The sequence below is a fragment of the Prinia subflava genome, chromosome 5 (genome assembly GCF_021018805.1).
Source record: "Prinia subflava isolate CZ2003 ecotype Zambia chromosome 5, Cam_Psub_1.2, whole genome shotgun sequence".
Lineage (NCBI taxonomy): Eukaryota > Metazoa > Chordata > Aves > Passeriformes > Cisticolidae > Prinia > Prinia subflava.
This window is the reverse complement of record NC_086251.1, coordinates 35,967,845-36,256,202: the sequence shown is the minus strand read 5'-3', so window position 1 is coordinate 36,256,202 and position 288,358 is coordinate 35,967,845. Positions and strand designations below refer to the sequence as shown.

The window sequence follows — 288,358 nt, the reverse complement described above, 5'->3', positions numbered from 1 at the left end:
AATTTTAGAGGCATTGTACTGGCTGTCTGTAATACCTGCTTGTGAGAAGGGTTTTTTATTGAAAACCTGAAAACTGACAGCTGATTGCTTTTTTCTCATTCTTACATCAATATGAAGGCATCTGTTTAATTCCCTTATTGCTTGAATTGACAAAGATCTCATATTTTTGAGGTATTATACAGTATTGTCGTTATTTCAGAGGCAACCTTTTTTCAGTATATATCATATCCAGAGAAAGCACAAAACTACTTAAGCATTTAACAGGTGAATAATATGCCCCAGTGAAATGGCCATAATGATACTACAAAACCTGCATCCTCCATCAGTTTCCAACCTCTGATGAAGCCTGTAAAGTAACAGAAAGCTATTTTCGTTATTTTGAGTCTTATCTCCCACCTAAACAGATTCTTCTTAGATTGAAACAGCAGTCAGTAGATCAGGAAGCTACTTAGACAAACTAAAAGGTTCTGGAAAATATTCTATCCCACAGAATATTTCCTTAGACATTGTAGCTAAAAACTTAATTTAATAACAGTTTTTAGCTCTGTTAAAGAGCTATTTCTCATTCTTAAAATCTGTTTTCTTCAAAACACTTGACAGGAGCTGCAATATTTTAAATATAGCTGAAAATGCAAATTTCAGAAAAATATTTGGGTCTTATCTTGATTTAGATTGACAGCATTCTATTTCCTCTTCTATTGTCTAAACTATCACGTACATATCATTCTCTTTGAGCAAAATTCCTCCTAGTTACTTCACTATTTAGACAAATTTTAGTCAAGTTTCATGGCTAGCAAGTAGGGTTGTGCTGGAAGGGTTAATTTTCCATTTCCCCACCAACAATGCTCAATGGGGCATATGTGCTGCTGGTCATGTGATGCAATTACAGCTGACAGCCTGTCCTGTCCCCTGAACAGCTGGGTCTGATCCTCAGATTAACGTATTTAAAACCATAAAATCTTTGTAAGTTGTAATGATCAAGAATGACAACACTTTTTAGAGTATATCCCATATTCCTACTGACCAGTACTTTTCATGGGAAATTACTGGCTTATGCTCAAACAAAACAGAGAAAAGTAACTAAGGAAATAGTCATTACCTGTGAATTTTATGAAAATATTTGGTTTGCAATTTCATGTATCTTTATTCCTATTGATGAATTTTTAAAATTACCCTTCTTTAAGCCCCCAGAATGTTTACACGGTCCTTGCACACTAACATCTGCTAAGCCTTTTTTTTTTGTTCAAGAGGAATAATTCATGCCTCTTGAGTTTGCACACGTTTCCCATATGCCTAGAAAATCATATGCTATCACTCCTTTCTTGTCAAAGGTTTTAATTCTCCTTACATTTATCAAGGAAGAAAAACTGCAAACGCACTTTATTTTCACAAGTTTTTCACCAACCACTTTACATTTTGAATCCCTATACATTTACAAAATTGTTCCCATGGAAACCAGAAGGAAAATTTCTCTACAATATTCTTGATGGATGAAATGCAAGTAAAAATGTATTAAATAATTTAGCAAAAACTTTCAGTGTTTCAGTTCTAGCTCAGATTTTTAAGAATATATTTTGAGTGTGGTGTTGGGGATTAATAGTAGGCAGCTCTCCCAACATCCATGAAAATATTCAGATGCTAGCATACTTCTGTGGGCTCAACACTGCCCCACCATGACTTTTCTGCCAGTGGTATGGTAGTGACAATAGAACTTCAGAAGCTCTGGTTTGGATCACAGACCTTAAGTTTTTGAAACAAGAGTTGCCTTCTACATTACTAGCTTGGATAAGAGGAAAATTCATCATACAGTTTGCTTTACAGGAGAAATTCTAGTGACCTCATGTAGGCCCTTACTGATGAGAAAGAAATGGCATTACTGGCATCCTATCACTCTTGATTTTTTTCAGCTGTCAAGTTCCATGGACTCAAGAAGTTTCACACAACTAGTATGGTAGGTGAGGTGAGAGCAATGGAGGTTTTACATAGACTTCAGCACTATCTCCCACAAGATTCTCCTAGAGACACTGGTGAAGTATGGGCTGGATAAGCAGACAGTGAAATGGATGAAAAACTGACTGAATAGGTATGGAGACACAATGTCTTGTGTGAGGCCAGTATCTAGTGGTGCACCCCATGGATCTGTGCTAGGCCTGATTCTTCTCAGCCTCTGTCAGTGAGCTGGATGATGGGGTAGAGTCTACCCTCAGAAAATGTGCTGATGATACAGAAGGGTGGCTGAAACACCGGAGTTGTGGTGCTATTCAGAGGCACCTTCACAGGCTGGAGAAATGGGCTGACAGGAAGTCACTGACCTTGTGCAGTTCAAAAAAGGAAAATGCAGTGAGGAACAACCCCTTGCACCAGTATTATGCTGGGGACCAACTAACCGAAAAGCAGCTTCATGGAAAAGGACATCCAGGACCCAGTGAATGCAACACTGAATAAGAGGCAGCAATGCACCCTTGAGGCAAACATGGTTAATGGTATCACGGACTGTGTGAGGACAACTGTTTCCACCAGGTTGGGGCAGGTAATCCTTCCCCTTTATTGAACACTGTTGTGGCCTTCTCTGAAATATTGTATCCATTTCTGGGCTACTCAGTACAACAAAGACCTGGGGCTACTAGAGAGAGATCAGTGCAGGGCCACTAAGATGGCTAAGGCACCGGAACATAGCTTCTAAGAGGAGAGGTTGAGCAACGTGAGACACTTTAGCCTGGAGAAGAGACGGCTTGGGGGGATCTTATCAATGTGTTTAAATATCTGAAGGGAGGGTTCAAAGAAGACAGATCCAAGTTCTCTTCAGTAGTGCCTAGTGACAGGAAAGTGGGCACAAACTGAAACACAGGATGTTCCATATGAACAAAACAATACACTTTTGTTTGTTTGTTTTTACTGTAAGGGTGACTGAACAATGGGACAGGTTGCCCTTGGACATTGTGGAATCTCCATTCCTGAAGATGGCAGAAAAAAAAAAAAAAAAAAAAAAAAGAGCAGCATTTTGGACATGGTCCTGGGCTTGAGCAGCGCAGTTAGATGAGATGACCTCTAGAGATCCCTTCCAAAATCAACTGTCCTCTGATTCCATAACTGTGATCTCTCCACTTAATTGCTAAAACCTGCCTTTTGGCTTTTGTGAGTATACGTACAACTTGGTCCAGAAACAGCTTTAACAAAAACTTTCCATTAAGAGCTCAACTATACCTAACTTTTGCTCCTAAGGTCACATTCTGCAAAACAGGTCCATGATAGAAAGGTACTGGTATATGTGAACATGTAGTCAAAAGGTGATGTTCACTTTATATGTATTTTACATTTGTAAAGTATAACTACGTTTGACGTCTATGTAGATGTTTTAAAGCTACAAACCACAAATAACTTGTGATAATAAAAGGCAAGGGATCAGAATGAAGTGTAAGATACGTAAAAGAGTACTCATTTATGAGAGAAAAAAAGCAATGTCAGTAACATATTCTATCAAGAAGGCTTTTGAAAAGCTTCATCCTCTATAGTAACATTTCTTTTTTCCCAACAAATCTATGACTTCTCAGGTTGCAGTGAGTCATGTCATGTAATTGAATGTGTCACATCCAACTGCGATATGATGAGAAACAACATAACAAAAAGTGACAAGATTTAACATGACAAGTAAGAATGAAATGCTACAGTGGTAAACACCCGTTTTCAGCAATTTGGTATGTCATGCTTTTTTAAAAAGGACATCTAACAGTATGGTTCTCATATAACAATCACAGCTCCTGACAAACAGAATTACTTAGTTTTCAATGATTCATATTTTCAGACACCCCAATGGTAATTATATTTTGATATGCAGTTGAAGTTGGAATTTTGGCTCAATTAAAACTGATATACCTAAGAAAATTAACCATCATTGTGAGTTTAAAACAAAGGTGTTTACTGTAATCAGCTGAAAGGGGACAAACTTGTTTAACCAATAATTGTAATTTATATTATTGATAGGGAGAACTGCTTAGAAGAACAATGTCACTGCTCACTTCACAGTAGCTTGTAATGGCATATGATTTCTTAGTGATATCAGGTGATATCACTAAGAAATCAGGTGATAGCACATGATATAAGCTATCATCTGCTAGGCAAATTTCAAGGTAGAGAAAAAAATAAAAATCATTTCAAATTCATCAGTGCACAGAGATTGAAAATTGAAAATTTTAATTCAGGCTGGAACCAAAAAGAAAAAAAAACATTAAATCTGGGAGGCAGAAAGGGAAAAAACCAAACTGGGAAGAATCAACAAACATATAGGAAAGAAGAAGCTAAGTCTCACCATAGAAGTTTTTGTTTTGAAAAGTTTCAAAATATTAGTTTAAAATTAGTATTTCTTATTTTTTCAGCATAAAAAGTATAAAAAATATAGGCTACATAGTAAACAACAATATTACTGTTGATATGTTGTAGCATGAAACTGCAATTGAAATAAAGAAGGAAATTTGCTAGTGCTCTGAATTAAACCTTTTCTGGATCACAGTGTCCTTGTTTTACTGAGACAGTTTCTTTTATGACACTTAAAGTGTAAAACAAAGAGTTTGTTATTAGAACAGAGATGTAAGTAGTTCCCTCAAAATGGTTGGAAATATTTGCAGTCATCTAGTTAATGATACAGAAATCTATGCAAACACTCTTTATCCCATACTTGTTCTACAATTTTTTTTTTCCATTCTTAATAGCTTTATATTTTAACAAACTAAACTATGATTTTCACTACGGGGTACTTTGTAGATTGTAAGAAACAAATAGATCTTAAAATATGAGTAGGTCTAGTTCTCCACTGTTGCAAGATCAAGTTTTCAATCTCTCTGGTGTTTAGCAAAGTTTGTCATAAAGGGAAGCAGGAAGCTCAAGGACTTCTGATTTTCAAAATCCTAAAAAAAGTTCTTAATTTCTTGATTTTTAATTTTTTTAATAGTAAACTTGCTTGAAACTACCAAAACTCTTGTATTCTGTAAGCCTTTTTGCTACCGTTTCACTGTTAAAGACAAAGAAACTGGAAAAATACCCAAGAATCACTACCACAATTTAATTGCATCCTTGGTGCCTCTGAGGATGATGCATGTCTCACCCTTCATGAACAATCATCTGTCCGGATTTTTTCCTTATTTTGCAATTACAATCAATGATATGGAAGTCCTAAGAAAGTTTTTATTGTGGTGGAATAACTTAACTGTATATGGTCACTGGTGAAATGTGCAAAAGCAAACTCAGAAATAAAAAAGGAATTGATTCATACTTCAAATGATAATACAGAAGTTTACATTCATTATCAGAAATGAGATAATGAAGCCTTTGAACAACAAGAATTATCAAGGACAATTTTTACTTAGATCCTGACTATGATTTTTCCCTTAGATGATCACAAACGCTGCAACTGGCATTATACCCTTTGTCTGGAAAGAAAATAAATGCAGACCAGAAGTTTGCCAGACTTAGACAGAAGTAAATATAAAGCACTACTCCTTCCTTCTATTACACATTTGAAACCAGGGTCTCTATATGGGGCTGGAACAGAGCAACGCAGATACAACCAATGTGGTTAAAACATACGTTCTCCCCTTTATTCGCGAAATGGCTGGTTTTATACAGTGTCAGGTAGTTTACAATTGCAGGTGCATTTCTATTAGCATGAGAAAGAATGCAAACAATCTTAGCTTAAGGCAGCCACTGTGTTTCTATTCTAACTGTTCTAGCTAAAGCATGCACACACCTTAACTTAAATTCTAACTGCGCCACAGGTTTATCTACCTCTACATGGGCCCAAATCTGAGGCCCAGTTTGGGATAGCTCAAACTTCATTCCATAACACATCATGCTCTTGCTATACACATTCAGGATTGCAGAAGCTCCCTTAGGCTTTTTCAAGGTAAAGCATGTCAGAATTATCAAGAGCTCTCACATTTTGAGAAATGCCTGTGTTTTACAGCTAGGCAGTCACACTTGCAGGCAACAGTATTCCTGCTGTGATTACAATACACTGCAGTGTTACAGGTCACTAAGCCAAAAGGTATCCAAGCTTTTTTCCCTTCAGTTTGATTGTATGTATCTAGGAGAGACACATGCTAGAATTAAATCTAACTCTGATCCACCAGTCTGTGAGCAATGTTTAGGTCTAAAAAAGATGTTCCATTTAGGTGACATAATTGTCAAGTACTGATAGCGCCTACCACAGATGGGGAACTGCTATGGCCATAGCTCCTATCAGCTGCAGTTTCAGTGCTGCTTCCTCATACTCATTGCCAGGATTGCCTCTGCTGACACACCACAGTTGTGTTGTTACTGCTGCTTTTCAGACTCTGAGTTTGGAGCAAGAGCTCACATCGGAGCACTTTTCTGGTTCTCTTCTTGAGAAAGGTCTAGCATGTGTTGTCAGTATCTGTTCATTTCTTAGAGGTTTTCCAAAGAATTATGGTTAAGTTCCCCTATCTATCCATAATTTCCTTGAGCTGCCAGAAACTTTTTGGCACTTCCCCAGAAATATGCTCCCACAAGTTCTGTTAAGATTCTCAGAGCAGATTTGCCTACCTAGAGGAGAATATTGGATGATGAGCTGAAGCTGTACAGCTAATGTGGAAACAGTGTACCACTGGCTCCTAAATATGAAAGTACACCAATGTTAAAGGCTCTGCAACACAAGTCCAAGACAGCTTAGCTTTTGATCATACCTTTCAGGGAATATTTCCCAACTTTTCCTAAAGCCATGCTGCCATACAGGAAAGAATACAAAATTCAGTGTATCTAGAAGAGCATGAAAATAGGAATGGGATTCTCTACCCCAGAAATTTGCTTGTGTGGGAAGAAGAACCTTTGGATTCTGACATCTATAGTGAGGCTCTTGTATTTTCTATGGACCTGTCATTAATTAAAATGTATGGAGGAAGGGGAGGTAGCAGACTATTTAAATTATTTTTTAAATATGAATTGAAGTTTCAGCATTACTGTCCTCACCATGAAAAAAAATATTTCAATACTCAGTAGCAAATGAATAACAGAGTTAAAAAAAACTACTTGTATTTTAACTTTTGCTAAAAGAATCTCCAGATATGTTCTATGTCTTGGAATTTGAAATTTGATGTAGACTACAGAAATATAAGGCAATGAAACAGTCAGTACGCTGATGGAGTTTTTGCTTGGACTTTTAGCCTACTCTTAATTGTTCTCAAAAAAAAAAAACCAAAACCAAAAAACCCCCACACACCAACCACCCCCCGCCCGCAAAAACAACAACAAAAATACCCCACAAAAAGCACTTTCAAGGGACCTAGAAGGACACTTCATAGAAGGCTTAGTTTATCATTATCCTTTTCTGTCTTGCATTTTCCATGCTAGATAGGAAGATAATGCAGAATGGAGATGAGATCGTTCCACAAAGTAACATTACAGTATTGCAGGAAACACTTTATTGCCTGTATTTGCTCAATTCAGACAGTAAAACAGTGATCAATAGAATTTCTAAGTGTAACCCAGCCATATGAGATTCAGAAAGTGTTCCTCAGGCAAGTCTGTTGTAAATGAAAATTTTATGCAGACAAGAGCAGCATAATTAGTATGATGCATATGTACCTATAAAATAATTTAATACTTAGGATTGATGAATTAGAATTCTTTATCATAAAATTCTCAGCAATACCTATAAATGTAGTGTTTTATTAGAAGAAGTCACATGGATTTTTTTTCTGATGTGGGTATTAATTTGGAATGGAAATGCTGTAAAACATGAAAATATTGATCTCAGAAGGATTACCAAAAGGGCACCAATTCAAAACACTCCCAAATGACTGAAGAAAATGAAAGTGAACCTTCTTGTTAACTATGCATACTTTTGATCTCTTTACTTATCCTTCAGCAATTAATTTTCAAAATGATACAAAGTGATGTTCATTACAGGTTAGAATATTCCTATTTCAGTGTAGGCTGATTTTGAGACCTGTATTCATAAGCCCACTGTCACACCAAAAGGAAAAATAATTTTAATGACCAAATTCAATACTGATGTTTTGAAATGCCAATTATAATGCATAAGACATGAGCATAATTTCTAATTGTTTGAGTAGTATTCTGAGTTCTTCTAGATCACTAATCCTACTATCCTATATACTTGGATAGCATTTAGAAAAATATGAATCTGTGAGGATTTATTTTTATCTTTTCATTTTTTAACCTGTACTGACAAGAATGCTTTAAATTAAAAAACTACACAAAATTATTAATTGCTTTTCTTTTGATATCTCATTAAGTAATTTAAACAATTGGGCTATTTTCAAACAAACATTTGAAGTGGCTAAAGCTCTATGACATGTAATGCATTTTTTCCCAAGATGTTTTCTTCTCGTCTTTATTTCGTGAGGAATTTTTTTTTTTAGTATTATACTGGCAGTATGAATGCATTCAGGCAGTTGTTGGGTAACTTGTGTCTGATTCATGGGCATGGAGTAAACTAGAAAATTCCAAGTCATGATTGTGGCTTAAAACAGTTACAAAAATATATTTTTTATTTTTTGTCCTTTTATATATTATAATAACTATAAAAATGTATTTTATATTTTGTACTAATCTTTATTGTTTATATGTCAAGTCCGTAGGACCCATTTCCATATACTTAAAAAGAAAGAATATAAATCTAATTTTGTTCAGTCCTTTAATTACGGGAATGCTTTCATATTATGTGTCTCAACTGGACTGCCTAAGCATTTTTTATGATTATTTAAAACTTGAACTTTTCTTTTTGAGTCACGCACATAATTTTTAATCACTAACTGTAGCTCATGCAAAAAAAGTAACAGCTTGCTACTTGTATGAGTCAGAATCTAAACAGAGCTATTTAAAAATCATTTGGAAAATGTGTTATTAGCTAATTAGCATAATGTAGTTATAGAAAAGATATACAATCTAACATGTTTCACTGAATCAGTTCATAAACAAAAACTGCAATTAGCTACTATTTCCTTTGCATTATTATTTTTCTTGAGATCCTATCATATGGCCAAGCCAACCTAACAGTGTTGTCAAACAGATTTCAGATCTGAAATGCCGTGCTGCAGTTAGTGCACACCTTTTATTTTTCATGTATTACATTCCAACACTCTTTACTGAAACATTTACACCAAATTTATGTTTCATGTCTTAATAACTTTATAATTATTTATATGCCTAAGGAAAGCTATCTTATTCTAGCTTACTCTTACTATTTCCACTTAGATTGCCTAAGTTTAAAATCTGAAACAGTAAAACTGAGCAAGAAAGAACGATTTGTTTTTTCCAGACTCAGTGTTGAGTTGAATTTGGGTTGAATTAAAAAAACACAGTTAAATAGGAAAATCAACTTACTTTTTATGGCTATTTCAATTAGTTGATAGGATCTTGTTCCAAAACTGATTAACTGCAAGCATTTGATCAAAATATGGATTCCATGTGAAGTAATAAAAGACAACAGTCCATAACTCCAGCCTGACTGGTCTCTGAAATTTTCATTCATCTGTAAAATTTGGCATATCTTACAAAGTGTGGCCACATTCTCCTTGAAGTCAGCAGATATTTCAAGATATGTGCCTTCCTCTAGAATCACTAAGCTCACCAGTAAAACAGTAAGGCCTGTAAGAGATTTCAGGTATCATTTCTTGACATTTGTAGACTCTCTCTACATCCTAGTTACGCTATGTTTCCTAGGCCTCTAGAGAAAAAGAATGACAGGCTTTTAGCCACCATCTAAAATTTCACTGAGCTACACAGACCTCTGATATACTCATGTAAGAACCAGCACAGAAACTAGGATAGGGGAGGAAAATGAAAGAAAAGATAGTTACATTATGATTTTGAAAGAAAGTTCATAAGGGTGTAAAAAACTGTTACCATCTGCATTCAGGGTGAATATCATATTTATTTCCAAGAAAAAGGACAAATTTATATTTAAAAAAATCTCAAGGGCACACTGACTGATGTATTAGTGATACTTAATATGATACTGGTGAGGCCAAAATTTAACTGATTTCAGAGTACAGAAGCATCAGGAACACCAAACAACATTTGTCTGAAGCTTTGTAAAGCAAAAAGCAGTATTTTACAAAAAATGTAGTATAATTGTAAAGCTATTTTAGAGGAGAATATTACCTGTCACTGGGCATCTGTGGTTATTAAACTGTTCCCAACATGTCATCTTTTGCAACTCTGGCTTATGAAGACGGAAAATAATTAGGGTTTTTTTATCAGAGTTCCCAAGTATTTCATCTTGTAAATATCTAGATTTCCTGGTCTTGTGCCTTGTGTTCAGTGACAGTGCTACAGATGGTCTGGGTAACCTCACAGACAATCTTCTAACTGAGATCTTATCCTGATTCTTCAGATTCCTTCCCAAGGCACATGCTAATTGTTTTTTATGACTGCCTTTCAATATTTTCTGGTAGACAGACAACACCCTGCACTAAGTTGATTGCAGACAAAAATGAAACTGAAGATTCATTTTCCTTGTTTTTTAGGTTAAGTTTTAAGATGAAATGATGAAAACTTAGACATTAGTAGAAATGGACATTATAAACAAGAAGAAAAATGTTGAATGTACATCCAATTAAAATAAACAAATGCTTTTAATTAAAAATAATTTAAAAAACCAACAAGGCAAATAGGCAAAGGAAAATACCAACAGCTGCTGAGGAGGACTCATAATTGTCAACTGAACTGAGAGGAAACTTTATCTCCATCAGGAATCACCTTCTAGGCTTAGTCTGTCAACCTAGCCACACAATGCATTTTTTTACAGTCCCTTTTTGAGGAACAGATTTTAAATGATTTAATGATTAAGCCTATGTTATGCAGATGACTAGAAACATAGATTCCCTCAGCAATTTCCATCAAAACGCAAAGAATCACTGCTTTCTCACCCAGTTCCTGTATAGTTACCACTTCATTTGGCATCATTGCAATAATTATCAGTAATTAAAAAACTGGAATTTGTATGAAGGCCACAAATCCATGCATCTAATCCTATAAAATTATCAACAATCCAAATGAAACATTCCAGACAAGCTAGTTCCTAGGTAAAACTGTGTTTTGAAGATTCTCATGATACCATAACAATACAGATACATTCTCCAAGAGAGGGAGACTTCACTTTTTAAAATACCACTTAAACACGATGGAAAAATTTATATGAAAGAAACACTGAACTCTGCTTGGTGTCTAGAAACTCTTGCTTATGTCCTAGAACATCATTAAAATTGTTAATTCTATTCTGAAAGATGAACAGGAGGTCATACTTTGCACCTCAAGTAATCAAAATTAGGAAGCCAGTCTCCAGCAATTTCCTTGTACAGGCAATGGAGCGAGCTTGACCCCATGAGAGTTGCTAACAGTTCTCTGAGATATACTCTAAAAGAATCTCTCCTACATATGCAGAACATATGGAAACTGTCCTGCTAAAGCAGGAACTATAAGTAGTAACTTTGTCATCAGATAGAATAGCCCACTTGCCTGTTTCCAGATAAGTAAATCCCTCAGCAGTATATTATGGAGAAATCACTGGCAATGATGATTTTTAATTATTGGCTTATTTCACTTCTATCTGCAACCATGTTGCACAGTTATATTTCACTGAGAGTGTAGATGGGACACTACTGCTACCACTTCTGTAACTGCTCTTCAGGAGCTCATTACCTCCAGGTTCAAGGAAAACCTGTCTCAAAACCCACTTTGTGACCCATGCCAGAGTGGTATTATCTGGACCCATGGCTGTGAGCCTGCTTCAAAAAAAGTTAATTTCAATGTGATTCCTCCAGCCCTTCAGATCCTGTGTTCCACTGGACTTGGGAATCAGGATTTTTATATAAAATGGAAGATGTATCTGTAGAGGTGTTGGGCTTTTGGATTCTTCCTTCTGCTTCTTTCTCTCTGGGAATTTTCTCCCGTATGTGTTGCCAGGAGACAATAACGACGGGGTAGTTAAGAGAGACAATAAAAGTTGCCAAGCTCACGGGAGGAGGGCACTGAGCTGTAATCCTCTTATCTGAGGGCTTCTCTCAGAGGGTGGAGATACTGTGGGAATTGGACTGGGATAAAAGGGGCTGGGGCAGCTGCTAGCTCCTTGCCCATTTGGCATTTGGACGGGAAGGAGGCTGTAGTCACTGAGGGAAGAATTCACCACCATTGCAGGGTTCTGTCTCCTGCTGCCTCCTACTGTGCATGGAGCTCTGCTCATAAGAGCACTGGGACCTTATTAACACCCTACCTCACCAAACAAAGGACTCTTCTCCTTCTGCTACGGCTGTGGAGTTTCAGCTGCCTCTTGCTTGCTGCCTCGGCTGAACCCACCCTGCCGTTCCAGGCGCTGCTCTGAGGTTCCTGCTGCGGCCATTTTGCCACTCAGCCCGTCCGCCATTGCCGATCCCGCGCCACAGCGCCCCCTGCAGGCACGGAGGAATCACCGCAGCCGCGCTGCCCGCCAGGAGCCAGCAGCGCCCCTGGCGGCCGCGCCCGGAACTGCACCGGGGGCAGTGCCCGCGGCCCAGAAGGGTCACGGGCTGCCTGGTTCTGGTTGTTAATGCCAGAGTTGTAGGTTGTTTGTTTCATTATACACACTAGTAAAGAACTGTTATTCCTTCCCCCACATCTTTGCCTAAGAGCCCCTTAACTTCAAAGCTATAATAATTTGGAGGGAAGGGGGTCATATTTTCCATTCCAAGTGAGGGTCCTGTTTTCCTTAGCAGGCATCTGTCTTTCAAACCAAGACAAAAGGAAATACTTCATCACGATCTGGGAAACCAAAGTAAGAACTCTTCATTCTTTGCAAATGTTTAAAAATAATTCAGACCTAAAATACTGTCTGGGTCAAGTAATTTTGCGCAGAAGCTCTCTAGCTCCACATGGCTAATGCTTTTCAAATACAGCTGCTTTTGAATCTCAGTTGACTGTGACTGGATATGTTCCTTTTCCAAGTTAAAAATTTCTAATGCTTCCTTTTTACTTTGAGAAGAAAATAGAAAAGAGTTACAGCAATAAAAATAATTAATGGAAAATTTCAAATATCTATAACCTAGAAAAGATTAAGCCATTTTGAAATTAGGCAAGTATCAGACCTGACAAGATAATGGGGATAGATGATTCTCACCACCTACACAACAGGAGATGAGGATGGAGAGACAGAAATACTGAAATATATTTTGTAGCATGTTTGCTTTCCTTCTAAGTTTGTAAAATCATCACAGAAGTAGCAGAATACTAAATGGATAGGTAAGCAAGTCTGAAGGATAACAATGACATGAAAAAATAATTAGGTTCAAACTGCCCTTTGTGGATCAGAAATAGTTAGGCAACTTAATTACAAGTTTGTTTCTTTAGCCTGTATTTGTTTGTTGCATATATATTGACTTCTCAGATTATGTTGAAGGGCTGTAAAGAAGAAGCGAACAATAAAAATATAAATTGGGAGTTCTTTGGAAGATATTTGTTGGGGGTGAATGCTGTTCAGAGACTCAGTGTCAGCCATTCAGGAGGAAAGAAGCTTCACTTCAGAAGAAGTTTTCATTAACTTTTACGATAACTCACCTGAGATCATTCTGCCTAACCCACTAAATACATATTGCCTTGCCTACAATCTAAAAGCCTCCTTCTTGTATCATCAATACATTAATTTGTATTAAGGATTGGGAGTGGTTTTTTTTTCATTAACTGCCTGAGGGGTCCCCAATCTGTTATCCAGGTTTTTCAGGGGGAAAATCTACGTTCCTCACTCAACATTGCCAACAAACCTGCTCACACACACTAACTCAGGCCTTAGTGGGTTGCTGGGAGAAGTCTTTCCACTCTTTCCTAAATTATTCAAGAACACTTAGTTTTGTTTCTGGGAGCTGCTTAGAGGGTGACCTCTTCATACTCCTGGCCTGCAGCATTAGCAAGTACAGGGGAAGAAGGAAGCTTAAAGGAGCATTTTTAAATTTTGGTGAAAGAGCACTAAACCCTGATGGAAGAGGCAATGAAGGACTTAGCTGCAGGATTTCTATCTCAAAATAGGGTAAAATAAGGTGTTCTCATATAGATAATGCCACTGTCTAGTTGTAAAATCTTAAAAACACTATTCCGTACACCTGAAACAAGAACTATTATTGCAGAAAATCCTCTAGACATGAAAAAATGAGGAAATAATTAGTTAAGTTTAGATATGACTTTGATGGCAAATACTATATACACTTCAGTAAAGTCTTTGACGACACATTTCTGTTTGGAAAATGAACCTTGTTTTTCTTTTCTCAACAACACACATTTGCTTATTTTCCTCTTTACTCTTTCACATCTAGAGGGTTTTTTCTTGGATATTTTTTCAAATGAAACTAATATTTAGCAAAAGAAATTCCCAGTTTTACTCTGGAAATTCCCTAGGAATTTTCATTTCTTGATGAATATCCAGTTATACTGGATATTTTACATGATACATGGCAATGCTTTGACAAGAAGATGTAATCAGGGTCAAACAATCATGTCTGAATTCATACATGCACATAAATATATGCATTAATATTATTTACTTGCATACATAAACAAAGCATTTATAAAGCAATGTGCTTACTGAATTGCACATTGAACATGAACTTGCAAGTGTAATGCAAGCAATGGATCAAAACTCTTCTTGAAAATACACAATTCAGGGTGAAAAAATAAACCCTGCCAAAAAAAAAAAAAAATCCTGCTATTTTAATTATTATATAAGACATAAATTGGGATTTAGATTATGCTCTACACATTGACTCAAGGTAGCCTGAAACTAAAGTTTTTAAGATTTAATTTTCTGTTGTTATTAATGAATATTACAACAGTAGCTGCCCCCTGTGGCTTGGTATAAAAAGCAGTGTATATACCTAGCACAACATTTGCAGACCTCCTCAGTTTTGTGTTTTTAATGTGATGAAAAATTGTACAAGTAACAAAGGAAAATGTCATGGTAACTAAAACATTTCCTATACATGTATTTTAGAGGGAAGCTAAATCAAAGGTCTTCAAAGAATTACTAGGGTTCTTTCTAGGAGGTTATTGACAAATATGTAGTTTGTCTTCTGAGTTTGTGCCTCTTTCACAGATTGGTGTATTTGTGATCCCACAGGCAGGAATAAGTGTCTGTAATTCATTTCTCCTTGTTAACTAGTGTGCTTTTGTGTGTAGGATGATTGACAGCAAACTCGGCTTAGTCCCAACGGATGAGCTTGTTAGCAAAACCCTAGCATCCTATCTCTAATAAAGCATATCAGCAGTACATTTTGTCCTATCTATTAGCCTCTCTGTTTCTTTTTTGTGAAAAGCTGAGTGTCCCTTTGAAGCAATGACAAATAAACCCCTGAACTGAAGTGCTAGGCTGCCTTATGGACAGCTGGATAGTAAATGTCACACCGTGTATAGAATGCCTATTATCAGAGTGAGCCATTTGTTCCATTCCTTTCAGTATCTTAATGTAATACAAAATTGCTAAATCAAGCCCCATGTCTGTGACAGAACATAATTAATGAGAAAGCAGGAGCCAATTCAACACTCTTTATTGGGACCTAATTGGCTCAGGCAACAGAGTTGTCACTCAACAAGAGACTTCCTTTAAAGCAATTTTGTTCTTGGTTGTATTACAGAGCCTATTAAATTGTCCCCTCCTTGATCACACAAAGAAGTATCTGCATGCAATAATTAGCTTTTCCAAGGGGATTTTTTTTAACTCTTTCAATAATAGCACATTTTCAAGCACTGCTGGAGGAAACACAGCACAGGGATATGTGCAGCCTCTGGACTGAATAACTGTAATACATGCATTTTGGGAAAGCCTGTGAGGATTGCATCAAAGCTATGGCCAGGACATAATGGGGTGGCCTGATTTCAGAGAAGGTTGCAGGTCAAGCTGGGCACCTGATATTGCACTCAGTGCAAACTGCTCAGCTAAAGCAGCAAGTGAAAGTGTAGAGGTATGGATTGTTTAACTGAGTACTTGCTTTCTGACAAAATATTAAGCCACCTTGAGGAATGAGAGGTCCTGTTTCCCAGTGCCTGTATCTGTAGATTCTAATACCATCATGAGCAGCCATTTATTTTGAGTAAGGATCAAAGCCTGGGAGTCTTTTTTCAGTAATTATCCATCAGAATTTCCTGGATTTTGTGTCTTAATCATTAGATTATGGGAGACTAAACTTGGAAGTCTGTTAATTTAAAGAGAGAGGTTTTTTTGCCACTCAAAGAACAAATGTCACACTTTCGAGTTAAGTAATACATAAATTATACCTAAACAAAAAGGAATTCTAGAACCTTTTTCTGTAACCTCCAAAAGCATGGATTTCTACAACTAGTCAAAAGACAACTTACTCAAACACGAAGTTCAGTGATTTAACCAACATCAAAAATGTTCAGAAACATTCACTTTGTCTATAGCTAGAAAAATTTAACATATTTTCCAGAAAATTTCAGCTGCAGCTACTAACCCTCATAAGAACTTATTTGAAAGCCAGACAAAAAAATGGGAGGATCCTGAACCAGTTGAATATCTCTGTGTTTAGAAAGGCTTATCATAACTTGAACTTCACATTTTCTGTTCAGTTTGGAGTTAAAGATAATACTGAAGGATGTGGCCCATGTTTTTTCTCAAAATTGTCACATAAAATCTGGAGTAACATGTTAATAGATATGTAAATTGCTGTATTAGTTGTTAGTCTTGGAGGCAGCTAAGTGTAAGAAATCAGTGTATTTGGGGTTTAGCAATCAGTACATTTTAGTTCTTCCCTCTTATGTCTCCCAAAGACTAGAATGATGTGACTAATCATGTAAATAATTGCGTATTATCTCTTCTTATTTTCTTCAGGGTAAAAATTCCAGGGATTTCAAAGGGAATTACAAAAACAGAATTAAAAGAATGCAGGATGTTGGTTTTTTTTCCAAAAGTGTGTGTTTAATGTTTAATGTTTTATCTGCAGTTTTATTAAGCAGTTGTGATGAACATGTTTTGATTTGCACAATTTATGTAGTGGTAGGAGTTTTTTTAGTGGTAGGAGTTCATTGACATCTGCTCTACTATGCAAACTATAACATAGCCACTGCTTTGAAGGCTCAGGTGGAAGAGAATACATAAATATAGTACAAAACTAGTTTTTCAAATTTAATGATGTGCAAGACAAGATCCTAAATGCCAATTTTAATCAATAATGTCCTTTCACAGGTGATTCATGAAGTCTCTGAAAGCATATATTCTGAGGACAGTTTTACTAGCTTATTCTAGTAACAAGTAAAAATGATTACAAAGACTGTCATAATCTAATTTTCTTTAATTAATCACATTCAATCAATATTATAAAAATAACTTTGTATGTTATGATTAATTCTACATGGTATAGAATACTAATGGCCACTGAAGAATTAAAAAAATTACAGCACGGGCATCTACTGAGAAGAATTTGACAAGTCAAATTAGAATGTTAAAAAATAAACACTTAAATTGAAATATTTTACCAAACAAATATTATGTCGAGAAGTAGTCATGGAAAAGATATTTTGGGAATATATTCAAAACAACACTGATTGAAATATTTTGTCTAATGAAACAGTTCTCTGGTGTTTAATTTTCATTCAAAAAGTACTTGAGCTCCTAAGTGAATTGCCAAGCTTCTGTAGTTTTGGGCGTCATGACTGTATAACATGAGTTGGATGCCATGCTGTTTGAATATAACACAAGACCAAAAGGCTGTTTCTCATTTCAGAAAGCCTCGGGATCCAGATATTAGTAACAGTCTCCTGACAACACATAGGCTGAAGTTAGATACCTCCGCATGTCTGTGCTTGAAAGGTCATTGTCACTGGTGACATAAAAATGAGGTCTAATCAAGAGAGAAATATGACATCATTTGGTTGTCAGTGCAAACAGAACTCGAATGTGTCATTCCACGACTGGTGGTTATTAATACTTCAGCAACTGAAAAAAGACAATCCATATTATTATTGTGTCTCTATTTAATGCATAAGAACAACATCTTGCATCTACATTAGCTAACAGTGGCTAAGAACAGACAAGAATTAGATGTGTGTTTTTGTGAACTGTATAAACAAAGTTATTATGATGCATAAAATCCCATTGTTTAGGTCTGTAAGTTTTTTCTCCTTACATATGCGAGGACCTCACAACAGATGTCTCAATAAGGACTGGTTTACATAGTGGCTTTGAACTGTTTCCTTGTTTTGATAAACAAAGCTTTGTTGTAATTAGTAAATTGGGCAAAAAAAATCTGAGTCAGGACAGAAATCCTTCCCTCATTTTTTGTGTCTAGTATTATCCTGTAATACTCCATGATGTTACCTTAGGAAAATGATGACAAATTCCTTTGCATACAATTTTCCAGAATATTATGATAATGTCATCTTTTTTATGTAAATTCTGTCTTCTTTCTTCATCTCATGCAAAAATACAACAATACTTGTCCTAGTATCTTGGTCGTCAGTTGCATAATTTTGCATAGGTCATTATATTTCAGAAACAAAAATATTGAACACTCTAAGCAGTCTTGGATTTCCAGGCAGCAACTCTGAGGGAGTCTGCAACCTCTGAATCTGTCATGTAACCAGACTTTTCTTCAGCACAAAGTATGATTAAAAGTAATAACACATGTCATACCACTGTGGCAATGCCAACACAGAGGATGCGTTTCTACAGAACAGATGGTACTTGCAATGCTAAGAAGTCTATTCTCTTCATTTTACCTCATTGTTGCTTGGCTTCTGTGCCTTCTCACACACGTCACACATTTGAAAGTGTGCACAATGTCCTCTTTCTAAAGGGCATGAGCATATGAACTCATATAAACAAGATCAGAATGCAGATTAATTTATCTAGAGCATAATTAAATATAGATTAAAAAATAATATTAATAATTTAGCAGCAGAACTCTATAGATATTATTTTAGCATCTAAGGGATTTTTAATTTTGAAAAACTGGGAAAGGTAATACTTATAAAAAAAAACCTAGCAGGAATCAGTTCACCTACTATGTTACAGATACTAGTGTGAAATATAGCAGTTTCAAGAAGTGCTGAGCAATTACATTACAATTTAAGACTGAACATTATGAAGAATAAGTTAAAAACAAAAGAGGAGTGAGGCATGCAGAATTCTGTCTGACCTTCATCCAAAATTGATGCTATTGTGAAAAACTTATGGGACAAAATCATTGTTAGAGGTTTTAAAATATCATTCACAAATTGAGATATCTGGTATTTCAGTAACTGACAGTAAGATACTAAGGCATGAAGTCACACCTATAAGGAACCTAAGGAAAGAGCATTCTATATTATATAATCAGTAAAATATCTTCAAGATCTTCAATTTCCTTTAGACATATGTAAAACATCCAAATTCCTGTTAATGTAGATTTTGCAGATCACAAACTGAGGAAGAAAGGCTTTAATGTGTACAGAAGGAAGATACTGTTCTGGGATATGACTCAGTAAGTCTACGTCCTGCTCCAGCAGTTCTGCTTGTTTATTTCTCAGCACAAGAAGTGATGTTTGGTTCATGAGTGCAATACTCTCAGATATTATATGAAGAATCAGGAAGAGTTAGAACTACTTCAGTGAGCAAGCAGGTATGATCTGCTGTGTATGCACCAAAACTAGTCTATTAAGGAATGAGTCTGTGTGTGGTGTAATAATAAAATGTGGTTTCTTTCTTGATCAGCAAGGGTGTGAATAATGGCCCTGAAAGCCAGTTTATGCATACTTTTGGTAGCCTGAAAATTACACAAATGACCTGAAAACAGGGCAAAATTAACTGCCATGATCTACCTGTGTGTTATCTCAAAAATACTGACAGTCTGCTTAACTCTCTTCTATGGCTGCCTGTAGGGTCCCCCTGTACTAAGAGATATATGATATTCAGCCTGAATAAGTCATGGAAAAATGCTAGCATATGTAGCATCTATATTTTAATGTCATCTGCAACATTCTCTGTAATTTTTTTCTGCAATCAGTCTTTTCTGCAATCAGTCTAGTCTAAAAAGACCTGTTATAATAAATTGGTCAGCCTGTTACATCTGCTTATCTTGATGACTAGACAGAGAATATTGTTAATTGTATGTTATATGATAGAGTTTTCACAATGGCTGGTACAGCATAGTGACTCACAAATTATACAAATATTTTCCTTCATATTTTTATTTCTGCTAATTGACTTTTTCTTTCTCTTTGATTCATATTCTCAGGAAGAAAACATCTTATAAATCACTGGCCTTTATTGTATTGTGTCTGAAATTTGGGTAGGACACAAAAAGTGGGCAAAAACCAATTTATTCTGACCTTTGTTATCTACTCACTTAAGGGATCTTTTGGAACTTTGCTTCTGTAGACAAGACTTGCTAAGAGAATACGTAACATTTTGTACTAATATTTCAGGATAAAAGAATAACTTTTCTTTGTTAGTCTCCAGCCCTTGGATCATTCAAAGTTAAAGCATCAGAAATCCTTGAGGCTTACTACTGTCTATCTCAGTGTTGAACCTGTATATTAAAAGCTATGATCCCTGTAAACAGAAGGCACTTTGTCATGTTTCCCCCATTGTGTTTCTTACCGTGACATTCTAAACAGACTTCTGGGATTTCATGGAAAATTCAACGCATTACTGGTGATCCCTTTCTGGTAGATGCTTCCTGTCAGCCTAGGGAACAAAAAAATGATTATGAGGAACAGGAATTAAACTCTTTCAACAGCTGACATAGGCATTGACTGTGGGTTAGAGTTCTTCACACAGCTCATCAGTGGGGAAGAAAATGACGCAAGCATTGTACTTCTTTCAACCTTTGGGTACATTTTTCATTTTGGCTAGGAATGCTATGTGAAAAGTATTTTATCATCTAAACAGTTTTAAAAATAACTATAAAAACAGTTCACCCTCAGACAACACATAAGGCTTTATTTGGGAGAGAGGATTAGTACGATAAAGCTGACAGTCACTCTTTATTCAGGAGAGATTCAGCAAGCTGTTACTACTTCTGTTTTGAACAAGAAACATTAAAAAATTGTTATTTCACTGAAATACAACGTTGCTTAGACACTGAAGAGTAAGGAGTTGCTGTGGTGCTAAAAAGTGAATATGAGCATATCTGTGTGCAAATCACCTAGGAAAAGACAAAGTCAGAGAAACAATCAAAATGCCATAGAGACAAAAAGGTAAAATGACCCTGAAGAAAGACTGGAAATGCCTCTGAGGAGAGGAATCCTGGGAAATGCTGAGAAATGTGAGAAGACAAATTGTCTCCAGCTATTTGATTCACGCTGTGTTCTTAGAAAGAAGACATTGTGAATTCTTTGTAAATGAACATGGTCTATAAAATAATTTCTCTCCTATAATGGAAGTAGTTCAAAGAATTTCACTGATTATGTGTTAGTATCAAAGGGATGCAATTGCTGTTAGATTCTGTATTGCTCTTCCAGAGAAGTCACATGTGAAACCATTTAGTGAAAACATCTTGGGGGCTGGAGCCTCAGCTAATCCCACTTGTGTAGATAAGGAATTTACGTGGTAAGACCCTGAAAATTTCAATACTCACTATATGATATTTGCATGAAGATATAATAAAGGGTGAGTGAATTTCCAGGCCAAACCCTCAAATAGTTGTGGATTGAGGAGCCATTGTGACAATAATTCATACGACACAAAGACAAATGTTAGAAAATAGTATTCCCTATAATTTCTGATTAATTTTTAGGAATAACCCCTCTCACTATGTATTTTTAAAAGATATAAGCTGCCTTAGAATTTCCACTAAGTTTTATCACTTTTCTATAGAAGAGGAAGAAATAAATTGATGTGTAGAAAACAAATTAAAATAAAAATTCAGTTGCAGCAATAATTTGATTTATATGGAATGTGATCCCTAGACAGCCATCATGCTATATACAGATATGTCCTTTTATTATTCTGTATACATTGCTGAGATTTATTGAGGTGACATATTTTTGTACTTATTTTTAAAATTATGCTTTTTTATTAAAATTAATGACATCTACTGCAGATTAAATATGGAACATAGTCCATAATATGATGCCATATAGCTAGACTAGTTTAGGTTATCAGATGTGGTTAGCATGTAATGTAGCACATGGAATTTATGAAATAGCAAAGTTGAACGGTATGTTTATAACAGGATCCTGTCCACCAACTTTTCATCCCATTCTCTATGCTGACTGTTGAAGAAAGAAAATTATTTTCAACATGTTGTAAAATCCAGGCTCTTTTTTAAACACTATTACATGTGTATGTAAATTAACTTGCTTTTGAATACTGAAAATTCTTAAAATCAAGACTCTTATGCTACAAAGCAAAACTGAAGAACCTTAGTCTAGGACTTGAAACTGCTGTAATAAGAGCACCAAGAATTCCAAAAGCTGTTATGTTCATTAGAGAGGGATTGAGAGATGTTTATAGTTTAGATAAAATAATATAATTAGTAGACTAATGAATCTAATGTAGATGTGACACACATATTATCAATGTCAAATACATAAAGTCTTACAAATAATTAAGCAATTTTTGTAGTCTATTTTGCTAATGCAAAGCTAAAACATTTCCAAGTTTATTCAAGAAGCAGCCAAAACAATTAAATATTTTTTCAAATGTTATGTCCTTCACATATTTTCTATCCTAGCATTTGTGATAACTGGAACAGAAACCTGTGGATTTCTTGGTATTTTAGTAGTATTTGTACATGACTGTGTGATGACTAAGAAAAATTGTCATGTGATCAGGCAAAACTTTATATAAAGGAGAGAAATATCAAATTTTTGTAATTATACTGGATAACCTGTTCTTACACTTGTTAGTGTAAATCAGTGTATTAAAAATACCTATATAATTTTAATGTGCAGATATGTTGACAATTATTACTTAAGCAGACATTAGAACAAAAATAATTCAGAAAATTAACAAGGAAAATGAAAAATGTCCATATAAAATTGGTGATTAAGAAATCCCAACAGTAACTGACTTCAGTTTCTCATTAATTTCATACTCTGTTTCCCTCAAATAGTTCTTCTCTTACTTTATCTTGACCACTATTTTTATACACCACAGTGTCTTTATTTTCAAACTAAATTAAGTTTAGGATTTTACAAATCTCAACAATATGTAAAATTATTACTAGGTGTACTTCCCAATACCATTTAGGGACCTTGATGGCAAACATGGTGATCCAAATATCTACTATGACATTACAGTATTTGCCATTCCTAACTACATCAAGACACATGGTTTCCCATCTTTCTTAGTATGTATTACTATCAGTATTATTAATCTCAAAGACTTGTGGTTTGCTATAGTGCCTTTTTACATATTTCTAGACTTTAAATTAGAATTTTCTAAGTATTAATTTTTTCTGTACTTTCTCATTTGAATGCATTGCATTCACAGACATTTGAAAAAAGACACAAGCCCTTTTCAACAGCTTATGTCAAAACCAGTATATGGCCAGGTAACTTTCAAATGACACATTTGTCAGTGACAGGTCCTGAGATATTAGTTTTGTCTTCCGCATACCACTAATTTTCACAGCCGTTATGACTTGAGACATGCAAATTAGGAGCCAAGATAGAATGGAGATAGCTGAGATTACTTGCTGAGATCACAAGTAATATCCTCTTAAAATTAATTAGTATTTTGGCTTAACTTTATTTTGAGGTTCAAAAAAGTAAATATAAAAATATTTAATGTATTTTTCTAGTGGAAGTCAATACTTGACATATTCACTCAAATCTTCAGAAAATTTTAATTTTCTCTGAAAAATGTTGAAAAATGTCCTCTTGTTGTAATGCACCTTTATTGGGTCCCGATTTAATGGCAGATGAGCCATTTGAGCCATGAGCTTTTTGCCTCTTCCTTTCCCCCTTCATGTTAGGATTGCTTTTTTCCTTATTGAGAACTTCTGTCTATTGTCCTATTGTTTCTACCAGTATATATCGTACTACTTATTGCACTTCTATGTATTTCCTACAATGAAGCATAGTGGCATTTCAGAAATTTTCTAAAATAAAAATTATGTAGTAGATACCATCCTTCATTATAATTTTTACATTATCAGCTAAATAAGGCTTCAAAATTAAAAACCTGAAAAATGCAATATTATGCGCTAATGTATAAAAATATTTCATAAATATTATAAAAATATACAGTTTATGACCTTCAGGGTACAAATACAGAGCAAGTTTCTTAAATAAAAATACCACAAACATTTTTTATGTGAACATGTGAGTCTTCAGTGAAGATTATCAGTTATCTGTTATAATGACATAATAAGGGAAGTACTTCCATTGTTATTTTCACAGTGCAAGACAGAGTGCACTGTGAAACCCTATCCTTTCTTCTGGAGAGCTTCCCATGGAAAAACAGACTCAAAAGTGCAATATCCATACTACCTGAACTTTGAGAAAAGTATTTAATGCATTCCTACCAGTCTGTAATAGCGATATCACTTTCTGGAAATCCTGCTGGGCTGAGCTGTACGTCTGAAAACGTGCTATTTCTTGTCTGGTCTAGTCACCAGTAGAGTCTTACATACATAACCACTTTCATCTCAAGATCGTTACTTCCAAAGCTGAAGTTCCATGTTATTTCCTGAACCTATTTTGTCTTTGAATCAGTCAAGTGCCTTATTCACATCTAATGCAGGCTTTTCCAAACTGTACATCAAAGGCTACAATTTATGTTTACTTTTAAGACATATTATACAGGCTTTTAAGCAAATTGCCAGGTGGAAAAAATTAAAGCAAAAGATATTATAGATTTATTTATACATATATATATATATGTATAAAATATAGTTTTATCACAAAGATTTTTAATTTGAAAAAAGAAAAATGATAGATTTTGAACTGTAACAATTATTTTAGATGCTTGCTCTTACAGCATTAACATCATGTGTGATGAGATCTCACCACTGAATCTTCAGTGGTTACTGCAGTTCAGTTTAGGAAACAGTAACACAACTACCTAATCCACGGTAAGACTTAGATCCTCATGTAGTTTTCATTTCTCTGAGGATGACATTTTGTAAGCAGGTGAAATGACATATAAAGTCTTCTGTGAAGTACTTAGTGCTTAGACAATTAACAGAAAATTAGCTAATGAAAGTGAAAGCGGAAGTCAGTGAAGAATCATAAAATATTCAGAATAAATCTGTTACAGTCTGTTAATTATTTTATTTCTAGATTTCTGTACTATGAAATATTTTTATTTGAATCACTTTGAGATAGAACAGATTATGTTAACTTTTGAGTAAGGTTACAGTATACTATATATATATGTATATATATTCTTTCTATATAGCAGAGAGTAAGTGGAAGTAATAGACTTTATTTCTTCTTTCTGATTGGCCTGGAATGGGTGACATTAACCATCTTTTACTTATCAGATGACACTACTTAATAATCACATCACTGATTGTGTGCCATCACTGAGGAGAACAGAAAAAAATCATACAGATGAGTCAAAAAATAAAAAGCATAGGTAAAAATACTTCAATCAACCATCAACTATCATACTTTAATAGCATATTATTCTATGTGTTATCTGGAAATGACTGAAGAAAAAAATCCCACGAAGTAAACTGGCCACCACTTGACAAAAACATTTCCACCTTCTGATTGTGGAGGTTAGTCAAAACAGCAAGAATAAATTGGCATGTGGGATTTGTGCATGTGATAAACCACTATTTCATAACATGAATAATGATACATCATACAGATTCTCTAAGCACAATTCTCCACAACATTAAGCAGAATTACTGGACCGTACCAAAACTTGATGCTAACTTTCATGGAAAAAACTTTTAAATCAGTTGATATTTATTATTTTTGTAGTTTTCTTTTGTGCTGCTTTTACAGACCATGAAATTATTTGTTGAGGGGTCTCTTTAAATACATTATTAAATCCTCTTTTGTGATCTTTTTACCAGCATTATCAATGAATTCTGAAAGAGTGCTGTAACAACAAATTTACTGGATCTGCATGATGAATAGCAATAATATACTACAGAAAATGTCAGACTTTTTACGGACTTCACTAAGTGGACAAAAACATTACAGTTACAGCAGCTTTCATAAACTCAGCTATTTCAGCAAATAAGATTTTACAAGAAGGATCTAGTTGCTTCCTAACATTGTTCCTACTACAACACCACCTGAAAGGCACTGGTCTCCTCTCTTTGGAGCCTCAAGGGCTGTGATGGCTCAAGGGAATGGCATGAAGCTGTTTCAAAGGAGGTTTAGGTTGGATGCCAGCACAAGATTCTTCCCCCAGAGGGTGGCTGAGCACTGGAACAGCCTCCCCAGGGAAGTGGTCACAGCAGCAGCCTGACAGAGTTCACGACAATGCTCTCAGGCACAGGGTGTGACCCTTGGGGCAGTCCTGTGCAGGGCCATGAGCTGGATCTGATGATCCTCTTGGGTCCCTTCCAATTCAGAGTATTTTATGGTTCAGTGATTCTATGAAAGATGTTGCACTGAAATACACTGGTAAAAATAAATCAAATTGGATGATTTACTAAAATGCATTACAGAAGAGTCCTTGTCACTGCTCCCATTCCTGGGAATTTCAGGTTCTCAGATCTGTTGTGTTTTGTAATATGGCACCTCAATTTAAAAAGAAAAAAAACCCAATCAAAAAATTTGTCCTTTCTGAAAACTGATTAGTAGAAAACACTGACACACTAAGATGGAGAATTCTTTCAACAATAAAATTTGAAGATTGCTCAATTAAGTGAGCTGTATTTTCAAAGCATGCACTTTTGTTGAAAAAATTTTACTATGTAGATAAGGAAGAAGGTTAAAATCAAAATATGGTAACTTTCAAAGCGGCTGTTCTGGAGTAGAGGAAGACAGACCTTTCTCTGCCAAGAAAAATGTGCAGTAATCTATGCATCAGCTTTCACAGACCTTCCATCTCTGTAAGAAAAGTTCTGCAGACACCAGTTCAAACCCTGACCTAATTTTAAGGGAGTTATACTGAAATCCACCATGGAGCAATCCAGAGATTTCTAACTGTTTTGAAGAACAATGTATGGCCACTGTGTACAGTACACAAATAGACCCCAGTTTCTGTCTCTGTAATCTGAACTATTGAAAAAATAGTCATATTGCTCAAGAAAAATAGAATCCATCCTCACAGTTTGAGAGGATGTCAGTAACAGCTTGTCTTGAATTTCAATGCCGTTTGGACAAAGCCTTAAGCACTTTTCTGAAGAAAACACACACACAAAAAATTGTATACTTTATAATACAAATTTTCTTTAAAGTTCAAGCTGTCACTCAGTGACCCAAATCTTGAATTTAGCAATGTAAGTGCCTTATAGGGAAGTGTCAGCTAAAAAGAAATAAATGGTCCAGTATAATAGAGCAATTTCTAACTCTTATGCTCTGATAAAATGTCATCTTTCTGATAAGCAGTCATCTATACTACATCTACTATCAAGAGCTAGAATTAACATCTTGCTGGGAATATTAAGGCAAGTCTTCACTGACACAAAGGGAATAAACAGATGATAAATGTTTGGTAATATTTATCCACATTTAAGCATGAATTTGGTTTATCTCTGTTTGCTTTCCTATTGGGTATATTTTCTGTGAATATGTAGGTATTCAAAATACACAGTGTAAAATGTTCTTGGCACAGCTCATATCTGAAAGGCACCTCATCATAAAGCAACTTTACAATCAACTAAATTAGAAATGAGCAAGAACCTTTATCTTCCCCTTATTGGGCTACAAGATTATAAAATCTTAAACTTGATCATAAGGTAGGAAAAAATGTTTCTGAAAATTACATGTACTGTAATGCTGACATGACATATTAACCACAAATCAAGATTTTATTTATTACTGACTATTATGCATTATACAGGTATTGTTACACAAAGTTTGTGCACAGAAATAGAGTTATAAATTTGAATGAGAAATTTGAGAATTTTTTGAGATTATTTTGTCAGAAGATATCTCCTTCCATAGAAATCATGTTGACTCATAATCTTAGACTAACCAAGGTTGGGAGGTATCTCTGGAGGTCTTGCATTCCACTCCTCTAGGCAAAGCAGTGTCAACTTTGAAGTCAGAGCCAGATTCTAAGGTAAATTTTCAGTTGAGTTTTTTAATATATGCAAGCATGGACGTGTGCAACTTCTCTGATAACTTTGCATCCCATAGTACTGATGTGGCAGGTATCAGACATTTGCATGAGAAGTAGCATTTAGTGATCTTACAAACGCTCACCTCTTCAGCTCAGTGAGTAGAAAGAAAACAGAAAGACTGCTCTGACAATGGACAGCTCTCTGTAGACATAAAATTATTTCTCTTACAAGTTACTCTTTTGGAATTTCCCCTGATACAGGAAATATACCTTTAACAGTTACTTAAAATTCAAATAGAAATAATTAAAAATGGGCTATAGCTGCTACAGATTTTAAGCTGTGTCATATCAGAAATAGCTGTCCTTCAGTAAATTTTTGTAAAAGGGACTGGATATTAGATTATAGACTCTTTGAAATGCCCAGAATTTAATAGTCCAAATTACGTCTTTTTTTTATTATTTCTGTATGCTCTAGGCTGCAGATGACTCACTCTATGAAAATCAACCTCATATCAACATCAAATAGGCCCTTTGTCCCTTCATGGGCGGACATGGTTCATGGTTCCCACTGTAAAATGAACTACAGGAGTTTATTTCCCTGGGTAAAACTGATTTAACATATGTGCTACTATAATAAGCACTTCTTCTCTTCACCTGTTAAAAAACTGAAAATTATTCAATACAAACACTTTGAAAAAGTCCACAGAAATGAAAGTTGTTATTTCTTGTTTTCTTCAAACTTGATGCAAATGTAACTGTGGAAGACTCCTCACCTTCTTAATGAAAATTAACAGCTGTAAATTCATTCTTAAACAGATATTGCAGTTTTCCTCTTCAGCCTCATATGACTTTTCAAACTGCTCTTTTAGATCACATCTGTGTTCCAGTAATGATATATACTGTAAAATGGAATCTGTAATAAAATACATTTAAATGTATGCCTTTGTACTTTGCTTGCACTGTTCTGCTGCATCTCTTTACAAGCACTCTTTAGAAGCACTTCACAGCAAACAATTAAACTCCTATTTTACAAGTATTGTCAATCACATAAATTGTCTTTGGTTCCAATCTGAAAAATCTTGGTGGTGGACTCTGAGTCATTTTCTGTATCATCAGTAGAGATAAAATTAAAGGCAATGAAGCAGAGTCACAAACAAAATTTATCACTAGCTATAAAGAAACAGGAACTACTCTTAGATATACTGCAATACTAGAATGCAAAATATCTTATTACAAAGCAATTAATTGAGTCACACTAAACTGTAAGCTTATAACTATAATCAAAACTTAGAATCATATGGATATCAGACTGAATGTATGGTTACTATCAAAGTCTAAAGGAGTAAGAGACTTCATTATATTCCTGACTATCATTTTAAAATGAAAAATTGTGAAAAAGCAATTCCAAGTTAATCTATTAGAGGAAAAGAAGGAAAACTAAGGTTGTTACTAACAAAAATTTCTAACAGAAAGCTTGAGCAAAATTTCCCTCTCTACAAAGCTTTAAGAAATATACAAACAAAATCCAAGGCAGGTTTGATGCATGAAAAAAACAATAAACTTCCAACATATCTGTGTAGATGTGCTCTACATTAGTCACAGTCTCTACAATTGAAGAAAAATTAGGATGATCATCAAACAGGAGCTGGAAACCCAACAGTGTTCTAACTTTTATTTTCAACACATGCTTGTAAAGTGCCAGTAAATTTTAGAGGAAAAGACAGAACCTGATACTTACTTCTTTATCCTGTATAAAAGCCAAATTGGTTTAATAAACCTTCATTGTTTCAAGAACACCATTTAAAAATAAAGAAAATATATTCACATACTACTCAAGAATAAACTTAAAAAATGCTATCCTAGATTTTCGGTGGTGATATCAGTAACCCTGACTATATTTTCCCCAGCAAATGGCAGGCTAAAACCCCAAACTTTTTTGCATTCATTTAAAGATTCTGTAGCATTTGAAAAATGACAGATTAAAACTTGTCTTGAATTTTGGTGATTTGATGAATCAAGACAATACGCTGTATTGTCTAAGCTGATAGAAGAAGGGATAGAATCACAGAAATTTACCTTCTTCAGGTTCTGTATACCATTGCTAGACAGTCGATGGGTACAGTGCCTGTGTGGCATTACACTAAAGACTGAGGCTGACTGTATTTTACATAAGCCAAGAAATGGAAAGGAAGTATTAAAGGGAATCTGAAAGGAAGTATTAAAGGGAATCTGGCTATCAAAATGATTCCATCTTGTACCTTCCAGAAAGGCACAACTCAACAAAGGGTGTACTAGGAGAGAGGTCATCTTCAGGGAGAAAAGGGTAAGCAATGTTAGTGGAGGAACTTAAAAGTGAAATCCAATTCAATAATAGTAGAGTTTCAGTGCTCAAACATCTGTGGAAAGGTATCGCTACATTAAAAGGAGTAGGATGTTAAATGGTTTGGGCTGAGAGGCCAGGCACCAAATGCTTGGCGTTCTGGAGTGCTGACAAGAAAATGCATTTCTTAGAACAATTACCAGGCTTGTCCTAGAACAATGAGTTTATTAAAGGGTCAAGTACATTGTCATAACTGAGATTTTAAAAGGATGCATAGGCAGTAATTCCAAAATGGGTAAGATTACCAAGGAAATAATGGTAACTGTTCTTTCTCCTAAAGAGTATTGGGATTAAGAAATGCAATTGGGCCTCAGTAATGGTGTCAGTTCAGGAATGAATCTGATGCATTTGCTCAAGGAATGCAATTGAAGCTTCAAAAATATCCTTGCTTTTAATTTCTGACTATAGTATAACTACTAAGATATTTTCATTGTCTCTCATCTATACTGCTGCTAAAAAATTTCAGGTGAAGTCAAGCCTTTAACTTTTATGACTCCATGATTAACATGTTTGTAATGATCTTATTCTTGTGTTAATAAAAATAGAGATGCACAAAATACTGGGAAGAATTAAGGTCATGGTCCTGGCATTCTTCCACAAAGGGGAAATAAGAGAAGATGTAGGTACCAACATCATACTTTGAAACAAGATTCAGATTGTTTCTATGGTGAAAAGATCTCATACTAATTTCCAAAAGTTCATACCACAAACCCACTACTCAGCTGGCATGAGTTCATGCTGACAAACCCGGGGCTGACTAAAAGGGATAGCACAACTATCGAAACAAAACTAGTTGAGAAGTGTTGGCAGAATTGAGGAAGCCTGCCTACAACTGTCTTGAGACAGTACTTCTCTTCATTTTAATATCACAATATCTAGTGTGATTATCTAACATAAAGAAAATCCCATGTAACTTTGTAGTAGTGCAACCCAAATGAGTAAAACGGAAAATATGCCAACCTGCTATTAATAACTGACAGACTTGGATAGTAACTGCTGTTAATAGTTTCTCAGATGGTTTTGGGAAGAAGACAGCATGTCACCAAGCTTCTAGGTAAGGCTAGTTTACAAGACAAGTTAACAGAAGGCTTATTCTGTGGAAGCAATACACAACACTGTCATTACAAAAGCTTCATGTTTGGCAGAACAATCATTCTCCCCTTTGATCCTGGGATCTGTAAGACCCTGCAATTTTCAGATAGCAATGGCACAAGATCAAGGTCAACAGTATTTTTTTAAGATAACATTTTTAACAAAAGGATAGAAGCACAAAACCAGCCAAGCAGCAGTTGCACATGTGGCATTCATGTTTTGTAATAATTTCAGTTTGAATCCTGCCAATATCACTTCATCTCAAGCCACTTGCTGGGACGCTGAGCACATCCATCCTCTCCTGTAGGCGTTATTTCTACCCAACAAAGAGATTGTGCTTGGCTCCAGAGACTGTTAGTCTTCAGTTTCATGGGCACAAAAACAATTCCAAATGTACTATGAATAGTGAATAGGAAAAAAAAAACCCTTAGCTGTCAGTAGCAGGCACAGCATCATGGAGGGTCTCTCCATTAGTAGATAGCTGTCTTGTAAAAATAATCCTTGGCAGAAAGAGGGCTTGGAGCACATTCAAGGAAGGAAATTTTTCTAGAAAGATTTCATGATTTTCCAGAGATTATTTCAAGATTTTTTGACTAATCTCCAATCATTTTTAATCTGCTCACTTACATATTACAAAATTTCATAGACTTTCAACAGCAGCTTTAGTGGTATGATAGTTGCCATCACAAAGATTTGTAAAACACCAGATAATATTTCTGAATAGGAAAGCAAACTGGATAAACACAGCTTCTGCTCTTAAGAAAACCCTGTGGATGCATAAAGAAATGCAGATTTTAAAAAAAGTCTACAATAAAAATGCAGTTACTTAAATAAGAGTGGGAAAACATTTTGGAAGATATCTTAACACCTTTTTCTTCACATTTGCATAGCACAGAGTTCATGCCTAATACTGCTGTGACTGATACTGCTGTAATACAATTGCGGAGGTTGCAGAACATTGTGTGTCATGGAAGATGTGGGGTTTCATGTACAAGATCACTCAAATGTTCAATCTTACTCTTAGTGCATCAGATATCCTATTTTTTTCTGAGGTCATGTGTAATTTAAGAATGGTTTTTAGACTAAAGAGAGCAGTCTACACATTCGCTGTTCCCAGGGACCACCATGTGACATGATGCCCTTCTGGAAGCTCCCCCCGCACAGGCAGGAAGAGGAGCAGGCTCTGCAGCACCCTGACTGCACTGTGACAAGCCTCGATGGCCCTGAGGAGACTCCTCTGTCCCCCACCCCAACCCCCTCCTGTGGGCCCGGGGGCTCCGTTCAAATCCAGCTCTGTGCTCTCGCTCCAGGCGGCTGGGCAGGTCCTGGCCCCGGTTATCCTGGCCAGCCCTCACCCTGTGGATTGCCATCCTGGCTCGGCCTTGCAGCTGCCTGGCCAGCAGACAGGGGCTGGCCGCGGGCTGCCCGCCCTGCCGCTGCGGGCCTGGGCCATGCCACTGAGACTGTGCGTGGCCACGCGTCCCAGCGGTGCTGCGGTGGGGCCTCCAGCACACCTCTGAAACTGCAGAAAACAAACAAAAAAACTGTTTAAGAAGTGCAGTTTTAGCAGTTTGGGGATTCTTTGATTTTTAAGAACCACCACATAGCACCTTCTAATAAGTATAATGAACTGAAGCAGCAGGTTGTACTTCCCAGAGACAAAATGTTCCGTTGTCTGATGTGAAACTTAACATAAATCCTAAAGAAAGATTTAACTCGCTCCAAAAGACAGCACAGAGGGGGTATTCTTCAATTTTAACAGAAGCTTGTTGTCAGCTTTTTTACATTTATTTCACTGTATTCCTGGGAAGAACACACAGAAGAAAAACACTTGAAAAGAAGTCATGTAGTGGCCTGTGGTAGCCCATGTCTCCAGAATATACGATGTTTGTCAGTCTAGGGGCAGGCTCTGGACCGAGGCGTTAAAAAAACCAAAATCACTTCACGACTTATCATTGTACCTTAGCTGGTACTCAGCATTTGGTAAATTGAGAGGACAACCACGACATTCTATGAACTACTGCAGCAGCAGATGTCCTAAGTATGGCACTCCTGGTACAATCTGGATGCAAAGGGCTGAGATAGCTTTCAATACTGTAGAAAAGAAAAGCTTGTACATTTGTTTAAATTTATTCTCAGGTCTACAAATAATATATTGTCAGCACACATTTCATCAATATGCATATCCTTCTACAGAAGAAATCCTTCCAGGGACATTTTGACAATATGTATCTTGCTGAAAGATTACTCAGTCAAACACCTGATACTACTTTTCTGCTCAGTGATGTGATGCAGCATGCTCAATACAATAATGGGCCATTATCTCTTGTTTTCTAAAAGATGTCTTGAACTGCAGATAGAAACTTACATCTCATTATAGCCTTTGCTATGTTAATATGCAAATCCAAAACACTGCTGCCTCTGCTGGAAGGTGGATTTTTCATTTTAGGTTTTTACACTTTGTAAAACGCTCTTAAAAGACAAACCTTTTTTTTTGTTTAAAGGAGCTCTACTGACATGGCTGACAGTTAATACCTAACCTTCTACCAATGAAAGTGTGCACATCTTATATCCAAATACCATGCACTTGTGTCCCAGTTACACTGAATTTACTTCTAGATTTCAAGTTTCTTCCCATGCCTCTGATTACCCAAGCTGTTGAGTAGTTAACAGTGAATTAAAGTGTTCCAGCAATAATGGTGCATTACACTTCTAGTCTGAGATAAAACTCATGAACAAGAAGTTCTTTAAATGAAGGGGTTAAAAAGGAATGTATGTCAAATCCAAAATCACTCAGCCAATAATTCTGTGACATTGGTTTGGGTATTTATTCTATTGTGTCTACCTTCTACATGCAAACCAGAAAATCAAAATGACATTCCTGCATAGAGTCTTAGAGCACAACCCATGAAGATCTGGCTTTTTACAGCACATAGGAAGTAAACCTTCTTCTCCTGCAGGTGTCATCATTGAGAACCTTTCTTACTCCCTTTTTATTAGAAATTAGAAGGTGTAGTGATCAGATCGTGATTACATAAAAAAACCCTTAATATAGTAGTATTCCTTTTAAATTGGCATAAGCCATTGCTCTGGCTTAAGCTGGCATACTGATGCATAAATTATAAGCAAGAAGACTTATATATAGCCAATCTTATCTGTAAGTACTGAATTTGATTCCTCTATTACGAATATCTGAGTCACTCAAGTAGACGTATTTGATGGGCATGTGATCTAATTGTGTTACTGCTAAACCTCGAACAGTTGCTATTAGAAGCAAATTAGCAAGAGACCTTTGGATAAATCTACCACTCAAATCAAAGCCTCAGTCAATTAGCCATCTTAATAAATAAGAGTTCCCTAAAATGAGACCGGAAAAAGAGACTAAATAAATATGCAAAAACCCTATAAGGTGAAAAATTTAACAATTTTCCAAAGGTCAGGAAGGAAGCCAGGATCTAAATTAGATTACAGGTTTGATTTTTCTACTCTTTTACCTTTATTCAGGCATTTTAAAACCAAAATAATTTTTTTTCATTGTGAGCACAGGCCATACCTTTGTAAAGAATTCAGTTCAGCCGCATGTCATGAGAGTCAGGAGGGTAGCTTAGAGCAAACAGTTTCGTCAGAAGTAATCATCAGGTAACTGGAGGCTTTTGGCTTTTTGTGGCCCTTTTTCTATCTTGACTATCACAAAATGAGAACTGGTGCACTAGGCAGGAGCAGTTTCCTTCCCCATAGCATTAGTGCTTCTCTGTGCAGAGAATCCCCATTATCACCTCCATGCATATATAGTAGATCGCTCTGTCCTTTGCTTTGATTTTGCGTCTGTTGTCCCAGCAATTTGCATCATGTAGTTTGCTGTGGATCTTGAAGTCAGCACAGCTAATAGGTTGTCAATGGAGCAAACCAAATATATATTCCAGTGCTCTAGAGTGTGTCTAAGCAAGGTTCATGTCTAAGCATGATTCTAAGCAAGTCTTCTGGGAGGTATGATGCTGCATATAAATATTCTTATACTATTTTTTAGGGGAAGATATGTAGAGTAATTTGAAGAATAACTTGAAATAACATACCAGCCTGTAAAAAAAATTAGAGATGAGGAAAAATATACCTTGAAATTGTACAAGTCATAGAATTGATGATACTGTATGGTACAGGTTCTCATGATTTGGAATGGAATCCATATGAAGCTCCCTCATATGCAGAGAAGAAACAACACTTAGCCCAGTGTTGCTGCTGAATAATGCATTTCATACTTGCATTTTAAAAATCTACATTTAAAATACTGACTTGGCTGACAAAAAATGCCCAGCACAGAGTGTCTTTATTTCAGCAAAGGAGAGTTTTGTAAGCACAGACTAAATAGGCGGATCATGTCATAAATCACTACACATATGGTTACTGGCACTGGCAATTTATAGGAATTAAATCACCTGATAACCCAATTCTGCTTCTGTTAAAGACAACAGTAAACTCCTTCTGTCTAACACAGAAACAGAACTGAACTTGTAATATGCTGAGGAATTGATAGCTCTATACTCTGCTCTACAAATTGTAACACTACACCCCATTTCTTCTTAGCTGAACATACTTTAACACTATGATTAAATAAATTTAAATAAATAAAAATATTTGTAACAAAATAGTCACAAACCTAGTGGTCCTTTCATCTGAATATATATTTGTGTACCCTCGTTTATCACACATAAATGTTCAGTCTTTAGTCTTAACAGTTTTTCTGTATATGTAGAGTATTTAATAATGTATTTTTCATTCATATTACAACATAAACAATATATATATATAAGAATTAAATTAACATTCCAGTTTCATATACTTTTATTACAGCTGGTTTAAATCTATAAAGAGCTAACTATTAAAAAGTCTTGAATATATGCTATAAAAAGAAGTTAAATTTATGATGTTTAGTATTACGCATTATACAGTTCCTTTATTTTTTTGCTCACTTGATCATGCTGTGAAAAATTCATGAATATTTAGCTATTAAATGAAATGCAAAATTTTCATTACCATTTTATTGAAAACTTGACATCTTAAAATACCATACATACCATTAGTATTCTAGTGCATTGTCACCTTATTGAAAAATGCTGCTAAAAAACAATACCACCATTCAGAGAAAAAAAAATTGTCCGCCCAAGGCTATTAACTATAGTTCTACACATACATTAGTGACAAATAAGTGAAGCAGCCAATGCTCACAAAAGATGTCACTAAAATGCTAGGAAACAACTGTAACCATAGAAACCATCTCACACTGCAATCTGAACATCTTTTGTCAGTGTTTGACTAGAAATGAGATGCTTAAAATCATTAGGCTATCAAAAAATCTGAAGTCTCTTCATTGAAATTTACATATTTAAATATTTTGAAACCTGCAAAAACTTCAACATGATACTTTCATAAAATATTGTTTCAGCTCTTAGTCCTCAACTATCACTTTTGATATAATAACAAGGATTATAGAGAAAATTACTCCCTCCCCCAAAGTCTCCCAAACCAGACCCTATCTTTACTGCATATACTATAGGAGAAGACAACCCAGGCATTAAAGAAACCCCAAAACAACCCACCATGAAAAACTGAGATGAGAAGTAAGGACAATTTACTCAACTCTCCTTAATCAAAAATATTCATAGGCAAGGCATTCACTAGGTATGCCTACTGCTTTGATATTTTAAAAAATATCTTTATGGACACCATCCCCCCCCTACTAACAGGATTAGAGATATTGCATAACCTTCATGACTTTATGCACAAAATTTTCTACATTCAACAAAATATATGAATGAGAATTTTTTTCATCTGACTTCCAAAAGTTTGAGAACTTTGGAAGATTAAGTATCTCTCCCTTAGGCTAATGGCTTATTATTAACTAATGAAAATGGCCTATATGAACTGGCCTATGGAAATAATAATAATAATAACAACAACAACAATAATAATAACAACCATGAGCTATACTTCTGGCCTATAGAACAATTGTACAGCCCAGCCTTTCTGTACAGTGACTGATCCTGTTATGTCGGGCTGGGGGAGATGTAGGAAGGCAGCCTGTTCATTTTGCAGTAAAAATCGGTGTTGCAGTAAATACATGATAGTCTGAAAATCCACTGTGGAGAAACAAAACAGGAGCATAAATGGTGATTAGTCCTTTAATACTGCAAATTTCAGTGGTACAAGGGGGAGCTAATAATGGACATGTTATTTTTTGCAAGGAAATCTTGCAGATATTTAGGAGAAAAAAAAATTCTAGTTGTATATGTTCATTAATTTACCATTTATGAATGATGAAATTTTGTCGATTACAAAGTCAAAATATTAAATGGAAAATCAGAGGACTGAAATAACTTGTACAGTTCCCTTCTTTTATCTTTTCAAAAGATCCTTGACTTTCAATGTCCCAGGTGTATGCGGGCAGTACTACTTAACCAAGTCTCTGTTATGTAACGTGTTGCTCAGTTTCTGTGTTTTTCATGGCTTTAAGCATAGTTCAATGGCCTTATTAAAAGGTTTTGAGCTGGTCCTTTAAAGCACTGTTTGCCAATGTATTGTGATTTAACTCTTGTAAAGGAATGTGGAGAATTTCAGATTCTGCCTCTTCTCACCACCCCCATCCTCTGGTGGCAGAAAAGGTCGGATTTCAAGGTCATCAATCTCATGCTTTCACAAGTACTGCAAGACACATTAGAATTGGCAAGAATGTCTTCTGGTTGGCAAACAAAGGTAGTGAAATTTACAAACTAGGAATCTGCTATTTTTATTAGCAAATTAGATAGCAAGTGAAAAAAGGCAAAAGAGGAAGAAAGGAGGAAATACATTTATACAATTCTTTGCAAAGTGTTTTTAATTTGTGTGTTTTACCAGTAAGCTTCACAGAATTAAACAGACAAGAACTGATATATCTTAAATGCCATCTAACTCATTCTGTAAGTAGTAATTGATTGACTTAACATATACTTCAAGAGGTTAGATATACTTAGATATTATACAGCAGAAGTTAAAAGAAATAACAGTAACAGAAAATGCAAGATGATATTTTCTAGAGGGAATATCATATGCATAAGTACAAAGGTAAAAAAAAAATTCTTAATAGGTTTTCTGAAAAAGAATGGCTCATGGTACTTTAATGATGATGAAGTAATCCTTTTGGGATGAAGTACTGTATGCAACTACCCAACCAATTTCACTTAAAGTTATAACTGAGTTTTAATTTCTGAACTCAAACTTGTCCTACATCATGTACACATGTATATTTAAAGTGTATTTTAATGCTACTCTGTTTCTTGTAGTTCACTGCCTTCCTATCACAAAGATATTCCAAGATTAATGCCTTGTAAAAGACAAAGAAAGAGGAAAAATTATGAACAAGTACCACAACTGTTCTTATAGCTCTAGAAGTCTTTACTGGTTCTGGTATTCTGATGGTGAACTAGTATCTACATTTTACCAAATCACATTTAAAATTGCTTCTTTGCATGCCTTATTCATTTGTCAAACGTGTTTCTCTACTTCATATGTTTTACAGAAAGATTATATAAGTAGAAACCATTTGACTTATTCTCATTAGTAAGTCTTGGTTTAGTTTGATCAATATATAACGATAAAGCACATAACATAAGAAAATAACATATATCACTATATAAATGCATAGATAATATAAATATATATTATTAATAAAGTCATTAACTTCTGCAATGCTGACAAGAAAATTGACAACTTATCACCGTCAAAACCCTTAACATTACAGGGGTATCAACACATCCAAAATTGGAAGTTAGCTAGTTCTACATCCAGTGCTTGTGACATCTGTGTTAATTCTGTTTTTAACCAACTCAAAAGTTTTTCTGAAGAAAGTTAACACAAAATTATGGAAGAGCAGCTCTGTTCCAGCAGCAGAAGAAGGTCTTTGTCTGATTCAGACATATGCTGTTACTTACAGTCATATCTCATAGGAATCCCAAGAAAAACAAAATCATATTTAAACAATCTATATTTATCAGGACTTTCCTGCGGCTAACTGAAAGGTATTTATTAATTATACTGATTCATTTTACTGAGGAGAACAATTTTAAAAACTGAAACCGTGAGGTGTGAAATAAATAAATTGTGCTTCTTGCTTTTTTGACCTACTTTGTCACCTATACTAATATTGTTCATCAAACTGAATTCCATAGTCAGTCAATCACTCAAGAAGGAGGTGTCGTAGGTTTTTTTTCTTAGATACCTCTGTATCAGCAAGTATTTTTGCATAGTATAAAGTTGTAAATAATCCTCATTCTTTCTAGGTCCCTACAAATTCCTTTTTCAACTGCAAAGTGCTACAGTATACCATCCTCTCACAGTTCTGAATTATTACATATTTTTGGGCTAGTAATGTAGTAGATACACCTTTGCTGATGTGGTAAGTGCAGAGGTTTCCTATTTGTTTTCAGGTACAGTCTAATAATTTATTTGCTAAATTACTCAATAATTATTACTCAAAAAAGAGGTACTCAGCCGCTGACTTTGGTTAGGTGACTGTTCTTTCTTTTGGCAGAAATTAAAATCTCCTGAGTTCACATGAAGGCTCAGTGTTGTGGGTTGACCTTGGTTGTATGCCAGATGCTCACCAAGCCTCTCAACATTTTGCTTTCTCAGCTGGACAGGGGAGATAAAGGTGGAAGACTACTCATAGATTGAGATAAGCAGTTTACTAAAAAGCAAAAGCTAAAGGCTGCTAAAGGCTGCATTTTCACAAACAAAGACAAAAAACAATTCTCTACTTTCCATTGACAAATACTGTTAGGCCACTTCCCAGGAAACAGGGTTCAGGCTGTATAGTGGTTGCTCTGTTACGTAAACACTGTAAATAACAAATGCTCTTTGCTTCATCCTTCTTTTCTTAGCTTTTATATCTGAGCTGGTGTCATGTGGTTTGGAATATCCCTTTGGTTAACTTGGTCAGCTGGCCTAGCTGTATCCTCCCCAAGGATCTTTCCCACCCCCAGCCTACTGGTAAGGGGCAGAATTTTAGAGAGGCAACATTGATGATGTGCCAGGGATGCTCACCAGTAGCTAAAACACTGTTTTATTATCAACTCTGTTCTTTCTACCAGTGCAAAGTACAACACTGTAAGGGCTGCTGTGGGGAAAATTAACTGGACTCTAGGACATGTCCAGATTCACTTACTTTCAATAGAGATCACCTCCTGTTGCTGTTTTCAGAGACAGAATACTGTTCCAGATGGCCAAATTTACTAGTCCAGCCCTAGCAGTGCATATCTTGGTTATGTCTTGATGAATTGGAGGCCTCCTGTCTTGGCGCATAAAGCTCATTTCAAAGTCCATTTATTTATTTATTTATTTATTTATTTATTCATTCATTCATTCACTTACTCAAGTTTGGCTAAAACAGATTGAACATTAGCAAGAATGTCATGGCCTTATTGGATTCAGTTATGCATTTGTAATGCATTATTTACTTCATTTATACCCTTGAATATTCAGTAATCTAAATGATAATTCAGTTATTTCAGCAACTTATCAATGACATTGTCTCATAATAGTAAATTCTGTATACCCACTACTGTCAAATATCTGGATTTCTATTCATATAAATATTTCATATTTCATATTTCAAGATTCTCCAGCAAAACAATGTAATAATAGATATTTTTTCAATAAAATTGATGCTGGCATACCTAATGTTTTAATATAAAGAGGTATTATTCATAGGTCAGTTACTTAATTTTATTTCTTTATTCATAGCTTTGATTTGAAAAAATAAATTAGCTCATAAATTTGTACTATGTCAATGCTATTATTTTTATATTTGCAATAAATCGGTATTTCACAAATTTCTGTATTAGTATGAAATGAAACACTTTATGTAAAGATTAATGCTATCTTGATAGATTGTATATACAGTAACAATTCAGATCTGTGCATACTCATAATTGTTTGAATTTTTGGACTTTAAACTTCATATGCTCTTGAATAATTAAATTACAACATTAGCATATGCCTGACAACTACAATGACCTGAAGCAGTGTTTTCCAACCTTTGTGGGTGGGCCTGTCTTGACATTCACAGTCATGAGGCACACTTGTAGGCACAGTAGTTAGTAAACCCAAAGAGCATATACCCCTCATTTTCTGTGATAGGAAACTTACAGAAATGCTGTCTGATGTATAATAAAGGTTGCTGCAATTTCTCTGCATGTCAATCTTTTTAATTGCTGCTACTCTTCTGCTCTATTCTATATTCTACCACACTCACACTTCCTTTTTGTTTGTTTGTTTGTTTGTTTAGGATAGAATGACATTATCCAGACACCAAACATTTCAGACATGTACCGTTATTTCCAAAGTAAGGAAAGAAGACTTTGGGTAAAATCTCAATCCAATCAAGATTAGTATAAAAGTACCCCACTTTCCTTTATTAGACATATCTGTTCATATCAATCAGTTTAATCTATATTTCTTGTATCTAGACTTTTGGTATTAGAGTCACTAACTGTATTTCCATTTCATACTTTGGTTTCATAAATGCTTAGGCCAAAAAATTGTTCCAGGATGTAACAACAATATCTCTACCAGGACAAATCTGGTCTTTAGAAAACGAAACGCAAACCTGATCTTTAATAACACATGATGAATGAATGCAGCTAAAGATGATATCAAATCATGCACAGAGCTAGACATTAGTCTGTGTAAAAATAACCTATATTGCAAGTAAACAGACTCCAAACAATTCATGAAAGAAGCAAATTCCCATTTTTACCAAGCAGTTCTTGAAACACACATCAACCACAACTTGCAGAAAAGCAACTGATTGAAGTAGGTGATGAAGTAGGGAGCTTGACTACACTGAATATACATCTTTCAAACCTTCTTATATTTAATATTTTTTGTTGTTGACACCCAACAGTTGAGATAAGCACACACCAAAATCATACTCTTATCCTTTATTTACAAAATCAGTCTAGTTTTTAGAGTGAAGGAAATGATAAGATTTATTTTTTTTCAAGTTTTCATATGCCACCATTAGTGCAGTATCTTCACTCACAATTAAAAAAAGAGCTATGCCTGATGACTTCATATTACCACAGGCATACCCTGACTATCTTAATAGTGTGATTTCTGGTTTGAAACCCAAAGCATTTGTAAATATCCATTATTTATACCTTCATAGTCTATCAAATAAGTTTACACCCTGCATTTGTACTCCTTGACTACATGTACTGGTGCTAATGCTAAATAGGTTAAAATATTTATATAATACTTCATTATTAACAGTCTTTTTTCAAGACAATTAAATCAGCAAATTTTGTTACTCATGCTTGTATAGAGACTGATCTTTCACAGTGGATCACCAGACAGCCTGCCAGGTTATCTTTGGTGGCTAACATGGTGCAATCAAACTAGAAAACAATGAAATGGCGTTCCAGGGCTCAGCAATATAATGCTCCTTACATATAGAAATTCATATAGAATTAATATTCATATGGAATTCATATTCCTTACATATAGAAAATGTCCATCATTTCATCGTTAATGACATAAGATTGCATTCTGATGCAGATATTCAGTAAACCTCTGGGTAGACAAAGATATTTCATAGAATTTGTAACTAATAATTTTATTTCAGTTTCAGCTGTTGTTTATTGTCAAGCTCACACTAATGGATTCAAAGCTTGACTACAAATATAAGGAAAAATACTGAAACACAAGAGTATTATCTGAGATTTTCACTGGAAGTTATTTTCACTGATTATTTTTTGCTTACATTCAATGAGCTAAACAAATTTGATCTCAAAGGAGTTTGATATTTCAGAGGCAGATTGCAATCTCTTCCCAACATCATAAAGAACAACCTGTTTCACATTAGATATCAATATATTTTTACTTCTGTAGTAAATCAGGAGCAGACCTGTGTATAATCTCTAATGTAAGTGTGCTCATTTTGGCTAGAGCAGAGTTAATTTTCTACACAGTGGCTAGTGTGGGTCTAGGTTTTGGATTTGTGCGGGACACAGAGCTGATAATATAAAGATGTTTTTGTTATTGCTGAATTTACACAGAGCCAAGGTCTTATCTGCTTTTTGTATGGCCACGCTGGCATGACCATACAAATTACCCCATCACCTCATTGGGGGTAGATGGGAAGCTGGGAGGAGACACAGCCAGGACAGTGACCCCAGCTGACCGAAGGGATATTCCAGACCGTGTGACATGCTCGGTATATAAGGTGAGGGATTGAAGGAGGAAAGGGGGATATTTGAGTGACGGTGTTTGTCTTCCAAGTCACCCCTGCTCTCTTGGAGATGGCTGAACACCTGCCCGCCCATGGGAAGCACTAAATTAAGTCCCTGTTTTGCTTTGGTTGTGTGCGCAGCTTTTGCTTCTCCTGTTAAACTGTCTTTATCTCAGCCCGTGAGGTTTCTAGGTTTAACACTTCTGATTTCCTCCCCAGTCCCACTAGTGAAGGAGTGAGTGAGCAGCTACCTGGGGCTTGGCTCCTGGCGGGGTTAAACCATCCACCAGGACTTGAGTCTGGCACCCTCATGTGATCATCCATATTGTTGTGGTTTTGGCCTGGATCAGCTGGCATTCTGTTTGCCAGGAGCTAGCAGGGTGCGCAATCTGGGCAGTGAAATTTGGTGAAGATTTTAGCCAGTGGCCTAGAAAACTGTCTTTGGTGACTTTGGTGTGCATGTTCTGAGTACGTAAAAAAGGCCCTGTGTCCCAAACCAAACCAAACCAAACCAAACCCAACCAAACCCAACCAAACCCAACCAAACCAACCTGACTGATTAATCTATTTTCAAAGGTTTAAGTGTTACAGAGATTGGGGACTTCAGTATTTGAGTGATCTTTTGTGTTTCTGGGTGTTCAGCAGAATATTTGGAAATTAGATTATTTAAGGCTGATGAAGTAATGAGTGGAGATGAAGAAATGAGTGGGAGATGAAGCAATGTTCTTAAATGTTGGAACTGCTGTTTAAATATATTTGGGGAATCTTATCCTAAATGTTTTTACTATAAGCATAATCTGAAGGACCCCATGGCTGAATGCCAGGAAGTTCTTGGAATGGTATTTTCAGGAACAGTGAGGCATAATGACAAATAGACCACTGCAAATGTAGTTTCAGCATCTGATAGAGACCTTCAAATTACAGCACAAGGATATTTGGATCCAGTATTTTTTTTTTGTGAGTGGTCTGGATCCAGCCCTTCTTTAACCAGTTTAAAAAGCAGTTTCTCAAAGTGAAGTCGAATTCCATCATTAGGGGACAGATTGTTCTAACAAGCTGGATTAGAGCAGCATCAGCATGAATTTCAAAAACTTGCATGGAGCTATAAATATAATGTGCAATATTTTTGCAATATCTAATGTGTTTTGGTCTAATGTTCAACATGCCCCATTGTTAAAACCAGCTGTGTTCTTTCACTTTTCATTCCTATAAAGCTATGATAAAGGCTGTCAAAGCAAACCCTGCAGTACCAGCCTTTCTTGATAAAAGTTCTGTGTACACAGTACACAGTAATCTCAAGATGGAACTTTGTTTCAAACCAGAACAAAATCTTCAGCTAATTATAAGTGAACTATATTAAGCACAAAAGGCAGTTTCAATTTATACTGAACAAAGTTGCATTTTACTCTTTCAAAATGCATTTGTCGAGGTTTCTGGAATTAATTGAAAATTCATTTTGCTTAATTTTCTAAGGTTATTTCTTTTATTGCTTTAAAGTAGACTGTGTAATACTGTACCATCTAAATCCCCCCCCAAGAAGATTAGTGGGGCTTTTTCTTTGTGTTAATTTGTATTTAAAGCTTTAGAATAAGAAATGAATCATTCTTTTCATTCCTTACATCACATTAGTGCAGCAATCACTAAACTAACGGTCTTATTATGAACACATTCAAAGCACTTGGAGGAAAATTGCCAACAGAAGTTATACACAAAAATAGGTCTGCTGTTTAAACAGAAGAGGATTAAAAATAAAATTGTAGTTTATAGGTGACTGGTTTAAGTAAAAAAAAAGTGCACTTCTATTTGTTTTGACTTTCTTGTATATGGTATGAAGAAAACCTGTGGAATTTTTTTAAATTCTCTTAGCTATTTTTTGGGCAAGTTTTCATGAAAATACCATAGAATTGTCTCTTCTCCTCTTCCTGAAAGATTTATGATCAGTGAGTAATCCTCACATCCCTTTTTAATACCGGATTTGGCTGGACCCAGGCAAGACATAAGGGTTAAAATGTCCAGCATATATTACCTTGGCTCTACATCATCAAAGAACCTTTGAGGATTGGTTGTGTGGTGGGGGGGTTTTTTTGTGTTTGTTTTTTTTTTTTTTTTTTTTTTTTTTTTGTCTCAGAGATGTCAACATAGTAAAATCTATGAGCCAGAATTAAATTCCCATTTTTGGTAGGATTGATCATGTCAACAAGAAGGACATTGTTAACCCCTTACAGAAACTGTAGGGTGGCATGTAGCTTTCTCCTTGAAGGCAGAACTAATTAATTTGCCAGTCACCCAGCATTGCATGAAGTGGCATCAACCCAGGATGTGAGCAGGGTTTTCTATGAGCCTCTTGAGACTAGGACTGAGCTCTTTATATTCCCTGTTTATTTGCTGTGGGTAGAAGCTGCTCTAATCCAACAGCAAACTTTCTGAAGCCCAGGTACAGGAGGCAATGTTGATGAGCAACTCGAAGTTCCAGACATTTCCTCTTGCCTTTCAGATCAAAGGAAAATTTGGGAAGAAAAATTTTGAAACCAAGTTAGGAAAAAAGCAAAAAGACTGTAGGAGCAAAGGAAATTTATTTTAAATGCATCACATCATCATTGCAGTTTCATCTGCCTACTCTGGGGTCTGCAATGCTTCTAAAAAAATAAGCTTACTTTCAGTGAGGAACTGCTGAACGGAATTCAGAGGCTGGTAGAAGTGACTCAGAGACAGCTAAAGTCTTCTCAGCAATGGTAACTGATTTTAGTTCCCTAATGCTAAAGATAAAACTATCTCTGAGGCTGTAAGATAGGACAAGAGGCATAGAGAGTAATGATTTGTCTTTCTACTATTAAAGGACTACAAGAGATGTTTAGTTTTGATAATTACTTCAAATTCAGGGGCTAAATGAACAGCCACATTGACATAATCTGAATGTACAGGTAGGAGGCAGAGATCAATAGTCTGGCAAATGGGAACCAGAATGTGGAAGTTGTTACTTGAGCCAATGTGGTGTTCTAGGCAAATCTGAAATACCTAAACCTAGCTCTGGTTTGGCATTCCCAGTACATTGTTAAAAAGAAAGCTATCAATTGTGTGAGAAGGGAGAGGAGAGTTCTTCTTAGTCCTCAGGTAGAATCAGGTAGAACCCAGGGCATGCAGGGACCAGCTACTCCCTGGCAAATGGTTATCAGTCTTCCTCTTGTTTAGTGATTATTAGATTTTTTGGTTTTGTTTCTTTTTCTTTAATTCATATGGTGTATATGGCTAGATGATGGACAAAAATATGTAACTGTTATCAAGGTACATTGAGAGAAAGCTCTAGATCTGAGATGCATGGAGCTCAGACCCAGAATGCAAATGAGATACATGAACCTGTGGTTAACCTTATCACGATACTACAGAATTGCTAATAGGTGGCTGTCTGTCTGCCAGGTGAATTGAGTAGGAATTAGTGTTCTGGCAGAACAGGACTTCCATTTCATTATAAAGCCACAAGGTGTTAGGACCCCTAACACACCCTTCCTGTTATAGAAAGTTAGGACAGGAAGGTTCTTGCTGTGTTCAGAAGTTACCAACCCAAGATGCATGAGTCTTCTCCATCAGTTGGATGGTTAAAAATGACCAGAACTATGTAGGCTGATTTTTGTCCCCCTAGTAATTTACTATTTAGTAAATGTTGCAAGTGTTGCACAGCAGTGGTATGTTACTAATTCTGTTTGGTCATGACCAAGTTCTGGTCAGGTGTGTCTTATGAAGTGTTGTATTTTGTCCTCTTCCCTCAGTTTCAGTGTGTACAGTTACTGGTTTATGGGTCAATCTTTCTGATTAGGTTGTCATTTTCCATTTTTATTTCAATGTTTCAACGGCATAGCACAATGCTGAAAGAGGCTGTCTGGCAAGCAGTAGTCACAAGTAATTCATGACCTTGACAGACACCTGTTTGTAGGCAAGCCTGAGACCAGCAAGTGTGGTATATTTCAGCTGTATTTATGGCTATCAAAGGTGTATCAAGGAAAGGTGGACTTTAAATCTTCTTCCAGAATAAGGAAAAAAATGTAAAATCAGAGACTAGCTTGAGTGAATCCTATCTTTGATAGAATAAGATATAATCTTAGAGCCATGACCTTGGAAGCAGAATTAGATAGAAAATATTAGTTGGGATTTTAAAGGTTCTTCTACAATCTTGTACCTGGTAAGGGTACCATCTAGGGCATTTTGTGACAGATGGTTTTGGCATCTTTACTATATCAGAATAATGAAAGTGATGAGGAAGAGTCTGAGCAATATACTACTTCCTGTATTAATTTAAAAGGTTTTTGTTTTGGCATTTAGGTTTAAGCAAGGAGGAAAAACCAGAAAGTGCTCTCAGAAACACCAGAAAAGGCATTTTTCATTTCTATAAGCATTTCCAAGTAGAGCAGTATGTCCAGAGGTTCCTGAGGCAATAGCAAGCATGGACACTGCTGAGAAGGAAGATTTATTAAGCCAGATTCAATTTTCTGTGTAACAAATACTAGAGAACCTTGTTGGTCCTTCAGTCAACTAGAGCTTTTGTGGTTCTCATCTTGCACATTCTTTTCTTGTGTGGCATGACAGCACAGCAGGGACTCTGTCCCACTTAGAGGATGATGGATTCAGTAAATTCTTACACAGGCAGTGAAGATGCACTTAGAGAGGTAAGAGTTACTGAAGGAGAACCAGCATTTTTGTCAAAGATGTTGAAGTCTGATCTTCAGGTGTTCCAGACTGCATAGAGGTAGATGTCTCCACTTTTAGTGATGGCATGCCATGTTACACATCTCTAGGGAATGGCTGCATTCATTTTTTGAGCAGGTTCACCTAAGCTTTGATTGGGTTGAACAGAAATTTTGGATATGTACCAGGACAATAAAGGAAAAAATCATAGTTGAAAGAGTCAAACTGAGGGAGGAAACATACCGGTAGATTTTTAAAGATCCTTGCTATTTAATTCAGCTCTGCTGGTATTTCTTACAAATGTCTAAAAAACTGTTGAAATAAAAATATTTTTGTTGCATTCTTCAAATTCTCTGATGCTGAAAGAAGGGTTCACACTTTGGTTCTATTGAGAGAATATCATTATCTCTTTCTTATTGGTACAATAATAAATTTAAAACAATACCCATGCTGGTATCAATTTAACTATTCACATACTCAGTTTCACGTGGGTATAAAGGCAGTTTGGGTTACAGTTAACAACAGAAAGAGTTGGTCTTTAAAACCAGCTCTGTAACCCCCGTGGTTCTGCAAGTAATATAATATATTAAAAACTCCAACTGACTTTATATTCATCACCTGGCCCCTCCTCCTCCCTGCCCCTCACACCCCCCATTTCCCCCAGGATTAATTTAAAAAACAAACCATGCATGATAAACATTTCAGGCTTTCTTAATGTAAAGAAATTTTTAGACCCTAAATTATTTGCTTTTTATTTTTGGCAAATTCCTCCATAGTACACACGTACTGTGGAAATAGTAGTAGACATGGTGTTGTGCAATTGTATTTTGAAGGCACTCTGTGAAGTTTGTCCTCATTTAAAAGATGGTGAAGGGAATGTAGAACCACATTTTAATTTTATTTGTGGTTGATTTCTTAGGGAGTAGGACACCTTAATGTGTTTAATGCAGAATTGGTAAATGTTCCCTCAATCCTTATGTGCATCACCTAAAATGGACAAGATAATCTTCTGCACCCATCTGGTAACATTTATCTGTATAGTCATCATATATTTGTTAACTTTATGCTGCTTGGTGATTGACTATGTCTTTTAAGTAATTTGTTTTGTTTAATTTTTAAAATAAATTCAGTTAAGGAGGATATTCCTGTCATTATTTTCAAAGGAAAAATATGAGGTAGTTTAACAAAGGACATAATTTAAGACTCATGAAATCTGTGGATGCCATTTCTCTTTCCTTAGGTTCTGAGAAGAAAGGTTATCTCCTTGCAATTGCACAAAAAAGGACAAAGAGTTGGAATACTCTTCAGTACCATGACAAAACCCTAATAGAAAAGAGAGAGGACACATGCATGCACACACTCTTACACACATGAAATTACTCTTTTGATGCTCTTAACAGTGAAATTGTTATTGCTACAAATTTATCGTTGTTCCAAAGTGCACATTAAGATCAACAATATTGCTTCTCAATATAGTGCTGGTGAATTTTTCTGTCTTCTAAATCAAAAAAGAATGTTGAATTGCATGTGGCCATTGATGCTATTAATAATGAACTAGAAAAGCTTAAGAATTGATGCCCTTCTTTGGATGTTGCATTTTAAAAATACTAGGGAATAGATTTGATAAAAGGTTGAGATCCACAACTCATTGATATATGCTTAATTTTAAGCCCATGGATAATTTCATTCACTATAATGGGATAATTCAAATATTTGTTAAAGTTATTTTTGTTGAAATGGCAAAATTAATAAATAGAACTATACATGTGATATAAAAGAACCTTTGCCAATTTTTTCTTTTCCTACTTTAGTTCTACCTCTAGTCTCAAGGTGTTCCAAACTCAAAATATTGTTTCTGGTTTTTAAGGTTCTTAAGTCTACTGAAAATGGGATAATACATTCCAAGTTCTTTACCTATTTTTTTAAAAAATCTAATTATATGTTTTTTTTCTTCCTAAGGAAATCTTTTCTTTGAGGTTGAAAATATATTTCTTTCTCCCAGGAAATAAGCATCATCGTTATCTCTGAAGGCACTAGTATTGCCATCTTTTTTCACTTATGTATTCCTTCACTTGAGAGAAAATACACATTTCATTTTCCTCTCCAGCTGTTTCACTTCTGTTCTTGTCTTCTTTGAATGTAGAAGCAAAATATCATAACTGTAGCTTCCCATTACATGTAATCTAATTTGAGCCCGATGACACATTTTATAAAGACTTCTAGATGATTGCTTAGATCTTAAAAGACATTTATATTTTTATTTAATCTGTAGAAGTCATAAATGCTAATCATCAATTTGTATACCTAATCTTTAGCCTTGCTGTGTAAAAAAACGTGTTCTTTAGATAAATCTTGCTACAAATATTCCATTGCATCTTTCCAAAACGTTATAAAAGGAGTGATATCAATGCAATAAAACTATAAATTTTATCTAAAATATATTTAAAACACTTGGGTCAATTGTACCACTTTTAAATATAGAAGGCACAAATTCACTAAGGGAGTCATAGTAAGATACAAAAGTAATAGTAAAATGATGGTTCATGATTCAGTAAGATACATCTTAAAATGGAGATGCAATTGTCCATCCAGGTGAGAAAGCTAGTGTTAAGAGTCACTTCATGGAACTAATGTGCACATACAAATCTTTGACAAGAGAAGAAGCACACAAAACAAATCAGGTCCATGAAGTGCAAATAAAAAACAAGGAAAAAATTTGCCAGTTATACCACTTTGACTGGCATCAGTCAGTCAAATAGACTGACATCAATAGACTTCTCCTTTTAGCCTTTCATTGTTCCCATTCAAATGAAGATCTGCTGTATTTCCAGGTCTATAAAGAATGGCTAGTACGTATATGCATAAAGGACTTAATATTTGCACAGTGAGTCAAATATATAATGAATAGATCAAATCTGCAGTGTGAGCACAGCAAGTTCCACGGTGGATGTGCTGAATTTTCCACAGTGCATTTACACAGCAAGTTCACATATGTGCATCTGTATATCTCCAGAGTGAGGGTTTGGAGAACAGGCTTATGGTTTGGGCAGTCTGGTACCACAGCCCTGAGTATGAGCAGGGTGTTATCTCACAATTGCAACACAGGTATGTCCTGTCTCCTCAAAGAGTTCTCTGGGGCACCACTGAATTCCTGCACAGGAGAATGGAAGTTCCCTCTGTCCTTTCCTCACTTCAATCTGACAGCTTTAATGTTTGGCACATCAGGAATTCTGCCTTAGGTTTTAAGTCCCCATGAGTGATGCCACAACACAAATGGAAGCAGCACCACAACTTCCTTGTAACTTGAGGCCCTATATGCCCTGATGCAGCTCCTCCCAAGCATTGCATTCAGAGTAGGAAATCCTGGAGAGATGTTGTGGCACCATACAGCAGGAAAACTGAATATATGGCACTCAGCATTCTCCCTAGTTTCATCCTAGTACTCTCAGTTTTCTACTAAGCATGTGGGACAGGTGCTCTTTCTCCAAACACAGTGTATGGCCCCTTACTAGTGAGAAACAGGAAAATTAAGAAGTTTATACCTCTCAAAAGTTGTAACTTCTGGAAGACACAGATTATATTCTTGGCTAATCTTTCTCATGAGCTGACACTTTCATGGTATTTAGTCTAGAGAAATATATTAATTCAAACAGCCCTAATGCACAATGCCACAATGCTGCTAGCTGAGTGACAAAATCCATGGAAAGGTGGCTAAGGCTAATCAGCCAAATGAAAAAAGAAAATATGTAGGTTAATCAAAAGAAAAGTTCCCTGTCAAAATGATACACTCTTCAGTGGAGTGGTTTCTTAAGGGAAACGATGGAAATGCCGTCACAAGAGAATTTTTAAACTGGAGTTGACAAAAAAATGTGCTTCAGGAAAAGTCCTGTATGTATCCTATGCCAAAATGTGCTGAGTATATTTCCATTTCTTAGATTTCTCTGATTCTACAAAAGTTTATGCTATGCAATAGAAAAAAACGTTGCTTTAAGAATATAAGCTGACTGTGCAAACCCAAACCAAATTATTTTCATTACTCTCAGATAATCTTTCTGCACCATCCTAATAGCAAGAAAGAAGCAGGGAATCTGTTCAAAATAATGGCAGGTATTTTCTAGGGTTTTGTCCTAATTATAAAGATTTAATATATATATGAGACTCTTAAATTAATCTGATTTTCTGTTCTTTTACAAATAAGAGTCCTTTCTTACTTTACCTTACTTTTTCTAAATCTCAAAACCCCTTCAATTCCACAAGATACATTATAATATATATGAAATCTATTGTAATCAATAACATGGTGCAAAGTTCCTTATCTCAGACAAATTCAGAGCCAAATAAAAGGCAGGTCAAAGATACAACAGCACATGGGTCCCAGCAAACGAGGGCGAATTTTCTGTCTCAGCCTGTGTTGAAAGACCTCACCACAGAGAAACTGAACCAAAATTTATCAAGAGTGATTATCTTGCTTCTCTCCATCTTGTTGATGTTTCTCATTTATTTTCTTTTTTAATTTGTTATTTAAAAATTATCTGTGGTGTCATGGAAATAAAATCTTGATGTCATTAGATTGTCAAATTCGTGGGAGATTTCTGAGACTCTGCTTAATTCTCCACAATTCATTGCTATTCTGTGAAGTGGAATAACACTTCAAGATCTTTGGTGGTGAAGGTAGCTTGAGTTTTAAGAAAATTCCCATGGTTTCCCATGGTGGACGCTGAAGAAGATTAATGTAATCCTAGATTATTTTTCATTTAATGTAATCCTAGACTATGTTACAAATCTCTGCTCAGTCAGTTCTGCTGCAGTGTCAGGAGAATATCTGTCACTGAAAAATATCTGCTGCAGAACTGTTCATAAAAATGAAAACCTTCTCATTTTGCTATGCAATATTACAGAAACAAAATGGCAATTTCTTCATATTTAACAGACACTGTTTTACAAGTATGCTGAATAACAAACAAATCTCCAGAGAGCCAAGTACAGCATTCAGGAATACATTTGAGAAGAGGCCAAGATGCGTATTTTTAGAAAATTGCTATGTAGGTAACCGGCTACAATAGTTTTTACAGAGAGGATAATGCCTGACACTAGCAGACTTAATTTTGTTAAGCAAAGGAAAGGCTTATTTGTTCACGTTCCTATCAGCCTGTTCTGCATTACAGTAGCTTGTGTGTTTCAAGGAGATTTTCTCCAGGGAATTGCCTTACTCTGTAAAGAGTGAAAAAATAGTGGAAGGAAAATGGAGCAAAATAAAGGCTCTTCCTCACACGAATAATTTGCCTAGTGTGAGGTGGAATTGTGTTAATCCTGTGAGTTTTAAAAGCCTGTGTATTCTACATCTTCTTCTGGGAGGTAGCAAAGCATGAAACCCAAATCCAGAATCGTACTTTTATGAGCAAAGCATCAAATGCGAGCAACCTAATTTGGGCTGCTGGTTAAAAACGAAATACTTAAATCTGAATTAATTTAGATGGCAATTTTGCTGTTGTAGAGTTAGACCCGAACATTGCTAATACAAAGCGAAAGTGTCGTGTGTAAATAACTTTTAAAACCAGTTCTTTATTGGTAAAACGCGCGGCGGGCAGCGCAGCCCCCACTAGATGTCACTGCAGGCCGCGGTGGCGGAGCGGCCCCGGCGGCTCCGTGCGCGGCCATGGACGCTCCGCACCCGCACCGCGCCCGCCGCGGCCGAACGCGCTCCCTGGAACTGCCCGTGCCCCGAGCATCGGGCCGAGCACGACAGCGCCACAGGCAACTGGATACCTTTCGTTTAGGGCTGGGAAAATAACAGTTTCCAAACCCCTTAGGAAAGCTCACACAATTTTTTACTCGGGATATTGGGAGGTGTGTGGGTAATCAGTGGTAGAGGAAATATGAATTTTTTCTCTATGAAAAAGATCTTATTTTTTAGAATTTTTTTTTTACAAATTAATAAAGAACTGAATAAATGGAGGACGATCTATATTGAAAAATGTTTAATTTTTTTGGTGTTCGAGCTTCCAACCTGGACATTCAAATGGCACAGTTCATCTCAGCGGTCTGCAAATATAATCAAAATAATTTTGTAGACATATTGTTCTTGAATATATACATTAATTATTTAACCTTTTCTAATGTTGTCTCAAAAGTTATTTAAATTATTATTTGGGTAGCATTCTGCACTTTTGTTACAAATACAACATTTAATGGATAGTGTTTTCATAAAAGCAATCAAATTTAGAATTTTTCATGTTGAGAGTTATTTCTGCTTTCTTCTTTCACCATGCTATGGTACATTTGTGGAATCTATGTGCAGGAAAAGGCTGCACTAGGGGTAAGCAAACAGAACACTCCATATGTGTACAGAGAGGAACCAAGGGAAAGACAGCAATGATTCATGGCATAGAGAGAAAAGCTGAAGCTTTCCTTCTGAACACATTGGGAACACTTAAACTTACACATTCATGTGTGTTAAAACATGTCTTGACTAAATGTAACCAGCATGTATAACCAGAAAACATGAGAGACGTGTACCCATGAGGGCAGAGTGGGATATAAAAATGTCCCAGCAGCATGACAGTAAAATGTGTGTTTATAAAGGAAGGATACACTGGAAAAAGGGAAAGAAAAAGATATTTAGAATTATTGTAAGGATACCTGAAAAAAAGTGACTCAGACAAGTGAAAAAACGTAACTCAGCCAAGTATACCTTGAATCCTAGAAGAATTTGGATTTGAAAAGACCCTTAAGGTCATTGTGTGCAACCATTAACTTACTAAAGTACACTAAGCCATGCCCCTAAGCACCACATCTACAGTCCTCTAAATACTTCCATGTATAATGATTCCACCCCTTCCTTGGATAGCCTGTTCCAATGCTTGACAATCCTTTAGGTGAAGATATACTTCCTAATATCCAACTGGAACTTCCTCTGGTGGAACTTGAGACCATTTCCTCTTGTCCTATGGCTTGTTAGTTGGAATACCAAGTCTCATTTCACTACCACCTCCTTTTGGGTAGTTGTAAAGGACAGTTAGGTCCCTCCTGAGCCTTCTTTCCTTCAGGCTAGACAACCCCAATTTCAAGGGCTCCTCATAAGACTGTGTGACTCGGCGCTTCATAGCTGGAATATCATGAATGGTTTGAGTTCTTTGACTAAAAGAAGTACTTAAGATCTGGTACAATGGACAGATTTCTGTGTCAGAACTTTATGGAGATTGTAGCAAATGGTTTGTCATGTAAAATAATACAAAAAAATATTGGTTTAAACCTCTACTGTGTCAGCATGGTCATGTGTTTGGGGTTATATCATAGAAATATGAAGTGTGCGATTCTTTAATATGACTTTTTCTAGGTATTTATTTAATAGAAATGAAAAACCAAATTTAATATTATTAAGTTGGGCTTATTTTGGAGACAACTAGCAGATATTTGGTGATATGCCATACCACATGTCATTCAGTGGTAATCATCATCACTTTGTCCCCTCACCCATTCCATAATTTTTTACTAAAGTCTGTTTGGAGATAATGTCAGCCTAAATTAAAATGATCATCTATAAGAATCCAGGACTATGTGTCCTGTGTACACCTCAGCAAATGCTAATAGGGGTGTTGCTAAGAAATATTAATTATCAAATATTCTATCCATAACAATTGTACATGGTACCCATTACAATTAATAGGAGCTGCACATGTAATACTGAAGAGAAATAAACGAACAAGTATTTAAATAATTTAACTTGGCTCCTTACAGGAATCTTCTAAGTATGGAGAAGAATATTAAATAGGGAGAACACAAAATTATAGAATCTTCAACTTTGGAAGAGACCTTTAAGATAATCAAGTCCAAAAGTCAACCCAGCACTACCACTGTAAGCCTTAAATCATCAAACCATCACCTACTGCCAGATCCAGATTCCTCTTGAATACCTCTAGGGGTATATATATATATCTATATCCCTTATATACCTCCACCCCCTCCCTGGGCAATCTATTCCAATGTCTCATCATCCTAACAAAAATTTCTTTCCAGTATCTAATCCGAATCTTCTCTTAAGGTCATTTGCTCTGGTCCTCTCACTCCAAGAATGGCAGGAGAGACAGGCCCATCTCACTACAGCCTCTTTTCAGTTGTAAAAAGTGATGAGATTCCCCCTGAGCATCCTCAAGACTAAAAAAACCATTCCTCATTAGACATAATCTCTAGTCCTTCCATGAGTCTAGTTGCCTTGTAATTTTGGTTGGTTTTAGTCAGGTTTTCTAGCACTAAGGACAGTGCATCTTGGATAAATGAGCAGCTATGCTAAAGTTAATGTGTTGAAAAAAAATTGCAATGTGAGCCCTGGAGGAGACATGAAAATGTTTCCAGTACCTCTAAAACATGCATGTTGTTTTCATTTAGCAGCAGCAAAATACAAGATGCAAAGATTTCAGTGGCATGGGACTTCCCACAATGGGAGCTGTCCTCCAGCTCAAGGATTGCTAGCAACCATTCAAAAGACAAGACGACACCGTGGGTGTGCGGACAAGCCAACGCGCTACTTGGCATCCAAGTTTTCATTTTTAACAAGTCCTTAGAAAAAACAGTTGTGAAGGAAAGTGAGAAAGCGTGCCTCAGTATAAATCACAGAACAATGCCTTTCTGAGTTAGCACAGAGGTGAAGCAATAGCTGTGAGATGTGAAAAGCCCATATTTATTTAGTAAAAAAACAAGCCCTGGAATGATGGTAAATGACACTGACTCTCAGAGATGAGCTGTTATTGTTCAGACTCCTGCAGCTGTTCCAGCTAACAGTTTCCAATTAGAATGAAATTACTCATCATCAAAACATGGGCCAAAGTAAACAGAAATCCCCAACTTCCAATATAACATGAAAAGAAGGTAAAGGAAACAGAAATACATTAAAAAACCCTACCATAGAAAACCATAGAAAGCAATTCACTTCAGCTCACAAAACAAGGCAATCTATCTTTCCTGCAAAGAAGACTGAGTTCAATTATGGCATTCTCTCACAGACTAAGGACTTTCAGTGGAACTAGTTCTGCCTCTAAATGCTTGGCCATACATGGCCAATGTGAGAAGTATTTGGCTGTTAGCATTCATTTGCTATTTTGAGCTGCTCCTTTATATCTCAGACTCAAAGACAGTAGACAGAGTTATCCTGTAGGCTACATTCAGTGAACTCTTCCCTGTCCCTGTTATAAGAAGGAGAATGAACTCCACAATCAGATATAACTAGAGAGTACATATGGCAATTCATGTAATTCCTTTCCTTTTTTCACCATTATTACTATTTATGAATAAAAATTTCCAGGTTAATGAAACTTTTCATGTTGCAGATGGAAGCAGAGTCTTCTTGAATCTATGAGTGCAGAAGGCTTTTGGAATAATAAGTTGCTTCAGACTGCTGGAGAGACTGCTCTTCTTAATCAACATTGCTGGAATACTGACATTCCCAATAAGACCACAGAATAATATGTACCAGAACATGCAAAAAATTCTTTGCTTGTTCTCTGGTTTTTACACTTGTCAATAGCAGGATTCAAGACCCTGGGTTGATGTGTGTTATTTCATTACAGAAACAAAAAGCAAAAGTTGAAGTGGATCTGCAGAATCAGGGTTGAGAGGTCCTAATAGGTGCATAGGTAGAGTCTCTTAGGGAGAACTTTAGGAAGCTGGAGAGAGAATTTGTACTGAGGTGATATTTTTCTTAAATCTGTAGTTATTTCATACTTCCTAACAGCTGAGAAGATAGGCTTACTTTTTTTCAGTTTATGTGTCATTTTGCTTTAAAATTACACCTTGCAATATTAGAAGTAATATTAAATATAATGTCTGCTTTCTAGCATTATTAGAGAAGCTAGAATTAGAGATAGCTCTGGAGTCTATTGAATTACACCCAGCTTGACAAACAGAAGCGTTTCCAAGGTTATGTCCAGTTAAAAAAAGTGTGAACTATGTTCCCTGGGAGACTTGTCCAATATGTAATTACCATAACTGAGAGCTTAAATCAAGAGCAAGTGACTACATTACTGTTCTGTATGGGTATGCCAGAATTTTTCCCCCTACTTTAGGCAGGTTCTAATTAACAATGTTAGAATTTGTAAGTAATACTAACTGCTGTGGGTTAAAATTGTATTTTTCCCCTCAGATATCAAAACAACCTAATAACAAGGGAGAATTTTAAATGTAATTCAAGACTTTAGGAGCATATTTACCCCTTCTTAGTAGAAAGGATGGAAGTCTTAAAAAAACTGGCAAAATATTACAAAGCTCACCTGGGAAAAAATGTTTAATCAAAGAGAAGAAAAGCTTCCTGTAACATTGTATATACTGTCTGAAAGATACCCGCAAGCAACTACTCAATTCAGAGACTTGACAGGTGATATTATTTGTGGGAAGGACTACACGATGGCTGTGTGCTTTACTTTTTGCCACACAGGTACAGCACCTTTGCCTAACAAGAAAGTAAACATGGGAATCCCACAACTACTGAGCAGAGAGGAGAAACACCCAAAAGTGAAAAAGGCACTTTTGCAAAGGACATAGGCTGCCTTTTTTACTGTTTTGCTTTGCCTTCCGTTTGCCTGAAAAAAAGAGGGAGGTGAGAGTCTTAAATTTTTTGAGCTTGTGTCAATAGGTATGAACAGTAAGGTTGTGAAAAATAGAACCTATATGTGCTTTATTGATGTAAGCAGTAATACATCATCTGTTCTCTTGGCTTTACTATAGTAAGATGTTGCTTGCATTGGGGTTGCTATTATAAAAAACCCTCCAAGAAGGCAACCATAACAGTAAGGAACCAAGCAAAAAATTATCACATTTATCAGTAAGTAAATGAAGTGGATTTATTCTTCCTGTTACAAAAAAGAATCTCATCTAGTAAGATATTTTACTGATTTTCTCCATCATAATTTCTTCCATGGTTTGGTTGATGTATGCAACGTCAAGTTTGTAACTGAACTTAGAGTCTTTATGCATGGTATTATACAATGTTATATGTAAAAATGCTTTAATTCTTATTTTCTCTGGAACAGCATAACCTCAAAATAAGTTTGTTTCCTCAGTAAAAGGACAATGACTTCATGCTACAGTATTATCCATCTTTTATCAAGTTTTGATGACCTGAACTGTGTTGACATCCAGGAGACATGTATTTGACAATGTGAAAAGATATTTTTTATTGAAGTTTAATAAAACCTAAATTTAAAGTAATCATGGTATCCTTCTGAAGAAAATGTCCAGCATTCAACTGAATAAACACATCATGAAATGAATCACTGGGTCACAGGCTGGGCACAAAGGATTACAGTCAATGGTGTGACATCCTACTGGTGACCTGTCACTAAAGGGATTCTGCAGGGCTCCTTTCTCAGCCCTGTGCTGTTCAGCATCTTCATAAGTGACTTGAACACAGGACTGGAAGGGATACTGAGCAAGTTTGACACTAATGCAAAACTGGGAGGGGCCATTGTCTCCCTCAAAGGCAGGGGGCCCTGCAGAGACACCTTGGCAAGGGCAAGAGAGCTCAGAAATCTCCAACCACACAAAGATCAGCAAGGGAAAGTGCTGGATTCTGCATCTGGGACAGGATAATCCTGGTATAAAAATGGAATGGGGAATGACGTGCTGGGAAGCAGTGACATGGAAAGGGACCTGGGGATCCTGTTTGACAGAAAGCTGAATGTGAGCCAGCAGTGCCCTGGCAGCCAGGAGGGCCAATCCTGTCCTGGGATGCATCAGGGACAGCATGGCCACCCGGGCAAGGGAGGGGATTGTCCTGCTCTGCTCTGCACTGGGGCAGCCTCAACTCATGTGCTGGGGGCAGTTTGGGGTGCTGCAATACAAGAAAGATATAAAGCTTTTGGAGAGTGTCCAAAGGAGGGCAACGAAGATGGTGAAAGGCCTTGAAGGAAAGCCTTATGAGGAATGACTGAGGTCACTTGGTCTGTTCAGCCTGAAGAGGATGAGGCTGAAGGGAGACCTCATTGTGGTTGACAACTTCTTCATGAGGGGAAGAGGAGGGGTAGACACTGATCTCTGTGTGGTGACCAGGGACAGGACCTGAGGGAATGGTCTGAAGCTGTGTCAGGGGAGGTTTAGGTTGGATATTAGGGAAAGGTTCTTCACTCCCCTGAGTAGTTGGGCGCAGAGAAGTGGTCACAGCACCAGCCTGGCAGAGCTCAAGAAGTGTTTGGACAATGCTCTCAGGTACAAGGTGTGACTCTTGGGGCTGTGCTGTTGGGCAGGGCTGGGAGTTGGGCTTGATGATCCTTATGGGTCCCTTTCAACTCAGTATATTCTGTGATTATGTAATTAAAACCCCATATTGTTCTATTTGTTTAAGCATGTAATTATTTAAGTTATTCTGAGTCTGTTTTCTTATAAATCCTTGGTTAATGTAAAAATGTTTAGAAAAACTTCATTAAAATGCAAGGACATGTACTGGGGGAGTATGATTGCTTCCTGTCTAATACCAGTTGCCTTTTGCTGACTTTTAGAGAAATCAGAAAATATCTGTCAAGCATTGGCAGTCAGCAGATAATGAATGTCTGTCATGTTCTGATAACTTTCCTTCCTTGGCAAACCAACTTTTCTGCTCACATAATATTCATATAATGCTCAAATAACACAGTCTACACTCTGTTTTGAATGGGTCTGCATCATTTAAGTGAAAGACATGGAGTAGTTCAAAACATGACATCATAAATGAGCCTTAAAAACAGAGGCATTTCTGTTCTCTCTCTCCAAAGATGCACAATATACTGAAGTATTATTTCATGAACTGTATATGGTAGTGACACGGAATCAGACTTCCAGAAAAGACTAAAAAAAGGAAGTAAAACTTGCAATTCAAATCAACCTATGAAAAAGGAAGGAATAAATCAAGAATCTACCTGTCAAGAGGACTTTTTTCAGAAGGTAAGTGGGAACTGAGGATGAGATGATGGGAGGCCAGAGGCAGAGGTACAAGAGGCACTCGAATCAGAGCTATTCCAGACCTTGTAAGTGCATGTTGAGCAACTGAAGGGCTTTACTTATACTGCTAATGGATGGTCCATTACCAGTTAGACTTACAGTCAGTTGCAGATAAACTGCTCTTAACTTCCGAAGAGATTCAGTGTAATCAGTTTCCCAGTCAGCCTTCTCTAGGTGGCCTATTTATTCCTTACTTGGTGACACAAATATGCTTGAGCATATCAGAATATTTCACAAGGACTGTGGTCTTTGCAAGAAACTAAACAGAAAGAGTTTCCCAAAATTTTCTCACAGTCTATGCAATGCAATCTTTGGACAAACTGAAGAGATGGTGGCATGTGAGTCATGCATCCTTGTCCATATAAGGCTTAAACTAAGACATGAGAAGTGGTGGTAACATAGTGTAGTTATTGTGTAAATTGGTGCCATCTTCCACAAGAACAACTGGTGCATCCAAAGTATCCCTACTGCAGCCAGAGACAACGGGACCGTTCTGTTCAGTGGGTACTTACTGGGTTCATTAGGTCCTTTCAGCAGCATAGTCTGTTATTTTTAAAACTGTACCAAAACTCTCTGAGCACAAGAAGGACAAGAAGATAATAGAAAAAAGACATTTCCTAGAACACACAAGATTGTCTGTTATTTTTTGACTGCAACAACGCTTGACAAGTGCTCTGAGAGAAAGGATTTGGCTAGCTGAAGAACTAAAACCATTTGATACTGCATTTTCAAAAAAATTATAAAGTTTATAGTATGATGGGACCTGACCTGGAGTTCTCTTTTGAAAATGGTACAGCTTTCTTGCCTAGATACATTTGCAATTTTTTATTCTTCCATCTGCTCTTAAAAAGGAAAATGTTTAAGTGGAAGAAGGGAAGGGAAGGGAAGGGAAGGGAAGGGAAGGGAAGGGAAGGGAAGGGAAGGGAAGGGAAGGGAAGGGAAGGGAAGGGAAGGGAAGGGAAGGGAAGGGAAGGGAAGGGAAGGGAAGGGAAGGGAAGGGAAGGGAAGGGAAGGGAAGGGAAGGGAAGGGAAGGGAAGGGAAGGGAAGGGAAGGGAAGGGAAGGGAAGGGAAGGGAAGGGAAGGGAAGGGAAGGGAAGGGAAGGGAAGGGAAGGGAAGGGAAGGGAAGGGAAGGGAAGGGAAGGGAAGGGAAGGGAAGGGAAGGGAAGGGAAGGGAAGGGAAGGGAAGGGAAGGGAAGGGAAGGGAAGGGAAGGGAAGGGAAGGGAAGGGAAGGGAAGGGAAGGGAAGGGAAGGGAAGGGAAGGGAAGGGAAGGGAAGGGAAGGGAAGGGAAGGGAAGGGAAGGGAAAGGTGTTCATGAGATTGAATAAAAGAGTTGTCTTGGTAAGGCTTCACTTCTCCTTTACCTTTCTGAGAATCCTGACAGGGGCAAATCACAGTTTTTGCAGAGATAATATATTCTTTCAGAAATTTTAATGACATGAAATTGTTCTTACTTACATATCTTTTTAATTACTCTTTGCACAAATATATATATAGAGAGAGATGGATATTTTAAAAGATTTTTTTACTTTGTACAAATATCTGAAAGTTTCTTAATATTCATGTTGTTCTCCCTAAGCCATTTGGCTCCTACCATTTAGATGTTGGTGCATTTTAACATTTCTGCTCCTGTTCAGCTTGCAAACATTTTGAGGAAAGTAGTCCTGATGAGAGAAGCTATACACCAGTAAATGTCAAGTATTTATAAAAAAGCAGCTCTTCAACTTTAATTATATTTCAAAATTAGATGCTAGTGTGTAAGATCTCTGGAAAAAATAGAACTTTTTTTTCACTGGTGTACTTTGGGATGCTGGTTTTCTGCCACAGAAATAGTTCTGAGCCAGCTGTCATACTCTCATTTATGAACTGACCTACCTGTGTTTCATGTAACCAGAAACAAATAGCTGATCTTCTCAATTAACCAACATTTTCCCAATTCTCCAGCAATACTGCTACGAAGGGGCTTTGTTATTCTACAGAGTTTCTTCTTCTTTTTTTTTTTTTTTTTCAGAAGACCGAGAGTAGATATTTTGTGTATATGCTTATACATTAAATATGTTCTCACATGCTATCCACATAGTGCACAAATTTTCTGTGGGAATGCAATATAGATGCAAGTACCATTTCTTATCCCTCTCAGACCTCACAATGCATCAGACCATTAAGTTAAGGAGAGGATTCCTTTCTGTGTTAACCACACTAATTTATTCTACATGAAAAAAAAATAAAAATTGCAAGCCTAGGTTTTAAAGATGATGATTAAACTTTTAAAAATTAAATTGTCTTTGCAGCACTTCCTGTTACTCTCAGAATTACTTACAGAATTCCAGAAGAATTGTTTCACAGATGAATGCCATCAAAAGGCTATGCTCTATACCATTTTAAACTAAGTGCCTCCCTTTCTAGCTTTTTTCCCATAAATTTCAAAATGAAATTACAGGTAGTGTTTTGATGTCAAAAGTAGTCCCAATCTATGTCATTCCTTATCCCATTAGTTTTTTCAAGTACTAATATCCTACTAAGATGAAAAATTAATTAGACCTACCTAGACTATTTAGACAGAAGTAAAATATCCTATCAGGACTAAAAATATCAGTAGTGACTATTACACTCCCATAAAATCTCTGTGGCAGCAGCTCCCAAAGTAGGTACATAACACATATGCCATTTTTCTCAATACAGAAATAAAAGCACTTCATGATGATGGTTATTAGTGACTACAACTACTAATGGTGGCTGCTGTATACAAAAAAATTACGGAATTTTTCTCTAAAGTCTCTCCTTAGCGTGATGGAAATATTTTTAGTTATAGAATTGTAGTGAGTATTTCTTTATAACAGAATGTTTAGCATTTTCACAGATTTCTTTAAGTAAATTATTTGAAAATAAATTATACCTGGTGCAGCTTTCATTTAGTAATCTGAGAGATTCATCACTTTATAACTAGAAAAATTGCACTTTAAATGTAACAAAACCATTTAATTATTCATCTAAAATGTCACATTAGTAGTGGATCATTATATTAATTAGGAAGCTATCTGGTAATCTAGTACACTTCAGTGATTTCTGTAAAAATCCACTAAATGCAAAGAAATTTTCCAAAGTTTCCTAAGGAGATTTCATAGAAGACCATCCGAATGAAAATATTTTTCTTTTTACCTTTAGAGAAGTCACGGAAGAAACTCTAATTTAGGTGCTAAAACTAGAAGACAGAATGTCACTGAATGATATAAACAGAGAGAAAAAAGAAAGGGCTGTCTTTTTTCTAGCACACTTACGAGGTTTCATATTAAATAAGTACTTCAGAAAACTTAAAACAGTGTGCGTTAGCCTCATGCCTTCAGTGTCCCTGAAGAGCTCTGTGAAATAGCTAGTGGGTTCAAAGACACCAGTAGTATTGCATACCTGAAATGCAGTAGACGGAAAAAAAGACCACATAAATTTCATCCAAATTACTAAATTTAGCTTCTTTGTGAGCAAATCAAGATGACAAGGTAATGTCACTACATTAAAAAAGGTCATTGTTTTGACAGGTTTAATTCAACCTACAGTAATCTGATCAGCCTTCAGAGTGTAGAAAATCTGAAGCTGATTTGGCTTTATCTGTTTTGGCACTTAAACTGTTTATTAATTAATGATGTGAACTTTGAACATATAAGGCGGTTTTCATCATATGCTAGCAAGCAATCTCATAGCGTCTCCCTGTCAATACTAGCTTCATGTTCTACTTCCACAACTTTTCCAAGTATTTTAAAATGACACCCTAGGTTCTCAATGTTCTTCTCCAAATGAATGTTTTTGTCTCACTAGAACTTGTAATGAAGGAAAAAACTGATTCATCAGCAGTTTTTGTCATTGTTGACAAATTCTTAATGCTTAAAAATGTAGAGGCTTCCAGCAGTAGGGTAAATCTATTAATTTTCAAAATCAATACAATTCAAAAAACTGAAAAGTCACATAAAATGCATTGTCTCAAAGTCCTCTTGTAGTAAGCTTCTAATGAACCTACATTGTGGTTCACATTATTTTCCATTCACATATTGCATCTTAACTGCAAAAATCCTACGTGTCCTTTAACTCTGAACAGAGGTAATACCGTGAGAATGTAAGAGCCTTCTAACAGGGTTCTCTTTGCTGTAACATGTTAATGTGTTTAGGTGATTGCATCCATGTAGGCAGGCTATCCTGTCTTCCATAACTGTTGTGTAAGCAGAAACACGAAAAACTTCCAGAGATCTCACCTTCAGAACTGAAAAAGAAAAATCATTAATTTTTTTAATAGAAAAATGAAGATTTTTCTTAAATGGTTGGCAGAGAATACAGAACAGCATAGGAAATGAAGGTCTGTTGAAGCAAGGTTTGTCCAGGTTATGGTCAGGAAGTCTCTTTTACAGTGTTCAACCTTATGACAGCCGTGCTCCATAGAACAGTCGGTCACAGCATTGACAGTTGTGCCCCAACATTGACAAGATTTTGATAATAGATTTGCAACTCAGACTGTTTTTAAAACTTTTAATTGGAATAAGCACCTCCTTTAAAGTATTTAAGCCAAATGTAAAAGTCTTTCCTCTGACATCATTTTTTTGTGTCTGAAAGGCATCACTAGTTACAATCCTCCTGAATGTTGTTGTATGGACAGTCACCAAGTTGGTGATGCAGCCTGTGGATGCCTTGTGCTTCTAAAATGAGTGAACACTCAAGATCTCAATTTTGTGGCTGTCCTATCAGATATGGCTGCAGTTGCAAAACCATGTCTCATGATAGGACAGTGTAAAACCCAAAACTGCCCAGAAGCTTAATGTGCTCCCTTAACAGAATCTCTACATGCCAGAACTGAGGATATTATTTTATGATTGATGAAGAAACTAGCATCACAAAGATAACAAATCAGTAATATAAAGGTTTAGAAAGGCAGAAAAAAAGTGTTTTAGTTGTGTAACTAGAGAAGAGTAGACCTCAGGCCTACTGGACCAGGTCACCAGAGATTTTAGAACTCTGCTCTTTTGTTCTTCCTATTCTGTCTAGTTAAAATTTTCATTTGGCAGTAAATACTTTCCTCTATAAAGCTTTTCTTCTGGTACTTTGTATTAACAGACTATGCCTTGTGGTTTCTAACAGTAGTGGGGCAAAGTTACTGTGTCACGAATGGTTTCTGGTGCCCATTCAAAGCAGGCATGGCAACACAACAGATGCATCCTCACACCTTAATCTCTTGGATAACTTAGGGATATGTAAATATACTTAAAGATATACCCTTTCAGCTGCTTCTGAAAAAGAAAATGAAGATTAAATTCCAAACCAAGCTTAAGATTTATTGGTTGAAAAGAATGAGTGTGAATGAATCACAGTTCAGCAAAAGAAACAAATGACTCTTTGATCTATAGCTGCCTTCGAATCTTGTTTAAGGGATAGTGGCAATAAGTTGTTTCCTGGAGTTAAATAATTGAATGAGTTTAATTTGTATAACTTATTTTTAGAGAAAAGATTATTTGATTTTTGCAGAAAAAAGAAGAAAGCAAAAAAGATTAAATTTCGAGGTTGTTTTCAGGTGCTTGCAATCTCTTCTAAGACATTCCATACTCTGAAATGAAGTAATGTCTACCTCAGATTCATCTGGTTAATCTGTACCATGAAGGAAAACAGAAGCATGAGACAAACTAGTGGAACTTTCAATAGATATGGGAGAAGAATACAGAATGACAATATAATTTTTCCACATTGTTAATGTTTTGGATATCAGGCATTTTTCTTCAAAATCTTGTGAAAGAAGTACTTCTCAGATGTAAAATTTCATTTAGGTAAAACTGTTCCTTCTAGAAGTATGAGAGGAAAATTTTCAATCAAACATTCCTGACATCTTTGCTAATTAACCCCTTCATCCCTCTTTTTGATCATTAAGTCTCAGAAAATGCTTTGTCCTGTTGTATTTATGTAAAAGACATTTGCTTATTAGACTGGCTGATTGTATTGTATTTGTCATGTTATCTTTTAAAATGGGTTCAAACCCATGGGTTTAAAGTCTTTCAGAAATGCCAAGACTTAAGCAACGGAGTGCTGCCTTGATCTGAACCACATTGGCATCACAGATTATTTTACTGAAGAGAAGAAACTAGAAAGATGAGGCAAGGCACTCCTCTGAATAAAAATAATACAGCCTTCCCCCTTGAATTCCAATATCCTTTGTTCAGATTTCTTATTTGATTAGACAAAGACCTTTAGAAAAATTTGGTTGGTTATTTTCAAATAGTAAGACGTTTCTTAAGACCTACATCCTGTTCCATTTCTCAGATAAGACTAGGATAAAAACCAAGGTTCCACCAGAACAAGTTTTTTCGAGCCAAATAGAACCACCAATTTTAAGAACTGACTGAAGTGGTTCCATCTGCTTTGAGAGCTGCACCTGAAGCCTGTGTTGGAGGTTTTATCCTGCCAACATTTATATGCTGATTACTTCTTTAAAACTTGAGAGTCATTTCCCCAGCAGCACCTGGAATAATTGCAGAGTGACTGGCAAATGAGTCATGAAGGTACTGTTAAGTGTGCCAGTCACTGTTCAGCTAATAATTCTCCAGAATCAACATGAAACATCAGCACATGACCTTTTGCTTCACTGCAACCCTGATTTTGTATCCCTCTTACTTGATTTGTTTGTTGATGCTTGTAACAATGACAACAAAAGAAAGACCTATCCTAACTAGATAGGTTAGGATTTTTTTGTGAAAAGGAACTGTGTTTATTAAAATGAATGAGAGAAAATGCTGCCAAATCCAAAAGGGTTTTATCAAAATAGATGACTACTTATTGGCTGAAAATACATTTTACATTGACTTGCCCCAATTGTTCTTTAGCTCTTCTGCTGAACAACCAGTTAGTTAAAGATGTAACTTACTTTTAAACAGGGAAAAATTGCTCATGGTATAAAATGTGGATTTTAAGCTCTCAAAGAACAGTATTTACATAACATACTCACCACAGATATTTTCTGATTAAATTTTTAAAAATATGTCTGTGTAAGTATTGCATTGCATCTGGCTTTTTCATCTGAGAATTATAAATTATTTCAAAGCTATCTTTACATCTCTTTATGCCAAAAAACTCCCTTTTAATAGAAAAACTGGCCTACTTAGTCAGTTTAAGAGGATAGCAGTTTGTGATAGTTTACTTTTGTATTTGGTTTGTGTGGCAAGCTTTTGGAGGCAGGGAGCTCCAGGGTGGCTTCTGAGAGAAGCTCCTAGAACCTTCCCTTGTGTTTGATAGAGCCAATGTCAAGTGGGTGGGTCTGCACCGGCCAAGGCTGAGCCCATCAGCAACAGGGGTGTGTGACTCCATGGGGAAACCAACACTGGAACAGGCTGTTCCTGAGGGACTGCAGCCCTGGCAGGAAAACCATGCTGGAGCAGGGGAGGAGTGTAAGGAGTCCTCCTCCTGAGGAGGAAGTAGCAGCAGAGGACATTTGAAGCACTGACCGTAACTCTCATTCCCCATTCCCCTATGCCACAGGGTGGGAAGAGGTTAGAGAACAACAGGAGTAAGTCGAGGTCAAGAGGAAGGTTGTCTCAACCCACAAGTCTTTCACTATATTTTCTATTCCCTCTCCAGATGAGGAATGGAATGACAGAGTGGCTTTAGGGGGCACCTGGCAGCCAGCCAGGGTCAACTCACCATGTCAGGTATAATAATGTCTAACAAGTTCAGGACAATTACTTGATGCAAACAAGTCCTAACTAGGGGTGCACTGAAACAATTTGGAAGCATGTTTATCATCAGAGAAATGTGCATCAGTGAAAAAAGCTTTAAATTTAAAAAGATAATTTTCATATGCATAAATATATAACACATAATATAAAAATACATAACTTTTATATATAAAATTTCTACAGGAGAATTAAGTATGAGATTTTCCATAAAGATTCCCATATCCAGATAGATGCCCTAAATTCTAGTCTTCTCTTTTCTTTGCATTACACCTCTTCAGATTACATTTTTCATGCTGTTTCTGAGAGAGTTTTGTTTCTCTCTAATGCAGGATGAAATAGTTTTACAAGCCTCAGAGGTATCTGAAAGATAACAGTTTGATTTTCTGTCAGGTCCTGATTTAAAACAGAAACTGCCAAGAAAATCACCTGTGATGACCACAGAAAGAAATGATGACAACTATTGGTCCCCAGTCTGTAGGTCTAGCTGTATTTTAATGAAAATAAGGGCAGAGGGTTTGGGGATCAGGATAATATAACCAATATTAGATTAGGATACAATTGAATGTTATCCAAGAGAATGATTCCCACCTATTTTCTTATTTGGAATGGGACTCAGTGGCTTCAGAATATGTATAGCATACAATTCTACTGCAAGTGCAGGGTAATTTAATTAGGAAAATGCAAATTTTGTAGAATGTTGGGGTTTTTTTCACCTTGTTAATCATTTAATCCTCATTTAAAATTATGTTTCAGAGTAGTGCAGTTACCACAACCATAATTAAGTGATCTTTCGCTGGTTTACTTGACTGCCAAAATGTAAAGACAACAAATAATCTGCAAAACCATGAGTCCTGGGAACCTCAGTAGTCTGTGTATTTCCATCACTATATTTATTTAAAAATATCTTCTTGTTCCTTCTTTTGTGAAATGACCAGTTCCTGATGTTCTTCCATTTTCTCTTCACTCACCACGAGGTCCTCAGGGAGAATCCTGTCCCAGGCTGCACCTGAAATATTCCTGGTGCCTAACATCCCTGACTGATCCGCAGCTACTGATGGAGGTCCAAGCACCCACTGGGGGTGGGACAAGCAGCCACTGCTGGGCAGGTTCTGCTTTCCAGGAAGGGAAAGGTGTCACTCACTGTGTCACTACAAAAGCACCTCAGGGACACATACACAACCCGGGAGCTAGTTTTGAAAATATAATATGTATAATGAAAACATAATGTAATATAATGAAAATATAATTTACATTTACATGTAAATTTAATTATCCAGTGAGTAGTCAAGGTAGTCTCTGCTTTAATGTGTTAATACTCCAGGCATTCTTAGCCTTTAGACTAGCAGGATTAAGCCCAGAACTAAAAAAAAGAGACATTTGTATACGCCAGTTGAGTTGAATGAACGGTGCTTGTGTTATTTGAAGTTGTACGGAGAAGCTCTCACATATTAAAGGACAGATACTTTCACAGCTTCGTACATTCTTATAGAAACATCTTGGAAATTGCTGCTACTATTTTTAATCCTAGTACTACCACATTATTTAAATCAAATTTACAAAGTCCATGAAATATGCTGTAGTTTAGGAACTGCTGCTCTAGTGCTTGCCTTTTCAGCTTGCTGAGAGAGAAGTCAGATCTTTCAGATGGATATTTGTTTCCTCTTTGAATGCCTTCTCTCTCAGCAACATCAAAAGGTGTCCCATGTGAAAAATGGTTCTAATTATGTGTTGTGGCAAAACTTCCCCAAACCAGACAGGCAGTAAAAGGAAGAAAGTCTGAACTTCATTGACAAAAATGGGGAGAGCAAATGTGTGGCCTTTTGACTGACATGAACAGCCAGTATAAATTCTAAAGCAAGTCAGAAAACAGAGGAAGATGTACTCAGAACAACAGGGGACAAATGTTTACAGCTTAGAGTATGTGTGAGACTGGAGGTAAGAAAAGGGAAGCTCATACCCCCTACCTGTTTCTCTGAGTCTAAAGTACACTTTCCCATCTGAAAACTCATCTGCAGGCCACTTGCATGGGACATACAGGCTGTGTTTGCCATACAAGACGTTTTCTTAAAAATCTCCCTGTACAAGGAGTTCATGTTTTCTCTTTTACCTAATGCACTATATACACCTCTAAAAACTCTCATATAACTATTTTATCACACTGCTATCAAGACCATAAAGCTTCTCCTTCATAATTAAATATTTTAAATCTACTACATAAATAAGATTTACTGTTAGAAGAAAGCTAAGGATGAATAGCAAGGTGTGCATTTTCTTTCTTAGTGCATCAAGTACAATATTTATATATTCAAGTAGTTGCCTGGTTTAAGAGGCTGTCATAAATGGGCTGAAGATACTTGTGAGAGGCAGTCATTCAAGGAAGTTATAGAAGCTCCTCCATCTTCCAAGAACAACCTCCCAATTAACTGCTTCAACATGAAATTGTGAAATTCTTAACGTGATAATACCAAGAAGCACAACATTTGGTGAAGATATTTTGATATGAACAGAGCTGGTAGCAGTAATACAGCAATAATTGCTAGCTCATTTACGGCCTATTTAGCTCGTGCAGTGAACCAGATGAGCACAGCTAATGAGCACAGCTTCTTGCTGTAATTAGTAGAACAGTAGTGACTCGCAGATGATTTACAGTTTGCAAAAGTCAGTGTATTTACTGAAAAGCTTGTGTTCTCTGTGAAGCTGTGCCATATGATGAACTAAGGATGCCATGTTTTACTTTCCAATAAGCCTTAAGATTTGGTTTATAATAACCTCAGAATTCATCTAAATCTAAGTAGTACAACACTGAAGATTTCTGTGTGCTTTCTCTTAGTCTGCAGTCTAGCCTATCAGAACTTATTCTGCCAGTTGATGTATTTTCTTTCATTGCTTTTGCTGCAGAAATATATTTTAAAAAATGGTGTAATTCTAGCCCTACTGGCAGAGTAAAGGCCATTTTATGTTGTGGTAAATCACAGGCATATGTGCCGTGCAAAGCTAGAATTCAAATAGGTTAAAGAAAGGACAATAAAATATGGGAGGAAAATGTTTGCAAAAGATCAGTACTGATATTTATAGACTTCAAATTAAAAAGTAGATATTTTTAAGAAAGGTTTAATTATCTTCCTTTCCCTGACTATTGAATGGACTGCTTATAGACAAGAATGCAATTAGAAATGTCAAACTACACCCAAAAATATTTACTAAATCTATGCAGAAATACTAAATATTCTTATGAAATAAGCAGCTCAGTGTTTCAGATTCACAGAACTCAACCATAACCAAGACCAATCTTGTGTTTCTAGAGTTTTATCTTCATTGTTATTTTTGACACTGAGTGCTGGAGTGAAGTTCTTGAAGGATGTCAACTGAAACTGTGAAACTGCTAAGGCCTGGTAAAACCATAGCAGAGGCTTTCCTTTAGCCAAGATCTGTACAATTAAAACCTCACCTCTAAGAGCAACCAAAAATAATGCAGGTGGGAAATCTTAATACCTTATGATGGTGTATAATTTAAAAAATACATCAATAAACATTTTCGTTAAAGAATGACATAACTTCTAAGTAAAATGTACTTCTATTTCAAAACACAATCAAGGCAAATTTGATTCAAAATTTCTGGTCAAGTTGAAAGGAAACAGAAGTAATCCTGTTTTAAATTTGAAACACAAGCAAATTATCTTTTTAAACATGTCATACTCAGAGTGTCATAAGCACTTCATAATAGTTTGTTTTACTGATGATAGTTTTTCATTCATTTAAGTGTCCAGTGATTGTATCTTATATGCAACATGAAAACCTCAGGTCCTTCCTGACTATTTCTGAGTCTTCATCAATATATTCTGTCCACTATATTGCACTGTAAGGACTGTTTATCACATTTCTCATGCTGACCTATTTGCTTTATCTTGCAGGCACTACTTAATTATTTAATGAGTTAGAGTGAAGAAATTCAATGAAATTCAATGAAGACATTTGACATTCTAGGAATATACCCAGTTCACTAACTTTAATTAATTATACTTAATAGCTCAACAAAATTTTAACAGTGGTGAAAAATCACTCAGTCCATAAAACACTGGTAATATCCCTAAATTAAAGGGATTAATTAATCCCAGCTGCCTTAAGTACTGCTCTTGTAAGTCAGTGAAATGGGTTTGAACACCTATAAGAGGGGAGAGCAGAAAATATTACTTCCAGACTTCTGCCTGAATGGGGAGAAAGGGGAGGTCAGGCAAGATGATCTCCAGAGGTCTCTTTCAACCTCAACCATTCTGTGATTCCCACATTATATAATGTTGGGGATCATTATTTTTATTGTTATTATTTTTTTAGCATGGTGCAAAACAAAAAAAAGTATTTATTTGTGAAGCTCTGACACACAATGTATAAATTGTCCACTTGCTGGCTGGACAATTAAAAGTCAACTATGTAAGAAAATGCACAGCATAGACTAAGTAAAATGACGTAGTGTATATTCTTATATTCTCTTTATACTTCCTACTTACTCTTTTTCACTACTTCTTCCATGTTTTCATTGTATTGCATGCTGGACTGGAATTCTGAAACATGATGAAAAGTCCTTAAAATGTTTAGCAGCAACCTTTCAGCGAACTGATAAGTAGAAAGTGATATCTGCAAGGTTCACACAGGGTAGAGAGGCATTATCAGTCCCCATTTATATGCTAATACAAATCTGCTTCATATAATACGGCACCTGCCCATTTCTAGTCGGAAAGTGTTTTCAACAAATTTAGCAATATTTGATGCAGACATGTTGAATACTTTGGCTGGTGAAACAGCCATAGAATCACAGAGATTCCTCCTGCTTTAAAATTCTGTTTGATCTTACACCAGTTTCATTTTCTTACCTATATCCCCTAATCACCATGGTTCGTTCCTTACCTTTGTGTCATTTTCGAAGAGAAACAGAATATTTGCCTTTCTCTGCACAATTATCTCTTATTCCTATTTAGAATCTTGGGTTCCTTTGCAACTCTATAAAGAAAAAAGCTGTCATGGTCAAAATGCAGAAATCTCCCTTTTAGCTGCTGCAAACAACACTGTCAGTCCCAAACACGACTGAAAACTTTGGCTGCAGAGTGTGACTAGTGTGCCATGTTTGACTTAGTGCACCCAGAAGCATTGATTATGTGCTTAAAGGTAAACAAGGGAGAACAGTAATTTTGTAGAAAACCTGCATAAAGGCAGCTTCCTGTTTACCAGCAAACCCCCTAGATCTTCTCTGGGTTTGTTTTGTCAGTTTTTCTTTTTCTGTCATGTCTTTATCTTCAGGAGTGTCATAAAATGGTCTACTAAAAAGTGAATAAAAATGTTTTCCTTGTACATAAAAACTTTAAGAACTTTTCTCTGTGGATTTTTTTACAGATATATCCACTGGCTCGATTCAAGTGCAATTATGTATGCTTGGTGCAAGTCACTCGGCTTTTACCACCCTGACTTTCACCACAAAACTACAAGTAAACAGAAAAACTGTGATGAGCTAGACTTTCTCAGAAAATGATGTTTAAGAGATTAACAAAACTGTTTTCTCTGGGGTTTTTCCAACCTTATATGGGGTCACTGTTCAGGAAATTCAGAAAAAAATTACTGTCTGGCATTTACTGGAAAAGTAAACAGTATCACATGCATGTCCTAGTGTATGATTTTTTTTCCTAAATATATAATTATTAAAAGGTAAAAGACTTTAAATTGATGCTGATAAACTATGCCTTGAATTACTTCTACTTTGACATACATAGATGAACCTTACATTTATTTTACCTAAAGGACAATCTAGATTACATTGTATAATATCATGTTTAAGGACTATTTAACTACAGGTTTATACAAGCCTATGGGAGTAGGATGCAAAATATAAGGATGCAAAGTGTAATCCAGTAACCTTGGAACTTTCAAATTTGTAATCACAAAAATAAGCTTTCTCTTTATGCCTTGGTCTCTGTTTTGCAGAGTTCCTTGTTCCAGCAACTGTCACAGAGATCTCCACAAACTTTATTATCAGTATGCTCACACTTCTGTAAATGACAAGCCACATCACAGTGAAATCATTCCTGGGAAATCCCCTAGGGTTTCAGCCTGGGACACAGTAAGAAGAGAATTATGAGAATGCATGCTTGCCTGTTGTTTTTCCACAAACACCCCTTTAGCCAGTCCTCTTTTCCCCTTCAGATCAGTGAACTGAGATACAAGGTACAAGAGGTCCCTCTGGTCTAAAGACTCCAAAGCCGCTCCTGGACGAGCAGCCAACCAGCACAGACTTGCCCCTCTGTTGATATTGACTGAAATAACTTTTGAAACAGCTTTTGAAACAGCTTTTGAAAAGTGATGGAGAACTCTCAGACTAGCCCGGACTCAGCAGCAGGCTCTGCCTGGAACCCCAGCTGATGCACAGGTCTGGGCAGAAGCAGGTAAAGAGGACTAGAAACTTTGGTCTGAAGGAGTATTAATGGTCTGTCAACATTGCTTTGATCCATGTAGTTTTCTGCATTAAAAAAAAACCCCTTTTGCCTCGAAGAGTACATGAGAGACAAAAAATAATCGCCTAATAATCAGGGTATGTATCACAAATGATACTTCACGTGGAGTTTTTATTCATATTAGGACATCATTTTGAAATGTGGAATAATAAAGAATAATAGTCTTTCAAATAATTGTAGGATTGTTTTCCAATTCACCACTGAAATGTAAGTAGATTGTCAAAAAGTTTAACAATGTCATAAAAAAAAATTAATACCTATTCAAATTAATTTTTTCTCAACATTTAAGTGATGCGTCTCATATTGTCAAACCATTATATACGATGAAATGGAAGGCTGTCATTGAATGTAATCTTATATCTCTTTAAATACATAGATCACCAGTAAGTCTGTTATTTGGGCTATTTTAAACTATATTGCACATGGAAAGGTTTATATAATCCATAGCTGTACAATCAGAATTCAATTATATGTATTATATAAAATTTCAAAGAATTACACTTAAAATCTTGATATGATTGCTGAATATGAAATGAAAGCCAAATGACTATAACAGTTTTGTGTATTTGCAATACTATGTCTTTTGTTTAAACTGAAAACTCATTTTAAAGAACTTTCTACACGGAAACAACTGGATCTTAGAGGCAAGAAAATATTTTCTACACATTGGAAGTGGAATACAATTTGGATATAATAGAACTTTTCAGATGTCATTTAAGCAAGGGTTTTTAGTGATCAGAAGGGACAATTAAAAAGATTCTATATACTGAAGTATCACTACTGACTCTAAAGTTCGTACTTTCATTCATCAAATGAAAGTAGGCAAGAAGAATACTTGCTTTTTACACAATGTTCTTTTTTGAGAGAGCAGGAGTCTCTCACAGAAGAGTTCCCCTTGGTCTTTCTATCTTAATCATTGAAATACATACTGTAGGGTTAAGTACATGTACTTAAAGACTTAATTTAATTGACTCATTTTTTGGGAATTAAAAAAATCTGGCAGATTCAAAGTATAATTTAAAAAAAATGACAGAAGCTAGAGTCAACATGATGCACTGCTAGTGAAGGACCATATTTCTCCACCTATGAGATAGAAAATCAGACAAGTCTGCTACCAGACCACTGTTACTGCTTTTCTACATATTCAGTATATATGATAATGTTTTTAATGTATCATATAGTGAAAATTATTTTTTATAACAATAGGAAAAAAAGGCTTAAATATATTATGTGAAAGTTAATTTCATGTCTGCATACTATTCCTCTTGGTCATGATCAAGGAACTTTCTACTATCAATGCTTGTCCTCTCTATTATGTCCTGTATGGACTTTCTTACATCACTATTTTATTTGGGCAATGTTACTTTTAATATCTTGCTTCTGGGTCATTTTCAGAGCGATGAATGATTTATGGCTTGAAAAAAAATCTTTTTTCTAAGTTGTGTCCCAAGAGGCACTTGTTCTGATGGAGGTATTTCCTCCAAGAAATGTATCTGCTAACACCTGGATTTCAAATCTAAATAAAGATACCCAGACCCTAAAATTGGCACCATTGGTATTTCTTACTTGAGTTAGAAACAAAAGCTAAGAAAGAAGCTGGAAGAACTTAAAGAAAAAGCTTTCATGCCTGGAGTTGCAGAATAATGTACATAATGATTTCTCCAGTCTTGCACAGTGTGCATCTTAGAGAATACATGAGTCCACCCAGCCTAAAGTCACACACGCACAGCAAAACAAGGAATGAATAATGAGATGGTGAAACTGAACTGTCACTGAGGTTGTAATTCTCTGTGTCTCATTTTTGCTTCAGTGACTCTTTTCTTTTAGCCTGAGACACAAACAGAACAAACAATTAGTGCAATAATTGATGATCTGTGCCTTCAAAGGTTGTGGTGGCCATGCTCATGTTTTATAAGTCTACTAATGCGAGCAGCTCTTCCTTGTGATTAGCATGCTGCCTGTTGTTCAATGATAGTGCTTGGGAGGTACACCTGTATCAGAAAAAAGATTTTTATCTGGGCTTTTTGGTCTGTGAATTTTATTCCTTTCCGATTTTAGATTCCAATAATATTTCTATCTGCATTTGGTGAAATGATTACATATGTAGCTCATCTTCTAGAACTTCACCTTGCCTTCTAATTGGGCTGAGTTTTGCTTGAGATACTGTGAAACAATGCTGCAAGTACTAAAAAAACCCTCTAAGTTTGCGTATCTGGTTTTGCTTTCCTTGAGTTATTCAAACATTGATGTTTCTTGAGTCAGATTTTATCCACAGTAGTCTAGTAAATTATTATTGACGGTTAAAAAAATCCTAGCTTCTTTAAAAGCCAGCAAAAGTCAAAGATCTGTAATCTTATTTTTCATCATTAGAGTTCTAGAGTGGGGTAAAATGAAATTATATGAAAGAAAAATAATTAAATGGATAAACAGCACACCCTCTTTGGAAGAGAATATCTTGGTTCAATTCCTTGGTTTAGAGATTAGAATCAGATAGGAGTAAGTATGGAAAAAGTTTTATCATCTTCTAAAACCATTCCAAAATAAACAGAAATGTAATGGATGGCATGCACAAGACTATTCACCATTGATTTGAAGACTCTCTAGCACACAGGTGTTTGTCAATACTGCTATACTTACCTGCTTTCCAGTTTTAGCTAATAGGAAAAATAAACCTTAATTATGGTCCACATTGTCAAATAAGGAAATGGAATTGCCCTTAGAATCTTATTAAAATCTTCTGGAATCTATAAAATGAAATAATGATACTCAGAGGAACTTGTTTCACATGGATCAGTTTTGATATTTTTGTGCATGAGTAGTCTAAAAGAAAAGAAAAGAAGAAAAAAATCCTGTCCTTTTGCAATAATGGGGGGATACCCCCACTGAAGTAAATCCTAAAAAAAATTTGATTTATTTATTTGCAGATATCTAAATTTTTCATACTTCTCTGCATGGAGAAAGACAGCAAGAAGTTTAAAGGATGAACAACTGACATTCTGTAGTATTCTATTTTCAATTCTGCAAGATTTCATTCTTATAGAAAGTGTCACAGATTTGAATATTCTATGTTAATGGTGTTAACACAGGCGATTCATATATTTAGAGCTCTCAACACTTGTGTCAAAACACAACACACAGTGTTAACAAAGCACTCTGCAGTTCCTGGGTAGACAACACTAAGTACAGTTCCCCACTGTAGGTACAGTAACTTCAGATCTGTGACTTTTGGATAGCAAGGGATCCTTATTGGAGGTTAATTTTCTTCCCTCTGTTATCTACCATTCAGAACTTCATCATCCTTTATCTACTTGCACACCATAAATTCCAATTCCTAACACAACCTTGTTCAGCATCACTTAAAAGACTGCTTTAAAGGTATGCTGCTATGTATTCAGAGAAGCTAAAATCTTCTAAAAGTCAGATTACTGATTCATGAAATGACAGCTAGTCTGAGATGAGATTTATAGCCACATTAAGGCCAACTCTGACAAGAAATCCACCCACACAAAGATAGATATGTCATGAGTGGGAAACACAGCATAAAAATATTACTTACAACATTTTGATGGTCTTTCTATTGATAGGTAAAATCTTATGCAGCATCATATTAAAATAAAGGAAAAAGCTGAGAGCAAATTTAGGAAACAGAAAACTAGATGTCTGAACTAAACCTGAACTTATCTTTCAAATGTTGTTAGCAAATTTTTACCATTTATATATAAGGAAGAACATTATAGAAGATAAGATTTACACAGCAATGTCTGTCGTGATACCCAAGATCTTACTGAGTGTTTACAGTTGCTTCAAAATTCAGTTAAACACTTGAACTTCTATGGCTTTTATTCTTTCCACTGTTGTTTCTTTACAGTAACTTTATCTATTACCACCCTCAGAATATTTTGTGTCCTCTTTTTTTCACATAGCTAAATATTTTTCTATATAAATTGATGTAGAAAAATGCTCATTGTTCAGTTTAAACAGAAAAGCAGATTATTTATGCTCTGGTGCATTTCCATTTCAACTCAAGTTGCTCTCATTTTTTATCTGATTTACATTTCTATTTAAAAGAAGTCTTTATGATTCAGAACTGTAAAATAAGTTTCAGTAGATTGAGTCCAGTCAAAAAATCTCAAAAGATGTTTGGCTATAGATGGTCAGTCAAATAAACAATTCTCATACTCAGAAAGACAAACAATATTTAGTTTATTAAAAATTTTAAAAAGCCTGTGCAGGATTCAAATGCAAATCCAGCGTATTATTACACACAACAATGTATGATCATACTGGGTTCATACTGGCTGTGATATGAAGGACAGTTGGTAAACAATAGCTTAACAAATGTGTCAGCTTAATGCAATGTCAGATGTCCTGCTGTTATCCATGACTCACAGCAGCAAACATGAAACACAGTCTATACAGCTTCAGAGAATTCTCAGTGATTATTCATAACAACATATACTCATTATCAAGCTTACAATGTGTTTAGTTTGGTCTCAAAGCTTTTGTTTTGACGGATTCACTTTGGTCTCATAATTTTGAAATCCTAGCTCGAATTTTCTCATGTTCCAACACTTGTTCCCATTGTGCATGCCTTGAAGAGGAGAAAAAGTAGATGACAAGAAAAGGAAAACTGAACAGATCTCAAGATGTAACATTTTGAATTCAGAGAACTTTTTAAGCACAAAATTTTGAACAAAAACCTCCTAATGCTGTTTCAAGGCCAAGGTGAGATTCTTTTGGTTGACAAACTGAAAGGATCCTTGAAATCCATTGAACCTAAAGCTTCTTACACTGACAGAATTTGAACCTCTCTATTAACATTTGACAAAAGCGAATATTCAGTAGAATAGAAGTAATTTTATTGCTTGATGCATTGTTACAGAAGAGCACTCAGAAAAAAATAATCCCATCAGCAAACTCTAACTGCATCATCATAACTTTTTGCTACAAAAATAAATGTCATAAGATTTTCTCATTTTTCTTATATCTAAGAATATAATGTATCCCAATTACATTTTTTACTCCTTTGTGGAGAAATTTACTTAAAAAAAAATCTTTTAGATAGAGTAAGCACAAAACAAAAGATTGGTTGCAGAGTGGACATAATTTACTAGCTTGCGAGTCTTCTTATTCACAGACACACCATATTTAACATCAATCAGGACATTCAAATTACGTAGTAAGACTATGTATCACTCTGCACCTTTTTCTGAAAATCTACTGTAATTACATTTTGTAATGCATATGAAACATTAAAAGTCAATGTAAGAGGCATGTGATGAGTTTTCATGTGGTGCCTCATGGTCTAAAGTTACAAAGACCTATCTCTGACACTGCTTACTTGCACACCCTTAAATGAACAAGCCAGCACACAGAATTTAGTGTTCCCACTAAATTTTATCCTGCACTGCATCCAAAGCAGTGTGGCCAGCAGGGTGAGGGAGGGGACTCTGCCCCTCCACTCTGCTCTGGGGCCCCAGCACAAAAGACTGTGGACCCACAGCAGTGGGTACAGAGAAAAGCCACAAAAAGCTCAGAGGGCTGGAGCACCTCTGCTGTGGGGAAAGACTGAGAAAGGTGAGGTTGTTCAACCCAGAGAAGAGAAGGGTCTGGGGACACCTTATAGCAGACTTTCAGTGTTTACATGGGGGGATCTAAGAAAGATGGGAACAGTCCTTTTAGCGGGGCCTATGGTGATAGGGCAAGGGCTAATGCTTCTATAATAAAAGATTATAGATTTAGAAGAAATTATTTTTACTATGAGGGTGGTGACACACTGGCAAAACTTGCTCAGAGATGTGGCAGATGGTCCATCCCAGGGAGAATCCAAGGTCAGGTTTGACAAGGCTCAAAGCAACCTGATCTAATTGAGTATGTCCCTGTCCATTGCAAGTGGGTTGGACTAGATGATCTTTAGACATTCCTTTCAACGTAAATAATTATATGATTCTATGATTCTAACAAACTGGGGCTGTTCTAATGATGCTGACCTATGGGAGTTTCATCTCTTGCTTGGAAAAAAATATCTCAGAAATTTCTAGTTCTTGGCTCACCTGGCAGATTAAAATTTCATAGAATAATTACAAATAAAGTAAAAGGACAGGAAGTGGAACCTAGAATAAAGAAAGGAGTTAAACCAGACAGAAACAATAAAATAAACTTATTAGCTTTCATCCTTCAGGGAAAAAAATTATTAGTGGTAACCCTAATTGCAGTTCTCATCCTGCAAACACGTGTCTGTACAGATGCCAGACTGCTTTTCTCTTCAGTTACAGGTAAGCTTTGTCTTGTAAGTTATTTGCTAAGATTGCAATTTCTCTGGTCTCCAGGACAGCTTCTTTCCTGAAGACAAGAATTGTTGAACCACACAGATCTAGTCTTCTTTAGCTGGAAAAAACTCCCGTTCCTTCCTATCTGATAAACTGTGAGATTCAACTGCTACGACTTGCAAAATGAACAGGGCGGTAATATAAAAGCATGTAAAGAATTACCATAAAACATGGTGGAGTTTTTAATTACAAGTTCTGAGGAAAAAAAAAAAAAGGCGGTTGTGTTCTCAGAGGAAGAAAAATGCTTTTTCATTTTTTACTGCCAATTAATGAAAACTGAAAATAAGGTCTAAATTATCTCAATTTAAAAATCTCCTCTGGTGATAAAACTCAGCTGCTGAACTATGTCATCCAAAATTTAACAAGACCAAGGAAATTCCATTAAAATCTGATTTTAATGGGTGCAAGAGATAATCTTGCCTATTTGACAACAGTTTCCTGACTACAAACCAAGAAATTTAAACTGCAAAGAGAACATTGAGCCACACCACGGGTTTTAAGTAAATGTGTGGCAGAATATCCAGAGCAGAGTCTGTTTAGGGTCCTGTCACACAGGTTGCACAGTTGAAACTGTAAAAGTAAGCTATGAGCAGGCAAGTTACTTTTGTTCCAAGAAATTTCTTAAACAGATACTAAGTAAATCTTCACAGAATATTTAGCATATTTCTGCAGTTTCCTGATTTGAATGTCTTTTTCAAGCAGTCAATTTAGATATAGATATTTATATAATTATATTTATTTAGTAAGTTCAGGGGCATCTGAAGGGGTGAAGGGGAAGGAAGGGAGAAGGGGAGACAAGTGAGGATTTTCATGATGTCTGATCCAATTTTTTCCTTTTTTTCCAATGATTGTTAGTGTGACAATGTCATGTTAGAGACTTATCACTTAACTGCTGAAATGCACAGGCACTGGAACCAACACATAAAGTATATCTCAATACAAGCTATTAAAAGAACAAGAGATTTCAATTATAGTAAATTAAATCAGTTTAGTGAAAAGGTGTTAGAAAAACGCATGTAATTTATCTGATTGTGCACTCTTGTTCTTACAGTACTTTGCAAGCAACCATCTTTGTTGGCAAATTATCCACTAGAATTTGGAATCAAAAAGTCTTCAAAGTGATATTTGAAGTGAAGACTCAGATTTCTTGGTCACCCCTTTATTACTATTTGTCTTCTCCATTTTTTTTCTGCTTTACATGTATTGTAAAAAGAAGCTGTGATGCTAGTCAGCAAAATTAAAAACCTTCCTCATCTTTTGTAATAAAATCTGTCCAATTAAAAATGTGCAAAGAAAATTGATCACTTATTCACTGTGTTATCAAAGTATTGTGTATTCTTGGTCATACTTGCAGCTGATACACCTGAAAATGGATGGGTATTATTTATATTCTAATCTGGGGAATAGGTATATTCATTTTGGTGCCATCCCCAAATCTGAATTTAGGAGTTCTAGCAGCCATGACAGAGAAAAGAGGAAATGTCTCAGAAAAAAAGGAAGATCCCAGAACCTCTCAAAATAGGATAGAATATACTGTTTCAGTTGGAAGGGTTATACAGCATCATCTAGCCCACATGCCTGGCCAGATCAGGACTCACCAATAGTTAAAGCACATCATTAAGGGCGTTACCCAAATGTCTCTTAAATACTGACAGACTTGGGATATCAACCACCTGTCTGGAAAGCCTCTTTCAGTGTCTGACCACTCTCTTGATAAAGTAATGGTTATCCACTCCAAACCTCCCCTGGCTCAGCTTTGAACCATTCTCACATTTCCTGTCACTGGATCCTAGGGAGAAGAGATCAGTGCCTCCCTCTCCACTTCCCCTCCTGAGGAAGTTAAGGAGAGCTAAAAGGAGGCACTTTCCCCTCACTTCCTAAGCTTTCTTCAGTGTCTTTTCTCTAACGCTTTTGCTCAGGTAGGTGGAATTCCAAGAGTGAAAGGCAGGTCTCTCCTGCATGGATAAAAACATTTGATAAATATATTGTCTGCATCTTTCGCCATATATGCAATTGACAGTGTTAGCATCTAACTAATCAAAATCAGAGTTCACAGACTACCACATTAATTCATGTAGGGGAAACCTAAGACTCCTTGCAGTGTTATTATTTCAGATAGACTAGGACAAGAATGTTACATGTTATCTATTTGAGTTTCCTGTGAGCTACAGATGAATTCGGGTTTGTTCTCAATTCCTAGTGAAACACTTCATGATATCAACACCAACTGTAATAATTAAGGAAAATACCAGACTGATCTTTTGTTGTTACCTTTGTGCAGTGTCATTATGTGACATGCAAGATCCCTGTGAGAAAAGGGTTCATTTTAAAAGTTACAGTTTTATTTATTTTTTCTTTTCCTTCTATTATATTTTCTCAATTACTTAATGTTTGTTTCTGTCCTAATTCATTCCTTCCCTCTATATTTTATTCAATGAAAAAGCCTTCATATCTCCCAACAGTTTTGCCTCATTTCCTTCTGTGGTATGTACACTAAAATAATCACTCCTAAGACAGTGAATATGGTTGCTAACAGAACATCATCGGGCTTTAGAGCTAAATATCACAATGAGGTTAATGACAGATGGGAAATGCTCATACATTGCAGTCATGGTTTCAGTCTGTCTGCAAACACAGTTTGCATTACTTTATGTTTTGCTTTGAAAGAACCTCAACAGCTTGGGTTTCTTTTAAAGGTTAAGGTTAAAACCTAGGAAATCTGAATATACCATTGCATCAATAGTGAAGCAAAGCACAGCACGTATGTCCTGTTGTATGGGTGTCTGATTTTCCTCAGCTGAAAGCTCAAGCCAGAGATGTAGATTATTTTTTGGTTTTGTTATTGATTTTTGAGGGGTTTTTTTCACAGTCAGTATTAGTCCAAAATTCTTGGTTTACCACATTCTTGTCAGATACATAACACCCCTATTTTTCTGACAAACTGTCATTTTCCATCAGAGGGAGACCTGCACTCCACTAAAATACTTAATCTACAATGTCTAGGGGGACATGTCAGGTGCCCTGCCTGGCAGCAGGTCCTTAGGGATGGCTTTGGCACTCTTGCATTCAAACCCATCCATATCACTTGGCCCAGCTTGCCTTGAGAAAGATTTTGTGCCATGTGTAGAAGAATAATCACACTGCCTTCCAGGCCACCTCCATAAAGGTAATTTTTTTCTGCTCTCTCTGCAGATATCTCTCCACCTCTGTCTCTGTGTTCCCACACCTTCCTGGCCTGGGTGAGAAAGATTTCTCTTGCACATTCCTTGTTGTGTCAGCTGGTCTTAGAGTAAGCAGCCTACTAATGCCAAATCCTGCATTTTACTGTAACAGCTAGTCTTAAAACATTTGGACCCCAAGCTAATCAGTAAGTGGAGTTTAAAAAACCCCCAAACTAGTACACCAATTCTTGGAAGTGTTTGCTGACATGATATGCCTGTTAACACATGATGTACTGCGCTACTGTTCAGAAAGCAACGTGTGTGACACACAGCAGATGCCCCATAGCCAACCCTGACTAAACTTTGCAAATGTCTAAGTGACTGCCTAAGCCCAGTTATATCTGTTGCTTTGCAGCCCTAGAGATGAATTAGCAAAAGAGGTCCAAGATGACATTGCAGCTGCTGGCAAGTATACGAGGGCTTAAGTCAGAAGGCAGAGCCTTGAGATCGGTGCTCCTATTCCTGTAGAACTCTAATGGACTGCAGGAAAATAGAATTCTAGTGAATACTGATGAGATGAAGAGGAAAAGCAGAAGCCAACATGCCTTCTGTAGTAAGCTATTAAAAGTTCTTCCTTGCCAGTGCTGATGGAGATTTATTCTTATAATATTACACGGGGAATGGGCATATGGCTTTAATACTCTTAGAAATACAATAAAATCTCTCCAAACCCATAGAAAGAGGTCCTTTAAGGGTAGCTAGCATGTCTTACATACTTGATACGCTCAGAGGGGTTATGAAATCAACATGCTCTATGGCCACAGGGATCACATGGATAGGATTTTCCTTCAAGGGAAATATTTAGTTCATCCCAGAAAGGAGCTTGCATGCACATTAACATCTCTGCAGCATGAACAATAGCAGATTAGGACCCTGGCAACAAACACGGAGTGGGCCAATGCCACAGTGTAAACATATCTTTTCGGTCTGCAACATTCAGTAACATTCCACAATTCTTCTCTTCCATCTTGTCCAAATGAGCTTCCTTTGGCTTTAAGCCACTTCTCCATGATAATGTCAATGGCTTTAGCAATGCTAAACAGGCTGTGCCTGTTATCTTCACATCTTTCTTTTTTTTTTTTTTTTTTTTTTCATTGTTACAGCTGCTCAGCCAAACCATCAACAATGTATTTCCCACAAACTAAATTGAGCCAATAACATTGTAATCCAGTATAAACAGAGAAGCAGTTGATTCCAATTAGGCAAAAGTTTCAGTGTTTCCAGGCTTGCAGCCAGTTTGTGGTTTATGAAATTTAACTAAGTTACAGCTTAATCAGTTTGCTACTAAAAAAAAAAATATTCTAGCCAACAATATCCTGATGATAAAGGATTGTCAGGAGGAATAGATAAAAAGATCTTGATGATGATTTTTTACTATAGCCATACCCAACCACTGACAGTAGGGAATTGCAAAAATAAGTACTTCACCGTTCTACAGGTGAACCAAGCAAGCAGCAGGAACAATGTTACAAAAATATCTGTCTTGCTGTTACTGTGCTGTTACCTCAAGGTGGAAAAGAAAGCAGCCAGGTAGACAATCCTCACACAAACAAGCCACTAGGCTGGTGCAGTAGTTAAGGGAATGCATACATTTAGAAAGCTATGGAAATCATTCAAATCCCAAAAGACAGGATTAGAGCTGGAAAATCTGAGAAAAAAAAAGTATAATAGTCTAAGCCTTTTAGAATCAACATAAAAACATGTAAATGAAGGTTTAATGTTAATAAAGTTAGGAAAGACAATAAATCTTGATGATGGTCTTGAAGAATCACACTGCATACTCTAATGTTTACACTGTTATAGAATACCAGCAATCTTTTTCAGATTGTAATATGGACAACACCGTTGGCATAACAGCTGGATAACAATTAAAAAGTATGGGGTTTATACCCATGCAAAATTCATGAGTATAATGTTGCTAATAGAACAAAATCCAAATGAAATTCCTCTTCCTTCATAGCTATTTTTTTGGCAGCACTCTGCTAACAATTTAAAAAAGATGCTCTGAATATGCTCTGCAAAGTTTAGAAGGACTACTCTAACAACAAGAACAATATGGAGAATTTGAGAGCAGTTTAGTCCAGTCAACACCTCTTTCTTTTTTTCCTCTAGCTGTGCATTTGTTAACAGATTGCCCAGAAAGATTGTGGAGTCTCCCTCACTGGAGTTACTCAAGAATTGCCTGGAGGCAATCCTGTGTCATGTGCACTATTATGACCCTGCTTATGGACCCACAGAAGTAGGAATGGACCCATTCTGATTCTGTGGTTTGTCCAGTGCTTAATATTTCTGTCTTTCTGTTCCTGGTAATCTCCAAAAGACACTGAGAGATTGGACCCAAAGAGGAACTCGACACTTAAAGTGACATTTAAGGACATTTGCAAAATGCAGACACAGAATGAGACCTTAAAGCCCAAAGTCAAGATTTGTGACAGCAATAAGGTTGTCCTGCTTTACTCAGTGGATGGTCAGAGCTTACACTTATCAGAGAGGCCTGTGAGATCAGAACTTGCATCTAAGCAGCTCACTTTCACTGCTGTTATCCTGTGCACATACAGAACAGCTACTGAGATTATAAGATATTTTGGGTCAAACTTCCATAGTTTTGCCTGTTCATTATATTGAAGTAGCTATTAGAAAGGTAATTGCACAGCAGTGACCCACACTGCTTTTAAGTAAATTTCCTCCAGGTCTCTAGATTCAATGTGAAAGAATAGGGAAGAAAAAAAGCTTAAACTTATAGACAATGCTGGTATGAATTCTCATTATTTTAATCCCATTCAGAGACCTCGTTGAGAAAGGTTGCCACATCAGCAAGTACATCTACAGAAGTCACTTTTCCAATCACTGTAATGTAATATCTAATTTATCTAGCTGAAATGCCTGAGGTAAGGGTTAATTTAGGCCTTCCTGATTCTTCCATAAAAGATATTAAGAAAGTAAAATACTCTAAATGAAATCCTGTATCTGTACTTCAAACTAAAGTTTGTGTCTGTGTAATTGCTTCAACAGTTCACCAACAAATCTGTAAGTGCTATTTGAGTAAATGTTATAAACCTAAACACAGCAGCTGTTAAATCTCTTAACATCTGTAAAGCTTCTTTTTAAACACTGGGAAACCTGCTCTCTTTCATGATTACCTCCTTATTGGGTAATGTAATATAGCATGGATATACCAACTGGTGGGACTTTTTTGATTTCAGGAGTTATTTTCCCACTTTAGTTGGAAACTTGTTGTTTCCTTTTGTGAGGCCATAACCTAGCAGGAGTAGAAGTATTGTACACATTTTATTTTCTGAGAGAAATTAAAACCATGCTTCTAACACATGTTTTGCCTTATTTAAGATTATATATAATCACAATTGTTCTAAATGTTCAAAAAAGATCTAGGGAACCAGGGAATACATGGAAATAATAAACAGGATGATACTAGTTTATTAATATTATTTTTACTAAGGCTTTAGATAAAATTACTGTTTATTTCCAAACAAAAATCTGTGTACCTTGAGAAACAGAAAATCAGAATCCTTTTTGGCACAGTAAGTCAACACCAGAGTCAATAGCTTTGTTCTTCATTTATAGAGATCTACCTTTCAACAGTGAATTATGAGACAATATAATAAATCTACATCAAACTGTCTTTACTTTTTATACAAACTGAGTCTTATTGTGTCAGTCTTGTCAACACTGCTGAATATTAATGGGAATAAAGTTAATTGCTGGGTGTATAAAGGTCTGATGCAGTCAGAGTGAAAGAAAGCACCTAACAGAAATCTGTCAATTTTGACAAGCTGTAATTTATTTCTACTTCATGATATGTGCTGACACGTTTCAAACCTTGCTCTAGTCTTTACCATAAATTGCAATTATTATAATTCACAGCGACATTTGACACAGAGGTTGGGACCTAGTTTACCATATATAAAAGAGTTTACATTTCAGGGAACTCACTTGAAAACTCCAGCAAGTATTTCTCATTGTAAATCCAATTGTTTCCACTCACACTGAACAGGAACAGTAAATTTTGTGACTTGCACAGCTTAAGAAATAACACATTGTTTTAGCTGAAATATAAAGTGTTTATGACAAAACATTTACAGATATTTAAAAACTTAGACTTAATTTCAGTGTGACTGTACAATTATTAGTAAGTTTTATAATATTAGACACTGATGACATATAAGCCTGATGGATTTTTTGGGGTATTTTTATAGCAAATCAACATTGGTTATATTAAATGTTGTTAGGCGTACCATCAACAGAATAAAGGAAGTTGACTCAGTTTAGTCCCTGAACTTTTGCTCCTCTGTTACTCGGTATAGTTTATAAGAAAGGTGTTGATGAGTATTCTGTTCTTGGACAGGAGCAAAATTCCCAAGATGACTGAGTTTATGGTGAATGCCTCTAGATCTATAACCCTAGTTTTGAAGTCTGGGTGTATTATGAACCTTGTCATTTCTAATGCTTAGTAACTGTAACCTGCAAATACAAATGTCTCTGTTTAAAATTATATCAATTTAGAAAAGATCACAAAGATTGTAAAGGTCATCAGATGATGCAGGCTATAAGAAGAAATGTGCTATCTCTAAAACATTAGGCTTCTCAAAAGATTTAAAACTCTTCAGAAGACACTGTAATTTTAATAGTAGCACCTGAGAGTTATGATCACTGCACATGCTTTTAATTAACTGCACAGCTTTATTTATCTTGACTGTACCTTTGCCTTCTCAGGCCAATAGCTTGTCACCAAGCAACTATCAGTGTTCTTCCTGCCATAAAAGTACTTTTTAAGAGAAACATAATCTGCATTTTTGTAAAAGCTCCAAATTCCAATTTAATTCACTGAGATCAGAGTTAGCATTTTCTTCCTGCTTCTTGCAACAATTGCACTAGCAGTCTAGAGACATTTAGAGAACCATAAACAGACAAAACAACAACAACAACAATAATTATAATAATAGTATTGATAATAATTATTATTTCACAAGGGATAACAGAAAGATACCTACTTAAGATATCCACTTATCTTCTCTCAACAGAGCACACTTTCAGCTGCTTCTAAACCATCAACTGGCTTTACTGAGAAACTGGTAGAGACATCCGCAGCATCACACCAGGGAAATCATATATGGAGAACTAGATTAAGCTGAGATATTGCATGGTTTTTTGTTAGCAAGACTTTGGGCTTTCTGTGGATTCTTACCATGGCAGAGCACAGAATAGGAAGTCAAAACCATTAATAACACAAGTGTGTCTATTTACATTAGATAAATGATAGATATCAAGGAATGGTGTTAGAAGAGAGAAGAGTAGGAATGTTTTATATCAACCACATGGACCTAATCTAGAAAAGTTTAGGGTCACCAAAGGAAGGGAGAAGTGCAGAATAGTTTACGATATGTCAGATATAATTTTCTGATATGATTTTTTCAGTAAAAACTGTAAAGAGAAGGTTTATTAAGCTAGTATTTTTTGAGTCTTACGTGTGCTTTTCACCAGAAACCCTTCGGTCTTCCATTCCTTTTGTAGCTATTTGTTTTTTATCAATACAAGAAAACAGAAAAAACAAATGTTTTAAGTACTTCAATTCTCTACAAACACTTAATTATATGCAGGCAGAGGGTCTTGATTTATTTTCATGATAAAGGAAAACATAGTTTTTGATAAAGTTTTTGAATGGAATAACACTGTGGTGAGATAATGTTGCCCTAGTGGCCATCTCTACTGTGCATTTCTCTGTGAATTTTATTTGAAATACTGAAATTGTCTTACAATGAAGGCATTTGAATGCTTTTTTCCCCCACATCTTTTTCTAAGTGGTGCTAGAACTATTAAGATTTAAAAGTTGCATATCAAAGGTGTTCATGGTTTACATCATTATTTTTAACTGTATAGACAACAATAAGAGGAAAGAAATACCATTAAAAAGACATGAGAAGAAAATCCTTGTCTGAAAATTCAGATTCATGTATCAGTTTTTAAAAACAATTAGGTATTCCAGCGAGGATTCTCCATTTCATTATTTGCAGTACTACACTGGAACATCAAGTTTACAAAATGGATGAAAAGCTGTGACTTGGGTCACTATATGAGAACAGTAGTATCTAAAATATTTTTTTTCTTTGCATAATAATAAACATTAAAACATATATTAATATATTAACCCTGCAATTTAGAACTGTAGCAAATCTTTAGTGCAAGTTACATTATAACCTCTCGATTATGTCATTCTGAGTATCTGTTGTGCCAAGTACCCATTTACCCATGTGAATAAGCCAAGGTTTGTGCAACCTTTAACAAAGAGACTTATGAAACTGTTCCCCCATGGCATACAAGCTAAAGCAGTGCATTCCAGGATTAATACATTTCACATGTCCTCCCTTTCTGAATTATTTCACTTGAACATACATATACTTATTGAAATCCAGATTGCTGAGAATGTAAGTCCCTGAAGTATTGTTCTTCTTAGCTAAAAGGATCCGGATGAAACATTTAGAACTGCTCCTGGTTTAATTACCATGATCTAAAATAATTTCAGCAGACACTTGTAATAAATTCCTGCATATGACAAAGCTAGTTATAACAGCTACTTGTCTGGAATTCATGATCTTATCCCACTGCCTACTGAGAATATGTCAGAATAAAAAATTGTGATAAATTATATGTTCGCTAGAGCAATAATGTGTCAAAGTTTGGACTCATGTAGCACATAACACCTCTTTTCCTCACTGGCTGGCCCTTCCCAGCTGTGGTTGTGAAACATGCTTTTTGTAATGAGGTAAAAGCTCCACCTTTTTTGATCTTGAAAAGCATTGTTACTGAGAATTCAATCTTATTATTACCAAGAACTTCTTTTAGTCATAATTTTTTATCACTTAGGGAATTAAGCAAAGAATTCAGCATTGTCCACGGGATCAAAACTACTACACATAAACACCTTGTAAATCTGCCAAAAGACATACATCTGAACAGCAAGGCCTTTTTTTTTTTTTTTTTTTTTTTGCTAGACATGCTAGGAAATGTTATGCTTTTAATAAGGACCTGGCTTGTTTTCAGGCTCATCTTTTTGTTAAGGTAGAACTGAAAGCAAAAGCCTTGGAAGTAGTTAGAAAAACAGCGTAATCACCAAGATACCATTATCCTGTCTCTTGTAGCTTTTATATTTGTGCTTCTCAAAGCTAGGGAGAGCAAATTACTCATGTGATACCTGAGCTGCATAAAGAAGATTGAGTCTGGGCTCTTAATGATCTTTTCACTCTGTTTTGGTGTTTCTCTGTAAAAGCTCACATGTAGCTCAGATGCTGGGTGCCTGTATTATTCCTAGGTACCCAACAAAATACAGAGATGGAAAGTGTCCTTCACCTTAGATACACTACTGCTGAAATAAGTCTTATTGTTGTATGAAATGTTTTTGTTCTGAAGAAGGAATTGGTTTTCTAGGACACCAGATAGAACTTGTAGAAAAACATTAGGTTCCTCTTTATTTTTTGGTAGTAAGTGACACACATTACTAAGTACCTTAACCAAATAATCAAATGAAACAGAAATTTTAGCTAGCAATTAAGGTGCAATTAATAAGACAGAGGTAAATTATTTACTCAAAACATGATTATCCAGGTAGTATTTTTATGCTTAATTTTTAAAAAATGCTTTAGACAGAAATTAAATGTATAAGATAAAGGATCACTAGTTCTTATTTGGCTAAAGATGTAAAGCATTTTTTAAATTTTTGTTTGCAATTTTCATATAGAGCCTTTTACCACAAACTTTCCCCAGAAACTCCAGAGACATAGGAAAAATACCATCATCACTGATAGGACAAACCTGGAGCTTACAAAAGCATTAATTGGTTTGCTCAAAGTCACACATGTATGGATGGGCTGGAAGATCAGTTTGGACACACAGGGTTCATGTTGTGATCAACCATAACCATCTGACTTCTCTTCCTATGCCTTTTTATTAACCAGGTAAATGCAGCTGTCCCAGAATGACAGGGCTAATTCCGAAAATTATTTAGCAACTATTAATTTTCTTTGATCCTTTATCAACTACTCCAGTTGGTGAAATGTGTGCATGGAATCAATATGATTTTACCCTTTTATCATCTTATAGACAGCCCATACCAGACAGATGTGCATCTGCATCAACAGGAGGAAATCAAAGACAAGGCTAATTACATTCTATTGGGTACCTCAAGAAAAATCTTTTCTGTGGAGCCATTCCAGAATGCTTATTCTACAGGCATAACTGTGAGGCCAAAATCTGACTTAAGCTACTATAGTATCCTTTAATCTGTTTATCACATCTGTTACATACAAATTTCTCACTAGTTTATGACTTTGCAATGCTTATCAAATTCTTTGGGAATATTTTCAAAGTAGCATTTCTATTTTGTTGGAGCTTTATTAGTTTTTGTTTTATTTTTCTTTTTAATTTGATCAACCTCCATTTAAAGTACCTTTTTGTATTTTCTTATCTTTCAGAGGAGTTTTCAGATCTTCAGTCAAGGATGAGGAAAGAAGTTGTACAGTGCAGGTGGCAGATTTCTCAGCAGTGTGCTCTTAAGGCTCCTCCAGGCATTTCAATTGATAAAATAGTGTGATCATACATTCCAGAAAATACAGAGTTTATTCTAGTAGAACACCTTGATGAATAAATCAATTTTCAATTTTTAACTTTCTCTATTAAAAAAGATATTAATAATCCCTTCTTTCTGTCCTGCAAAGGTTTAACACAGAAAGCCTCTGCAAAAATTTAAAAAAAAGAGAGGTTGATTATCACTAATTGAAGTGGTTATAGGGAATCCTGTCAGACTGCCCCAAATTCTTTCTCAAGAAAACAAGATTAACACTGAAGATCTTCACGCTGTTTTGGTAGTTACATTAAGTAATAACAACTTTTATTTAGGAAATATTTTTAGACAACTCCTTGAAATAAAAAGTAATTCTAAAAAAGAGTTCATCTATGGTAATCTCAAGAAATCACTTTTTTTTTTTTTTTTTTTAATTAATAGGCTAAGTTACTTAGCAAAACCCATTGAAAATTACAGTGTTATAAGTAGACAGCGTAAACCCAGAACTGTGCTTTTTTCTACTGATTTTTTTTCCTGGAATCTAACCCCAAATCCAACCTAGAATACTGAAAGGAAAGGAAAAAAACTATTTACTCTGTGAAAAGACACATAGTTTATTTTATTTCAGTTCAGTTTATTTCAGTTCAGAAGAAATAAAAACTTGTATGCATGAAGTTAATGGAAGCATTTTGTTTTGCTTCTCTGATTTCAATAAATCTGACTGGTAAGACCCTTGCATGCTTGGAAACACCTCACACAGTAGGTCTCCATGATGAAAAATAACCTCAGACATTTATAGAGCAAAGTGATTACAGAATCTTTACAGAGTATTTGTGGGGAATCACTTGAATAGATAGTGGTGAGCCCTTTTTCTAGTAGGTGGCAGAAGATGCACATCTGTGGGGAAGCCAATAGCACAGAAATCTGCCTGACATAAGGTAAAAGAGCAGCTCTGATTGAGAAATGGAGAAGGAGCACATGTCTGCTCCACTCTGGTATTAAACTTGAGATGATATTTTCCTTAAAAAAGAAAACTGCATTTTAATATTTCCTCTTTTGCTGTGGACTACCCTCATCACTGCTTGGAATAATGTGCAAAATATCCTTCAGGCACCATTTAACCTATCTAAATGCAGAAAGATGAATTTGGAATACTATCAAAGCACATGTGGAATAAAGGAACCATTCTGTTTCAGCAGCAACACAAGAGACCTGTTTTTCATTATGCATGTGAAGTGTTTAATTTAAACTGGTAATGGTTAACCAGGCCTGCCCTCGAGCTATGGAGATCTGGGGAAAACATCCATAAACAAAATCCCTTCTACTGCCCTTCAAAATTTTTCTTCTCCAAAGTCAAAGAGAGAGAGAAAAACTATTTCTGGAAAATATGAGGACTGCTTATGTGATCTGTCTTTCTCCCAGAAAGTGCAGAGAAAAAAGGTGGTAAAAAGTGTACAGCTCATACTGAGAAGCCTAACAGCCTTAGGGTTACCTGTACTAAAATTGTTAGGAATATCTTGCCATGGAGTTTGGAGTTAGAGGTCATCAGGGGAGCATACACAAAGCACTCATGAAAAAGGTATCTGAGATGTCTGTGGTTTACAGATGTTTAGGAGCATGTGGTTGACTTTGCACAGAGGAATCCCAGCCTCAGCACGGGGCAGAACTCCATCCCTCAGATTAAGGGAGCTTGCCACAATTCAAAAGGGGGTTTGCATATTTTATTAATAAATAATGCTATTAAAATAAATGAGTTTATTTTAATAACAAAAACAAATATTACTTCAATAAGAAAATAACGAATATAGAATCCAGGCCCTGTGTATGCTTCCAAAACTAGGCTAACAGATATATAGTTCAAACAGAAGGCAAAAGTTCAAGATCTTTGCCTAAAGATTTTCCAGTTAGAGTAACTATTTTCCAACTCTGTCTGTTAATGGCACACAGATTTCAAATATTTTCTATCCCAGTGTGAGAATGAAGAAATTTAATTTTCTAGAGACTGAAAATTAATTTTACTGGTTATCTTTTCTTTCTCTAGTAAAGTGATAAATTATACTGATATAGTATTATGATTTAGTATAAACTAAAAGAAAGCAAACATAGAAGAATAAACATATATAATTCCTTCCTTAGCAACAGTTCTAGAAAAGCATGACAATTTTAGCCATAAATTATTCAGAATGTAATACTCAGAGTACCTTAAAAATGGACAATAAAATTGAGTATTACCCACAGTATTATGGTCTTATAAAAGAACCTTCCCAAGGCTGAAAAGGTTTATTTCCATAATAATCTTTCAGGAATTCAGCAAAACTTCCTTGATGACAACTGGTGACTTTCTTTGCCTTTCAGGCTTGTCATGGTTTGTTTAACTATAGATTTAAAAAAGGTAAATAGACAATTATTTCTCTTCCTTTTTGCAGTTTGATCTGATGGAAATCCACCTTACCAAACAATTGATATTAGACTTTGTTGTTGATACGCAGGCAAAAATACTGTTTCTCATATCAAAATGGACCTTGGGAAGTCTTATTTCTTGAAAGCTGAAACTAATCTTTTATTTTTCTTTCTGTTCAAAGTACTTTGGAATTAGTAAACCAAATCAAATGGTGTTTTAGTCAGACTGTCCCAAATCCAGTGTCAACAAAAGACTAAAACACATCTTTACATTTTAATGACTTTTTCTGATTTTTAAGCAGCCCGAGTGACCATGCTGGAAAGAAATTACTGTGATTTATGGGACCAGAACTAAAAGTCAAGAAGAGATGAAAATGGACTTAATGTAATTTACCAGTCTCTTAAAAATGAGACCTGCATCAGAACAAAATAAGTTTAATAATATTTTAACAACAAGACCTCTTGCTTATGTAAGTGTAATTTTAAAATAATATAACTAATCTTTTCTAAAGGAGTATAAAAGTAAGTATCTGAAAATTATATGTCCGCATTCAGTTGTACACATTGTACATGTCAGGAAATGGATGGTGATGTGGAATGGGTCAGGAAAGATGGCAAAGGTTTTTCTTACACTCGATTTTTAATATTTGTTTAGATTAATTAAAATTAATTAATTAACAATCTGTAAATTTGAGGAGTTGAAAACCTGAGTTAAATTTTAAGACTTCTATTTCTAAATAAAGCAATAAATGAAATAATGCATGTTTAATTTAATTTTTTTTTTTTTTTACTGATAAAAGTCAAGTAATATAGTAGAATGATACATGTATTGGCTGAACAGTTAGCATGACACAAATTAAATGCATTGTCCTTTTACTTCCAGTAGATGGCAGGTATAGTACTTCAAACTTTTTAAAAGTCATAAAACTCTTTTAACTTTTTGAAACAATATGTGCTATTATCTGGGAAATTTTACATATAATACAACCCTTTCCATATACATGTATTTTTACATTTACTGTCATTATGGAAGATAAGCCAAGATGAAAAGAAATGTTTAACATAAACACATGAAGTACTGAAAACAAATTATAAATTAGTAAAAATAGAAAGAACACACTGAACAACATACATAGAAACTGGAATGCTCAGAATAATATTCACAATAAAATAAAAGCCACAAATGGCAATCTAAAATAGGAAACTTAAAGCCTTTGTATTTTTTTTATATATCTGCCTCTTTCTAAAGCAATGGTTATATCTTTTTCCATAAAAGAACTTTCAATTTTCTGTTATGTCACTGCAAAACTATGAACCATGTTATGACAATCAAGCATTTACAAATTCAAAGATTCAAGAAGTAAGGTTGTTGGTTAAACCAAGATAAACATACACACGAAATGATGTCTTTGGTTACTGCAGATTGAGTTATAAAATCCTGCTTGAACCAGAGGAGTTCCTCCTCTCTCAGAGCACAGAACAGCTAATATTCAGTTACAGATTAGGGACAAAACCTTTTATTTTCTCTCCATTGTTCAGTATATAACTCCATGACTTGTTCATTGCACATTGCTACAACTTCAAAGTACGCTGAAGCCTATCTTCTTAATTTCTGTAAGTGCTTTTTTGCATGCTATCTGGCTTAATAGAGTTATCAATGCCATTTTTTCTTGACCAAGTTTTGGTTAGTTGGCTTTCTGATATCATCTGTGTTTTAGAAACGGGGAAACAGAGATGCTTTGAAATTAAGGTCAAAAGTATTTGGAAATGTTCATTGGATTATCTGATGGGTTTTGGTAGTGGTGGTACATGTTAAGCATTGTAATACTACAAATATGCCAAAATGATATTTTATTAGGTTTTTTTCCGTCATGAGTACAAGTTGAATGCAAACCAGGATAATTGCACACCCAGTGAGAATTTCTGAGATGGATAGTTTAAAGGAAAAGACTAATACAGCACACAAACTGCCATTAAAATCATCATCTAAATAGAATTTTTCAGGCAGGTTTCTCCATTATCATAATGAAACCATATGTTGTGTTCTTTCTATTCCATGCCTCATTCCATCTTCTGCACCTACATTTTAGTCTTTTTCTGTAGTTGTCCACTGTTTGGTCACACAGCACTGAAAGGAGTAGAGTAATCCCAGCAGCATGTTCACTGCCCTTGGTTTCTCATCTCAGACTCACTATGTGAACATTAATTTCGCTGCCTATTTCCTGGCTTGGAGCCCATGTCCCCTAGCCACCTCTCATGAAATTTCAGATTGTTTATCTTTGTGCTTAGTAAACTCTTCTGTCCTCTAACAATATTGGCATTCACTGCTTTTCCTTTTCGTTTTCTTTCTATCCAATCTTCTCCCTGGCTTCTTATGTCAAACTATCTGCCAGACTATTTCACTTCTTTCTCCACATTCCAAATCAGGCCAAATCACTTCCTGTGGTTCTTACCCCTCCTTCAATCTTCCCTGAAAACAGTGTACTGGTATCTTGTTTCAATATTCTTTTGTAATCAATTTTGACTTTGATTTTGACTTTATTTTTGTTTTGGCAATTCACTGCCCATCTTCAGCGTTCCACAGTTTTGAAACCTAAGTCCTTTCTCCTGTCTTCACTGTTTCTTCTAGACTCAGGAGCTCTGAGTCCCTTCACTTGAGTTCTAAGACACCAGACTTGAAATAGATACTTTCCTTATTTCTGTTGCCTGAAAACCATAAAACAAGGATTACACCATATCATGAAATAAACCAGTAAAAGACAATCATCAACACATCTTCAGTCCAGAGCCTGATATTAACTCTCTCCCTAAATGAAAAAGCTCATGCAAGGCAACCTGGTTTTGTTATGTACTCTAAAGTTTGCCTGCTCAGTTCCATGGTGAAGATGGCAAAAGCCCAATCTTGTCAGTAATAAAACGCGTGAAAGACATAATCAATGATGGAATCAACAATTATGAAACATCTAGTGAGCATATACAAAGTGACATTCCCTAAAATCCTGTTACTTTAACAATTTTCCTATTTAAAAGAAATGGGATGACTTTTTTTAATGAATAAAATGCCACCAAATCTCCTCTTCTGCTCATAAATATGTGAGTTCAAAGTTTTTCAAGGAAAAGATCAAGAAAGTTTTTTTCCTCGGCTTCATTCTTGCAAACAATGCAATTAGTTTTGGCTGAATTACAAAATAAAACAAAATAATTTCTCATGCAGGTGCCAAACATGAAAGACTTCAGTGAAATGAATAAATTATATAAAGTTGTATGACACAGATAACAGAGAAGTAACCTCAGTAAAAAGTAGAAAGCCTTGATGACAACCAGGTCATTTAATATATATTCAGAGAAAGTATAAGGCAGCTTACAAAAACACCCACTTCTCATACCTTCCCCAGTGTTTCATCTGCACTCTGCCTTTTTCCTGCCTTGGGCATTGCACTGAGGTCACATCTTAGATCAGAGGGTTGTTTTGATTTGAGTAGGAGTACGATTTCTAGTGAAGACAATTATGACTTTAATGCAACCTTATTTATTTATCAAAAATTCTTCCTTTGTACTTAGGAGTTGCAATCTTTGTTTGGGCTGCCATGCCTCAGTTAACAATCAGAACAAAAAGCTGCTTCCAAGCTTAGAATTCTGCAGCATTTCATTTTTTGCAATACATTTTTCTGCCCCTCACATGCATAGACATAACATGTATTTTAGTCAATTAATCCTTCAGATACATTTTTTTTAAAACATTGAGAAATTTCCTCTAATTATAAATACAATAAAAAATATAGGTACCAATTATATGTCTGCTGCAACTGCTTAAGTCCTCAGACGGTAGCCACTTCTACAAGAATGTGAAACCAATACTAGCTTTTTAAAAGTGGAACTTCTTTATATCAAAAAAAAGTGAGTTTGCACATATCATTAAAAAAAAAAATCTAGCTAATCAGTATTTATTTAAATGGGTTACTGCATATACATGTTACACACAGGCTATTCACAATAACAAAAAAACCCCACCATTCAGAGGTGAAAAGGACAGCTTTATTTTTGGATAATAAAGATGCTCAATGATGATGAAAGGACATGATTTTTCATTAGAACTAAATAGCAGTATTAACTGCAGCCATCTTCCATATTTTTGGTCACTTCACTTGGGAAAATCATCTGTCGCTGAAAATATGGGGAAAAAAAGAACAAAAGACTTCAGGAAATAGGTTAAACAATGTTCACTACCTAATAATATTGTCAGCCTGATTCAGTCCAGAGCCTTGAATCTATTCCCTGTGAACATATTACTGTTAAAAAAAGAGAGAATGGAGCTTTAACATGGCACTCTGTAGTCAGTTTATTTCACAAGTGTTGAAGGCTAGTTGAGAAAGTGGAAAATTTTTGAAGATCTTGTCACATGCTCTAAATATGTCAAACAGATCTAGAACTAAAGCTTTGAATGCGTATTTAGGGATAACACTATACAACAATAACTTTTTTTATATACTCCTCTTGCAGCATGGTAGCAGTGAATGTATCCTGAATGCTTTTCCTTTGTTTGATTATCAACTGCAAAATATTTCTGATGAATGAATTTCATCACATTTTTTTTCTTTTCCATATTACCATACAGCAGGACCAAAACACAGAAAAATTGCAAAATTCTCCTGTAATGCAAATCTTCAATATGTCACTAGCATATAAAGCAGTAAGCCTCACAGAATATGCACAGTAACACATGACAAAGACTAACACTAAAAAGAACAGGAATATATGAAACCAAATTAATTTATTTAATATCCTGTGTAATTCAATGTAAATATATTGCCATTTAAACTTTCAGTAACTGTTATGAGATTTTAAAACTCCTGAAAAATGAAAAAAATCGCCTCTACCCAACATTGAAAAAACAGAAATTACCTTGTTCGTGTAGTTTCAATAAACTGCAATGGGATACTGTCCAGTGTTACTAGCAATCTAGGGATAAAAAAACCCCAAATAACCACAACCCCCACAAAAACAGATGCAAAAGCCAAACCCTAAGTAACCCACAAATCATGGTTGTCAGTATTTTGAGTCCTTTTATTGAGAAACTGCACAGTTTTGCTACCTTCTTTTCCCTGAAGTATTTTCAGTCTTTTGTCACCAGTTCTGTCAGCAGAGAATAATAAGGATATTCTTTTCCCCTCCAAACAAAGATCTTTGACTGAAATGTTCCAGGCTGCTACACACGTGTGGTGGAAATGGGCCTGGCCTAATCATTTTTCCTCCCTGTCCTGTGACAAATGCAGCAGAGAGTATCACTACCTCTAGAAGCTCTGCCCAGACAGAGCTGTAAAGCAGCCCAGGGCTTCTTGTTTACATGTAGATGTCAAAAACAAGTTTCCTGTTCTCTAGAGGTTTAGGCCAAAAATCTAATCACAAACACATGCATGGAAGTGGTAGCCATCAGTCTTAGGAAATTAGGTCATTGAATTGTAAGGAAAAAAGGTTCTGAAGTGAACATTTACTGGAATTTTCAAAATCAGTATTTGAAAAACAGCAGCTAGCTCTCTCCGAAACTGAGAGTGTGACTAGACTAACAAGGCCATTTTGAAAACACTAAAACATTTTTTAAAAAGCATGAATGAATGCTAGCAGAAATTCCTCAAACAATGATAGCAGAATGCAGGACTGGAGAACATATTTATTCAACTTGCCTGTATAGACAATAGGGAGAGACAAGAAGCCTCAGAGGCTGAGTTAGTTCATAAAACAGACAGTGCCTCTCTCACCATTGATTATATAAGACACCTAAACTAATTCACTTATAGGAGCTTTGTTAAGCACATTGGAACACATGGTATTCATCTGAACTAAAAGACAAATGGATCTCTAATTTGATGAGATCAAAAAGTTAAAGGGGAAGGACATAAAGACAGGCTTTATGATAACTTTTCAATAGCACTGAAACAAAGAAGGAGCACTGAAGCAAAAAATCAGATATAAACTAAATGTGCATGGCCTTAGATATCTGGGATCTTATTTATTCAATTGTTTCTGAAGTAACTGCCAAAATTTTCCAGAACAGAGATACTTTTAAGAAAGAGTAAAGAGAAATAATAATTTTCTTGATATCACAAAGACTGAAATTTTATATACAAGCAACAAATGAGGACAAATATTTTCAGTCTTGAAAGGTTTCAATTTTTTTTTTATGAGAAAAAGCAGAATAAAGAAGAGACACATTTGAAAGGTGTGGTGAGCTGACCCTAGCTAGAAACCAGACGCCTACCAAAGCTTCTCTATCACTTCCCTCCTCAGCTACACAGAGAAGAGAGAATATAAAGGAAGGCTTGTGGATTCAGATAAGGACAGTGAGAGACAGTCACTATCACAGGCAAAGTAGACTTGACTTGTGGAAATTTGTGCCTACTTTGGCCACGTCCACCTGCTTCAGAGTGGGGTTCTCCATGATCATCAGGTGGAATTCTACCCACTGTGGATCCCCATGGGCTGCAGATGCACAGGCTGACTCACCATGGTCCTCACCATTGGCTGCAGGGGAGTTTCTGCTTCCGCACTTGGGGCACCTTCTCCCTCTTCTTCACTCATCTGGGTGTCTGCAGAGTTGTTCCTCTCACATATTCTCCCTCCTCTCTTCTGACTTCTGCTGGTGGTGTGCAGGTTTTGCCCCCCCTTCTTAACTATATTTTCCCAGAGGAGCTTCCACAGTCTCTGCTGGGCTCGGCCTTGGCCAGCAGTGGGTCTGTCCTGGAGTCAGCTGCCACCCCTTCTATGAGCTTCCCACAGAAGCAACGCCTGTAGACCCCTCACTACCAAAACCTTGCCACACAAGCCCAATATGAGGTTACAATCACCACATATGATCCTGGCCATGCGTTTACTCTTTGAGAAGAAAAAGCATATTTGCCTTAATCATCACATCACCATGAATTTTGCTGTGAAACACACATTGGCTTAACTGTTTCTTCAGTACTGAGTAACACTCCTCTAACTTAGGGAAGTGATCATGTTAAAAAGGCTTGGAGCAAATGAAAGAGAAAATAAAGGTCTTAACTTTGAATTAACTGCTTGCAAACTAAAATCAATGAAACTATTTCTCTTCTTACATTAAAGTGCAGTTAATTGTCTGTAAGTCATAGTACTCTGATATAAACCTGGAATCAGCAGGTTTTGCATGTAAACTAACCTGTTAATTTTGTCTTCACCTTACTGTAACTAATTAAATTTTCAAATTTTCCAGGATAACTATATCCAGCTGCCATTACATTAAGGAAATTCTTGCTGTGAACCATGCTAACAAATTTTCCTGTGTCTATAATAGAATCTCAAGTGTCTCACAGGCTGGAATGTGATATAGTTGAGTACTTCTATTACAATGATTTTTCAATCCACATGTTTCAATGCTGTTTTTTAAATTATGCTTCAGAACTGGGCCAGATCACAGTTTGTATCTTCTGTTTTGGTCAGGGCATAATCAAAAGAATCAAATATATCTCTCCTCTTTTAGTTAAGAACTCCATATAAAAATGATATGAGTGTTGCAAAACAAATGATTTGATATGCCTTCATTACAATTTCTTACTTCCAACCACCATTTCCCCCAAGGCAGAAAAACACCAGTATTATGAAGGTTTTTGATACACAGCAGCCCATTGATGAGGAAATATGGTTGTTCTTAATTTAATTCTCTATCTCTACAGATTAATTCACTGGAAGTGAAGTGATGAATTTACAGAACAAACTGCCAGACAAATACTACCTTGAGTAGGTTGTTCTTTGCAATATGTATATTTGAATTAGAAAGGTCAACTGCATCCAGAAAGAATGTTTAGAACTTTTGAAATCTTTAGTATGAAAAGCATACAATGTACGTGAACACCAGAATCTCATACAAGAAGAATCATATTGGTATAAAAGCTAGTTTTCATGTGTAGAATATTTACAAGATCTCAAAGAAGTATACATTTTTTTTCCTTTGCAGAAAGATTTCTGTCTGTGGAAATGTCTTTAAGCAGACTACAGTTAAGTCCAATTCATTCTTCACCCAAGATCACCTAATGGTTCTTTTCAAACCAGATTTTAAACATCTATTTATCATGAACAGACATTAAAATTTGCTATCCATACTTCTTGCTTAAGTGTGATACCTAAGATAAACCCTAACTGGATGAATTTGTTGTAAGCTATATTACATGTAAATATGACTGTTGAAGATTATGGATTCCAAGTATTTTTGTCACTAAAAATATATAGTACTGTGGAAAAAGAACAGAATAGGTATGCATATCAATGAAAATTTATTTAAAGTTTAAAATAAATCTAAGAAATATTTTTGAAATCATAAATATTTATGTAGAGCTTTCAATGTAGTGAGACTTAAAAAGAAAATGTAATTTTATAGACCCAGCTAAAACGTTGAAACTATGTTTTCAAAATGGTCATACAATCCTGTCTCTCTTCTGCAAATAACAATCTGTGGGATAATGTTCATGACCATCATGTGATTCTGATCCCTCCAAACATTTGTTATTGTATTCCTGAAAGGAATAGGGGAAGTGGTCTCAGACCTTTGCAATGAAACACTTCTGTGACAACAGCTGAACTACATCCCAGGCAGAACAAACTCTTGATGAAGAGTTCTGGCGGAAATGTTGAACATCTATCTTCATGAACACTATACAGGATAAATAATCCAAGTGATATTATTACAAGAAGCACTTTGTGAGTGTTAACTAGAGAATTCAGAGCTTAATCCAGTTTCTTACCATATATTCAACATAAAGATTTAATTTAATCTAGTGTTACAGATGAAAATTTAAATATGCCAGACTCAGGAAATATAAAATTGAGGTTCTCACAGCCATTGGCATTGAGCCCCTTTGCAGAGGCATTGAATTTTATTAGATCAGTGCTGTAAGGATATGCTGCTGGCTGCAGCGCAGTTAAGTGACAGGTGCTGTGAAAAACATAATATTCAAGTTCCCAGCTTCCCTGCACTTTTCATATCCTCTTGAATTCACATAAATATCTGTAATGAATATAATATATGGCATTCCACATTGAATTATTTTGGCTTTTGGAAAAACAGATAATTTTTCATTGGAAAGTACCTCTGTACCATCTACCAACTACTGACTCAATAAGGTGACTAAATGTACTTCAAAACTTCATTCTAATAGCTTATATTTGCAGTTCCTGGTTTGTATCGGTTGCCTATTGCAAAATGCCTAAAAAGGTAGTGTATTCTAAACTTTAATTGAAACCCATGAGGAGGGAGGATTTGGGTTGATTGAAATGAGAAAAAATGTTTTCTGATAATTTGCTTGTCTCTTTTTCCTTCAAGGTCTCTAGAGTTTCCAGCAGAGCTTTGTCCCTGTATGCTTTATATTTTATATATTTTGTATATATTTTGTATATATTTTGTATATATATATTGTATATATTCTGTATATATATTTTATATGTATATATATGCTATATATTTTATACTTTGAGATACCATGTTGCTGGTTGAGGATTCACATAATTTATGAATCATAACTGAACGTATTTAAGTGTTGTGGTGAATACAGAGAAGGAACCTTATGATGAGAAACAGCTGCAAGGGTATACAGTGCACAGAGACCAATCACCCTAATATTAAAGATGTGAGTCACTGAAAAAATATAATTAACTATTTCCTACACACACACACATCACCTGAGATTAGGTCAAAGTAATACAGCCCGGCTGATTCATGATCCCCTGACCTCAAATGTCATTGCTGCCATTAATATGGACCAGCCAAACAGGACCACCTACAATCCTAATGAACCAAGCTGTAGACAAATTCCTGTTCTTTGCTATGTCTGTGAGGACATATGCTATGCTATGTCTGTGAGGACATCTCAGTGTCTTAAAGGAGGAAGATACAGAATTATCCAAAACTATTATTTCATCAAATTTCTTAACTCAGGTTTATTATAAAATTCTGACTTGTAACACATGTATGCAGACATTTATAAAGAGCTCTCTGCAATGCTGTGTGCTCAAGTCCGAATGGAAAGTAGTAGCTGAGGTTTTGCCCCAGCACAAACGTATGCATGCAGTCTCCTTCTCCTAGGAGGGCATTTTCTTTCTTCCTAAGCAGGAGGGGGGCAACTGGTTATTGAGTTAATTTGATACTGGTCATACCTAAATTCAATTCCCTGCTCTATTAGAGAACAATGGGGTCCATAATTTATGAGAAATTTTCTTTGCTGTAAAGCACAGAGCACTGGTATGAGATTCAGCTTTAAATAAATTAATTTGCATCTCAGTAGTTGGCTATCTGCAAAAGTATAACTCTTACATGTATACTATGTTTAAATCAAGACTGCATACCTTTGTTTTCACAAAGTGTCATGAATTAAAAATATGCTTCATTCCATGGCACTCAATATGGAAATAACAGTCTTGCTCTGCTTTGCAAAGCTGCTATAAAAATATACTTCAGAAACGATGGTGTATTCACATGGCACATGATGAACATACAGAACTGATGCTTGGAAGATATCCACATACAAATTTGTCCACTTTATTTGTGAAACTCAAAGGGGAAAAATTTAAAAAATGTGGCTTATTTCTATTTGATTTCCATGCACCCTTTTTTTAAAATATATTTTTTCCTACAGAATCCTTTATTCTGGATAATAAACAATGATCAACATCAGATTAATTATGTACTTTTAATATTCTTCTGTTTGCTATCTATATTTCTAATTTCACATTGCTACATTCTTTTGTATCCCCAAAAAACATTGTTCTAATCAAGTTAGTTTTAAGGCTCTCTTCACATGCTTCATTGTGTCAAGATCCATTAAATTTAAGCATAATCAAACACAGTTAGAAACCTGTTTGAAATGTCTTTCTACTCTATCTTATTATTTCCTTGTTTATTTAACCTAAGGTGACAATGCTGCAGTATTGTGCAGAGCTTCATGTTGAGATGTTTGTCTATTATGACAGGGAAAAGATACACTTTTTTCTCCCTGTGATTAAGCCTAAATTATCATTTAAATGAAAGGGGCTTTTATTACCTGAAGAAGTTCATCAACTAATCTTTTTTAATGTTTGGTTGTTTTTTTCATGTTGGAGTAAGATACAAGAAGAGAGGTTTTGTTTTCTGTATGTATTTAATTCTATGAGGTTATGCTAAATAAACACGTGATGCAATTGGTGTAAGAGTAAACTTTCATTATTTACAAGACTTGTATGGAACAACTTTTAGCATTCATACAGTACATAGTGTGTTTATCAGTCTTTTATTAGTCGAAAATTAAAATGAAATGAAATGTTTCTTAATTTGAACCCCAAACTGAAAAACTATGATAAGGTAAAGTTCACACTGCAAGGCAGTGACTGTAAATGAAAGGAAAATATAGCTTTAGTTATTGTAAAACAGACTGCTCAACTGTTAGGGTCAAATTTTTAAATCTGAACATTTTCAAATAAGAAACTATGATGTATAACTGTAGTACTACTTGCAATAATGTTTTTTCTCTGAATCGTCTTTCTTTCCATATTTGCCTTCCTCTCTTCTTCAGTTTCCTTGTGATCCCCTGCATCATTCCATTCCCTCATCCTCTCTCCTCCTGTGTAAAATACGAGGTTCCTCCATAATGTTATTCTTAGCTCTGGCTCTTCAGTGTCGTGCAGTGAAACCAAAGCAGCAGCAGTAACAGACATCAATAAATATTAAGAGATCAATGATAATTTAGGTAAAAAATCTATCGATTCTCTGTTCCTATATGCAGTCTCTCTTAACTCATTAAATCATCATAAGTGAGGAAACTTGCACTTAAGAACACAGGAGCAGTGTTTATTGATTTTCTTATATTTTTGTCTCAACGATCCCACCTGTTTTACTTGGAGCTGTGTGTGGTCTTATTATTAATGCAAGAACCATTATATAATTTAGGTTAACCACAATTTAATTTATTCAAATTAGATTGGACAAAAATGTTGTTGTTATAAATACATAAATATAAAATTAAAATATCAAACCACATAAAAGTATGTGAAAACTAGTCAGGGAGTGCCTAATCAACCTGGCAAGCTCCGTTAGCATATTTTTAAATATCAGACAGGAAATTCAGTAATAATTTCAGACATATCTAGCAGTTAGATAAATTTCTAGCTCAATTTTAAAACTGCTTGCAAATTTATGTTCTTTCTGTACTACCAGACATTGCTTACCTCACAAATAAGACTGTTATCCTTACTTTCTCCTGGCCACTCCACTTGCTCTTTACTTTGGCTCCATAAGCTTTGGACACAGCTCAATGTGTCCAAAGACACATTGTCCACAGACTCTTTTTTCAGGCTGTATCCACTCACAGAAATACTATGACAATGACACCTATTTCTACAGATCAAAAATCATGTACCAATTACAGCACACATATCTGATTCTGCAGTGGCAGTATTTTCATCCCCAAGGCTGATGAAGGTCCCTTTTGAACTTCAAGATGAAGAACTTCAATGATAATGACAAGGAGACCTGGACAGTAGCCACAAGAATATCAGTGTTGAGTAACAGTATAATACCCTCTTGATGTGTAAAAGAACAAAGTTTGTAAATTGGTTATGTTTGTATGTACGAATCAGAGAACAGTTCAAGAAATTTGCTATAATAATAAAAAAATAACTAAAACACTGTATAATTGTTTTTCAATAGCATACATATTTTACTAATGGGATTGTCAATTTGGTTTCAAGAAAATTACCAAAATGCAGCAAATGCACAAGCTGCTTATTGAAAATTATGCTCAGCGAACAAATGAAAATCATGCAATCATTTCTGAAGAGGAAATACATATTACATACTATTAGAAAGTATACAGATCTTGGACCCAGAGATTTCAGGTCACTGCAGAATTGTAAGACAGTACCATTCAGGACTGTTTAGTGAAATGGTAGTATGTAGGTGACAAAAAAATGTCCTTCACACAGGATACCCCATTCAGAAATCACCTAAGAAGTAGCATTAAGAAATTACTGAATTAAACCTGTGCTGTGTCTTCCTTTAGGCAAAATTACTACCTCACTTCAGTATCCCCAGAATGGGAAGAGTGCCCCAGCAGTTTCAAGCAGCAATGACCACCTTGTTTCAGGCATTCTGTGCTCCTAAGACCCAGAGAGCCAGGACTGTACAAATTTGTACAAATACGCACAAACAAGGCCAAGATACTCACACTTCTCTGGATGCATCAGTTAGTCTTTCATCACACCATAACAAACATCCTCAATTCACACTTTGGGATAGACAGAGCCTGCCCTATGCCAGAATTTTTCAAGTATCTTGAGGTCAGTTTGGTGCACAGAGAATAAAGAAAACCAAAGAATTTTTTCCCTCTCAAAGCAGCACACCTTTTGCTCAAAAAACCTGAATATGGAGATATTTGACATAAAAATGCTTTATTCTGCAATATTTCAGATTATATTTTAATATTATCTACCTTTTATGTCCATGGTCAGTTTGGTTTAGGCTGGTAAAACTGTTTGCTGACTATGGAAGCCTATCACTGGGCAGAGTTTTAATTTCAGTTCCAAGATATAAAAATAGAAAAAAAATCAGATTTTTTTGGAGATCCATTTATAAAAAATACTGCATTGAGTTGCATCAGATTTTTAAACTTGACTGTTAAATCATTAAGCTTACTGTTTTCAAATGTTTTGTCCCAATTATCTACAATATTTAGTAGAAAGCCATGGAGATAAGATTCTTTTCTTTTTAGAAATGATGAAGCATTTTTAACAATTGGAAACATTCTTTAAAAAAAACCCAAACCAACAGAACCCAAACAAACAAACATTGTGGGAGATTTACTGTATTCACAACAACCATTTAGATCCTGAAATGTTATCATTTTCTCATGGACATAAGTAGCTTATCGGGAAATCCCTAGCCAGTTGTACAGCTAACATCTGCTTCTTCTCTCCAAATAAATACCCAGGAGCTTATCTGTGAAACTATGCTGTCACTATTGCACATACCAGCTCCATTTTACCTACCAGTTCAGCCCTAACACAATACCAATCCCAGATTCAGTGACATTTGCATTTCCAATCCTTTTACTTTCCAGCACAGTCCACACATTTCTTCCCACATTTCATTCCATTGTATTTACCAGTCAGTTTTTTTCTCTTTTTTCCTTGGTTAAATAGTTTTCAATGCTTTGTTTTTGTTTCAGGAGAGAAATTACAGGAGCATGCAGTCCATTTAAACATTTCAGCATCTGAAAACAGCAGAAAGAAGAAAGGTGTTCACTTTTGTAGACCTGTTGAAAAAAAATACACTTTGCTGCTTAGTAAGAATGCAAATAACATTCTGAATTCAACTGCAGAAACAGGATATGTTCACTTATTCTTGACATAAACAGATTTGGCTGCATATTCAATGTTAAAATCTAAATCTATATAAAGAATATGTAAACCACCTCTAGACATGAGAGCTACTCACAAAATTTGAGGTTTCTGCTCTAGCATAGAGGTGTATGAGTAGATTTGGAATGTGTAAGATGAAGAAAACCGGAAAATTTTGGGTTAAGAATGCAAAAATGGGTATTGGCCTGATTCAGCAACAAAGTGTCTTTGCCCACTTTAACATTTGATCTGTTGTTGCATGCTGAACAGAGAAATTTTCAAGGATGAAAAATTATTATCTTCAGTAGTGGCTTGGAAAGTAAAGTCTTCCACAGGCTTCTGCTCTGTTTTGAACTGTTATGGAGCCCAGCAGATGTGCACACGTGAAACCAACCTAAGGCACAAAGGATTTATGCCAAATCACTTTCTTCCAGGACAGATGATACTTTCCTTCTGAGCAAAGAGACACTTCTTACAACAGAGAAAGAAAAATTACTATCTTTAGGTCCTTGAATTCATGCGGTCTCTCTTTTCTGGATCCCATTAGGAACATAACAAACAGCTAAAGACAGATATCTTCCACTCTGACCTTCAGAAACCAAAGAAGTTACCACAGTACTGAGTTCAAAAACCTTGTGAGTAAACTCTCAGTCTAAACTTGTAAACATCAGAAATGGTTACGTGTCACTTTCATGGCTTATTTATTCTAATGACTACTTGTTTTCACAGTGGAAATTTGAAGTTTATGTTCAGTTGTGCATTCTATCAAGTTTCCAGTGACTGCTTCTTTTTACTCTGATTTTTTCTACTCTTTTCTCCTTGCCAAGATACACTACACTACTGAACATATTGCCAAGCAATCTATTGATCACAGAATGAGATATGATACTCCACTACCTGCCTCACAAAACCAGCAGTAAACATCTCATTGTAATCACCTGTATTCTGCTCTCTTTGTAAACATACAGGAACTAAATTTTAGGTCAGCAGCTTTAACCTAGAAACTACCACCATCTAGGTCAAACAAACTCCATTCTCCATTGCTTAGGCATATTCTGCATTAATCTTTGCTGGCTGTTTGATTTTTTTTTTTTAATTAAAACATATGTGCCATAAAATTGCTTCTGTTGAAAAGATGAAAGATAAATGGACTGTTTAAAAAAGGACCAGTTACATCACAGATAGAGAAAAGCAGAAAAGAATAAAACCTTTATGAAGGGGATGTTACTCACTCCTGATAGAACAGAACACCATCTATGCAATACAGAAAACTGAAAGAAGATCACAGTTTCAAAAACACTTCTAAGTGGAGGGTCAACAATACAGTGCATGAGAATATAAAAAGACCACTATTCATCTTTCATAATCTGGCAATGTAGAACAATTACAGCAACTGTACCTTGAGGGCAGCTTGGAGATGCTTTCATAATGTGATGTTACAGTGACATCCTCTGCTGACTGCCCTCTTCCTGTACATAGCTAGATGCATAAACTGTGTAGCTGTGTGTGGCACATTCATTTTTCCCCTGAAAGCTCGAGGTGGCAGTTCATGTACTGCTGAATCAATCTGGACAGGCGCAGTAAAACCTAAGCGTCTAGTGGTTTTTCCACCTGTGCATGTACAGATTAGCAACCAGGCATGCACTCTGTATGAGGTCAGATACTGCTGTGAATGATTTTTTTCCCTTCCCTGGCATCAGCACAACAGTTCCCTGATCTGGAAGGATCATGAAATGGATGACATTTCAGTAAATACAACAGGCCAGGTTGTACTCCAGATCACATGATGTGGTTCCACTGAATCCTTTCATAAATGGCATTTGTACATGACTGGCTGACACAGCACTGAAGAAATTGTGCCCTCATCTATTCTGATTACAAAGGTGTATTCAACACAGCTGACACACTAAACAAATAACTCAGCAATCTACAGCTTTTGAAAAATACTGTAACCTTTCTTTTTGAAAAAGAAGTTGTATCTGTACAGAGGATGTGGAGCTGCAGGTAAGTCATGACATATGAGCTCTATCACTTGATTTCACATAGAGGAGAAAACCAAGGACATAATTCTCAATGTTGTTACTGTTGCCTCTGCTCTGGTTATCTGAGGAATTGTGAAAGAGTTGTGTCATCAATGAGTGGTTTAGGTTGCTCAAAGAATCGCCATCAAACACATCAGCAAAAGTAGGACTGATATGAATTTGTAAAAGCACAACTTTAAGTCTGATGGCAAGATTCACTATAATACTATATGGATGAAATATACAAAAGAAAATGGATTTAGAATTGAGCTTGTCTAGAAGACACCAAAGTCTAAGGGTCACCCTCCCACTGAGTGCTTTAGGTATTCTTTTATAACCTTTAAGATACGAGCCATTGACCATGTCTGAGTCGAAGATTCAAACTAGCTGTGCCTAAGCTCTCATTGGGAGTTAAGGAAATGAAGGGGTCCACTCTGAACCTCAGATTCAAGAATGAAACAGGGCTGCAGGATCTTCTAGTATGTCTCTCCCACGCTGACTCCTGTATAGAAACGCTGGCTAGGCCATGGGGTCATGGGAAGCTTGCACTACTTCCCAGGCTGGAAATAAGCTGACAACAGTAAAATGGGTTCTACTAAGACAGGATCAAAATAAAATGCCACAGGTGTAACTTTTGGTCAAAAAAAGCAATTTGCAATGAAATAAGTTCTAAATCAGATCAATTACTGAATTTTCAAACATACATGTGGTATTTTCAAACGTACTACCTGTAGTAGTCCCAACAAACCTACAGGTACCACATATACATCTCATATTTCCACTGCCTTTGCAGTGGAACCTTGCAGAGGTTTTTAGCCTAAATATTGCCCTGCCATGAATGCTGCTTGTGCAAACGGGTGGGGCTTGTAGCGATCCCAAGAGCTAGGAAGAGAAATTCATCCTGGTTTTGGGTGGCAGGGTGCTCCTCCTTAACTCACACTGTACCTGAAACTGGAAGCTGGTTTAGAGAAGGGGTGGGTGCAAGCTGTCCCTTGCTGCTTCCCCAGACCCGGGGGGCCGCGGCAAGCGGCGGCACGATGCTGACCGGAGCCGGGCAGAGGAGCCGGAGTCAGACCGGAGCTCCCGCTTCCCTGGCACTGCTTTCCGTCCTCGGGGGCAGCAGCATCACTGCCCGGAGAGGCCACCGTGCTGCCGGCCAGCAAGGGAAATCCCCGACTCTCCCAGGCTGCCTCCACCTGCCCCTTGAGGTACTGCCCAACGGGGGTCACGGGGGAAGGGGACGCTCTCAGTCCCGCCAGCACCGCAGCCCACTGGCTGGGCCAGGTGGGGAGACCACAGCGGGCTCAGCCAGGCTCGGCCGCGGGGAACCAGCGGACGCCGCTGCGCTCACTGCTGCCCGGGCTGCCCGGGCCGCCCGGCAGGACGCGGCCGCGGCTCGGTGGCGGCACGGCCCGTCCCGGCGGAGGGCGCGGCCCGTCCCGCCCCCGCGCCGCGCGCGGCGCCAACAGCCCGAGCGGCGGCACCACCTCGGCGGCTGGGCTGGGCTCCCCCCGCGCGTCCTTCTCGCCGCCTTTTCCTGTCTGCATCCTCCGCGGTCCTCCCCCCTACCCCCCACCCCCGCCATTTTCACCCGGGAGGAGCTCGGAGGGACTTTCCTGAAACTTCGCGGGGAAACTCGCCCGGCGCCTCCGGGGCGGCCGCAAACTTTTCGCGGCGGCGCCCGACTCGGTCCCTCCGTCCCTGACTCCTCGGCTCCGGCGGCGGCTTCGGCGGGAAGTTTCCGATGAGCGCCCCTCCGCTGCTCCGGCCGCCCAGCCCGCTGCCGCCGCCGGCGGCTGCTGCCGGCGGCGGCGTCGCCTTCCACCTCCAGATCGGGCTGAGCCGGGAGCCGGTGCTGCTGCTGCAGGACTCCTCGGGGGACTTCAGCCTCGCCCACGTCCGGGAAATGGCTTGCTCCATCGTAGACCAGAAGGTAAGAAGGAGGCCCCAAAGGGAGCCCCTGCCGCCACCCCGGACCCACTGCCCGCGGGCGCTGCTGTTGGCTGTAAACTTTCCTTTCCCGGCGGCTCTGCTCCGGGGATAAACGAAACCCATCCCAACTTCCCTGCCGCCGGCCCCACTTCCTTCCCCGGCGCCCCACTTGTCTCTCTGCGGTGCCCCCCAGCACCCCGGTGCGGAGGATGCTCGCATGCGAGCTTGACTTTTATTTTGCTGGCAGGGGATGTAAGTGGCCGTGCGAACTAAAAGCCGCTATTAAAAACAAACTCCGGCCGGATCTGGCCGCTGATTTTTAATGCTGCGGAAGGGGGGCGCGGGGGGCGGAAAGCTGTCAGCTGTGATGGCAGCGCGGCGCCCCGGGGCAGTTCACGCAGTCCTGGCCTCTGCTGGGAAAGGAAAGTTTCCACTCAGAAGAAAAAAAAAAAAAAAAAAAAAAAAAAAAAAAAAAAAAAAAAAAAAAGCAAACAGTAACAAGGAAAAGCCAACCCCGACAGCCCAGGATTCAAAGCGGCGCCCAGCGCTTCGCACGCCTTTCCTTGTGCCGGGGAGCCCGGCGGGCCGGGGCCGGCGCTGGGGCCCGCGGTGCTCCCCGGAAGGTGCCGGGCCGCGGGGCGGGCGCTGCGCCCAGGACCGGGTGCGGTGGCGCTGGGGACAGCCCCGGAGCTGGCAGGTGGCCGGGGCGCAGGAGGGGCTGAGTCAGCTCGGCTGCGGCTCCTGCGGGCGGCGGGGCCGGCGGCGGGAGCCCCGCTGCCCGCGGGGGTGGCACTCACCGCAGGCCCTCCGGAGCGGCACCAGCGGCAGCGCAGTTCAGCTGCGCTGCGGTAAAACTCTCGCTGGACGCTGAAAGCCACCGGGCTCCTGCCCGAGCCACCGCTGCCGCTGATTCCTCTGTTTTAACAATCGTGTTGTATAATAAAGTAAAGTTTTACTTTATCTGTATTTGTTGTGTGAAGATATCATAGTGATTGCAAAGGAGAAAAAAGCCAACCTAAATATTCAGGATGATTTTAATGGAAAGGAATTTTCTCCCTCTTCTCCCTTGTTCTTACCGAGGTAAAATAATTTCAGGCAGGGATTTTCTTTTTGTTTTTGTTTTTTTACGTTGATAGCTTTGCCTTACATCTCTTCACAGTTCATCAACCTGAACTTCACTGAATAGTGGAACTTCTTTTTTGTTGCAGAGCAAGTAATGAAGTATTTTCAAAAAAGCATAAAATATGCATCCTTATTTCTAAATCTTACACAGTTTAAGAGATGGCTACCTGCTTTTGAAAAATAACTTTTGGAGAAAAGTGTACCCTTTCATGTTACCATATTTGTTTTTAAAGCAAGGCCAACACTTGCACTTGGTGACATATATGTCTGAAATAAGTTTAAATACTTTCCATATTTCACTAGCCAGAAGTTACTGTGCTAGCAATAATGGAGAAGCTAAGACTGTTGTATTCATTGTTTCTATTTACTGTTCTTGAGTAGTTTATTAATTAATGGGCTTACTGTAAACTTGATTTTAAACCTCATTTCCTAACAATGTACCATTGTGTAAAGAAAACTAAATGTGCTGGCCTGTGCTCAAACAGTCAAACTTACTTGAGTGAGTACTGACATTAAAATTTTGAACACTAATTTGTTGCAGTTTTGAAACTGAATGAAAGAGAGCATCATGTAGCTGCTTCTCTGCAGGGCATACTTGAATGAGGAACTTTCTTCTAGTCACGGTTTCTCAGAGCTGAAATATCTGCTTTAAGGCTGTCGAGAGGGAAGTGGCTCAAAGAAAGGGAAAACTGGAAGGAAGATAGGCTTTGGTTTGTTTGTTTTTATTTTCTTTTCTTGTTAAATGATGGCCTCCACCTCCTCAACCCTGAGAGAAGTTTGTATGTTATTTAGTCCTTAGAGTCTCCATTTTCAGCTTAAGGCTTCAAATGTGTCTGTATACATGATTTTACTAGCATGCATTGTTTCACTAAACCTGGTGGGGTTGTTTGCCTATTCAAAGTTGCTTGGCATACTGGCTGTGACTTTAAAAAAATTAGGTGATATCTAAAGCTGTTACAGCGTAACTATTTATGTGTTGTAGGTTCATGATTTTATCTTTTCCTGAAATGATTTGCAATGGTGTCTACTCTGGGCTTTGTAACAAAGATGTATTTGCTTATCACAGTCAAGCAGGAGACTATACTGAGAAGAATTTTATATTGAAATCTCATGATATTTTTGAAGTTCCTCTGGGTCTGTAAAGTAGTGGTCAACCAGGTAACAATTCCCTTCCAAACTTTCTATTTGGTCTGAACTGTTGAAGCAGTTGATAAGGATGAGAAACCGTGGTTTTGTTTTTCTCAATGTTTGTTATCTTAGACTACTAAAATCAATGCTGTGTCTGTGGTGTGCTGTTAAATATTTAAGCAGTCCTCTTGCACACAGCTTTAGTTTTAGGATTGTGCTGACTTTTCTTCAGTATCTGTTTATAGGGAGCCTCTTCCATGGTAATGTGGGCATACCTGATTTGAGATGATTATGACCCTTACTCTGCACAGTTTTATACATCCACCTAATTTACTCCTGCTCAAAATTTGCATTAAGTTGAAATAAACTTCTCAAAGTGTGCAGAGTGGAGCATATGTAGGCCTGAGTAGGATGTTAATACAAGTGTGTGTGTATATAGATATATTTATAAGTGTATATAGGTATAGAACCTCCCTATTTCTATATCTTTATATGGTGGTTTTGTATATAAATAATAAACGTGTGGGTTCACATGTATAAAGTTTAACGCTGTGTATAATTTAGTAGTTCATATTTCCTTATAAACATGTATTTGCATTTACTTACATTAAAGTACTTTAACTTTTGCACTTCAGTTGCTGTTTAGGTTTTTAGTTTTACTAGAGAGTATAATTATATTGATGAACTAATATACATGATGTGAAAATGGAATTAGTGAGGTGTGGCTTTTTCTCTATTTTACATGTGAGGCATTCTTTCAGAAATTTTATTCTGAGGTAACTGTAAAGATACTTCCTTTACAAATCTGAAGATGAAATGGTAGATACTGATTTCTGGCATAAATTTAAACACATTTAAATCTGTTAAGAACTGTTCTGAATATGACAAAATTTGATTCTTTTGTGTGTTTTGTTTGTCTTGCTTAGAGCCAGTGACATGAAAACCTTGGGACTTGTGGATGTGGAGTTTTTTCCAGTAAAAATGGATCTTTAGCATTTAAGTGATGATACAGTTGACAAGAAATGAGGATCAACTTTAAAATATGTGCCAGTGTTTGACTTCTAGGCTGACTCCCCCACAAGAACAGTGGGAAGATATTGTAAAATATGATCTTTGTTTTCTGAAGATAAATAGTATGAATTATTGCCCTTCTTGAGTTAGTTGCACACAATAAAACCACTTCTCCAGGACAGAAGTGTAATCCAAAACATACTTTAATTATGTGGAATTACCATGTTACCAAAGGCTTCTTATACTAAAAAGGCAAAGAGAGTAATCTTTGTACAACTTTTTAATACAAATTCATGCAAGTTTAATTCAAAGGGGATATTATTATTTGTGTTTTGTGTTTGTTGAAATTCTTTGTCATTGTTATAGCTCACATATGATGAGTTGGGGTACTGTAGTGGCATTATAGAGGAATATAAAAGTCATAAATAGAAGAAAAAATTTGTTCAGAAACAGAGGAAATAAGATTTGAGCTGCATAGGCTGTGTAGTTCAGACTGATTTATAAATGTACTGTCATAGGTGATTCAGTGGTTTGAATAATTCTGAAATTTTACAGTAGGAAAAAAAGTAATAAAGGGAGAGGCCATTTTGGAAAAGGTAAAGGACAAAAAGAAAAGTATTTGGTTCAAGTAGCATACTGCAACTCAAATACTGTGCCCAGATTCATCTTCCTGTAAGGTTATCTGGTGTTAAATTTGGAGAATTGCTACAAATCGAATCAAGAGCCGTTTTAAGAGTATCCCTGAGAACTGAATCAAACACATTCAGGAACAGGTATGCATCCACTTTTGCTTCCAGTTGTCATTAGAAAGAAAGTCTAACTTAAATAAAAAAGGAAAACAAAAATAAACTCAGTTTTGTTTTCTTAGGCTGGAATCTCTTATGGTCTGAATAAAGAAAGGAGAAAACTTTTTCCAAAGGTTGATGTGAAAATATATTTATCTTTTTCTGCAATGTTTTTAAGCAGTCATGGAAAACATGTGGGGTTTGCCTATATCAATGATGGGAGTTTTATTTGTTTGTGGATGTTTTTTGTTTGGGTGGATTTTTGTTTCTATTTCCCCCCAAACCTACACATTCTCCTAAATAAACAAAAGCCTGGTGGTAATGGAATCAATTCCTTTAGAGTCAGATAGGGACTCAGTGTACATGAGGTATACTCAGTGTATAGAGATTTTTAGCTTCAGGATAAACAGAGAAACTGACAGGTTTTTACCATACTAAGAGTCCTAGATCTTCATTCTAAGTCCTAGATCTTCATTACAAATGTAAACATTTCATGTATTCACAACACTGTTTTCTGTACTCACAGTCTTTATATGTTATAGAAAAGTTATTAGAGATGTGTTTATTTGTGATAGTAAAATTCTCATGGTGTCTTTTACTGATGTACACTGGTAACAAAGTGTTAATTTTTTTTTTCCATGAAGTGAGTTTTTCTCAGCATGGAATGCTTTCCTCTGCCTGTGTTGTGGAAGTACCAAAATTGAGTTTGAGAAATGCAAGGTGCCTTGTTGTTATCCACCTAAACATTTTTCAAACTCAAGGGAGACTTTTGACGTTTACAGTTTAATCTTTTATTGACTTTACATTTATTGTCCTCCGCCCTGGAAACTGTACATTGCTGTATGTAACATTAGTTTGTGGCTTAGTTAAAGTTACTTTTGGACCATATTTGAGAAGATGCTAATAAAATATAGCTTCAATGAAAGGGAGTCAGTCTGAATTAGTTTAAAGAAACTGGGTTTTTTAAGAAATGTTAATTCTGTTATGTAATCCATAATGCATTCAGATAAGGAAAATGGGTCTGATGCCACCAACCTGTAGAGCATTTGAGAATTTCCTAGCTAATGATTAAAGACTATTGAATACATTGTCATAGAATAAAAAATAAGATGGAACAGGACATATATGATAAAGGACAACCTTGTAACCAAAGCAGTTCACATCTTGATTTTTAAAGGAATTACAGAAGGAATGTGTTGATCTTGTGTTATTTCCACTGATGCTTTCCCCAGGAAATAGATAATTGCCATAATGATTTAAAGAAAGTAGAAGATGAATAGGCACATGAGGTACTTCTCTCACTTGCTGATGAGATTCAGCTCTGTTGCCAGAGCAAGGATGGAATTTATTGAATGAAGTTGCAACATTTCCCAGACAGAAGTGCCATGTGGGAATAGTATGGCGTGTGCTCAGTGAATTTGAAATCACCAAGGTCAGACTGTCTATCTCATAGAAGACTTAGTGAGTGTAAACCACATGATGATCTGAGAATGCACAGAGACCCCAGTGTGTCCTGAACGGTGGTGGGTTTGTGCTTATATGTAGGTGATTCTCTGCTGTGGATTGTGTGAAACACCCTGGTATGTGTCTAATCCCTGTATGGATGTGTGCAGACTTTGACCATAGGTGTTTTCCTGTGACTTCTGGAAATCTCTCACAAACATCTGAAACTAACTTGTTTTTCTTACCTAGATTTTCTTTTCCCACCTCTGTGTTTGGAAAAGTCTGCCTTTATGGTTACCATATGTTTGTAATGTTACTTGCAAGGAAACAAACACACTTAGTGAAGACTACATATTGTTACTTTTGGTTTCTTATTTTTCCTGTGTTTTGTATATAAAACTATTTCAGTCAAAAACTTCTGCCAAATATGTTTGCATTTTTTTAGTGATTACGCTAACAGTTATTTTTAAAATACAAAAATGTAGAATTAAAAATTACAAAAGAGACAATTCTTGGTCTCAATGTACTCAGTGTCTCTCTCAAGCAACCTGTGATAAGCACATGCATTGTTTGTAAATTTTTTAAAATTACAGTTGTGTAGGTCTCTGGCTTCTTGGCTGGTTGACATCAGACATGTTTATGTTGACATTATGTACCATGGTTGCAGTTATATAGTTGCAATCAAGTATATAATTAAAATCTCTCAGATGCTTATCCAAAGTGTAGGTGAACCATCCTCTAAAATACTTGATTAATCTTCTCTGTAGGACAGTGTGACTGTATATATAGTGTATCTTTAGTCACTGCTGGCAGTTGACTTGTATATGTCTCCTGCTGCTTGGAGGAGGACTTCCCTTTCTTCTGGAGCTACTACATGTCTTTTGCATACTGTCAAATTGTCATTTGTAAAGTCTTCCTTATGGTGTGTTCTGGTAAAATCTTAGAATGATTAATGGTTGGAAGGCGCCTTAATGATCACAGAATCAGAGAATGGGTAAGGTTGCTCAGAGTTGGTCTTTGGGCTGCAGGTGTACAATGGCAGCCCATTCTGAGCTTTTTGGTCCAAAAACGTCTTGAAGTCTTTCTCTGCAGGGCTAGTCTTCTCCACCCAGGCTGTACTTGTGGTGGGATGGCCTCAGCCCTGGTGCAGGATCTTGCAGTTGGCCTCGCTGAACTGCACAAGCCCCCATCTCAAGCCTGTCAGGGATGCTCTGGATGGCATCCCTTCCCTCCAGCTTGTCAACTGCACCACACAGCTTAGTGTCAGCAGCAAGCCTGCTGAGGGTGCTCTCAGTCCTGCTGTCCGTGTCACTGACAAAGATGTTAAAAATCTCAGTACCACCCCTGAGGAACATCCACTCCTCACTGCTTTCTGTTGGATATTGAGCTGGTCACTGCAACTCTGAGTGCTACCATCCGGCCAAATTTTATCTATGAGAGGTCTTTGCATTCAATCCACATCTCTCCGTCAACTGCTGTGCACATGTGCATGAATATGTCCTCTGCTCTTCCCTCATCTGCTGCTGCTGGAACCCCATTATAGAAGGCCACCAAATTTCTCAGGTATGATTTGCCTTTAGTGAAGCCATTAGTTAGCTGTCACCCATCACATTATTTTCCATGTGCCTTAGCATAGAGTCCAAGGGGGGCTGCTCTATGATTTTGCCAGGCACTGAGGTGAGAAAATAGTTGTTTCATTTTTCTATATCAGACTTGGGTGTCACTTTTGCAGGGTTGATTGTCTGGTAGAAAGGCTACCTAAATTTTGTTATTGTGTCTCACTTGCTACGAAAGAACCTGCTCTGCTCTACCATCCCCTTTGTTTACATTTTCCTGGCTTGTGGTTCTGGTATGTATGTCCAGGATTTTGCAGACCAAAGCAGATGTCTTTCACAGGCTGTCAATTTTTTTTTCATCTTCATACACTTTTAGTGCTGCTAAATGAGCTCTTGCTTTTTGAGACCTTTCTTTCTTTTTCAATATTTCTATCCAGGAAATGATGGCAGACTCTTTTCATTTAAAAACCATGTTTGTGATTAAAATACATTGTGCATATCAGTTTTTGATCTTTTAAAGTGTAAAATATTGACATATGCCTTCAAGTCAGCTACTTTATGAAGCAGATTTTTGCTTTCTAAATGCTCTTCTAGTTTTATCTGCTGAAACAACATGGAAGGGTAGTGTAGTGTACCACACTATGCTGAGATAATACTGTTGATAGATTGCAGTGATTTATGCACAGACATAAATTCCAGTGTATATATCTCTTTTTCCTACTTTCTTTTCCTCCACCTGTTTGTGGCTTCCTTTTTCTTGTTCCTTGTGTGTGTTTTCTTCTTCAGCTGAGGAAAACTTAGTTGAGAGGTAAGCTTTCATTTGTCGAACTATACAATATGTATATTCATGTTGTGATTGGGTCTCTTACATAGCCTGTTGTGTGTGCCTCTTCTGCAGTCAGAACCACATCAGAAACAGTATTATGACACTCAAGACAAAACATAGGTAATTATTTTGGTAAAAATTTATCAGGTTTTTTTTAAGTTAAGAAACATGAATGTACATCATATAATCTGGTTCCTGGCTGTTTCCTAAGAGAAAAAAAGAGGCATTTAGAGACTTTTATTACTGGTGGGAATAAAAAGGTCTTCCCAATATGACTTTAGGCACAAGGTGTATACAAAGATCTACTAAGAGAAGCTGCAAACCATGACCACAGTTGCTGGATCTAAACCTCTACCTTGTACTATTTAAAAGAGCTGTGTCTCAGTGTGTCCTGTGTAGTCTGAAAGCATGTTCTATTTCTTCTTTCTTCAAACTATTTTTTAAAAAGTCAACCTTGAGAAATAATTTTTTCCCAAGTGTTAGAAGTAGTTTTTGTCCACAGCTGGGTCTGGGAGAAACATTTTGGCTATGAGGCAATTTGCCTGAAAGGTGCTTGTCCTTAAAAATGTCAACTTACCTATTGCCTGATCTTTCCTCCTGAGAAATCCCTTTAAATAAAAATAAAAATTACTACTGTATGTGGGCTGTAGTTGACAACCATGCTCTGCTCTCCCTCTTGGCAGCACTGTATGTCCTTATGTTATTTATGGGTGCTAGGCTAGGGATGTTATTCAGGCTGAAATATTTCTGAAAGCCTCATAGAACCTTGGGCCACAAAGGGTTAAACTTCTTAAATTGTGTTTTTAATCCATGGTGTGAGGGTCTGTGCCCTGAAGGAAACCTCACTGATAAGGAGACAGCAGTATGAGTTGATGTTTTCAGTTTAGCTGTAATAATTTTCCCATTTTACTCTGAAGTTCAGCCCCTTCTGCATCAGCTTTTAAGGGCTGGGTTACAGGTTTGCTGTCTCTTTATGTGATGGGACTCTAGGTGTGCTGACCACGCTGTCTAATGTTGTAAGTGCTGTTCTTACCTCTCTGAGAATTACATGTTGCCACCCAAAGTCAACTACATCTAGAAAAATGTGAAAATGGCATACCAGAATGATAAAAACCCGCATACTGTAGATATCTGAAAGGTTGAACTCATGCCTTTGTTCTGTTATTCTTATTATACTTACATCTAAATAGAAGGAATGCAGCAAAATATCTAGAATATGAGTAGGAGTCTGTTCAATTCCAAACCCCCACAGTTTTCACTGCATTTTTTCCTGAAGAGTTGGCTATCCTACACTTAAAAAAAAGTTGAGTGAAAATTGAAACAATCTGGTCAAAGTCTATGTGTTCTTGTGTAGGGGCAGAGGGAATTAAATTAGGGGAAAAGATCTCTTGATTTTAGACTATATGATTTCCGGATTTCTGGAGGAAAATTAAACATTGCTGTCTGTATGTTATCCTTCTCATGTAACAGTATGTCTGCAGACCATGTTGTCACAAGGCAAATTGTCATAGCAGCAAGAGTTCAGGTAACTGAAACAGATTGTCAGGCAGAAAATGCAGTAAAATCAAATTGTTCAGAAAACAAAAATACTTGTCCTCTACATCTAGAAATATCTCTCTAGTATATCTTTAATCTATGTTTATGATCGCGTGTCATGCCATGTGGACTTGACCTGGAGATTAACATGTGTTTCAGACCTTACAAAGAAATGCCAGTGTCCTGACTTTCAGTTCTTAAACTAGCTTAAATGATCATCCAATGTAAACTTCCTCTTTCTTTTTCATTTGGCTACTTTTATTTAGCAACTCGTACAAAACTGGGGAGGTTCTGAGCTGTAGTCTACTGTTAAATTGGTTCTTGATGTGAACTCTTAAGAAGTTCAAGTTTACAAAGCTGATAAAACTAAACTCTTGCAGCTGGTGACAGAGCCTGAAGCCAAGAACTGAGAGTTGTGGTTTGAAAGAGATTCAGATTGGACATTAGGTAAAAAAACCTCTTTGATAGGAGAGTAGTGCAGTATTCTAACAAGTACCCAGAGAGGTGGTGGAAACTTCGTCCTTTGTTTTTGGACTTAGGTAAACAAAACCTTGTGTCAATGATAGTTCAGCTATAAGAGAGAAGGCAGCCTAGGTAACTTTCAGAGATTCTGATGTTTCTGTGATTCTCAGAGTAGGCAGTGAATCTTTGTTTATATTTGTCCATTTGTTACATTAATGGCTAATAGATATTAGGTGGCTTGTAGTATAACAGAACCTGATTATATATTGCTGTATTTTTGTGTACAGGGAAGAAGTCCCTCCCTTCAGTGCTTTGCAGTTAAGGTGTACTGGACAACTGGGGACCACATCTTAAACGACATTGAATGATATCTCAGCATATAAACCCAGCAGTTATTGGTACTATCTTTGAAAAAGACTATGAGAAATCCATTTTAGGTGGTGGCCAAAAGAACAGTAATTCCTTAGGGAAAATTGTTAATAAAAACCACACCAATCCTTTTCATATGAAATAAAGACCTCAAATCTTAACAGATTAGACATACAAAATAGAGAAATGGCTTGCTGAGTTGTCTATTGTTATGGAATGGTGATGGGTTGGTCTGTGCAGAGATTAAAGGAAGGATTGATACAATGAAGTGACACACCCATCTCCTGCAAAATTTGTTTCAAATGGAGGAACAATGTGCAACTTTTTAGGAAGGAAGATGATGAACTGATGACTACATGTTTGATTAATGTCTTTGCAGGGAGGACACATGCATGTTAGAGATGTTTTGCAGGGCAAAAGAACAATGTGCAACTTTTCTAGGAAGGAAGATGATGAACTGATGAGTACATGTTTGATTTATGTCTTTGCAGGGAGGACACATGTATGTTGGAGATGTTTTGGAGGGCAAAAGGTGTGTTTTTTAGACCTCACCTTGCTGCTAGGTCTTGACAGGATGTCCAAGGCAACAGTCAAGCTAAAATGGATGTTTGTTGAACTGCTTCTTGTTTTAACTCCTTTTTCACCTGTGCTCATTTTTCCTGTGCTTCTTAACAGGCTCTTATTGACTGGTGACATTATGTAATTTAGGCTTCTAAACTTACTATCCTGGACTCAACATGCGAGTCCAAGCTAAACTTTGGCTTCTGATTTTTCAACATATTTTAATGTGCTATGCGTTCAAAGTTAGCACGTACGTGCAATTGTGTGTTTAAATGGAAGAATTTTAACAACACTTGGTAACATTCAGAGCACTGTTTCATACTGCAGTCACATAATTTGGATAGATACCTTAGTTTACTCAGAAGTAAATGATTTATGCTGTTAAGAAAGGGAAAAATAAATTTGTATCAGTTTTACTAAAGGTTGAACAAGTCTCACTTTTTTGGGTATAATATAATGAAGAGGGTAAAAATCTTTTTGAAGACTGATGTGTGAAACAAGAATTTCTAAACTTTTTTAAAGCTACTGAAAATCACAACTGTTTGTTCAAAGGTGGCCTAAGAGCAAAAAACTACATCTCATCAATTTAAAAGGTCAGCAAATATCTGCTTCCTTATTCAAGAGGTAAATAATCAATATGTAAAAACTTGATAAAATATATTGGTAGATGCCTCAGGGAAAGATCTGAAGGGAAAAAAACCTTGTTTGTTGGTCTTACTGATGTACAGATTATATCCCCATCAGTTGTTGGTGAGTGAAGCTACATTGTTTAATTTAGAAAGCATATTTATATTCTTTTAACTGAATTTTTGAATAATAATGTCACTGTTTCGCCCCTCTGTATAGCAGTACAAGAGAGACATTCTGAAAACAACAAAAAATCATTACATAGCAAGAGGGGCTTTCCAAAGAGCAAGTCAAACCTTAACTTCCATCTTTTGAATAGAGCTTAAAATAATAGCATAAAAATCTTTTCACTAGTGTGTTTCAAAGAAAAATGAATGTTGAATGTCACTTGCCATGAGAAGATGCTTAAATGAGTACAGATAAACAATAGGACAAGAGTTGAAAAAATATTGCAACTCTACCTTATGATAACTACATTTATAAATACTAATAACTATTTCCTTTTAATCCAAGGAATATGGTCTTTTCTGATTCCAAAATTTGCATTCAGATTGTTATAAAATGATGATCAACCAGCTCTGCAAGAATTTGAAAATACATGAAGCTTTAAATTAGAATAATCTGTATTTTTGTTCTTTCTCTGGATATCGGTGGGGTAATGGGGAACAAATTACTTGAGTGGACACTATTGAAATACTAAACCTTTATTTTTTCCTGAGAATTAAGGTGTTTTTTATTCTTTCATCCCTACCTTCTCATGCCCAGATTTTATTTTTTTTCATGTTTATCAAGTTCACTTGCATTTGATGAAAAACTAGTAATAGCCAAGAAAACTTAGTACTTTTTCAAAGAGGCCAAAGTCTGGGTAGAACACAGGGCTAAGTAACCTTACTGAAGGTAGGCTGCCTTGGACTTCAGGCTTTTAGTTTGGGGAGAATTCATATGGGATTCAAACATTTCAACAGGCTTAAGCATAGAAAAATTTGTGTCAGAATTCATAAATCACTGTGAGACAAATATGTTGGAAATCAAGCTTTATTATATCTGGGTTAAATGGATGCAAATCCTTGGGTGTCCTTGGATTTAGTTTTGCCTTCTAATTTTCCTCAGCAGATAACACTAAAGAAGCTGGTTAGTAGGTTCTCTAGTTATGTGTAAATTCTTAAATACTATAGTATTTAAGATTTATTAGTTCTAATAATAGAATGTGAATATGCTTTCCTAAATTAGTTGTTTATAATAAAGGCCTTTCATCACATTGCTGTGCTACTGGGGGAGAGTGCTGCTGTTATACCCAACACTGCATGTTTACTCAGCTTACAGGACTGGCTCTATGGATAGCACAGTGATGTAAAGATGAAATATAACTTCTTGCAGGTTTTGACAGCTTTTTTGAGCTTTTCTGTGACACCTGCAGCGTTTGAAAGTTTAATTCTGAAATCAATTTAGACCTATTAGAGAGTAGTCTTACAGAAAAGTAGTCTTTCAAATTAAATGATCTGAAAGTTCTATTAAATATTTAAGTTAGTGAACGGTTCTAGGCAATATTCTCAGTTTTTACTGTCTTAATTTTAGACTTCCCCTTTTCTCCCATCTACTCCTCAGTTTATTTGGTATCTACACTCTTACGTTCTAAGTTTGGATTCCTTGGGTTATGTATGATGTCAGGGATTTCTGAGTAGCGTTTAAGTCATTTACAGGGCTGCCAAGTGCAAGTGAGGTCTGGTGCACTCACCCCAAGAAGGCTCTGGGTAGCAATTTCATGGAGAAGGGTTGATAAATGGCCATTGGATTAGGAAATCCTGCTGTAAATGAACAGTGCATTGCCAACTGTTGTCTCTGCTTTTAGGTAATGGACAACTGATAATATTTGTTAAATACAAAAAGAAACCAGAAAGCCTTTGAATACATACATTGAAGTAAATTGTCAAGGTGAGGGGAGGAAGTTTTTAAATTTTTTTGATTGAATTTTTTTTCCTAGAAGAAAGTGAAGCACACTTGCTCTGTTCTTCTTGTAATATGTATAGGCTGCTTTTTGTCTTCAATTATGTGCCACTTTGTAGCACAGCCAGGTAAGCGAGCTACTATTGCTGCAAAGACAAATTTCAGCTAGCAGCTCTAGAAACAGGCAAGATTTGAAAGTGGTTGTTTGTCTTAGTAGATATTTGTTTTCTTCTGACAGGGAGGAAAAAAAATACCTTTCCACCACTTTACCTGTATTTATTTTCACATTTCTGTTTCTTTGTATGCAGACTTGCTTATGTCACATGGTTTCGTATCTTCTACCCTCTGCTTTCTGAAACTACATTGATGTGTCTCAGCTGTCTTTTCTTCTGCCAAATCCCTAACTAATGACAAAATGGTGCTTTAAAAATTAATCAGACTGTTTCTGGGGGAATGAAAGAGTGATCTGCATGTAATTACTTTATGCAAAGGGAAGAAAAACAGTCAAACACACAAATTAATAGTACATATAAAAGCTTAAGACTTAGAAATGTGTACACTGCTGTATTTTGTTTGTAAGTTCGTACAGCTCCTCAATTTTATTTTTCAACCCATTTTTAAAATGTATTACTACAAGTGAATTAAATGTGACTCATAAATGTGAAGGCATATTGGATGTAGTTGTGTTAGGGTATTCAAAAATGTCTTCAAATACTGAATTTTGAAGTGTTTATAAAGCTGTGTAGCATCATGGTTTTCAAAGTAAAATCTTCTCATTTTCCACTTGTCTTGGTCCTACTTAAAGATTTGAAAATTAATTATATATTTTCGTTTCTTACCAGCATATACCAGCTTGCTCTCTTGTGTTATTTTTCCAACTGAATATAGGTTGCAATTTTTTTTAAGTGGCATGATGGCTATGCTGACCCCTTTTCTTAATAAAAATAATAACAAAAAAGTCTTTTATTCACTGTAAATGACCAAGAAAAGAGATTGAAAGAGTTAAGGTGATGAATTTTATATTTTTCTGCATGTGTTTCCATTGCTTGGTTTTATATATGGATTTGAGTGAAGTTAGATCATCTGAAACAGTAGATTATCTTGTCTGGGTTTTGTGGAAATCCGTTGTATTTTTCCTGAAGAGTGCCTGTACTTTACAGTTTTTTCAGTAAAATCTGGCATGTTACTTTTTGCGTACTGATGAAATGTGAAAAATGTGCTAATTTTGCATGCATATTTTGTGCAATCTCTCTATAGGCCTTTTAAAAATAGATTTCATGTAATTAGGATGTATCAACAGAAATCCATCCATACATACAAAAAATATTGAGCGATCTCTTGACCCCAAAATCAAGAAAGTGAAAATCAGTTCAATGAACTTGAGGGGTATATGAAGATGTTCCAGTGACAACTTCTTATCCATCAGTTATTTTCTCTGTAGGAGTGATTGGGTAAACGGGATGGTTGTTGAACAGCCTTTTTCAGGAGCTTGACATCTACAGCCTAAAACTATCAAATCTGTCTCTCAGAATCCTGTGGTCTCCTTTTTCCTGTTGGACAAGATTCAGGAAAGTGCAGCCTTAACTTTTGCTCTAATATTTAGGATGTCTCCAAAATCAATGGACTTTGCAATAAGGTAGCAGGTGCAGATGTGTTGCATATGGCATGGCATAGTGCATTTCAGTTGTAAATTGATTAAAGTTTTTTGTATTTGTGAAGTTGCCTCTTAAAAGTTTGGAAAATCTCTAGTTGAAAGTAGCAAGCTGGAGTGATTTTTTCAGAATCTTCTGATCTAAACTGATCAGCATGTCAAAAACAAGCAGAGAATTGCCATGCTTTAATTGGATAAATTGGTTCATGTTTCACATATCCTAGACACTTTATGATATAGCAGAGAATATAAATTTAAAACTTGGTCACATTACTTGTGCTTATAGTCGTAAATCTGAGCAAAAACTAGATACTCTGAAGTTATCTTCGATTTGAACATTTTGTTTTTATGATATTACTATGCATGAATGCTTATGAAAAAGAGCATGCAGCTGAATGGGTGTGCTCTTGCTCTTCATACTAAACCTAATTTGTTTGGTCTTTGTCTCATGAAATGTGGAGGGAATCTGAACAAGAGTTCTAATAATTTCTAATTGCATCCATTTTTTTTCTCTCTCCAATTAAAAATAGAATTACAGTTTGTGTGACCTGCTTGGGATAATTGTGAAGCAGAAGCTGTGTTGTCATGCCATGAGAAATCAGTTGAGTAAGCAATAACCAATGCAATTATAATAGGTAACTTAATTTGAAAAGTAGCCAGCAAGATGAGAAAAAGTAGCTGGAAATGTGTTTGTTTTGGGAATATTTATAGCTGAGAGCAAGGGCAATTGTTTTTGAACTACAGAAACTACAAAAATACACGTCTAGGTTAGATATGTAGCATTTTGGAGCATTTTGGTTTGTCTTTATGGAGAAGGGATTGTAGAAGAAGAATTCTGCAACAAAACTAAAGATTCAGATTACCAAATTACTTTAGTTCAAAAAACCTTTACAACTCAATCTGAGGAGCATAACTGAAGAGTATCAGTTATGTTTTTATTTCCAGCTTTTTGTTAAGAGGATGTGATTTATTCCCATAGACAAGCATAAATACTACATTTTATGCAATGTACAATGTAGAATTGGAAGTCCGAAATAGTATGCTAAAAAACATAGAAGGAAATGTGCACAGTTCTAGTCCAGAATCAATCTTGTGTTTTAATCTAGACTGTGTTTTTCCAAGAAGAACAAATTTGATTTAAATTGAGTTGGAAAATGCTTCACTTTTACCTTGGTTAAGGTTTGAAGCTGTAAATTTTTACTGTTATTTGACTTTACATCTTTAGAATATAATTATATTTGAAGCAAGACTTTTACTGAATATGAACATAGTAATGTCCTTAATGCTCTCTGTAGCTGCCGCAGATTTTCTGTTCCTGTCAGGATGAGGATAGTCACCTGCATTCCTTAAAGTAAATTAAGCAACAGTAAAATAAATACTTGAGCTTGGATAGAAGTGGTCATTTAGATCTGATCTCCAAGTCTTGAGAAATAGTTGCTTGTGAACTTTTTAATTTGCCATACACTTCCAGTGTTAGGTTGTTTTGTGTTTGTTTTTCTATCAACTGTTTGCACATGCCTGCTTCTTGCATAGCTCCCTGAATGTCAGCCAGCACTTGAGGGCACTTGAGATTGTGTATCTGCTAAAGGAATCTGTTTCCTGGGGAACCTGAAGTTTTTTCTTCTTTTACTTTTAGAATTCTTTTTGTGCAAGCCCAACAATTCTTTCAGAGCTGTAGAAATACTTAGATACTAGTTTTAGGAGACACAAGTAACATGTGAGTGAGTTCTTACTAGTCAGTGCATGTGCTACTGTAGCTGCAAGAAACAACCCCTGGAAAAAACAAATTTTCAGATCCTCTCCCCAGCATCAGATGAGTGAATAGGATTTTTGGAATGAGAACCAGAGAACAAAAACATAGAATTTACTGACTGAAATAATGCATGAAGAAGTGTACCCATTAAAAAAAAATAATAATATCATTCTTTTTTTTAACCTGAGAATAAGACACTCTTATTCCAAAATCGACAAACTGAGATTGACCTTGGAAAAAGTAGAGGACAATTAGGGTAGAGCTGTAAAACTCTGACATCTGGGTCTTTATGCAACATTTGTATCTGGAAGCACTTAGAGGCTATGTTCTAATTTACTTGCAATAGTAGAACAGGAAATCATGTTTGTACAGCTCACTGCACAAATACATTGAAGTAGTGAATATCTAGTAGATTTAAAGTGATAGGTCCATGCTAGATGTTTCACTGGTAAACAAAGCAATTCCTGTGTTTGGGTGTTTGGGTTTTTTTGGGTTTTTGGTGGTTTTATTTTTTGTTTGTTTTTTGGGTTTTTTTGGGGTTTTTTTGGGTTTTTTTGTTTTGGTTTGTTTTGGTTTGTTTTTGGTTTTTTTTGTAATGAACAGAAGATGAGCAGAATTGTCTCTAGAAGAAGAGAAGTATCATGAACCTCAGTACTTAACTAAACTAAAACTTGAAACACACACACAGGAATACAGTTGTGTGTAAATTTTAAGGCTGTGGCTCTGGGGTTGAACTGGGACTGAATAATGAAGGAGGGCAACATGAAAACATAGAATCCTAGAATGTTGAGAGGTTAGAAAGGACCTTAAAGATCATCTAGTCCCACCCCACTGCCATAGGCAGGGACACCTCCCACTAGACCAAGTTGTTCAAGTTCTTATCCACTCTGGCCTTGGACACTGCCGGGATTGGGGCATCCACAGCCTCCCTGGGCAGCCTGTGGGTTGTCTAACTACCCTCACAGTGAAAAATGTCTTTCTGATATCACACTTAAATTTCTGCTCTTTCAATGTGTACCTGTTGCTCCTTGTCCTATCATTACAGTTGCTGATGAAGAGTCCCTCTCCACCTTTCCTTTGAAATAGTGAAAGGTTACTGTGAGGTCTCCATGCAACCTTCTCTTTTCCAGTCTGATTTGTTGCAAATTTTGAATTGTATCTGGTGAATAAGGCAGGGGAAAAAAACTGGAAAAAGGGAAGAGATAATGGCATAGTTTGTGAAGTTGAGTTCCATTTTTTGTGTTTGTGTTTATCACCATACCTGCTGCTAGATTGCTTTGTGGAGCAAGTCAAGTAACTTAAATAATACTGCTGTGTTGCTTTCTGTCTGCTCAGTTCTTGAGATCTGGCTTGCTAGTGTCAGATCCGGCAGCTACTACTTTAAGAAGTGCTTCATTTGGAATGAACTAAACATAATGTAACAAATACAGACTTATTTTGGGTGTAGGGAAGGAGCGAAAGGGAAGAAAGGGTTGTGGCTTTATTTTCTCAATCCATCACTGTTCATATCTATAACCATGTATATATTTATATAACTGTGTGGAAAAGTGTTTTCCCCTAGTGTTCACGCCGTGGCTCTAACCACATCCCTTTCTTCTATTTTGTGACACAGAGGGTGTGCCACCTTCATTTCTCAGTTTGCATTTGCTACATATAATGGGAAGTACTTTGGAAGGCAGACAAATGTGAAAGATCAAACTGGGCATGGGCAGCTACTTTTGGCTTTCTCTTCCTTGGACTAATTCCTGACAATTCACAGACTTAATCATATTTCTCATTTCATATGCCTGTTATCACAACAATATTTTTTTAAATATTAGTATACTCTAGCAAACAGTATCATACAAAAGTGGGATTTTTTCAATTTAATTAAAAAATTAAAAATTATTATTTAAAAAAATGATCAGCATCTTCAAATAAGTTGCTCCATACTGTTTCCAAACAGTAAAGGGAAAACAAACCAATTAATCCCAGGCACAGATTGATGGAGGCATCACAAATAATATTATTATAAGTGTAGGCTCAGTAGCATGGTCCTGCAGAGCAGATGGAGTTTTCATAGACAGCCTTAATTTTGGCACTTTGAATTTTAGAATGTCTGGCTTTCCAAACTTAAACATCTTTTTGTGAATATGCAGATGTATATACTGTTACACTGATTCAGAAGCATACAAAGGGAATGGAAATTATTTGCATCGATGTCCATGTGCTTTATCACTAGATTTGAAAAACTGAAGTGCTTCTTGCAGTTTGCCAATTGACCTAATAATCCAGAGAAATATGTGTAATGTTTTTGTTTTCATCCTGCAGCTGGTCATATCATCACATTCAGTGATGAAATACTCTATGTTTAGAAAATATCTGTAAATGCTTCACATTTAGAGAAATTCTGAGATAGTGTTGTGGTGAAATATTTTTTGCCAAACTGGTTTTGGGTAAGTAGTTCAGGTGATCAAACTTTCTGTTTCTTTTACTGAGTCATTTGTTGAACAGTATAGCAGAAGATCAGTGCCATAAAAAAGACTTTTTGATCAAGTCATATGGTTCTCATGAATTACCCTGTTTGTACAGTAGTCAGATTCATACTCAGATACAGTTCTAATTTGTACCTAGGTTCTCTAATAAGAAAGTATATTGCATGCATTTGGTTTAAGAGCACTAGTATCTTAAATAAATGTACTTTATATGAAATTGTCTCCCAGTATAAGGTACCTAATGCTAATGAGCAGCATAGTAAATTGGATCCAGCCTTACTGAATCTTAGGTCAAGTCTATCCATTGCTCATTCCAGTGACTTGGAACTTGGTGCAATTAACTCCACTTCTCGGCAATGAGATGTCAGTGGTCTCTTCTGCAAATCTGTGCAGGCCTTGGAAGTTTCTTTAATATGGATCCCCTGAAGCAATTACTTTCTGTACTAGGAATAAAGTTTAAAAAATGCGTGCCTCATGAAGGACATTACATGTGGATGCTATTACTGACATTCTTCTACTTAGAACATGTGCAGTAGGAATTCTGTTTCCTTTTTCCTCACTTGCCTTCACTTATTTTTGCTTACGGGAGGAACATAGGAAATGGATTGAAATGACCATTGCATTTGTAGCTCTGGTGGTGAACTATTAAAATATTTCTTTTGGGTTTTTAAATTTTATAAAATGATACTTGTTTTTTCTTCTGGTCTCCAAGCTACACCAATTTGTCTCTTGGACATAAGTTTTTCAGTACATCAGAAATCTCACGAGCCAGACTATATGTTTGTCTACTCCAGTACACTGGTCTCCAGCAGTAATAGTCAGGAGAAGCTCATTAAGGAGGCATCTCATGCCTGGCCCCTTCTTATGAGCTTATTTCTCATGCGGCTCCCCAAGTCCCTGTAATTTATTAGTGATTTTAGAGAGCTTATACATTCTTATTTCAGGATCAGCTTTGGACCTGTGGTCCATTTATTTGTGTAATGTGTTTTTGATCCTGTTTATACTTCTACTTCTGTGCTTTTTTCATATAAATTCCAGAAGATCCCTGTATGATCTCTAGAAAAAAGCTTAGAAGTTTTCTGTGAGTTTTTTGTGCTCTCTGGTAAGGAACCTGAGGCATTTCTTGCTAGAGTGGCATTTCCAGTTAGAGGGAGAGGATTGTCAGTACTTGTCAGATGGATTATTCTGAGACCTGTGTGTCCTTTTTCTCCCATTTTCTCATATCTCATAGTCCTCTTAAGTATTTTACACTGTATTCAGGAAATACAAAATGACCCACATTAGGCACCAACCAAAATAAATCCCCTGTGTAGCCCCCCAATGTTCCAATGCTAGCTCAGACCTTAGAAGGCTTTGGAGGAATATTTCAGGGACAGGACAAAGGATCCAAAAGAGGCTCTGACCCCCAGATGTAGTTCAGGTGTAGTTTATTCCAGGTGGTATCCAGAGGGGAAAGAGAACAAGTGTGGAAGAAGAGGGTCTTATCTGGGTTTCTGCTAGGGAGAGATAATTGGAACACAGCCAGTAGGGTCAGAAAGGGGAGGAAGGGTTAAACTACATGGTTACGGGCTCTAGGGGTCTCTGAGGGGGGAGAAGCCGTTCCCCAGGGGAATGCAACATCACACAAGAAGGTTTGGGAACTATTTGGATCAATGCATCCAAATCAGTTGGTCTGGTATATTGCAACTATGCCTTGCACTCTGTTCGATGAGTTCCTTGCAGGTGTTCAAGAGTCGTGTGTACAGTGTTAATGTGTGGAAAAGCGCAGTCATCCTCTGCCTTGTGATGGACATTACTGGTAGGGGTGTGGGGATAGTCATATGTGTCTGAGGAGTAACATCTGCTTAGGTTGATTTAGTATGAGCTAGCTGGACAGTTAATGAAGCATGGTTAAATTATTTTAGGCGCATTTGATGCTGTAACTATGTCTTTTTAGCTCATCTCAGTTTCAAAGTAAAACATGTAGTTTAAGCCATAATGTAAGCACTGATCATTTGTTTATCCATCAATCAAAATTCATCATGACTTGGGTTCTTTGGTGCTGAATTGAATATACTAGATTTTTTAAGTTGTTTTTTTTTTCCCCAGGAAGCCTGAAAAACACAATACATGTGATGCCTCACTGTGATAATGTGTATCAGAATCAGAAGCCTCCTGTGTATTCACCATAATTGTTGCTTCTGAACAGGTTATGAAAAGTCTCCTTATATTTTTGACTAGGTCGGAGTGTCATATAGGAAAACAACAGTTTCCAATTTGATATTTGTCATGCCTTTTTTTTCCAAATATTTGTTCTTCCTTTTATTTTGTATTTCTTCTGGCTACTTCCAAAATTAAATGTTTCTTTAAATTTTGGAGTTTCCTTATGCATCTCTAAGGCATCCTAATTCAGAGGAAGATGATATATATATCTATATATCTATCTCTGTATATATAGATATAACTAAACATATACACTAGCAAACACGCTTGCTTTGAAATTATGTTTCTTAATGTAGGTAAAGAATAGAGATTGAATTGTTCAGGAAGAAAAGTTTCTGGATGGAACAATAATCTGCAGCATTTTTTGTATCCTGACGTATTTCAAGCTTGCATTATTTTTGCAGCTCAGTTGATCTGCTGTCAAAAAAGGAGTGACTTTGGCAATTACAGCTTTTTCAGATGAGGAAATAAGGGGAATGTCTATGCTACAGTAATGTGGAGATTTGCCTTCTGAAGGCCTGTGAGGATATATGCCGCTCAGCAGGTGGTAGGATGCCACTCTAAGTGGCACTGGACAGGCTATCAAGATTTTTATGCCCTTTTCTTTCCCCTAATCTCCAAAAAAAGGCCATCAATTAATTTTTACATTTGTCTTATCAGACTGAATGCTCTGTGACGTGCTGTACATACATGATTCCACAGCTGAAAAAGACAATCTGGCAGGTTGTTTTGGTTTTCAGCTGTTTGACTGCTTGCTATGTATGTAAAAAACAGTAAGTGGATATAGAGCATATGAATTTTCATTATCCTGAAATATAAGCCTCTACTCAGACACTGTTTTTTAGAAAAAATAAAATAATTAATGATTTTATCTACTGATAGAGTGGTATTTGTTTTTTCATGGTGTAGATTACATTCTTTCTTTGTATATTTAATGTGGAATTAGGGTCATATGATGACCTTTCAGCTTTTGAATCACTACTTGCTTGAAAAATAATTGTTCCTAAGAAGTTTGGCTATGTAGCAACAAGGCATTTCAATATGAAATTACTGGGTTTTTTGGGGTTTTTTTTTTTTTTTTTTTTTTTTTTTTTTTTTTTTTTTTTTTTTTTTTTTTGTCTGTTGCACATTACTGGGATCAAAGCACATACTACCTGATGTTGAATCTCTTTAAAAATGTTTTGGTTTCCATTTTTTTTTTTCTTCACTGCTTTGTTAAAGAATATGTATTTCACATACTGTGTTTTACGAAACTCCTTAGGAAATTTCCTTAACTACCTTCTAAAGATTGCACTTAAATGAAGACGGGAATGTACACACACTTCTTTTATATGTGTCTGGCTAATTTTTTTCAAAGTGTGTCTAAAACCTGTAAAAATTTTAAAACATAAGCCTTCCTTCCCTGAATCTTTGATCTCTCTGTTTTGATATACTGCTGTAGATAGAACTGACCTTACATAGGGACTGTGATGTCAAATGTGGGATGGAAGACATTAAGTTACTATTACTTTCAATATTTTGTCTCTGTTGTGAGAATTTTACTCTTTGACACTTTCACATAAATGATGGAGTCATTGCATCACTCTGTGCCTCATATTTATTCATGTTTGGAACAGACAATTACATTTCAGTCTTTCTTCAGTTGTGTTCTTTGTGATCAATGAGCAAAGCTTACAGGAGCATTGCTGGTAATAGTACTACTAATTAGCTATTAAAAATTTTATTTCTATTCAGAATAAGAATAGGTGATTAATAGAGTGTGTAGAAACAATTAGTGCTATGAGGGCAAAGTTTATATGTGGAAAACGGGTGTTTTAAAGATGTATATTTAATCATTCTTATAGGGATGCAATTAATTTGTTATCGTGCATATCAGGGAAAAAAACAACTTTGAATTTTAGTTGATATCTGTTCTGAAATCATAAAAGGGAAAGGCTGATGATTTAGCCTTTACTATAAACAAGTGACATTTCTGTTTAGATTTTGGAGTGCTAGCAGGTATCTTTGTGAGACCACGTCTCTTTTTGTCCTAGGTCATGTACTTGACTTCCTACATTCACACCTCATTCAGTGACGCACATTTAGTGTTTATGTAAATTCAACTGGGAGCCAATGTCACCATGTATTGCTAAGCAACATGTGTACAAACAACAGTCTTGGCTTTCATTTCATGTTCTTCCTGTCCCCCTTCAGCCTCCCACTTCACTAAATGGTGACACTAATTTGAAAGGTATCTATTAGCTTGTCAGGCAAAACAGTAGTTTTAGTTCATAGTCTGTGAAAAATGAAAGATGCAGTAGATAGTGAGGATTTTGGATGTTGGATGCTCTTCGGTTTCACTGCTTAAATATTGATCACATTCCCAGTAATTACTTTATTTTCCTTGAATCACCTTTGTTTTTTTCTTTTCTTTTGGGAGCAATGACTCATTAGGATATTTTAAACATCCTCAGCCATGTTCACTGAGGAAAATAGTTTTCGAATACTGTTGTTCACATGTGCACATCTGTACCTGTACAAGGTATGGGTAAATTATAGATGTGTCTATTTTTGATATTAGTGAAGACATTTTATTGCACTGTCTAGATTCCTCAAGTGTGAATGTAGCACATGATACAAATGTGTGTGTGTGAGTGTGTGTATATGTAAAGAGAGAGACAGGATTTCCTATAACTAGAGTTTATAGTGTATGACAGTTTACATTTGTGTACAGCAAATTAGATTCTGGTGAGAGAATTGAGGAGGGGAACCTCAATAGTCAACTGAATTGAAAGACAACTCATACTCAACAGAATTGAGGAAAAATGGAAGTACAGGGAACGTTTTCTTGCCTGAGCTATTACTAAAGGCAAAACTCTGGAAGAAGATACATTCAAAGATATTTTTTCAACTTCATTTTTATTTTCTGGGCAATAACTTTATTTTCCAGTATTATTTTACTTGCATGGTGAAAATGTCTGAGATTGCCCCCCACTGTGTGGACTTCCCTACTTCTGTTTTGCTAGGTTTTTATGTGGTGGTGTGTTCTGACTACCTTTTCTTGTTTTTCCTGGTTTTCTAGAAGGAACAATTTGTGAATTTCCGAATATGAGCTATCATTGCATGTCCTGCTGGATTTGGACTAGGAGTGGTTGACTATATTGCTTACTAATGGATTGGTTTGTAACTATACTGGATTTTAAATCTGGTATTCACAATCTGAACTACTTTCTCAGATTTTACCATTAAAATTATCTTACAGAACTTAAATCTTGTAATAGATGATACTATCATTTGCATGTAACATATAGCTAAAGGTGATCAGTAGTAAATTTATTTGATTTCCGGTTTCTACTTTTATTGGAAGACTGATGGTAGCCTTGTTCCTATTTAGCCTTTCCTTTTTTTTTTTTTCCATTTCTGAGGAGAAAAGGAATGCCTTTTCCAGAATGTTTGATTATACAAAGGTGAACTCCATTATTCTTCTCATTTGATATTCATCAATTTGCATGTTAATGTTTTTAGTGGAGACTAAATATGCTAATGTCACAGCTTCTTAGCAGATTCCTTAATCATGAAGATATTTGTATGTTTAAAAAGAAACAAGGTAAACTGCCAATATTGCTTCATAAAATTATGCTACAGGTCAATCTGAAAATCATGACTGCTGCAGGGGACTTGTCTCTATAGGGACTAGAACTAGCTAGAAGTTGAAGTTAACCATAAGATTTGTTTTCTGGGTTGGTTGATTCCTCTGTCTTTTAGCTGTTGTTTACGTAGACAGTTAAGCAAACATTCAGTCAACAAGTCAAGTCAACAGGTCTTCCAATCTTTTTTGTGTATGTTCTTCAAAAATACATTTATACACATAGTAAATATAGGTAGTTTCTTTACATTCAGTTGTGATTAGATTGATAAGGACCTCAGTGTCTTTGTCTGTTGTAAAATGGAGTTAGCATGATGAAAGCCAAGAAGCAATGTTTTAGAATTGATATACTATAGAAAAACTAAAAAGGTGTTGGTAAAATTTTCAAAACTTCACTTCTGAGGCTAACTGAATATTATGCTTAGTGTGAAGTTAATTCCTTCCTTGTCTGCAGAGATAAGACTGTGATGTAAAGCTGCAATAAGCTAAAATACATTAAAATGGTAGTACAATTAACAGGTTTACTGATGTGGTAACACTGTTAGCAGATCCACTGTAGTAGGGTTGGGAGGATATTTGAGATATACCTAAAATACACTGGGCTGTTCTGCATAGTGATGGGGGTAAGTAAGTTTCAGAAAACAATTTACAATACCTCTGATAGGATTTTCCCTAATGGCCTGTATTACCTGTAATAGAGTCACCCTTCTGGGCAGCTGGTGGTGGTGGGATTGAGTCCTATCAAATGACTGGGAACTCGTTTAAATATATTGAGAATTCCTTCAGTAATACTAGATCACAGAGCAGTTTAATTTGAACTGCTTGCAGAATATTATTTCTACAACTTGCTGGATATAGTTTGTGCCACATTATCATTGTATTTAAACTTGATTAATATGTCTTCTGACTTCATTTTCTTATACTGTATGGTAAATGCTGAATAATTATGTCTATAAATTCATGCAGTTTAGAGCTTATTCATTGCATTTCATAGTCAAATTTTACAAGTGTCATCCAAATGTCCTCATTTAAATGAGTTATGCATCTCATGAGGCTGTCCCAATAAGAAAAATTTGAATAAAGTGTATGTTGTCTTGTTATGATCTCTGTGAAGAGATTTTTCTCTTCAGCTGTTTCAGTGTTAACCCAGTTCTCCCTAGTAATTCCAGTAACGTTATTTCAGAGGAATAAAACATTAATTGTATGCTTTTTCTTTAAAATGTACACCAATCTTAAAACTATCTATAATATGTTTGAAGCACTGTTATTATTGTAATAATACTAGTTGAACCTTGACTATAGGCTGATGTCTGGAAATTAATATTTTGGTGTCCCTTAAATGGTTTGTTGCAAAAAGGCATTACAAAGGAAGACTGATACCATACAATCTCTTGGAGCTAAATTAATATTTTAAAATCACATTTCTTAAATAGTTTCTTAACAGGAATAATTTGATAACCTTCAGTAAGTAGATTTGATGAGGTGAATGTCCTTTTCCAGACCAGATTTCAAATAAGACTAAGTAAAATCAATACTTTTAAAAAAATGTATTCAGCAGAAATAAGTGCAGTTTCCAACATATACTGTTTCAAACCATTTCTATGAGCAGACTAAGATAGAATTTTATTCTCTAATCATATGTTTAGGGGATCGACTATTTAGCAGATTTTTAACTTTCCAGATGCTCAAACAATGCACTCTTAAGTACAGTATCCATAGATTATCCCTAGAATGCTGTAGATTAGCTATTTTAAGATTTGAATTGTGACTAAAAGCTGAGAAAAAGCAACAGCAGTTGCAGTTGCAAATGTGTTGTCTCCATTAGCTCATTTAAAATGTATTTATCAGGGAAAGAGACAAAGTAGGCTGTGTATGCATGCAACACTGTTACTTCATTAATATTTTACATACATATGTGTGTGTCTATAAATAAAACCTTTATGTGAATTCTGTCAACAACAAAGAGTATTCAAATAAGAGGCCGATTTTGTTTGTTTATTTCACTAAGAGGGCAGTACAAGTTGTGATCACCAAGGACCGATTAGCAAATTTTGGACAATAATGAACATAGTTAAATTATAAGTAGAGCTTCTTTCTGTTTGTTTAGATACTCAGAATTTTACAATTTTGGCAGGTTATTTCACTGCCAATTAGGACAGTACTTTTAATTCGCCTTAATTTAGTAACTGTAACTCTTACAGAAATGTCTTTTTATTTAATACTTTGTAACATGAAATTTTTAATCCTTAAAATTAAGGATAAAATACATTGAAAATAATATGTTTTAAATGTTTTTCTTATTAACAAACCGTACTTGGTGGATCTATGTTGTGTTGGGTTACCTGATTTAGCCAACTTAAGGCAAATCAAGTTTGAAGCTCTGTTTCTTAAAATATTTAGGTTGAAGAAATATTTGGTAATGAAATGGCTTTTCTGAGGAAAATTATTTGCCTCCAAAGCAGTAAGCTGCACAGATACTTTAATGAGAAGTCGACAAAGAGTTGTAATAAGTTTTCTACACAGAGTAAAGCCAACCCAAATAATTTTTAATGGCTTATGTCTGAGTTGCTAAAAGTCTGAAGTCATACAGAACTTAATTTCAATTATAGGAGCTATCTATACTCCAGTTAAATATGTTACCAAATACTTTTTTAAAATGAAGAATAACAAGCCATTCAGTAATGGTTTAATTGTCCAGCTTAGTTTGTGTAATAAAAATTGTGTCTCTGTGCACCTCTCTTTCCTGTTACGTAGTAAAAAGAGTCTCCATGTATTATTTTAGCCTTTCTGAATTCAAGGAGCCTTTGAGCAGGTTCCTGCAGAACCTGATGGCTCCAGTACTTTTCAAATTGCTGGAGGACAGCTGCAGAGCAGGGTTGCTGGCAGAAAAGAGCCAGTATATGTAAACCCAAAAGTACTGAGTGGCATTGTTATTACCCTGCTCTTTCATGAGCATGAAGATGACATGAAAATTTGCTTTATTTGTTCATTTGTTTTAACCAATCATTATTGGTTCAGAACCATTATTATTTCAGAACCATCACTGGTTGGTTGTTAGCATTATTGACAGTGTTTTGTATATGTTTCTGTATTTTCCTGATGGCTAGATTTTCATGTCTAGCAGTCATAGAACAGCCTAGGTTGGAAGGGATCTTGAGAGGTCATCTGGTGCAACGTTTTGTGGGAAAGGCAGCCTAGGGGACATTTTGTAGCATCCTCTCCAATCACATCTCAAAAACCTCCAGTGATGGGAACTCATGTACCTGGGGAGGTTGTTTTGGTGGGTTGATGCTGGCCTGATGCCAGGCACTCACCAAAGCCACTTGCCTCCATAAACTGGACAGAGGAGAGAAAATTTAATGAAAAATTCTTGAATTCATTAAGGTCTGGGAGAGAGATCGCTCATCAAATACCAACACGAGCAAAACAGGCTTGACTTGGAGATATGCATTAAATTTATTACACTAACAAAATCAGAGCAGGTTACTAAGAAGTAAAAGAAACCCTTAAAAACACCTTCCCCCCACCCCTCCCTCCTTCCCACTTCTACCTCTTGCCCTAGCAGTGCATGGAGGCAGGGAATGGGGTTTTGGTCAGTTCCTCACTTGAGGCTTCTCCTGCTGCTCAAGGAGAGGTGTCCTTCCCCTGCTGCACTGTGGGGTCCCTCCTACAGGAGGCAGCTTTCCATGAATTTCTCTGACGTGAGTCCATCTTGTGAGCAACAGCTCCCTGTGAACTGCTGCAATGTGAGTCCATCCCAAGGGCAGCAGTCCCCCTCAGACTGCTGTGGCGTGGGTCACTCTTCCAAAGGATGCAGTCCTTGAAGGACAGGCTGCTCCAGCATGAGAGCAGGGGCCCCTACATCCATGGTTCTCCCATGGGATATAACAGCCTCCTCCCAGGCATCCATCTGCTCCAGCATGGGGCTCCTCCTCCACAGGCTGCAGCTTGATTCCTGCATCAATGTGGACCTCTGTGGGAACAGCCAGTTTCACCATAGTCTGCACCACGGGCTGCAGAGGAATCTCTGCTCCCTCTCCACTGATCTTGGTGTCTGCATGTTGTTCTGCTTTCATATTCTCACTCTACTCTTCTCTGACTGGTATTGAAACTGAACGTTTGTTGTGATTTCTTCTTAAATCTGTTATCACAGAGGCGTTGCCACCATCTCAAACTGGTGCAGCCTTTGCCAGTGGTGTATCCATCTTCAGAGCTATCAGGGATTGGCTTTTCTGGACATGAAGGAAGCTTCTGGCAGTTTCTCACAGAAGCCACCACTGTAGTCCCCCGGTTCCAAAAAACAGGCCTTGCAAACCCAATACATTTGACTGCTCTTACTGTAGAGAGCGCTTAGATTGAGGTGGAACATTTCCTGATGTGGCTCTTACCTGTCACCCATATTTTTCTGCATAGCTCCTTGTGAAGAGGGAAGTTTCTGTCCTCATTATATCCACCCTTAAATACTCAAATATGAGTATGAAAGGGTTAGTACTGTTAATGTTTTTGCCTTTGCTGGAAAATTTTCACCCACGTTACTAGGACACTGCAAAATGTAAATGAAAAAAATTAATCTCCAAGCAAAAAGAATATGCAAATTAAGACTTTTTTTTGCACTTCTTCCAAATTTAAGATTATGTAATATCAGCATGCTGAAAACTAAGCTTTAGTGTTTGTTGAGCAGTCCAGCTGCAGTTACTGGAAACAATGGTATAGATACTTCAGATTTGTATTGTCAAACTATAAGCCAAGTGTCTTATTACCAGCTGTGTCTCACATCCAGTACGGATCATGACTTAAATGCACAGAGGAGTTTGAGGCAGCAGAGTGTCGGTGGAGCACTGATAACCATCTAAAGAGTATTTGAAAGAAAAGAAAAGAAAAGAAAAGAAAAGAAAAGAAAAGAAAAGAAAAGAAAAGGATTGTGTCTTTTTTTCCATACCTCACATTCTCTAATGTGAAAACATTTATTGCTCTCCCTTGTTTGCCTAGAATAACCCTGTAAGCACTGCTGGGACCATAGCACCGTTCCTGCAGCAGATACCTCCCTTGCAATGCACATGGATTGATTAAACTGCTGAGGTCCCCTGCTCTGGCCCCAGCTGTGCTGTTCTGATTGCTGCTCTGGTGTGTGCTGGGAACTTTGCTCGGGAGGACTGGCAGGCATTTGGTGTAACCCCGCTCAATACTAATTGTGTAATGAAACTGGTAATAGAGAAAAATGGGCTTAATATTCGCAGTTGTGAATGGCCTTCTGAAGGAAAAGGAAAAACCTGCAATTACCTCATAGTTCTGTGTGGAGATGTCCAATTTTCCTATGCTTTCTATATATGAATGCTAGCTGTATAACTAATAGCACTAGCTAGATGGTTTGCTGAATCCTGTTGTCATGGCTGATTTTTTTTTTTTAATTTTGTGTATCAAGACTAGTTTTTTGTAAGATCTTGTGACGATTTTTTAAAAAATTTTTACTGGACTGATCTTATTTGCATTCTTGTTTACTGAAGAATACTGAAGGTAACGTGACAGCAGTTTCTGAAGGAAGAGCATTTGTTTTTTTTAATATTAAACATTACTATGGAATTGGAGATTACAGAAGGAATCCCATTATAGATTATCATATGTTATTATTAAGGTGCAAACTATATTGCTGGTATTCAAGATGGGCAGGTGACTGTCAGTGATACCAGATCATCACATTGTGAGAGTTAAAGAGGCCAAAAGACTGTAGTAAAGCCATTATGTTCATTGTTGGAGTTAGTAAATTTGATCTGCTGGTGACGGAGCTCTTTATCTTGAATGTAATGAATACTTAGCACGAAACAACTATGTATTATTTATTCAACTCTTTCATCTAGAAAACAAGAAAACATTTTCTGTGCTGGTGGGAGAAGAGTGACTGTGAGTCTAATCCATGAGCTGGTAGAAGCAGAGTCAAGGAATAAATATCCTTAAATATACAAAAAATTGGATTCACTGAGTTATCAGCATTGATTCACAGTAATTGATTACTTATACTTCTTGTATAAGTACTGATTCTGACCATAAATTGGCATGAAATGTGAGTGAAAAAAGCCGAGACTATTTCTTTATTTTATGGGATTGTTTAATGTTTGTAGATGTGTTTTAGTTCCAATTAAGAATTTTCTGGCTTCTTAGTTTTTTTAGTACAGACATAGTTCAGATTTTGCCATGTGAAGAGAGAAATTTTATGCAAACTAAATGGGCTTTTTTCTTTTGGAAAATCTAGCTATTGGCTAGAGTCACTGTTTTGAAATGTGAAAGATTTCTCACTAACACTGGGTTAGATTTTTCACTTAAATGAGCTTCTCGGTGTTATTACTGAATGAATAGTAAACTTACAATCTAAAATCTGGTTACTATTCCAGGCCTTTATTTTTACAACATTTAAGTTAAAGTAGTTAAAATTAGTGTTATATTCAAGAACTGTTTAGCCAACCTTCTTGCTAGCAAATGGCTAGCAGTAATAGTTCCACTTTCTTCATTAGCTTTTAAGGGAATTAGATTTCAAATGAAGTTAGTAATGAGAATGAAGCCCCATAATGATCATATATGACTTAAAAATCTTGTACTTTTAAATGAGTTTGAGACTAGCAGCAGTTCAGTAAAATTGCTTGCAGTTTCCTGATTAGTAGATTAACTTTTTGGAGATCCCTATTTAGTACTGTCTTTAGTAGGCCTAAAACTGCAGAATGAAAGATGGCTCTTATTTCACTAAAGCTTTGCTGTCGTACCTTTCAACTTTCGAGCCTGCCAGTGTGTGTGATAGAAGGCATCAAAATGTGTGAAAAATGACCCAAATGCAGAACTGTTATTTGCAGTTATCAATACAAACTGTTATTGTGCCATAATTGACAGATGGTTTTGCACTCTAATATCTGTTTTTAAGGATATTTTTACACTGATTTAGACAGAGTTGTGTTGCGGGTTGCGGGGGTTTTGTGTGTTGGGGGTTTTTTGTTTGTTTTGTTTCTGCAATGGGAGGGTTTGGGTTTTTTTTATTCTTTTTCCCCCTAATGCAGCAGACACAAACCCCAGGAATTAATTGTGCTCAGCAAGAAGGAATTGCACTGTAAATAACTGGGGGCATATAGTAACAAACTGGAATTTGTTATTTGAGCTGGGGAGCACTATGGCAAAAGCATACTCTGAATCCTCCTGAAAGTGCTGGTGAATAGCTGTAGGATGTTCTAGTTTGAAATATATATTTTTCTTTCTGTGAAACTCAGTAAGATCTGAAATTTATTTTCCTGCAGAGAGAAAAAATACTTGAGAATTTATGAAGCGTGATAAAATGAAAACTATTTTGTTTCTAGTTCCTGGGCAAGCATATTTTACTGAAGCAGTGACAAAGGCTACTGTTAAAGTGACCTCACCTAGTTCTTCCCTCCTGTCCAGTCATTCACTTGGAGTGAACAAATGATAATTGTTGCTCTGTTTGAACACTGGCATTAAAATTAATATATTCTTAGAAAGTTCTTATTTTCATGTAGGTCACGTCTTGTTTTGCTTAGGTGTGCAATTTCAAATCTAGTGTCAGGACCAAATGTAGATGTCCCTGATTTGGTGTAATTTCTACTTGAATTTTCTCAGAACATCAAACTGTATATTTTAAAACTAAGTTAAATTTTTCTTGATTGAAAATCAATGGTTTACAGTTCCTTGCTCGAGAACAGGAGTAATCAGATGTTTGTAATATAGAAAAGAATTGCAGTTAATAGAAAAGTGGATGTTAGTGTTTGCTGGCCTGTTATGAATACTGCTGTATTTCAGTGGAGGGTGTTGTTTTTTGGGGAACTGTAAAAAACCATGTGGTTTGGGATTATGTTCTGTTACAGAGAGTTCTGTAACTTTCATTGTGCTCCTTGGATAGATTAATAGATGATCTTTCTGGCTCATGTCTTAACTGTTGATGGATAAGAGGATACTGTGAGCAGTAGAACAATGCTTCTCTAACACTGTAAAATTTCCATAGATCCTTTAGTGATGTTAATTACAGCAGAATTCTCCTGTAACAAGTATTAAGGTGACTGACTTGAAACATCTTCAACTTTCTATCAGCAAGGTTTCCTTCTAGTGATTACTTCTTCAACATAGAAATGCAGGAAGCTGTGTTTGGCTGTGGAAGCTGTGGTGTTGCTGTGGCTCTTGGATGAAATGGTGATGGAATTAAAGAATTTACTGTTAGTCTGAGGACCTACCTGAATCTGGAGCTTGGTGTTTCCCCTTGAAATGGGTTTTATTTTTGTGGAGAACAGAAGAAAGTTGATCTTAAGAGACATTTAAGTGAGGTAAAATGATAGGGTCCACAGGTCAGGGAGGCAACTGTTTGAAAGAAATCTGAGAGGAGAAGTAGAAGCAGAAAGAGTCATGTAAGATGAGAATAAGATGGCAAGGAATGTTAAGCTAGTGTACAACTACAGGAAGTACAAACAAATGAGCTGTGAAATGTTTTGTCTGTGAAACAAGCCATATTAGGTATTGTGGAAAAGACAGAGCCCACAAACCCCAAAAGTGGAGGGAGATAAGAGGCATGAAGGCAGACTGTTTGGGAATATTGACTTGTCACCATTTCTTCATACTGCACATGCTTGCAGCTCTTTTTCCCTAACGTGGCCTTCTTGTATAATTGCTGGTCCAAAGTTGTCCTGAAAAACTATTTTCTGACTACATCTATCCATCTGTCTGTATTCTGAGTCTGCAGATTTGCTTCCCAGTGGGGTTTTAGGGGTTTTCTTCAGCGTTTGCTGAAGGTACATGTTAGTGTGTATTGGTGATAACTGCATGGAATGTGTTCATATCAGCCACTTTAAGCACTATTTGAAATTGTTAGATGTGTTTCCTGAAATAAGTTAACTGTCACATAATATATTTAGTGGTTTTTTGTACACATGTGCACATATATATATATATATCTGTTTTTTCTCTTTGTGTTTTTATTGCCTTTAACCCATTGAAGATCTAATGCTTGGAGCTGTCACAGGAGGTTGCTTTGTCTCCTGTCTGTTGCTATAAATATTTCTGTCATAATCTTAACAACAATCTGTAATGATGCAAAATTTGCCAGTTTGCAAAAGTATTCTCAGAGCTACATTTATGGGCTAACAATGAGTTTGGTATTAAAAGAATAAAGAATGAGCCCCAGAAATAGCTTGTTTGTGATCTAGTATCACTTCCTACCCTTGTGTGTGTGGATTTTTTTATACTGTGGGTTGTGTTTTTTCTCCTTCTCTGTTTTATATACCTTCTGGGGAACTACTGGAACCTTTGTACAGGGATTAAAAAAGTGATAAAAGCAAGTGTCAAGTGTGTTGGTATTTTATGTAACCCAGAGTTTTAATATGATGAACAGCAATACCTAGCCTTTAGGCATGAATGCTCAGCTGCTGAGAGCTTCAGCATTAGGTACTAATGTGGGCATTCATACTGCCCCTTGCTGTAGTAATTCCCTGTAATTTATTTACTTTATCAAAGACACCAACCCTAATCTGACAGCATTTGCAATCTGCCAAAGTGTAAAACTGTCACAAGATGCATTTACATATATAGCAGAATCTGCATAGCTGTACAGGAGGTGAAGATAAGTCGATATAAACCTGTGTCAGTGAAGATGGGATTTTGTGCACAAAATCTGGCAAAACAATTTATCAAATTTTGAGCTGCCCTTGGTGCCAGATGAGAAATGGAAAATTTTATGAGGAAACAAATGACAAAATTTTGTATCAGTTTATTATAGGGCAAAGTGCAAAGTATGAACTAGCCACTCAACTATTGAAAGCTCACAGTACATGGATATTAAACACTGCCTAGAACGTGTTGCTAAATTATAATTTTCTTTCAGAGGGTAGCTATTTTTCATGGTGACTATGCTTTCCTTCAAAGCTTTGACTTTATTTTAGGGTTTGATATCTTGATATAATTGTTGAAATGCTCAAAGAAGATAAAAAATAAAGCAAGTGAGAAATCCCAATCAATTTTATGGAATATGAGGACCAGACTAATGGTGTTAATTTTTGTTTTGTTCTGGGTTTTTTTTCCCTTTTGTATGTTAAGTTTTGTGAGTTTTTTTATTTTTTTTTCTGTTTTCTAATATCTTCTCGAAAGATAAAATTAGGATTTCTGTCACAATCACAGATAAATGAGTGTACTAACGACACGTGTACTTCAAAATAAAGATGAGTACTATAAGCTGTTTGTGCTTTCTTATATATAAGTTTCTTTTGTCAAATAATATATTGGGACAAAAGAAGTTGAGGGCATCTGAAGTGTGCCCCTTTTTGCAATGGAGGAGTTAAAGTGAGGGCAGCTTGCATGATGTGCCAAATCACAGGCAGTTTGTTACCTTTCCAGCTGTTTGTTATTTGCTCCACACGGATCAGCAAAGATAGAAGAGCCATGCTCTAGGTTTTATTGTTCCTTCTCTGCTTGCATTTGGGAATTAATATTAGTTTATATCCTCCTGAAATATTCCAGTGATACTCACAATGAAGCTGCAGTTTGGACAATGGAAGGCGAGGACCAGATTGCCTGTCACCGATGTAAAATGGTTAAAATTTTGCAATATAATGCTTCAGATATTAAAATACAAGGCATGCCTGTGAATACTCTGTCTGGTAACATTAGCAAGTATAAAATGAATGTTGCACTGTGGAACTATAAATACACATCTATTGTGCTAAATTATCCTGGATGGAGGAGTAACGTGGAATTGCATAGCATCACATGGCTTTTAAAATGCAAACTTGTGAAAATTGTAACTAATAAATCATCATTAGTTTCTAAAATTACTATTCCTATTAAAAGATGTTGAACTCATTGACAAAAGAAAATTTTTTTTTTCGTTTTTGGTCAAAATGTGGCTGTTTCTGCTAGATAAAATTGTGAGTTGTTGCAGAAAGTAGAGTGTCAGGAAACTGAAACTTAGAAAACAGGAGATGAAGCATTAACCACCATGCTGACATAGGAAGGTCAAATCCTTAATTTACCCACAGTTAGCTTTACTTAGAAGGTGGAAATAAATGTGCTTTATATTATAATGGGAATTCATGTAGATCTGTTCCAGACTCACTAATTAAGTACCACTTGAAATTAATGATTGTTTTATGCTGAAAGCATATTTATATTTTTTCTTTTTGTTGTGGCAAGGGATAGTCGAACATGAATATTTATTATAACTTTTCAAGTTATTTAACATTTTATACAGTGCTTCTTTATTACTGCTTCTTTTAGCTGTTTGTTTTTTCCCATATCAGTTTTAGGGCAGGAATGCAAGATGAGATTTTTGTTATGATAATAAAATTGAGCAAAAAGTTTATTTCTTTTTCCCCCTGAGAAAACAGTGTAGAGTTATGTGCTTTGTTTTTTTGTTTTCTGTGTTTTAATGTTTATAATAATTTTTTTAGTAGCTGTCAGACTATGTGCCTTGAAAGCATCTGGGTTTTTGTTAAATAGCTGGATAACACATCATGTATTCACACCTTCAAGTTAGTACTGAACCTTTCAACTTCCAGTACTTCCCATTACAAGAGACATTTAATTACATATGCGTTACTCATGGGGCTTTTGAGTATATATTCTTCAGATGTACCCTGTCTTTGCATAAAAGCACTCAGAAATTGCTTCTGATTTTTCAATAACAGATATCTAAGAACTGGGATAATTGATCATAAAACATTCCTGTTTAATGGCCACCTTAAATTTAATAAACCTGAAAATTTAGGTAAGTTCTAGGTTTGGTAGTGTAATATACTTCCTAATATATTATAGTTTTTCCAAGACTGCTACAGAAAAAAAAAAAGTATTTTAATCTCTGTCCATTACTTTGGAATAAAGATCTTCCTGTTACTTTTAGACACTCAATTTTGTGAGAATACTAGGTTAAATTTTGTAAGCAAAGAATACAGAGGGAGAGCTTACAGGAGAAGTAGTCAGTATAATGCACAATTTGTCTTGGACTGTGCTTTTAAAAACAAAATAATAATACTTTATTATTTGTCAGACCATTGAAAGAGGACTTTGGTAATTGAAGGAAATAAGAGTTTTTCTTTTCCTCATCCAGAGTGTTTACGATGTGTTGCCTGTGTCAGCTTTAAAATCTTGTGCTTTGACAGGCCATGTTTTCCTTTGTTGGTCAGTAAAACTGACTTTGTTCTTCCAAGTTATTTTGTACTGTTGTGCAAAAAAAATCTATTTTACTGGTGAGGTATGTAACCTATATCATTGACACAAAAAAGGAGTAATAAATGCTTTCCCCAGCTACCAATACAAACAGAAATGTTAGAGTGAAATGATGACTTACAGTGAAATCTAGTATTATCCAAGTATGTCTTTGTCTTGTGTTAGCAAAATGAATCTTAAAAAGACGATAAATTTTTATTTTAAAATTCTGCTGCACTGGTTTTGGACCAGGTGGTTCAACAGATAATTTGATTTTTTTGTCCATTCCGTCATGCTTAGTGTTCTCTTTTTGTATCTCCTGCTGTTAAAAGATGCCTGTGATAAGTGCCAAGCAGCATAAGTCCCTGTGAAGACTTGCATATAGTATAGGAGGTTATGATGTGAGGCTGTTGACATTATAAACTTGGACCATAAACTCTTGTGTGGCTTTAGATTTGAAAGACTTTCTTTGGTGGAATAACATGAAAAACAGGTGATCTGACTGTTCAAGTATTTATCATTGTGTATAAAGCTTAACTTCAGTGAGTCTTTATGGTGGGCACTAGGTGGGTGGGACAGGTGAGAAAGGACTGGACTACCAAGATGTGTACTGTGGATGCTGTGGTCTCTCTGGCAGCTGGTGGATGAGTCATCAGCAAAATATTCTGCCCAGATAACTCAAGTGCTTTCCCATGAGCTTTACACTTCTCCTTCCTTTGGTGAGGTGTGAGTGTTGGTCTGTTTTGGTTACAAAGATGTGGCAAGAGACATCAAAAAGTGTCATCACTGTGGTGTTTTTATACAGCAGAGACAGAATAACCAGAGTTGGTGCTTTCCTCCAACATTCTGTGGCTAAAGAACCCTTACTTTCCCTTTTGCTTAAGCTTAAGCTGCAGGCTTCAGCCTGTGTCTGAGGCAGGACTCTGCTACTGCTCAGTCCTTCTGCTCTTAGGGAAACTTGTTTGAACTTTCTGGCTTGGACTTCTTGACATTTATATTTCTCTTCAATGTAAATTTTTATGTTGATGTGTGAAGTAAGATCTAAGTGTTGGCATACCAGAAAGATGTCAGTATCTTGGTTGGACTGTGCATTGTGTTCTGGTTTGTAGTGGTTTGCCAAAGGGAAATAATAGACCTGTGCTAATGGGATCTCTTTCATCCTTCTCTTCATGCTTACAAAGCCTAAATTAATTTTATTTTGTGTATACAAGCATGCATTCAGATGTAAATATATAATATATGTGTATATAACAATATTGAGACTTAAGTCATTCACAAGAGAGGTCTGGGGAGAGTGATGTTAAAACTTACTGCATGTATTCAGCTGGGAATGATTGCTGTTGGAAAGTCTGTAGGGTAAAATCATGTAGTCAATCAGCTAATGTTCTTAATAAATTATTTTTACTTTTCCTATAACTCTTTTTGTCTGATGGTACTTAAATTATTGGATGTAGTGTCAGTGAACTCTGCTCTGCAATGGCACACTGTTACTGTTTGCTGCTGGATAGATGGTTACTTGTTGCTCTTGTAACCCTGTTCTAAGGAGCAGGAGAAAGCACAGGGAGGACTTTGTATAACCATGGTTTCTGATTTCCTTGTGATGCTGACTATGTACGAATGCCAGTGCAAAATGAATTTTCCTTAAACCACCATGGCTGTTCTAGAGATCATATTCATTTCAAAGAGAAATGGGAGATTCGACTTTCTAGAAATTCAAACTCGATTTTGGTTTTAGTTTCTTAGACTGAAATGCAACATTGCTTTGCCTTTTGTTTGCTTCAAGGGTGAAGTTCCCATGGGGAGGAATTTCTGGCAGTAAATGATTAGGTATTGTGTCAGGTGGCTGTAGCAGGCCAAGAAATACACTGTTTATTCAGAGGGCAATCATAAGTTATATGATGTTACTGCAACCTCTTTAGCTTAAAGCCCAAAATATTACCTGAATTCCCATAGAGAAGTGTAAACCCCTCAAAGATTGATACCCCTCATTGTTTCTCAAGCTGGGACAAAATGCTGCTTGTTATTTCTGTGCACTGGTATTACTAAGCATGTCTGCCTTCACTGTGGTGTAAATACAGGATGTGGTTGTGCTACTGTAGCCTCTTCCTCTAAGTTTGGTTTGACTGTTTTCAAAGGCATGACTAAGATGGTGTTAATGCAGAAAATTGCCTTTTAAAAAAGAAACTGTAGATCATTCTTTTAAGTGTGCACATTTTTCAAGTAAAATGTTGAGACCTGTTTCTGCAGATACATGTGAGTAAATGCAGTGATGCAGCTCTGTCAAGTCTCAGTCCCAATGAATTTGCTTCATATTAGTTTACTTTGAGTCTCTTTAGATTACAGTTGATAAGCATGGGGGGGAGTTGTCAGTAGATCGATAGAGATGTAAGATACGAGGTTATGAAATTAATTAGTAAGGAATAAATTATTTTAAAATAGTAAATAAATGTATGTTGCAGAATTTCAAATTATTAAAATTATAATCAAATTAAACAATAAAGCCATGACAATTGTATAACCAGATTTAATCATTCTCATATGAAGACTGCAGCAAGCATTAATCAGAACTTTGTAACAGTTGCCCGTTCGTATGGGAAATTGCAATATACAACCCACTGAAAAAGCCATACTGTCACACCAGAAGAGAATAAAACTTCAAGCAGGAAGAAATGACAATTTGAATGATATTTGAAATACCACAGAAAGGATGGATGTCAGTGGTAGCAATGGAGCTTTATTGGAAATGAGTACTTAAGCCTGGTGAAGATAGCACTCTGTTGTAATGGCTGAAGGCTTTCCAAAGTGTGAGGGAAGATTTATGCATTAACTGATATATTTGGAAGCATCCTGCCAGCCCTTCATTAGGTCTAAAACAACTAAGTGGCTGTACAACCAAGTACAACTGAGAATATCTGCTGAATTTTTCTTAGTTATCTTCATCCAGTTTTCAGTGGAAAGAAGCTTGGGACCTGTGGACAGAGAGAAATACTAGCAAAGGGAGCGGCACTAAGTTTGTCAGCCTGTGTAAAAAAAGGGAGCAAGACAAGTAGCTATTGCTCGCACAACACTAAGAATTGTTTGGAGTCCTACATCATCACAACCGCAGCACTAATTTATTTTTCTTCACTTCTTTCTGCCAGTAGCTCATTTGCCAGCACTGGTTAGTCAGTCTGGTTTGGGATTCCAGTTCACCTGTGACACGGCACCTCAGAAATAAATCATCTGTGTACAAAAAACTCACTTGAACATTACTATTAACAGAAGTAGCTTGTTATAAAAATACCTAAACAAAATTTTCATTTAAGATATAGATAGTGAAACAACAGAAGGAATATAATAGACATATTTTGTGTCTATGATATATTACTATGATGTAATGCTGCTAAGTATATAGAAAAAGTTTACAAAAGTTATCAGGTCATAAAGAAAGAATTTCTGGGCTGATAAAAGTAGAATTAATGAGTTTGGTTTTATATTTCTATTAATGGTTAAGAACTTTTTAGAGGAAAGATGCATTATTTGAATTATTTATCGTACATATTAAAGTATTTACACATTAACAAAAGTTAATGCTTTCTACATTATTTCTTTGTCATAAGCCAGTATAAAATGTGAAAATTTGCTCTGGGAGATTTCAGCCGATTTCAGCTTTAATATTGGCATGGTTCAAAAGATTTAACATTGCTTCAGCGGCTTATTCTTTATGCCTACTTCTAAGAGGATAAAACTGATTAACAGATTAGTAATAATTTAGTATTTTGGTAAGATTAACAGCAGTGTGGACGTCTTGCGGTTTTTTTGGTTTTTTTCCTTCTTAAACTTTAAATATGATTCTAGGACTGGCAAGGATTTCCTGTGTTACCCTCTGCCATTGCAGACAGTCGTATCATTTAACTTGTGTTGTAAATTTGTCAAATTTGACTTTTAAGAAGATTTGGGTTTCTGCCCTTGGGGCTTTACTTGGAAAAACTGTCTAAAAGATAAATTTCTTTGGAGCTATGTATTTCTTCTGAGATATGCAGCCTGATTCTCTTCCTAGTCACCTGATAGTCACTTTTGTTGTCAGTATCTTGGGTTTTCTTGTTATTTCTCTTCTGTTCTAGATCGATATCTCCGGAAGCTTGTCTTATTTTCTTTTTCAAGTTCATTGAGAGAGATTAACCAAGCAAAACTTTGTCTTCACCCCATAAGATACATTATGTATTTCCTTAATTCTGTTAATTTTATCTTATTTCCAAATAATCTATTTGATATTATATTTTATTTATTTATTGTCAGTGGAGTTTAGGGATTGTGCATCATACCTACATTGAATTCTACCAGTGCTTTTTACTTAAGCATGAACAGATCATTCTACTGAATATACTTACAGTCAAAGGTACAGATTTTTGTCTGTAGAGGCACATCTCCATTCTAGTACTTAGCTTCTGTAAGTGTTGTTAAGTGCAACACTACTTCATGGTAACTTCGTGAGTTAACAGAATTAACGTAGGGCCATGTATCCTCACGTAGCATATCTTGAGAGAGATGTTTCTTTCTGGGCTTGGCTTTGCTATTAATAAACACAAATACATTTATTTCAGTAGAAATCATCTTTGTTAATTGACTTGTAAAATCTATTTCAAAACTTTCTTTTATGATTCAGTTTATGTTGAAGGTGAGGTCAGCTGGCCATTTTTTAGCAGTAAGTTTTTGCTGGATATGAGGCAGAATGCTGATACCTAATTTAGTAAGAGATTGTGAACACAAAAGTTGTTTCTAAAGGAGTTTATGATGTGTTCAGATGAGGGTTAAAGAGGTTACTCAACATGACCTGACTTTTTTGAGTTGCCAGTCTAAATCAGAATTTTATAACTTCTGTTTGTCCTGATAGTGTCTCTGCAGTGTACCAGTAACACATGTGGGGATATATGAGATGACAGCAAGAATCCAGTGAAGCCTAGCTCTCCACTGCATTTCACAAATTATACAAATTATGAAACTTAAAAAACATTAATGGTAGAAATAAAAAGTGTCAGAAGTAAGGGTACAGGTGCTGGAAGTCTTTGGATTTAGTCCATTAGAATGTCTGTCTCAGTTTCTAGCCTAGCATTTTATTTCCTTTTGAGCAGTCTGTAACAGCACTAGATTCTCTTGTAGTTTTATGTCTCATTCATTCCTAGGATATTTGCTACACCTTGTAGCTGTCAAAAGCCATGCAAAAAATACTACTGCCTAGTCAGGTCTGGTGTGCTAGGATTTTATCAATCTGTTAAAAGACAGTCAAAGGGTAATTTTGTGCCTTATTGCTGAAAGGATGGATTAGCTCATACAGTAGGTAGTGATGTGTAAGGGAAATTATTAGTATTTTAAAAAGAGTAAGCATGGCATAAATGAAACAGCTAAATCAAAGTATCAACCTTAAAAGTCTTTGAATTTGAACTATCAGTGGCTGTTGTTATAGTATAATTGTGGATAGAAATGTGAAATACATGCCCTTTTACATTCTCAGGCCTTGCAAACAACCCCATGTGGAAGACAGTCTGGAATGTTTCTTTCTGCTCTTCTTTAGGGGAAGGAGAGAGATAGTTGTTGAATATGAAATTAAGGTCTTCATTGCAATTCTGAAACCAGTGTTCAAGGAATTTTGTGCCCTGTTCTCCTCTTATCACATTCATTCACTGGCATTGACCAAATTTAATTGTTCTTTTTATTTGTATTAATCTTCAATATTCCTTTGTTTATTGTCTTCCTCTAATCATAGTTGTGGAGGTTAAACAATCAGAAACAATTAGTGAAAATAATCTATGTAGCAAGTTTGCTTTTTTTATTAGGGCTGGCTTTTTTATTTTTGAGCTGATTACCTACTCAAGCCACTGTAGAGATGTGTTCATTGTATGCTTGTATGAAGACATAAACTCACATTTTTTAGTAAAGAATAATTCATTGTTAAAAGATCTGGATTTTAGGATTTTCCCATTTGATTTAAGAGATCATTTTGCTGTATACATTTTTTTATTTATTTCAAAATCTCAAGGGAATACATTCATGTAAAATGATGCTGATACATGGCGAGTTATTTAGCCATTGCGGTTGACAGGCGTGGGACCCTGTGGTTTAGTGGCTTTTTATATCTTTCTGCAGGCACAGACTTTGGAGGAAGGAGAAGGGGGAAGGGCAAGGTACATTTGTTTCCTCGTGATTATGTTTTTATTCAAACATAGTTGATAAGTTTTGTTTTTTTACTAATTTGCTTCATGTTATTTTGAAATTTTCTTCAAGACCCTATTTCAGAGATGACTGCTGCATTTCAAATACAGGATTGGGTGTCTCTTTGAAATGCTATTCTGTTTAGAAAGAACACCTACCATTTAAGTAAAATTACAGTGCTCTGAAAGCAAAAAAATAGTCTTTTGTCACTTCTGTATATTTATGCATATTTCATTTTAAACAAAAAGGATTTTTTTCCAGCCTGGCAGAAGTAATCATTGGCAACTTTTTTTTTTTTTTTTTTTTACTTTTTAAAATACCAGTGTGAGGATTTCTCTTTCTGTTTCATAATTAATCTTAACAGCATAGATAATCCTTCCTTTTTTTTTTTTTTTTAACTTCAGCTTTTTCACAAACACAACCACATCTATTCAGGATTGGATGATTCCATTGTTTTGGTTGTGTGGGCTTTTGGGTGAAATTAATGCTTTTCTCTTGGATCCAGCTGTAGTTCAGAGTAAGGGAGGAGGAGGCTGATGTGGTGTGGGGAAGTTGGCATGGATGCTTTGGTTGTTATACTGAGTAGGCAGACTAGCTATGAGTGATTTGCCCAGCTTTTTTTTTTCATGAGATAACCACTGCAAAGTGGTCATTTTCCTCCACTTGCATGGTTATAAAGTCTTAAGAACAAAAAAGAAACTGGACTGTATTTAGGATAAGATTTAGCAAAATGTAAGTCAGTTTGCAAATTGGAAACAGTAATGGTGAGCTGTGACATGCATTATTGCACTAAAGAACATTAAACATTTTGTCTTCTTCTCTTTACAAGTAAATAAAAATACACAGTTGCAAAGACTATGTCTAGACTACTCAAACCTTGCATATATGTATTTTCAGCTGTTTCATTGTAAGCATTCAGTTATTACAGCTTTCTGTGTAATGTACCTTTTTTCTGAGTGCCGTATTTTTTTTGCGTGTTGAGGGAGATTATCTGTGCAGATTTCTGTAGGCTGAAAACAGAACTTCTTGCTGCAACCAGGTTTGTGGCTGTGGGCTGAGATGATCTTTGGTCTCTAACCAGATCAGTGCAAAGAGGGACCAGTGGGCGGGAAGGGAGGGAATGGTCAGAAGACAAGAAGCACAGTGTACATGTGCATGTAATTTAAATATGCACCTGCCCATGGTGCCACGTCTGTACATGCAAAATTGTTTCTGGCCGTGGAAATTTGGTCTATATTCAGATTTGGCTTTGCATAACAATACAGGCATTTTATTTTTACTTCTTTTTGCTACTTGTTAATTTTTGTTCATTTTACTGGGTTTTGAGTGTGAATAACAAAAACCCCTTTCTCCTCCATGCATAATTTTCAATGGTAGAAAGGATGATGCTGGTGAATCTTTTGGTGTGGAAAATGTGATCGAATATACATAGAACCTTTGCTTATATGCATCTATTTAATGAACAGGTTTGACTTTTTTTAGCTTTCTTATTACATTTTTAGTGTGGTATGGGTTACAAATGCTCAGCATAGCAATAAGAAATGAATGTAAACCAAATTAATCTAGTTCCTAAAAGTCAATTTTCACTTAGATACATAAGAGCAATTACCAGATGCTTTTAAAATCATAGCCTCAGTTGTTATTTTACCCTGCTGAAAATTCCAGAAAGTCAAACTGGTATGTCAGTGCATCATACCCCGTTTCAAGTGCTCATTTACCTTATTGGAGCATAGTAATTAATGACCTATGTATGCTTCTAATGGTGCATTGCATAAAGTAAATCAAAGGTGACATAACTCATGAAGCGTTCTTCAGTGACTGCTTTAGGATTTTGAAATGTCATTTGTTGTTACTGAATACATATTGGCAGCTCAACTCAGCTTGCTGGATCACTGCAGTCAGATCAATGCTTATTTGAAATGTTTATAGCTTTGTTCTCACACAGTTGAGCATTTGCTGGTTTTGAAGGCAAAAATAAATTGAGGTGAAACTACCTGCTGATGATATGTAATTAGTTGAATAAAAATATTTGTTGGTGTGAGGAAAAAAACAGGAGCCATTCACAAAGCAGAAATATTAGCTGTACAGTACTTTGGTAAACATAGCAAGGACAACCCTCCTCAAATTTTCTTTATGCAGGTACAGAGGATCTGATACAATGAAACAGATCTGTTTTTCATAACACCTCCATCCGTTATTTCATGGTTTAATTATGCATAGTAAGAACACTACCACTTACAGAGAATCAAAAATATTGAACAAGTCATGGGAAACTACTTAGACTTATACTTCTAAATGATAATTAAAATGTTTTTATGATAACAGCGACCCCTTCAGTGCTTGAGGAGAGAGTGAAGTATTGGAGCTGGTTGGCATGAAGGGTGTTAGGTAGCATGTGACAGTAGCTGTTTGTGTATGTAGCACCTTGAGTGTTCAGTACTGGGCATGGGAAACACTGGTGGGTTTCACACATAAAGAGTGTAGAGCAGAAGCACTGAGCTGCAGCTGGGCTGGCTTGGTTTGGACTCTGGCATATTGTCAGGATCTGTGGGCCAGGAGTCTCCTTGTCAGGGGCACTGGGAATTCATGGCTTGCTGCCATGCAAGCAGAATGCATGTGGTCAGAACTAAATGGATTAACCACCACTGTTTTTGAATAAAGAAATGGCTTTTTTTTTTTTTTTTAACTTGTTACTTTACTTGTTGCCCCTTCTGCAGGGGCGGGGGAAGAAATGTGATAGTTCAGACAATTAAAGTCAGAATGTTTTTTTTGTCTTGCCAGGAAAGGTGTGTGTCTCAACTATGAGAGGAAAATTCAAGCCACTTAACTGAGTTGCTAGGTTTTAAAATGGCGGTGAATGAGGCTAGCTGTGTTGGTCTGTCTGTTTTCCTTTTATCAGAAGTTAATCTCCTAATATTTTAACTGACATTTGTAGAGTCACGCAGCTTATGGGACATACAGGTGTCTGCCCCCTTTGACTATGAACTGCCTGTCTTCCTGCTTCTGATCTATTCCAAAAGACTAAGGTGGCCCACGAACACCTAATTTTGTATATCCCTTTTCAGTGTATGGGATCTTGATCACTCAGCTGCTGGCAATACAATCCCCTGCTCCCTGCAGACATCTAGTTGCTAGGATCTTTGTATATTAAGTGTCTGTCTTTTCACCCTGGCTGGCTGAGTGCCAAATGGCTGAGACTTCAAGCAAATAAGATTATTTTACAATGACTCGTTTGTTTTCAGAACTTAAAAGGGTTTCTTTATATGTTAAATGAAGATCTAAAAAGTTTTCTTACTTTGTGACAGCTGCTTTTTCCCTGGCAGGAACAGAATTTTGACTTTGCTTGTAGTGCTCTTCAAATATTGTATTTAATGCCAAAGACTTCAATTTCTCTATAAAAGGCAGGAAGCCATAATTTCCTTGCTCTAAGCAATATATTTTTAATATGGTGTTCTGTATGAAAATACCCTGTGAAACAGAAGCTTAAAGGAGTTGATTCATCTTTTTGTTCTCAGTGTAAATGTCTTCTCTTATCATTTGTAAGTAAGAAAAAAAATCTTTATTTTATGGCCTTGTTTAAGCAATTGCTAGGAAGATGACTGTAAAAGAAGAAAAAAGAAGCTTTCTTAAAAAGTTCTAGCATCAATTTTGGAAGACACTTCTGCAACTGAATATTGTAACATTGCTCAATGAATGAAACATGCATTAAAAAAGACTTCTTAAAAATAGAGTTTTTGGAAAGGTAAGAGCCAACACTTGAAATTAAATATTCAAAGACATGATTAAGTCTTTCTGATAACTTTTCACAAAAGCATTTCCAATTTTTTTTAGCAGCAGGAGAACTTCTATCTCATCATTACAATAGGGAGGAATTTACTTAAAGTCCAAAATCAGAGGGGAAGAGCTGTAAGAAAAGTTTCAGTCCCTTGTTGTGCCTGGGAGCAATACTGTCAAATATATTCTCTATTGTAGCAGAAGAGGTGAAAATTAATGAGTGTGAAATTCTGTACTGGAAAAATTAAGTACTTAAGTAGGGCAATATAGAAGTGCATATTTGAACAACCAAACCCATGCAGGAGTTTAGAGTTGACAGTTCATTTCATGTGTTAGATACATGATTTCAAAGATGCACATCCCAGACACATTAAACTCTAAGACAACTTTTGTCTTGATGTTTAAAAATATTCTTGAGGCAGATAGGTCTGACTGAAATTAAACTGTCAAATAATCTGTCAGTACTAGTTGGATGGGGGTGGACATTTATTCACCCACGCTGAGATGCAAATACTTCCCTTGTGAAATGTGGCAGCTATTTAGGAGCTCTACACAACCGTTCAGGATAAAAAACGGGGAAGTATTTATCCAGTTGAACTTACAGTGAGAATTTTAGATAATCAGAAGGCAAAGTCACAGGACTGTGACTTGCAAAAAGGAACATTAAACTGTAGGAATGTACATTACATAGTTTTCTTACTTTGCACTGAAAGTTGGGGGTTTTCCCATGTCTTCCAGGAGAGCTGTAGGTATAGACTTTAAAAGACCCAAAAGGATTTCTTCCTATTTCAAGTCAGAATCAGCTGTCTGCACCCTTCTTTGTCCAACCTGTTCTGGGAACATCCAGTGATGGAGATATCACAAGCTCCCTCCAAAAGACATTGCTGATGTTTAAACTACCTTTTTCTCTTAATAATGAACTTTCATTCACTTTATATACACTTATTACTGCCTATCTAGAGGCAGAAGTAAGGACTGTCAAAGTTTCCTTCTGTCTATCTACTTTCACCTAGTCATTGGTTAGGTCTTTAAATCTTGCCTTTTGTAGCACATTCTGCAAAATTTTTTTCTGCTGCTGTCCTTGGACTGCCTTTGGACACGCAGAACTAGACTGTGTGTTACATTTGAGGTGCCGTCAATGCCAAGATGAGTGTCAGGATAATTTCAGATACCTGTTGTATTAAATACGTCTTTTGATGTCCTGAGACTGAAAGAAAAAGGTGTTCTGAAAGAGTCCCAAGAAATCTGTTAACCTTCTCCAATTTAGCCTGACAGTGAGTGTTGCAGAATATGATATTATGGTAATTTGTTCTAATACTTTTTTGTATAAGAAAGCCAGGAGTTGTCTGAATTAACTCCTTACCAAGTAGAGTGTCTCTATTAGAAACAAAAGTCCTTTAATGTGAAAATAGCACAGACATATTTGTTTTTCAGTGAGCACTTCTTTTAGATACATAAATTAAGCAAGAAAAGAAGTTGGACCATCAAAATAATTGTTGTGTAATCTAATTCTACATAGCCTCAGCTGCCAGAAATTGGGAAATTGGAACTTGCGTTTTCTTCATCTGGTAGGCAGATGAATCAATAGAAAATCAGATTTTACTTTCTAGTACTGACGCTTATCAAAAATGATCAAATCCTGACCTGCCTTGAGAAATTAAACAGTTTAATCCCCTGCTGCCATGGACAGGAGAGTGTGTCTTTCAGTTCCTTAATTATTCTATTAGCCTTCCCCGAATCCTTTTGCCAATGACCTAGATTTTTGACTTTTGAAATGCTAGATATGAGAAGACTTGTTATTGCATTTATATCACTGCCAAAAGCAGAGTTAGTGAATCCATATGCTTTTGATATTCCCCAATTATGGCAAAAACTATTCACTAGCAGTACATATTCATCTACTACACTGGCTAAATTTCATTGTTGCTTTTCAGAATAGAGTCCCTTTTACATGAGAGCAGTTTATATTCCATGTTTCCACATGTCTGAAATAATATTTTGCAAAGTCTGAATCTCATTACATAACCAACTTATCTAGTTCTGCCATAAGCCAAGGTAGTTAAATAGTAATACTGTCCTTCATGTTTTTATTTGCTGTATTATTTTGAGAAGCCTACAGCTCTGTGTCCCTTAATCATAAGCAGCAAATAAGTTTTTTTCATCTTGATTACTCCAGAACTCAACCACTGACTTTTCAGCTATTTCACTTTTGCATTTTTGGACTTGACTATATGTGTGCTGCTTTTGTGAGTCCTCTTCGGCATACTTGTCAACTGATGTTAGAGTACAAAGTAATCATTGTAATATCTTTTCTCCAAATGGGAAAGTGATTGATAAATCTTTGTGGGTGATAGAATTGTTAAAGTTCTTTTTGTTCCTAAAGTATTAGCAGAACTTTTGGCATGCTTTAAGTATACTGACAGTGATATTTCCACACTTCTTTGGGCTTCTTCCTGGTTTTTCTACAACTCTAACGTTGCTATTTGTATCTGTTGCTATCAAGTTTCTGTTTTGAACATTATAATTCTATATGTATGAGGGATATACTTTAAAAGCTCCTGTTTGTGACCTGGCAATTTCTGTGTTTAATGCAGTGGTTTATTATTATTATTATGTTGTTGTTGTTGTTGTTGTTGTTGTTGTTGTTTATAAGCAATAAGAACAAGAAAATAAACTATCCTTAAAGCTTATTCATATACTTACCTTTAAATTGTTTTCTTCATTTTGTGTGTTTCTAGATTCACAGAAGGCTACACATATGTTGAATCTTTATGCCTCTTTGTGCTGTGTGTTCCTGCAGTAAATACATGCAATTAAAGAAAGCACTGGATGCGAATGGTCCCATTACAGAGACAGAAACTTTCCTGTGATCTGCATGTGATTCCATTCTCTTTTCAGTGGTTTCCATTTCTTTACTGACAGTGTCCTAGTATCATGATTAGGATTGCATTCAAAAAGTTGTACACTGCACCTTTGAAACTTTAAAGTAGGAAGGCTTGGAACCCAAATGGCCTCTTCCCAAGTGATTCACTCTCTAGAAGCCTATATATAGCTTTTGTATAATTATGTAAAAGCTGCCATTTTTTGTCATATTAAAAAAATATGTAAAAAACCGTGTTGTTTTCCAATCCCTAAACAGGTGTTTAGCAAGAGAAATCCTTTTGGATGTTGTAGACAATGAAACTCAAACTTCCTATGACACAGCAATGCTAAATCTGCATAAAACAATAATTTACAGGCACTTTTGTCCTAATGATTTTTACTAGCTCTTATGGACTGCTTCCTCTTAATGTTTTGGAATGAGGAATTAGCGTGTATAACATGGCATTATGAGTTGTTTATTCTAAGTTATTTGATGCCCAATACGGACCTGGTTCTAGGTATGTGTGCTGATTCTAAATTGGTGTCCAACATGAGTGCCCTCAGCCTTTTGTTCTGCTAGAATTCCCTCCTGATTGTATTCCTTACAGAATTAGGGACCTCAGTAGTCCTGTTACATGGTGGTATCACTTTATGCTTTATTAAAAAGGATCCTAGTTACTATTAAATGGAATTTTTATCCTTTATTAATAGGAATTCTGGTTAGTAATAAATGGAAGTAGAACTGACAGCTGACTAAGGAGCAAACTAAATATTAGTGCTAAAAACTGAACCACTATGTTCATTAAACACTCATGTTTCTATCACATTCAGTATGAGAGCCCTTGACAAGTATTTTTCAAATGACTCAGTGCATTTTCTGAAATATAGATTTAGTATTGGGAGTGGATGAAAGAGTAACTAATTTTCAGATTCTCTCTTAATATTTTACTTAAAGTGTGAGGGAATTCTGCTTTTTCAGAAGTAAACCACATACTTGGGAATACTTTAAAATAGTACTCTTGATCAGTTATGTTGTTTTCTGTTTCTGGGCAAAACAAAAAATATTTTTAAGCAATTACCTAGACTGGCATCTATCTTGGGGGAAATGAAGTTGATTTTGAAAGTAGAGCAGAGGTATAAGGGAGTGATCTGTAGGTTCTCTTACCTTCATTAGATCTTTTGAGACCTCTTACCTCAGAAACAGAGGCTTTGACTGCATGAAAGCAATTTGTTTTGTGCAGTCTGTAAAAACATCAAAGATTCTTGTTCTACATCTGTGTAGTCTATGGAGTGAGGTACTGGACTGGTGACTGAGTGTCCTGAATTGATGTAATGCATCAATGATGCTGAAACGCATCTGGTGGTAAACTCACAGAAATGAGGGTTTGGGGCTTTGTTTGTTTTGGTTTGGTTGTTTTATTCAGAGTGTATGGAATTGGCTCTTGAATTGGTTTCCTTTCATCTTTCTTAAGTTACGAATCTGTTTTCCCAGACGTAATATATGGCATAGAACTAGTAAGACTACAGCTTCAGAAGCAGTCAATACTTGTGAGCAAGAGGCTTCTTGGATGTTTTTATGTTAAAGGAACTAGAAACCCCCCTTGATTTTGATAGTGATTCATCATCCTTTTTCTGCCTGTTTGCTGAAGGGCATGAAAGTTTCTGCTCCGTTTTCAACCTCCTTGGTGAGAAATGCAATCTGTTCGTGAAGTATCTACATAAATGGATGCCTGTCAACAATCTGGCACTTCTTGTCACGTTCTTCTCCTAAACATTTCACAGGAAGCTCCGTAATTCTGCCCTGGGGTGGACAGTGTTGAGCTGCACAGAGAACGTTTACAGGAACTGTGGGAGCCTCTCTGCTGAGGTCCCCCGTTGTCTTAGAGAAATGTGGCATTAGTGGATCAGCACAGATCTCAAACTCAGCATGAAACAACCGAGAAGACAGAAACTCTTAAGTGGTGTCCCTCAGTCCTTCTACCCATGAAAATTTTCAATTCAGTAATGCAGTATATGCAGATGTGGTACATGGGATAATATTTTTGCCACCAACAGGATGCAAAGACCAGTTTATATTCTAAGTCTCATCATGATTTAATTACTATTACTTTTCTAAATGTTTCTACTGAATTAACCTCTTAATCTACATGATAGAGCAGTCAGCACAAGTGTGCTTTGATTTGCATGGCACATTAACTTTTAGAATTTTTATGTGACAAAATTGAGTGTTTTCTCAATTTCTGCGTTATTGAACTTATTCTTTCTTTCAGAGTTTCTTGACTCAGCGTCATCTTTATTGCATTGGAAGTTGTAATAGAATATTAATAAAATGCTGAGGAAATAATAGTGAAGATTAGTCTTAGAGAATACACATTATATTTGAGAGACAAAGGCTATTTTAAATTAAGGTAGTTTTTGTATGGTATTAATGAAAATCAGCTTCCAATACATAATCAACATATTTTTGGTAACCTATTGCATATGGTAATTCAGAGTAAAGTACGTCCACAGAAGTTTCAATGAAAAATAAATCAAATATTTTTAATGGAAATGGAGATAGTTGTATTTGTATCTTGTGATAGAACAAGTAGAGTTACACTAATTATGCTAAAATTCTCTTTGTTTGAGAGAAAAGTGTTATGTTAGTTGCTGTTATGTTAGTTGTCATGTTAGTTGCTGTTAGTTAGTTGCTGGTGGATTGACCCCAGCTAGCAGCCACTTGCCAGCCACAATTCAGGAAGAGTGAGAGAAGAGTCAGGTCTGGTTGCCCTGAATTGGAAGTTCTTGAAGTCTGCATTGAAGCAGCATGAGTAATATGGTGTATACTCAGCATTTTTGGCAGCGAGCAATTTGAGTGACGGAAGTCAAACCGACGTGCAGTGGCAGGAAGCATAGGTAGCAAGAGAACCTGTTTGTTTGAAGAAATGCAAGGGAAACAACTCCTTCCCTGAATGGCCACAGGAAAAAACCTGCATTAAAAAAGGCTGATAAATAGATTGTTCAGAGTTCAGGCTCTCTCCAAAAAAGCTATATTTCTATGTTTCACCATGGCCATATTTTTTCATTTTCATGGCTAGTTCTGTGAAAGAGCTCAGCTGTGTTTTAACTCTGTGGATCTTCATTGTTCCGCAGCCAGTCCAAGTCAGTATGTGTGGGCAACATACTCTGTTCCTGATCTAAGAGAGGGAAAAGAACAGAGAAATATTTGTATGTACGTATTTGTTATCTAAAATATTGTTTACACCGTAAAGCAGTCAATGAGAAATTTGCCTCTTTCTGATGGCCTATTTGGAAGCTGCTTACTAACTGCTATTCCACAGGTAACAAGTCCTTTATAAACATGTATGTACATCATTGTAGTAAAAATGTAAAAGGAATAATGAATACTGTAAATAAGGAATGATGCTGCCCACAGTAAAGCATTAAGAAGCTTAACTGATGTTAGGAATGTACCAAATGGTGATAGTTCTCCAAGGTTATATCTAAAAATATATTTATAAATAAACTGAAATGAGAATACAGGCTCAAGCATTGGCCCAAAATCACATAAACTTTTCAGTTGTTTAATTGGATGCTTCCTGATACAGTTTGAACTGTGCCAAATCACATTCTTTCAGACGATGCCCAAACAGTTTGGGTCCTAGCATGTGTAAGAGGCTGTTAAAATAAGGAGTGGCGATGTCATCTCCCTGCTTCTGGGGAAAGAGGTCATCCATGTGGCAGCTAGCCATTTCTGTGCCACTTAGGTGTGGATCCAGAGAATAGTTCCTAGCTGGTGTAGTCGGCATATTCTTAGTAACTTGTCTGTTTCACTTAGCAGTTAGATTGGAAGCAAGGTTTATAATACATTTTTTAGGAATGCAAAGGCAAAAAGGGAGCAAAGACCTCTATTGCTGTTCCCATTCATCACTTTAACCCTTGTAAATCTGGCTCTTGGTAATCCTCAAGGGTCGTGAGACAGTCAAGGTCTTTTCTGTGTCTCTATTCTAAGTGTATATTCTTTGCTGTGGTCATCGCTTCCTCACTTTTCAAGATTTCTTCAGTTGCCCCTTTGCCTTTCCAAATCAAGATACTTGTTCATCTATGCTTAATCTGTTTTTCTGAATCTGTGACAAATGGGTTTTACTTGAGCCTGTCTTGGGTAGTACTGCAACAGAGGCAGCACCAAGCTGATTGGTACTACTCCTTGTATTTTCTGACCCTTCTCCTTCCTGTATAAGACTTCCTGAAGACTGATTGCCTGGGAAGAATAAAAAATAAGGAAACAAAGGAAAGGAAGTAGTTTGTTGCCTATCCTTACTGTTTGCCTAACAAGTACTAATGCAGTTACTGGAAAGGTCTGGGGTGAGTCACCATTTCTGAGATGTCTTAAGCACAGAATGTGACATCCTGGATTGAGGTGGAGATGCTACTGCTGCTGGAGCAAGCTCCACCTCCTGTTTGTACTCAGATGTTGCTGCATAGATTCTATATAGCCCTAGTGTAAATTTTTGTTTAAACTCCAGCATTTGTGTTACTTTGTAGTAACTGTAGTGGTGTATATGTGTAGAAAGTCTTTGAATGCTAACTGATGTTTCTTACAACAAAACCATGAAGTCTGTGGTATTTTCTTTATGCATAAGACTAATATTTTCATGCTGGCATTGGTAAATAGAGCCTTTTAAAAATCTCTTGAGTTTTGCAAGTGAGTTAACGACTGCTACAACTAAGTGAAAATTTAGGCAGTTCTCTTGATGAAACATTGGCTTTTCAGTGTTAGGATTCCGCTGTGTTCTGACCTCTGTAGAGGAAGGAAATTCTGACTTCTAAAAATAAAATGCACTGTTATTTTAAGAATATAAAAGAGAAATGTTTCAGTTTGGTTAATGTGATTGTTTCAAAAGTTTTGTGCATTTATATCTTTATAGTAAAACAGCGGTACCGATGTAAGACTATTTATTTATTTATTTATTTATCCACATGTTAGGGTCAGGTTAACAGTCTTGTTTAGATTAGGTCAAGGTTACTTGTTTTTTAGCCAGTTAAGTTAACAAACATTGTGTGACTCAGCTTCTCCACATACTGTGAAGACATTGTTTAGCCCTCAGCCCTTATGTGTGCTGGATCGATATCTTTGTGCTGTAAAAGACTTCCAGGTTTTATCAAAGTTCTTGTTGCAGGTGCTGTTATGCTAATCACTAAGGGCTACTAAAAACTGAACTAATCTAGAAGAAAAAAGCAGTCATCACTAAAAAAGACAACTAAATTTAATTTTAAAGAAAAGCTGATGATAGAAAAAATTTTTAAAAACCAACTCTCATGATTTCCTAGAATAAAGCAACATAACTAACCCTTACAGAAGATGTGTGAAATTGTAGTAATGTACAAAAAGACAGGAAGATGACTTTTTTGTTTTTCACTCTTAGCAGTGAGAAGCTGGCTGCATGTATGTTGCAATTTTAGTATGTCTAAAGAAATATTTTTGCAAAATTATCATAGCAACAGACCTTTTTGATTATTAGACAGCATTACTAATTGCAATGAAACATCTTCATTTTTTAGAGTCTATATTTTCCAGTTCTTCCAGGTCAGCTTCTTCAGGTGGAAGAAATTTATTTCTCATGTGGTTTTCATTTGGCATAGCTGCTATGCTAATCTTTCAAATTCATAATTATTAAACCAAACTGGTGAAGAGTTGTCTCATCTTAGAGAGTCTTATCTTTCTTTGAAGTTAATTTTCTTTCTAAATTGTGGTTTACCAGAAAAGAAGGAGGCTGAGTAGGTTGTCCATTCAGATAACTCTGTATATAATTTGTTATTATTAATTAATTTTTGAAAGCTTCACAATTCAATTTGGAAGTATGTTGGCATTTAGATATATCAGGTCTTGTAAAGTTTCATTCTCTAATAATAAAACTGTTCTATTGTCACGATAAACGGAGCTTTAAATATAAATAATCTTTTCTTTTGTCAGCTTCTCTTTGATCCTGGTTTTGAGAACAGCTGTTAATAACAGCAAGGTTGTGGATGTACATAGAGCAGCTTGTATTTACATGTGGAGGGACCAGTGCCATTGAAATGGCTGACTGATGTGATGGATAGTGGATTAAATGAATTATTGAATATTTATAATTTGATGTTCTAGTTATTGAAATTTGAGCCTTTTTTTTTTTTGGTAGTATCACTTGAAGGTTTTTTAATTGAAAATCCAGAATTTGCATAATTGCTTGGCTTCTATACGGTTATTGGTAAAATATTTTGATGGATTTTCTTGAGATATTTACCATTGCTAAAGGTAAAAACATTTCAATGCTTGCTTCTGTTTTGTATCTGCTGTGGAAAGATTAGTGCTGAGGCTCCTTTTAACCCTGTGTTTTATGGATGATCTGCTACCAAAGCACCCACAATCTGGGCCATAACAAATTATTACTTAGATCCTGATCAGCATTCTTTTTCATCTGAAAACATGTCGTAATTTTGTATTTCTTTAAAGTGGTATGAGTAGATAATAGTGATGTAATATTTTTAGAAAATGGAAGAAGCACATAATCTCAGTGGGCTTATCATAGGTGACTTCAAACGCTAGTAGCACATCCTCTTTTTTCCATAGAAGCTACTACAGTATTATATAAGACATGTTCTATATGAATTTTTAGACAGCATTTTTTTAATCCTCAGTGTTTGGAATAAAAGCCTGTTATTTGCCTGTTGCAGTTCCACTTGTTAGTAAATTTATTTTTTCACCTATATCTACTCATATTTTGTTTCTCCTTATTGGTGGAAAGATACTGGTTAAAACAAAGGGGGAGAACTCATTTTAGAGTGTTTCCCTTTACAATTTCTTAAACTTCTTAGATAAAAGGGTATCTAATGAATAACATCACAACTGGGATAGACTTGAGTTGATTTAGAAATTTTGCTAAATTTTAAATCTGGAACCTAGAATTACTGGTAAGTGATCAGGTTAAAAAGCTGGTATTTTTATTTCTAAAAAGGGGAAATCAGGACACATTTGAAATACACAGCAAAACTGGCAGTTAAGCAAGTTATTATGCATTAAAGGTTATTTATCTTGTTTCACTTGTAAAGAAAAGCACCTTTGACTGAACCACACTGAAAGGCCAATGAAAAGATTCATTTTACTTCACACTTAGAGCAGGCAAACAGGGTGTTTATGGACAGCTTTGATGTCTTAATGGCTACTGATGACTTATTAAGCAGCCACAAATACATCCTGTTTCTGAGTCTTCCACTCCTGATTCTTACAGATGTACTGTATTTCCTCGTTATGCAATTGCAATGACCATTTAACTCTGGTAATTCTGCTTTAAGCAGCTATAAGACTGAAACAAGGCCTTCTCTTAGTACTGGGGAATTTAGCTCCAATACCATAGTTTCCCCATTTTGTCTTGTGTTTAGCAAAACTGAATGCTCTTTATGGTGGTTCATACCAAGCATCGTGGCTTCTTTTTGTTTACTTCGGTCTGTGCACATCAGCATTATTGTTGGCAGCAATGAATTTAGCTGAGGGAATTTTTGTTACTATTGCTACAGTTCGTCCTGATACAATATTTGAAGAATCACACCATCAAAATGACTGTTTTGACGTGAGATTAGTGTATCTAGGGAAAACTAATTCAAACAGAAGATGTTTCTTGTATGTATTTTATCAAAAAATGCTGTGACTGAATGTATTTTATTCTACAGAATATAATAACTTTTACCTCATGATACATGTATTTCTACATACATATATGTGTAATACTGCAATTTTTTTAGGTAGAAAAAGTAGAGCTATTTGAAAAGAGCAAATGGAATGGGAATATAAAGAGAGAGCAAACAATTTACATCATAATGAATTTAGAGGGAAATGCCTGTGGTATTTCTGAAATCCAGTGAAATAAGAAAAATCTTGCAGTTTTTGAAAAGGATCAGCAGTTCCCATTTTGAAGAATAATATTTCACTGCCTCTAAAAGAGAAAATTCTTAGGAATGCCACTGTGTTTATGTATAACCTCAAAACATACCAGTTTATTTCTCTGGCTGTACTTGTTCACTGTGTTTTTTTCATTGCACATTGCCAAAACATGGAGTAGTGTATTGATGTAAAATTGATTGGATTCTTTTGTAACATAGAAAGGGCTTCTTGGTTGTGCTTTCAGAACAAAGTCATAGTTCTTTAGGCTGGGAGCATGAAAAAAAGCGCTGTTTTTTTTTTCTGCAGAAAACAACAAAAAACCCCTGAAGAAAACCAAAAAACACGAAAAAAAAAAAAAGGAAAAAAGTTACCTAGATAATAATCTCCAGTGTATAACCTCAGCTTTTAAAAACCTTTTTTATTTTAAATAGGCTTTAGTCTTATTTTGAAGCTCCAATTTCTCTGCATTGAAACAAATGATTATGATTAAATTTTGAGATATTGTTTTGAAACATTTTTTTGTGTGCCTGGTAACTTCAGTCTCAAAAAATAGATATTTCATATTGAGTTATCATTTAAGCATTGCATCTTAGACAGAGCTGAAATATATTTCTTTTGGCTTCAAAGCATCTTTTGGGCAGACATCTAGGGAGAGATCACAGAATCATGGAATAATATAATGTAATATAATATAGACTAGAAGGGCACTCCAAAGGATATCTAGTCCAAACACCTGGTCCAGGTCTAATTAAAAAATCTTACTCAGGAACTTGTGTGAGGAAAAAATTACCAGCAGTGGCTGCAGGATACGTTTACTTCTGTCTCATTTCCTAGTGGGTACTGCATTGTTCACAGGAAAGAAAGGCAAATGAGCTTACTTGCTTGGGAGAAAAAACATTTTCAGAATATAGCGATAAATATTTTCAGAGATTAAAAAATATATTCACATATAGCCTATGTGATTCCTATTTGATTTGAGAAGTATCTGCCCTCAAAATTTCATTACACATTAATTGTGTTTTACAGTTTTATATTTTGCAGTTATGTGTTTTACAGCACAGTAAATTCTCATGGGTTTGTATTTGCAGTTTCCCGAATGTGGTTTTTATGGAATGTACGACAAAATCTTGCTCTTCCGCCATGACCCTACCTCTGAAAACATTCTCCAGTTGGTGAAATCAGCTGCAGATATCCAAGAAGGAGACCTAGTTGAAGTTGTCTTATCAGGTAACTAAAAAACAATGAAATTACTGTCATTCTTTTGCAAATATAGATATCCAGAGCAGTTTTCTCCACTTGGATTTTGACCAAGCGTAGGTGAGAGTCCATACAACCAAAATTTCCTTTTTCTTGATTCGTATCTCAGACATATCAAGGCATATTATGCCTTTTACTTTTTTTTTTCTGTTTCCCTGTATATTTTGTAGCAACCCCTTTCATCCATATTACTAGTTAAGCAACAGATTAACGTTAATAAGCTTTTTGCTTTATGTAGAGTGCTATGAAAATGTCCACTGGAAATAGAGTAATTGCTTTTCCAAAGCCCTGCATAATTATGCTTTACAAGACTGCTCTGACTCATTACATGATTTATTTTTTTAAATTATGAGAGGAAGGGGAGAGCACAATTATGTAACTTAAATATAGAGGAAGTCTGAGGATATCATTAGGTGTCAATAGGACTTGTCAAAAGCTTAGAAGTAAGAAGATATGAGCTATGTGACTGGGAATGGTGCAAAGTTTGCATGGGTATGCAGTAGAGTGAATGCTGGAACCATAAAGATATAAAGCGTTATTTGGCAAGTGAAACTTGGAAGATACTCAAAGGGCTGAATTTTTGCAGTTGGAACATGCAGTTAGAGCATCTGGAAAGACACTTAAAAGTACAGAGACATGTATGCCATATGAAAGTAAGAACTGCAACTGTAGACGAGCGTAGGATTAGTGAAGAGAAAGGCCATCCAAGTCCTAATGGATGCTGAAAAGAGTGTAAGTAAGATTTAGCTTACATAATATAAGCCAACGGAGCTTTTAAACATAGTTTTCTTGTCTGGGACGCTGTTCTGTATTCTTTGATTAGAATAGGGAAAAGTGAAATAAGGAATCATGTATGTAATTCCTGTAAGTCATCATTAATCTTTTCGATATCAGGAAACACATTTTTCACTTTCAAAAAGATACTAGTAATCTGAACTTAATATTTCCCATGGAACATCAGTAATTGCGATGCAGTGAAAAAAGTTAACAAGGACTTTAGTGCTTTATTTGATATATTGTTTATATGCTTCTGAAGTGTAGATCACATACCTTCTAGCTTGCCAAAATTAGGCAAGTAGCTGTTTAAATCTTTAGAAGCAAAGAACAGCAAATGAAACTTCTAATATGTCATGGCCTGACTGATGGCACTATTACAGATGAAAACCTTCAGTTAGATGTCTCAAATTAAACACATTTTCTCAATAAACATTTGAAAGCATTAGTGTCCTCACCCAAATGAGCTTAAACTAAATGCAGCAATTCATTTTTGCAGACAATTCCTGTGTCATATAAAAGGAGGGAAAGTATTCCCAGTTCTGCAACACTAAAAATGAAAAATAACTGTACAAACAAACAAATGTAGTGTTTAGGGAATTATTCAAACTAATGCAGGCAGTTTTTTATTAAAAAATATTCAGAATAGTTAAAAATTATTATGGATTTTGGCAATAGTGCATATCAAGCTAGCTGTAGATGGGTTATCTCCTTTTTAATTAAAGGACAAAGTGTATCAGGGCAATAAGAAGTCTTTCTCAGGATTTTTAATAATATGCATTGAAAATTTATTTTGAAGGGATTAAAAAAACCTTCTGAAAACAGAAGATACTGGCCTTCAGCACTGCAGTGTATGATATTGAGTGCTTGAGTGGTGGAAGGACAAATGAAATACAATATGTTCTCAGACGCATATGTTGAACTGATCGAACTGTTTTATTTCTAGCCTTCATTATAGAGAACTAAATGGAATATACATAAAGTTCTGTATATTCAAGGTGTATTACGATAATTGTTTTTGAATGTCATGTCCAAAAGAGGCAGAAGAACACATTGTTATTGCTGTGGCTTTGCTGCTGAAAACTCCTTGTGCTTTGGGTCAGCATTCCCTGAGGCACTGATATCTGATGTCAAAAGCTGTACTGATTGACTGCATTCATTTTTTATTACTCAGGTCAATACTGGTCAGAGTAGAGAAAGCTGAACTGTCAGTCCTTGTATTCCGGGTTATACAATCAATGCTATGCATTTTCTATTTTTCATTGTAGTTTACTTAAAATTTTATTAAAAAAGCTAGGACCACCCATGATTTTTTCCCCCTACTGCACTAACATTCTTGATAGTTTAAGAATTAGTAAATAAGATTGTTTTCTGATTTGGAGCTTATATCACAAGTTCTTGAAAGAGCTGAAAATTATCTACAGAAACTTATAGGGAGAGGTGTTGCTCACTGTAGCTGAAGCACCTTAGGTCTGTTTTAGTGAAGAAAATTGTACCTGCAGATGGCATGCAATATAACTGAAACAGTTCATGTTAGAGCAAAAGATTTCTGCTGAAACACAAGAAATTTACTCAGCTCATATTGCAGCACCTGCTGTGCTTTTGTATTCCTAATGAACATTATTACTTTCATTTTGCATTGGTGCAATACAACATAGTATTTTAATGGACTGCAAGAATCATGTAATGTGCTGAACAAATGCTGTGTGTCTGTCTGCTGACTCGTCCAGAGGAGATAAGCACAGGCTCTTGCAGTCAGCCAGATGAGTTGTGGTTCAGTGCCAATATAGATTCTGGCATTTTGGAACTGAAAGGTCAAGCATTATTATAAGAGTGGAAGCAAAAGTGTGTGTTGGGTGTGCAGTTAACCAAATATGATTTGGTTAACTGCACACTAAAAGAGGAAAAGGAACTTTTATTATGAATGTAGTAGCCCTAATAAATATGGATTTAGTTTTACTTCCATTATTTTCTTCCTTTTATTTTATGTATTTTAAAAGTATCTGTTTGAGCACTTTATTTACGGGAATATGATACTGTTTGTATAGGAATATAGGAACACTTGAGAAATGTATTAGAACCAAAAATTTGTATGTTGAATTTATTTAGTTTATTAGGCTGCACTCCTGGGCATTTATTGAACAGTATCACTAAAACCCTTCTGGCAGTCACATATGACTCACCATATTTCTGTTTTCTTAGCTGTGTATTTTCTATTTAGTCTTATCTTCAAAATATTAGAAAGTTCATCTTGTCTGCAGATGATTATTTTTTGCTGTGATATACTCTCTTCTTTAAGGTAACTCCTAGATTTTTGGAGATCTGAAGATGTTCTTTTGACTAGATTGTAAAAATAATTTATTTCAACTGCAATTTGTTGTTGCCAATGAATTGATATTAATGATAGGTGCTGTCCTTCATAACCTTTCTTTGCAGAGAAGTTAAATAGTTAACAAGTTTTTATTTTAAGTTGTTACGTGAGATGTGGAAAGATCTACTAGATGAATTAGCCCCTTTCTGAAATGAATGATGTGTTGAAGATATTATTTAAAGCTGTTTGTAGATGCAATTGCCACACTTCATCTGTATATCTGTGACTTTTTAAAGAATAACTGTATTTGTTGTTTTTCCCTTAAATGGAGGCACAGACTGTATAGAACAAGCTGACAGATGAGAATTGCAGTGGTTCTGTACATCTGTATTCTCTTTTTGAGTTCTGTTTTTTGAGGATTTCAAGGAAACAAATACTTCAGATGTCTCTAGACTTGTTTTTGTCAGCATAGTTTGTACTCTTCTGTACTTTGTTCATGAAGTTTTATTAAAAACTGCCATGTAAATTAGCCAAGTCTATTCATGATATAGAGGAGAAAATGGTATATTTACAGTTTTAATATGGGTTTGTTTATAAAAATTCTATCTTGTTTTTACTGGCAAAGTTACACTGAGATGTAAGAGACTTTTGTCTGCTGCTGGAAAGCAGACAGTGAAATGTTAGCATCTTGTGTGAATTAGTGGAATGTACTTCATCTGCTTGCTGTGAGCAGTTGTGCTCAACTTGGCAGGATTCCTGAAGCTAGAAAGTTAAATAGCAGCTATTTTGCGTTCCCTTGCTGAGCTGATGAGGGCAGGAATTGATCCACTGCTTTTGTTAAGAAGCTCTTTCTGTTATAATATCACATAGATGGTAGATCACCTCGTTGTTAGAGGTGAACCTTTTATTTTGATTCAGTACAGTTTATACTGCCTGTGATAAAATATACTGGGCTGAATAAAAGCTGTGGATAGCTATACAATTACAGTAAATGCCATTTATCAACACCTAACTGGATTGTAGTGTTAGTTCAACTTGAGATGAAACACTATGGTGTTATATCTCTGAACATCATGTTACAGTACTTCCATAGTTGGTCACAGTTTGTGATTTTCCTTTTCTTGTGATTGAAGAGCATCCTTCTTTTGGTGCCTTCATGGCTATGTTAACATGCTTTTTTAGTGTCTTGAGAAATACAAATATCTTTATTTTGTCTAAGATTAAATCTTTAAGAATTATTTTAAGATTTTAAGATTTTTTTTTATTTAAGAATCTTTAAGAATTATTCTTTCTCTGTCCTTCCAGTTTTCTCTAGCTGTCATTTTTCTTATTTCTATAGAGATAAGGCTCATTTGTAATTGGGTTAAAGTTGACTGATTTTCTATCCCTCACTATTCATTAATCTTACATTGTTCTTGGGTCATGAATTTCAGATGGATGATTGTGTTTAAAGTTCTCAGGACTGAAAGATTCCTTCCTTTTTTGTTTATGTTTGCCTCATTGTGTTTTCCCTTATATAACTGTGTTAATTGTTACTTTCTGGACAGTGCCTATGTACGAGAGGTCACTGTTCCACTGCTACCCTAGATCCATCCAAACATCCAACCTTATCCATCTCTAATTGTCTGATTTTTTTGAGAGAATACGTTTTTGATTTGTGTGCTCTTTAATTAAATTGTTGGTTCATTTGAGATATTTCACTTGATTTTCCAGATTTAGTGCAAATGCTTTCAGTCGAAATGTTCATAAAGAAACTATGCTTTCATGAGAGAATGAGGTAAATGCTCAAATGGATAAATAACTCTTTATGACATAGGAAACAAAAGGTAGAAGTGCATGCTGTTTTCACAGTGGAAGTGGGTTACCAGCAAGGTACTTAGGTCTGTGCTGTTAAATACATTCATGAATGATCTAGAAAGCATTACTAGTAAAGTGTCAGGTGTAGCAACTGAACAGAAAATGGCTTGTAATGTCACTGCCCTTGTGTCATTTACCTTTGTCACCTTTGCTTCAGGGAATGCTGATGTTGTCTTGAAAACTCTTTCAAAGACAGTATTCCAGGCTTAGATTTTTGTCTGATCCACTAATTCTTATGCTTTTGTATTCCTGTCACGTGATTTCACTGAAAACATACATAATTCATGTCAGACCACTTTACCAGGCCTCACCTCGGTAAGTTGTACAGCCAGCTTTCCAAGAAAGGTGGAATTGAAGCTGATTAGCTACATTAATTGCAGTTAATGCATTAAAAAATAGCTACCAACTTCCAGACCAGACCAAATTAAGTCTTGATTGTATTTGTATATTACATATATTTTAATGCCTCTGGGGTTAAAAAAAACCCCCTTATTCTCCTTAAAGTATTCTTAATTCAGTGAGCCAATTTTTTTACCTTTCTTACTAATTTTTACTCAGTTTTCTTAATATGATACATATCACATTCACCCTTTTAAAACAGATTTTAGATACTATAATTTTGACTGAGTTTAACACAATCCACTTAGTAGCAGTAACTCAAGATGTTATTCAAGATTTATACTTCAGCAGCCCCCATGTCAGCTGATCCTTTCTCAAAAGACTTGAGGTGTTGAATGAAACTTGGAGTCTGCAGTATGTTGTCCAATATTTTTATGGATATTTGTGTGCTCGTTTAGATTTGCAATGCAATACTATCATCTGATTAGTATTTGGAATCAGTATGGAAGGTTTATAATTAAAAAGGTATTGGTGGAAAAACTGCATGGTAATAAAAAACAAATTTTACAAAGCATATATCAGCTCTGCTTACTGTTTTACAAATTTATTTACTATTTAGTCTACCTTTACATCTATGGTATGTGAAACTTGGGTGTAGCTATAAATTATTTCACAGGATGTGTCTTTAATAGCGCTTGAGCTTTTCTTCTAGATACAGTGGCAAAATCCAAATTTCTTTTTGTGCTCCTCATCGCTGAAAATCTTCAAGCATATACCTTTAATATGAATATTTATCTATTTAAAATTTATATGTGTAGCTGAAGTTATAATATTTTCTTTCTGCACCCTAATGGATTGTCTTTTGCACACCCAGGGGTGTATGCACCTCACTTTGGAGACCACTGCTATAAGTTCAGTTGAAGTTGTATATTAGGAAAAAAAAAATCTCTGTATGATTTTTTTTTAATATTTGGGTAAGAAAACTTCAATTAATTTTTTCTCCTTTTCACAGTTCTTCATATTCTGCCGATTGTTATTGCTACTAATACAGATTTTAATTTTAGACGTGTTGCCATTCAAAGAATTCTCTTTTCCTCACCAGATGCCATTCCCTTTCATCAAATAACTGCTTCCCCATTTTATTCTCACTAGCTGCAAATGTATTGGGGAGAAAGCCTTTTTTCAGCTAAGCAGAAAACTCTTTGATTTGTCATACAGGGTTTTGTTTGATTGATTTGTTTAATAGTTTCTTTGACCTGTATGTGCTTGATGAAACATTTATATCAGTGTGTTTATTAAGTGATAGTAGTGGCCTTGAACAGAGAGTAGCTATAAATGATTCAGCGCATTGAAAAATAAAGGATAGCCCACTTGGAATAACTTGTCCATCAGATAACTCATATACATGGTCAACAGTGTATTCTACACTGCTCAGATGTATGTCAGAAAAAATCTGCGGTTTGGAGAATCTCTCTGCTTTTTTAGTCTTTCTGAAGTTGTCTCAATAACTCAGTGCTTCAGTAGGCTTCAAATTAAATATGGCTTATGTAAAAAATATATCTTTCCATATCACTATTGAACTCATTGAGTTTGTTTCCATTGGCTGACTGCTGGCTTTGATTTTGAGAGAGCAAATAGAAATGTACAGTGTCATAGTAATTTCCAATAAGTTATGTTTGCAGTCCTTTGTGGTAAGATACACATCTTCTTTTAGGAAGTGCTTGAGATTTGCAGCTAGAAGAGGTCTGAGCACAAACAAGCAAACCTCCTTCCCTTGGGGAATGTAACAATTTGAAAAGGCAAGTAAGGAGAAGGATACTCAGGAACTGCCACAGAGTGCAGTCTGCTGGGTTTTGTATCTCGATGGTAGTGTGACTTAAGCCTGGAGATATTGTCATTCCAGCTGAAATCTGGCTCACTCTGGCTTTTGAAGAGGCCCCAAGAATGTTTCTGTTAACATAGTTAAGATGTGACTTGTTGCCAAAAAGAAGTTAGGAGAGCTTTCCTGCTTCTTAGGACATGAAGACTCCTGTGACTCCTATCACTGTAGTTTGGTAGTGCAGAAGGTTATTCTGTAGCAGTTCTGTTTGTTTCCTGGTTTGTTGTTTTTTGGTTCTGTGTTTTTTTGGTTTTTTTTGCTTCCTCCTCTTGAGTCCAGTAAGCTCTTACTCATTTCCTTTCTAAACAAAACAATTCCAGTCTTTTAATCTCTCCTTATATGTAAGTCTCTTCCATGCCTCTAGGGGTTTTCCTCATCTGTCACAGCTGTTCACGGCAACTGATCACAGAATGTCGTGTGAGGAATATTAGTATCATCATTTCCTAGTGTTAATTTCTAGTTATTTATGTGCATGGGTGAAATATTGGGTAAACACAGTGTGAGTAGAACACTTCTGTTGTCTCTAGTGAGCAACTAAACATTTTGCTTACATAATTTTGACCTCTGATCTAGCTGGCCAGGCAGTGGAGATGTTTCTATGATGAGTCATTATTGAATTTTTGTAAACAATTTTAAAAAATCAACCACAATTCAGAACAATAGTTAATTTATTTCTTCCAGGTTATGTCATCTTGTGCATTTCTTTAGCATTTGTAATTTCCCTTCTCCCTTTTCTAGTGTTATCCTAGAACGATTCAAGGGGCAGAGAAAATGGAATGGTTATATACAGTCATGCTTCTGTTTCCATATCTCTGATCAAAGATCTGAGACCTTAAGAAAACATTATTAATCAGACAGACACTAAAGCATATTCCAGAAGTACTCATACTAGGATTTGTTGTTTCATCACTTTCCAGAGGCTTCGGGTGAGGCTGTCAGGCATGTAGTTCCCTTGGGTCCACTTTCTTACCCTTCCTGAAGGTGGAAGTTACATTTACTTTCCTGCAGAATTTGGGCATTTCTCCCAATCATCATGATCATTCAAAGACTATGGAGAGTGGCCTCACAAGGACATCAGCCAGTTCCCTCAGTACTGCTGGGTGCATCACATCAGGGCCTGTGGACATCCAATAAAACTGTGGAAAAAAACCCAAAAAGACCCACCTGTATTTGTTCTGTAATGGTATATATTTATGAATCCTTAGGGTAATTCCAAAAGGTATCCAAACTTTTGCAGATAGTTAACAGTATAGTTTGTTAAAAATAATTTAATGTATGTAGAGAGGGTTCCTTCATTCCTTACTGAATTTAGCATAAGATTGTACTCTTAATTCCATTATACTTTTAGCCAATAGCATTTATTCACCATATAAGAAAAAAAATCTTAACCATTTATGAAAGAAACTTGTGAGAATTAAATATGTTTTACCAGTGCTATTTTTTTTAAGCACCTCTTCTTTTTGAGTTTTGTTTCAGAATCCTTGGGAAAGAACTTTGAAGTACATTAAAAAAAGAAGTCAGAGGAAATAAAGATGTAAAGGACTCATAACGTTTTCTTTAAGATACTAATTTAGATCAGTCAGAGCACAGAGAAGGAGCAAGAGCCTTTTTATTTTTCATTTGGGGCTCCTCCTTAGTGCCAGTAGTCAGAATCAATTTTGATCACTGCATCAATAGCTCCAGTAAACCTACAGAGTATTTAAATTGTTTTCCATGTTAAATTGATACCTTTGCAGTGTTTTGTGATTAACAGGGCCTGAAGCTGTGAAGTATTGCTTCAGGTATTGCTGTTCTTTCCACTTGGTTTAAAACTGGCTAAACTCATAATCAAAGAATTGAGTGATGGGATTTCAAATCAGCTTAAACTTAGTGAGTTGTATAGCTTTTAGATTTGAAACTGTGGAATCATTCACAAATAAATAGAAGTACATCAAAGCTGAACTTTAATAATGCAGAGTGTACAGATGAATCAAGCACACGGACTCATAAATGTTAATCTTTTATTATCACTCTGCTTAAAATTCTGAGCTAGCACTGGAAAAATGCTTGCAAATGGTTTATTGTTGCCTTCAGTTTATTACTTAAAACTCATGTCATTGATGAGACAGTGTAAACAAGAGCCCATAGTGAATCTGGATCCTGGGATTTGAGAAGGAAGGAGATGAGAGCTTTACTTGGATGCCTCCCATGCTGGCTCATTTGCTCCTTTCCTAGCCTTACATTTGCCAGCTTCCCACTGCTCCTCTCAGTAAGGAGATAGCTGCTGGCCAAGGAGGGCTGGGCAGAAAGTCTTGTTTGTTCATGCCACCACTTGCAGCTACCAACCTTGGGCATTATTGATCAAAATGCATGGAGGTTCTCTGGCCTCCATCTCTTTCTGGTCTCTGGGATATTCCCCTATTTCCAGCATCTTTCCTCTATTCAGGATTTTCACCCTCGCACTTCCAGCCCCTCTTCTTTCTGTCATTACTGTTTCTTTTTTGGGGACCTTTCTTTTCCCTCTCCTTGGCTTTCTGGACACCCAAGCTCATGTTTCCAAATTAAATAGTCCAGGTGCAGAAGCACATGTTACCAGCCTTGTAGCAGGTGATTTGGTTTCCTATACCTCTGTCACTGGAGGACTGAGGACATGCAGCTTTTGGTTAGTCTGGGTATTATAAAAAAAATTGCAGCTAGCCTGTACCAGTTGCATTTAGCAAGTAGCAGGCTTCTGCTCAAGAGTTGCAAATTCAGTTCTGAAAATGTATGTCTCCCTCTGTCTCCCCACCTCCTACCTGAATGTCAACTTAGTATGCCTAACTAGAACTGGTTTTACCTAAAGCATTGGGATAAAGCAATACTAGGTAAAGAAAACAAAATGAAATTTATTGTATTAAGAGGATTTTCCCTGTATGTAAAATTTAGAATGCTAAAATACTGACATTCAGATCCAGAAAGCTTAATGGATTCAAATTTTCCATATCGAAGTTACCATACTTCAGAGCTGAACAGATAAAGAAACAGAATTGTTATAAATACGCACATGTATAGATTTTAGGAAGTGATTATTTCTAGTCAGTATTAAGGTCCTGATAATTTTAGTCTAGTTTTTAATTCAGATTTTTAGGATGGATATCAGGTACAGAGTCTTTGACCTGTGTGACCTGCCACAACTCTGCTGACTTACGTGAGACTCTGGAAATGCAAACTGTATTTGATTGCCAGGATGGGAACATTGAAAAGAATGAAATGGTTTCCTTTCTCTTAGTCCAGCTGAGCTGTATACCCAGTCATTAATTGTTATTCTTTAACCAGTGCTTGAAGTTAGTAGTGTATAGTTGTGAGTTATATTAATTTTTTAAGTGGTGGATGCCTGCACTTCTTGTAAGTAAGGACTCAAGTTACAAATGCCTGTGGGAACTCAACAGAATACATTACTCTTAAATGCATTCCAAATGCGAGAAGGTAGCAGGAGAATGCCTGCTTTTCATAGCTGCAAGATCTTGCTAGTCTTGTGACTGATGCTTTCTTCTGCCGTGAGAGGCGTGGATGCAAGAGGACAGTGCCCATTATCTGAAGCTCTGTTACTCGTAATAGCAGGATCTCACCTCTGCGTATAGATGAAAGCCCTTTTGGACTTGGGACACAAAATGATGAAGTAAATTCTTTGCCTCTTTGTGAAAGCAAGACCTTGCCTCTCTGATTTGCAATGTCTTCATGTTTTACTTTCCAGCTGTGCTGAGTGATAGGTCTGCTACTGAGCCCAGCACAAGGAGTACTAGCCATCAACAGCCAAGTCATTAATAGCCCTGATGAAATAGTCTTGTCAAAACTCTTGCAGTTTCCATGTCTGTGTTTTGGTGATACTAGGAAAGCTTAAATAGATGATGACAAGGTAGTCTGAGAGTTAACAGTGTAACAGTGTCATATTAAGAACATAATATTGCAAACTTTTCTGCAGAGTAATTAAGTTTTTCAGGATGTGCTTATAGCCTGATTTGGAGGCCCCCCCTTTTTTTACAGCACAATTTTACATACAGGCACAAAATTTTCTTCACCCCATCAATACTCTGTCAAAGTAAAAGGGTAGCCTGATTACAGAAGGTTTTTGTTACCAAGAAAGGCCTCAATTTAATTTGGAAAAAATATACATATCTTTCTCTTCATCAGCAGGGCTTTGGGGTTTTTTTTTTCTCAGTGAATAATGGGAATATTCTGAAAGTTAAAGCTTTGAATGTTAATGGCTGTATGAAAGGCTTCCTAGAGATGTAATTTTAAAAAGTTGACTGACTAGATGGTAGGAAGAAGTTTAAAAGGAAGACCTAATTTATAAATCACTTCCTAAGGCAAAACTACTGATGGGAGATTTTGATTTCAGGTTTACTTCTACAGAGAAAATTATATATACTTCTCACAATCCCCAGATCTTTCAAGCTATTTTAAGATAATATATTTTTAATCCATTATCTAAATTATTAAACTAATTGAAGTTAACTGAGTTACTGATTTTTATTAGGCTATTTGTGGTTTTGGTGCACTGTTCATACTTTTTATAAAACTATCCAGTAAATTGATGTAAAACTCCTTTCCAATCTTCCAATAGTAAGCGTCATTGATGCAAAATAGAACTTAGATACAGACATAATGTTAGGTTATTCAGTGCAATTGCCGTGAACTTAGATACATGAATCCTTTGCTAGGCTGGGATTTAGGCTCTTTTTATTTTACATATCCCTTGTTTTAATAGTTGTTTGGTTATTACTTGTAGGATTCTAGAAACAGCCTCAGGAAAGTCTATTTTTATAAACAAAACGTTTGTATCTCTAAAATTCACATATCTGTTATCAAAATCCATGGCTGTCATTTCTTGGGAGTGTTAACAGTAGGATCTTCCTTGTCTTCTCCTAGGAGAGAAGTGCATACTCACTGAGTATCTTGTTTCTATCAGCTTCTTGATTTTATATTTGCATGTGCAAATTTAAGCTAGAGATCCAGTAGCAAAGAAGGGTACATTGCAGATATATTGGAAGCTGGTAGGGTGCAGTGTTCCAATTTTGGTACATATCCTTGAAAAGGCTCCTACATACATACCTACATATCTTTTCCATGATCATTTCATTTTCAAAGAATCAGGGGTGTTTATCACAATATTCTTCATAAAGCTGTAGGTAAATATATTGTGCAAAATCTGAGAACGAAAGTCTGGAACAAAAGATCTGAGGCTTGAAACTGAGATAGAAAGTCTGGAGGACACAAGTAGAGAGATGGGAAGGCTTAGTGATGTGTTTATAGCTGAGCTGCTGAGGAGTTGTCATAGCGTGTTGTGTCGCTGCAGTTTCCAAAATGCTGAAGACCCTGTCTTCACATGTATATAAAATGATTTCATAGACCAGGCAAGAGAAGAGGAGGTGAATTATCAAGGGTCAGTATGATTTGCATCTATAATTTGATCTTATCCAGCTGCTGACCTATCACAGCTCAGTTGGAACAGCACAGTTCCCTTGTGTGGTAGGACCATAGAGGTGTCTGCTGCCTGACTGTGACAACTTTTCCTCCTATGGCAGCATGCTGGTGATAATAGAGGCCCCGAAAAACAAATCCTTTCTGAACTTCACAGATCAGTGATCTACTGGGAAGGTGTTGTCTGAATTCCTGTCTTCAGTATGAAATTAAATATGCCTGACCTACACATTTTTAGATAAATACAAAACTATTTAATTTAGTTTCAGGATTTTTCTAATATGTTGGACTGCTTTATGAAATCCTAATGTTATGAATTAAGTAAACTTTTGTAGAATGCTTTTAATTAAATAATCCTGAGAGAAGAAAGGGAAATCCTGAAATAAGTACACTGTTAAATGATTTGGATTGTTCTAGTAAAAACTTCTTTTAAAAGTGAAGTTTGATATTATTGGAATCATTGGATGCTACTTTTGTGATGGTATTCTAAATACTTTTGTTAATAGATCTCAAGACTGGTTGAGACTAGAAACTCATTTTTCTGTGGACAGTTCTGTAAAAGAGTAGCAGTTGTTTGCAGAGAAGCAATTGAGACCAGGGCATATTGATACCCTGCTCTAGTTAGTTAATTTTTTTTTTTTATCAATTATCAATATGCAGATTTTTCGTTCTCTTTTCATGATTAGACAAGGAACAAGCCAGGGTGTTTGGATCTTTAGGAATTCCTATGAATTGAACCATTAAAGAACAGGGCTTGGGGGAGGGAAGATTTGTTTTGGTTTTGGGTGTGGTTCTTTCTTTCTTTCTGTCAGTTGCAAATCAGGAATGTATTTCTGTTGAAAGACAAAGTATTTCTGTCAAGTGGCTGCATACCTATTGCATTCACCCTGATATCTGTGAAGAGTAAGCACACAACTTGTTTAAATGGCAGTCTGAATGAGATTAAATGTTTGCATATGTGATTGGTGTTTAACAACGTTTGATGGATATTTCTTGGCCACTGATATATGACTGATATATGTTTAAGATATTTAATAAGAAAAAGGAAATATTTCATTTAAGTCTGTTTTTAGAAGTGTTGTGTTACTGGTTGTCTCTGTATTATAAATAGTTTTTAAAACATTTTAGTTGGTTATTTTTATTGCTTGCACTAGTGCCTTTAACTAGCCCCTATAAGTTTTTCAGCTGTTACACTAGTTGCAGGCTCATGTCACTTTGTAAGGATTTGGTACTTCAAGTAATGCACAACTGTCTTCTAGGCTGCCCTGCAAGGTTTTTTTCTGTACTGAAATTTGGGTATATGTTTTATAACATATACCCCAATATAACATGTTTTATTTTTAAGCTCTAATACATGTTTTTAACTTGTGTGATCACTTCACTGATACCAACATGGGCTGCTGAATTAATTACACCAAGTGATCAGCAGAAACGGACTATTTTAGATACACTTTCATTTACTTGTCAAAAAAAAATTGCAGTATTTCTTTACTGGATGTATTCAGCTTGTTTTATGTCCGTGCACCTTCAAGGTGTAGTGAGTCAAAACTGTAAAAGAGTATTTTGAAAAATTTCTGATGTTTGATTGAACTCTGACAATTTTGATAAATATTGATATGCTATTATACTCCTGTGTTTGATTGGAAAAATATTGTCAGAGATGTCATTGCTGCAGGTTTGTAAATACAGCTTTATGCTTTTTCCAGTGGTTGTTGTAGTCTGAAGGTATATCATCACTCTTTTTATATCTTCAAAATATTATGCAGTGAACAATTTCTAATTCAAGGTTCAGCATCATAGTGGCCAAAAGGAGTTTTGCTTTGTTCTCTTATGAAGTACCTAATAAGTGAAGAGCAGTAGTTATGTTAAGAACTGTGTTAATTTTTTGTATGTTCTTCCTGTTACAGCTTCTGCTACATTTGAAGACTTTCAAATCCGGCCCCACGCTCTGTTTGTTCATTCGTATCGGGCTCCCGCCTTCTGTGACCACTGTGGAGAGATGCTGTGGGGGCTGGTGCGTCAGGGACTCAAATGTGAGGGTAAGCTGCAGTGAGACGTAGTTTTCAGTCTAAAGAAGAGACTTTTCTGCTCTGCTTCTGTCTGTTGTGTCTAAAGCTGCTTTTAAATTGGTTAGAGCCAGTAAGAACTGTCAAATTGATGAGCTGATTAAAGAACTTACCTTTTTGACTGCTCTAATTGTCTTAAATGTGGCTCTGTAACCTTGAGTGTAAAAAAAATTGGTTGATACGTATTTTTACAAAATTTATTTATTCTTACTCTTCCCTTATGATTTTTAATGAACCTGTGTCTCATTTTGTATCGCAGTAATTCAGATTATTTAAGTGAAGTTACTGTCAATCCATGTGAAGTTGTTCTAGCCGAGTTTTCTCATTTTGCCACACCTATTTGACTTCTGGTAGTCTGAATCCAGTAGAATATACCATTTGCAGTGAGACTTGCTTGCCTCCCAAGTGCTGGTCATAGAATTATCCTGCACTTTGAGGCCATAGATTTCGAAAAATTGGAGCAAAACACTGGTTGTATATGTATCTATTTGGAGCTGATAACATTATCTCTCTAGAAAACAAGAGCAGAGTAGAGGGAAAAGTTTGAACAAAATTAAGGCTAATGTTTTTGAATCTGTTGTTTTTGAAAAAATCCGATATTACTTGCTTTTTTGAGTAGTAAACCATAATCGGATGGTTTTAAATTTCTCCTTTCAGGATGTGGTCTAAACTACCATAAGAGATGTGCATTTAAAATTCCTAACAACTGCAGCGGTGTGAGGAAAAGGCGCCTATCAAATGTGTCCCTGACAGGACTCAGCAGCGTCCGAACGGTTTCTGCAGAGCCCTCGCCCAGCGTGACGGATGAAGCCCTTCTGGTATGGGATTCCCTCGTGTAGAGGCCATGGGAGGGGCTAAGAAATGATGACATTTCGTGCAATAGGATCTGGTTTTGCCTGTTACAGACTACAGAGGAGGGTGGTATGTAAATTATAAAGTAAGAGAAGGCATCTTGACGTAAAAGGGAGGTCATCCGCTTAAAGTATGTGGGTTTAAGGTATGTGTCACTTCTGATACTCCCAAGAGTCTCCTCCTTTGTCAACAATCAGGTTATTTTATATCTAAAACTGCCACCTATGCCAATATAAGTAGTTGGAGAATTTCTTCTGTATCAGACCACTGTTTCCCTTGGCTTATTAAATAGGAAAGATTCATCTCATTAGAACACTGTGACCCAGACACGACAGCATTAAACTGAGTATCTGCTGCAGTCATGTCTGTAGTTAGTTAGTTGAAGCATGCATATTTAGCATATTTCTGGGTGTTCAGAAGAAAGTAGGAGAAATCTCCAGTAGATCCTTAAATGACTCTTTGTGGTGAATGTATTTATATGTCTGTATATATGTGTGTAGATGTATATATAGATGTACAGTATACACAAAAGCAGATAAATATATGGTATACTTGTATGTTCAATAATATATTACTTTTCTGAAATGGAAGCAACTCTTCTGAGAACAAAATGTTGATTGGAGTAAATGACAATGATACCTACTTTTTATTTTTGCATGTTTGTTCTTTTTAGCATTCATGGTCATAATATACTTGGATAGTTAAGATTTTACACAGTGTATAAATTAATCCACTCCTAGGTGAAGGTTTTGAAAACCTTAAGGTTTAAGAGAGGAAAGAATTTATAAGTACACACAACAATTATCATGTTTTCCTCTCAATTAGAATATTAAACTTATTAAACTTGACATACTAAAAGGACACTATTGCAAATTATGTAGACATGGTGTTAGATGCAGTACCATCTATGAGCCATAATTATGTACTTATGCTACTGATTATCATTAGTCTAAAGCTACTTGGAAATTAAGGTTAACATTATGGATCTGTATTTTTAATTGAAAAGCTGCATAAATGAGTAAGGTGCTTAAGTTCTGCAAACTACAGCAACAAATGTTTACGGATTAATCATAATTCTCAGCAGGTTGTTTCAGAAATTACTTAGGCCAAGACAGAAAATTTTGAGGAAGGCTGGCCCTAATTCTGATGTCTTTTTTTATTTTTTAATTTTGGTTAAGAAAATTGTATGAGTGAGCATCCTGGTATACCCTCTGTAAATATTCACTGCACTGTACAGTTAAAATGTAGCAAAAATTTTTCAGTTTGAAAACATTTTAAATTATGTGACTGTGCTGTTTGCTGACACATTTTTATATAATTTTTTTATAAAAATACCTGTTTTGCAAGCTATATATTTCAAAATGTTTGAAAGCATTAAAATTGCCAGTGAAGAAGTACAGTAAGTGTTATCTATACTGCAGGCTCTAATTCTCTGAGAACTTGTAAACATTGGTATCCCTGTGTTAACGATTAAAAATATCACACATGTGCACACACACATGCATGCACTAAGAAAATATATTTACAGTAGGTAAAGGGATGGGCCTAGAGAAATCAAATAGTTTTCTTATCTGACTTTTATTTCATGAAATCATGGTATCATTTACCAGATTTTCAGAAATGCTCTCACACATGGCTTCTGTATGTCTTCTCTTCTGTTTGGTTTTTTTCTGTTGAGCGTATTTCCATTCCTGCCCCTCCACCCTGTTTCTTGTAAGTGGCATAAGCTCTGTCAGTTCTCATGTACCAGATCTGTCCTTTGGACTCAGTTCTTCTGCAGTGCTTGTGAGTTAAGTTTTATGACAGGTTATATGGTGATGCCAATAAACCATGCACTTTGGAATATCTTTCATTTTTCTACAGTCAGTGTGAATATACTGAAAAACTTCAACCGTGTTTCTAAAAGTGTATCATTGATTACTAATATTGATGTGTTACTTGAATCACTGCTAACAAAATATAATCTCTGTTATATCTATCAGTTCTTCAAATAGGACTAAAATAAATGTATTTTTACACAAATTACCATGTAGAATCAGAGCGGAATAATTCTGGAGATCTTTGATAGATGTAATTATCAAACTGATTTGTTTATTCTTTTTTTTTGTTGAGGCTGTGTGCACCTGATAGAAGACACAGCATGTAAGCCTGCCTTCTGAGAAAATGATACTTACAAAGTGAATAAGTTATGCCCTATCTTATGAAATTTTGTCATTTAAAAATCTTTGAGGCAGGATAATGTGGAATCATGCAAAATTAATTATCCTTGCATAGGGAACCACCATGCACAGGAACAGTTTCAGTTTGGGTGTAAATGTTTTCATTAGCCAATAAAACATTTCATTTGAGCTTAAAATTGAATGGGGACTATATTTCAGTATAGCTTTAAAAATCTACCTCCAAAGAATAAAATCTTCTTTTAATTCTTAGTTGTGTAAAACTCATCAACAAAATGCTAAAAACAAAGTAGAACTAGGAGAATACAATACAATCCAGATTTTTACATGTCTCAGCTCAAATGCAGTTCTTAAGCATTTATTATTTAAAAAGAGTGAGAGTATAATATGATCCCACATTCATGCTTGCTTCTAAAATAACATTATTTTCTGTCTTTTTCTCCCCCTTATTTCTTTTTTCTATTTTTTCTTCTTTCCAACTACCTGTCAGTCTCCTGTCAGCCCTGGCTATGAGGTATGTACTGAATTTGCTCCCTACCATGCTGTCAGCAACATCTTCTTTTATTATTATCTGTATGAATTTGAAGGCATGGAGGAATTAAATCAGATTAGTAAAGTCCAGACTCCAAAGCTGAGGTCATGATTTTTATACTAAACAGTAAAATTAGTGAACATTAAAATATTTCAGTACAAAAGGGACTTTTTAATTTCTTAGGCATGTAAGAAGTTATTTGTTAGACTGAAGCCCTAATTTATACTAATAGTAACACAAGGAGAAAAAAAATTCACTTTCAGAACTAAACATTTTATTTTTAAGCTGAACAAACCTCACATTCAAGTGCAATAAACTTCTGATAACATACTAACATTGGAGTGGCTCTTTCTCTCAGACAATGGTTGAATTAAGAACAACCCAAACAGCCTAGGATTCTATATTTCTGTGGAAATAGCCATGAACAGTGTACAAATAAGTTACAGTTCTATATAAGCAGTGTCAAATCTAAATAAAAAAATACTATTTTTTTAAGTGGGTTGCTCTATTTCACTTTGACTGTGGATGTTTTGAAGAAGTTGGGTTTGTGTTTAAAGCTTCAAAAGCTTTTGAAACTAAGAATTACTGGCGTTTTCCCTTGCAGCATGTATTTGGGATGCAACCAGAAAAGAGCAGGCTTTGAAAATCTTAGGAATACTACATTTTAGAAATACTACATAGTTAGTCTGAGGAATATTTTGTTATGCTAAAATGAAGTTTTCCATGGCCAAACATCTATTTCTTTGAAAGAAATAACTATTTCCTATAATCATAGAATGGTTTAGGTTGGAAGGAACCTTAAAGATCATATGGTTCTGATACCCTACAATGGTTAGGGTCATCTTCCACTAAACCAGTTGTTCAAAGCCCCACTGAACACTTCCAGGGATGAGGATTCTGTTTCTTCTTAAAACACATACTTAACTGTGTGCCCCAGAATTCCAGCTCCACAGAATATCCATAAAGCAATAAAAACATGTAGATATAAACCACAATTTTTGTAATATGTAAGATAATTGTATTTTAAATACAGTGCTGTCTAATGAATGATAAATCCATCAATCTGGATGATAGTAGGTTGCCCTAAAGTAGCAGCAATTAAAGGTAGGCATGAAAAAAACCCCACGGTCTTTGGAGGAAGAACAAAATCGTATTTCTTTTGTGAAAAGAAAATGTGTTAGCTATCTATGGTTTTGCTTCAAAACATATTTATATGCTACAATAAAATTTTATTTCTATTTTTTAATATATGTTTCCATTGTTTTGGGAAATGTTATTTTTTTTCTAGAAGTAATAAATATAGTAAGGTCATTTTATAAACACACTTGAAGTGATTTCTTGGAAAAAGTTTTGCTGAGCTTTGCTTTTAAAATAGAAATGATCTGTCTCGTGGGGTATGGGTAAGCGGAATGTTACATATTATCTTTGCTCTTCGATGAAGAATCAGGAATTACTGTTCTTTTTTGCTAAATAATTTAAAATTTAAAATATAAATAGTTTTAGTTGAAAAGACTATTTATGTATCACTGACATAATACAAAGCACCAGGTGTTGCTTGCCTCTGTAGATTTGTTATAAGCAGAGCTGGCTTGAGGCTTTTTAGCTATATTTAGAAGAGTGATTCTGCAGAACTAGGACAGTAGATGCTCTGGGAGGGAATTGTCTTGAGTTGTAGGTGGCCATTTTCTCTTTCTTCCCTCACACCCAACACTTAATATAGATGCCCTTTTGTCTTAACCCACTGAAATAAGGAGTCCTTGTTTCCAGTGACTCAGAAATAGCCACTCTAAGAAGCTTTTGTTTTCCACACTCCTACAGAAGATGCCTCTCCTTTTCCCAGTTCCAGTCCCTCCAAAGTCTTGTATGCCTCCCCAGCTCACTGAACTGGAAGAAAAAGGCCCTTGAGGGAGGGAATAAAGAAGAGCTGGGGTGTTGCAGCTGAGAGCATCTTGGTGCCTTAAACCACTTCTAATTACAAGTCCTTTTCTAATGGCTGAAGTAGAGTTCATTAGACTGAAGATCCTCAAAGGCAAAATTTATATTTTCTTTTGAAGGCACTTGAGTTAACTGTGGATTTATACCATTCTGTTATGTTTTATTCTTGTCACCCTCAAGTTATTTTCCCATGCTCCAGTGATACATACTGCACATTCCTCTCTGTCTGAACTAGAGCTTACTTTCAGTGTGCCGATACGTTTAATAAAAACCCCAATGCTGTTTTGGATAGTGCTCCTGGAGTTTGCTCAAAGAATCTAGCGTTTATTAAAAAATAATAGAAGGTGAAATAGAGGCTTTGAGTAATTCAGCCAATCCTAAATAGTGTTCACGTTGATCTAGTCCCAGATCCACCAGATGAATATACGGTCATGCACTAAACAGAATTAAGAATTGAGAACTCACACTGAAAGCTGAATATTTAAATAGGAATTTAGGTTAATTCCACTATACTTTATGCATTTTTTAAGTTTTATTGCTTTTTTTACAATAACTTAAAATAGTTAAACATAATAAAAGTCAAAATCAAAAAGTATTTCAAATGTATTTCTCTTTTTTCTTAAAGTATTGCATATCTTTGACATTCAAAGTTCAGCTAAATCCCATATTAAATCATTTTAGGATACAGAAGATAAGTTTGGACTGGCTTTCCTTACACACTGTTGTGCCATAAAATAGCAGTCCTGGTACTACCTGCCATGCACTAAATGCTGTAGAAGTGAATTTGTTGTAACTCATGCAAACTATATTAGTGTTTTTCTGACCTAGTTTGCCCCAATATGATTGTTTCAGAGGTTTATTACAACTAAATAAGATATAGATGATCAAGCCAATAATCTCAAGCTACAAGATGTATATTTAGGAAACCATTAAATATTGCTTCAGTTTCACACCTAATATTTTCTAAATATCTAGGAAGATAGGTAGAACAGAAAATGCTAAACAGCATAAGGTGTACATATTCTGAAATTTCATATGTGTTGAATCTGCTGATGTTTTTGAATGCAATTGTTAGAGATCCTAGAGGTTTTATGGATATTTCACTCTTCAGCGTGGAAGAGGAGAGAGGTTCAGGTTGGTTTTGTGATCAAGTAGCTGCCACTTGTTTGTAAATTACCTATTTGTTTTCAGCTTATGACCCTGCATCTAAGTCACCATGGCTTAAACTGGGGATTCATAGAAGCTCTGTGACTGTAGCAGTAGGAATTGTTTAGGAGTGTGTGATACATCTAGGGCAAATTAGGAGCTAAGTTCTTGTAGTTTCTAAGTACTAGCAAACTGGTTTGCGCATATGGAAAATTGCCAAATGCTGCAGCACATTTTACTTCCCTGTAGTACTTCTGAGACATCATTCATGATCATTTGGATTATTGTGAATTGGTACAACATCCCAAAATGTTATTTTGAGGAATAATCAATGCAACCTTTTATCTCTGCTTACGTGGCCCAGGTGTGTTCAGTGGCGCTTTCCTTCCCTTCTCATATATAATCTTGTTTTTCTGTATTGGTAACATAGTACTGCCCCCAACTTACTTCAGGCCTCGCCAAGTAGGTTTGCCTAGATCTCCTCTGGCCAGAGACAAAACTTTCCAAACCAGTGTCTGTGGTTAACCCTAAAGAACTGCTGGTTGTCCCTGCTTTGGTAAGAATGGTATGTAGACAGTGACAGGTGGGACACATTTATACAGACGTTTTGTGAGCGGAGAAGGCAAGATTCATTGATGAATTGTGCAAAGACTATCTGAAGGGTTTTGTATTGAATTATAATTTGGCTATGGTACCTTTGTGTCATCATGTGTGCTTTTTCCCCCCATTTTTATAAGCTTTATTCAGCAGACATAACAAAGCTGCCAGGTCTGGCTTCTGATGTGGGCATTCTAATACTGCAAGGTACTTCCATGAAAATAAATTATTAATTAATATACTTAAAATTATGAGGTACATGATACAAGAACAAACTAAACCTGCTATTTTTGAATGAACTTGTGTCTGTAAGATGCCAGAAAAAAAGCTTTGTGCTATGTAAGTCTTACTAGGGCTGCTGGTACTAGCAAATCCAAAAAGAAAGGGCTTTTGTTTTGGGAATTCCCTGGTTCTGAGGAGTCAGCATAGTCCCACAATGCCTGCTGAAACCCAGTAATCTTCTCTTGCTACTTTCCAAAATAAGGCAGGTTAAAGACAGAGCATTCAAACCACTGTCTGCTGCTATTGATGTCTGAGTAGAAGAACAGCATACATAATAATTTCCATCTGTGGATAGTTTAATATTAACAGCTTGTACTGAAGTCAGTTCTTTGATGTGTTTACACATGGGAAAGTGAAATGTTTTTCAGACCATAGCTATCTAACTGTGGTGCTTGTAGGATTAAATCATACACTTGACTTAAAGAGAGGAGTGCAAGAAGCCTTGAAAGACAACAGAGTTGATTGCAGTCTAAGTGTGGTATTTCAGTATATTTAACTGAAGATTTGTTTCTTTGAATTCACTTAATTACAGTCACATAGTTTAATTTGTAAAAGAAAGTCAACATTTGCATTGCATTTAAAACAGAGTTCCTGTGGTTACATAGATTTCTAGCACCTCACTTGACAGTAGCTTCCTGTGAAGAAATTGTGTATGAACATATTAAGACTTTATCCTCTGTCTTTAATATAGGAAGGAAGTGCATGTTTCAACAAGTCTGCTTTAACACTAAAAATGAAACTTCATGCAAACAATTATTGCTGTTTAGTTTTTTTAAATAGACATCACTTTTCTCTGTTGTCCAAGTAAATAAAAACCCCTAGATTGTGATAGTTTATTCTTTTTGTTAAGGCTAACATTTCAAAATTGTGGGAATACTTTTATTAGTTCTGATCTAATATCTCAGTGTAAACTAAGGGAATAATGTTGCAACATTTCTTAGATATTGAGCCTGCAAAAGGTTAGCACTTACTTGTGTAAGTTTTGAAAAAAATACGTATTTAGCAGAGTATAGGTTGTGTAGCCTATTCTCTTCTGAGTGAAGGTTACTGACTTGAGCGTGTTTCTGCAAGCATGATTGCCAAAATGGAAGTAGTTGCTTTCTGACTCTCATAGAACATGAAGCTTTTTAGTAAAGTTTTGTCAGAATCCCTGGGACATTTTTAGTGGGACTGTCAAAACCTTTTAAAAGAAACGAGCGGTCTCTTTTATGTTTTAGATTAGCCCATGCAGCTGGATTGTAGAGCTGGTCCTTTGTTCCCAAGAGGTCACCTCTGTGTCCAAGCAGTCAGCTTTTATTGTTTCCTATTAGTCCCTTCAGCATCTGCCTACAGTTTCTTTGGTTTCTGTGCCTGGAAGGAATAGATGTGAATGCTACAAGATAGTCAAACTCATCCAGGTAATAAGAACAGCTGAATCAATTGGTGGGGAATCAGTATTTCAGTTTTTTAACTGCATTTTGCAGTGTATTTGGACAAGGTAGAAAGGAAAGGAAAGATCTGCTGGAGTATTTTTACCTTTGGGGGCTGTCTTCTTCCTGCAATGACTGTACAATGATTTCATGCTTCTGGCTAATGTAGACAAATTGTGTCTTCTAATAGCTTTCAACAAAGCTCACCAGAACTCACATGAGGGGCTTCATGTAAACTTTTTGGAGTATACTCCAAAAATTCAAAGAAATTAAAGCAAGAAGAAGCAAGGCATCAGTTAAATAAAAGTCATGAGAAATGCCCCATGCTGGGTAAAAGATTGGCACATCTTCCTTCTTGGAATTAAAAAACCAACCCTTTTTTTTTTCCCAAATAAGAGTCAACAAACTGGACTCTGTTAGATATTCTCACAGTTAAAACATAATTGAAGTACCTGGATGTGTCACTGGCTTAGTTGGACAGTTAAGTATCTGCATATATTTCTTGGTGTTTGTTGTCCCTTGGAAAATCATACTCTTGAGCTGTTAAAATATAGATTACCTTGCTGGGATGATTGTTCTAAGGGACTGTTTAGTATTTGGAGCTGTGCGGGCTGTTAGTTTCCATGGTGTAATCTGGTTAAGCAGTCATTTCCTGGGAAGTTTCCAGACCTGCTGAGTCAGGAGTCTGGCTGGCTATCAGGAAAAACTCATTTATCTTTCTAACAAACCAGGCACTCCAGCTGAAGGAGAAGGTGCTTTGTGGAGGAGACTCATGCTTTTCCAGGGAAAATAGGATAGTTCCTGGTTTCCTGTGCTTTCAGTGGCTTAAAATTGTGGCATCTATCTGATGCTGGGAGTGCTGGAAGTTAGAGTTGAGGGATCTTGACAGGACTTTTGGACTATATTGGAAAGAGAAGTTTATCTGACAAGAGGGAGGAGGTACTCTTCCTAATCTGTCAGTCATCAGAGGGTGTGGAAGATGCTCCAGCCGCTGCTGCCATAAGTTATCTGCCACCAGCTTCCCTTCCTCCGCTGCCTTTGAGCAGGACCTAGGGGCACAGTGCCTCTGGCTGGAAGAGGAAGGGAGTGGAGTCAGGCATATCAGGCCTGAGCATGCAGGAGTGAGACCAGATCCATGAATTCTGATGTCTTTTCTGGCATGGGAGGAGGTGAAACTTGGCTTTACCCCTTGACCTGAAGGCACTGTAAGTTGAGAACTGCTGGTGCCTCACACGGTGTACTACGCTGCTAGCACTCAGCAGCCCAGCAGTTGTGGAAAGGCAAAAAAAACCTGAAGTTCTTTTCTCTATAAATTGGGCTTGAAGACTGACATCTTACAGTAGGTTTCCCAGTGTTTTATCATTTGTTTAGTATCCTTTACTGCTTGAGCTGTAGAGAACACTTATGAATTGCTAACAAAAACTTAGTTAATTGTCTGTTTAGGAGCACAGCTTGGCAGCCATGTGAAATGAGACTTGAAGTAAATTTCAGAAATTGTAAGTGTGCATTGACTAATACAAATTTTGAGGACAAAAAACCCCTACCAAACAACACAACGAAAGCTTTATAAATGGTTACTCTATTTGATCAAGGCTGCTGATGTTATGATGAGTAACTGTTTCAGAGTTATCTCAGAAACAATTAACTCAATGTAGAGCATCTAGAATTCACTTTTTGTTCAATCTGACATTTTCTCAGAAACATACACTTGCACATTAAAACTGAAAATTTTGCCATCAATCTGAGCAAAAATACAGCAAATAATTTGTCCCACACTTGTACTGTACCACACCTGAGATTTGATCAGACATCTAGGTCAGAACCAAAGCTCTAGGCAAGACTGTCTCTCTCTGTTAATCATAACTGGCCAAGATTAGTCTCAGTACATTTCTGCAACACTGTTGGAGTTTCTAAAACCTGAAAGGGATTTGGTGAGGAAAATGGCCAAACCAGCTTTCTAAAATCCTTTAAGCATGAAGTCACCTAGATATAAGTAATTTGGACTTTGCTTTTAGCAGTATTTAGCAGGTTGCCAAAATAATTTTTGATTAGGCAGTAATTTGGAAAATGAAGGCAAAGAGTGATCATAGAAAGTAGGTTTGATGTAGATGATATTAGTTAGGATTCTAAGAGAGATGATGGCATTAGGAGATATTTGGATCACTTTAACTGCAGACAAGAGTAAGACTGTCAAGAAAAAGCTCTAGTGATAAGAATGGTAAGCTGAAATATTAGTTTGTTACAATGACATAATTTAAGCAAGCACTAGAACCACTAGAACTCTTTCTCTTACATATTTGCACTCCTTTTCAGTTAGACTTCATTTTCAGAGACTAGCATCACTACATGCAAAATGTCCACCAAATGTCCAGATTCAAGAAAGAGAGAGCAAAGTGTCGTGACTAATGCATTGCAAGTCGTGATAAAAATTAAGATGAATCCTTTAGGAATTATTTTATTCAAAAAGAAGATATTTACATTAAGTTGTAGTATGCCACAAGCAAAACTCTTCTTGTGGGCACCGAAGAGCAAACTCAGGGCTAGGTCTCTGGTCATTGGGTAGGGTTGAGGCTGTAACTTGTAAGGCACTGAACTAGGAGTATGAAGTAGTATCAGTCTGGACCAATATTGTTTCTTCTCTACACAGGCATAAAACTGAGAGAACTTCATCTCTGTTTCTCACTGCTCCTTGTGAGCTTTGCCCTGTCCACAAACATTGAGGGCTGTGGTTTCCAGATGGCTTGCACCAGCTGAACAATGCTGTTTGTGCAGAGTATGTGGCTCATTCTTCTGTCCTGATGGTCTTCTGCCTTCCATTTTAAAGGCCTGCTCGTGTTGACTTCATAAGATTCATTGCAACCTGTCTTAGAAATATTAGGCAAATTTTATTGGTGGTTAACAAATATTAAATAAATTTAATTTTAAATTGAGACTAATTAATTGTTTGGGGTTTTTTAATATGCTTAAGTGCTTTGCAGCGCATGAAGATTTAAACCTCAGGAAATAATAAACCTATAATATCCGAGAATGTACTCAGACTTTTTCCACTTTTATTTGTGATAAAGAAAAGACAGATACTTTCTTACACTTCTTTCAATCTAGTTTCTTTGTGGTGATCATATGTACCTGGATCATACAATGTATTTTGCATATTTTTACTTTATTTGAAAGGATGCATTAGTGCAGTGGATCCTTATGCCTCTTGGAAAAGCCACCTAATTCTACAGTGTAGTCAAAGAATTTATCTTCATGGCAAGAAATCTATATGAGCTTTTTAAGGAAGAATTTTTTTTTCCCCCATGGCAAATACACTGTGAAGGCAAAGCCTGGAACTAATTCCTTGGGTTCTTCTGCCATTAAAATGACTTTTCAAATTCCTCTTTACTCCAAAAGTAAAGTACTCTTTACTTTTTTTCCTCCTTTCAATGTTAATTGTGGGTGTAGTTTGGTTGTTTCTCAAGGGCAAGTATACGGACAAAGCAGTTTTCTAGGTGAGTTGTTTTCTGGGTTAATTATCATATGTACATATAAATTAATTCAGTAGAGAAAATAAGGTAACTCTTTTCTTCCAGAAATTCTTTGGCTTTCCTGCCTTATGCTGTGTGTCTAATATCAGATATATATATACACATATGTATATACATATATACATAAAATAGGTATTTTAAGGGGGGTGTGTGTATATATATATGCACACACCTTTAAATACCAATTGTGATCTCTTTTGCATAATCTAAATGTGGTAAGGTTAGCAATAGCAAAAATTAAAAATAAAGGAGGTAGAAAATACTAATAGTTTTTCTATCATTAACCAACATGCACATGGAATAACGTAATAATTTTCGTAATGTTTATACAAAAAATACAGCCTTTAAAAGTTACTTTTGATATAAAACAAAAAATAAGAGGGAAAAAAGGTTTTTATCATGTAAAATGCTTTTCTGAGAAATTTTGATCTGCATTTTAATTTTTATTATTTTTTTTTTAATTAAAAAACCTGTTTCAATGACAATGTGAAGTACATGACAGTAGTGTTGGCAAAGGTGTTGTTCAGTACTATTCAAATTTTTCAAAAGCAGTCTGAGGGACATGATGCATGTTTTATTAGTGTTTAAAGGCACATGACTTTTTCTGACATATGACAGTGTTAGGGTGAAGGAATATATGAATATGATATTCTTTTAAAAATGAATGCAAAACTCCTTTTTGTGTGTTTTACAGCAAAAGACACCATCAGAATCCTACACTGGGCGAGAGAAGAGGTCGAATTCACAGTCCTACATTGGACGACCTATTCAGCTAGACAAGATTTTACTGTCAAAGGTTAAAGTGCCTCATACTTTCGTCATCCACTCCTACACACGCCCAACAGTTTGCCAGTACTGCAAGAAGCTTCTCAAAGGGCTTTTTAGACAGGGTTTGCAGTGCAAAGGTAAGTAAATGTCCTTCAGGAACATAAAAGCTAAGCATAATAAAATTAATAAATTACTGTTTGAGTGGTTACTATGTAGCCTTATTCATGATTTCCTCACTAAACTGTCTACGTGTAGGCACATGTACAATTACACTGGATTAAGCTGCAGTCAAAATTACAGTAATTGGTGTTCTGTAGGAGCTGGCTGTGCGGCTGTTCATTCTTACTCTTTGGTGTATGTGCAGTAGCTCACATTTTTCATTCAGGTGTAAATGATCTTGTGTTTGGCATAGGTGAACCTGTGCTTACAGGAGAATAGTTAACATAATGGACTATATTCTTATCTTCATTGTTTTCAATCTACAAAGTCCTGTGTGTGAATGGAAGCCTATGCCTGAGCCTCAGCAGCTCAGTGTTTTGGGGAAGTTGTAATGGAAGTAAAATAAGATGGGGTTATATGAGAATTCAAACCCACATTTTTTCATTCACAGCGTGACTAATGTGCTCTCAAGTCTCATGGCATTGTGTACCTTAGTAGGTGCTGAAGTGAGTCAGGCCCCTTGGATCAGAGCCTAGATTGCTGGCTCACCTTAGCCAACCTTAGCCTGTAAATACAAAGCATGGTGCGTGCTGTGGGGTTGGAATGTTGGCTGATGGATGCTTAAAATCACCTTCCTTCTATTACAATAAATATTATCATAAAATTGATCAGTATACTTTGTGTTACTTCTTTAAACCCTGCAAAAATTCAAAGTTACATTCATTTAACTTAAGGTGTGATTCTGATACAATTTAACTAAATCAAAATAACTATCAAAGCATCACGTGTTTCAGTTCATTTTGAATCCTGGTGACCTAAGCAAGTATTAACCTAATTAAAAAAATTAAAATTTATCTGTAGTTTGGCACTGCTGTATCTCTAGTTGGTTCTTGGATCAATCTTAAATAATTGCAAGATATAGACAATCTTAGTATATTTTTTCCTTCCTGCCTCTCTGGTTTTCCTGGTGTGTTACTAAGTTACAGCTCTTAGTTTAAGCAGAATGTGTTCTTGAGCCAAAAGGAAACAATTCCTGTGACATCTAATGAAGTACGACTTACACATATGAAAGAAGTAAAAAAAAAAAAAGTTTGAAAAATAGGGAAAGGATTGAAGGAATCCACATTTGCAAGCTGTCTGGAAGTTGCCTTGAAATGTAAAAAACAAATATTTTCTCACCTAAAATTGTTGGCTAGGGTTCTTCTGTTTCAATTTTCAGTCATCAGTATTTCCTATAAAGTCAATCTCTTAAACTGCAGCTGATAGACTGCAGCCCATTCTGCTTCTTTCACTGGAAAAGCAGCTCTGGCTTTGGAGCCAAGCCCTTGTATCTCCTCATCACTCGCCTAGATGAGCTGAGAACCACTTTGGCTCCTCCTCTCAGCTACCCTTGGACAGGCTGTTTTTCCCCTCAGACACGTGCTTCTAGCATCTTCATCCTGTCCCTTGCACGGACAGGCAGCTTGGAGCTAGGCTAGATCACACTCTCTGAACATATGACTTGTACTAATGAAATGATAGGGATTAACATCTATAGGCTGCACAGCAAGAAAAAAATATAACTGTGTCACTGAGAAAGAAATAATTTGGATGTATCTTTTTTTCACTTATCAGACTGTAGATTCAACTGTCACAAACGCTGTGCTCCTAAAGTGCCAAATAACTGCCTGGGGGAAGTTGCCTTTAATGGAGGTAAGTTGCATTAACAATTGTTTCTGTCATTGTTTAAACCATCAGGTGAATAAAAGAGAAATGTAAAACTGTGACGTGTACAAACACGCATTTTTCCCTTGTTTGGGAGTGGCCTTTCCTCTGCGATATTTCTGTTGCATGTCGAAGATGAGGTTGGGAGGAATGCTCTGAGTAGCTCATACACCATCAGTGCAGAGTGTGTGTCTTCCAGACAGGTAGCACTGGCAGACAGGCTAAGCTCTGCCACAGAGGTGATGACAGCAGCAAAATGTGGTAACCCTTAGTAAATGCAAAATGCCAGAGGAAAGCCAAAAGCCACACGCGAGAAGCTGGCACTCATCAGTCAGCTAGAAGCACAAAATTATCTTTTAATGTGAGGGGAGAAAAAAGTGGTTATGGATGATCTTCCTGAGAACGAAAAGTATACCTAGAAGAACTAGGAATGCCCGTCAGAAAAAAATGCCACCGTTTACTGATGGCATAAAACTAATCATACCAGTTGCCACAAATCAAGTCTTGACTATCTGCCGATTTTCCCGTGCACGTGCTGCTGGTTTTGTGTTAAGGGTGCATGGGCAGGCTTGACAGACGGTACTGGAGGAAGAAAGGAGAGGTTGCAGATGAGCTGTTGATCGCCTTGAAAATGTCACTTTCCTGTGTGATAAGGGAATGAGAAGTGTGGTGAAGTGTTTGGTTTCTGATGCATATTACTGTGTTAAGTTGTCAGCCTAAACTTCTTCTGAGGTTAATAAAGTATTACCTTGTGACACATTCTTTTTCCTTTAAATCAGTGGTCTACTTTATTGAAGACATATCAAGAAATTTCAAAATTAGGAATGTTAACTAATATTTTTCATAATATTTCTCATAGTAGTGTTACTGCATCACTGTGACATTTTTACGTATAATAGGAAAATTGCTACAGATACTAAGTACTTGTCACTTGAAATGTGACAAGGTGCATGATTTTCTGGAAAGTAGATGATATCTTCCTACTGAATGTCCTTTCTGATGCACCTCTCACTGGATTACTGGAGTCACCTTTTTTTTTTTTTTTCAATCCTGCACCATTTATACCTCACTTAAACATTAACCATCCCACAACATAACTATTTCTTCAGGAGTGCAAGTAATGTTGCCAGTGGACATTTGTGGTTGGGTTTTCAAAAACTAAAATGTACACCATGATAGTTCCATTGATAGGAGTGTAAAGTTTTCCCTGAGATTTACAGTCAGAGAAAATAACTGAACCTGCTTAGAAATTATAAACTTTTCCTGCACAGATGCAGTTTTAGAGAGAAGTGATTGATCTAAGGTGCTGTGAAAAGACAGGAAGGAACATAATCTTTGTTTCTGCACAACTGAAGTAAATGAACAAAATTTACATTTGTTTCTGAATTGCTCCTCCAAATTCCCTCTTTCCATCTGAGGCAGCTGTATTGTCTCCAACATAACCCCTCTGCCCTTTCCCCATCTTTTCTTCACAAGCAGTACACTATTGTTTGGACTTTCCTCCTGACACATGAAATCTGATGCTGGGCTAATGGGAAGTGATAGTTTGTCTCAGGAAAGCTTGTGTCGAGTCACTTGGGGTGAGAACACATGTCCTGGGCTTACTCCAAGTGTATTCCTTGAAGACTGCAATCTTAAATTTATAAAACTTGGCTTTTATTCATCAAATAGTATTCTTAGTATGGTATACATAGAATCCTTGCAGAACTCTGAATTGTGTGTCCTGAATGATTGATAGAGGGTCCCTGGGATTAATCAAAGGCAATTTTATCTGGTATCTCATTTGCATTCTCACAGTATTTTGGTTCACATTATTTTCAAACTTAATAAACAAAATACAGTATCTGTCATTTTGTCCATCTGCTGTGTGATGCATCTTCCCTAAAATAGTAAGTGAAAGAAGAGCTGAAGCAATGAAATTCCGAGTATGGTGTCGTTACTAAATGCATAATATACTAAATGTAAGGAGTTATTTTTAAATGATTGTAGGTTTATTAAAAATAGAGATTTTAAAAGTGTTGTAGAGCTTTGCACTGTGAAGTATCATTCATGACTGAATGACTGGTTCTGCTAGAGATGGAATATGTGGTTCTTAATCACACATCAGTAATTTGTATCCAAATAGCTTACGACTACTGTACATGAAAACAAACTTTTCAGATGTGCACTTCTAATTTCAGTGAAATGCCATCAATTACAAACATTTTGTTGTCTGACAATTCAGTGGGGTTTTTCTTGTGTTACATTGCCTACACTGGCTGTCAAGAACCTTCCTCCACACAATTAGGCAAAAGTTGCTAGGAGAAACTATTTGATGTGTTCCATGTGATTTTAACCTTACTTCAAATTTTTGAAACATTGCAACATCCCAGAAAAACGAATGCTGTCTTTACCCTCTGACTGTACTAATGATATAATGTTCCAGGTAAATCCATTCACAAGCAACAATGTAACAAATCATTTCTTACTCTGATCTTGCTTAGACTTATCTATTTTGGAAACTGGAAATTTAATATAATTTAAATATAAGCTGGATGATGGTATTAATGCTGTGCCATAGTCAAATCACTTAAACCCTGTCTTTGGTTTTGCTGCTTGTTTAATATTTCTTTTCTAATGGCAGAGAGCATTGTTTCAGTGGTATTGATTATTGTGCTGCTTTGTGCAGGCTTCACAGAAAACACCGTTCCTGTACAAAGGAATATACAGTTCACATTATCAGTAATTGTCTACTTATACTGTCTAGGTGGAGGCAACAGTCTTCCAAAGAGAACTTGAGTTTTTTGGAAGCTTAAAATGTGCCAGGATGTTGTAATTGGAGTATTGCGTGTTTTTAAATAATAAGCTGAGAAATTTTATTCCAGACCTTCTTAGTCCTGGGGCTGAGTCTGATGTGGTCATGGAGGAAGGGAGTGATGACAATGACAGTGAAAGAAACAGTGGCTTTATCGATGACATGGAAGAATCTATGGCTCATGATTCAGAGATGTCGATGACAGGATGCCATAGTGACAATGGAGAAATGCAGGATGCTGATCTGGATCACGATGAATCCAACAGGATGATCAGGTGAGCTGGGGAGTGAGTGTACCCTCCGTCTTCCTTTGTGTCTATTGGTAACTATCATGTAAGGCTCGGGGGGAATCTACATGGTCACTGTTCTCACTCATTTAGAATGGGGGATGCTGGTGAAATGTTTGAAGGTGCAGTGAGTGCTTCTCTGGTTATATGCATTAGTGATTTAAGAGAAGCTGCCTTGTCAAGTTGAAATAGCATTTGAAAACTCACACAAAAGTAGTTCTTACAGGTCTGTTCCCGTATGAAGATGATGTGAAACTATTTGTGCATAAGCACTAGTAAAATATTTATTTATTTATCGTTTACTTATCTATTAAGGCATTCTTTCCCTGGTTTAACAGTGCAATGCCTGGTCATTTAAATAAATAAACAAAATGTGTAAGTGGCTATGATATAATCAGATCTAGGATATTTTTTTTTGTATTTTTAGATGCCTTTATTAAAAAGGAAAGTTTGACAAACTTCAAGTAGTAACTTGAAGCAAGTTACAAAATGGATTAGTGCTTTGAAATTACTATTCAGGAAGGAAAATGGGAAGTGAGTTGTGCAACATATACCTCAGAAGTGAATTAAGAGAAGAAACATTATTCACTTACTGGAACTGTCTGAATAAGTATGGAAAAAATTGAGATTATTCATTGCCAGGGAACCTAGAATGAACTAAGGTCATTTCAGCTGTAATATCCTTGATGCGAGGGATCTATACCTTTAAGGGATCTATACCTTATAAAACATTTGTTTTCCCCACAGGTCTGTTTGACCTGCAATTTCCTCTTTTATTTTGCTTGTTAGGAGTCTCTCTCAGTAATATGTTCCCCTTATTTCTGTGTTACTGTCATGCACCTGTTGCACTAATAGAAAGCAATCCATTTCAACAATACAGTTTTACTTCATTCAGCAGTGAACTACCATCATATTTATCTGCATGGCTACAGTGTGTATGTTGCAAAGACACCTTGTACCATTGAATATGAGCCTGTGCTTAGATCACGAAATCATTGTCACAGAACATTTTAAATTTCTAAGCTTTATTAAGCAGAGAGCCTTGCAAGTTTTCAAAATAAAAAGATCCAGTTGTACTAATAAAACATTTATAACTAAGGTACATGTTGTACCTTATGTAAAGGACATTCCTGTATTTCCAGTAATACCTCTCTGCAGTTATTTCTAAGGGTAGTTTCCTTATCCATGGATATATTTTAAGTGATCTATAAAAGGCAAATAAAAAGTAAACCTATTATCAGTACAGACAAGAATAGCTGAATAGAAACTGTGGATAGTTAAATCATTTTTAGGCAGAGAAGAGATGTTAACTATATGTTACATACTTAATTAAACATTCAGACAGCACTTTCTGCATTTTGATGGGTAACTACCAATTCATAAAACTTATTTCCAGAATGCATTACAGTGAAGCAGGGCCATCTGCAGACATCTACAGTCACAACAGCTTTGGGAACTTAATGTATTATTCTTTTCCTGTACACTATCAGCCTGCTTTTGTTGGAGTTGTTGCACCAATAGGTTTGCTAGCATGACATAATACAAGAACAGTGTTGTGCTGTGTTTTCACATACAATGCAGCATCACTGTTTAAATTTCTGCCAGAAATAACCAAGTATTTATGTTTAGGACTGAGCAGATTGAGTCCATATTCCATTACACAGGATCTGCCTTAGAAGTTGTCAACTCTAACAGCAAGGATGATGGGCTAGGTTGGTTCTGATTACTACCAGATTTTGTCTGATGGTGTCAGGCATGCTGTCACATCCCCATGGCTTCCCAGCTTATTGTGTGTTGGCTGAATGGTAGAAAATTGCAGTGTGCATACCCCACAAGGCAGTAGGGTTTCACCTTAAGGCTTGGAGTGTAGAGTAGCTTAAATCTCCTTCTGTGAGAGGTTCCAGCAGGTTCTTTGCTGTGCCTGGCCAGGCTGTGTGCAGCTGGGCAGCCAGCACGTTTTCTACTCCCTAAACTGTCATCGCTCCATTGTGTGTTTGAGCCCAAGCAAGATCACAGGACAGTAATCTGATGGACAGTGTCCACGTAGGTTATGAGAGATTCAGGTACTGCTCTGAATCATACATTGCACAAGCTTGAGCAATGCTCCCACAGCCTAGCTAAGGCCCTAGTCATTTGCCCATCATCTTTAGAAATATTTTTGGAAGAGTGTGTTTAAGCCTTCAGAGGGTCTCTGACATTCCCTTGGTGTAGCATTACAGTCTTTTTTCTTCATAATCTTGAGATACTTGGAATGACAAAACAAAATAGTGTACAAACCAGGTCTGCTAACAATGATAAATATGGATAACTTCTTTCTGTGTGTATACATGTGTTCTGATTTTAAAGATTTTTTTTTCTTTTTGTCCAAAGTTATCTTCTTTTTAAAAGCCTTTAATGATTTATTCTTAAGCCCTTCAACCAGCAACAATATTCCATTAATGAGAGTGGTACAGTCTGTGAAGCACACAAAAAGGAGAAGTAGCACAGTAATGAAGGAGGGTTGGATGGTTCACTACACAAGCAAGGACACATTGGTAAGAATTGTTATGGAAGACCTGTCTTCCTGTACATGTTTTATTATAGCATAGAATCAAATTCTAACAACACAATAATTTACAGTCACTCATGTAAGGCATTTTTTGCAATTTTTATGATTCCTAAAGTCCCAATTCATAATTAATACTGGCACTGCTTGTAAGAACAGGACACAGTTAAAACATGCATCTGATTATAAAAACGATTTGATTATACCTATTGAATTATCATAAGCAGCCAAATGTAAAATCATTCTTAAGGAAGTGAAACATAATGTTAAGGGGTTCTGTTAAGTAGCTGTACTTTCCAGCTGCACTCTCCCCAATACCTACTGCCAGCTGAATTGAGACTTTTGTAAAATAGATTTAGTGTAGAAAAAGGCTATTTTCATTCCAACCTGCTAAAACATGAATAAAGTCTTCAGTATGTGACCTTTGAAAGTGAACTGGGGTGTTATAAAGGATACAAAAAGAAATTTCAATAGCTTTAGGATCATATATATCAGCAGATTTTGCTGAACGTAGTGCAGACATCAGAATGGCATTTTAATTTTTAAAACTTGTACAATATTAACAGAACCATTCCTGAAATATCGGAACATGATAAGAGGTCTATAAACTCTAAATTCAATTAGAAAGTCTTCATTAAAATCTCGTAACAGTAGTTGGGTCTTTATAATTCACAGTACATGTCTTCAAACTAAAGAAACATTTTGGAGTGGTGCTTTTGCAAAATGAACATTTCATTAATTTATTTGTTTCTCATTGCAGAGAAAGCGACACTACTGGAGGCTGGACAGCAAATGCATTACACTTTTTCAAAATGATACTGGAAGCAAATATTACAAAGTAAGGAATATTTTTCAGCCTCTTTTTATACCAGCAGAACATAAGGACTAAATTGCTAAATTGCTCCTTAATAAAACTACAATAGTAGTATAACTTTTATCTAGGGTTTTTTTATTATTATTTTTTCATTATTTAAACTGCACACCTGTGTTCTGGTTTTCACAAACAAGTCTCTGATCAGAAATGTGTCTCTGATCAGAAAGCTAACAAGGACCCATAAAGTGTGTATTGTGGAAATAAAAAGTTTTTATATGAGGAGTCAACAAGGTTTTATTTTCTAATGGAGTTCTCTTAATACATGGATGGCCCTGCTTTTTTTCTGAAGGAACCTCACTACTCTCTTTGATAAGTTCAGTTGAATAATTAAAGTTCTATTTAGTCTTGGAGAGAAACATTTAGTATTTTACCGTCAACAGTCATCTGTGTCACAGAGTTTCAGGTTACAAGAGCCTTTTTGTTTGTACAAGAAGGATGTGGTAAAAGGCAACAGCTGATATCATAAACTAATCAAATAAAGCATTTGCTGAAGTTTTATATGTTGATAATCTTTACATAGAAAGTAAAATATTTTTTTCATTTTAGGAAATCCCATTGTCTGAAATTTTATCTCTGGAACCTGCAAAAACTTTCACTTTGCTGCCTCAAGGAGCCAATCCTCATTGTTTTGAAATAAGCACAGCAAATATCGTCTATTACGTTGGAGAAAACATAGACAACCTCTCAAGCGTTCCGCTGAATAACAGCGTTCTCAGCGGCGGGGTTGGCATTGATGTGGCACGAATGTGGGAGATGGCAATACAGCACGCCCTGATGCCTGTCATCCCTAAAGGGGCATCAGCTGGCTCAGGACCCAGCCTGCACAGTAAGTCTGTTCGTTTCCTCCGTTTCTGATAAGAAGAATGACATTGCTCAGGCTTCTGCACACATTGAAAGATGTATTGCACAGCTGGTAAAAGCTATTCTATCATGGCTTGTCACTTGTCTTCCATATTATTTTAAACACCACAGTTTATCATCCATGTGTTTTCAGTTTATAGTAGGACATCTGTATTGCAGATATTTTAGTAAGCTAATAGTTATGAGATTAGTAAGACTTTTAATTCAAATTTGCACTGCTGGTGTGAGAAATAGCCTCCTTGTGCAGAGGGATGAATTTTTCTGAGCTCCAGTTTGGAACTGATAGATTTTTTTCCCATCCTGACTAATTTGTGTTTCTAGCTGTCTGCAGAAGCTGTTCTTTACTCTTTGGGTCACTGCAGCACAGATGTTATGCTCCCTTTCATCATATTTGGCTTTACAGCTGCCTTAAACATTGTCCCATGCTGAGATGAAAAGAACTCAAGTGTGAAGAACAGCTATTCTAAGCACAACAAGGCGTGTGTTGTTCAGGACCAAAAGGACTGAATATATCTTAGCTTCCAATTCACATGCCTTTGTGTAATTCTCTAGCAAAGGTGACAGTTCATGTAAACCAAATATGAGACCTGTGTAAATCTGTCTTGGATACTGATAATGAGGTAGCAAAGAGCAAACAATTCCCCACTGCTAGCCTTGTGCTGCTGTGGTTGTTCTGTACTTCTCTTCAGCCTAGTCAGTGTAAAGAGAATTTGGATATGTCTACATGATTTGGATTAGACCTTCTTGTTGCAATGTACATCCGCTTTAGCACTTGACATCTGGATGCTATTAATGCAGCACAGAATGCTAATGAGACCACAAGCCCTTCAGAAACCAAGTAATACAACAGGCTGTGGCATTGCATCTCCAGGCACATCAGCTCACATATCAGATTAGATCAGCTATGTCCTTTGCTTTCTCAGCTGGGATCTTGTATAAAACAGTGTCAAATTCTGGATGTCATTTCCATCAGACTACTTGCCTAGTGCCCCTGGTTTGAGTCCAGTGTAGCTAAACAAATCATCTAAAATGCTGGACTGGGCATGACAGCTGTCTTATCTCCCTCTTGGGAAGTTTGAAAAATTTCTTTACTAGTTAGTAGTTATCTTTGTGTTATATATGCAAAAATTAAGGTCATCTGAGACTTTTAGAATGATTTGTTGTGGACAATAAGAATGACAGCAATCTTCCTTCTTCTGCTCAAAGTCTAAGACTTGTCTGTGTCTTTGTCCATGCTTTTATTCATCTAAACACAGCAGTACATATATTTGAAAACAAATTGGCAGTGATTAAAAACCTCTCCATAGCTGAAACATTCTATGCCAAAAGCAGTCTTCCTAAGAATGTAGAATAAGCCATGTGAGGCAGAAGTTACTCATGTTACTGCAACTAGGATTAGTGCTGATGGGTAGTAGCAAGTGTCTTCAGTGTGTAATACAGCCCTCGTAGTAGGGGACCCTGGTTTTGAATTTTTTACTTCAACAAGTAGAAGGTCAGCATGAATGGAATTCTACACAGAAGTAGGTGACAGAAGTGGCAGTGCTCCAAAGAAGCATGCTTTCCTTCCCAAAGCATTGTCTTTGTGTAATGCAGTTAGCAGTAGGCATATTCTGAATTTCCACTCAGTAAGTCTGCAGTTCAAATGCTTGTGACATGCTTATAACATCCTAATGTTTATTGTATTAAAATGCAGGTGCAAGGTTTTGTTTCCACTATGTCTGTTTTAATTTTTAAGTTTTAATAATGTCTGGTAAGCCAGTTGAAATGTGTATTACTTGTAACAGTATGCAGTCTGATTTGAATGTGCATTTGCCTTCATCTGAAGACCATCAAATATGTTGTAGGTTAGTAAATAAAATTATTATTAAATCCACTAAATAAAACCATTTTAGTTGCAGTTGTTACTTGGGTGAGATACAAAGCCTCAAAACAGAATGAGAAAAAGCAATGAAAAAACAAGCTTATAAATGGGAATTATGAGACTTCACTATTAAAAAAATATTAATGAATTATGTAATTCTGTTTTTTCCCTACACTGCAAAACTGTTGTTCGATTCATGTGTTTGTGGGCTGGTATAATTTTATATTAGCTGGTAGACAAACAAGCTGACCTAATTGGTCCAATTTCTAGAGCTGTCAGTAGATACTGATGTAATATGAATGTCATTTCCTATTACTACATGTTTGAACTAAAAGCACAGCAATCTAAAGTGTATTTTGCTTTCTTCCCCAGGGGATATATCCATCAGTATTTCTGTGTCAAACTGCCAAGTCCAAGAAAACGTGGTGAGTGTTCTGTGGATGCTGGTGCTAGACATGCTATGATTAAGCTGGCAAAGTCATTGATCTGCTTTTCAAGAGGAGTGTTAGGCGAGGTCCCATCAGCCATTTCTCACTTACCTTGTGGAATTAACAAACAATTACCTTTTTTAACTTTTGACAAAAACCATCTTCATGGCTCCTTTTCTCAAGATGCAAGAATTATGTATGGGTAAATTTCACAGGCTTTAACTGTGGCTCTGTGTAGGATGTTAATTGCCAAATGGAAACACAAGGTGTAGAAATTACTAGTTCATGGAATTTGTTAACTGAACTTGGTAAAAATGACCACAAACCTTGATAAATATACCATTTCCTGTCATATCTGAGAGATCAGAAGGAAGAGTTGCATATATCATAACACACACATAGAGAATTCTGGGTTCCTTTTACTCTAGGACAGCTAGATATAGGTCATGTGGTCAAGTTAAGTAGTCATACTGCCTGCTTTCTGTCTCATGGCAGGTGGAAAAAATAGATACTCCCTGCAGCCAGCTAAAGCTTTGGGACAGCTCTGGTAGTTGTCAGAAAAAGAGTGCAAAAAGATTGCCTGCTAGGGATGTGTTCATTTGTTTCCAAAAATGTAAGACTGCCTTTTTTATGAATTAGACACTCTTTTACTCTTTGTTGTATATGCTGCTGGTTAAATAGCAGGAAAATAAAACTGAGCTGGAAGATTTGATGTTTGTTTGAGTCTCCCAAATGAATCTGCTAACAGCTTGTGCTTTAGCCTGTGTTATGCACTGAAAAATAGCGAGACATGAGACTGTCTCTCTGGCACAAATGGAATATTTTACCCCTCTCAGTGAACCTGCTGAAGATTCATCAGCTTTTACAGCAATTAGTTACTGTTGCTTGTAAGAAAACATACCTGATTTTTTTGGCAGATAATATATTTTAAAGTGTACTGTATTAAAAAATGCCACTAGAAAACCCAAATGAAATACAAAATTTTCCTTCCACATCCTTAGGGCTTTTAATCTCTGTTGTTTATACGAACAGGATATTAGCACTGTATACCAGATCTTCCCAGATGAAGTATTGGGATCAGGACAGTTTGGAATTGTTTATGGAGGTAAGGCTTTGGTGTGTTATACCATGGTGCTTAAGATAAAAATTTTCCTGAATGGGGAAAGTATTTGGACTCTGAAATGTTTTGACAGAAATTAGCTGTCTATTGGTTCATTTAAGCAGTATATATTCAACAAAATATATGGTTATATTTTGTGTTGATTAATTAATTGTGTAGATTGAAGTTTTCTGCCCAGTAGTGGCTCAGTGTATATCAATAGTTTCATATTCTCTGTAAGTTCTAATAATGCAAGCCCTGAAGAGCAGGAAGCTGTTCTTTTTGGGAACTGTAATGGATGAAAAAGATACTATTTTCCCTTCTGTGTTTCTTTACATAAGATATTATTTTCCTTTCTGTGTTTCTTTACATATTCCAGTGAGGCATTTTTTAATAGTTTCTTCAGTTGCTTCTCTTTTTATTTTCATTTTAATGTTTCCTCTGTCTTTTCTCCTTTTCTCAGCAGTTTTTTGGGGGTGTATTTAGGTACAGCTATTGTTTGAGACAGTGTGAAGTGAGAACTAACAAAAAATTTCTCACTGAGGTATCTCTGACTGTCTGATAAACCTGGGACAGGCACTAACATGCCTAAAGGCTATCACATATTTCAATATTTGCTAGTGTGGAGATACCAGTGAAGGACTAAGTCCACAACCAGCCAGTTGCACAGAATGCAGCTGCAGTTTGCATATATATATGAGAAAATTAACTTTGCTTATAGTTGAGCTAACTGTCTCATAGGTTTGTTTAGTAAGAAAAGTTCTGTTGTTAAAGGGTAGAAAGAAGAGAAATGGCAGAAAACTTTTAATGTCCTGTCTGCAAACCAGCTCTGAGAATTACTTGGTTATGGCCTTTTGTACAATCCCTGCAAAGGGAACACTTCATAATTAATCATGTTAATTGATGGAGAGCTTTTGTTCTATTAATGCAGGAAAGCATCGCAAAACTGGAAGAGATGTTGCCATTAAAATAATTGATAAACTAAGATTTCCAACTAAACAGGAAAGTCAACTTCGTAATGAAGTTGCCATTTTACAGGTACTTTTCTGTTCTTTTTTACTGTATTAGCTCCATTATTTATTTCTATAGATACCAGATAATAATTCAATGATTTTAATTTATAATTACTAGTGTTTTTGCAAAAATATTCAATTTTTTCTGCTTATTTTCCATAAAAAGCCAAAACCAAATGTATCAGCAATGTCACACTAGGAGTTAAAATTTTTGCCGTTTTAGGCACCAGGCACAATAAGGAAAATATATGTTAAACTAATTTGAAATTCATACATTCTCCAGTACTGCCCCCAGAAATTTTGTCCCTGTTGCCTACAGGTTAAGCACACAGTTTAAATTATCAAATACTGAAAGATTGTCTGGTTTAGGTGGGGGTCTGAAGTCTGGATATGTCATGATAAAAGTTACTGATCATATTGAGAAATCTAGTGCTGTATTTCTCTTTAATAGAATCTTCATCATCCTGGGGTTGTAAATCTGGAGTGTATGTTTGAGACGCCAGAAAGAGTCTTTGTTGTTATGGAAAAACTCCATGGAGACATGCTGGAGATGATCTTGTCAAGTGAGAAGGGCAGATTGCCAGAGAGAATAACTAAGTTTTTAATTACTCAGGTAAGAAATTAATTATAGACCTAGAAGGAGATTTGAGGTCAGTTACTATCACAGTTTCTTATACTTTACTTTTGACATAGTTTACCTGTCTGGTTTGTGAAAATCTAAGTAAAACAGGGGTGATAAAACAGCTTTCTTTACATTACTGTAATGTTATCTGATAGATAGTAAACCATTAAGAGGACTTAAAACCAGACACATGTAGAGCTGTTGGCTGCTGGATGGAGGGGACATCAAGCTACAGTTTCTCGTATGATAGAAGAATTAAGCACAAGAAAGGAAAGCATTAAAAGCAAACTGTTGAAGAACTACAAAAAGAAATTTGAACCTCTTGAACTGCCCGATATCAAACCACTGCAGTTCAAACTATGCACTGTTAAGCCTATTTTCTGTGCTCAGATTGGATCTCAGTGCTACCTGTGTCTGGATTCCATTATTACTTCTGTTAACAATTTGATATGGGACTTATTTGAGCTTCCTGTTCTTCCTGTAATATTATCATACTGCTTCTTTGCCTGCCTGAAATACTGGTTTAAATTTAGATACAAACATGGGTAGTGAGCCACCTCACAGTCAGAGAAGCCCATGTTACAGCAGTCAGGAAAAAAGAAATTAGCAGGAGCAGCAGTATTATGGTGTTTATTATTATAAATTCCTTATTTGGGGTAGAACTTAACAGGTTTCGTAGTCTCCAGGCCTTAATGGGCAAAACTGCCACCAGTTTTAGTATTTGATTTCTTCTGTTCACAGGTTCATTCAGCCTCCCCTCCATTCACTGCTCTAATACAGTGGCAAATTCTGTCAGGCCCTGACCAAACACAAGGAATTGAGTTAACGCCACACAAAAAGGATGGATATCTGTTACACTGTTGCTATATTTCTGTGTATGTAACAGAACAGAAATACATACAATGCTCTCTATTCTTTCTCTCATCAAGAAAACACTTCAATTGGATCATATAATATTTCTGTGAATTTTTTTAGTTGAATCTAGTTAAGAAAGGTCATTATGCAAATGTTACTACATTAAAAGATTTCATGCACAAAAAAGGAAACAAATACTTAGAACTCAGGTTTTTAAAAGTTGTTTATAATGTAAACTCTTGGAGAGGGAAAGATCATATTCAATGTGGTGACACATCAAGAAAACTTGAGGCACAGCATTTTGGTTTCTGTTGGGTTTTTCTTTTTCATTGTTGACATTCTTGTAAAAGGTACATTCTTGTTGGACTGTTTTTCTTCACACCAGTCCGTGCTTCTCTGGTCACTGATCCTGTTCAAACAATATAAAACAAACAACTATAATTCAGTTTATTTATTCACAGATCCTTGTTGCTTTAAGACATCTTCATTTCAAAAATATTGTTCATTGTGACCTCAAACCAGAAAATGTGTTATTGGCATCAGCTGATCCTTTCCCACAGGCAAGTAGAAAATGCCCTTTCTTAAAATAAATTGTTCCAATTAATAAGTGCTAGCAATGTTAATGTAAACAAGAAAATGATTAGTGACCTATCTGCACAGAATTTTTAGGTAAGAAAAAGTGGATCACTTATTCAAACCACTTATAAAGAAGTTATGTTTGAAAATCCTTGACTCTTGTCATTTGTCTAAAATATTGAACTAGATTTTCAAGTGTAACATAGTTACTTGTGCGATCACTTCTAGTTTGCTCACCATTACAGCACAAATTAACTTGGCTGGTTGATTTGCTCAAGAAAGAAAGTTATTTTTCTGAACGTTTGGGTAGGGCTCATGAAGAACAAGAGCTGCTTCTTTGATTCTATGAATTGAAATGCCATGTAGATCACAGGATATTTAAGTATACATTGTGACTGGTTATATGTCTCATTAAAAGGTATTTTTATCAGCTTCTCTTACCTTCAGTCAGCAGAGTTCATCTACAATCTCCCTCAATCGCCCATATTCAAAATGAGTACTACTGATAATTTTAAAATATCAGTATCAATAGGGAAGGATCTGTACTGAGTTGTTTTAAGGGAGATTTTTAAAGCTGCTTAATCTGTTACTTTGTAGAACTCAAAAAAGGAAGTTTGCAGAGAGACAGAGTATAACTAGATCCACGATAAAAGTGGAAGTTTAAGAACTAAATTTTGTCAAGTTGCTTGTTTTAGGAAAAAAGCCATAAGTAAAACAATTTTTCTGTTTGCTGTGTTCTTCTGCTATGAATAAGTATTACTACTTTCATCAGGAACCTGAGCTGTTAAGCCTATCCACAACTGTGTTTTATTCATGGAATGAAGGAACAGAAGAGATACTATGGACTGGTGTTCCAGTCTACTGTTTCAGTGCAATAAGAATTTTGCTCTTAAAGAGGAGTTTAAAAAAAGTACCCCTGAAGGAACAGTAGAGATGCATCTTGCAACTAATTGATGATGAAACTTACTCAACTATGTATTTGATAATAAAAATAATGTATGTGTTATGTTTTTCATTAAACAGGTAAAACTTTGTGATTTTGGCTTTGCCCGAATCATTGGAGAGAAATCATTTCGGCGTTCAGTTGTAGGAACACCAGCCTACCTTGCTCCAGAGGTTCTGAGAAACAAAGGCTATAACAGATCTCTGGATATGTGGTCAGTGGGTGTCATCATTTATGTAAGCCTCAGTGGTACCTTCCCATTCAATGAAGATGAAGACATACATGACCAAATCCAGAATGCTGCTTTCATGTATCCACCTAATCCATGGAAGGAAATTTCTCTTGAAGGTAAGACCTGTTTGTGACTGTTCTTATATAGTGCTAAAAAGAGTAGGTTTATTTTGCCTTTTTTCCCTGTACATAACAGAATTTTTAAAAAATCCAGTAATGTAATGTGTCTGTTTTGTGCCTTAAGCTGCTTTAGATATTTCCTACAGAGCATATATAGGCTGCATATGGCATAATCTTCTAGCATGGGATCTCTCCAGGAGGTGTTGAAGGAGCCTCATAACCACCTACAGATGAGATTGCTATGGAATCTGTGGGGAGCTTAAGCTGCTGTAATTGGTCTTGTGTATATTTATTTATGTACCTCGTCATTCAGCTCTGTTGCATCTGCAGTCTGTGTCTTGTTCTACTTGTTCCAGTAACTGAGTTTGGTTTCAGTAGAATGCTGTACTCTGATACCTTTGTGTGGGGAAGATAAAAGTGAACAATTCTATAGACGAGATTTCAGGCACAGTGTGAGAAAATGTCAAACAAGAGACTTTATGCAGGGGGAAAAGGCTTGGAGATAACTGTGAGACCTTTGAAACTCGAGTTCTGGTCAATGACATCAAAGACTTCAGATAAACTAAAGAACAATGTGATTAGTTCACTAGGAACATCTTTAAAGAAGGTAAATTATTTCTATTAAAAATGTGTCTGAACACAGCTAAGCAGGGCATTTAAAAAACAGGCACTTCTGGTTTCACTAACATTTTCACATATATAATGTTTTTAGGCAGATAACATTTTCAGGAAACTTGATTTTCTTTGGGTTTTTTTTCAGTCCAGAATTCTGCAGGATTGTAAGTCTTAAAGGAACATTATAAGCATCAGATTCTTATATCCTTTTCTGGATTGTAATATATGGCAAACTGAATGACAATATTAGCATTTATAATTTCTGGTATTTACGGTACCATTTTTTTGGATTTTCAGGTGATACGTGTAACATACCTGTTAAGCATAATTTAGAGCAGTGTGCTTAATGCTCACTGTAATATATATTACAGCCATGTGAGATTCTCTTCTGAAAATGCTCTGAGAGCATTGTTTGTTATTTTATCTCAGTGGCAGATGAAGTTTGAAATCTGTTGGAGAAAAAAAAAAGCTATAAATCTGCACAATTACACACTGAAGTTCTCCTGAACCTCCACACACTTTGATATGTAAGCTGACAGAATCTGTTGGCAGCAATGCTTTATCTGTCGCTAGAGATAAGCAAACAGCAATCAACACAGGGGAAGCTGCAAGAAATTGTCTCCCACAAGTTTCTGCTGTGGTAGACAGAAGATCAATTTTTGCACTCAGAGGTGAAGACTCGGTAGAGCACCTACAGAAAACTCACCTACTCTGGTGTTATCTCTCCATTTGTAGAATCACAGTGTTCATTAAGAGTTGATGGATACCAAAATGCAAGCATGCGGAAGGGAGGGAAACATACTCTAACAAATTACTAAATTAAAATCTGCTTATTGTGATTTTATTACATATTTTGTACTGCTGGGTGATGAACCACTATTGTGCTAAATGAAAAACCTGGACAATGTCTGAAGAGATTCCATTACGTCTAACACAGGGAGTTGAAATCTGAATCTCTCTCTAAGTATTGCTTGATAAAGCTGATTTTTAGAGCTCAAATTTGAACTCAAACTCCATATTACTTAGGGAAAGTAAAAGACTGTTTTTCTCATGTCCTGATCCACTCTCCTGCACAACTTGTGAGAGGGCAGGAGCTGTCCCTGTGGACCCACTGTCTCCATCCAGTTTCTGTTACCTCTGACAGTGCAGCTTGGTTAAAGTGCAAACCTGTCCTGGTGTCCTGACATCTAGTCTGGATTACAGTTCTGAGCAATGCCACGTTCATTAATGCCACACATGATTGAGTCACTTAAGGGAGAAACACAGATTATTTTAAAGGTTTTATGAAGGAACTTCTGCATGCCTGTTGCAAAGTTTGGTGCTAAGGAAAGGTGAACAGCAGTTAAACCTTCTGTACCTTGTCCATAATTATTACTGTGACTCAGAGAGCCAAATGTCTAAAACTTCTTGCAGCTGTAGCTATTCCAGCACTCTCTTCAGACCACTCCTCATGTAATAAGTTTAAGAATAGCTAAACTTAGTTATTTCCATCTTCTGTTTTTATTGTAATCAGAGAGGAAAAAGCATGTATTTCTTTGAATTTAATAGATAGCGCAGCAATTAGAGTGAATTAGTCTGTGTTGAGCACCACTTTGGTTTTAGTGCACACTGCATGCTTTTCCTGAGACTTGCTAAACAACAGCGTATTAATTTGTGAGCTTGAGAGCAGAGGGTAGCAAAATTTTAGAACAAAAAAAACACATTGATCACGTGTAAACAATGTGTCTGGAAAAGTAACAGCAGTGGTAAAGTAGCCTAAATATTCCGGTCACACATTACTTAGTCAATTACTGGTCTTTAAGTAAAATTGACTTTTAAAATTTTAATTTGCACTGATGAAGTGATAAATTCATAAAAAACACATGACCTCTAATCAGTTAACCTATTAGAAAAATCCAGGGCCTAGGAAGTCCTGGACCACCTGTATTAGTGGCAGCAGCTTAAATTTGTACAGATGATGGCAATAAGAGTAGATGATATTCTAGGTGTACTTTAAAAATTCTTAGTCAGTTATAAATTTATCATTAATTTAGGACTGCTCTTTTTTTTAATATCCTTAAGATGTTTTCTTGGTTTTAAGTTACATAAAAAGTTTAAATCTGTAGGGAGGGACTAAATGAATGATATGTTTGTAATAGAGTTTTCATTTATGTTGTAAACTTTTGTATTTATGTGCCAGTCACATCCTAATTGAGTTAATGCGGTCAGTCCTGTGAAAAGTAATTATTGTGTTAATCTGATACTTAGAGTGAAAATTGTGACTTTATCTGTACTACAATTAATTATTTGCCATGTTAATAAACTTGCATAAGCAGTATAGAGTCATGAACCTCCTTACTGTGAAGGTTCTTTCCACTGAATTAAAACTAAAGAGCTATCTTTCCTAAAATCAAAGGGATACAGAGCTTTCTGAAATTTGCATTTGAATTTTTCTGTTGGGGATTATGCTGAATGATCACCTATCTGAAAGGCCAGTACTCATTCTACTGGAGTAGTTGGCTAGTTTGATCCCTTTAAAAAAGTTTCCAGCTCCTGGAACTTTGTAAGTCCTCACCTGACTGCTTACACTAACATGAAAGATAAACAGGAGCCCATAAATGGGTTAGAAAATCACTTCCATAATCCTCAGAACTTTCACTAAGGTTGCCTTCTTGGTGATAACCTGGTGCATTCCCATAGATTGTGTGCAGACCATAGGTGGTCTTTCTTAATGCTCTGTATTTATTTAATTATTTATTTTACAGAGGAATAGTGTAAAATTTTATGAAGCTCCTAAAATGTCTGATAAGGGTTACTTTAAAATCTGATTTTAAAAAATCAGTGAACATATATAAAAATACTTTAAAATACTATGTAGTTACTACCCTCTCCTGAAAATTGCTTTATCTTGCTAGACAGAATATTTAATTTTCTAACAGATGATGCCAAAATTTAGTCCCCTGAAGTTGTCTGTCTAAAATAAATGTTAATGCCTTCTAAATTTTTATCTTCAGTGTTTTTAAGCAATACAACTCAAAACTAAATCATCAAACAATTACATGGTTTTTTTTCTTTTAATTCAGAAATGGAATAAATATGAATCTTACTGTTCATTCATTTTACATGAATTGAAGCCAGATTAAGCTTTGTAAGATAGTGGCTATCAGGACATTGTCAGAAGAGGATGAGGTTTTTGTGAGTTTAAACAGAAAACCCATGAACTTTGCACATGTCTTTTAAGCATTTTAATTCCAGCACACACAATGTCATTATTAAACTTCCTAGATTCTTCTTTGCTTTGCACTGCACTGTTCTTTTGTTGCCCTGCCTGTATCTATCACCTGCATCTTGGCTTCTGTTACTCAGACAGAACTCTTACAATTTTGAGAAGTGGCATTTCTTGAATTGCATGATTTCCTGATAAAAAGTAGCAAAGACTCTTTGCTGTGGAAACTCGTGTTTTCTTCCTTCACCTAAATTTGAAAACTTTGAGTGATAAAGCAAATGAAATTGTATCAGATTCTAGTAGTCACGTTGCATTTCTGCTTATTTATTTATTTGTGCTTCTTTCTTAAGAGGCAAGGGGTGGGCAAAACTTCCCTGGCAAAAAGAACCCTAGATAAAAAAACTAAAAACAAACAGCAAAACTGGTTACAGAGACAGCAGTATCCCAGTGGTGAAACAAGCACACTATCTGTGGAAACTGTTCTCGATTGCTCGATACTGACAATTGTAACCATCCAGGGAAATGGCCTTTTCACTTTCATCATTGTTTTCTTCCCTGCCTTTTTTGTGCACCTTCTCTAGTGATTTTTTTCTAGACCAGTGCCTTTCTGGTCCATTCAACAAGCCATTGGCAATTTCTCCCAAGAATACAAAGAGATATGTTATTACAGATAATACATCCTTGTCCTGAAGTGAAAAAAGGGGCAAAGGGGCCCCTCATCCTGTTGTAACTTGAGGGAAGTTGAATAGCTAAACACGATTTCATCACTTGTAAGGCTCCCAGTCATACCTCCTTCCAGTGGGTTGCACAGATGGAATGTAATAGAGACATTATCAACCCTCAGTGGCGGGAAGCACATTCAGTAGGTACTTGACAGTTACCGAGGCACACGCTGGGATATGTGCACCTACATCTCAGCAGTTACCAGGACAATCAACCCTTTCATCAAGTTCTTGACCTATTTTCCAAACTGAAATTCATAGTAAATGATTGAAAAATGAACTCTGACGATCATACACACCCAAATACTACTGAAAATAATAAAGAAATGGTAGCACTACTAAATTCACATTCAGCACTGGCTTATGTATCAAAAGACAGACTGAAGTCTTACTGTAATTCTGCTGAATTTAAGGGTAAGTTGACAGTGTTGCAGAAGATGCTGATGTTTGCTGATCCCCATATATACTGCAGTGGGTAAGGGACTATGTTTTCCTCTTTGAAACATCAGATAAAAACAATGGTCAGTACTTCTTGATAGGTGATACCAAAACCATCATATATGACTGACTTTCCAATCTCTTCCCCATAGCTTGGAATGTGTCTTATAAATAAAGAGGAAGAAGAGTAACTCCACTATTTTGGAAAAAAAATGAGTTTTAAGAATGATGCCATCTATCAGTAATGGGTCCTACTGGATATCCACTGACTTTCTTATCCCACATACAGTTCACGAGCATTTTGAGAGGGAACAAAACAAACACGAATTAGAGAATTTTGCATTAACTGTACTTGATGCTAAAAGAGACATGAGATAAGAATTTGTTTGTCCACAACAGAAAAGTAAAATTAGGAGCATCTGTTCCAGGGACAGAATGACTCGGAGCCTCTGGCAATGCTTTCTTTTTCAGAAGTCCTGAGATTTATTTTCTATCCTTGCTTTGATTTCCAAGACAGTATTCATCACCAGGAAGTCAGGGCTGCTTTAGTGATAGTCTCCTGTTGCTAAGAATAGGTTTATTTGTTGAACTAACTGCATAAATTCACACTGCCACGTGCATTCCCATTTTCCTGGAAATGTTGTTGTTTTCATTGTGCTCTGCCCCATGGCAGACACACACATAAAGCCCTAGATGGCAAATTGAGCCTGCAGAGAGGAAATCTCTGTTATAAAAGAAAAACTTTTCCGTATCGTTGTACAAAATATAATCTAATAGATAATTGGTTTAAAGAATTCTGTCCCATCTCATATTCTTAAAACAGACAAGATGATTATTCAGCTCCTTTGATACCCAGCTGCCAACAATATCCATCTGACGTGTTTCAGACCCGGTGCCCCTCAGTGATGCCGTGTGTCTGTGTTACTTTCAAGACCATCTTTCCCTGTCACCATGATATAAACAGAGAAATAAAGATGTAAACCAACATACTTTGGACATGCCAAGGGATAATGTGACAAAATGGAAAAATTGTAGGAATATTATCATTGCTTGTGGCTAGTCAGTTATTCTGGAATAACAGTAACTTTGCACCAGAACACATGCTGAACATTTAGCACCACCTAATAGGAGTTAATCTTTCATTATAGTGTCATTTTTAAAAAAATTTTAAATGTTTTTCTGTAATTGCATTCAAGCCTCATCGATCTCATTCCAGAGATTTTTCCAAATGGGCCACTCATTGTAGTTCCATGCACTGGTCGTGGGCTCATGGGCTTCATCCCTTCAGGTACCACTACAGACATACCTACAGGGTGAAAGAGTTGGGTTTGTTCAGCCTGGAGAAGTTTCCAGGGAGACCATATAGCACCTTGAACTACCTAAAGGAGGCTAAAAGAGAGCTGAAGAGAGACCTTTTACGAGGGCCTGTAGTGATGAGACGTAGGGTAATTACTTTAGAGTGAAAGAGGGTAGGCTTAGGTTGGTTATTAGGAAGGGGTTGGATATTAGGAAGAAATTCTCAACTGTGAGGGTGATGATACAGTGGGACAGGCTGCTCAGAGAAGTTGTGGATAGCCCATCTGTGGAAGTGTTCAAGAAGGAGTTGGACAGGGCTTTGACCGGTCCGGTCTAGTAGGAGGTGTCCCTGCCCATGGTAGGAGAGTTGGATCTTTAAAGACCTTTCCAACCTTAACCATTCTGTGATTCTAAGACCTTCAGTGAATCATTGACTCCCAAACCATAGAAATAATGAAATTTGTAAAGAAAGCCCTCTCACTTTTCTGAAAATGTCCACTGTTGACTATAGAAGCAATGCTTCTGCTTTATTTTGGAAGTATAGTATTGCATGACTTGGTGACTTACAAAACCTGATTTCTCCACTCAGGGACTGAGAAGGTGCTGCTGTCAGCTAAAAGTGACACTGAAAGTCTCAGAAAAATATACACCTATGTATGGTTTGCTGTGGTACCTGAAGAATACTGTTCTTGGGAGGAAAATGTTAAAGCTGGAAGATTTGGCAATAAGGGAATATTTTCACACAAAGTGGCCTTGTACCTTGCTTCTAAAAATGTCAGTGTGGGAAAACTCCATTTATTACGCCTAGTGTTGCTCATCCTCTGCCTTTTCTGAGAAGCAGAATTCCCATGTAGAGATAACACAGTCTCATGGACAGGCTTGAGCCTGGTGGTGGGAGAGGGATCACAGGAGCACAGCCTTGAGATGAGCTGGGGGTGCTCACAGCCCTTTGGTGTATTGGGGCAGGCAGTGCCCACCTTGTGCCAGGCTGGGCTGAGCCCAGCGGGGCGGTGACCCCATGCCTGTCCCTGTCCCCGTGCCTGTGCCTGTGCCTGTGCCTGTGTCTGTGCCTGTGTCTGTGCCTGTGCCTGTCCCTGTGCCTGTGCCTGTGCGTGTCCCTGTGCGTGTCCCTGTGCGTGTCCCTGTGCCTGTCCCTGTGCCTGTCCCTGTGCCTGTGCCTGTGCGTGTCCCTGTGCGTGTCCCTGTGCGTGTCCCTGTGCGTGTCCCTGTGCCTGTCCCTGTGCCTGTCCCTGTGCCTGTGCCTGTGCGTGTCCCTGTCCCTGTCCCTGTGCGTGTCCCTGTGCGTGTCCCTGTGCCTGTCCCTGTGCCTGTCCCTGTGCCTGTCCCTGTCCCCGTGCCTGTGCCTGTGCCTGTCCCTGTCCCTGTCCCTGTCCCTGTCCCTGTGCCTGTGCCTGTGCCTGTCCCCGTGCCTGTGCCTGTGCCCGTGCCTGTGCCCGTGCCTGTGCCTGTCTGTCCCCGTGCCTGTCCCTGTGCCTGTGCCTGTCCCCGTGCCTGTGCCTGTGCCTGTCTCTGTGCCTGTGCCTGTCCCTGTGCCTGTGCCTGTCCCTGTCCCTGTGCCTGTGCGTGTCCCCGTGCCTGTGCCTGTCTCTGTGCCTGTGCCTGTCCCCGTGCCTGTGCCTGTGCCTGTGCCTGTGCCTGTGCCTGTGCCTGTGCCTGTGCCTGTCCCTGTGCCTGTGCCTGTGCCTGTCCCTGTGCCTGTGCCTGTGCCTGTCCCTGTGCCTGTGCCTGTGCGTGTCCCCGTGCCTGTGCCTGTCCCCGTGCCTGTGCCTGTCCCCGTGCCTGTGCCTGTGCCTGTGCCTGTGCCTGTCCCCGTGCCTGTGCCTGTCCCTGTCCCTGTGCCTGTCCCTGTGCCTGTGCCTGTGCCTGTGCCTGTCCCTGTGCCTGTCCCTGTCCCTGTCCCTGTCCCTGTGCCTGTGCCTGTCCCTGTGCCTGTGCCTGTGCCTGTGCCTGTCCCTGTGCCTGTCCCTGTCCCTGTCCCTGTCCCTGTGCCTGTGCCTGCCCTGGCGGTGTTGGTGCGGTACCGAACAAACCTTCTCCTTGCACCTCAGCTATGTGTCAAATCACAAAACTGGAGACCTCACTAACATGAGTTTTTTTCTTTTGAGCAGGATCCAAGTGAGAATTATTTTCAGGCAACTGTTCAGTAAAACAGTTGTAGTCCCATTAGGAAGGGTTGCGTGGGTGCCTTCAGGTACATCAGCGTTGACTGCAACTTGTAAAAAGCTGGAGTAAGAAGGGATAACTGCCCTCTTTTTACAACTACCATGTTTGTGTAGCTCTCTGTTTGCATGTCCTAGTTGAAACAAATACATTTAAACTAACATTTTCCAATATTATTTCTTTTCAGCTATTGATCTCATAAATAATTTATTGCAAGTGAAAATGAGAAAGCGCTACAGTGTGGACAAAACATTAAGCCACCCATGGTTACAGGTATTTCTATAAATTCCATGTGTTTACTTTTGCATTTAGACTCTAACATAAAATAAATCTTCATCTTTAAGCACAGTAGGATTTAAGAAAATCTACAAACCTAAAGATGTTTTTAGATCCTTAGAACCTCATGTTCATTCACCGAGTTACCTATGGTTTCTCATTAATTTCTTAAGATTCCAATAGTAAACAGTCTCATGCTTTCAAAATACATTACAGAAATATTTTTTCATATTTGTCTACTGAGAAAATTATGTTTATAAAAATACTCCATGTAGTCAGTGGGCTTACATTATTTCATTGCCTGAAGTTCACTCTCAGTCACTTCTTATTAAAATTATTCAATGGCCTTCTACTTCACAATCATCACAAAAACTAGTGAAATGTGTGCTTGCCATGAAAATACATTAACCACTGAATATATTCAACTAAATTCTTCAACTAAAAACTGAGATGTAAGGAATTTTTAAGGTGCTAGCAGTGTCTGTCTTGTGCTTACCCTATGATATGGTGATTTTTTTTATCCTGGCAGCAGCCAAATCACTGCAAGTTTAAGGCCTAAGACAGAGCATTGAGGAGCCAGGGCCTGTCCCAGCACCCCCAGCAGAGGCGCAGGGAAGCCTGGGGACAGCCCTGGCCAGGGCATTGGGTCACTCCCAGGAGATGAGCACAGGCTGAGGCCAGACACATCCATCAGCCTGTCGGATCTCCCAAGGGAGCTTTGTTTACATCTAGAAAAGTAGTCGTGGCACAGGCATGGCAGAGACCAGATGCATAATCCCCAGTCCCAAAGGAATCTTTATCAAACCAGAAAACGGAGTCCTACTTTGGTATCTTACAGCTGATACTGTGTCTCTAAGTAGATGGTATCTTCTGGTAGGAGGAAAAGGGCTGTAACTGCCCATGCTGCACTCCACCTTTCTCAGGGACATTTATCTGGAGCTTGCTTTCTTCCTTTCAAATTTCCTGTCCCTCATTGGTTTTTTCCTCCACGACTGCTCTTTTCCCTGGCAACTATTGCAGAATGCATTTGCTTGAGTCTTTGGGGACCAGAAGTGTCTGGGCTAAGGTCTGCAGCAAGGATGCTGACTGTCTCACATGACAGGACACTTCTCCTCTATATCCACTTCTTTTGCTTGTGTAGTAGTGAGTGGAGGTGAACTAAGAGGAGGCAGTTCAGCAGCAGCTCTAGCACCAGGGATGGGGTGAGTCCTCTGTCTAGGAGAGTACTATCTTGCAGGCTAAGGAAAGAAAACAGTGGTTGTTTTTCCTTACAGGGTGGTGTTACAGGGCAGTGAGACTTAGTGGTGTTCTCTGAGAGGATGACTCTAAGAAATGGGCCGAAGAATGAGATACTAAGGATGAAAGCTTTATGCATTTACTGTGTTTGGCCTTTCTTTGGCCAACTTTGCTTTGGCTTTGTGGTTAAGATTGTGTCTTGGGCTGAGACAAGATGAAGGAGAAAAAAGGAAACTGAATATAGGATGAGAGAGATTAGTCTGCATGACACTAGGATAGGCTCTATTGCTGCAGCAAACTAGTAATTGCCCAAGTTCAGAAAAGTAGTTTTTTCTAGCCCAAGCTGAATTTATGTTCTGCATCATTATACTCAGATGCAGACTCTGCTGTCTTTGACTGATACAGATCATTAGAATGTACATGTATGATTTAAGGATGGTTCTTCTTCCTTATTCCTCTTGTGACTAGAGTGAGAAATTGCTTTACCACCGTGCCTCAGTTAGATATTATGGCAATCTATATCTATTCATACATTTTGCAAAACAACCCGTAACATCTCAGTAGTATACTTGTGACAATTTATTAAAATCAATTTATCAAAAAATCCTCTAGAGATGAAATGTATCTCTTTAGGCAGATTTCACATTTATATGTTATAAGATTTTTCATTTCTAGACGCTTAAATAGCTGAGTTAATAGCACTTTGAGTGTTATTGATAGCAGAAGGGAATATAATTTATTTTAGGAAATCTAGAACTAATACTGTTATTCTTTTTTTAGGACTACCAAACCTGGTTAGATTTGAGAGAACTGGAATGTAAAATGGGGGAACGTTACATCACCCATGAAAGTGATGACTCCCGGTGGGAACAGTATTCAGAAGAACATGGATTGCAGTATCCAGCACACCTTATCAGCCCAAGTGCTAACCATAACGAAAACACCAAGCTAGAAGAAACAGAAATGAAAGCCCTCAGTGAGCGTGTCAGCATCCTTTAAGTTGCATCCCCTATAATCTGTCAAAACACTGTGGAATTAATAAATACATACGGTCAGGTTTAACGTTTGCCTTGCAGAACTGCCATTATTTTCTGTCAGATGGGAACAAAGCTGTTATGCTGTTACACTGTTGATATATCTGAGTTGCCAAGACAAATCAACAGAAACATTTTTGTGTGACCAACTGTGTTGTATTTACAAAAGTTCCCAGAAACACTAAACTTGTTATTGTGAATGATTCATGTTGTATTTAATGTATTAAAACCTGTCTCCACGGTGCCTTTGCAAACTAGTGTTTTTCTTACTTGAGCCTCATTTTGGTAAGAGAGAACTTTCCCGTGAAGATCTTGGGGGTTTTTTGTGCATCGTTAGTATTGTAATTGTAAGCAAACTCTTGAAGAGTAGATTATAACTGCTGTTCTGTGAACAACTTCTACCATTTGGATAAAAGCTTTATTTAGTGTTCTAAAAATAGAAAAAGCAAAAAATAATGACTTGCATAGAATTGTACAGTTTCAATTCAGATAACCTATGTGTATTTGTGTGTTTGTGTATATAGATACACACACGCAGAGTATAACTTGCTCTTAAGCCTAAATGCCTTAGTAAAATATAAACTGCAGCGTGTCAGTTGTATTTCCCCTTTTCTTAAAATATTCTTCTCTATTATGAGTATTCTCTAATATGTACATTCAGAAGCTAAATAACATGTTGACTTTGTGTATGTTTTCAATAAAAGTCTTGTTAAAAGAGGTTAGTTGATGAAACTTTTTGTTTAAAGTAATCCTGGAGTGGCATCAGAAGTATGTAGAATAAATTAATTCATTGTTAAGAAGACAGTATGGAGGTAGGTGGGAAAATGCTGCTGGATAATCTCTGTACCTATCACACATATTTTGTAAGAACCTAATTGGATTGGTTTTGCTCAGTCAGTTTTGAAACACACTGAGGGAGTGGGGAAATTGAGGATGCATTAAAGGAATTTTAGGTTTTTGAGAAATGTGCTGCTTCTGCTTTTCCACTGAGTTCCACTGAACTGATGAGGTATTGCAGATCTTTCTTGCTTGCTCTTCTTTCCCTGAAAACTTTAAAGATACTAATTGTCATTTCTAACAGTTACTTAGACTACCAATGCTAAGCCAGTTAGTTTTAACAGTGAGAGACATTCTGGCTGCACTATAAAAACACGTGACAGAGTAACTCACTGAAAAGCTGAAATTTATTCTACACCATGGTCTATCTCAGAAAAAAATCAGTTAATGTGTAGTTACTGAAGACTGAGGTTAAAAATGTAAGGAAAGACTGAGATTAAAAATGTAAGGATGCACTGGATGAGAGGCAGAAGTACGCAAAGATAAGATCTTATAGCCACATATGGTAAAGCTCCACTGCTCAAGTACTGGCTTTATGTTAGAGTCATGAGCTCTTTAGTAGATAAGTCCATTCTTTCATTCAAGAAGAGCTTTGTCCTGAGAAAATTTTTGCCAGATACATAACATCACTAAAGCCAGAAGAATTTTTCCTCAGTATTTTGCACCTCTGCTGGATAGTTAGTATGTATTATAGAGGAAATGGGGAAAAGGCACCTCTATTCAAACAGAAAAAAAAAGATATTCTAGGAAATTAAAAAGTATTGTGAAAAATTATTTATAAAATCTCCTTCTTCCCCACCTTCTTTCCCTACTCCCACTTCCAAAAAATCCAAACCCCTTTTCCACTTAAAGTCTCTCATAATCATGGCCTTTTGACATGTTCTGAAGCAGCTCTTGTTGGGCAAGGTCAAATGTGTCAACTATTCTGCTGTGGTGTATTTTCTGTCATATCTGTATTTTCTGTTGTATCTATATTTTCTGTCAGCATGTTCCTACAAGACTAAAAATTGGCTAATCATTGGCCATTGTTTGTTTTTCTTTCAGCCTTATGCTTAATAATCAATTGACTGTAAAGCATAAAAATAGACTTGGGTTGATTTTCAAATTTTCTGTCAGTAAACATGTACCTGCTTGAGTATATTTAAAAGCAAGTCCACTCACAGGTGTTCTGGTCGACTCATGGATAAAGAAAGATTATATATTTTCCATTCTATGAGAACTCCAGGGGTCAAGTCTTTCTAAAGGGAAATTAGGAAAATTACCAGAGTTATATGGACTTTGTTCAGATGCTGATATCATGACTGCTCATAAGGAGCTTGGACATCACAGAAGTGACTTAATTTTGTTGTGTCATTTGCTTGGTATTAACCAGTAACAGATTTGGAGCTCTGCTTTCAAATTGATCAATTTATGTGAGTTGGGATTTTATTAGTGACTTGGTTTCATTTACAATCAAATTTCAAATTTATGATTTTATTTATGTTAGTGACTTGTACAAAGGTAATTTCAACAATACAGATAAATTCTCAGAAATATCAAATAGTATACTGGCACTCTATTCTTAAGCATGGACAGTCATGTAGAAATTAAGCAAGAAAGCAATCTAAGGATCTGGGTGACAAAAATAAAAACAACTTTCATGAAGGAAGAAGAGCATTGAGTACTTCTCCTAAACCCCAGTGTCTGCTGATTTCTTCCATAACAGTGCTTAGCATGCACGTGAGTTTGCTCAGCACGGACCTATGTTAAACTTTTTCAGTCTCATGGAGCACTTTCAATAAACTGTTTGCCAATGGAGCAGAGACAAAAGTATAAATAAATTTCTATCCTGAGAAACTTTCTGACTAGCTATTAAACATAATTTCCAAGGAACTCTTATTATTAGGGGCACATTTCACTTTCCTTCTCCATGCCTGTTTTGTTTTTGTGGGGGTTTTTAAGCACTGAAGCTTGCTTCATCCCTTTAAGAAACTTGTGCAAATATTCATTGCTTTTCAAAAAATAATCTGCCATTAGCCAATGTAATACATTAAAATTTTCCCTGCTGCTGTTCAAAAATATTACACAGTGAAATTTGAACTGTTTGCATTTCAGCCAGACAGATGAATTCACTGATTCCTAACTCGTAGCCTAAATGGAAACTTGCTCTTCCAGACACATCAGCATCAAAGTGTACTGAAGCAGATCTGGGGTTATGTTGTCCTGTATAATTTTCCTTTGTTTTTTCACTCAGGAAAAAGGAATGGTAAGCTGCTCTGTGGTAGTATTTCCACGGCCTTTACCATTTTCCATTAGGCTAACAGTTCCCGCACATTGCATCATGGAAGCAAAACCAACACTGGTTATGCTGCATATAAGTGTTGACCTGAGGATCTGTTGATGGTATTTCCTTTTCTGCTACACCATATTCTATGCATATCAAGCACATGTGTACAGGTCATCATACATCTGACATGTTTATTTGTGTCAAAACTTAGCTGTGGAGTGCAGAGAAGTATCCAACACATACTTGGAAGTCAGAATTTCTGACTTAAGTTGCCATTTTCACTTCTACAATCCTTGCTAATCAGCACAATTTATCCAGTGTCTTGTCCAGTTTAACTAAAACATGGTGAGCAAAAGCATGCACTTGTGCAATTTGTAGAGCTCAAGTGCCATGCAGCTGCTTAGCCATATGTCACCATCCATCCATCCATCCATCCGTCCATCCATCCATCCATCCGTCCATCCATCCATCCATCCATCCATCCATCCACATCTTCACATCATAGGATGGAAAGGAATTCCCATCAGTATGCCTTTTTCTCCCTTTGTCTCAGATATGTATCAGACCTCATTCTCATCTTAGCAAGATCTCTTCAAAAGCAATTGGATATTCTACTTTCTGTGTTTTTCATCCTCCTTCCTCTTACCCTTCTATACCTCACTCCTGAAAAGCCTTCCTAGAGTCTCACCTCTCCAGGGGTTAGCAAATAGCAAATCCTGTTCTCATGTCAAGCTATCTGCTTTTTGTTGTAATAACAGTCTAACAGTATTTTTTTTTTTCTTTTTTTTTTTTTCTTTTTTTTTTTTTTTTTTTTGGTATTATTTGTTTGACATTATTGGATAAACCAACACCTCTTCTGCATACCTGAATTTATCCTGGAGAATGAAGTCATAGATGTGATAGGTAAAATGCTAACAAACTGATATAGACACTTGTCACGTACGGGAGAAAGGAAAAGAAAAAAAAACAACCTACTAGGCAAATTTTAAGAATGAATCACTAGGCAGGTTAACCCCCATATAATACTTCAGTCCATAAGACTGGATGAAAGATCAGAGTTGGGTAATTATGGATTATGGTGCAGTCTTATTCAGCTAAGTGTACCAAAATATTGGCATCCTGGAAAAGCTCTACTTCATGCAGATACTCCAGAGACAAGTACCTGTAGTTATTTAACACTCCAAATTTAGCTAAACTTGCTTCCAAGGACAAACAACTTAGGGGTTTTTTCCCCCTAGAAAAACAGGTGATAATATATTCAACAAAGGAAGTCAGGCACACACTGCATTGGCCACCTTCTGCCTCACCAGACCTGTGGCATCTGAACTAAAATCTCATATTCCTGGGGTTTCCCATGCATATGCCAGGTGCAAAAGAACTCAACCAAAGCAAACATAAACCAGAGGAACTCTCTTGGTAGATCAAGCACTTTCCAGTGGTGACAAATTTGACACGTGAGTGGGATGCAATTTCACCTTGCTTTTTGCTTACCTGTTTCTAGCAACTAGAGTGAGTCAATGCTGAAATTGGAGTCTACTGGGTAAGCTGATATTTGTCTGTGCTTCCTGATGGATCATTGCTTTATTTTGGTGAAGAACAGCAAGCACACATAAGAAGTATAAATTATTTTGCTGCCTTACTAAGCACATCAACAAACTTGAACATCAGCTGTTCACAAAGAAGAATTTAATAAAAGTCTACTTCAGTTTCAGATTGAAAACTTGGTCTTTTGAAAGGTTCCATGAAATGAAATGTTTTGCACGGACATCTAATCATTAAGACTCTAAACTAAGGGAATCTATCTCTTCTGTGAGTCTGGAGAACCTGAGGCCTCACTCTGCAGAAGTCTGCCAGGCAGGGTGCCAACCAGGGGAGCTACAAGGAAAAAAGTCATGATGAAAATGTGCCTTTAAGGCAAACACCAAATTCTGTAAGCATGTGTGTGCTGCCAGAGTTAGACAAAAATTGGCAGATTCTGATAAAGTATTTCTATCAACACAAACTATTTTTCAATATAAATGTATGATAGATTTGTCAACTATAACTTAAATAGTTTTCTGTAAAACTTCCAAAATGAACAGTGTCTTACTGGTAATGACCTCTGACACTTTTAATGGGGACTATTTTTTTCAGAGAGTCCTAATAACTACCCTGTGAAAAGCAAGTTCCTCTGTTGACTTAGGCATACAAAAACATGAGTTATTTGAGCAGTTAGGTCACTGAATTTAATACAAGAAAACTTAACTGACATATTCTTAAAAGAAAAATTGACTTGAGGGACCTGGCTCACATTTTCCAAGTAAACAGCTGCAGCAATTTAAGATGTTACTGTCTCAGCCTCCAGCTGTTTGTTACTGGCCTTATAATAGAGCAAAAATAGAATATTTCAACTCTTCTGGTTGACACTCAGAAGAATCTAAGCACAGTTTTTATCTTAATGTTTAAATTAATTTGTCCAATTGTGAATTAGAGCTGTGATGCTTCATTCTGCCAGCTCTGGCATCTGGAAAAGGGGCAGGAAGGAGGTGAGGGCATTCTGCTGCTGTAGCTGGGTTTGCCAGAAGTCACAGGTCAGAGTGCTTAACTGTATTTCTCAAAAGTGAATTATGCTTGCAAGCATGAATCCCTGAGGGTTTTTAGGTGTTTCAGGCTTCCTGATTTCTTCTGAAATAGGTTTTAAGGTCTTTAGAGACTAATTAGGCACTGTTGAGGTTTCTAAGCTTTCCACTTCTGCTGATGGCGTTGTATCTCTGTGCTCACCACAGATGATCACTAGGTGTTATGAATAGGAATCTTAATAAAAACAATAATGAAGGTGATTTCAAAAGCCCATGCTCATGTAAAATGTATGTATCCACAGGCTTTATTCTGTCATCTGCCAAATGGAAGTACAATCATGAATGTGCATGGCTCTTAGTGGTGAGAAGTTAGAGTAGGCATTTGGCTCACAGCTCCAGACTGGAAAACCTCTAATAGGCAAAATGAGACCTCCTAGTAAAACATAATGACTGTAGTTTTTCTTAGGCAAATAAGGAGATCTAAAAAAGGAGCACTTTTAATGTTCCTGGGTTGAACTTGACTTCAGAAGTTTTGCACATCAACATTCCATCTGGAAAATGGGCCTGTTCAAGATTAACTGCTTTCACTCTGATAATGGCCTTTTCATATTCATTGTGGTCTGAAAACAGCCCCTCTTGGCTAAAAAATGCAGATGTATGTATATGCATATCCACTAACATTAAAGTTGGAAGAGTTCCTCTTAAACAAACAGTCATCAGAAAGTATTTATTTAAAGCTCAAATACCCCTTCTTGTTCTCAGAGCTCAGTAAAACATGACGGAAAAATTCCATACACTGTTATTTTCAAGATTACTGCATTTCAGGGAATTCAGAGGAAGTTTTAGGATTGGGAAGCTGAATACATACGTAGAAATTGCGAGGAGCACGAAGCAAAGCATCTAGGTATCCAGTATACCTGTTCCCCTTTTTGCATCACTTGAGCTGCACAATATTTTTACATATTCAAAAAATTTATGACTATTAGCCCCTTACCTGTGAATAAGAATAGAACAGTTTGAGCTTCACAGCTGGGGTAACATAGGTTTGCATGCATGAACTGGCTTGCTGTAAACAAGCTCACATTAATAAAAAATTCAGTCTAAGTACAAGACTACCTGCACAGACAGATATTATCCTGACATACCTTAGCCTTCTTATGGATTATTGACACTTGGAAAATGCAATATTCAAAGATATGCAGGAATGTGCAATATTCTCAGTCAACTCCTCATTATATTTCTATATTTAACTACATTTGTAGATGGCAAACTGACAAAGTAAATGAATGACTTGGGCACAGAGAGCAGTAACCTTGAATCCAAAGCCAATAAAAGGTAAGCATACTAAGTGATACATTCTCACATTTCCAGTTAACTAAGATGCATCCAAAGACCACTAGATGAGATTAGATGATTAGATGAGATGTTCTGTGGGAGGCAAAGGGTTTACTGTGTCTGTAAAATGTGAATTGTAATCCATTTCCAAGAAATCTCTTTGTCCAGTGTTTGAAGTGCTTGTAAAGACACAGACTCTGTAACTACAACCACAGCTGCTTCAGAGGTCACAGTGTCCATAGGCTGACTGCTGAATGAAGGCTCAGCCCTTGAAGTCCTAATGACAGGCACTAGATAGTCATGGCATGTCCGTGGATTTCCAGCCCTGTCCAACACAAATCTCAGCACATTGCTAACAAAGTACGGTGACAAAGTAGAACATAATTTTATGCTGTGCTAGATTAAACTTCACCTGTGCATATCCTGTCTCTCTGGTGAGACTCACTGGTGGCAGCAGTAAAACCCTTCATGGTGCTATATGAAAAAGAAGCATGGTTGCATGACATAATTTACCTTTTGACCAAGAAGACAGAGGTGTCAGCAACTGTACTAAAAATATTATTTCTTCTGTGTCTTGTTTCCCAGCCTTCCAATCAAAACTGACCTTATTTGTCCCTGAAAGCATCTTGTGACTGGGCTCCAGTTCCCTGGGCTGGAGGCACTCCCTGCCCTTCCTTTAAAAGCCTCAGGGCTTTGCCCTTGCTCAAGCCCTTGCAGTACCTTTTTCATCTCACAGACCCAATGTTTCCACATTTACTCTAGAACTGCTACACGCTTTTGCTTGTGAGGAGGCTCAGGAAGCTTTTGGTCTGTAGGAAGGAGACTGTCTTCCAGCTCTTCCACTCTGGTAGCAGACAGTATATGAAGGTAACTCCATGACTCTGGGAAGGAGACAACAGAGTGTAAGCAAGGTACTGCAGAGGATGCAGGACTAGTATTATAAATGCTGCAATATTCTGCATACTTAATAACTCTCCTATCACACATATTTAAAATCTTGATTCACATATTCCCTGTCTAATTTGTTTTGAGCAGACTTATTCATGTATTCATAGCCTTAAGGGTGATGAAATTAATTTATTACTCTCCATAATCCTCTCTCAATATTTGTGCTCTTTTGTTGGCTAAGCTGGGGCTTTTACCAGTAAAATTATATTGGCACAGCTTCTAAGGCAGACATTTATATGAGCACAAAAGTATCTTATAACTATAGTGGCTAAATCCCTACTCATACAAAAACAGATATACAAGTATGACTAGATCCAGACAATATTATCACTTGAACTGAATTCTCATAAGGAGCCCAGCTTTACTGTTCAGACAAAGCCTTAGCCTCCTCTTTCAAGTTGCTTTGCCAAGTAGCTGTCATCATTTTATGATGCAAACAACCATGCATTTGCCTGAAACCACCAAAGCAATCTCCTTTGAGCCAAGTGGGTAACATCACAATTCTAGATTGAACTCAAACCAGTGATCAAAGACAAAAATGCCAGGGCATTGCCAATTTTCTGAGCCATCCAGTAACCATTCGCTGACATTGTCTGATTTGCATGATAATCGTAAAAGTAAGAGGCTGTGTGGTTTTTCTCCATTACCAATACATATATTTTCATACTTTGGGGTTTTTGAGGTATGGTTTTTTAATTTTCTTTGTTTGTTTGGTTTTTTGGTGTGATTTTTTTTTGGTTTGTTTCTTTTTGCTTTGTTTGTTCAGCAGACAGGCATTAACCACTGTTCTCTCCCGGTCCGCTGAGGCTGTTCCTCCCAAGGGCCAGTGCCGGGTGCGAGCCGTGCCGGGGGGAGGAGGGAGCGCTCCCGGGCCGGCCCGGCCCCAGCCCGGGCGTGCCTCGCCACCTCCTGGCCGGCCCCGGCACCTGCGGCGGCTCCGAGCGCGGCTCCGCCGGGCGCGGCCCGGGCCCGGCACCGCGCAGGGAGCGGGGAATGCCGGCCCGTCTGCAGTGTGGGAGTCACGGTAACGTGGGCACTACGTCTCCTTCTGCCTGATGTCAGAATGTTTTGGAGTTTCTGCTGACGCTAATTACTCTGTGTATCAGAACAATAAGGTTCCCCCTGCCTTCCATTTGCATAAAAAAAAATCTGTAAATTCGTTTTAAATATAGAAGCAGACGCCAACAGCTAGAAGTGGTTATAGTACTTCTGGCAGCTTCTAGTCAGCAGAGGTCACAGAGCTGCCAAGCAACTTCCAGGCAGCCACTTCCAACTAAATTATGAAGTAATGCTGCATAGGAAGACAGCTGAATGTCCCACTGTCAGTTCAAAAGCCTTAATCCATAAGACAATCGTAAGATACATTCATTGAAATGATTTGCAGTTTAATTGATAACTAATGTTGGGCAGAGTGGCTATGAAGTAAAAAAACCTAGTTTGCATTAAAAAAAATCTTTAAACAATTTGAAAATAAATAAGAGCCTGAAAATTCCTTAGAAAAGTTGGGCAAAGAAAAAAAATGTATTCATGAGCAAAAATTATTCTGGTTTAATTCCATCCAGAGGGAGCAAACACAACATTTTTCTCTCTAGATCAAAATAATTTTTCTTTGAAATAAAGAAGTGTATTTGGAAAGGCAAGTTAAAAACCATAGCTAAACCGTAATGAAATACACTTGGAAATATAAAAAGGAAAGTAGGATATTCAACTACCTACAAGTAGATGGGAGCTGATTGTTGCTCTTAAGCTTTTTTTACCTGGTTACTGTTTACTTCTTAATATTCTTCCTGTTTGGTCCCACATCTCTTTTGCTTTCAAACTCTCCAGCATCTGGCATCTAATATATATTGAGAACTTGGCAGTTTGCTTTGTTACTTACCATTCTGATTGTAAGGTCTCCCTAAGTGTGTTTTGAAGTCTTCAGCTGTTTTTTGCACCACTAGATACCCGACTGTATCAAGTACTTTAACGTGTAACTCACATCTGTCTATCATTAGAGTTCTCCATGTAAAAATTCTGCCACTTACATAATTTGACCTTTCCTGGTAGATGTGCAGTTCACTTCTCCATTCCCTTGCAAATTGTTCTGTTGCAATCCACACACTACTTGTGGTAACATTTTCCCTATTTCTTTTGCTACCATTTCAGCTTGTCTGCACATTAGGCATCACATGGTAATAGTTTCTTCTGGAAAATCTTCCAGAATGATTGTCACAGGACTGCTCCCAAAACTGGCCAGGGTTGGGTTCCTTTATGCATTTATTGAAAAAGACCTTCTTCCAGCAAAGCCTTTCTGCTGGAGAATCTTTGCACTTGTCAGGGGAAACCAGCCACAGTTTGGAGGTGACCAGTTTGGTACTGGATTAGCTTTGCATCTCCTTCTTCTCTTTGGCTGGGAAGACTGAGAGGATGGCAACAGAACGGTAGCATGGAACAACATGGGCAAATATGTGGCAAATTAAAATACAAGACTGCTTTCCTCCAGTCAAAAAGGCAGAGGTTTTGGCTGATTAAACTTTGGAGTATGATAACACTGCTTAAGTATAGGATAGAGTAAGTTTAATACTGGTGTCTGAGCATAGAAATGTGAAGAAAAACATATTACACCAAAATGGAATTTGCAGCAGTGAAGTCCTTACACAGAATACATTCCTGCTTGTAAGTGCAGATTACCTACACATTCAGGAGGCTATGTTTCTGCAAAGGTAGCTAACCTGTCATCCTGCAGAAATTTGTGTGTCAAATCTAAGGACAGTAAAAGCCAAATTCACCTTCACTAAGAAATCTTCCAGTTTACAGACACTATATCACTAGTTACCTACTGTGTGGTTCTGAACTTTATAGTATATAAGCCCTTTGCAAACTTGATTTTATCTATCTTTACAGAAGTCATGTGAAGATCAAACTCCCATCATTCCTGTTACATGTTCTTTCTGATTTTTTAAAAGCATTGAGATGCATTTTTTTCACAGTAACAGCCTAGTCTGGCAGAACCAGAGCAAAAACAGAACTATAAAAACAAATTTACTGTATATTTGCCACAACGCAACCATACTAACCCTTCTGTATCAGTGAAAGAAATTACTAAGTTCAGGAAAGCAGTTTTCCCCAGTGTAGTATCATGAAATTAGATCCATTACTTGTATATTTCACTTATTCTGCTGTGATGTCTCAGTATTTCTGAGTTCAACCACACTTTATTTCTTGGATCTGAAAAGTGAGCCCTTGTAAGGCTCTAGACACAGCATTCAAACATTACCAGTCCCACTTGAAATCTGAAGACATCATTTCCTATTGACTTAGGCATGCCATCAGCCTCTTCCAGTGCACAGTTCCTTTGTCCGTCAAATATTCCTAGCCCACTCTGAATTGCACTATTGCTTCCCCAGAATGTGGTGGCTTAGGTCCTGCATTGGTATGCAGAGTCATTGCTTCCTGTCAGCATCACCTGACTTGATTTTATATTGTTTCTTACTTATGAAAGAAATAAAAAAAAACAACTTGAGCAGGAAAAGAAAAATCTTTTCCAAAAGCACTGGGTCTATATCCTGAAGGTTCTGTTCTAAAATACGCTGTTGTTTAATAAAAGCTTGTTTCCTATTTGAATATTCCTTATGAAATAAGGAAACAGACACTAGCAGACAAAGCTATCTAAGTTACTTTATTTACCTCTCTTCAGGGCTATTGTATTAAAATAGTGTAAGAAATTTGTGGGGGCAAGGATTAGCTTAGCAAATTGCTACCAGGAGATGGCACCATTAACAAAATAATTTGAATGCCACATTTAAGTTCCTCTCTACCACCTCTATGTCTGAATGTTTTGGCAATTCCAGGTGTTTGAGCATGATCCTGCATATCATTTATCCAGGCAATCCTCGCATGCCAGCCATCCCAGGCAGGGTGAAAGGGTCCTGCACGCTGCATCACTGGTGACTTTTTGCTCCTGTTGGCAGATCAGGACTTACTAAATGCAGGAATAGGCTGGAAGATATGGGCAACATTTCCCCCTCTGATAAGTATATACTGATTTGGAAATAAGATCGAGGGGATATAGGGATACAATATGTATCTATATGTAATAGGTTGGGGGGTTTATTTATTTATTTTTAAATTTTATTTTATTCTGTCACGTATAGGCTGCCTCTAACTCACATGAAGACCTGAATACAGTGTCAGAGAAGGGCTGATGTGAAGCAGAGTAACTCCAATCACAGCTGCAAGAGCCAAATGCAAATATTTAAACACTTCTTCCCAGAGGCTGAAGGTATGACATTCTTTGTCATCCTTCCAACGTCTCTAAAGAATAGGATTAAATGATTTTATATTTACAAGCCTGCAGGGAATCCAGCTTAAAATGACAAGAATTTAAAGGCTCTGAGACCTTACCCTACCACACTCTGAGAGCATCCCTGTGGTCGAATTGGATCTGTGAAAGGTGAAGGAAAGATTTTGGTTGATGACAACAGTGTCAGAATTTCACCTGTTAGCTGCAGACGAACTGGAGCTTTGCACTCACACAGCTTGCAGGATCGAATCCCCAGTGTGACAGGAAGCAAAATATTTGCCATGTGTTTCATTTCAGTCTTAAGCACTTCAGGTTTTGAATCCTCTTGGTTAAGTAATTGATGTTTGAATGCCCTGTCTCCTGCTTGGTATTTTAAAATAAACCTTGCTACAGCACAGATTATGAATCAAAACAGCTGCTGAAGCTGAAAGTGTACTTAAGCAGCAAGATGGCTCTTTGTGAATCATAGTAACTAGTCTTACATATATTACTTCAGCATCCAGGGAGCTAAATTTCACGTGCTTTGGTTTAAAAAATTCATTATATAGATCTGGTGTTTACAGAATTTTTTTTTTCATGTCTCCCCCACCGCTTCCTGCCAAAAAAACCAATGAACTAAAAAAATCCCTTGTTATCAATATCTGTTGTCAAACTTGTGTTTCTCATATGCCACAGCATATGAGATTATGAATAAATCTTTTGTCTTCTGCAAATACAACAAGAAGCCATCAAAAATCAATTTTTACAAGCATTCCAGTAATCTGTTTGCCATACAGTTGAACTTTGTCATAGAAGCCCCTCCAGGCATGGTTAAAACACCTATCTTATCACTTGTTCATTGGTTGCACAGTGAACTTTTAGAGGGCTGAATAAAGAAAAGAAAACTAGGGCTCAAAATTTGACTTTCTAATGGGCTTAGGTCAGGAGCTGTGTGTATGTTCCACTGTAGAGAAGCCAGGCCATGACAACATGAGGGGGTAATCAATTTCTCTGCATTAAAAATGGTGATGAAAATGCTGTTTTAAGACTGTATAAAATTTTCTTGAAGCGTGTAAGTGCCTGTGTAAAATCTAGGTACAAAAACTTCACTCCTCTACTAAAATAGAAAGGGAGGTGATTCTCCCCTTCTCCTCAGTCCTGGTGAGGCCATGTCTGGAGTACTGTGTCCAGTTCTGGGCTCCCCTGATGAAGAAAGACATGGAGCTCCTGGAGAGGGTCCAGCAGAGGCTACAAAAAGTATTAAGGGACTAGAGCACCTTTGTTATGAAAAAAGGCTGAGGGGGCTGGGCCTGTTCAGCCCGAAGCAGAGAATGCTGAGAAAAGATCTTATCAATGCAGAGGAATATCCTAAGAGCAGGTGTCAAAAGAAAGGGGGCAGAACACTTTCAGTGGTGCCCAGCAACAGAACAAGGCACAATAGGCACAAACTGAAACACAGGAAGTTCTGTCTGAACATGAGGAAAAACTTCTTTACACTGAGGGTGACAGAGCACTGGAACAGATTGTCCAGAGATGTTGTGGAGCCTCTTTCCCTGGACATATTCAAAATCTGCCTGGAGGTGGTCCTGTGTAACCTGTTCTGTGTGAATCTGCTCTAGCAGGAGGATTGGACTAGATGACCTCCACAGCTTCCTTTCAGCCCCAACCATGCTATGATTCTGTGAAATCAGAAATTATAGAAGCCACTGCTCAAAACACACAAAATCAATCAGAAGGTATAATACAAGAAACATAATAATTGAAAATAAACACAAAGCACTGAAAGCAAATAAATGTAGGGACCATCAGGAGACCAGGAGGCAAGATTACACTATGGTGCTATTTTTTTAATCAACAAAACAGCCTAAATGAAGAAAAAGTAGTGTTATGATGTCAAAATTTAAAGAACTGGAGCAAAATTCAACAGCTGTAAGCAAATGGAATTATGAACAAAGATGGTCACAACTTTTTAATATCTACAGTGAAAAAGGAAATAAAAAATTGTTCATGGTCTTTGTAATCAACCAGAACTCAGAATGCATTCTCTGTCCTAGCCAAAAGCAGCACACAGAATGGTCCCTAGCTGCTTGGAGTCACTAATAAACATTATAGTAATAATCAGTCTTTCTATTGCACAATGATGAGCTACAATGACACTTGTCTTTCCTAACTTACAGTCTTACTGCTGTAGCTTACTAAACCTTGCTCTCTGAGCTTCAGCAATCCCTCTAAACTACACCTTCTGAGAAGCTCTAATAAGCTGTGTCCTCTAAAAAGCTGTATTTAGTGCAAAATACACTTTACTGCACACATTCATGGCTAAAGACAATGGAGTTTGAGCACTGGGTTTATCTGCATTTCTGCTTGCAGTTCAACATACAGGGAATAATGCTCAAAGACATTTGAGAACATATGGGGATCTTTTTCCTTGCCTATCACTTTCAGCAGAATTATCCTTTGATTATTACCTCAATTTAAATGAATAAGGCAGGGTACATGTTATAGAATTGAAAGCAGGACCAGTTTTAGTCCTTCGTTTCTACTGGCCATTCATCTGAATGTCATGAGGGAATCCAGCCACTGAATGCCTGAATGTTTGGAGTCTCTGGAACTGATGGGAAGCCTGAGCACTGCCCTTTAACCTTCTGGCCTCTTGGCTTACTCTTAAATTCCCCCAGAAAAGCTGAACCTTGCTGTTCAACTTCCTATCCCAGAAGTAAATTCAAACTCCATTGTTACCTAAAATCCTAGAATCTCTCTGAAAAATGAGCTCTCTGCTTTACAATTTAACCCTTCAAGCATCAAATCAGTGATTTGATCAATTTCCACTGTAGCAAAGGTTTGTCCTTCTTTTTTAAAATTGGATATTTTTTTTCTTAATACAGTGGAGGAGATTATAAAGTTCTAGAAAATATCCTAACTGTAATGCCTTTTTAATCTCTCCCTACTTATGAAATTCTTGGAAATTCATCTGTCTTCAAGAAGATGGGGAAAGACTCTATATCTTCCCTCAGCAGAATGCCTCATCAGCTCCATGCTTCTCATTCCACCTGCTGCAATTTGCAAGCAAACTGCTATCAAGTAGGGATCCCACTGCTAGAGCAACTAGAGCTTATAGTTGTAGGTCTTGTGTCTGCAGTCCCTAGGATAAAAGTAGAAGAGTGAAATTAGGGAAGCACATCTTAGTCTTGAAAACAAGGTGGATTTTGAAATGTGATGTGATTATGTTTATATTCTGGAAACTATGCATTGATAGATTTGGACATTATGTGCATTTTTCCAAGGAGAATATGGAATTAATAAAACACTCCATCAAAGCAGCAAATAATTATAACTAGACAAATCACATTGAATGTTATGTTGCATACTAAAAAAGCTGGAAGGGTTGTGGAACAGCCAGGGCAACCTTGCTCTGAAGAAACTTCACTGTGTTAGCCTGAGTTAAGATGGAACAGAGAGGCAGTAGTGTTGAGAAAGTGCAGAAGCAAGGAGGTAGATTCTCAATGAGAAATCCAGAAACAGTAGGTCAAAAGAACAAGGATGAGGCTTATTGGGGTTTTCTACTCCAGAAAGAAATGATAAATATAGCCCCTCCAATTTCATCCACATGATAGATGTAGAATCTCATCCTAATTATCTTAGTTATAAAGTGCAAAATCTTTTGCTTGAATTTTGTAAAAAAATCTTCAAGCCCCCAGTCCTCTGCCCACATCCTCATTGAGAGGCTGGAAGTTGTTTGGTATAGTACCTATGGAACATCTCTTTTCCCTGACCTCCAGGAATTAACTTCTGTCGGATTCATTTTTCTGTCCTCACATTTCTGATTAGAGGAGAAAAAGAAAAAGAAATATTCCACATAATGGAGTAGAACTGCACTTCTGCTGACCCTGATCTTCAGGTCCAACAAAGAAATCAGCTGTGCCCTCAATCATCCCCCAAGCTGAAAGCACTTACATCCAAGAGCTTCAGTGTAAAAAATGAGCTAACCAACAAACAGACAAACAAACAAAACATTTATCGGTTAACAGTGAACTATTGTTCAATTAGTTCTTAGTCTCTGTAGTCCTGGCCAAAACCTGGTTTGGAGACCAATCTAACAGTCATGAAAGGCTCACCAACAGTACTGCAAGTTTCACCTGAAAGCCATTGAGGCACACTTTGATTCCAGGCTTTGCATAGACACAACTTGAGGCACATTTCCTTCTGCTACATACATTTACCAACAAACCTAATAAGCTCAGTTTCTCTCTAATTTTAGTGAATTGTCACATTTACTGATGCTGCTCCTTGCTCATATGTTGATGTAAATTTTAATCTGGATTGCAAAACTTTAGGTCCATCTGCCCATACAAGGTTACAAAACCTTATGGTTTCAAACAGAGCTGCCTAAAAATAACAGAACTGGGGTAATGTTGAAAGTCTTTCCTCTCTCCTTCCTCTCCAATTCACTGAGAGAAACTGATGACTATTTTGAAAAGCAGATCACCAACATCTAGAACTCTTGAATCACAGGTCAGATCTCAGGGAGGTTCAGTCAAGTCTTCATCCTTCCAAAGTACCTAATGTAAGTGAACATGGGGCATTAGGGTGAAACCCTGAAAGAGGAGCCAGCACTAAACTAACCTGCCAGCACTAAATTAAAATATCTCCTAGGAGTTCAGCCATAGGCAAGTACTCTGCTGGTGGTCCTAGGCAAAATTTCCCTTCCAAATTTCACAGTCTTGATAAAGGCCCCTTCTCTTTTGTAGGAGTCTGTATGAATGTAGCTCTTGGAAGCTGTAAATAAAAGGATCAAATATTTGACATCTGAACAGTTTTTTATGCAGAATTTGGCTTTCAAGCATCAGGAGTACCCTTCCAGAAAAAAAAAATGAAACCACACAAACAAAAACTGACCAAAACAAGTAAACAAAACTCTATGAGAGTTTAACAAACTTACGTTTCTCAGACAGATTAAAAGAAAAAAAGTTTTCTTATCCAACAAAAAAAGTTGAGGTCTAAATCCCTATAGTTTTTGACAAGCAGTACCTCATGCTAGTTTTATGTTTAGCTAGATTTTCTCTGATTCCTTTAATCAAAGTAGGCAAGCCAGGTTAAAAGGAGCAAGATCATGAAAGGCATATATTGTATATCTGCAAAATATCCTAAGTATACACAAATTGACTATTAGGAAAAGATTCTTCACTGAAGGCATGGCCAAGCATTGTAATAGGCGACCCAGGGAAGCGGTGGAGTTACTGTCCCTGGAAATGTCAAAAAGCCCATGTATATGTGTCACTAAAGGATTCAGTTCTGTGGTAAACTCGGCAGTATTAGTGATTGGACTTGATGATCTTGGACATCTTTTCCACCCTTAAAGATTCTATGTTGTAATCTTTCACAGTTATTTGAAATGGGGATGACAAGACACACCTTTCTAGCCAGTGTTGTAGTGGGACAATAAAATGTCATTTTTTCCCAAAGTTTACCTATAGGATAAAAAAAGAGATGACAAAAATAAAAACCTTTGATGATATCATATCCAAGTTATTAGAAATGTTTACCTTTTATAGATAGTTCAGATGCACTAAGATCTGAATAGCTTACAGAGAAGGGACACATTCTTGTTTTCACAAGGTTCTACAGCTGTATTTTCTCAAAGTACAAAGAAAAGCTTAGAAAAGATAAGCCAAACCACTGGGATAATAATTCTTATAAAACTGGATTAAAATCACTAGAGCGATCAAACAAATTGTAATTGAATTACTGTTTAGCAATAATTTTGATGTATTGTACCTTGAATTTAATTTCTATTCTCTACCTAAAGAACCCTCTCTTTTATTTTTTCCTACATTTTGTTCATATCCAGTATTTCTTGCTTCTTCAGGCTTTTTATCCCCACAGTGTGAAGCCTAAAAGCTCTTTTAAACCACAGACGAACAATGTGTACATCACTTCCACATAATTTAATTGACAAAATTAAAATGAATATTTACAATTTAATCATCAAATTCTACCTAAGATATATCTAGGAGTATAAGTGGTGTGGGGTTCTGTGAAAGGAAGGCAAGGTAAGGTAAGGCAAGTGGAGGAAGGCATGGAAAGGTGAGGCAAGGATATTCATTCACAACTTTAAGGCCTGAATGTCCACCTTTTCTTCTTCTAGTATAATATCAATAATAAATAATACATGTGTTATTATTTATTATTGATATTATATTAATATTATATTATCACTTTTTATTCCACCAGTTAAAGATCAAAATATGCAAATAATATATTAGTCTCAGGCCAGCTGGGCAGCAGAAAAAGATTTTTTTTCTGTAACATTTTGAAACTATATAATATTTAAGCTTATACAATAATTTTAAGTTCCCTCTGCACATTTTCTTTACATTTGAAACACCTTGTATGCAGCTATTCTGTGGTGGAGGTTATGGTCTGATTCTCACTAGTTTATGAAATTTCCATTACTCCAGAGATTTTATGGAAACTGGAGAAATCCATGCAATGCATAACAAACAACCATCTTTCTCACTCTGGGATCAGCACAATTTGTTTTTACCACTTTAGCCGAGGAATTAAAAGTGAAGTAAACTAATAAAACTCATTACAGACAGAATTTTGATAACTACAGTCATTAGCATATCTGAGTGTGTTCTGTGTACTAGCGCCACCAGTGCTGGGCTGATGAGTGGCAAAGAGCACCTGTCAAAACAAAAGAGCTTCACGCCTCACAAGTTTAAGCCCCAGGTAAGAAACTCGGCCTTGTGGACAGGCTGAAAAAAAGATGTTGCAACCTGAAACGAAATAGACTTGTAAGGGAGAAAATGAGATCCCTCTGGGTGCTTATAGTCCTCTGTTTGCCATGATTAAATCCTCTTTGTTTCATTAGATACATCAGTGGAGAAACAAACAGTGAGATCAAGATAAAGAGCTTGCAACACATCTTTCTCTCTTTTTCCCTCTCCATCAAAATTGCCACCTTTTTCCTTGGACAGGCTTAAAAGAACTGCCTTGCTCAAATAAAATTGATGAGACCTCTGAGCAGGTGTACAAGACAGCTTTTGGCTTTAAAAAGTGCCAAGCACTTATGTCAATGACCTGATCAAATGATAAGCGCGCTGGCTTCCTTTGCTCTCTAATTAATTTTCTCTCTTGAAGAGAATACCTAGCATTGCATGATACCTAAGCTAAGTCTTAACACCAGTTGAAAGTCAATGAAATAATTCCTTTTCTAGGAAAACAAACCAATGTAGAGTTATATGCACCTCATCAGAATTACGAGAGTATTGTTGTTCTCCAGCTTGGACCAAATGTTTGTTTCAGCAATTGTCTTAAGTATTGTTAGAACAACATAGAGTTTCATTGTTAATGCCACACAGAGTTTCTTTGTCTAAACAAAGCAAAGATGCTGGCAGCATAGTGGCTATATAAATCTGGCAGGAACTGGAGTCAGACAGACATACATTTTAATTATCTCTTTGAATCAGTAACTTCATTCAGAGACATTTATTACCACATTCTGTATTGTAAAGCAATTACAAATAACTGTGCAACTTCGCAAACACTGATTTCTCCCTGTAGAAGTAGTATGGTCCAGGGAGTCAGTGACCAGATCAAGTAATGAGTATGCACTGAAATAATAAACAACCCTTTGCACTTTATTTTAATTGAAGTGGAAGGAGATGGCACCAATACTGTTCAATGGCAATATACGTACTATAATGCTGAGGTGCAAAGGTGAATGTTAAAAACGAATGGTTCTTTAGCAGTGGGTGATTGTGAAAGAATAGAGTTAACAAGCAATTTGTACTTAGGGACATTATCCTTTTGTTTCATAGAGCTGAAGTAGTTTGCAAAGCTTCCTCCTCCTTAATCTGTTTATATTCTACAAATGATACAGATGTACCACTTCTGTTAGTAAAAATATATACAGGACAGACATCACTGCCAAATTAGTGTAGAACTAATTGCAGTAACAGTTTGTGTTATTGAAGTTAAACTGATACTCAGCTTAGGTATCTTCAATGAGGTGAGATAAGGGTTCACTCAGGTGCAGATACACAATACAGCTGAAAAAAAGAGAAGCTAGGCTAGTCTGATAATTACACTTTTTTTTTGTTGATGACTTCCTCTCAATGGAAGAATAGGATTTCACAAATGAAGTATGGCTTACTGTGTTTATTTACCCACACACACAGACACACACCCCCACAAGCACCTGGGTATAAACAGTTCTTGCTTTCGGACTATGGAGCCTTTTCTTGCTTTGTTCTCAGCCTATGGTTACTGTTTGCTGACTCTAAGGAGCTTAGGTCATTAAATATTATTTGTAGAAACATCACCACCAACAGAAGAGCATGCTGCAGAGAAATACACAAATGAAAGAATAAGAATGGAAAGGAGGGCTCAAAACTTAACTGATGAAAAGTAAGATGAAAATTGTCCGTGGACTAAGCTGAGCAAACTTTTGGTCTTTCTTTACTTTAGATATCCAAGTCTGAAATTATATGTTTATATTTCATGACAGATAAATTTTTTAATCAAGGTTTTCTTGTGCCCTCAACACAGTATAATAATCTTTAACTTCTAAAACCCACCCATAGTTATGATTTTTAAACTGATATAACATAAAAGGATGAGGTTGTGGTGATCCTCCCAGAGTTATTTTATATAATTTCTCTGATTCACTGGAAGAGCTACTGCTGGAATAAGAGTTCCACTGTGAGTAAAAGTAAGGCATTCATGCTGAATCCAGTGGGATGTGGCACTTTCTTTTCCTTGGTATGTTTGGCAGTCTACCAAGGAACTAGAGATTCAATAGTTTGTGGCATAAAATATTTGGAATTTCAGCTTTGAATTTCAGTTCTCATGGAACCCCAAACTGGCCTTAGACAGTTCATGTTTTACCCCTGCAGTGACTTGGATAGCAGACAGCTACTTACAGCAAGGCCATCATACAGCTGTATCACTGCTGTGTTGAGATGTAAAGATAAGAGTTCTGAAGCAAAAGATAGACACCATAATTATGTATCTCCTTTATTATTAGAGGGTTTTTTAAACTTTAGGAGGGGAAAATTAATTGTTATGAATTTTAAACTGGAAATACTAATCACACGGAAGAGTTTTGATTCTGCTGTTGCCATAGTCAGTCACACTCAGAAATCCCCACTTGATCTCTTTGTAAAGGAACAAACTAAGAAAAATTTAGATTCTCTCTCCTTACCGCACCTATCCCTTAGTGCTGTCCTGCCATAGACACTCCCAAGACATTAGGCAAAAAGGATAAAATACTTCAGTGGGCATAAACTAATCGTAGCTTTTTTAGTTAGGGAAACTGGTTTTAATATGGCAGCCAACACCAAACCACTCCAATGAGAATCTGATGGATGGTTTTCTTCCCACAGGATGATCCAGCAAACTGGTGTATCCATTTCTTTTGCATGATTCTGAATGGCCAAGGAAGCTTCATTGTTCATTTTACAATTCCTGTTTGTTTTACTGTATCTGCTGTAGGGATACTCCATTATAGAAGCAAGAAATTTTATTTCCCCATGAAGATGTTGGTATTAATATGCACCAGAGAAGACAAAGCTTACGTAAAACATGGCATGAGAAAGAGAAATACTAAAACATGTTTTTAAAAATGATAAGAATATCAATCACTTTAAAGTAGAAAAGGACTTCAATATTTGCATTTGTAACAAGAAAAAGTTATGAATTTCTTGCTTTGGTTTTTTCTTTTTTTTTTTTTTTTTCCCTTTGAGAAGGAAGATGTAGAAAAGGGCACTATATTAGCTAAATATTGTACCTTGGAACATCAGTCATTTTCTACTCAATAATACTGAAAGGGTCTAATTTATAAGTTTTTCCATTTCTCTGTTATGCTGGTTTGTAAGTTCTGACATTGCTACTGGTATGTTAATGAGAAGCTAGTGTTCCATTAAGAGTAAACCATATGCTCTACCGCATACTGTGAAAGAGAAAGCATATAATGTGACTGTTGCCTTAGTAACACATTAATTCATTTTGTCAGTGTTGGCACAGATCATTTCATTTATAAGAAAACAAGTATAATAGTTTACCACATCTATAATATTTACAGTGTTTCTGTTACAAAACAGTGACAAAATGAGTTTAAAAAATAGAGTTGGGATAGTATTATTAAAATATGGAATTTGTGGTAAAAATGTTCCCATACAAATTAAAAATAAGATTGGTGTAAATTTCTTTACACATTATAGCACCAAACTGTTTGGTTTTGTGCATATTTGTATTCCACTAATAATATGCATAAAAATATAGTCCATGAAAAGCCACAAGTACATTAGCAGTTTTTAATGAATGCTAAACAAAATATTTCATACAACAGTTCTGTTAAGTTACAGCCATTAAAACCTAATTGTATGTTAGTGTGTTACTCATAACAAAGCTAAACATTTACCTCTTTTATCTGGTCTTCCAGATGTTTCTTAGAATTTTAACATCGCCTAAATGCTCTAATTAAGGTATCCTGTTCCCTTAAGTGATCATATCTTACATTTTATTCATTTAAGACATAAGTGCATATGAATATATATGTCTGTGTGTAGACATAAATGATAATGTGAACTGAGGGACTGCAAATATTTGATAAGGAAAAGAAATACAGAATGAAGGTAACTCCTCTCATTATAGACAGCACCTTCAGAATGGTCTCAGCCCTACTTCTTGTTCTTAGATCATTGTACATCTGTAAATGCATGTTTTTAACAACAAACCTTTTACATCTGGAATCCACTCTGAGAACCTTATACTAAAATAAACAGCATTATATTTTAGAGACCAATGTCATGAAAAAATTATCTTTCTAGTGCAACTACTCTCTGTTGCACACCCCAAAGAAGCAGTTAATAAGTCACCATCAATGTTTACAGCTCTTTAGTTACTTGGACTAATGCACATATCCTATAAAGGTTCAGTACAATTCAAGTTATTACTGGGGCAATTTAGTTTCTCAAAAATAAAGAAGAAATAGTTCTAAAACTGTGTTTGGACCATACCTAGCAAATCTGTAATACTGTGGGGTTTTTTAAAAAAGAGGATTTAGTTAAACGCAATTATGGAATTTTCTAAAGTATCTCACAAATTAATTCCGTCAAATCTTATTAAGTGTTCTGAACAACTTTGGAAAAGTTAAAAGGAAAAACTTATGATGCACAATAATTTGCCTCTGGAATACAATCATGGAAAAGAATCAGCGTCATAGAAAACAATGCTGGAATACCATATCTAATATTGGTAGCTACTTGGTACTTGATTTTATTTATTGAAGAATAAAAATAAATCTTTTAAGTCTCAAATAAGACCTCTTTTAACTGAAGGCACTTTTTCCATTAAAATGCATTTGTCACCTGTACAACTAAATTCCATTTCTAGACTAAGATCTTAATTCTTTTTAGATTTATATTGTGCAATTGAAAGCTTAATGAGCTTGCTCATATTGGATGGTTTTCAAATAATACAGGTAGTCTATTTAATAATCTCCAGATATAGCAAATAAACTAGCTATAATTATAAAGAGCTAACACAGTAGCTAAAATCTCCTGCTACATGCAACACTACAAGCCCAGTTCTGCATTACTGGTAGCTTTTTATAGATGTCTGTTAACATCCAGCATGTAGTTAACTTGGCTGAGGAAATCAAATTTTAGATTTTCTTAGCCTCTGAAATGAAATTCCATGCTGAAAGCTAGATGCTGTACTGATATAAGATCACATGGTAACATTGAACACTTCCTATTTCTAAAGACCATATCTAATAAAGAAAAACAAGAAGGAGAAAAGCTTGTGAGCATGAGGGTTGAAAAACTTTTATGGGAGCAATGCAGCACATTTGATCCAAGGACTGTAGCCTCCTCAAATTTCCTTTCACTTCACAATCAGGCATCACACCACCAGCATGACAGGAAAATCAAATCAATAATCTCTTCATATATATACAGAAAGAATGAAATAAGGAAAGAGCAGCGACTTACAGAATAAATAAACAAATTCTTTACCTATTGTAGAGGGCAATATCAATTACTTTCCAAAGTTCTCAGGACTCTGAGCTTTTGGAATACTTTGGCTCTGACTGATTTCTGACTGCTTAAGATAATAAAGAAAACTCAATATACCTAATTCAACGTTGATTTTAAGATGTTTTTCTTTTGACCTGAGTATTGAAGACATTTTTCATTATCAAACAGAACAGCGTATCCTCTCTTTAGATGATTTTGCGTGTTTCACAACTGTTATGGAGAAATAAAATGATTAAGTATGATTAGAAACATATGTACTAAATACATATTATACTAAACAACTACCAAAAGCTTTCTCTGTAGAAGTCATTATGTTAATGTAAATGAAAACTTAAATCTATGAATGAAAATTTTCTAGCTACACCATATCACCACTAATGCAAGGTTTCAATATTGATCACTGTTTCATAAAAATCATAGCTATGGGACTTTCTGTAACAGTTAATATTGTCATTCTCTTTGTACAAGCCAAACTGACTAAGTTGGAACATTTATATAAATGGTTCCAAAGCTAAAGACTATTTTTCAAAAATGGCTACTGAAGTTTAGAATTTTATAATGTGTATTAACACATCATTGAGGAAACCTATTCTCAAGAAATGTGCTTTTCTGAGCACGCACTTTTAATAGGCAAAGAAATCCAAGTGTGTCTATACCAAATCAAATGTTAGACTCTTATCTGAACCCAGGCCTGGGGTAAACTTTGCCCTGATTTCTTCAATAGCATGGACATGAAAGATCTCTTCAATTTCTGCTGGACATCTCACATTACTTACCAGTCCTTTAAAGGTGAGTTAAGGACAATTTGAGTGTCCTACTTCTCTAAAGGAAGCATGTGGCCGGGTAAGTAGATGGAGCAATGCCTTCTGCTGAGTTGCTGGTGCTAAATCAGCATTTAAATCCAGTTAAAAATATTGGATACTTTTATAAATCTCTGTCAGAATTTTAATTTTGTGTTTCTCATTTAGTCAGTAGCAAGTACAATTTTGACCTGTGGAACATAGAGCAAATTCATATTCATGCCAAAAGGTTAATGTGCAAGTGCATGTTTAATTGGTTACACCAAGGTGTTCTCTCCAAAATGACAGCCTGCTCCTTAGACACAGTCACTGCTAACCAAGACATCTACTTACTTTAGACTGCATGCTCCCCATTAATGTTTTTTCAAGCATTCTGGACCTGACACTGTGTATAACACTATATACTTACTCTATATGTGTATAAAGAACCTGGGATAATGTTTCAGCATTCCTGATGGGGCACAAAGAACAGCCAGGAAAAACAAAGAAAAGCCAAGTTTTGTATTGGGTTCTCAGGGGAAACACACAGAATCTAGTTCCTCTCTAGTAACTGACCTGAGTGCTGACAAATACCATTTGACAGCTGAAATGAAGCAAATTATGTAAAATTCTCTAAAACTAAGGTACAAGCTCTTACACTACCCAATAATCATTGTCTTGATTGTTGGATGTGTGTCAAGGAACATTCACAGTAGCAAAACTTAGGTGGCTTCCTGCAGCTCTGGCCTCATTATAATACAGCATTTCACTTATGGAGCACATTGTGAACAAACAGTGGTGTTCTGCTGTCTTGACACTGTCCCTGCATGCTGGAGGGACAGGACAACCAGCTATAGCAGCTCCTGTAAGAAGAAACTCTGTTCCTTAAGAGCAACTCATTTACTTTCAATCTGCCTCTACCACTGATTTTGTCCAGAGCTCATCAACTAGATAAACACAGCTTATGAAAAACAATTAGTAAAGAAATGGGAAGCTGTCAGAAAGGATAAAGAATCTTAAGTGCAACATAGGATATTTAAAAGCTATCATCCTCCAGTCAGTGGCAAAATGTGGTTTAGTTTGTGACAACCTTGCAATATGGCCACGATAGCATGTAAACACAGTAGAGCTAGTTGTATCTGGCACACGAGCACTCTAACTTGCTTCTGACAGCCAGATCACCAGAAGCTTATTTAGATTTAGGGGGTGGTGGTGATGAGTCTTTGCCAGTTGTAGAAATAGTAGCCTAACAACTTGTAATACATATAATTACTCTCCATATCCCCTGGTCAGCATATCTTCTGATATGTAAATTAGATGGAGCAAGCAGATGTATAACCTAGGAAGCATTCCAGATTCATCTTGATAAAAGTATGGTATTCATACTGGGCAGGGTTCCTTTGTCTATAACAATGACACACCAAAAATACATGCAATATAAAAATAAAGCTATTGATCATTTCCAGGGGTACTGTCTACATGGAATATTTTTATTCCACCTGCCATGTCTAATAAGCAGTATTGTTTGTCAGCATCACACTAAGGTAAATATGTGACAAACACACAGGAAGAGATGATAGAACCTGCAAATATCTTATAAAGAAATTTCTACAACTTGTGAATTTACCTAAAAATAAGAAACTAGGGAAAGATGAAGATGAAAGTGGCAAAATTCATGGCTAAATGAACTACTTCTATGTGCATTTGAAAGATTTAGAGAGCTCTCTACCTACCTACCTGCCTGCCTGCCTGCCTGCCTATTGCAATTGTCTCCTGCACAACCACTGAACCATAGAATCTTAGAATGGTTTGGGTTGGAAGGGACCTTGAAGATCGTCCAGTTTCACCTATCTCAATGTCCCAAGCCCTGACACTAGATAACACAGAGAGTCCTAAAGAAAATGATTTTTATTTCTTAGCGAAAGGAACAGCCACAGGGCACTTAAACCACCTATTTCCTTCTTTTCAATCAATACTAAGGCTTACTGAGCTTTTCTGGTATTTTAGCTAACTTCTAAAATAGTGAAAGTTAATGCATACGATCTATGTTACCACTTGTACTTACAACAGTATAAGCACAGTTTTAGCGGTTTGGGTCTTTTTTTGTTTTGGTTTGAGGTTTTTTGTTTTGGTTTGGTTTTTTTTTGTATTTCCTTTTTTTTTTTTTTTTTTTTTTTGTCTCTCATGACAGTGCATATGCTGTTGAAGCAAACCAGTTTTCTGGACATATTTAGATTTAGGAACACTGAGTATAGTAAACCTATATTTTAGGAAACATCATGATATGGCATATTGTCACATACAGGAAAAATCAAACCTTTTTCTTAAGATTAGCTTGTTGACACAGCTAAGATAACTTTATAAGACATGATTTTCAGTGTTTAATGATGCATTTGAAATAATGTAGCAAATCAAATTTTTACTCAATGTGACTGTTGAGTGCTGTTATTCTCTAGGTATATTATCAGAGCTCTGGAAAAGATCATTTCTTTGCTTACTCATGGAAAAACAATGGGTTTTTTGTTCTTGGCCAGATTCCCCAAAGAGAATTGAATTGCAAGGTATGACCTTTTCTTTGTTTATATATTCATTCTATCATATTAGAGTGTATTATTGTAATGGGGTTTAAGGCTATCATAAATTTGAAATTATTTTTCAATACAGATATTTTGGATCAAACCAACTACTACAAAAGCGTTCCACAAACTCACTGCTGGAATATTTCTGGATGCACTCAGGCTGTCTTGTTTTAGTCTTAGCAAGTTGAACACATTTTATATTGTTGTAAATTACATGTATAATTCTCATTGAGAAAAATATTAGAGAAGGCTAGAGTGACCTGATTTTTTTTTCTTAGTTTCTATTAGCGCATGCAGTGTTTTGTTAGAATGTTTCTAAAGCAAGCCAAAAACATGTATGTGTTTATTAACCTGGTCCATTTTACTGAATGTCCAAGTGGCTGGTGGGAACTGACACAGAAAATTACATTTTTTCTTACCAGACCATCAGGTGAGTAATGGCATGTTTTCCTTATCTTTCCAATTTCTAAAATTCTTAGTTTTCTTAACTACTGACAGTTCTAAGCTATTGCCTTCTTTCTGTGCATCTTCAGACTAACCAGGAAAGATTACCTTGACTTTCTCTTAGAAATATTTCCAGAACTGCCTTGAATAAGATGTCAAATAGAGGGACCCTTCTGAGGACAATTTTCAATTGAGTGAGCAAATTAAATAGTATGCAGTGCATATTTATAAGCTGGAGAGTTTTTTATTGTTCCTATAAGCTTTACAAATGAAAAATTCAAATATTTATTTATATTAGGTTGATAAAATCCAGGAGATGAAGTATGGACACTCTGTAACAACAAACTATAACTTTAAGTGCTTTCAATGCACAGGTGATGAAGTGGTATAAAATTCATTAATTTTGTCACAACCTAAGGAACAATGATCTAGAATACACGGGGGAATTTATTAGATATAGAAGTAACTAATAGGCTCTAATACATGTAAAGAATTTTGTAGTTTACCTGAAATTTTGAGGAAAGCAATTTCAGTTCAATTTACTAGTCTGACCTTTATATAAATCCTTTCATATTTCAAAAAATGTTTTAATGTTTATTTTATGGACAATTTTCCTTATTTCTATATTTTCAGCATTGCTTTCTCTTTGATTTGTTGGCTATATCTCTATTTTTCAAATTGCTATCTAAATAAATTAAGGTTTTCTATCATATCTTTCTTGTGAACAGCATTTTAAATCCATGGGAGCTGAGAGTTGCATCAGGTCAGTATTGCTATTTCTTCCTTTAAAACCCAGGCTTGACAAGCCAAAGAGAAATTAAAGAAAACCTTTTATGCACAGAAGTTTGATCTCTAAAGTTTTTGTTTACTTATTTTCTGCTATGATTTCAATATTAGTTGGCTGGTGATTGAAAAAAGTAATATCGAAGGAAAAACTGCTTGCATTTTTTGAGATAGTCACCAGAGGGCATTTATGGACTAAGTCAAGATAAATTTCCGCATTCACTGTGGGAATGCTGAGAAGTGTTCTGAATGACACCATATTGCTATCAAAACTAAATCACTACTTTTATAAATGGAAAGCTTTGATTTAAAATGAAATCTTAATTACAAAGAGGAAAGAAAGAGGAATGACCAATGTAATTTTTGGCTTCTCCAAAATTATTTGACTGCATTATAGATGTCAGATAGCACGAATATTCACACTGCTGTGGAAAAAAACTGTAACAGGAAAAGGAAAAAAAAGTAGTACACATTGTTTGCTTTCTTTCATCATTTTACAAATATGTAGTCGGAGGAAGAAGATAGTTCTTTTCAAGACTGCTACAATGGAATAAAAGTAGAGCATTGTTTTTTTTTTTGAGAGATAGTTTCTTTTCTTCTGTTGGAACATTATTATTAAATAGCTGCCTTTCAGTGAATATAATAATAAACAGTCTAATAAAATTATGAAAACTTGAGAAAATAGTTAGGGATCAGATATTAAAAGCTGTTGTGATATTCATGTAGGGGAAGGTCCAGAATATGAATTTACTTAAATCATGACAAATTTATTATTAACCAATTTTTCTGATCAGCTTCTGTGAATATGTAAAACTCTGTATTTCATGTATGGCTATATTTAATGATGAAATAATATCTTTAGAATTACCTTCTTTATCAAGAATGTTTTTTTGGCCCAGTTCTCCGAAAACAGAGAGGTCTTGTCACTATGAGCTATAAGAAATTGAACAGAAATCCTTAGGAGACATGCATTACACAGAAAACTGTATAAAAAGTAAACCTCAGCTTTGATAATGCAACTAAATACCGTGGAAACTCAAGTCTTGTTTTTCAATAGAGAAGAAATTTCAACAGGAAAGGAAACGCAGACCAACAATACTTGCAAAATTAAGAGAAAAGTCCTAAAGATCAGTTAGAGAAAAAAATGTTCTCTTTTTGTGGATATGAGCACTCTCCTGAGTTAAAAGTTGGTGGAATTCAGTGAACATTATTTTAGAAAGCACCTGTTTTAAATTTCATATTGTTGTTTTAGCTTTATCATCCAAATTTTGTTCTAAAATATCACAGGCATTGGTAAAAATGAATTTGAGTCTGAAACCTTTTGGAGAGAATTGCCCTATATCTGGTAGCAAACAAATCATGCTTTTCTTGGTAACGTGGGTATATTGAATGCTCTTTCTTTTCCACACTTTTTTTTTTTTCCTTTGAGAAAGGCTATACCTTGTTTATATATTGCTCATTTCAAAGCAGCATTTTCATATATATTTGTAAGCCAATGCTTTCAGGTTGTAACTAAGAGCAAGTTCAAAATATTTCCATGCCCTCCATTTGTATGGTACAATCACACTAGAGTAGTCCATGCCATTGCACCATGTTTTCAGTCACCTCTCATGCCTTGAGAGTGAATACAGATATTCCTCCAAAGGTTCTACACTGAAGAAAAACTTTTAACTTAAATAGTGTAAATTGGATATTTCCAAGTCAAAAAACCCCTCACAATAAATACATTGACTGTACTCTATGTAACAGAAATGTTCTGTGTAATAGAAATGCAAAATAACCAAAACTGTATACTTGAAATACTCTAATTGCAGCCGGAACTTTCATTTGTATGTATCAGAGATGTTTAGAGTTAACTCCTTTAATGGCTCAAAGTTCAGGAGAATACTCCTATTGCAGCACTGCATGAGGTATCTCCAAATAAAGTGTTACTGTTGGCAATGCCTTGCTCTTCTGTCACCCTGAAGGTTCAGGTGTTTACCATGATGCTTTCAGTAGCAAAAGGGGATGTGAGTGGCTACATGGGTGGTTTACTCCAAGTTAGCCAGATCATCAACAATGCTTCATTTAAGCTAGAATAATGAATTATATGGTAAAACGATACCTGCTGTATTGCACAAAACAACCCAATTCACTGACTGTTACAATGGCATTACTGGCAGCAAAAACCAGACATGATTTCTCAAGTGTCTTCTCAATGACCATGCATTTTAGTGGAAAAGATTTCATTTGAACTATATTTAATTTACTCTTATTAAAATCATCCTCCTAGAGACCGGGTCTTTAACAATGTAACTATATTCAACAGAGAAATAAATTAAAAATAAAAAGACCTGTTAAAGTTGATTTTTCTTTGGCTACATAATCTTTCAGAGCTGTGAATGATATAGTAGTCTCTTACCTAGTTCTCTGAAAGCAGTGTGACACCTCATGGAAATCTGCATTGTAAATACTAACTGCTTTAGAGTAATTAGTTAAGGAATATTATAGCTTTATATACATCTATATTCATATGTATATGCATGTGCATATGTATATATGCCCATACATGGAAGCATTGCCTCTATATAAATATATGCTGATAATTGTCAGTTTACATTTTTTCCTTCTTCATCACATAAATCCAAGAGGCCAAAGATTTACCAGCGTAGGAAATAGACGAGAAATTTTTTTTTCCAGAATTTTAATAACATTTTTGATTCTTTATAAATGACCTAATTATTATAAAGTTATTGTAGTTCTGGAATACTTGTGCCACAAGGAGCTAATCACACTCCTAAAGGACCTTGAACACATGTAGTCTTCAGGGATATCACTTCATGAACAAAATTCAGGTATCATCAATGTCAGAGGAGAAACTTGGTGAATAATTAGTTTCTCTGTGATTTAAAAAAGCTTTTAACCAGGCTACTGTGTTCAGAAAGAAAAGACAGATTCTGGAGTTTGCCATGGAAAAGAAATGTGACTACAATCAGGAAAAAGGGACTGAGAAGACAGAATTTCACACTCTGGAAAAATGGGAAAGATCTAATGAGAATTATATGGAAGACAATGGAAAAAGAGAATGTAGAGGAAAGATAACAAAGAACCAATGACCTCTAAGATGAGAAAACAAGGTTAGTGAGACACAAGGACAGTGCAGAATTTCTTTAAGCCACTGCATTTCAACAAATTAATCATCACACTAACTTTCACATGGAAATGTAGCATATTATGTAAACAATCGAAGGTTATCTTAACTAGTGATTAACCTAACTGGACAGACATAAGAGGAAAATGAATAAAAGTGACGTAGGATTACTAAAAGAGAGACAAGAATGACTTGGACTGAGAACGAGCTAACAAATTACCCATTTTTCCTAGGATTTGAGTAGGATCTGATGCTACTTAGCATTTTCATTAATAACACTGACAAAAAACCTGTTTTTATATTTTCTAATGACGCAAGAGAGATATTAATAATCAAAATGTTCCACCGGACAGCATCACAATACTAAGGAGTGAAATTAGAGAAAGGTGAGGAGTCATATATGATAAATCATTATCTGGAAAAATCAGAGGAAGAGAAGCACTTCTTACATTTAATTGATTCTTGTTTGTTTCCAAGGGGTAGATAAAAAAGCAAAGACAATCTTCTACTTTACCAACTTTGTATTTATCAAGTATTTCCAGAAAAGCCATGTACCTGTTAATGCACAAGGAACTGGTCATTTTGCTATTTTGGATCATTTTACTATGGGATATAGCTGTGGTGATCCACAGTCACTGGAGATAAGCTCATATTGAAGCTGGAGAATAGAACTACTGGAGCAATTTGAGGTGGGTTTTACAGGAAGGGAGATTAACAGAGGTTGCCTGTAGAGAGATGAAGCACAGAAAGGTATCCCAAACAGTTCAGGAACGTGTGTGAATATCAGGAACACCCTGCCTGCAGTGCTGCTTAGCCAGCCTTAAGGTCCTGATAAACGTGCACATATATATCGTTTGTCTTTGTGGTGGCATTGTGACAGATAAAGTGATTCTGAAGCTCCTTTCCAGGAATGGCAGCAGAGTGAATATAAACTTTGGGACGAATGGAGACAGCCTGTATAGGCCTGTAGGTGAAAATTGTTTGTTCTTTTTGTGTTTACTAGATGTGCAACTTCATGGATTTACACAGCATGGCTAAAGCATACAGCATTCAGATACAAAATAACCCTTTTTCTCATCTAAACTCTTCACTTAGAGGAAGCTGTAAACTGTAACTCATGGCATTTGTTTCTAGTCAGACATGCTCTAATCCCCATGATTATTGCATTCCATCACCACCATTAGAGCTTTATGGTAGAATAAGTGGAATTTTACTGTAAGAAGTGCTAAATGCAGATTTTTATTTATATTGATTGAAATAAATATTTTTGAAATATTTTTTTTAAATAATAGTGAAGAAACATGAACAGAAAGAATTTTTGGATGCTGTAATTTATGACTTCATAGCTGACAGATTGGCTGACAAAGACTGATGATGCTATGGATAATAGATCTGTTCCCATCTGTGGGGAGAGAAACACTTTGAATGGCAGCTTTGGAACCTCTCTGCTAGACAAAGGTAGCAGCAGAATGCTAGAAATATCTGAGGTTGAAGTGGAGAGATGAGCAATTGAAAGCTTTAAGAAGAGTTATTGTCCTTCCAGATAAGGAAAGTAACTGTATTTTTTCCCTTTTTTCCCCCTGTCTATGAAAAGTGAATATAAATTGAATCTAAAGAATTTTGAGTGCACTGATTTGTTTCACAGGGATTCTCACCCAGTGGGTCAAAATGAGAGCAATATCTATGAATGAATTCAAACTCACAAACTTTTTTCAGCAAAGCACTGAATACCTGTAACTAATTGCATGAGCTAAAAGGTGTTATTGATAATTGGATCACTGTTTATGAGTACAGGGCCTCTGTAGATTGCCATCAAGCACTTAGGTTTTTGAACTGTGTTCTCTTGCAGAAGCTGCAGTGATGTTTGAGAAGATATACCAGACAGTCTGACACTGTTGCTGCTGAGGTGGTCCTCTCCTGTAAAGGGGCATTTGTGGACAGCAATTTCTCAAACATGCACCCATGGTTACTGGAACTTCTTTGCAGTCACTCCGAGTGTGGCATTCAACTGACCTTATATCTGCTCTGTAAACAGCTATCCAGCCAGCCTTTTGTTGTCATCTGTATTTTTTTATAGCAGTGGAGAAAGGAAGAAACCCTATTGCCCCTAGATAGCTGCTGTGTTTCTCTGCTAGAGATTGCCACCCCATCAGGGCAGCTGGTCAGTGAAACAGAGCTTTGCATTCCACACCCCTTACATGTACTTCAACAGCCCCCAAGGAGTTAAGGCAGCACGCTGTGGTTTGGGCAGTGGGCATACATGTTAGCTTCTCTTTCACCTCCTCTACTTTGGAACCAATCAGCAAAGCAGCTCGGTAGGTGTGGACTGCAACAACACAACACACAGTGCCACAGTACCTGTTCTTACCCTATACAACGCATGTGCCTCCACTTGTCTGAGCTTATGTTTTCCAGTGCATAAAGAATGGTTAAAAATATTTGTCTGGTAAGAATGGCTCTAGCGTGAAAAAGCTTGCTAGCTCCCACTCTCCATGTAGTTCATTAGGATTTTAAAATACTCATGAGAGCAAATATGGATATGGAAAGAAATATTTCTCAAGTTTCTGAAAATAACTAAATAATGAATAATGGAAGTTCATTATTTTGAAAATGTCATTATTTCCTTCTGAATCAATTGCAGATTAGAAAATAGATTTTTTTTATTTTGCTGTTGTTGAAAACAAATACCTTTCTCATGAGTATTTTGCCCAGTTCTAATGTTTCAGAAGCAGTGTTGGATGCTCAAAGCATTTGTCATATAAAATAACACTGCTTCAACTTTCAAGCCTGCAATGATAATAATTAATACTTTCTATCAGTACTTTATATTCATTGCAAGTACCAGTAACATTAGTGACATTGTTAAAAGTTCCTCATCTGAATGCTGCTGAGATAGATGAAATTCATGATTTTGGATAATAATGCAGTATCATTTAAACCTGGATTTACTTGCCACCATTTTTCCTGGCTTCTACACTAAATGGTGCTTTGTCGAGATTATTTTCGGACCCAAAATGTTAACTATTCGTTGGAATGCACTGTACAAACTTAGAAACACGATGAATAGTATTTTAGGCATAAGCATTTTAAACATATCTGTTCTGTGTTTAAATGTCAGAACAAAGCATATTACAGGAAAAACACCTACAAATGCAAAAATGCAATAAAGCCACAAAATATGGGTTAAAAATTTCCATATTTGATCTGGGTAGCAAATTATAGAGAGAGCAAAAACCCCCTACGCATAACCAAAGCTGCCAATTCTGGATCTTTCAAAAAGCAAGGGCAGGATACCAAGTACATGATTCTGCCTTGTGCCAAGCAAGCATCTATGAAAATGTCACCTTTATGCAAGTGAAACACAAAACGAGTAGAATTTGCCCTTAAATGTGAGGGGGAAAGTGTTCTGAAAATAAACAAATTGCTTTTTACTGCTAATTAAAACATGAATCAATAAATATTTTCAAAGTTAAATAATACTGTTCCTCTCAAGCTGAGCACCAATCTGCTGGGCTCTAGCCAGGAGAGAATCTTTTCTAGCATAGTTACAAACAACTGATGAGTGGAGCTGAAAACAGAAACATGAATACAACTTTCACAGTAATTCAAACAAAACCGCATGACTTTTAACATATCATTTAAAGGTTCTTTACTCTTTCCACCTTTTTGTATAGTGGTCAGCACATTGCTGGTGAGATAATGACCTACAAGGAGCAGTCAGATTATGGGAATTAAGATGTCAGTTTCAAAATAAACACCAGTTGGTTCAACAAAGCCTGCAGCTAGGATTATGTCAGGACTAGGAAGACATTTAAAACCCAATTGAAGCAGACTTACTGTTTCTGAACAGAAAACATGCTGTAGCATCCTGTTTTACTGCAGACTTACAAAACTGCTGTTGCTGACTTCCTGAAACTGATTTCTCTGCTAGGAAGGTGGTCAAGACAAAGTCCTTACTTTGGATGCAGAATCTGATAAGATTCTCATTTCTTGTCCTCTTGTTCTTGATATCCTTGGTTTTCCAACAATAGTTTTCCACAGGTGAGTCTATGATCCCAGAAAGAGATCCCCAGTTAATATCATCTGTTCTTGTTGCTTTGCATATTGATTATGGGGTAACATTCCCAGCGGAGAAGTGTAGGATGGAGAACAAGAGTCACTTGAACTATAGAAATGTAGCTACTAAGATTTCAGAATTAACCCATGACACTTTCTGACTTCTCAAGAGTTAAACCATGTCATGTTTGTTGATTACATGAAAATTTATCTTAATCTGAGAGTACCAAAAATTCTATGAAAAAAAAATTTGTATCAAACATGATTAGACAACACCACAGGTTTCTTTTTTCTCTCTCTTGCACTTATTTTGACCATAACAAACAAACTAAAATCTCCCAACCCACCTATCCCCAAATAAATTTTTAAAAGAATGAAAAAGGTCTCTATACCTGAATTGGGGGAAGTTTTAAGGAACACTATATACCAGTTATACACCATTAAAAAAAAAAGCTGTTTATGTTATCCTATAAGGTGCACTGTAATATTAAGAAGGCAAATATTTTTTATCAATATTTTCTTGCTCTTCTGGGATATATTTGCGAAAGTCCTAATCAAATAAATGTGTATCACCTGTGAAACTGTGATGTGATATTCCTAGAAACTGCCAGTTGCCATAGATAGTGTATCCAAAACCCTCAGTAAGCAGTTTCAATTTAAATGCAGATTCCTTGAGTTGCAGGTCCTGAGTTTTTGTGGTTGGTCTAAAGTGTTAGGTCTTACAAAAACATATACACTGGACCCCTGTATGCCTCTAAATCCCAAAAGGTAGTTGTGTATCAGCTATTCTGCATATTCTATTTTACATCCATTAGAGCTTAGACTAAACAACCTCAAGTAGTGGACACAGTACATTAAATTTCCATAAAAAATATTCAACAGAACATTCTGACCGAATTATACCTCAAACAGTCTTCCAAGTCATGGCTGATTATATTTCTAATATCTGGATTTTATAACAAGCCTATTGATTTAGGACTACCTACAGTACTTGAAACTTTAGGCAATCACTTGGAGATATTTCTAAGTCTTATTACCAGGCATGGAATGAAGGTTTAAATCCTATTCAGCAATACTGGACATATTTCTAGCAAGTACGGGAGAAAGAGCACTCTTACCACAGACTGTTCTGGCCAAGAATTTACCTATGGATGCCTGACCTCTGCATCCAGAAAGAATGTTCTGGATTCTTACTCTGCATCCCAGCCTTCCGCTCAGTCACTCTGTCTTGGCTGTCTCAGTTTTGCTTGTCTACAGCTCTGCTACTCCTTTGTGGGTAGCGTGGGGGTATATATATGTATATTGCATATATATTTTGAAGCACTTGGATGGTGGGTTTTACAGCATTTGGATGATGAGTGCTAAAAAATACTGAGCAGTATGTGAAGTCAGGTGGTAGGGAAATATCAAGAACAGTAAGCGGTAACGATAGTAGTGTCGGTGGTGGTGGGGTGATGGCACAGCACAGGCTTGGGGGCCCTGGGCCAACTCATGGCTCTGAGTGTGTTTCTGGAGGCAGCACAACCTCTGCTTTGCTGTGGTTGTCAACACAGGACAGGGGACAGCCATACAGCAGCACTCTGGGAGGTATAATGGATGGGACAGCATCCAGTCCTGCCAAAATATTTGAAAGTCCACTCTGTGGTAATCTGAATGTGGTTAAAATAAGGTTGAGACACAAATGATCTATTGGTTAGTGAACCAAAAGATTATGCCTGCTTTCACACTGCAGTCATTTACATTGTCTTTGTGAGAAGTTGTGGCAGGATGCAAAAAAAAAGTTGCATTATGCAAGCAAAAATAAAGAACAGTAGTATTTATAGCAAATAAAATTGTTAAATCCTGCATTAATGAAAATTTCAGAGTTGCTGTAGCTGTTGCATGGCAGTAGGAGTAGGCTGAAGATGATAATTTTAAGAATACAGATATATTATTAGAGAGCATTGCTCTGCTTATAGCTGCATCACTTCACACGTACTTAATGGTGCACTTTACTGTCTTTTTTGTTTAAGCATGGGGCAATGGCATACAGGTAAATAAGCCTACCTCTCACACTTCCTTTTTTTTTTGCTGTTAAATGTGCTACATGCATGCATGGACTGGAACATTACCTCACTTCCTAGGTAATGCACAGGGAATACTTTATAATTCCTAAATGACTCTTCCTTGTTTGGTATTAGTACTTTACCTTTCAACCCTCTATTTTCTTTTACGTGTTACTTGTTTTCACTCCTTTAAAGCAGGGACAAAATGAGTAATGTTATGAATTAAAGGAAAGCTGGAAAAGGAAGACCAGACTAATTTTTGTGCTTTATAGAATATTCACGTGAAACTTTAAATGAGTAAAATCAAAGAAACAGTCCTTCTGAACCCACAGGAATATGATTAAACATATATAAAAGGAAGACTTCAAAACATTTATTCTACTATAGTGGGTCACATTTGTTCTTCGTAAAGACATACACATATTCTATACTGAGGTATAGAGTAATAGCCTTGAAGTTTTAAAAAGAGGTTACAAAAAGGAAATCAAAGTGTTGTAATGCCAAAACTGTAATAGTTTCAGCACTGTTACTTTGGCCCCTTTGTGCATGTATTGTGATGACGGTTCTTTACTTGAGCCTATCTATTTTTGTACAGTGTCTGCTTTTTTTGATGATTAGTTATTCAATATTTGAATAGTTATTCAAAGTGCAATCTCCTTTTATTTCGTATTCACCACAGATTTGTTCTTCTGTATTTTGATATGAAATTTAATTAATTTCTCTCCACAAAGTTTGTGAAGATAGATGGTGTTAGTATCCCTGCTCTGTAAGTGACAGCCTGGGTATGAAGAAATGATTGGTTTAACTAAAAAAGACGTGGCTACTCTGGAAGAAATTGAGCAGGATCATCGAGTGAATGGCTGCATCATTATCCATTTATATCAAAGTATTAATTGCAACATTTAGGAAATAGAGCATCTTTAGTTGTTTTGATTCATTAACTGAGAAAACAAACATCTCATGTCTAGAACAGTTTCTAACTTTAAAATAAAAAGGACTTTTATGTCAAAAAGGAGTCTTCTGAATCTGTGGAATTTCTGGTATCAGACATCAACACAGTAGCTACTCTTTATGTGAACCAACCCTGGTCCATGTCTGAAATTATCAATATGATAACTACTTTTTAATTGCAGAAGAGTGATGCTCTCTGGACATCTGTTTTTAACTCTGACTGTAGAACATAATGATCAATTGACTCTGTCTTTGTCTCACTGCTTTCTTCGTCCTTGCTTTTTCCTTGTTGTGCCAAATCCATTTCTCCCTTCAGCCCTGCATTGGCAATTATCCGGTATCATCGTATGGATCCTATTCCTGTCCGTAAATGTGTTGTTCAAGCTTCTGCTGCTTCCTTGTTTTTTGGCTATATTTCTGCATATTTTGAACAAATGTTTACTTTGGTCAGGCCATACCCACCTCTGCCCATGTTGCCTGCCAACCAAAAGGGACAATGTGTGGAGATCAGGAGGGCCAGGTTCCTCTCTTGGGTTGGAGATGGGCTGCCCAGAGAGAAGAACTCTGATTCTCTCAGAGTGTGAACCAAGTATTTTTTTCACAGTCTTGTAACAGTGTGAATTTTAAACAAAATTCAATAGGTACCTTAAATGTACATGAGATGCTCTGCAGCAGAACATCTGAACAAATGAACTACAGTGATTCAGTAATTTTTTAATATGAATCAAATTCTGTAGGGGTGTGTTTGGCTTGTGGCGGTTTTTTCCCATCTACTAGTTTTAGAAACAGCAGCTCTATTTTTTAAAATATATATAAGTGTGTATGTATGCACACACAAGTAATTAAATATAACTACCTTGAAGTAAAATACTGAAATGTCAGATTTCAGGTAGAAATCTGGGTGGGGTTCAGGTAAGTTTGCTAAATCTTGGCAAAGCTATAATATGCTGAAAAGTTACTTCTTTTAATGGAAAAGAATTGAACAACTTTATTTCTAGGAGTAATATCTGGGAAAATGAATCATAGAATTCAAGATGCTACATGGAAATTCCAGGAGTAAAATTCTCTGAGAGTTCCCAGTCCTCATTTTTTGTATGCTTGAGTAGCCCTTCTCCTTGCAAAAAATAACAGTGGACCTGCAGATATTATTTTTGGGGCATGGGCTTGTTTATAACATTGGAAACTTCACTGTCTTGCATCACGTTATCAGTCTATCTATATCCCATCTTCAGTGCCTACATTTTCTGATAAGTTCTTTTGAAATTATAAACACATTTTAATTAACATTTCCTGCACATTAATTTACTTTCCAACAGATTTTAAACGAAAATATTTTAATTGTAATTTTCTATCTTCATTTCTATTTCTTTAGTGACAATTACACATTTTATTTAAAATATTTATCTGTCAAACCAAACACCTTCCTGTCTATTGACTTGATTGATATCCTTTATTGTTGTTAAGGCTTAAACATTCCAGAGATGAAGAAATATTTAAGAAAATTAACAGATTCATGTGTTTGCCAAGAAATGTTCACATTACATTTTTCCAAGAAAATTAGCAGGGTACTACTGGGCATCTAGAAATCATCTGTCTAAGAAAAAAAATGTATCAAATGAAACATTTTTTTCACGCCCATTTTCTATTGAGGTGTTCCCAATTATAAAAGAGTTTTCAAAGAAACTCTTTATTTTTTAATTTAAAATTACTTTTCAAATTAATCTCTTTACCTCTCTTGATATCTTTCTGACAACCTCCTAATCTCCTGAAAATGTTGGTTAAAAAGTGCACCACTAAATCAGCCTGTCATCAATTTTGTCTCTCACCAGAGTGACTCAAAGAGTTGCATCAGCTAGATCATTTAAAGAAACCACAACTTTTTAAAAGAACATCTGCTGCTGTAATTTATAATGTATAACATAATCTGACATCCAAATTTGACAGAGATTGGTAATGTCTTCCAATAATGGGTTGTGAAAGATTCTGTCCTGGGATGCTGCAAACAAAGAGGCAATAAATTATTAAGAGACGCAGCTACCAATCTAATAAGGAAAAGAAAAATAATCATCTCTACTTTGAATACTGACAAATATGATGCCATGCAGACTCCTTTTTAAACAGCCTGTTTTAATTTTAAGTATGTGCCGGTTTCTCAGGACATAATTTCCTGAGATTAGTGAATATGAATGAAAGTGCTAAGTGCTGACAATTTGAATTCTCACTTCTTTTAACACTCAAGTGCTAAATATTGCCCAAACTTTTGCTAAAATGTTAAGTATCTATCTTTTTTTTTCACTGGTAAATTACCATTGATTTGAAGATCTGACAGCTACAGCCATCGTATAGTAGGAAGAACAGTTAGTGTATAGAAGAGGTAAATTCCAAATCATGATGAGAAAAAAACACCCAATTTTCATGAGGAAGCAGAGATTTCTGAGAGCAAGGGAGTAAGGCAATGTGGGCTCAGTCTAGGCAGAGGCATCCGAAGAGCGGAAGTAGGGTGGGCAGTGAGCAGTAGTTTCTGAAGAAACCATTGCATTGCTGGGGACAAATTCTGACCAAAAGTCTGTCTTTAAATCAGTGACTTTCCTAACTAAAATTCATTGAATTGTTTCACATCTACCTGCTGGGTACTGCAAGGAGATTAAATTGGTGTTGGAAGCCTATAGGAGATCTGCAGAGATAAAGTGGATTAGATAAATATTAGTTGCATTTAGAGAACTGCTATTAGCACCATCTGGCAATGAAAATACTGGTTGCTATCACGCAATTGCACTGGAACGTGGGTATCTTTTTTTGCTAGCTTCCTGTAAGTGGTCTGCTATGAAAAGTCGCTTTCGATGCACATGAACAATAATGAAAAGGAGGAAAGGGACTGGTGGAAAGAAGGTTCATATTTTTTAATGGAAAAGTTATCCACTCAGCAACAAAGGTGGTGAAGTTCCCAGTTTGAAAGTACTTTACAATCAGAGGCCTCATCAAGAGAGTCATTTTCAAAAAAGCACCACACTCCCTCATTGCAAATGAATAAAAAGCTGAGAAAACAAGCAGAGAATAAAGCTACTCTCAGCCTGGGGTTGGCTCCGTAGTGCGGCCTAAATCAATCCCCATCCTTTTTTATGCAGAGTGCACTTACATGCTGATGTGATGGCACAGATTTGTACAAGAGGTCCCAGGTTTGGTAACTTAAAAGAGGCTTAAACAGTTCTTAAAATACTTTAAAGGAGAAGGCATGTTGTCTGCAGTAAATACAAATGTATACTGCAATTATAAAACAGCATTTGTTCCCATTAGAAATAAAATATTATTTCTGTTTTGCATGTTGTATTGATTTTAAAGAAATTGTATTCTCTTCCAGAATCACCAGATCATTACTCATTTTTATCTTTGCAGCATAAGACGCTGTAGAAATAAATGGTGTCTTACCAATGCGAGCTATGCAGCAGATTGTGCAACCTTCATTTTCCAGGACTTTGTACCCACTGTCAATAATCCAGTACTATGATTACATTAAATTAAAATTATATAAAAATATTTTGTGTGAAACTAGAAAGTTTTGGTTCCTTTCATTTGCCTACTCTCGCCTGAGTCTTTTAGGGCTTCCAGCACTTCACCAAAACACTTTTTTTTAAATGACAGTTTAGTGTCTCTTATATTTAAATGTCTCCAAAATTATGCTTGAAGAAAAATACAAAATATTGCAAAGACTGTAACAAATGGAAAAAGTGTCATCACAACTATGTGAGTCTATTTTAATTTGCATTTCTGCACATCATTTTAAAAGAAAGTTATTTTTTCAAAATACAAAATAGATGGCCAATGTCCTAACTAACCATGAAGTGGGTACTACACTGGTGAATACCCTGAATTATTAATCTGCATCTCATGTAATGGTACCTGACTGGTAAGCTTATAGGAATAAAAAGCAGTTGTACTAGGTGGGATGTGAAACTGAGTGTACCATGTTACATCAGTATCCTGAAATTTTCCAACAGGATGTGGAAAATTGGCTTATCAATTAACAGGAAGTCTATTAAAATATTTAAAGGATCCTAAAAGATCCATCATTTAAAATTTTCATCTTTTAAATGTGGCAGTGCAGTACCATAACATGACACTCCTACATCATAAGTTTGATGATGTATAAAACAGATAATGACAAACATCAGCTGCACTGCATGTGTTCCTCATGATGTTCATAAACCTTAGTTTAGGAATGCACATATTCAGGAACTGGCAGAAACTGTGTAAACTAGCAGAGATTAATGTACCACAAAATAGAATAAACTTTGTTTTCTGCTCATGTATTTCTGCTACTGGAACTAAAAGATGCATATATTTTTTGAAATAGTCTGCTATCTGCTTGGAAGTTACAGCAGATCCCTGTAGCTAGATCAGAAAATATATTCATATTCTATGAGAGAATTTTGGTGAATCTAATTTGTGGTTACTAGTTACCAGATTAAGTAATAATATCATTTTTATATTCACTGTTACCAAGAAAAAAAGAGAAAAACTCCACAAAAAGCCCCTTTACCATAAAATCTACCATTTATTTACCATTTATCTACCTGCTTTTGGCAAAGACCAAATCACCAAACTGAAACACCGTATTTGGAACTTTTTAAGAACTTCATGTTCACAGATGTCATTATGAGGTCTGTAAATTTCAATCCTAATTTGTGCCTCTATGAATCTATCTGTCTACTCTATTGAAACACGGTAATTTAGGAAAGAATGAAGAACAGGCAGTGAAGATCTGTTGCTTGAATGTCATTACCTGTCACTCCTTGCTTCACTTACATGGCCCATTTTGAAGATCTTGCTGCCTTTTTTTACTTGCTGGATATCCATTCCTTAGACCTCATTTGCTTGGGTGGTTCAAGCTGTCAAGTGCTCAGAGTGTGTGGCAGCAATTTTGCAAATTCCCTGAAGCGCTTAGCCCCTATTTCATCTTTTATACAGATGACTATTCCTGCTTGCCTACAAAAGCTTTCTATTCAAGTGGAGGGTTTTTTTTTCAGTCACACTATTTAAGATCCAACTATCTCAACTGACTCTAACTTAAGATAATGCAATTACCAGAATCTGATTATTTACATAATTTTCAACATGTATTGTAGTACAGAATATTTATAGTAGCAAAAATAATATCATAATTGTCCTAATAATGCAATATTTTACACTTTTGTATTCAAAATTGTAACTTTAAAATATATGATCTATGTATGGGCATAAAAGGATCTCTATTTGAAATTTTCTTATAGAAGCTATTGCTGAAATCCCACAAAAGATTTCTAAAACTTTTTCAGACAAGATATTAATTAAAAAAGGCTCAAATATTTTGAAGTTAGTACTAAACTAATGTCTGGCCTGGGTCATACTGCAGGACACACGAATTAAAGGCGTGCAACTGGAATTTCACCTTCCTCTGAAATATCAGACACGAATTATTGAGGGGTAATATTTGCGGGTCAGTGACTCAATTTCAATTCTTAAATGACTGAATTTTGGTGGAAAGGTTCAGAGTTTAAATTGTCAAGATTAACAAGATATCATTCCTTTATGAAAGCAAAGACTGTATGTCCATCTGTGGAATGCACCTATTCCCAGTCAGTGCCTCGTATGACCTACTTGTGATACACTCCTGGTGATACACCTAACAAGATTCTCTAAAGCCTTGATATAGGTGCCCATGAAGGACTGAGGTTTACAGCTCATGCTCTCATGCTTGACTGACTCTCAAATCATCCCTTTCTGTTTTGTCTCACTGTAACTCTAGAGGCCAAAGTATTTCTGATACATTATGTTGTAATGGCTAATATATTTAACCAGAAGCTAGAGAATATAAGTTCTGGGCTCCTATATTTAAACTTGCATCTGGCAAAAAAGCAGTCTTAGGAGGGACGTAATTTTGTCCCTACTGCTTCAGGTTTGGGCACTGAGCTGCAAAGAATTCAGAGATAAAGACAAAGGGACACATTAATTCTCAGACCTGTGATGAATATTTCCTACTAGAATAGTCTGGGTAACCCAGTCCTAAACTGAATATTTTTTCAGACACAGAGATGGTCCTTTTTCATCATTATTGTTTTGCGTTTTGAGAACATTGTTCTAGCCTCCTGCTATGTAAGAATTTTGTAGGAGGATTGGTAACCATTGTTTTGGGATAATTCCAAATTTACTCTGTTCCCCATATAAAAGGATGAAGTCCACCACTGGGTGAAAAATCATAATGGATTTCTCTAACTCATCAATTTATATTGATTTCTGTGAGCTCATATGAGTTTAAACACGTTTTCAGGGAAAAAAAAAAACCTTGTTTCTTTTAACTTCAGTATGATATCTTATATTCTCTCTAATGTCTCTGAAGAACAGTTATCTTTTAAGAGAGCCTTAATAAATGAGTGGGGCAACATTTACAAAGTACCATTTGTTCATTCTGCAGCAATCCTCACACTGTCTGTTAAATGAAATTGGCCTCCACTTCTGTTTCTGAATGTGATGAATGGCATCATTCAATAATATATGTTTGTCGAGTTGCAATCTTGTGCTGTGTTAAGTGAGGTTCAGCCTGCATATAAAATATATTCTCTAATAAAAAAAAAAAAATCAAAACCAAAAAACAAAACAAACAAGACAGGAAATGACAGGGAAAAACTTTGATGCCACTATGCACACTATCAAAATTACAGAGATGACATTAGTCACTGGGAATATTGTTTCACATTGTGTTTGCTGTGCACAAACTGGTAGGGCAAATTGTACCTTGAGGTTTAAATTTTAAAAAAATATCCTTACACATGCAAAATTTTTTTTTTACTCATGAAAATAGATATGTCAAGGCATCAGTGAAAAGGCAAATATTATTTACTTATATGTTCTAAATAAAAAGATTCAGGGCACATACACAAATGCCTGCTTCTGGATAAGAAACTCTTCACATTTTGAGAAGAGATGTGAAATTATAATTTCTAGTGTAACAGCAATTTTTGTAGGGTTTTTTCTTTTCTAAGAAAAGAAAACTGACAGGCCATATACTATCCAGCAATTCCTATCAATTCCATGTTGAATCCAATTTTTCAAAAATATTTAAATAAGGTTGTGGTCCTCTTTAGTGAGTAATGAGAATCCATCAATACTAATCACAACTGTTTAAAGTACATTCATTGCAAAGCACAAAAATTAAAAAAAGACAATTAATGGCACATTGAGTGGATCAGGTTTTATTTGTGCTAAGCCTACTCTCTCAGGAGCATTTTCTATTAACATTGCTTTCCACAAGTGATAGAAGTTTTAACCTTGGTGTAGAAGATAAGCCATTGATCTGTCAGCAGACTTTTCCCTACCTCCCACAGTATGGCGCTTCAAAAGTTTGTTTGGAAATGAAACCAAATTCTATGTTTCCTCTACAGATGGTTGACCTCTTTCAGTTAGTGGCTGCATTACTCATTTAAACAATTATACAGGTCAGAATGGTGTAATCTAAATTATTTAGTCTCTGAGTGTTTTTCAGACACCACTGACAGTCCGAGAGGATCCAGCTGCTGGTTGTACCTGGATTTGAACTCCAGAAGATAACAGAGCTTTGGTTAAGAGTTTTACTCACCATACATTGTTTCATCTTCGAAAACACATACCAAAAGCAAACTGCTCCTGAGGGACTGCAACTGCACAGGTATCAAAACATGCCAATACCAAGACTAACATTTCCCAGACCAAATGTTCAAACCAGTTTCTACTTTATCTGGGTAAAAATACCTGGATGCTCCTCCAGAATGCAAATCTTAAAAATACCTTTTCTTGTTTGTCCCCCACAGGGAGCAATTCAAGTCTACCAAACAGTCTAGCAAAATATTATGATAACCTTTTCTATCCTAATTTGTACTGGAGGCTGTGTGTGTGCTAGGATCAACATTAATTACTGTATAACATTTCAGCTGTGTAGTTCATAGAAATGTCAGGGAGTTAGCTAAAGGGGATGTGGGGTCCTGATATCAGCGGGGGGTAAGTGGCCTCAACCATTGTGCAGCATGTGGATGATGGGAATTTACAAAAATAGAATCCATAACTGAGGTGTTAAAGCTAACTAACCCCAATAAAAAGTTCTTTTTCACCAAGAAAACCATCACATAGATAAAGTGTTCTCAAGCAATTACTTGCATTTTCTAAAAAAATCTAAGTTAATAAAGCCTGGAATCCAACAGTTAGCAAAACAGACTGTAATAATGATTCTACATAATAATTGATCTACTTTGTTAAAGTTAATATATCAGTTTGAATTAATGCATTTTAAATTCAGATTCCTTTTGCAGCTTGAATCCAAACTAATTACAGGTTTTAAATTGTCACTAGTAGGAGCTCAGCCAAGGCATATTTCCTCTCTTCTTTAGTTGCACCCTGAGAATTCATGAATCAATTTTTTTCTGGGTCATGACTTCGCCCCGCCAGGAGCAGAGAAAACCCTTCAGTGTGAAGAAAATTTAATGGCAGAGATCCCAGTACAGGCAGAATTTGCACGCAAATGGCTAGGAAGTAAATGGCAGGGGAACTTTCCAATGTATGAGAAAGAAACCTTAAAATCATTTGTAGTAATCCAAACTACATTGAATTAAATAAATAGTTTTAAGCACAGCAGTATCCATGTCTGTCTTGGCAATTTAGGATTGTTGGATGATTTAAGAGAAGGCTGCTTTTGCAAGCCTTTTTTTTAAACAGTAGAGGTCACCTTAGTACAAGTCTCTTCTAAAAAAACAGCCCACAACAACAATAAAAAACCCTTTTCTACCCTGATGAATTATGCACTTAGAAGTACTCACAACTTCCTTCCAATGTTTTCTATAAACTTAAAAACCCCAAGATTTTATTGTCAGTTTAATTTCATGATATTTTGCTATAGGGATTATTCAATATGAAAAGGGGATTTTTTTTCTAAGCACATTTACAGTTTTAATCAGTGATCTACACATACAATTCATTCAAATATCTGAAAATTGGTTTGTGTTTTAAGCTTTACAATTACATAAAGATCTGTCAGGACTACATATTTTTTTGTCTTTTATATTTACCATCGGGAAAAATGTGACAAAGTAATTTGTTTCTTGGGAGGAGATACTCAGACATAAATTGCATCTATCAAAATTCACTCATCTTCATTAAAAAAAAAAAAAAAAAAGCATTCAGAAGCCTGACAAATCAACAAAAGATTTGGTAAATTAGCATAAAATATATCCAGCTTAATACAAATTGACAAAGCTCTTTCTACAGTATTTGTTTTCATGGTATGGCTACCTTTTATCAGCCTTGTACCTAACATCACCTTGGAAACAGCTTTGTGGAAAAGCTTTACCAGACACTGAGAATGAAAGCAGGAAATTATTTGTTAACTATTTAGAAGATTCTATACACAGTGAAGGAATTTTTATAATAATTTAAGAGCAATCAGAACTAAATGCTCTGCAAAAGAAAATCTGGCTGTTTAAAGAGATTAAAGGAATTCTGAAAAATGGCATTCAATGTCTTCTTGCCATACATACAAATATACTCCTAAATATTAAAATAGTATTTTGTTTATGCTGTCAGTATTACTGGATTTAAATGGTATACAGTAACTGTTTTGGCAATCTTCTCTACCAGATAAGGTTATTTAAGGAATGCACATTAAAAATCCTACTTAATATCCCGAGATTATTATCTTTATACATTATCACTTCAGAAATGAAATGTCTGGGACATTCTTAAATGCTATTTTACTTCTAAATCACTCTATTAGATTTCCTGCTTGAGTGATTTGTGAAGAAAACATTACATATATATTTTTTTCTGATTACCAAACCACATTAGACACAAAAGTCTACTTGAAACTAGTTTACAGTTTAAAAACAGGTCTAATAACAGGTGAATGCTGAAAAATATGCAAACAAAATGGCAGACATGAATGACTTCATTTAAGGCATAATTGCTTCTCATCAACCCAAGAAATCATGCAGAAACAGTCCCTGTTTCAGCCAGCCAGGGAGAGACTGGAGAAATCACTCAGGCATGGATTCTAAATGGAAGGTCCACTCCTGGGTCTCAGCCAGAGAACTGCTCCACACACAGATCCAAGCCTAGGGACAATAGTCCTTAGAATCACAGTTCATCATAACAGATAATTATACAGCAAGTAAAACAATAAGGTATTTTGGCCTTTCAATAGATAGACTAATTGTGGACTAGGGAGTTCTGCCTGGGAGGCATAAAACACACCCCTCTGTGAGTCATTTTATTGTGGTGAGGAGTGGCATGAATTTTGTGGAAAGGGATTTTAGGAACTGGTGAGTTCCATATGTTGTTTTTTGCTGTATGTCTCAGGCACATAGCCAGAGTTTCCACGCACACAGCTAGAAGCTTTTTTTTTTTTTTAATTCTTCCCACTTGCCCATTTAAATGTTTTAAGGAACATTATATTTTTTTTTCCCCCAGCAAAGTCAGTAACTGCAATTATTTTCCTCTTTTAAGCACAATAACATTTCAACTTGCATAAGGTGGAAAGAACTATATTGGTCTTTTCAAAGGGAAAATATGTTAAGATTACATATTTTATATATGGTTTTCATATCAATGAATTCATAACACTGGGTTAAAATATTCCCTGAAACTATTGTGTACCATTTGTTTTCTGGATTGTTTGTAGAGACAAAAAATGAAGAAGAAAATACATGTAGTTCAAGACAGAGCAGCTTTTGAATCTTTTTAAATGTGTCATTCTGGTTTATGCTCAGCCAGTTCTTTTTCTTCCCCTTAAAAAGATGACAAGCAAGCAAACTCTTTTCTAGCAAATAGAAGTGTTAGTTCTTGGATGCCATGCAAAGAGTGCAAATGCATAAGAAGGCTGACCTCCTGCACTAGGAAACAAGTACTCTATCTCTGCAATTTGTGCAGCCCCACTGCCAGCCAATTAACTCGAAGTTGAGTTTTGACTCAAACTCATGACCCTTCAATCCCCACAGTCATGTGTTACATCTGGTATCATTGAATTAGTCCTTCCATTTTGGCTTGCTTTTTTTTTTTTAAACCGTCCACTTTCTTTCTGCCAATTTTTTTTCTAACCACTAATGATGATTCAAGAAGCTTTCTACAGTATCTGCATATTTGTTTGTTTTTGAGTAGAGCTCCCTTGGAAAAAATCTGGCATACATTTTTTTTTTCTAAGAATACCATTCAATTCTGCATTTCATGATACCCTTTTTTCCTGTTCTGTACTATAATGGTGACCATTACATCATGTACCCTGAGGGCTGTGCTTAAAAAGAGAAAGGATGGTGAAATTAGCAAAAATAAAAGGAACTCCCTGACTTGAATTCACAAACTGTGCTTGTTTTTGTTAAACAGAACAAAATCTGCGGTGACGGTAGCAAGTTCAATAACGTGTAGCGCATACGTTTTTCTCTGAGCCAGAAAGCACCTTCCTTAAGAAACGCTTTTAAAATATTCCATGTAAACTACTGAAGATACTCATATTAAGTAGTACTCCCCAAGCTGTGAGTACATTTCTGGTTTTATTTTTAGGGGTTTTTTTAATGGAATACAATTTATTATCTGGAACCTGTTTGCCTCCCAATTATTTGTAAAATTTTGTTTTAAAATTTCTAGTGAAATGAAAAGAAGCAGTCGATTTATTCACTTTTTCAGAAGTCAGACCTGAAGAATTAGAGAGCTGAAAGTACATCTAGACATTTTTATTCAGTATTGCTTTTCTAAGAATCTCTCTTATGCTAGCAAACTACAGTGAACAGTAGTTGTGGTGGGTAAATAGAGGTAATTCTAATGGTGAATGTGTAATCAGTCTTTAAGGGCTTAATACATTCTTTTTTTTCCTCATCATGTCTATACTGGATTTTTTCACTCAGCTATTGTATGTGCACTGCTTCATCCTTATGTCAGTGTAAGGATGTATATCCTTCATGTAACTCATCTGCTTGCCTTTTGAAACTAGCTGAACGTATCATCCCTCATATATACACACACGTGTGTACGTGTGTGTGTGTGCATGTATGTGTGTGTATGTGGATCCAAAATAAACTGAAAAAAAATTATACCCGTGTCAACAAAAAAATGACGTTAGTGTGGTAAAAGCAGTCATATTTCAAATGCTTTTGTGCACATAAAATATTTTTGTGGTTACTGTGTGAAAGCACGATAATGTCATTGTATCATATACAGTAAGTTTTATAACCATCACTGAAAAATAAATGCATTATTATTGAATGATGTGATATTTAAATATAAAAGCAGTTGAGTGCCCTATCAGTTTCCTCTTAATATTTTGCTGGTACGAATGTTTTTCTGACTTCTAAATCACACATTTGCTAAAATGAGCTCTGCTAGATATCAGTTTGAACACAGGCACAATGTGTCTCAGTCAGATTCATAAAACAGATAGCTGAACTAGAGTTTGACTTTTGACATCAACAATCTGACTTCAATATTTCTCCACAAAAAGAGACTTATGACTCTCGTCGCTGTTTCAGTGTGATGGATAGCTTTTCAGTTGCTGACAGCAGTGAATGTAATAAATGTAATCATCCACACTGGGGGCTGAATATTTCTATTTTTTAAGTTTTCCGTCTTGTGCATTACGAATGACAAAGTAACACCTGCACTATTACAGTCCCTCCTTTCCTACAAAACTGAAATACAAAAATATTATTTTAAGTTGTCTATGTATTAGTACTTCAGTGCTAAATAAGCTTTTAATTACCTACATTTGTTTTTTTTTCTCTAAGAAACACTTGCAGAAACAGAGCTTAATTTTAGCTCTGTTTGACTTCTCTGATCATCTGGGTTTTCATTGTCATTGCTTCATAATAATTTAATGTCATATATAATGACACAAAACCAGAGAAAACCACGGAAGCTGCCAATCTGAACTGATCTAAGTGTTCACTAGTATAAGCATAGAAAAGCCTGATTTGTTTGTGCCAACAACATTTATCGTGGTCTGTAACTGGGCTAGTGTTCCTTTGCTATTTAATTTTCAAATAGTCTTTCAGTGTACAGTGTAGCTGCTTAATCAGAGTGTTTTATCTACCACAATTAACAAAATGAGTGAATGTATATATTGGCAATACATAAAAAAAGTATTAAATTTATGTTTACAATTTTGTCAGCTAAACATTTTACCATCCTGTTTTTTCCACTCGCTTCATCTATAAGCAACTATTATTATGTTTGCTACTGAAAGTGTAGAGCTGAAACACATGCCTAATTCAAAATTAGTTCTAAACTTTCATTAAAAAGCTTTGCAGAGAAATATCTTTTGTTAATGCAAAACTTATTTGGAAGCATATAAAGCCACAGTTTGCATTTTCCCCAGTCTCTGAAAGCAGTGACTTATTTTACTTTACATCTAATTAAAAGTTTATGGAGATGCAATGGATTTTTGTGCAAATTAGAATTAATTAGAGTTATTAAGAAGCCATGAAAAGAAGGATTTGAGAAATAGTGAGAAATATTATTTAAACCCTAATGGAATTCAGCGAAACCCACAGGTCTATTACAGGTCCCTGATTTGCCAGGATCACTGCAGGGAATCTAACATTAATAAGCACACTGGTAATTAAATCATTTGTTACTTTGTCTGTAATGTTGTAATGTTTCACTGATACTCTGTCAGAGCTCTTTGTGCAGATCAGAGCTAATCAAAGGTAATCAATTTTCAGCATTTGAAAAATCTGTAAATGATTATACATTCATCAGATCATTTAGTGGAGTGCAAGGAAAGTGCAATGCAATTAATCTTCCTGCATGAGGAGGAATTACCACCACAGAATTCAACAGTTATAATTAATTTCATTGTCTTGCTGTGAATTTTGATTGCTTTTCTTTGGACTGTATAGTACAAATGATGATTCATTGCAAAGTATTTGCAAAGCAAACACACCAGTGTGCTATGCAAATTAAAGTAGCTGTATAACAGATAGGTTTCAAACTTCCTATTTACTCAGGGTTGTTGAGTACTAATTTGCCAAATAATTGCTTGTTAACTTTATACACTCTTCCTCTGAATATTGAGATTGGTAACCAATATAAATAGAAAGCACATGCTGTTTGATATCTCATGGTAAGTGTTTGAAATACTAGTTAGCACTTAAACTTGAACTCAACTAGATAAAAAACATAATTTACAACATAATTTTCTAAAACCATTCATTCTACCTTCTTTAATATTTTATTTTGGGGTTTTTTTCAGTGTGAAGTTCACTGAAAGACAAAGAAGGAATTTTATGTCTTTTACCACAAACAGCCATATGAGCTTAAATCAGAACATTCTTTGACCATTGTTGCTTTAATAGTAATTTCCCCCCCATTCACATTACTAAATAGCAGGTAACTTTTTCAGGATATTGTCAAATTATAGTAGGCAGTATGGGCATTTCTAGAAAATTGGTCTAGGTGCCAAATACCAGTGTCAAAACCAAATGTTGTGGTCAAGGTTCCCATACCAAACTAGAGCCTGCTTGAAGGAACTGGAGTGCTGAGCAGATACATTAGTTACTGTAAATTCAGCAATAAGTCTGGAGTTTAATTTTAGGCTTTTGTACAAAACTAGAGGCTACAATCAATGATTTGCATGATTTGCTCATTGTTAGTAAAATATTAACAGAGAGATGTTCAGATTTGAGAAATGCCAAAATTTCATTCTAAAAGTGCCAATTGATTTCAAGAAGTTTTGAATTAAGCTTTGCAAACAGAAATATAGGAGTAAGGATTTATGGAGAGTGGTAAGAATATATAGCTGCAAGCTATGTATTTAATATGCCCATTGGTTTTGAAGTAATTTCAATTCTATTTTAAAAGCCGTAATACTTAATGAATATTGGGAATTATCAGCAGATATCTGGTTCATCGTTCCAGCATTATATGTTAGTTGCTGCTTCATTTATAATCAGCTGAAAGTTTTTCGTTAAAAAAGGCAAAACACTACAATACTGCATTATTTTGCTCTGTACAAATGAGGTTTGGTAATAGCAAAGTATAGAATAAGTACATATGTCTATGCATGTCTATATGATTATGCAGCGTATATACAATAAATATTCTTCGAAAGCCAATTCTTCCATTGCTGTCTTTATGACAACATCATGAATAACACATGATTTATTTAAATTTAAACACATGATATTAGAAAAAAGAGAGACATTTCAAAGAGAACGTGAAGATGGAATGACAGTCTCCTTTCAATAATAAATAGTAAAATTTAAACATTGTACAGCTAATTAGTGTAAGATACTAACAGAAGACAGAATGAGAGATGTTCAGAATTGAGAAGTGCGAAAATGTGGAGCTGTAAATCCTGATTGTCTAAGTGCTTCTGAGAGCCCTGGAAAATTCTTAGAATGAATGTACACAGAAGTTTGAGGCATTCAAACTCATCTCTTCATTTCAACCTCCTTGGCCATGACTGAGTCAATAGACTATATCTGACTCAATGTTTGCAGTCCACAGCTGAAATTACAGACATAAATCTAGATAGGAAGTAAATACCATTTTCAGAATTTAATGCTGAACAGGAAAAGATTCTGATACTTATCATCTGTTCTGATAGCTCTCCACAGTTGGTAAAGATTTTTTACCTAAAACTGCATCTTTTCTTGCATCAATGAAAACTAAAACAAAGACAAATCCTGAAACTTAGAGAACAGTGCAATGCACATATACAAGGAGTCCATGCTGTTGCTGTTTGCAGAAATGCCTAATTTTTTATATGTCATCAATAGTTTCACCATCTAAAAACCATTGACATGCACATGTCAAAAAGAAAAACTCTTCTTGATGGATATTTGGTTTATAGTGGATTTATGTCTTTCAGTAAAAATTCCAAAGACTGCAAAATTGCACTGGGAATCCTAGAAAGATAACCCTTTCCATGTCACAATGAAAGTATTTTCTGGCATTTGAACTGGTTTGGGCCATCCTCACAAAAACATTCAGCATAGACTTGTTCATGACAACTGCAGGAAAAACTACTGAGAACAAAATATTTATGTGCTCATCAACAAGAATTTTCATTTGTATCTGAACAGGGGCTCAGAGGTTAAGATGAAAGGCCCATTTTTCAACTTGTCGAGTTTGTTTATCTTACAGTCACAAAATCTTCCATATTTTACTAGGGATGAATCAAGGGCAATCAACATGATATTATTCAATTAGGACTGAAGGTCGATGGACCTTGTATTACTTTATTCCACATTTGCTCCATGCCATGATCTTCCTGTAATGAAGGGCCTGAAAAAGATTATTTCCTCAGGTAAAATGAGGAAAAAAGTAATATAAAATATAATGTCTCCCACACCTACACACACATATTCTACATTCTTGTATATAGGTACAGACACTTCTCATTTTCTCATAAAAGAGATCCTACTTCATTAAAATTCTTCATTTTCTCTGACTGTATGGAAGACTTCAAATAGTTCAGATCTACACACAATGAAGAGAGTTGTCAATTTATTTGGCTTTAAGGACATCCCTGAAACGTACACTGACCTCTCATTGGCCCTATTCAGTTCACTTTTCTTTGTCATCATAACCTCTGTAAACATTATGGAAGCCTGCAGTCATGTCCTCATTCTACACTCCAAGCAGTTTAGCTTGTCTGAATTGCACTATGTTCACTTTTTGTAAGTAAAGTATCCCATATTTAAGTTATTTTTTTATTATTTTGCTTTTTCTTTTACTTCTTTCAATGATCTTTTATTGTCTAAAGTCTAGATTTCTGCCGAGTTTGTGAACTGCACTTGTCAGAGTATTGCCCACAACTCTGGGTTCCTTTGTTGAAGCTGTAGAAATAAAATGAATAGTATAAAAGCTTGATGGCATCTGTGGATAGGAAACTCATTAAAAGCCTCAGCCTTCTGTTTTATTTCCAACCACATTGCCCTGTGGGATTTCAAGGTCTTGCAGGATGAAACCAGCAGGACTCATTACTTCTAAAACAATGTTTGGAGTTCTATTGGTGGTGGAATGTTCTGCCAGTCAGGTAAAAAACCTAGGCCTTTATCCTTCCTAGGACAATACCAGGCAGCTCAGAAACTGCTTGGAAAAGTCATGCCTTTGAATGCAACTGCAGGTGTTGCTCCTCAAAGACTGTTGGTACCCTCCTATGCACCCTTCAAAGGAATAATAGAAAATTCACTTTGGGATTCAAATGGAGTCTAAGAAAATTTGAAATAATAGGAACAAACTTTTGAGACTTCCTACATTTTTCCCACGAACCTATGGACCATGACTAATACCCTGAGGGCAAAAAAACATCCTTTTTCCCTCTTACACAGGCATAGAATTCATGGTGTCAGATAAATAAGCTTCATGACCTCACCTTGTTTAAGGCTACCCTTCAATTACCAGCAAAGACTAGTCACCACAGTGAGAAAAGAGTGTGGCATTCTGATTGCTCACATTAATTAGAAATGCTGCAAAATTTATATCATAGAAGAATAGTAAAAAGTTTTATGAACTCTCTTCACAAAACAAATTAAAATCATTTAGCCAAAAATAACCACTATTAGTTTGAACAAACTGATGGCTCACATTTTCTGTGTGATTAGATAAAATTATGAGGGTAATTTTAATATATGATAGAAAAAATAAGGACCTCACAAGTGTGGAAGTGATTTAGCCTCCCAAAGTAGTTTCACAGCTGTGTGAAGTAGAACCCCTTTTAGAGATTTTCCAAATAATTTATACTTGATATCTGAAAATTTCAATCATTCTGTAAAAATGTCTAATGCAGTAATAATTAATAAATGTTGTATATTGGTAAATATATTTATTCATTAAAAAGTATAACTCTTGACCACATATTGAAATGCTATTTAAAAATTCAATGAAGCAATTATATAAAACAATGTGAATTATCTAAAATACAAAATATTACACATGCAAAACTTAACTGATAGATGACATCTTATGAACTTTAAAATCTGAGCAAACATGTTTTAAAGAAAAATTGTTTAAGCCACAAACTTTATAGATTATCAGGTTACATAAAGACCAAATTCATGTAGATCATAAAGCAGCAAGATAGGATGACACTTGGAAGGGCAGAAGAGAGCTGAACAGTAGAATATCTGTCTTGTGTCTAAGAATTAGATTCCCTTAAGAATAAGAGTAATATCAAATAGCTACTTTACCAACATAGGAACTACAGAGATTTTCTTTTTTGAACAAGCTTCTCAGCAACTGGCTTATTAACACACTATCTAATGAATAATGACAGTATTTAAACATTTAGTATCTCAAGAATTAAGAATAAAGATACTATTTTTTAAATCAACTTCCAAGATGACTTTGCCAAAAAAAAATCCCACCAGTGTTAAAGCAGTTTCTCTTTTTGTTTTTATTTTCTTTTCTGAGTTTATGTCAACTCCAGGAGTTTTCCTACAGTATCTCACTATTTTGAATTTCTAAGGCATTCTTTTTCTATAAAAAAATCAGTAAAAGTTCAATCTGTAAACTTCAAACTTGTTTCCTTATGATTTAGAGTTGCATACTCTTAATACAAGTGGGTCTAAATGGGTCATGTCCTGTGAGATTTATTTACTTAGAATATGAAGCTCTTTCTTTTGCCTGTATTTACAAGAGTAACAGGAAACCATAGCATTATTTCTGGTGGTAAATGAGGGGACTGAAGACTATTGGATGAAAACAAATGATGGCCCTCAAAAGAAGATACAGTTGGGAGCTTTGTGTAATTGTTTCTGCATTACTGCTCCCACAGCACCAGCTGAAGAGATTACCAGCCCCAGCCAACCCCCAACTGTTTGTTGCCATCCTCTTGCCAGAGAACACTGCTTTGCCAGATCCACTGGTTAAATTACTTGTGTGATCACTCCCTAATTTATTTCAAAGTGACTTGGTTAGCAAAGCAGGCAGGCAGAAATGATCTATTATTTCAATGGTTTATGCTGGCTCATTTTGATTTTAATAGCCTAGAAAGCAATATCAACAGCAGCTCAGCCAGGAAAGCTAAGGATGGCAGCTACTGAAAGCAGCCTTGAGCTGGTGAACTTCTGCAACTGAAAGAGAAAAGATGTTCACAACATGCAGATTTAAATTAAGGTCCAGCAAAATATTTAGACACCTCTGCACTTAAAACACCTGGATCACCCTACTGCTTTAAATGGTGCTACTAATAAACTATTGCTTATGACAATTTTGTTATTTTTGGAAACATATGTCAGAGGATGATATTTATTTAATATAATTTTATGTATGAAAACTGAGTGTCTTGTTTGCATAGATCTTCTAAGCTTTTCCTGTAGTCAGTGGAAGAACCACCTCCAAAAGGATAATTCCCCATCTATCTGAGAAACAAGGTGTCAGCTGCCTTCTGAAGACGTTCATCACAGAGAATAGTCACCCCTTAGGTTGGAATAGGCAGCCATCTCCTAGGCTGCTGAAGGCAGACAAACTGAATTGTGTCCTATCTGTACCTCAACGAGCGGGTCTGACAACCACAGCAACATTATTTCTGGAAAAACATTCTTAAATGGGACAATCGTCTTTACCAATGCCATCACACCCTTACCACCCACTTTGGAAAAAAATTATGAAGTATCTACTGTTCATTTAGTAGTAGAAGTCCATATTTCATAAATATCACATATGTATATATTATATATATATAAATTACTGCCATCACTTATTACTTTAACTTC

General features: G+C 36.3%; 1 protein-coding gene across 2 annotated transcripts; it reads left to right on the top strand.

The window, feature by feature from the left end:
- The first annotated feature begins 114,180 nt into the window (after positions 1-114,180).
- On the top strand, positions 114,181-230,353 carry PRKD1 (protein kinase D1). 2 transcript variants are annotated; one of them, XM_063398850.1, is made up of 19 exons: positions 114,181-114,544; positions 173,603-173,741; positions 188,278-188,409; positions 189,094-189,254; positions 191,956-191,979; positions 201,588-201,798; positions 203,435-203,512; positions 206,389-206,593; positions 209,016-209,139; positions 209,911-209,988; positions 210,571-210,850; positions 213,119-213,171; positions 214,207-214,279; positions 215,205-215,311; positions 215,738-215,899; positions 217,225-217,323; positions 218,363-218,630; positions 227,278-227,363; positions 229,383-230,353. In XM_063398850.1, the coding sequence occupies exons 1-19, from the start codon at positions 114,356-114,358 to the stop codon at positions 229,599-229,601; spliced, it is 2,688 nt and encodes an 895-aa protein (XP_063254920.1). In that variant the 5' UTR covers positions 114,181-114,355; the 3' UTR covers positions 229,602-230,353. The 2 variants fall into 2 exon arrangements, with proteins under 2 accessions (XP_063254920.1, XP_063254921.1); XM_063398851.1 differs by lacking the exon at positions 191,956-191,979 and having other exon boundaries at positions 114,182-114,544.
- Positions 230,354-288,358: the final 58,005 nt, after the last annotated feature.

Coding starts and splice junctions, on each gene's coding strand:
- PRKD1 (XM_063398850.1), top strand. CDS start 114,356: ATGAGCGCCCCTCCGCTGCTCCGGCCGCCCAGCCCGCTGCCGCCGCCG. Junction 217,324..218,362: donor CAGCTGATCCTTTCCCACAG/GCAAGTAGAAAA, acceptor TTCATTAAACAG/GTAAAACTTTGTGATTTTGG. Junction 218,631..227,277: donor GAAGGAAATTTCTCTTGAAG/GTAAGACCTGTT, acceptor ATTTCTTTTCAG/CTATTGATCTCATAAATAAT.